The 237,136-nt window shown below is 48.5% G+C and overlaps 2 protein-coding genes, 2 long non-coding RNA genes, 2 other non-coding genes and 1 pseudogene across 7 annotated transcripts; 3 read left to right on the top strand and 4 right to left on the bottom strand.

Annotated features, from left to right (window-relative positions):
- Positions 1 to 3,870: 3,870 nt before the first annotated feature.
- Positions 3,871 to 140,282, top strand: RIN3 (Ras and Rab interactor 3). Its single transcript, XM_025271502.2, has 10 exons — positions 3,871 to 4,050; positions 45,133 to 45,340; positions 63,913 to 64,030; positions 97,104 to 97,176; positions 104,098 to 104,189; positions 111,607 to 113,181; positions 115,660 to 115,968; positions 129,158 to 129,289; positions 136,056 to 136,219; positions 139,117 to 140,282. Exons 1-10 carry the CDS (start codon positions 4,007 to 4,009, stop codon positions 139,435 to 139,437), a joined length of 3,036 nt encoding a protein of 1,011 aa, XP_025127287.1. The 5' UTR covers positions 3,871 to 4,006; the 3' UTR covers positions 139,438 to 140,282.
- On the bottom strand, positions 28,037 to 31,216 carry LOC123330829. The gene is made up of 3 exons (XR_006547021.1): positions 31,074 to 31,216; positions 30,639 to 30,764; positions 28,037 to 28,232 (listed from the first exon to the last, which is right to left on the bottom strand). It is a non-coding gene; the product is annotated as an uncharacterized LOC123330829 (long non-coding RNA).
- Positions 29,361 to 29,479, bottom strand: LOC112580949. The gene has a single exon (XR_003105408.1). It is a non-coding gene; the product is annotated as a 5S ribosomal RNA (ribosomal RNA).
- Positions 140,283 to 151,619: 11,337 nt separating the features above from the next.
- On the bottom strand, positions 151,620 to 187,527 carry LGMN (legumain). 2 transcript variants are annotated; one of them, XM_006075426.3, is made up of 14 exons: positions 187,372 to 187,527; positions 177,160 to 177,327; positions 166,271 to 166,368; positions 165,077 to 165,158; positions 163,625 to 163,710; positions 162,436 to 162,511; positions 161,771 to 161,833; positions 160,404 to 160,470; positions 159,111 to 159,229; positions 158,934 to 159,023; positions 156,656 to 156,856; positions 154,623 to 154,793; positions 152,485 to 152,552; positions 151,620 to 152,194 (listed from the first exon to the last, which is right to left on the bottom strand). In XM_006075426.3, exons 2-14 carry the CDS (start codon positions 177,295 to 177,297, stop codon positions 152,152 to 152,154), a joined length of 1,302 nt encoding a protein of 433 aa, XP_006075488.3. In that variant the 5' UTR covers positions 177,298 to 177,327; positions 187,372 to 187,527; the 3' UTR covers positions 151,620 to 152,151. The 2 variants fall into 2 exon arrangements, with proteins under 2 accessions (XP_006075488.3, XP_006075490.3); XM_006075428.3 differs by lacking the exon at positions 187,372 to 187,527 and adding an exon at positions 187,150 to 187,174.
- Positions 178,897 to 183,023, top strand: LOC112580935. Its single transcript, XR_003105291.2, has 3 exons — positions 178,897 to 179,016; positions 179,657 to 179,823; positions 182,889 to 183,023. It is a non-coding gene; the product is annotated as an uncharacterized LOC112580935 (long non-coding RNA).
- Positions 187,528 to 224,610: 37,083 nt separating the features above from the next.
- On the bottom strand, positions 224,611 to 224,682 carry TRNAS-GGA. Its single transcript has one exon. It is a non-coding gene; the product is annotated as a tRNA-Ser (tRNA).
- Positions 224,683 to 235,241: 10,559 nt separating this feature from the next.
- On the top strand, positions 235,242 to 236,622 carry LOC102415652 (annotated as a pseudogene).
- Positions 236,623 to 237,136: the final 514 nt, after the last annotated feature.

Below are 237,136 nucleotides of genomic sequence, written 5' to 3'. Positions count from 1 at the left end.
TGCCGGGAAAAAGATCAGTAACCTCAGATATGCAGATGACACAACCCTTATGTCAGAAAGTGAAGAAAACTAAAAAGCCTCTTGATGAAAGTGAAAGAGGAGAGTGAAAAAGTTGGCTTAAAGCTCAACATTCAGAAAATGAAGATCACGGCATCTGGTCCCATCACTTCATGGGAAATAGATGGGGAAACAGTGTCAGACTTTATTTTTTCTGGGCTCCAAAATCACTGCAGATGGTGACTGCAGCCATGAAATTAAAAGACGCTTACTCCTTGGAAGGAAAGGTATGACCAACCTAGATAGCATATTGAAAAGCAGAGACATTACTTTGCCAACAAAGGTCCGTCTAGTCAAGGCTATGGTTTTTCCAGTGGTCATGTATGGATGTGAGAATTGGACTGTGAAGAAAGCTGAGCGCCGAAGAATTGATGCTTTTGAACTGTGGTGTTGGAGAAGACTCTTGAGTCCCTTGGACTGCAAGGAGATCCAACCAGTCCATCCCAAAGGAGATCAGTCCTGGGTATTCATTGGAAGGACTGATGTTGAAGCTGAAGCTCCAATAGTTTGGCCACCTGATGCAAAGAGCTGACTCATTTGAAAAGACCCTGATGATGGGAAAGATTGAGGGCAGGAGGAGAAGGGGATGACAGAGGATGAGATGGTTGGATGGCATCATCGACTCGATGGACGTGAGTTTGGGTAAACTCCGGAAGTTGGTGATGGACAGGGAGGCCTGGCGTGCTGCGGTTCATGGTGTCGCAAAGAGTCAGACACGACTGAGGGACTGAACTGAACTGAACTCCTGACTCCAGCCCCTACTCTTGACTTAACTACTCCATATACTAGGAAAGAGTAGTTACTAACTTTTAACTACTCCATATACTAGGAAAATTTCTGTTGAACAAATATGCTCTGTTTCCTCAAAGTCTGTAATCCAACTCAGAGCAAGGTTTTGAAAAATAAGACTGTACTGTGAAATATTTTTCTTTGCTAATCGTCCCCAGAAATTCCTCCAAGGTTTGGAGTTAACCTCCTGAAGGTGACTTTCCCCTGCACATTCACACATTCCTCCTCTGGATCAAGCCTATTTGCCCTCATCTGAGTGGAGTGAGGGGAAAGTGGAGGAGCTTGTGCAGGTGAGAGCTACCCCAGGAGGACCCAGAGAGGCAAAGCAGCCTTTTCTCTTTCGGGGCAATAAGTTGAAGTGTTTACCTCTGCATTCCTACAGTCCTGCCACACCTGGACATCCTCCAGACCCAGCTGGGGTAGAAGGTGGAAGGAGGGGCTGCAGTCACGGACAGCTTGGAGTCTTTGTGTGATGGTTAACAGAAACCTGACGGAGATTTGGCTTGAGTTTTTAGAAATGGAAAGAAAATATAAAGGACTATATTGGTTCTTATACATGAGATGTCTAATGGTGCTTTACAAATCTCAGAATCAAGACCTCAAAAGATGTCATTAGGGCATAGTCTCTGCATTACTTTTCTCTCTTGACTGTCTTTTGAGCACAATTTTACCACATGGTGGCTCAAGTAACTACTGGGCTGCCCCAAGCTTATGTTCTCCCAGGATAAGGCCAGTTTGTGGTTGGGGGGGAAGACTGCTGGCATTTCCTGATAGTGCCAACATAAAGTCCCAGGGAGGGATCTTATTGGCCCAGTTTAGGTCATGTGCTCATCCATGAGCCAATCACTGGGCCTGGTAAGTATAGGGCTCTGATTGGTCAGATTAGATTGGTGTATGTCCTCTAAAGTGGGGGTAGAATCTGGTTGTCTTCGCATGAACTTAACTGAGGAGGGTTGACTCCTTAAACGGAAACTGTTAACCAAAAAAGGTGAGGGTAGAGGAAGGAGTTTGCAGGGCTAAACAGCTGGAGATTTTCACTTCCCACAGGAGTCCTCAGATTCACTCCAGGGAGAGAAGTGGGGAGTGTGAGGACTTGAGAGTGAAAAGGGGACCCAGGAAGGAATCTAAGGGCTAGCTTGGCAGAGGCCATGACTAAAGGGGTTGCTCAGATTCCAGTCTTGGCAACATCCTCCTCCATCAGTTAGCAGCAACAAGGTCAGGGTGGGGCCTCGTCTGGTGTCCACCGGAGGAGTTCTATCTTCACAGAGGAGGTGAGGAGCAGGCTTTGTGGAGGCCTCTGGTGGACATGGTTAGAGCCCTGGAGATGGTTTCATGGAACCCAGGCTTTGAAGAGCTTGTCCTGAGTTTCTCAGACGTGGTCCAGGGAGCAGAGTGAGTGCAAGTCGCTGTCATGTCCAACTTTTTGCGACCTCATGGACTGTAGCCCTCCAGGCTCCTCTGTCCATGGGATTTCCCAGACAAGAATACTGGAGTGCGCTGCCATTTCCTTCTCCTGGGGATCTTTCCAACCCAGGGATCGAACTCCGGTCTCCTGCCTTGGAGGGAGATTCTCTACCATCTGAGTCACCAGGGAAGCCCACCAGGGTGCTGAAGGAAACCTTTATTTGTGGAGGCCATGAAAGAGTGTGGTTATTCGCGATCCAGATCAGCTTAGAAGGACCTAGAAGACTATACTAGGTGTGAGAGTTGGATGGACCCTGGGGCCCAGGGAGCCCGGGCAGTGGCCTACAGGCTTGTTTTAGCAACAGCAGAGGACTAATAATAATGGCACCCTGGAGTGCCACCCTCACCCCCTCCCGTTTATACATATCACTTCTGCAGATGAGCAAGCAGGGGTAGGGAGGGCAAAGAGGCCTCGCCTCCAAATGCTTTCACCAGAGCCCTGGGCCTCAGTCCTATGGCACCTTACCTTGCCATGTGCCTCAGGCAAGTCACCTCCTTTGTCTCAGTTTCCTTATCTGTGAAATAAAGATGTTAGACCAGAGGGTCTCAACTGGGATGATTGTGGCCACCGGGGGGATATTTGACAATGTCTGGAGACATTTTGGGGTTATTACAAGGAGAGGGTGATGCTACAGGCAGAGTGGGCAGAGGCCGTCCTACAAGACACAAGACAGCTCCAACAACCAAGCATTATCTGGCCCCAAATATCACTTGTGCAGAGGCTGAGGAACCCTGCATTAGACTGAGGTCACTCTGTAGAGGTCAGTGCTGACCAGTCGCTGTGAGATATTCTGAGGGCAGCCCGGGCTCAGGAGGCATTTCTGAGTGCCCATGCCTTTAGAAGAGAGGCCTCCTGGTCCCACTAGAGTAGCTGTAGTTGTATTTGTGTAAACTGACTGGCTTTCTCCCTCTGCTCTGATCTAGGCGTGGTACCTAGAATAGGTGAATTAGATGCCTGGCTTGATGGAGGAACAGACTACCTTGTGAGGTAGTGAGTCCACCGTCAGTGGAGGTATTCAAGAGAAGGCAGCGTGGCCACCTGTCAGAGATGTGGAGGAGGCGCCCTGCCTCTGGTCTGGAGCTGTGCTACGGCATTTTGAGCCTCCTTCGGGCAGGAGGTAAAGCGCAAGAGTGCTCTGCGTAGAGCTCTCGGCTTCCCCACCTGCCGGTCCGGAGCGGAAGCGACTTGCGTCCCACGGGACTGTCCACCAAGCTGCAAACTTTTCTCCAAGTTTTTCTCCCCGGTCTCCGGGAGCCGCCGGAGCGACGCAGGCAGCACCCCGCGGCTGGGCGCTCCGACCCGACGCCGCCCGCCACCAGGCCCGGCCCAGCCCAGGGGGCGCGGCTGCGGGGTCTTCGGAGGGCCCCCGGGGGTGGGGGTGGGGGGCTCCGGGCTGCGAGCCGCTGCCGAAAGGCTTTTGACAAAAAAAAAAAAAAAAAACCCTTGACCACCAAGGCCAACCTCTTCCTGAAAGCCCCGCTCGCTCCGATACAGGAAGTGGAGGGAGCGAGGGCCCCAGAGCGCGGCGGCGGCTGCGGCGGTGGCTTCCCGACTCGGCGCGGGGCTGGCGGCGGTGCCCTCCCGGGCCCTTCCCCAGGGCAGCAGCGGCAGGGGCATGCGGGCGCCCGGGCCCCCGCGGCCCGCGCCGCCCGGGGCCTGAGCCCCTGCCTTCACGGTCCCGGAGCTGCCGGCGGCATGATCCGACGAGCCGGGGCGCCCGAGCGCGCGGACCCCGTGGGGTAAGTGCGGAGCCGCGGTGCCCCCTTCTCCCTCGGTGTCCCAGGGCCCCTCTCGTTCCGCGTCCCTCCCGCCCCCGAGCGCTCGGAGCTCCGGAGTAGCCCGGCCGCAGGACTTCGGGGTGTTGGACTGAGACCGAACCCCTGGCCACGGCTCGGGCCGGTCCCCCCGGTACTGCGCGGAAGGGGGCGGCCCTGGTGCCTCTTCAGGACTCAAGACTTGGCGAAACTTTTAAACCCAGATGTCGCTCGCCGGAAAACCGGCCGGCACGTCCAGGGCTAGGTTGGTGGGTATCTAAGGGTCGTCTCTATCTGTCAGAGCCGAAGCGGAGGGGCTGTGTGATCGCGGCCCCCTCCCCAGGTTCTGGTCTCGCCTGAACTTCAGATGCGATCACCGCGGGCCGGGCCCCTCCAGCCTCTCGCGCCCGCCGCTTCGCCTGTGTCCCGCGCGCGTCCTCGGGTGCTGGCGCTCGGCCGCTCATGGGGCCGAGGACCCGGGTCCCCGTGAGTTTGGACACGCCCGCGGCCTAATAGCCCACCCGCCCGCCAAGACCGAGGACCCACCGGGATCCCCTCCCCCACCTCTCTTTTGGATTCCCGGACAGTGACCTTCGGACCGGCCTTTGCGAAGCCTGGGGCTTGGGGAGGGTCCAGGGCGCACGAACTGCGCGTGGCCTTAGGAATCCTCTACGGAAGGGAGGAGGCGCTGCTTGGAATGCGTGGAGCCAAACCGGTTTGGGAACCGGCGGCTTTCGGGAGGGGTCTCCAGCGTCTGGTTTCATGTCCCCCACCCCCATCTCGCACCCTTGGACTTCTGGACATTGCTTAGGGCTGCCCTCTGAAGTAGATTCTTTCGATCAGCCCAACCCAGCAGGCGCCCAGGGAAAGCTTCAGTGGGGTGAAGAGGTTCCTGTTCAGAGGCAAATTACTGGGCAAACCTCTTAGAACCTTTCTGGGGATTAAGGATGGTGGGCGCCCTGGGGGAAGCCAGGCTCGAGCGACTTCTGTGATGGACACCCAATTGCTGCCTGGCTTAGCTCTGTGACCTCAGCTCCGCGGGCCTCAGTTTTCCCCAGTGGTAAAACAAAGCGACGGGCTGTTCTCGGGCAGCCCCGAATTGGGGAGCAGCTGGAGGTAACTGGCCCTAGGCTAGTGGGGAGGGGTGTCTCAGAGGGACCGGAGAGCACTAGATCCGAATGCCTCCGCCCTCCCCCTCCCCCATTTCCGTCCTAGCCTGGATCCTTTCCCTTGGAAGTGGAAAGACAAATGTCATCCGCTGGAGGAACTGGAAATTTTGTTGGGGAGGGCGCCCCCCCAGAACCAAATATCTACCACATCCAGTACTGATGGGTGGACCTAGGAGGAGATTCCCAGGGAGGAAGGCGAGGTGAGGGGCCAGGGTCCCGAACTCGATGACTTCCCATAATTGTCCCAGGTTGACCTCTCCTTACCCACTTCCTCTTGCCTTTCTCTGTTTATTACTGGGTCAGTTATTAATACTTAACCTCTCTGTGCCTCATTACTTACCTAGAAAATGAAGATAAGTAATAATAACTACCCTTCAGAGTTGTTTTGAGGATTAAATGAGATAATGCATAAGAAGTTTTGCACCTGGGGTGGAGGGCAAACTTTTAATAGTTATTATTATTACGGCTATTATCATTTGTTGATAACCTCTGTTTGCCGATTGCTTAACTAGGATGGGATGGCCTTGGCCTCATCCGTAAAATGGGGGTAATAATAACACCTGCTTCTTAAGATTGTTATGAGGATTGGATAAGTTACTATTTAAGTAGCTATCCACAGGCAACCAAGGATTAACATACCAGTGCAAGCTTACTTTAAACTGTGTGGGGCCCATCCATCATAAATAGTAATTGAATATTGGTTTGTTGCTAAAAAAAAAAAAAAAAAAAAAAAGGTTGCTTTATTTAAGAGGATCTTTGGAGTTGGAAGAGTTCTGAGATAGTATCTCCTTTAACCTTGCACCCAGTACAGGAATCCCATTGACAATATTCCTGAAAGGTGCTTGCATACCTCCAGTGATGGGGAACTTACCACCACTGTGGTAGTCTTTCCAATAGATATCAGAGAAAATCTGCCTTCTTCTAACTTGTACCATTAGAAACCCTGTTCAGAGGGGCCCAATCCTTCTTCACTCAAATACTAGAAGGCAGTTCTCAGTCTCACCCAGGCATCCTCTGTCAGCCCCTGAGCTGCACATCTACCCGTGTTACAGTACCCAAAGATGATGAGGGGCAATCATTTATGACCCCTCACCCCCAGGCCACCCCCAGAGCCTGCCGACCACTCAGGGCTGGCTTCCAAGTCTTTAGCTGAGCTCAGCTTTCCACCCGGCTCCCAAAGCCCCCTCCTCCTCGCTGGCAGGAGATGGATGTCCAGACAGCTAGGGGAATGCCTCCCAACCCACACCCAGGGGCTCGGAGCGGGTGGCTTGGATGTCAGCCCCCTGGAACAGGAGTATGAGGATTTTGGCAAGCAAGCTCCGTCTGCTTCTTATTGGAAACACCGGCTGGGGAGAAGGAAAATGCAGACAGGCTGCCCAGTACTCTGGATGCAGACACTTCTCTTCCTCTATTCATTCAGTGTTCATTCCACAAGTAGTATCTGCATTAGATGGAGGAGGGGCCCAGCCTTAAAACGAGCCACTGCCGGCTTGCAGCTGACCTTCCCAGCAGGAAAGACAGAAAGTTAGGGTTAGGGGTATGGGAGCCCAGGGGAGCTGTTCTGGAGCAGGTGGTTAGGGAAGGCCGCTCCAAGAAAACCGTGTTTAGCCGAGACCTGAAGGAAGTGGGGAGAGTGAGTCAAGCCCCTGAGGGGTGGGGGGCTGGGGGTGGTGGTTGGTGTGTCTGACAAGGGGAGGCAAGGGAGGCTGGAGTGGAGTTGGAAAGAGGACAGAAAAAGGCTAGCCGGTGGGGTACAGGCTTTGGAGGGTGCTCTAGGTGAGAGGGGCCATGGGTGGGGTTCGCAGAGGGGTGACCTGACTTGTATTTGGATTGTATTGAGGACAGATTGTGGGGGGAATAGGGGCAGAAGCAGGGGGGCCCCTGTGGTGGCTGGGAGAGAGGGCTGGAGCCGGGGCAGTGGGCAGTGGAGACATGAGAAGCTGGAGCCCCAGGCTTCACTGGTGGGTTGGAGGTGAGGTGAGGCTGCTGAAGCTGTGACTGTCAGGCGACCAGACGCCGGACAGTGGCGGGGTCACTGGGGATGTGTGTGCTCAGAGCCCATACGCTTTCTCGTGTTTGATAAATTAAGGAGCTGTTTAAGATTTTATTTGAAAAAAGAGCCCACTCTTGGAAAAAACATGGCCATCACAGACCTCATCCAGTCCCCTCGTATGACAAGGAAACGGAGACCCAGAAAGAGGAAGTGACTTAACCCAAGATCAGGGGAGCTGGGCCCAGAACGTGGGACTCCTGAGCCTTGGGCCTGCAAGGGGTTGCCAGGGCAAGGCCCCAGGCTTGAGAGAGCCCCTCAGGTAGGGGTCCTGCCAAACGCCTCAAGGAGCCCCTCAACCACTTCCAGCGCTAAGGTGGGGGCTTTTCCTGGGTGAGGCCCACCCAGAACAGGATCCAGTGATGAATTCAGGGTCCTAGCTACCGCTCAGCTCGCTGACCCCGGTTTCTTTGCTGTCAGGGGCTAATGCTCCCAGATGGTCCTGGCTGGCCCTCAGCTGGGATGCCCACCCCCTTCCAGACCCTAAAAAAGACTCTGACCCACGGGAAGCAAATGATACCTCACCAGCTTAAGCAAAAGGTACCTTCCTTCACTTCAGGCCCTGAGAAACCCCAGTGCACCCCTGGGAAGTGGAAAGATACCCCTGGGAAGCACATAGGAGGGCAGGGAGTAGGGGTGCAGGGGCCGCTCAGGATGGGAGAGTCTCAGCACGTTTACCCCTGGCCCCCTTCCCATTATCCCTCCCACTTGACGGGCCTTATCCTGGGCCCGGGTCCCTATTTTGTCATCTTTACTGAGGCAGCAAGTGTTAAAATACAACGAGATCACCTGCATTTTAATCCAAGAGATCAGGAAATCAAGTCAGAAACCAACCAGGAATGGGCTTGATATTTGAAGGGAGCACCCACCCCCGGGCCCCCTCAGGTCTCCCGGGAGCTCCCTTTTACAGACAGGCATCTGGGCTGGCCTGCGGCGAACTCGTTGGCCTCCCAGCCATGGGCCAGAGCAGAGGGAAGGGAAGAACAGGTCCCAGACAACCACAAACACCGTCCTTCAGACCCGCTCACAGATTCCATCTGTCACGGTGAGATTCTGTCCTGAGAGTCGTCCCTCGGTTGTGTCATCCAGGCAGTGACACATAAGCGGAAGTGGGTGGGCAGCCGGGGAGGGGGTGGGGGCAGGGGCAGGTTCAGGGGAGAGAAGTGCCCGAGCCAAGGCTTTGAGGTGGGAAGTGTAGAGTGGGCCCGGGAGGGAAGGAATCTGCCCCCCAAGTTATCAGGCAGTGGGGTCGAAGGGAGCAGGGAAGGCCAGCTTTGGCCAGGGAGAGGTTGGCAGGAGTATGAAGAGGACTGCTCACGGCCCCATTCTTTGCCCAGGTTACTCTAGGGGTTCGGGGCACCTGTGTGCCTAGAAAGAGCCCAGTTATAGGGGAGGTGACCCAGAAAAGACCCAGGCCACCTCTGGATCACAAATAGACGTACATCTTTGCCGAAAGAATGGGGTCAGCTGGGTGTACAGGATCTGGGGGGACCCTGGCTGGTCAGGAAGGTTTGTGGTCCACTGAGAAGCTGGGAAAATGATGTGTTGTGTGTGTGTGTGCACGTGTGTATGTCTATCAGTCAAGGTTGCCAAATTATCTTTTCCAGGGCAGCACTGTTCCTTATTCTGAGATTAGGTCTTCTTGCTGTATTAAGCCTCCTTTCTTTTATGAAATGATTGGGCACATTGATGGTAGTTGTTAGTTTTTAATGTCTTTTTGGCAAAAGAAGAAGTTGCTGGAGGAAAGTCTGAGAAACACTGCTTGAGCTGCTTCAGTGGAATTTATCCATTTTGTTCCCCCTTCACCCCCTCTCCAGAAGGTCGGCCGGGTGATATGGCTCTTTGCTGATTTTGAAGATGCTTCAGGACCTGCATGCTAAGAACATCAGTAGGGCTGGAGGATATCCTAGGGTCCCATGCTGTTCTGGGGTTTGGGGTTTTTTCTAGGGAGTAAGTCCCTTACTCTCCCTGGGCCTCAGTTTCTCTACCTGAAAAATGAACTCAGTAATCTCTAAGACCCTGCTCTATCTGACTCAGTGATTCCCTGAATTACTGGCCAACACGCAGCAGAAGCTGGTATCCTGGAGTGATATGGGAGTGCCAGTTGGAGATGAGACAGCTCTTTCTTCCTCTGATGTTTCTTCTAAAACATACTTTCATAAGAAACAAAGACCCAGAAAGGAGACTTCTGGGTCATCACCCTGATCGAGTGCCTGGAAGAAAGTGTCTTTTCACTGGTGTGGGGTGATTTTTGAAAAACTCATTTTGAAAAAAAAGAAGTGTACTGGTTTGGGGAGCCCGCTTTGGGGAGAGGCCCCTGGCTTCCTGGTAGCACTGGCCGCCTGGTCAGTGAGTTGGGAAGGCTCCTTGGAGGGGCTTCTCTGAGTGTGAGTGGATGTGCACGAGTGGGCCCTGCTCTGGCCCGCTGGTGTGGGAGCCGTGGGGGTGCGGACGAGGTGGCAGGCGGCCTGGTGTCACGGGGTTCCTGGCTGGGAAGGCTGCTCCTGACAGGGTTTGAGAGGGGCATGGTCTGAGGAAGGACTCAGGATGGGGGGCTGGACAGGCCCTTCAGCTGAGGGAAGGGGCTTCCTGATAGGCAGGCCCAACCTCCCCACAGCATCCCCACTGTTGCCCCGACAGAGCCAGGCCGTCCGTGTGCAGGAGGGAGGGGGGCCCGAGGACACACACACACACACACACACAAACACACGCACACACATACACACACAGTTATACAGTGAAACCAGGCCTTTGCCTCCTTCCAGGGCGGCCTTAGAAGAAAGGAGGTGGGTGGGTACAGAGGAGGCCTTCCCTTAGCTGGGGTGTGTGTCTACAGGGCAGTGGGAGGGCCTTACTGACCCCATACCTGTGTGGCCGTCCACCTCAGGCCTTGGATAGAAGGATCTGGAAGCCGCTGGCATGACTGCTGCCTCTGTCTCTCCCCACCTGCCAGTGAGGCCCCCCAAGCAGCCGCACGCTGGTCCCGAGACTGGAACAGCCCTGGTGGTCAGGAGCTCCAAGAGTGGCAGCTGGGCTCCTTGTCCCATCTTGCCAGAAGCTCCTGGGGGTGCCCCTAGCTCAGTCTGTAAGTGTTTGAAGACCCACCCAGCCTGCTGTGAAATGTCGGTTCCCTTTTAGAAGAAACGGCCTCTGGAGCGGTTGTGGTCAAGGTCTGTTGTTGCCGTCTGTGCACGGCACCAGCGCTCGCTCGGGCCACATCCTATGGGGAAATGGCGCCCGCCCGAGGTCAAGGCCCCCTGCCTCCCCTACCTGGAGCCAGGCAGCCTGCGATTCCTCTAGAACCTGGCTCCACCCGCCAGCCTGGAGCCCTGGGAGGCTCAGGATTCCAGGAGAGGGAGCCGGGAGCAGTGAGAGGCTGCCCTAGAGGGGCTCTCCTAGGGGACACTTACCTCCATGAACGTGACCCCCATTTCATCACTGACTCTGGGATCTTTATCAAAGCCAAGAAGTTTTTATTCCCTAGTTAAGACATGGGACTTCAAATGCCAGACACCATCCCAACTCCTTGACTAACAACATTCAATACGAGGTGTTAGGGCTGATGAAAGGGCCTGTTTCCTTAAGGCAGAAAGAGAAGTAAGGGATATGGAAAGGGACAGCCCAGAAGAAGAAAAGGAGACCCCAGGGGTAGCAGAGATACATTCCCCTCCTGCACGGATTTTCCCAGGGCTGGGTTGTCCCTGGGTTAATAAATGTGCATCTTCATCCACCTCCAGGGACCAAAGAAGTAAAGGACTTTGCATCTGAAATTCACAATCTGATGATCTCTGGCTAAAGGAGAAAGCTCTCAAGAAGGAATACACTGGGGATTTCTTTCCCCACCCACAGTAGCCCCAACCCCCTTAATCTCAATCAGTGACAGAGATGGATACTGTACATTTCCCTGGGGATGCTGCGGTTCAAGGGCTTCCTAGGTGGTGCTAGCGGTAAAGAACCCACCAATGCAGGAGACATAAGAGATGCCGGTTTGATCCCTGGGTCAGGAAGAGCCCCTGGAGGAGGGCCTGGCAACCCGCTCCAGTATCTTGCCTGGAGAATCCCCAGGGACAGAGGAGCCTGGCGTCCTGGTGGGCTACAGTGCATAGAATCACCAAGAGTGAGATGACTGATGCAGCTTAGAACGCACACGTTGCGGTTCAAAGCAAAGACTTACCTCTCTATCAGTGGCACCTGATGAGAGCATTTGTTATGCTTGCTTCTTGCTATTCATGTCATTTTGACAGAGCAACTGTCTAAAATATATTTAGGGTTTTTTTCCCCCAGTGAAACCATTGGGGAAACCAGTGAAATCTCAGCCATTCTCACCCATCCATCCATGCAGCCAGCTCTCCATCTCTCCATCCCTTTATCTCTCCATCTGTTCCCCCACTACACCCATCCATTCAGCAAATATTGGTTGGACATCTAGGAGTTTTCAGTTCATCTACTTGGGAAAGTAAGTGAAATATGCACCTAATTGTAGGGCACTGTGTACAAAGGTGCTGAGGCTCTGTTACACTTGGCTGTGGTGAGCAGGAAGGACTCCCTGGCAGAGGTGGCATCTGGATTAGGTCTTGAAGGATAAATAGGAATTTTAAAAAAATTATTTATTTGTCTATTTATTTTCAGCTGTGCTGGGTCTTGGTTGTTTTGTGCAGGCTTTCTTCCGCTGTGATGAGCTGGGGCTGCTCTTTGTTGCGGAGCATGGGCTCTAGGGCATGTGAACTCGGTGGCCGCAGCTCCCAGGCTCTAGAGCACAGGCTCGGTAATTGTGTGCACGGGCTTAGCTGCTCCACCACATGTAGGATCCTCCCGGACCAGGGATCGAACCCGTGTCTCCGGCACTGGCAGGCAGATTTCTTTACCACCAAGCCACCAGGGAAGCCCTGGATGAATGGGATTTTAACTGAAATCGGAAAGGGTATCTTAGGAGAAAAGCACCAAGAGAGAAAGTAGAAAGGACAGGCTGTGTGTGGGAGCTCTGAAGAGCCTGGTTTGGGGACAGGGAAGAAGGGTTCTTTGCGCGATGGGCCTGGAAAGGGAGTCAGGGCCATTTGGCTGCAGGTGGAGGAGCTGAATTTGACCACAGGTCTGCTCTGCCTCTTAGAGCTGGGCAACCCCGGGCAAGTCACTGACCTGTACCTGCCAGGACACCTTCCTCTTCCTCCTCTCCAAGCAGAGTGATGATCCCTGCCTCACAGGGTGGTTACATGAGAGGATGTTCTTAGTTATTTGGGCTGTGAGACCAGGTAAGGGCTGCTGCCTGTCTGTGTATGGTGTGTGTGTGTGTGAGTGAGCCCGTGTGCACATGCATGCTGTTGATTTTCAAAACAATATTTTATATCTGAAAAAGCTCACACATAGACATAAAAAATACTAAAATGTAAAGCATCAAGCATGTCATTTTTTGAGGCTACACCCAGTCCAGCTGCATGTTTCTTTCGTGTGCATCTCTGGTCCATGGTTTTGAGCAATATGTATTTGTTAGTTTGTGTTCCTCTTTGTTTACTGAGTGTTATTTCCTGTACGTATTTCTGCATGCCGTATGTGGAGGTATGTTGCCTACCTATCATCTTTGACGACCTCATCATATTATGATCATATTAATGGTTGGAGTAGGTATAGACATATGTCACCTTTTTTCGAAGTTCCCTCTGTTTTAAATGAAACTCCTGAGAACTTTTATGGGTCTAGGGTTTGGAGACCATTTCATTGTCATCTGTCATCATCTTGGAGTATTTGAGTTCAGGGGTGAAGCAGAGCCTGTTGATTGGCCCCCTGAATTTTAGTTGGGTGTAAATTTTTAGCTAAACACGTCCCAATTTCCTTTCAGCTAGATGTGGCTATGAGATTAGGTTTGGACAGAAAAATATATGGGGAATAAGGTTTGCTTGGTGATGTCCTTAAAGGGAAGGCTGATGCCTTTCTATTTCCCTCTTTCCTCTTGGCTGGAATATAGACATAATGGCTGGACTTGAAGCACCCATTTTGGACTCTGGGGTGAATTTGAGAACGGAAGTTATGCAGAGTAGAGCAACAATATAATATATAAATATAGTAAGGCTCTCAGACATGTTGGTGTATCATCCCAGCCCTGTACTCAGATTTGTGTATGAGAGAGGAATACATATCTACCTTACTTAAATCACTATTGTTTAAAATTTTCTATCACAGACAAACTTAATCCTGACACACACAAAAATTTATCCCTTGCCACATGGAACCAGAGTATATGCCAGAAACGCTAAAGCTGCTTTTCAGGGCTACATGCAAGCCTTTATTTCCTAGTGGAGGTGAGAAGGAGGAAAAGGGGGAGAGGGGAGAGACGTTTTGCATAGACTAAGACTCTTAATTCAAGGACTACATTGCAAACTTGTTTTTCCCATTGGGTGTTTGTGAGTTTTAGATTTCACCAGAAGCTTCAGACTAGTTATTTTGGTTTAAGTTCTGACTCTCAAAGTTCGCGCTTTGACAAGGCTAAATACTGCTGAGCAAGGCAGCCATGTCTCTTCCCTCAGCCTCAGTTTCCTCATCTGTACTTTACTTTTTCCCAAATATGTTGGCTTTTAAAAAATATGTATTTACTGGCTGTGTTGGGTCTTAGTTGCAGCTCACAGATCTTTGGTCTTTGTTGCGGCATGCAGGATCTCTAGTTGAGGCATGTGGGATCTAGTTCCCTGACCAGGGACCAACCTCTGGGGCCCCTGCATCATTGGGAGCCCAGAGTCTTAGCCACTGGACCACCAGGGAAGCCCCCTTCATCTGCGCTTTAGATGGAGAAACTTCCTGCCTGTGCCGATGTTCTGAGATTGGTTCTCCGACCAAACCAGCACAAGAAAGGCTGGGGGCCTGCTCCGAACAGTGCTTGCTTGTATCCTTGATGGCTGCCACCATTCATTCATTCTTTTATTGCTTCTTTATTGAGCACTTACAGGTGCCAGGCTGGGTTTGTGCTGACCGCTGGCCACTAGAGGTCTGGGGTGGTCACCTCACTTCTCTGCTCAGCCTTGGGAAAGGTTTGCCCTGAGATGGCCAGGGCTGGCCTTCCCTTTCTAGGGGTAGCAAAGACCCATTTGGATCCTGTAAGACCCTGCTCTGAGCTGCCCTCCCACAGCCCAGGATCATGCTGTCCGTCTATCCCCAGGTATGGGGAGGCCTCGAGGGCCTTGGTCTAAGAGGCCACAGGTATCCTGGGATTGAGCAGGGTGGGCCGTCTTGAAAGGCTAGGCAATTGCCTTCGAAGTAGTTTGAAAGGCAGGCAGGTGGCTTCTTTCCACGAGCCAAAGTGGCCCCCATCCTTGGCCCTCTCATTGTCAGGCATCAGAGCTCAGTGTGGGTCTGGTGACCCCATAATCCAGCCCCTGCTCACAGATAAGGCTCAGAGAGGGGATGTGGTTGCCCCAAATTCTCACAGCTGGACCCAGGCTGTTTCCACGGCTCTGTGCAGGCGCCTAGGCTGCTCCTTCACATGAGGCCCTAGAGGTGGGGGGACAGTCACATCGGCCGTCACTGGCTGCCTCTCCCTCCAGCCTCTGGGTAGTGCTGAGCTCTTTCCTGCCTCAGGGACTAAGCATACACACCCCACCTCCAGCCTCCTGCAGAAGCCTTCCAGGCTCTCTAGCCTCTGGGGCTGTTGCGTACAATTGTGCAGGTTGCTCACTGCACAAAGGCACCTGCTGAGAGAGGAGCAAGGGGCCCCTGAAGTTTCACTCTCTTGCCAAGCCCTTTGTGATGTCAGGTGTGTGTACGGGGTGGAGGAGGGGTTGTCTGCATCCATGGGAAGCAAGAAGCATCTTTTCCTAATTTACACAGAGGTACCAGGACGCCGGTCAGCGAAGACCCATCAGCCCTGTCCGAGCCTCGCTTCTCACGCTGTCACGGTGTATTCTGTCTGTGGCCCCGCTAGACTGTAAGCTCTCAGGGCAGAGAGAGTGACTCCTCCTGACAGGTGTGGTTGCCAGATCCACACTGTCCTGGGCATAGAGTGCTTGACTCAGAGAACGCTCAAGCTAAGCAAGAGTAAGGGCTGGAGAGGAGTGTCCCACACAAGGCTTTGTTGAATGAATATATGGCAGGTTAATGCCCAGGAGAGAGGTGGGGAGGGATTGACCAGGATAGAGGGCCTCTGGGAGATGGGAAGGGGCCTGCCAGGAGCTTGCAGAGGAGGCTGTGGGCTATGCAAGCCTGAGCAGCAGAGTGAGGTGTGTGGCTGGGCAGGCCTTTGAGCTCAGCTCTGGGTGGGAGGCTTGAAGGTAGAGGCTGTGGCAGGAGAAACCTGAGCCATGCCTGGCCTGGTCCTGGCTCCACTCTGCAGGGCCAGGGCTGAACGGGCACAGTGTAGGTATTTGCCAAAGCCCCAGCTCCTCCCCAGCCCTTAGACCCCCATCCAGCCAAGCCTTGGAGCCCCTGTCTAGCCCACACGGCATTGGTCCGGCAGTTACCTGACAACTCACCCTTGTCCCAGGATCCCCAGTCTTGTGGGGCTGCAGGAGCGGCAGGCAATGCAATGCCCGAACGATGCAGGATGGTCCCCTGGAGTGCTGGGGTCCTCGGCTGGCTCAGGGGTGTCCCACACAGACTAGAGCACATCTGGGGGAGCTTTACCGGGGAGGTGAGAGCCAAACCGAGCTGAGTGACATCTGAGAGTTTCCCAGGTAGCCACCGGGGATGGGGGAACCAGCATGGCCTGGTTGTGGGTACCATGGCCCAGTGTGCCTGGTGTTTGCGCTGTGCGTGGACCAGAGGTGACCTGTGCGGGAACAGGGGACAAGACACCTGAGGCTCTTAGGCTGGAACCTGTAGACCCTGGAGACTGAGACAGTCTCGTCCCCCCATTTTTAAAGTTGGGCTGTCTATTGGTTTCCTAGGGCAGCTGTGATAAAGCAGCGCAAACTGGGTGGCTTACAACAATCAGAGTTTGTTCTCGCCGTTCTGGAGGCTGGTGTTCTGATCAAGGTGACGGCAAGGCTGTGCTCCCTCTGAGACTCTGGGTGGAATCTTCCTGCCTCTTCTTAGCTTCTGGTGGCCCTGGCGGTCCTTGGGGTCACTTCGCTTGCAGCTGCATCACTCCAGTCTCTGCCTGGTCACTGGGCCATGTCCTCCCTGTGTGTCTTCTTGTCGATCCTCTTCTTATAAGGACACCAGTCATGTCAACTTAGGGTCCCTCCTGCCCCATTCTAAAATGACCTCATCTTAACTTACATTGGAGCTTCCCAGGTGGCACTAATGGTAAAGAACCCATCTGCCAGTGCAGGACACCATAAGAGACGCAGGTTTGATCCCTGGGTCAGGAAGACCCCTGGAGGAGGGCATGGCAACCCACTCCAGTATTCTTGCCTGGAGAACCCCATGGACAGAGGAGCTTGGCGGGACACAGTCCATGGGACACGACTGAAGTGACTTAGCACGCACATCTTAACTTACAACGTTGGCAATGACCTAGTTCCAAATAAGGTCACATTCTGAGGTCTAAGGTGCTGGGGGTTAGGACTTCAACATGTCTTTCTAGGGATACAGTTCGACCCATAACAAGGTAGCATTTATATGGAGTAAGCCTCTTCTGTGAACTTTCCAATACATTCTGGTAAACATCGACTGTCAGGTAACCACTACCGCAGTCAAGATATAGAGCAGTTCCATCACCTTCCGAAGTTCCCCTGTGCCCTTTGTAGCCAGCCCCTCCCCCGCCCAAACCCTGGCATCATCACTCGTCTCCATCCATGAGTTTTGATGTTTCGAGAACTTCACACACATGCTGCCTTTGAGTCTGGCTTCTTTCACCTGGCTGAAGGCATTGGAGACCCATCTGTGTTGTGTGTCTCAGTATTACTTTCTTTTTATTGCTGAGTGTATTTCATTGTCTGCATGTATCACAGTTTGTTTATCACCCGCTGTGCCACATTTGGGTTGTTTCCAGTCTGGGGCAACTGCGAATAAAGCTGCTGCAAACATTTGTGCATAAGGTACAGGTTTTGTGCAGGAATCACATGGATTGCTTGCACTGGGCTGCTGTGTGAAGAAGGGCATGGGGTTTGGGCGAGAAGCACGTGGGGCAGAAGCTACTGTAGGGGTTGCGGTGAGCAGAGATGGAGGCCTGGACCAGGGTCTCAGCAATGGGGATGGGGAGACAGGGCGCCCCCAGAGTGTATCTCGGATGGAACCTGGTGGTGGGTTGGGTATGCATCATGAGGCAAGGAGGCTACCTTTATTACCTCCTGCCAGCCCGCACTGCACCTGCCCAGGAGAAGATGCCTGTTGTGGCCCAGCGTGGCTATCTGGATATGAGAACTTTGAGAGGGGAAGAGTACAGCTTAGCGGTTAGGCCATGGAGCAAACCGTCAAGGTTCCCATTCTGTTCTCCGCCTCAGTTTCCTCATCTGTAAAGTGGGGTAATAGTTCCGTACTCTTAGAGCTGCTGTTGTATTACATGAGTTAATGCATGTAAGGAGCTTGGACCGAGTTTGACACGTAGTAGGTGTTCAAGAAATGTGAACCATGTCCCATGGTCTTTGGAAAGGCCTCAGTGCCTACCCTCTTGTGCACTCCACTTGTCCCCAGTCTGTCCTGTCTTTCTGTGAGACCTTGAGCTGGCTCCTTGCCCTCTTTGACCATTGCTTCCTGCATTCATGCAATGTGGAGGCACAGAGCCCCCACTGTGTGCCAGGCTCTGTGCGAAGCAGCATGTGGCCCAGCAGCCTCCCACATTAGGTACTTCATGAAGACTTGGCTGTGGGTCCTGCTCACGATACTGTCAGGGGAGGCTGGTGAGAGGCTCTCAGGACACAGGTTTGGGGACTGCCAGAGGCTCCCGTGCAGCTCCTACAAATACCGTCTTCCCCCTTTCCCCCCCAAATCTGTTCTCTGCTCCTGACAGGAACTGCCCATGGTGGCAGCTGGGGAAGCCTCAGCAGCTACGGCGGGGTGCCAGGTGGGGCCCTGGCCTGGGCTCCAGGGCAAGAGGTATGCTGGGTCCCAGTTCAGATGACGCAGCAGCTCGCTCCCAGGCTCTGACAGATTCTGGGTTGTGAGCAGGGTTCATGTCCAGGTGGGCCACAGTGGGGGCCAGCCTAACGAAGGGACGTTTGCACCCTATCCTCATTACTCACAGATTCTGCATTTGCAAATTGGCCTGCTTGCTGAGGCTTATTCATAACCCCCAAATCATAGTGCTTTGGAAGTTGTTTACCGCCCTGCGCAGAGCGATGAAAAATCTGAATATTCTGACATGCACGTTCTCATCTGAGAACAAGGTGCCTTCTTGATTCCGTCCTCGTCGTGGTCTGTTATGTTTTTCGAGTTCTCCTACTTTGGGTTGATGGTTTCGCTGTTTAAAATGTCCCCCAAGTACAGTGCTTCTCTGCTGTCTAGGGTTCCTGAGGGTGAGAAAGCTGAGACAGGCCCCGTAGAGAAAATAGGGGTGTTAGAAGAGCTTCGCTCAGGCATGAGTTAGGCTGTTGGCCGTGAGTTCAAGGTTAACAAATCAATGATACGAATTAAATAAGGTATCTTTAAATAGAAACACACATAAAACAAGATGTGTCCTGATCAGGGGATGGAAATGTTGTGACCAGCGGTTCATGGGAACCTACCCCTGTGTTTTCCCCAAAAGCAGTGGTTCTGTTTCCACTAACTCAGTGTCTGTGGAGAACTTTGTGGAATGTACTGACCACAGATGCTGAGAGTGGACTGTGTGTGCATCGGGTACATAAGTCAGTCCCAGTCTCTCCACTGCACTGTCTGAATGTCTCTATCAGCAGTTCATTCCTCCGGATTAAGAAGTGCCCGACTCGTGCATGGTCTGTCTTTAAAATGCATGAGTCCTGGAGGGTAGGCACCATCCCTCTGTTCCCGAGCCTTGGTCCTCTCTCCCTCCAGTGAAATTCAAGGCTTGGAAAGAACAGTTTTCAAAGAGGGGAGCAGTCAGTGCTAATATGTCACATTCTGTGATTCTCACAGAAGCATCCTTTTAAGGAGCAGAGTTTTGATCGAGGCATAAAAATCAGGGACCTGTGGTATTCATGCTGCTGCTGCTAAGTCGCTTCAGTTGTGTCCGACTCTGTGCGACCCCATAGACAGTAGCCCACCAGGCTCCCCCGTCCCTGGGATTCTCCAGGCAAGAACACTGGAGTGGGTTGCCATCTCCTTCTCCAATACATGAAAGCAAAAAGTGAAAGTGAAGTCTCTCAGTCGTGTCTGACTCTTAGCGACCCCATGGACTGCAGCCTAGCAGGCTCCTCCGTCCATGGGATTTTCCAGACAAGAGTACTGGAGTGGGGTGCCATTAATAGTTACAGCAGTTATGTGAAGCCCCTTTGTTTGTTTGTTTTTGTTTTTTTGGCTACACCGCACGGCATGTGGGATCTTAGTTCCCTAACCAGGGATCAAACCTGCACCTCCTGCAGTGGAAGCGTGGAGCCCTAACCATCGGACTTCCAGGAAATTCCCCAGGCCCCTTTGCTAAGTGCTGTTTCTCAGTTAATCGTCACAGCCCTGTGAGGCTGGGGTTGCAGTGCCCAATTTACAGGCAGGGAAACTGAGGCACAGCAAGTGACTCAGTGGAAGCCCTCAGCGCTCCGTGGCAGACTCGGAACCTGAATCCAGGTTTATCCGAATCCAGAGCCTCGGCCTTTGCCCCTGAATTACCTGTATCCCTGTGTTACATCCCAAGATTGCAGGACCTGCTGCCTGTCCTAGATCCAGGTGTGCCTGGTCCTGGAGGGAGGGATGCTGCTGGGCCCTCCCCAGGCCTGCTGAACCCCATGGAGTGGGTAACCTCCTAGCCCCCTCCCCAAGTTGGCCATATATGATGAACCAGGTGAAGAAACGCAGAGGTGCAGAGATGGGGGCCTGGCCCCGCCTTCCAGTCTCTCCCTTGTCATCCACTGACAGTCACATCCTGTAACCCCCGCCCTCAAAGTCGCTGTTATTGTTGTTCCGTTGCTCAGTCATGTCCAACTCTTTGCAACCCCATGAACTACAGCACGCCAGGCTTCCCTGTCCTTCACCATCTCCTGGAGTTTGCTCAGACTCACGTCCATTGAATCGGTGATGCCATCCAACCATCTCATCCTCTGCCACCCCTTCTCCCGGAGTCGCTGGGAGACACTTTAACCTGGGAGGGGTGGAGAGTGTTTCTTCTCTCCCCACTCCAGTGCCTCCCAAAGGCCCCCAAAGGTAATGAGCCAGAGGCCTCGGCCTCCTCCACTTTTGAAAAGTCACTGAGGCTAACTTCCCTTATGCTCAGGCATCAGGGACTGTGCGCCCTGTAAAGTTTGATGGGGGAGGGGACCCAAGCCCTAAAAAGGGCACGGCCCTGGAGGTGGGATTTTGGGGGTGGGGGTGGGATGTTCACCTTGTTTTGGGAGGTGGGCCTGGGCCCAGGAGGCATGCTGTCAGACAGTGTCAGGACTGCTGAGCTGGGACGTGCACAGGACCCCGCAGAGGAAATGCGGTCACAACAGCTGTGAGGTGGGTCGCAGGGTGACTCAGTGTCGCCAGGGGCTGGAGGAATGTGACGCCGCAGCAGCTTCCTGCAAGGTGCAGATGTCCAGAGCCTGCCTCCTGGGGGTGCAGGCAGTGCCCCAGCCCGGCAGCATCAGGGGTTGGGTCAGTGTTCACCCCTTGAACCCTGGACAGGCCCTGGGCGTGACCCCACTTCTGGTTTAGAAATGGGGGTTCATTTTGTCAAAGCACACCCCTCTGACTCTGCTCATGGTTCACCCTTCCTGCAAGCCTCTGAAAGAGGGAGGGTGAGTATCCTTTCCCTTATCTCATTAGTGAGAGAACTGAGGCCCAGAGAGGGAGGGAGGCTTGCCCGAGGACACACAGCCAGCCTGTGGCTGAGGCTGGAACACAGCCCGGCCGCCTTTCTGGGGCAGAGCATTTCCTGCGCCGCTCAGAGCTGTCCAGCATCAGTCATGTCCGCAGTGACCACAGACAGAGCTACTGTGATGCTCCAGATGCAGTCGGCATTTTGTCCTCACCGCGGCCTTTCGGGGTCTGTTCTCAGTCTCATTTTACAGACCTTGAAAGGCCGGTCTCAGAGGGAAATTCAGTCAGGCCCCAGACACGAACGGTGAGGGAAAGAGAAATTTAAGCGGAGGTCCAGCGGGAAGGCCTGGGTGAGGGTGTGGAGAGCCCGCGTCTCCCCTTCTGGGCTGAGACCTATTTACCACGGGACCCCTGCTCCCTCCTCCTGCCTCCCGCTCCTAAACCCTGGGTCAGGCCCGGGAGGGGAGGGTTGTGATCTCCTTTCCATTTCCCCCAGATGATGGGGGAACCGCTGAGTAAGCAGCAGCGGGGCCAGAGGCCAAGGTCACGGTGGGGCTTGTGGGCTGCCACGTGGGGCGGGCGATTCCGGAGGGAAGGAGGCCAGCAGGGGCCAAGGACAGGCCTCCCCAGAGCCGACGGGCCTCCTGTTTTCCAAACCTGGTCCACGTGGGGAGGAGAAGACAGCAGAAGGAAGGTGGGCGAGGACCCCGGGAGCTCTGTAGGGACAAGCCTGGGGAGGCCTGGGCTGGGATCCATGTGCAAAAGGGACCTTGACCTACAGCCAGCCATGGGGGCGTGGGCAACTCCTGAGAGAAGGGGACCTTAAACCCTGGAGCAGACGACCGAAGACATGGTCTTCCTGAAGAACTTTCCAAATTGGGCAATGGCTAATGGTCATGGCACTGACATGCGTTGAGTTGTCTTTTTTTTTTTTTTAATCTTTTTTCTTTCTGTCTAACTAAAAACAAATCCCCCATACAGTATATGAATTCACACACTGAAAAGATTTAAACAGTAGAAAAGTCTAGACCCGCATTGTCCAGTACGTTAGCCACTAGCCTCATGTATCTGTTTTACAAATTAAATTAATTAAAGTGAAGTAACAGTTGAACTGGCCGTAGTGCAAATGCTCCAAAACCACGGGCAACTGATGGCGACTGCACTGGACGGTGCAGACACGGGACGTTCCATCACTGCATTCAGTTCTTTCAGGCAGCACTGGCTGGACCATGAGCAGGGAAAACCCTGCCAGCTGAAAAGTAAATTCTGGAATCAGTTTGGTTCCTTTGGACCTGTTTTATGTATTTAACTATGTCTGGGTATTCACCTTTCCCAGACGCAATTCTTTCTGGTCTGCCTGGCTCCTTGGCCCTGTATGTATGACTGTAGCCTGCCAGGCTCCTGTATCCACAGAATTCTCCAGGCAAGAATAGTGGAGTGGGTTGCTGTTTCCTGCTCCAAGGGATCTTCCTCACCCAGAGATCAAACCCAGGTCTCCCGCATTGCAGGCAGATTCTTTACCATCTGTGCCACCTGTTAGGCCTCATGAGAATGATATTTTGCTTTTTTTCCAAAAGAGGAAACTGAGATTCAGAGAGCTAAGGGACAGGTTGGAACACATTTGTTTTCTAGGCACAGAGGCCCTTTTCTTCCCTCGGTGTGTCCGGGGTAGCTGAGGGGCAACCAGGCTGGGGCTCTGATGATCTTTTCAACTCCCTGCACTGTTTCACTCAGTTGTATGTGAAGGAGAGACCCTGATGGGCACATTGATCTTCTGGGAAGTCTTTCCCCTGGCCATCTTTTCTTCCATTTTAATTGTTTCCTCTGAAATGTTCGTCCATTATTTTCTGATTTTCATAGTAATACACACTCAGTGTAAAAATTTGGAATGTGGAAAAACAGTGTCGAGAAGGAGACAGAAATCCCTTAATCCCAGGATTAAGAACCGCTCATGGACCACTTTATACTCCCACAGGCAGAGCAGGAGCACTCCGGTTCCTCCATGGCCCCGGTCCTTGGTCATGTAGGTCTGCCTCATCACAACCGTTCTCACAGGCTCCTGAAGTTTTAATTCCAGATTTTCTGATTTCTCTGCTCTTGAGAAGCTTTTCAGATGCTCACTGGCCATTTGGATGGTCTCTGTGTTAAGTGCCAGCTCAAGCCTCTTGCCCATTTTTCTGTTTGTTCTTATTTGTCTTGTTTTTTCCTCATCAATGTGTAGAAGTTCTATGTCTAATCTAGTTCTGAGCACTTTATGTTACAAGTATCTTCTCCCCCACAGGGCATAAATTTCACTGTCTTGATGGTATCTTGATAAACAGAAAGTCTTCATTTTAATGCAGTCAAACTTAAAATTTTATTTAAGGTTGAGGTGTGAGTGTGTGTTTGTGTGTGCAGCATTTAAGAAGTCGCTCTTCCATCAGATTATGAAAGTATTTTTTATTTTCTTCTAGAAGCTTTTTTTGTTTGTTTTGCTTTGTACATTTTATCAGAACAGAGTCTTCCTGGAACTGATTTTTGTATAAGCTGTGAAGAATGGATCACGTTTATTTTTCTCCCATGCAAATAGCTAGTTGTCTCAGCACATTTTGTTGCGAAGTTTGTCCTTTCCTCAATGTTCTACTGTGACCATATGTACCTCAAATGACTGTGTTGGGGGATCTATTTCTGGACTTGTCTAGTCCACTGACCTATGTGCCTGTCCCTGCCACAATACCATACCTTCTTCATCACTGTAGCTCTATCATAAGTCTTGATTTCCAGCAGCCCAAATCCTACCCCCTTCTCAAGTGTGTCTTGGATGATCTTGGCACTTTTCACAGAACACTTTTGGGGTTCTAATTGGAATTGCACCGATTCGTTCAATCAGTTTGCATAGGATTCATACCTTGAGGGTGTTAAGTCTTCCGCTCTGTGGACGAGATCTGCCCTCCATCTCTTTCTTGTATTGTATGCTTATAATGTTTAATAATCATACATTGTGAATAAGAGTCTAGAGGGATTTCACAGGGTGATGAAGAACACAGACTCTGAGATGGCCAGGGTTCCAATCTCAGCGCTGCCACTTTCTATAGCTTCAGTGAGTTGCTTAATTTCTCTGTGTCTCAGTTTCCCCTCTGTAAAATGGGAGCAATAACCAGCGTTATCTTGTAGGGTTGTTTGAAAAAGTCAACTTAGTTAATGTATGTGAAGCAGTTAGAGCAATGCCTGGCACAGAAATCTCTGTAAACATTATTTATGTTTGAGTAGGTAAAACATTTGCAGGATTCAAAATAAAAATATATATTTTAAAAGTTGTGATTTTTTTTCAAATGGTTTAGGATTGAAAGGACATCTTTATAGAGGTTAATGCCGCAGACTGCATCAAGGCTTTTTCTGCACTATTTCAATATTTTCATGTTTCTTGAATGAAAAAAAAATGCAATGAAATAGTCTTCCTACCTTTGTCCCCCACATGCCTGTTCCCACCCCTGCCCCACGAGTTGTTAGTTTCTTGTGTGTTCCTTCAGAGTGACTTTTTGCAAATACAAATAAGGCTTTTTTTTTTTTTTTCCAACAAGAGAGCACAGTCTAGACACTCTTCTGTACTTTGCTTTTGTCACTTAACCACATATCCTGAAAACCTTTCCATGTCAGTATGCAGAGAGCTTCCTTATTCTTTTTCTTTTTTTAAGTTGCATAGTATTTACAGAGGCCTTATGTTTGTTGATTTGTTGCTGTTGTTCAGTCACTAGGTCGTCCATCTGACTCTTTTGCGGCCCCGTGGACTGTAGTCCACCGGCTCCTCTGTCCATCGGATTTTCCAGGCAAGAATACTGGAGTAGGTTGCCGTTTCCTTCTCCAGGGGATCTTCCTGACCCAGGGATTGAACCTGCATCTCCTGCATTGACAGGCAGATTCTTTACCACTGAGCCACCCCAAGAAGGCACAGTTCTCTAGATCTGCATGTACAGAACTCAGCTCAGTTTCACATCTGAAACCCCGTTAACGAGAATTTTTTTTTTCAAAGTTCCAAACTGCTTTGATCATTTTTCAGATGGGTGATATAGTCCCATGGTTGAAATTCAAAAGGTGCAAAAGTATGTACGGTATTTATTTTTGATCGTGCTGGGTCTTTGTTGATGCATGGCTTTTCTCTAGTTGTGGCAAGTGGGGGCTACTGTCTAGCTGCAGCGTGCAGGCTTCTCACTGCAAGGGCTTCTCTTGTTTCAGAGCACGGGTTCTAGGTATTCCATCTTCAATATTTGTGGCTCCCAGGCTCTAGAGCACAGGCTCAGTAGTTGTGGTGCACGGGCTTCGTTGCTCCGAGGCATGTGAGATCTTCCTGGACCAGGGATGGAACCCATCTCTTGCATTGGCAGGTGGACTCTTTACCACTGAGCCACAAGGAAAGTCTGGCATCAGAGCACCTTAACATGCACGTATCACAGAGATGCACGGGGCCTGTCCATCGCCCTTGGTGACTTGGGTTCTTGTCCCCACTGCTTTCAGCTTCAATCTCAGCCAGAAGCTGGTACCCCAAATTCTGTCTTTTCTAGTGACCACTTCCATGTTCAGTGAAATTTCCCAGGAGTTTTAAAGGGGGCGGGGGAAGGGAGGGAATGTCAGTGCTTTTTCACTGTGTGTGGCTATTATTGTAAGTATTATTGTGAAAAGTCTAGAATGGTGTTGGTCCATAGTAGATGCTCAATAAATTACTGGATGAATGAATGTATGATAATAACCTCAATGAATGTTTGCTGTATGCCAGGCACTATCCTCAACAATTCCATAAGGCAGTAATGCTTATGTTTCCCATTTTAAATGTGAGGAAATTGGGACAGAATTGTTTGGTCATGTGCCAAGGCCACCATGCTGGGATTCCAACCCAGACTGTCTGGTTCCCAAGCCCATGCTTAAACTGCTAGTCGACATACCCCTCAAGGCCTGATCGCACATAGCACTGGGGCCAGAATGGGTACCATCACCTATGAACCAGGTTCTGACGGCAGTGGACAGCCCTAGCCTAGGTTGGTATTCGGGGAGGGAGGTCAGCAGGATGAGCAGGCTGACCTGCCCATCAGGCTGGGTTCAAGGGACTGGCTGGGGTATGGAAAGAGACTGGGACCTGTGAGCCAAAGGTTACAGAGGGAGAGTGGAGGAACTGTCCCCCAGTTCTGGGAAGGCTGTGGGGATCAGGCAGGCAGCCCGGGAGGCAGGGCTGGGAGCCAGGTGTGCCTGACACACGCCGGGCAGCAGAGGCCTGCAGCACACAGGTGTGGAAAATTTGAAGGCCGTGGACCCGCTCGATCCCTTGATGTGGGCTGTGACGTGCGAGCTGAGACAGCCAGACCTGTTCTCAGCACTTCCGGGGCCCGGAAGACTTGCTTGAACTGACTTCCCCTCGGTGAGGCTGTGGGCAGGGGCCCTCCAAGTCCGGTCCCAGCTTCCCGGGGGGCGCCCACCAAGGGTCGGGGGCTTAAGCTGCACCCTATGCCCTACCTCATCTCAGAAGGCTTTTTGGTCTCCCAGTGAGGAGACACCTAGGGAACTCTCTCACAACAGATCCCAGGCACCGTTCTTGGAGCCCCAGTGACTGTGGGAACCCACCAGGGCCTCATGCAGTTATCTGGCCCATGGAACTGGAAGCATTGGTTGAGCCTTTGCAGATTATATACATGTGAGCGATGCTGATTCTGCGACTAGCTGTCTCTCTTCCGTCTCCACGTGATTCCAAAGGCTGGGCCAGAGGTGGAACCAGGCAGCAGCTGTGGCTCAGCTTTCACAGGTCCAGGAAAAAGCATTTGGTGGAGCGGAAGCCACAGAGAAGCTGGCCTGGCTGCCTACCTTCTCTCAGACTGTCTGCTGGGCCAGAGCCAGTCTGGCTTGGCAGAGAGACTTCAGATGGTATGAGCTAGGGGTCTGGTGAATCGCAGAATCACGGAATGCATAGTGCTGGAAGGAACCCCAGTCTCAGGTCTCATCCACGCTCAGACAATGCATAGCCCAGTACCCAGCCCATGGCTGGCAACAGTAGGCGATCCCAGCAGACTCTCTCTGCCGAGCCTTTAGAGTGACAGTCTGGGCAGCTGCTGCCCATCAACTGGAGTTCACAGGGAAATTCAACCTACCTGCCATTCCAAATCTACAGCAGTCTTCTCATTTTACTGAAGAGGCCGCTGAGCCTGGAGACGGGAAGTGAGTGAGTGGCCAAAGGTCTCAGCGTGAACAACACAACCAGACCATGGTCTCTTGAGTCTGAGCTGTGTCATTTCCTTTGTGTTGTCCCTGTTATCCTGATGAAAACAGTATCTGCATGTAATTACTCATTTCCTAAGCTCTTTTTGTCTCCTTTCATCTCCACATTGTGATCCCAACCTCAGAATTCAACAAAGTTGCCCATAGTTCCCCAAGAATGTTGTGTACCTAGCTGCAGAAAAGCTGAGCTGTCTTAGGTCATGTTAACAGGAGTAGACTATCTAGATTGAGAGAGGTGATGGTCATGCTCCTTTGTAAGCTGCTCAGGGCACACCTGGGAGACTATTTCCTAGCTTGAGACTCTACATTTCAGAGGTAGAAAGACAGAAGGATACTCAGCACACTCAGGAGGATAAAAACAGTACAATGAAGGGGTTCAAAACCACTCCATAATTTATGGTCAATTGATTTTCAACAAGGGTGCAAAGAAAATTCAATGGGGAAAAAAATAATCTATACAACAGACGCTGCTGGGACAATAGGATCAGTTCAGTTCAGTTCAGTTCAGTCGCTCAGTCGTGTCCGACTCTTTGTGACCCCATGAATCACAGCACGCCAGACCTCCCTGTCCATCACCAACTCCCGGAGTTCACTCAAACTCACATCCATCGAGTCGGTGATGCCATCCAGCCATCTCATCCTCTGTCGTTCCCTTCTCCTCCTGCCCCCAGTCCCTCCCAACTCCAGGGTCTTTTCCAATGAGTCAACTCTTCACATGAGGTAGCCAAAGTACTGGAGTTTCAGCTTTAGCATCATTCCTTCCAAAGAACACCCAGGGCTGATCTCCTTCAGAATGGACTGGTTGGATCTCCTTGTAGTCCATGGAACTCTCAAGAGTCTTCTCCAACACCACAGTTCAAAAGCATCTCCAAATGCAAAAGGAGGAGGTTGGACCCTATCTCACATCATATGCAAAAGTTAATTCAAAATGGAACAAAGACCTAAGTGTAAAAGAAGAAAACAGGGGTAAATTTTCATGATCTTGAATTAGATGTTGGTTTCTTAGCTATGAGACGGAAAGTACAAGCAACCAAAGAGAAAATAGGTAAATTGGATCTCACCAAAATTAAAAACTTTTGTGTTTCAAAGGACACCGTCATCTTTCCTCAGGAAAATTAAAAGACAACCCAAAGAATGGGAGAAAATATTTGCAAATCGCACACCTTATATAAGGCACTTAAACATAGGATATATAAAGAACTTACAACTCAATAATAAAAAGATAATCTAATTCTAAACCAGGCAAAGAATCTGAAAAAAACATTTTTAGAGAATATTTACAAATCGTCAATCATTAAGATTCTCAGTGTAGTTTTACATCAGAGAAATGTAAGTCAAAATCACGATGAGACATTCGCTAAACTTTTGTGATGATCGTCTCATGATGTGAGTTAGCCAGATCATTATTCTGTACATCTTACACTTATACAATGATGTATGTCAGTTATATTGCAGTAAAACTGGAAGAAAAAAACACAATGAAATATAACTTTATACCCACTAAGATGACTATAACAATAAAGATAGCTAATAACGGGACTTCCCTGGTGGTCCAGTGGCTAAGACTCTGCGCTCCCAATGCAGGGGCCCTGGGTTCAATCACTGGTCAGGAAACTAAATCCCATATGCCACAACTAAGAGTTCTCACACTGCCACTAAAGATCCTACATGCCTCAACGAAGAGCAAAGATCCCACATGCCACAACTAAGATCCAATGCAGCCAAACAAATAAAGAATAAATATTTCAAAATGATAATAACAGGTGTTGATAAGAATGTGGAGAAATTGGGACCCCCCCGCTGCCCCGCACTGTCAGTGGGGTGTAAATTCTTTAGCCATTTTGGAAAAACAGTCTGGCAGTTCTTCACATGCTAAATATAGAGTTACCATGAAAGTTGAGCGACTCTTTGCGGCCCCATGGGCTATACAGTCCTTGGAATTCTCCAGGCCAGAATACTGGAGTGGGTAGCCATTCCCTTCTTCAGGGATCTTCCCAACCCAGCGATTGAACCCAGGTCTCCCACCTTGCAGGCGGATTCTTTACCGACTGAGCCACCAGGGAAGACCAAGCCAACAGCACCTAGTATTCCCAGGAGTTCTCCCATCCAAGTACTAACCAGGCCCGACCCTGCTTAGCTTCCAAGATCAAATGAGATCGGGCGCATTCAGGGTGGTATGGCCGTAGACAGAGTTACTGTATGACCCAGCAATTCTAGTCTTAAGTATATACCCAAGAGAATTGAAAACAATGTCTATACAGAAACTCATACATGAATATCAGTGGCGTTATTCATAAAGGCCCAAAAGCGGATCAACCCAAATATCCATCAACTAATGGGACAAGTACAATGCGGTATGTCCATACAATGGAATACTATTTGGCACTAAAAAGAAATGAAGCACTGGAGCTTCCCTGGTGGTTCAGTCGTAAAGAATCCACTTGCCAATCCAAGAGACGTGGGTTTGATCCTTGGGCCGAGAAGATCCCATGTGCTGTGGAGCAGCGAAGCCTGTGTGCCACAATTACTGAGCCTGTGCTCTAGAGCCCAGAAGCTGCAACTCCTGACCCCACGTGCCCTGGAACCCGTGCTCCACAGAAAAGAAGCCCTCACCCCACAACTAGAGAGTAGCGCCCACTAGCTGCAACAGGAGAAAAGTCCGCACAGCAGCAAAGACCCAGCATAGCCAAAAATAAATAAAATTTTTAAAAAAGAAAGGAAGAAAGGACTGATGCATTACGTAAGTTGTGACAGCGTGAAAGTGAAAGGGTTAGTGGCTCAGTCGTGTCCGACTCTTTGCCACCCCATGGACTGTAGCCCACCAGGCTCTTCTCCCCATGGGCTTCTCCAGGCAAGATTACTGGAGTGAGTTGCCATGCCCTTCTCCAGGGGATCTTCCTGATCAGGGATCGAACCTGGGTTTCCTGGATTGCAGGCAGATTCTTTACTGTCTGAGCCACCAGGGAAGCCCAGGTGAACCTTAAAAACATGCCAAGTGAAAGAAACCAAACATAAAAGACCACATACTGTATGATTCCGTATGGGAAATATCAGAATGCAAACCTATAAAGACAGAAAATGGATTGGTGGTTGACACCGGCTGGGGCATTAGGAGGAAATGGGGAATGACAGTTAATGAGGACAGGATTCCTTGTTGGGATGATGAAGATATCCTAAAATGAATTGCAGTGATAGTTGCATGATTCTGTGATTGTACTGAAAACTATCTCAGTGTACACCTTAGAATATTACTAGAAAGCAAAGCACTCCGTATGCAAATTCATGGAGACTGTGCGTAAACCAATGTGTGGCTCAGTGTCAGACACAGGGGAAAAGTTAAATGTTACCTGTGGGTGCCATAAGGAGAGGGGGGCTGATCAACCTGGAGAAGAGCTGACCCTAGGGCATCAGCGGAGATGTGTTGGCCTTCTCTGCGTAGTTGAAGGGCTGCGTGGGGATGGGGTGTGTTGTCCCTGTGGCCTTATAAGGGGTAGAAAAAGAAACAAGAGGAAGGATTCAGAGGAACAGATTTCATCCCAATAGAAATCGAGGACTGGTTCTCAGAATGACTTGCCTAGTGAGGTAGTGAGCTCCCTGTCATTAGAGGTCTTCAAACAGATACAGCTACGTATTGGGATGGTATAGAGAGTTCCCAGTGTTAGGGGAACCTCTGAGGTAGAGGACAGCTGATAGGTTTACAAAGTCTTGTTCAATATTCAGAAATTTTAAGCTAGTTGTTAAATCATCGATAACTTCTTATTAGCAATGGTGGGAATACTTACAGCCATGGCAATCCTCATTCACTATACGTCAGGACTTTTTTTTTTTGTCGTGAACAGGTGCTTAATAGCACATCACTGATCCAAGCCAACTGCTCCAACAGGTCTTTTGGAGTGCTTGTTACTCAGCAGAACGTGGATCCACTCACCCACGTGCAGTGAAGTCAATCTACTGACACCAGGTTGTAGTGAAGGAAAGTACACCATTTACTGCAGGTGGCAAGCAAACAGCGTGAGCAGTTAGTGCTCAAAAGGAAAACCCGAAGTTCCCAGTGGCTTTCAGGGAGAGGTTTTTAAGGCAATATAAGGTGAGAACAGCAGCTCAGGGATGTTCTTCTGATTGGTTGGTGGTGAGGCAACAGGGTGATGTTTTGGGAATCTTCATCAACCTGGTTCCAGCTAGTCTGGAGTCTCTGTGCTTATGGTCAGCCATGTAGTGACCATCCTTTACCTGGGTGGCTGATCTTAGTTTCTGCAGAACAACTCAAAGATATGCATCAGATTGTTCTGCGGATCCCTTAAGGAGGGACTAGGACACTTTTTTTTTTTTCACTGAACTACTAAGTTGTCATTGCTTTTCTTGATGGACTGCTTTCCCTTTGTTTCTGCATTCCCTCGCTTCCCTAATTACTGACTGCTTCAGTCTGCTCTTTGGAACTCAGGTAAGGCCTAGGAGATCAAAACCTTTTTCTACAAACAAGAAACGGCACAGCAAGGGGCTTTTGTACCCAGGAAGGCCCCAAAGTGTCCTACTTCGTTTCGGTTCCCCCTTTTCTTCGATAAACCTCAATCCTGAGGGGAACAGGGGCAGGCCAAGAAAAGGAATCAAGTTTTGGATACAGAGGTTAATCATAAACCCAGTGGGGCAACTCAGTTCCCAGGGAGCTTGGTTTCATGCTCATCCACCCCCAAAATTCCCAGATTCTCCTCCTTCACCAGTGGGTTCACCTTCCCTGCCCTGTCCCAGGATCTGATGAGCCTTGACTTCTTCCATGAACGGTCGTGAGCTCTTCATCTCATCTAGGAGTTACCACTTAAGTGTCCACTGTGGCTGAGTTCTTCCTTACCCTGTCCCATGACCTCTGAGGCAAGTGGTGTAGATGAAAGAATTAATCAATAATTGATCTAGGGGCCTCCCTGGTGGCTCAGCAGTAAAGAATCCGCCTGCCAGTGCAGGGGACTCGGGTTCAATCCCTGGTCCACGTGCTGCAGGACAACTAAGCCCATGCACCACAGCTACTGAGCCCACGTGCCCAGAGCCCGTGCTCCGCAACGAGAGAAATCACTGCGGTGAGAAGCCTGAACGCTGCAACAAAGAGTAGACCCCGCTTGCTGCTGCCAGAGAAGGAGCTTGTGCAGCAACGAAGACCCAGTGCAGCCAGAAATAAATACGTCTTTTAAAAAAATAGTTGATCTAGAAAGAAATGAAATTTTTTATTTGCACCGACCTGAGCATTATAATCCAGGAGACTGTCTTTCAGAAAGCTCTGAGAATTGTTCCACCCTTTTAGAGGTCAGAGCCCAGGAATGAAGTTTTTGAGAAAAGGCCATACTCAAGTTATTGACAGGTTACACAGTTCAGATCTACACTACAAAGTGTGTAGTGGGTCATGGGTCCTCGTGGCCCCTTGCAAGATTAAAGAAGGAATGTTGTCACCGAGGGAGGTCTGCTTAATGGGGTTGCACAACACACACTAAAGGGGAGGGAGGAGGCTCAAACCAGCAAGGAAGACATTTATGTTTAAATTTTCTCATCTCGGGCTTCCCTGGTGGCTCACTGGTAAAGAATCTGCCTGCCAGTGCTGGGGACATGACTTTGATCCCTGGTCTGGGAAGATCCCACATGCCTCAGAGCAACTAAGCCCATTTGCCACAACTGCTGAGCCCACGTGCCACAGCTCCAGAGCCTGTGCCCTAGGGCCTGTGCTCCACGACAAGAGAAGCCACTGCAGTGAGAAACCCCTGCACCGCAACTATTAATAGAGAGTAGCCCCCATTCGCCGCAACTAGAGAAAACCCCGTGCAACAACGATGACCCAGCACAGCCAAAAATAAATAGATCGGGTTATTTTAAATTTTCTCATCTTGCCCTAAAATGTGAATTTTAATTTCATCAGTGGCCTAGGCTCCCTGTTTACAGTGGGGGACACTGAGCCCAGGGTGGGTGTTTGTTCATAGCACCGGGGCCTCGGAAGGAGTTCTCCCAGCTCCAGATACCTGCCGCCAGTCTTGCATGTTCCCGTTGGCATCTTCACCTGTAGTCAGAACTCCAAGCTGTCACTCACTCTGGCTTCAGCTGCTGCTCCTTGGCCCAAGTCTTGTGGCTGCCACAGTGTGGAGACACAGTCCCAGTGACCTTCTCTGGCTTCTGCTCTGCTGATGCAGTTGTCAGAAGATTTTCCTTAAAGTCCCCCAGGGCCTGATTCTTTGGACAGACTCATCTTGATTACCTTTCAACACAGGCCCTCAGGCTCCAGAACGGTCTTAAAAATGCCAAAGAAAACAAACAATGGGAGTCATTCCAGAGGAACTGGCCTGGCAGAAGGGACGGCTTAGGTGTTCTTGTTGCAGAGAAGAACCAGTTCTGACTCCACGTTGGAACCGTTTCTTTGACTTGCTTTTCGTTGCTGCTGTTACGTGCATGCTCAGTCACTTCAGTCATGTCCGACTCTTTACCACCCCATGGACTGTAGCCCGCCAGGCTCCTCTGTCCATGGGATTCTCCAGGCAGGATTACTGGAGTGGGTTGCCATGCCCTCCTCAAGGGTGTCTTTCCAACCCAAGGATCCAACCCGAGTCTCTTATGTTTCTGCATTGGCAGGCAGGGTCTTTACCCCTAGCGCCACCATGATAACAATATCTAATGGCCTGCCTCAGAGGACCCTGCCCCTCTGCCTGACTGTTGGACTGTATGTGTGTGTAAGTCACTCAGTTGTGTCTGACTCTGCGACTCCATGGACGGTGGCCTGCCAGGCTCCTCTGTCCATGGAATTTTCCAGGCAAGAATACTGGAATGGGCTGCCATTCCCTTCTCCAGGGGATCTTCCCGACCCAGGGATGGAATCCCAGTCTCCTGCATTGCAGGCGGATTCTTCTCACCATCTGAGTCACCAGGCAAACTCAATTGTTGGACTAATTGTTAGCCTTTGTTCAGCTTTTAGGAAGATAATCTGACCCTGCCCACCTGTGAACCGCTGCAGGAAAGAAGAGATTAACACACCCCTTCCACAGGCTGGCTGTTCCGGAGATGTTTTGTAAGACAGACGGCCCTTTCTTTGTGTTAATACTTCACTTCCTCATTGCTTCCCCCTCTCTATTCTGCCTTTTGACTTTAGTTCCTCACCGCTTCTCTCTGGTTCTATAAAAGAAGCTGGCATCCAGACCCCAGCAAATGGTCATTTTGAGACATTAGTCTGCCATCTTCTCTGTCAGCCGGCTTTCTGATTAAAGGCATATTCCTTGTCTCAACACCTCGATTCATTGGTCTGTCGTGTGGCAAGCAGAGCGAGTTTGGACTCAGTAACGTCCTAAGACCCCCACTCTACAATGCCTGGGCTTGTGGCAGGTTCTGGAGGACCTTGGGAGAAGATGCATGTTTCTGACATTTTAAAAATAAATAAGTCATTGCAGAACTGGCCAAAGCCTCCTTCACACAGTTCCCAGATCCCATTTTCTTCCAGCTCCTCAGAGGTCACCATTGTTCTGGATTTGGTGTGCCTGTGTTGTGTACACTTTTACACTTTATATAAGTGTTTTCATTCCTTCTGTAATTTGCTTATTTCATTCAACATTGGGATTTTGTTTTGTTTGATTTTAAAACTTCTTAACTTTTTCTTTTAAAATAACTTCAGACTCCCAGAAAAGTTACTGGAGTAGTACAGTGAATTTCTGTATTACAGTCTTCAGTCAGATTTACCAATTATGAACATTTTATCACATCTGTTGGTTTCCTTTTCTTCACTTTTTCTGAACTGTGTGAGAGTAAGTTGCAAGCATTGTGCTTCTTTACTTGCATATATGTCTTTGAATATTTCCCAAACAAGGACATTCTCTTACATAACCTCAGCACAAGGATCAATATCAGGAAATTAACATCAATGCAACTGACAGGATTTTGAGATTTCACTCAATAGCAATTGGTTCCTAACTTTTAGCAGCTGTGTGATAGTCCAGGGTGGAAGAATCACAACTTATTTATCATTTTCTCATGTCTGTTTTTCATGGATGGACATTGGTTGTTCCCATTTTCTCTCATTATTTTCAATTGTCTCCTTATGCCTGTGTGTGTCCTGGGAGTGGGGCTGCTGGGGCCTGGCTACAGCACCCCTCTTTTAGATTTTGACAGTCTTTCAGAGCAGGTGCAACTGTTTCTGTTCTCATGGGGGTGCTTTTCCTCCTTGGTGTGCCGGTGGCATTCAGGGGGCTGAGCAATGGGTTCTCACCTATCCCAGGCCATTTCTCATGTTGGCATTCGTAGGAGAAACAGGGCAGGACCACATGTGTGGTTAGGCCAGCTAGAGTAGTGACATATGTGAGGTGTTCTTGTGTGCCAGATGCTGCTTCATGCACATTACATGTGGCAGGGCTTACCAGCTCCATTGCACAGATGAGAAAACTGAGGACCACAGAGGTTAAACAACTCACCCTGGGTCACATGGCCAGATGTGGCAGGGCTGGGCCTGAGACTGCTTGAGTCCTAGTTTTCATCATGGGGCTATGTGGAATGTGAAATGACCACCACGTCTCTAATTGTAGTGAGAAAGTGGGTGGGGACAGCCATGAGTGACTGCCCTCTCCCCCCCACCCCCCCTCCCCCCACCGTGTGTCTCAAGGCTCAGCTGGTTCTCCAGGATCAGACACGAGGAAAACACCCCTGGGGCCTCTGGTTAGTTTTGCCCCAGCTCGAGAAATAGCTGTCACTTCAAAAGGAGGGAGGCTTTGGACTTCTGGAAGCTCAGCTTGGGCCTGGGAGCCCCACTGGGCAATTCAGTTATGGCTCTTAGAAGCTTGCTCTCAGTCACTCTCGGGATAATAGCTCGCAGTGTGCGCATCTCATCCTCTCCACTCCCGAGGGAAACCCCCTCGCCTGTTATACTTGCTCCCCATTTCACAGAAGAGGAGACTGGAGGTGAGTGTGGCTAGACAGGCAAATAGAGTCAGTGCGGAACTGGCTTGGCAGTGTGTGAAATGACCACCAAGCCAGCGCAGGAGATCCCAAAGCCACCAGCTCTCCACCCCGCATGCATTTATGTGACAAACCAGTGTAAATCAAACACATTGATTTAAGATGATTTTAATCATAGAAGTAATGCATAATTGGCATAAAAATTTGAAGCAGCCCCCCTGTGGGCACTTCTCAGAAATAACAGTTCTTAATCCAGTACTTTGGCCACCTCATGCGAAGAGTTGACTCATTGGAGAAGACTCTGATACTGGGAGGGACTGGGGGCAGGAGGAGAAGGGGACGACAGAGGATGAGTTGGCTGGATGGCATCACTGACTCGGTGGACGTGAGTCTGAGTGAACTCCGGGAGTTGGTGATGGACAGGCAGGCCTGGCGTGCTGTGATTCACGGGGTCGCAAAGAGTCGGACACGACTGGCGACTGAACTGAACTGAACTGAACTGAACTGAATGATGTCATACAGAGCCTTCAGGACATTATTTCTGTGTATGTTTATATTTCTCTGTTTCTGTGTTTATATAAATTCCAAATGGGTCCACAAACTTTGCTGCTGCTGCTGCTAAGTCACTTCAGTCGTGTCCAACTCTGTGCGACCCCAGAGACGGCAGCCCACCAGGCTCCCCCGTCCCTGGGATTCTCCAGGCAAGAACACTGGAGTGGGTTGCCATTTCCTTCTCCAGTGCATGAAAGTGAAAAGTGAAAGTGAAGCCGCTCAGTTGTGTCTGACTCCTAGCAACCCCATGGACTGCAGCCTCCCAGTCTCCTCCATCCATGGGATTTTCCAGGCAAGAGTACTGGAGTGGGGTGCCGTTGCCTTTTCTGCCACAAACTTTAATGAGCACTTTCTTTGCCAAGTACTATAAGGATACATATACATGGGAAATTTTTAAAATTTCTTCAAGAACTAGAGTAGTGTAGAGGTTATTATCCCAGACTCTGGGTTCAGATTGTCCAGATTTGAAGCACAGCTCTGCCACTTAGAGGCTGTGTGACCTTGGGCCTCCCTGATGGCTCAGCAAGCAAAGAATCCACCTGCAATGCAGGAGCCCCAGGAACCTTGGTTTTGATCCCTGGGTGGGGAAGATCTCCTGGAGAGGAAATGGCAACCCACTCCAATATTCTTGCTTGAAAAATCCCCATGGACAGAGGAGCCTGGCGGGCTACAGTCCAAAGTATTGCAAAGAGTCAGACATGACTGAACACACAACCTTGGATGAGTTGTTTAACCTTTCTGTGCTTCAGTGTCCTCATCTTTACATGAGACTACCAGGTAGATCGGAGAAGGCGATGGCACCCCACTCCAGTACTCTTGCCTGGAAAATCCCATGGATGGAGGAGCCTGGTAGGTTGCAGTCCATGGGGTCGCTAAGAGTTGGGCACGACTGAGCGACTTCACTTTCACTTTTCACTTTCATGCATTGGAGAAGGAAATGGCAACCCACTCCACTATTCTTGCCTGGAGAATCCCAGGGACAGAGGAGCCTGTGGGCTGCCGTCTATGGGGTCGTACAGAGTTGGACACAACTGAAGTGACTTAGCAGCAGGAGCATCAGGTAGATATGTTAGTTTCCAAGAGCTGCAGCAGCAAGTCATCACGAACCTCGCAGCTATTAAGAATAGAAATGTATTTTCTCATGGTTCTAGAGGCCAGAAGTTCAAGACCAAGGGGTCAGCAGGGTTGGTTCTGTCTGGAAGCTCTGAGAGAATAGGGTCATGCCTCTCTGCAGCCTGTGGTGGTAGCCGTCAATCCTTGGTGTTCAAAACTCCTAACTCTACTTTCTTCCCTGCCTTCTTGTAACTCTGTGTCTGTCTGGGGGCTGCTGCATGCAGGATCTTAGTTCCCTAAACTAAGAACCCCTGCCTCCTGCAGTGGAAGCTCAGAGCCCTAACCACTGAAGCCAGAGGATTCCTCTGTGTCTTTCTATGAGAACACCTCTCTTTGAATTTAGGGTCCACCCTAAATCCAGAGAGCTTCCCTGGTGGCTCAGACAGTAAAGAATCTGCCTGCAATGCAGGAAAGGTGGGTTTGATTCCTGGGTTGGGAAGATCCCCTGGAGAAGGGAATGAACCCACTCCGGTATTCTTACCTAGAGAATCCCATGGACAGAGGAGCCTGGCAGGGTACAGTCCATGAGGTCGCAAGGAGTCGGACACGACTGAGCAACTAACACTAAATCCAGAATGAGGTCATCCTTAATTACATCTACAAAGATCCTTTTTCCAAGTGAGGTCACATTTGCAGGGGCTGGGTGTTAGAATTTGGATCAGTCTCTCTGAGGGACACGGTACTAGCCACTCCAGTAGGCGTGAGGATGACTGTGTGCCACGGGCTATTGGGGATGAACAGGCACGTTGCTGCCCTGACTGGCATTTCCAGGGCCCACACCTCCCACCCTGGCCCCTCCATGTCATCTGTGTGCTCACCCCCTTGTACAGAATGATGGGGCCATCCCATGACACTGAATGCTGGGCCCAGGTCTCTTTCACTCAGTAGACTCACTTGGTCCTGGAGTGGGGGCCTGGTCAGGACTGCGGGTGGGATGGAGCTGGCCTTTTCCCAGTCCTCCCCTTCCATCCCACACTCCCCTGCCACCCCCCGAGTTCCGGCCAAGTCTGCACAAGGGGGCCTTAGTTCTCCTTCCAGTGATGCGTCATTGGAACTTTCTGAGCTGCTTCCCCAGGGCCCACGCAGGCAGCCCAAGGCCAGCACCCTTGTGAGCTGGGAACTAAGGGGCCTTCTCCCAGACAGGCAGCATCCAGCCAGGGCCCCGCACCCTTAGCTGACCCCACACCCAGGTGGGCCCCTCAGGTGGCCTCTCCACCCCAGAGCAGGGCTTTCCTTTCTCCTCACCAAGGTTTAATAGTCAATGACTCAATGCAGGCAGCATGCCAAGGTGGACACACCATGCCAAGTCCCTCCTTCCTCTAGGAGCTGGTGAGAAGGTCCCCAAATAAGCCAGGATGCTGAGCCCAGGCCTGGTCCCTTTGGCCCAGGGCAAGGGTTTTTCCTGGTGTCTGGCCATCCTGCGCCTGGGTAGGGCAGCCTGGGTGTCCTCGGACAGCCCACCCCTTGAATTGAAAGGCTGTTAGGACTGCTGATTAGAGCCGATCTCTGTTTCTCCTGTGCAAGCAGAAGGGAAACAAGTCATGGAATGATTTCTCTTTCTGGTGGAATTGCCCTGAAGTGTCTGGGCTCATTATTTTGTGCTAACAGTGCCATTCATTACTCGGGGTTCTTGTGGCTGCCTTCACAGGGCCCTCAGCTGGAGCTTGGCTGGTGAGCAGGAGGGTGTGGGTGCTGGGGTGGTTGACTGTGCCAGCATATGAAATATAGGCTGTCACGTGGACTCAGTGATGGTCCCTCAAAGTCAGAGCTGGTGTGGCCACGCTGTTTAATGACCGTGATCATGGCAGTGCAACAGCCTGCATGATGCTGGCTCAGGGTGTTCGCACCTCTGCCATCCTGCTCGAGCCCGACAGTCCAGCCTGGAGCTCCAGCATCAGCTCCAGCATTTAATAGTCACAAGTGGGCATCCAGAGAGCTCAAGTGACCTGAGGCTCAAGGTCATCAGGGACTCAGGGGGTAAGGGGCGTCTTCCTGGCCCCATTACCCTTCCTTACTTGGCCTGGTCAGAGCAGGTATCCCTGCCACTCTGTCCCTCCAGGGCTCTGCTGCTCCTGTGACCTGGTGCAAGGCCCAAACCTCCCCCAGACTCAGCTGCTCCTTCGCTAACTTATAGTCCTTGCTGTAGCCTTTGAAACTTAGAGTTTCCACTCCAAGCCTCTGATCCTGCCAAGCCACCACTTAGAGGGCCCTGAGCAAACCCTTGTTATTTCCACCCTCGACCACCCAGAGGGGAAGGAGAACATTGAACAACTTGGACAATTCCTGGAAAGCAGCATCTTAAGAGCCTTTGGCCTCTTGAGCGTTTAGTCTGAGTGGCCACGCGTAGCCCCTTCAGTGCTCATGTCTGGAAGCTTTCTGCAGTAACCCCAGGTCTTATTTGTCTTTCCACCGGCACTGGCTGAGCTCAAGTTATAAAAGGGATCCTCCAAGTTATTTGTTTCTGTGCCCCGAAATTGGCTTTTTTGTTCATGTCAAGCCATGGTTCCCTGGCACTTGAACGGGGCTCAGATGTTGACTTGGCTACAAGATGAGTGCAATACACAAAGGTGTACCCCACTCTAAATGTGCTGAGTCCTAAAATCAAGGCTGCAATGTGGGAGAACTATAGTGAGAAGAGGAAAACAAGAATTCCAATTAGCGAGTTGAAAAGAGAAACAGTAGCTAGCATTTCCTGAATTGTGTGCACTCTGCCAAGTTCTTGACAAATGTCCCATCAAATTTTCACAATTATCCTATGAAGTATTTTTATACACGTGAATAAATGGAAGCCCAGAGAAGTAAAGGATCTGGCCAGAGATCACACAAGCCTAGGGCTTGTAGTGCATCAGGCAGCCTTCTTCTGAATGGGCCCTGAAGGATGGGAAAACTTTATCCCCAGTGGTTTGTTATAAAAAATATACTAGACATACAGAAGAGTCAAAATAATTATGGAGTAAGCACTTACCCTTGATGTTTTTGTTTATTCCTCTGTCTCTCCACCTTATTTTTTCTTCTGCATTTTGAAGAAACTTCTGGACACCCCAGAATATTTAGCACATATATCACTAACTAGAGTTTAGTATTTCTTTATGGTTCTTTTTTATTGTTTTGGTATAAAATTTGCATATAATAAAATGCAAATATACTTAGCTAAGTGTACCAGCTGAACTTCATATAAATGGATACACATCATATGTATTTTTTGGCATCTGGCTCCTTTCCCTCAGCAGTGTTTTTGAGGTTTATACATGGGATGGTGTATATCAGTGGTTCCTGTTTGTTGTTGAATATTTTCCCACTGTGTGAGGTACCCCTGTCTGTTCATTCTCTGATCGATGGATGTCTGGACGAGGTTGGGACTATTATGAATAAAGCTGATATGAACACTCAAGGAGACGTCTTTTCATGGGCATACTTTTGCCTTTCTTTTGGGTACATATCTATGAGTGGAATGGCTCAGCCATGGGGCAGGTGTATATGAAAGTTGACTTGAAAAGCCTGCCTTTTTTCAAAGTGGTTGTACCAATTTGCATTCTCACCAATAAAGCATGAGCGTTCTGTTTACTTCCCGTCCTTGCCAACATGTGATGTTATCAGTCTTTTTAATTTTAGCCATCCTAGTGGTTGTGTCGTGGTATCTTATTGTGGTTTTAATTTGCATTTCCTTAATGACTAATGATGTCGAGCACTTTTTACCTGCTTCCTGGTCATGTCTTCTTCTTTGAAGCATCCTCAAAGCCCCTTTAAAAAATTAATTTGTGTGATCTCTATTAGATACATGCTTTGCAAATATTTGCTCCTAGCCTGTAGTTTGAGTCTTTAGGGGTTTTTTTTTTTTTTTTTTTTTTTGAGTCTTCATTTTCTTCATGAGGTGTTTTCATGGGCACAAGTTTCAATGTTGATATGACTAACTTATCCATCTTTTCCTTTATGGTTCTTGCTTTCTGTGTCTAGTCTAATAAATGTTTGCCTACCTGTTGAGAGGAAGTCACAGAGAATCTGGAGGTACTGCAGGTGGACAAAATAGCTGGAGCAAGAGTGTCAAGGGAGGATGTGCAGGTTTGCAGGGGTGGTGGACAGCGGCCTCCTTCTGTGGGCTGGGGGCTCCAAATGGGAATGCCTTCAGTATCAGGGACTGGATTGGACTCTTCCATCAGTGGGAGCCATTGAGAGTTTTAGAGCAGGGCAGGGACATGATCACAAAAGGAGAGATGACACAGTCCCTTTGGTGCTGGAGCCTGGGGCAGAGTTTCTACTTGGTCACCCTGAAAGCAGCAGCCTGTACCTCAAGATGTAGGTGGGACTGCTGGGGGCTGGGGATAGGGGATTGGGTTCATCTCTGTGGTCCCAGAGGCCAGCCAGGCCCCACCACATCTTAACCAGTCCATTTCTTCTTGCCAAGAAAGCCCAGGGGCTGGTGAGAGCAAGTTGCTAGCCAGAAGCCCAGGGAAGGTGCTTATATATGTGGATTTAGAGGCGACTCTCCCAGTAGATCCAGAATCCTTAGAGAGACACACCCCCGGCCTCCCCTGCCGGTCCCTGACCTCACCTTCTCCCACCCTCACCCTTCTACCTCCTGCCACCCCCAGGCTTCCTCGTGGTTCCTCCTGGACCAGGCAGCTCAAGCCTGCTGCTCAAGGCCTTTGGTGCCCCTGAGTCTGGAATCTTTTCCCCAGCTGTCTGCATCCAGATGTTACTCAGTCTTTTCAATGAGGGCTCCCCTGACCCAACCCTTTGCTTGCCTGGCCGGTGCTCAGCACCATCTAACACCGCAGGGCACCCCTTCACCTTGTCTGTGGCCTGACTCCTCTTCCAGAGATGAGGGGTTTTTCTCCTTTTTAAACTATTTTGTTCTCTGCTCTAACCCCATGCCTGAAACAACATCTGGTGTGTTCAGGCCCTCAGAAAATATTCATAGCATAAATGAATTCAAGGCAAACTTTCTCATTTTTTTCAAAGTTTGTTTGATCTTGGTTCCACAAGAGAAAATGGGGACCCTTGTCCTGAAAGTCCAGGTCCTACCTAGCTACCTGGCAGATAGAGGAGTCTTCCAGACCACTTCTCCCCATTGTACAGATGCAGAAACTGAGGCCCAAGAGGGAACAGTTGTGCTCACAGACTTCACTAAGCAACCTAAGCTTAGTTAGTGGCAGAGGAAATGGGAGCCAATTGCTCTCCCTCCAGTGGCTGTTAGAGTCCTAATTGGCCTCTGAGGGGAAGCCTGGGGCCAAGCAAGAAGATTTTAGGATGATTATAAAGCCTTTTGGTGCCAGAAGATATTTTTGTTCTTCCAAGGAAGGCTAGAAGAACCTAGAAGACCAAGAATGTGTATTTCTGGGTGATTCTGGCCTCCGCTGTCTTTACTGCTTTCCCAGAGGAGATGTGGACCATACTTCGGGGTCTGGGAAGAGGTCATGTCCGAATGAGCTGGACCGCCCTGCTCTCAAACTCTAAATGAGACCCAATTCCACAGCCTGTAGATGCCCCCCAGCTGCCCCTCCCAGCCCCATGACGCCTGCAGCTGCCTGGACACTCCTGTTGGCCTGGTGACCTGGCACACTCTTGTGTCGACCCAGAGGAGAAATTCATAAGAACCCCCGACACACGCAGCTTCCAAGGAGGGAGGGCGGGCTTCTAGAAGGATTAGGAGTGAGGAGCATCAGAAGAGGAAATTTTTTGTACACTGACTTTGCTGGATCTCTCACTATACATATCTTTCTAGTCTGGTCTCTGCAAAATCCAACACAACTGGATCCGTTTAATCGCACTTTCCCAGCCTCCCCACCACCCAGAGAACCGCCAGGACCCCCGCCCTCCCCTCTAGGGAATGCTGTTCCCTCATCAGGACTCCTGGGTCCCCATGTCCTCTGACCTCAGCAAATGGTTCCACTTTTCTGTGCCTCTAGCAGGACTCATCCTGGCCTCATCCTACCCCACCCCCAGGCAGCTCCTTAACAGCAAATGCCAACCTGATCTCTGGTGCCCTTCGGCAGCATCTCAGGGATACAGGACGAAGGAGAGGCACCAGCTGCATCTTCCTGGTTTTATAACTACCCCTTTTGGTCTGGTGGTTAGGACTCCATGCTTCTACTGAAGGGGGTATGGGTTTGATCCCTGGTCAGGGCGCAGCTAAAAAACAAACAAAAACAGCAACCACAGTGAAAAAGGTTTTCACCCCTGCAGATACCCTGAGAGATTTCGTTCCTCAGGTAGCAGGCAGACAGACCACACAGCCCCCACCCCACCCCCGACTCAGAATTTGAGGCACCAAGATACTGTTCCTCCTTTCCTGGAATCAAACTCACGTGCGTGTGTGTGTAGGGAGTCGGGTGGAGCAAGCGTGCTGTGGAGAGTCTGGAATCTCTTGGGCCGGTCCTCTACTTGTCCTGCCAATTCTCAGGCCTGTGATGTCCCTCCTTTCCCAAGGGCCCTGACCTGTTTCATCCTCATCCTGGGGATTGACTGGGAGAGAGACAGGGAAACCTGGAAATGTCTGAATCAGCACATCTAACCAAAATACAACGCAAGCCCCTTATGTAGTTTTACATTTTCTGGTAGTCACACTAAAAAAAGGAAAAAGAAAGAGGTGAAATTAATTTTAATGATGTTCTATCTCAGTATGTCCAAAAATGATCATTTCAATACACAATCAATGTAAAATATTATTAATGAACTATTTTGTGGTCTTTTTTTTTTTCATACCAAGTCTTTGAAGTCCTGTGTGTATTTTACACTTAGAGTGCGTCTTAGTTCAGACAGCTCACTCTTAAGAGTTGATATGACTAGTGGCTATCGTACTGGACAGCACAACTGTCTTGATCTGGGTGATGGTTACTTGGGTGCAGACATATGTCAAAGTTTGTCTAATTGTATATTAAAGACTAGTGCATTTTACTGTATGTAAGTTACACTTCAGTTAAGAAGTTGTTGTTGTTTTTTTTTTAATTCTCTTCAGGTCTGTGCTCAGATGCCATTGTTTTCATGAACCCACCCTGGGTTGGAATTGGCTCCTTCCATTGCACTGTCCTCCTGCTATATTAGTCTGATCTTGTGCTACAGCTGTTTATTTCTGTGTATGTCTTACTCATTTTAAGTGCCTTAAGGTGAAGATCATGGTTTGTCCATTTTTTAATTCCCCAAAAGGCCCTGGCTATGCAGATGCTGAATAAGCAGCATGATTTATTCAATCCAATAAGAATTGAATCCCCATTTGTTGTCAAGTCCTCTCTGGACCTGTGTCAGGATGCGCTGATCATTCTATTCTGTTCGCAGTCCTATTCCAGATGTTGGCAAAGGAGAAAGACAGGAAGAGGAGGAGGAAGATGGCGTGGGGCCCGGCCTGCCAGGCACTCCGAAGAACTGCCTTCCTCGCCGGGACATCAGCGTCCTGGAGAAACTCGTCAAGACGTGCCCGGTGTGGCTGCAGCTGGGTCTGGGCCGGGTGGAGGCGGCCAGGATCCTACACCGGGAGGCGGCTGGGGTGAGTGGGGTGGTCTGTCCACCTCGTGGCCGGTAGGCAGGTACAGCTGTAAGGAGCTGCTCCAGCTCCCACGGAAGTAGCTGCCCTCTGCCTGCACGTTTGCTCTCTTTTTAGGATTATCAGCGTTCCAACCAGAGCTCAGGATTGAGGGACTCTTGGGCCGTCTGGTTTCTGCCTCGGAGAGCAGGTGTCCCTCTGCGGAGCCTCGGGCAGCGTGGCTAGCGGGGTGTGTCTGGCCACTTGGGTGTCCCAAGCAGGACTGGCACTTTGAGAACTCAGCCAGGCATCCAGGGACTAGAGAATATCAGAGACCGAGGAACCTGAGAAATCATTTTACATCCGCCTTATTTTACATGTGAGGACGAGGGGCTGTGTGATAGAATCGAAAGGTTTCTCTTGTTTGAGTGGTTTTTTTTATTGGGGGGGTTTTGAGTCAGGCTCTGTGAGTTGGGAAATGGCTTAAATTTTCTGAACCTCACTTTTCTCTTTGAAATGGGGCCATTAATAGTATTTTCCTCCCCATGGTATAAACATCACAGAGGAAGATAGATAGGTACATGATAGAATATGAGTCAGAGCTCATCAAATCCCACCCACCCTCCACCACCCCCGTACATGCTACTTCCTTTAAATTTTTAAAATTTGTTTAATTTTAAAAGTGATACATATATATATATATTTATTTACTGTAAAAAAAAATCAAGCTGGACAGAAATGATAAAGAAGTAAAGTGTCTGATAAAGGTCTTTGCCACCTACTCTTTTTCCACCTACCTACTACACAGAAGTCTTTTTTTGTTTGGGGCTTTTTAAAATTGAGGTGAAATTCACATAACATAAAATTAGCTTTTTTCAAGTGAGCAATTTAGTATATGTTCACAAGGTTGTGCAAGCAGCACTTCTGTCTAGTTCCAAAAGATTTCATTGCCCCAAGATAAAGCCCCATATCCATTAAGCAGTTACTCCCTGTTCCTTCTTCCCCTGGCCCCTGACAGCCACTGGTCTGCTTCCAGAAGTCATTTTTGCTGAACGTGTGTGTCCAGTTCATCTTGCATTCAGACCCCCACATCTGTAATAGCTAGCATTTCCTAAAGGGTGAAAGGGTTAGTTGTTTAGTCATGTCCAACTCTTTGCGACCCCATGGACTGTAACCCACCAGGCTCCTCTGTCCATGGGAATATCCAGGCAAGAATACTGGAGTGGGTTACCATGCCCTTCTCCAGGGGATCTTCCTGACCCAGTGATTGAACTCAGGTCTCCTGCATCGCAGGCAGATTCTTTACCATCTGAGCCTTGAGGGAAGCCATTCACCAAGCGCTTACTGTATTCTGGGCACAGTTTAAGTTCTCCAGTGCAGGTTATCCTCACAGCAGCCCTCTGAGATAGATGTTACTATTATGCCCATTTTACAGATAAAGTAACTGAGATACCCTGCAGTTGAGTGTCCCCAGGTGGACACAGGGAGCCGGTGCCCGAGCTGGCATTTGAACCCAGGTGGCTGGGGAGCTCCCATGTACAGGGTTTATTTGACACGGATAGAATCACATCTTTCAGCCATTTGTGTTGTTCTCACCTTCAGTGTGGCGTGCATCACCACGCTCTGGGGAATAGTCGAAGCTCCTAAACACAGGAGACTCAGGTGGATAGTGGATTCATTTACCATGGGCTGGATAAAAATCCATCAACTTGGCAATTGTACCTGAACTTTGGAATTACTGGAACTTATGGAGAAGACAGTGGCAGAAGATAAGATGGTTAGATAGCGTCACTGACTCAATGGACATGAAATTGAGCAGAGTCCAGGAGATAGGGAAGGACAGGGGAGCCTGGCGTGCTGCAGTCCATGAGTCACAAAGAGTTGGACACGACTTAATGACTGAACAACAGCAGCGACAACAACATGAGGCCTCTAGTAAGCCCCACAGAGGCCCCTGCCATAGTGAGTGGGGCCCATAGCAGCCTGAAGACCAAGCAGAATCCCGAGGGAGCAAAGGGAGGCTGCCCCCAGGTATGAGGTAGGTGCCCTGTGCACCTTCCCAGCCCCACCACAGCACCAGATCAGCCTGGCAGGGTTAGAGGGGGCAGGCAGGGAGACTGTAGTCCTCAGGAAACTAGATCTGTTGTTTCATTCCTCCCCCACCTAAAGGCTTTCCGTTTTGAACTGACTGAAGGCTTCAGAGCAGATGATGAAACTGCATAGAAAATAAAATTGGAGACTCACACCAGCAGGTGTTCTGGTCAGCATTCCCAGGCTGCAGGCCTGGTTGGTTATCCACTCTCCTATTAGGATCTGAGGGGAGGATGTAGCTGAAAAACAGGCCCAAGTGCAAGGTTGCAATGCTGAGGTTGGCCATTTTCTGGACCTTTCTGGGTCATCAGGAGAGGTGTGTCCAGGCCTGTGTGTAGATGAAGGTGGACCAGAGAGTGAGGACCCATCCCAAGGCGAACTGCATTGGGTGTAAGTCATGCCCACTTCATCAGATGGTTCAATCCTCAAAAAGTTTGCGATAAACCCTACTCAAAACAATAGTAGTGGTCTGTGTGGAGCATGCTTATTAATGTCAGGCCCTGTACCAAATACAATGAGATTGTCATCTCATTGAATCATTGCAGCAATCCTGCGAGGTGGGCTCTGCCATGATCCTCATTTTACAGATAATGAAACTGAGGCTGGAGGGGGACTGCCCTTGTTTGTGCTTCCCAAAGGCAAAACCTCAAAGGCTTCCCAACCTGAGGGTTTGATTGCAAGTGGTTTATTTGGGAGGTGACCCTAGCGACCACAAGTGGGGGAAATAAGACAAGAAAGTGGAGACAGCTAATAAAATCAACCCTAATCCTAATAAAGGGCTTCCCTTGTGGCTCAGCTGGTAAAGAATCTGCCTGCAACGTGGGAAACCTAAGTTCAATCCCTGGGTTGGGAAGATCCCCTGGGGAGGGGAAAGGCTACCCACTTCAGTATTCTGGCCTGGAGAATTCCATGGACCATATAGTCCGTGCGGTCACAAAGAGTCGGACACGACTGAGTGACTTTCACTTTCACGTTCATGCAGGTTACCCCAGGGCACATGGAGCTGGCTTCTCCTGGGGCACTTTGGGAGCCAGGGCAGAACACATATCTCAAGGTCATTCCCCCCAGAGGGCTGAGGGAGCTGGTGTTATTGACCAACTCCTGAGAGCCGTTGGTTCCAGGCAGTGGGGGGTGATGTTTCATGTTCCAACACCTCCCTTCTGCTCTCAGTATGAGAAGCTCTGACTCTGGCCAGAAATAGCCAGTGGGCAAAGAGATGCCAATCTGGCTGTTGGAAGCAGGGCTGGGGTCCGCTAAAAAGAGTGGGTGGGACTCTGCCACTGGGAGTGAAGTCACCTGTCCAGGGTCACACGGGTAGTGAGTTACAGGGCTGAGATTTGACCCCAGTCCTAGCTAAGCCAGAGCACACCCCTCACAAGGGTGAAAGTTCGTAGCAGGAAAGAAAAAGAAGTGACTTTCTGAGCTCAACCAATACCAGATGGGTGTGGGTATGAGACATGTACAAAGATGGGTGAACTATGACCTTAAACACATATGAAGATGGGTGAACTTTGATCTTACCACTGTTTTCTCAGAGTGTCTGGGAGGGCGAGTTCTGTGCATGGATATGAATGAGATGGCACGGGGAGGAGATGTCTAAGTGCTATGTGAAAGGTAGGACAGCGAGGGACCTGGAAGAGGGAGGGAACATGTCCAGGTGGGCTGATCCAGGCAGACTTCCTGGAGGAGGCAGATGCTGAGCCCTGTGTCCAGAGCCTTGAATCTGATCCCAGGAGTGAGACCACAGGCTACTGTTAAGACCACAGGTTGGGAGCTGGAGGAGGTCAACTGGGCCCTTCCCACTGCTGCCCCCTTACTGCCCCCTCCGTGGCCACAGGGATTGGGGCAGCCCTGGGGACCATAGAACTGAAGGAGACACCTTCTGTTCCCTTCTCTGCCCTCACCCCTTCTTCTCCCCTTGAGCTTCTGTATTTTCAAGCAGAAAGCAAAGCCCTGAGGCCCATGCCCTGATACAAACTTGTCCCACTTTTACCCAAAGTTGTTCTTTGCATGATCTTATTAGATTCTCACAGTGACTTCTTTCTGGTCCGTGTTATTGGCATTTGCATTTCCAGATAAGAAAATGAAGGCACAGAGAAGTTAAGTCACTTGCCTGAGGTCACACAGCTAGAAAGTGCAGAGTCTGCACGGTGTGATCTGCAGGGATGCTGGGAAGGCCCTTTGCTGTATAGTATCACTCTCAGGGAACTGTCTGAATTTCCATCAGTGCAATGGCTTCATAGTTTTTAAAGATACAGACACTGAATAGCCCCCAGGCTGTGAGAGTTCAGAGGGTCCTCAGAGATCACACGGCCCCACGCCTTCATGACACTGGGGAGGGACAGTGCTTCATCAAGTCTGGGGCCAGTGGTCAGGAGACTGGAGATTCCGCCCCTTTGTCTCAGTTATCTGTATGACCTTGACCACATCCCCACCCACCTACCCCCACCCCCGTCCAATCCCTCCCCATCTCCTGCAGCCTGCTTCTCTGATAAGGTGCTGGGAACATATTGGCCCATTTTTGATTTGCATGGACTCAGAGCAAGGCAGTCAAAAGCCACCTTTATTCATTCTACACCCAAAGGGTGGGGTATTTTTTCTTTTAGTTTTATTTTAGAAGTCTTCCATTTACAAAGAAGTTGCCAAGATAGTACAGAGAGTTCCCTTGTGTACTTCTCACCCAGTTTCTCCCACTGTTAACATCTAACATTAGTCTGGTACATTTGTCACAGTTAATGAACCAATATTGCTGCGTTATTATTAACTAACACCCACAGTTGTATTTAGATTTCCTTAGTTTTTACCTAATATCATTTTGTGTTTCCAGGATCCCCTCCAGGGCACCACATCATATATACTCAGTCTTCTTAGGCTCCTCTTGGCTGTATGTTTCTCAGACTTTCTTTGTTTTTGACAATCTTGACAGCTTTGAGGAGCACTGGTCAGGCGTTTTGTAGATTGTCCCTTACCTGTGATTTGTCTGATGGTTAGATGGGGATTCCCTGCTGGCTTAGATGGTAAAGTGTCTGCCTGCAATGCAGGAGTCCTAGGTTCAATCCCTGGGTCGGGAAGATCCCCTGGAGAAGGGAATGGCAACCCACTCCAGTATTCTTGCCCGGAGAATCCCATGGACAGAGGAGCCTGGTGGGCTACAGTCCATGGAGTCACAGAGAGTCGGACACGACTTCCCTTTCACTTTCACTTAGACGGGGGTATGGGTTTGAGGGAGGAAGATCCCAGAGCCAAAGCGCCATTCTCATCCCGTTGTGACTAAGGCACGTATTATCAACATGACGTCACTGTGGATGTTGACCTTGATCACCTGTCAGGTTCCACTGTGAAGTTACCCCTTCCCCTCCCCCTTCCACACCATCCTCTTTGGAAGGAAGTCACTCTACACAGCCCACAATCAGGGAGTGGGGACATGTGCTCCCCCTCCCTGAGGGTAGAGCATCTATGTAAATTATTTGAAATTCTTCTGCACAAAGGATTTATCTCTTCTCCTCTATTTATTTATTCAATCAGCTACTTTATCAGTATGGACTCACAGATATTTATTTTATGCTTTGAGTTATAACTCAGTGTTGTTGTTGTTGTTTAGTTGTTAAGTCATGTCCATCTCTTTTGCAACCCTGTGGACTGTAGCCCACCAGGCTCCTCTGTCCATGGGATTTCCAAGCAAGAATACTGGAGGGGATTGCCATTTCCTTCTCCAGGGCTCCAGCGGATCTTCCCGACCCAGATCAAACCTGCATCTCCTGCACTGGATTCTTTACCACTGAGCCACCAGGGAGGCCCATTATAGCCTCATACTACTCTAATTATTTTGTTGCTCAAATTGTTTCAACCTTGGCCACTGGGAGCTCTTTCAGTTGGTTCCTGTGTCCCTTTTGACGAACCCCCATCTTTCTGTGTGTGTTTTACCTATTTGTTTGTTTGGAGCACTTCCTCACTTTCTTACACTACAAGATGCTCCAGACTATCTTATGTATTTCCTGCCCTAGTTCTAGGCTAAGCCATTTCTCATTGGAGAACAATGCTAGAAACTAAGATCTGGGCACTCAGTGTTGCTACTAGAGTGTCATTGCTTCTAGACCTCAAGGTGGCCTTTTAATGAATGAAACCTCTTGCAAGATTGCGTTATGTAGTGAGGGGTTAGCAAGAGTTGCAGTAACCTGAGTTGTGATATGGACCAGCCACATTCAGGGCATCTTCCTCTACTGTGAGCCAAGGATACCAATTCCATTCAGTATGAGTTTGGCAAAAGCATCAGCGAAGCCACTTTTCTCCCCTTCAGGGTGCTAGGACCAGGGAAGAAGACAGCCAGCAGGTCTGCTGTGTTGCCAAGTACTATCTCTCATCTTTCCAACAGCCCTGCAGAACAGGGAGCGGGCTCTCTATTTTATTTATTTATTTTTAATTTTTATGTTTTGGTCACACTGTGTGGCTTGCGAGATATTAGTTCCCCAACGAGGGATCAAACCCGGGCCCCTGCAGTGAAAGCACCAAGTCCTAACCACTGGACCACCAGGGAATTCCCGAGGGCTCTCTATTTTATCAGTGAGGAAACTCACTTCTGACGGTAAGGAACCTGCCCTGAGTAATATGGCTACTAAGTGATAGAGTGTGATTTGCACTAACTGCCTTCAAAGACTTAAAAAAAAAAACCACAGTGTCTCAGCCTCATCCCCAAAAATGCAGATTTCTTTGGTTTAGAGTGGGGCTCAGCCATCAGCATGGTTTCAAGTTCCCTCGATGATTCTGATGTGCAGCCAGGATTGAGAAACCCCGCTCCTTGCCAGTCTACAACCTCGTTGTATGTAACGAAGGTGGGCTGCATGTCCAGACTGGGCTTCGGCCGCCGGCCCCCCAACCTCCACGGGCACAAATGCCCCTGCACTTGTGGGCTCCACAAAGAACTAGCCACTTCTGTCCAGCCTTGAAGAGCGTGATTGGAAAATTTCCCCAAGCAACTGGAAAATAGTCCTAAAATAACAAAAGTGGAAAAGCAGACAGCTCTGGATTGACTGGGCCAAAAAGGGATAGTAAAAACAAAACCATTTATAGTGTATTTAGCTTTGGATTTTTATGTATTTATTTGGAGAGAAGGAAGGGCATACAGTAGCTGTGTTCTCTCCCTAAGCATATTCTGTCCCAGCTGTTACTGAAATCAGCTGGTCTTCCCAAAATTCATCATGCTGACTGAAGGTGGACAGGGAGGGGCTCACATGCCAGCTAGGGGCTCAGCCCTCCTGGATTGCAGTGATTTACCTATAAAACTAACCCTGAGTTTTGGAAAGATCCCAGGACACTGATGCTGGGAGAGAATCTTCTAGATGGAAGGAGTCCTGGACCCTTTTGTCCCTCTCCCAGACTAGATTGGAAAAGCCAGCTCAGAGAGGGGAAGTGACTTGCTGAAGGGCACAGCAAGCCAGGGTCAGCACTAGGAGGGACTCCGTGTCCTGCCTCACAGCCCAGGGCTCTGGCCACGACCCTGCTGTAGGCTTCAGAGGGTGGGGATGAGCGAATCCTAGCTCTTCAAAAGAAAACTGGGTCCTCAGAGCATGGGGTGGGCGTGTCACCCCTCAGTTTGTACAGTTGAGGGGAAAAGGATTCTTCTACTTTTTTGCAAGTTCCTAATTTAGTGTATTGGGGGAGCTGACAAAAGGGGAAAAAATAAAGAGGGAACAGAAGGAGTGGGCTGACTCAGATGTCGGCTCAACAAGGCACCAGATGACGCTTCTACCCGTAGAGGAGAGAGGTTAAGTGAGGACGCTAGGGCACAGCAAGCTTTGGCCCCACTTAATCAGGGGAGGCTTTTGGGAGGACTTGCTCAGGGAGGGTCCCAGTGTGGGCATGAGTGTGATCTGCTCCATCCTAATAACCCTGGGCAGCCCGCATTCAGGGATCCTGGAGGTAGACAGAGAAGGCCCCGGGGCCTGGACTTGTCACCTCGTGTTCCCTCTCTGCTCACCATGAGCTCATCCTTTCACTCGGGGCTGAGACATGAAGTCTGGAGCTGCTAGTGAGAATGTCTTTCCATTTCCAAGGTGCCTGGTGCTCAGCATGTTACCTTTCTGACTATAGAGCCATCCATGAACGAGAGGATGGGAATGCCACCTCCGCACTGCAGGGGACTCTGAGGCAGGTAGAGACACCATACATTGTGTGCATGCTAAGTCACTTCAGTTGTGTCCAACTCTTTGTGACCCTATGGATTGTAGCCCACCAGGCTCTTCTGTCTATGGGATTCTCCAGGCAAGATTACTGGAATGCATTGCCATGCCCTCCTCCAAGGGATCTTCCCAACCCAAGGATCAAACGCAAGTCTTATGTCTCCTGCATTGGCAGGCAGGGTCTTTACCACTAGTGCCATCTGGAAAGCCCCATACCATATATTGGGTGCTTATTATATAGCAGGCACTCTACTGAAGTCACCTGGGCACTTTCAATAATCCTTTGAGGCACTAGGTCAGCTGGGAATGCTTTCAGTTCAGGTAATACCTAGCCTATGGTAGCTTCAACCATAAGGCGACTATTGCTTACCTAATGAGAAATCTGGAGGCTTGGGGTCTAGGGCTAGTTTAGTAGTTAACAGATGACAGTGAGAGACTTTATTTTTTGGGCTCCAAAATCACTGAAGATGGTGACTGCAGCCATGAAATTAAAAGACACTTACTCCTTGGAAGAAAAGCTATGACCAACCTAGAGAGCATATTAAAAAGCAGAGACATTACTTTGCCAACAAAGGTCTGTCTAGTCAAAGCTATGGTTTTTCCAGTAGTCATTTATAGATGTGAGAGTTGGACTATAAAGAAAGCTGAGCACCAAAGAATTGATGCTTTTGAACTGTGGTGTTGGAGAAGACTCTTTAGAGTCCCTTGGACTGCAAGGAGATCCAACCAGTCCATCCTAAAGGAGATCAGTCCTGAATAGTCAATGGAAGGACTGATGCTAAAGCTGAAGCTCCAATATTTTGGCCGCCTGATGTGAAGAACTGACTCACTAGAAAAGACCCTGATGCTGGGAAAGATTGAAGGCCAGAGGAGAAAGGGATGACAGAGGATGAGATGGTTGGATGGCATCACCTATGTGATGGACATGAGTTTGAGCAAGCTCTGGGAGTTGGTGATAGACAGGGAGGCCTGGTGTGCTGCAGTTCATGGGGTCACAAAGAGTCAGACACGACTGAGTGACTGAACTGACTGATGTCTTCAAGACCCAAGTTCTTTCCACATTTCTGTTCCCTCATTTTCAAGGTTGGCTTTCAAGGGTCTTGGGTTTGTCACCTTATGGTTACAAATTAGTGGCTGCAGCTCCAGCCATCTCATCCATTCAAAAGCAGGAGGTCATGGGCAAAAGGCTTTCTTCTCTTAGGATCAGTCTTTTTGTCAGGGAACAGATGTTTTTGCAGATCCTTATTGGCCACTCCTGACTGTGAGGGTAGCTGGGGAAGGGAGTGAGTGGCAGAGGTCAGTTACCAAGGAGAGGGAGGGGACTGGTTCTCAGGGAACTAACTCACAGTGACCATCACAGACAGGAACTATCATATTCCCATTTTGCAGAGCAAGGAGCAGCCCTGGAGCAGTCACACAGCTCAGAGTGACCAACTAAGGACCGAACTCTATAGAGTCTGGCTCCAGAGCCCGTGGACTGAAGTCTTACACAGAAGGGCCCCAAGGCCCAACACTCTGGATCTTCCCCTTTCTCTCTCTCTTTGCCAGTCCTCTCCTGTGCTGTTTTCTCATCTGTACAAGGGGTAAAATATTCTAAACCCCAGGGAAGGAGTTGCTGTGAGGTATTTAAAACCTCCAGCCAGGTGTCTGGCATAGAAACATGATCAGTTGATACTTGGTGGGTTGGCTGGGTTGGAGGATACATAGGAGGTCACAATCGCAGCCTGCAGGTCACTGGCCTTGCATTCTTGTTCTGGCTCTGCCACCAACAAGGATGTCTTTTTGCATCTCTGGGTCTTGGTTTCTTTAGCTGTAGAGTGAGGAGCTGAATACATCTGCAGCTTTCAAATTTCCCCACTGAGCTCTGGGGGCCCCTCAGCAGCACCTAATAGAAGGAAAGTGGGAGGTACCCAAAGGATGAGGCCCCACGTCCTCATACCCCACAGCTATACCATTACCTACTGTGGCATATCAACCACTCCAAGGTCCAGTGGCTTGAAACAGTCGTCATTTGACTTTCTCAGGATTCTGTAGGTCAGCAGTTTGGGCTGGGTTCTGCTGAGTGGTTCTTCTGCTGGTCTCTCCTGGGATCAACCAAACGGCTCTAGTCATCTGGCAGTTTGACTAGGTCTGGATGGCCTGAGATGGCCTTGACCACCTGTCTGGCAGGTGGTGCCAGCTGTGGGCTGGGCCTCATGATTCCAGCAGACTCGCTCAGCCTTCTGCGTATGATAGTTACGGTTCAAAAGGGTGAGCATGGAAGCTGGCCTCTTAAGCCTAGGCTTAGAGCTCAAGACCACTACTGCTGCTGCATTCTGTTGGTCAAAAGCAAGTCCCAGGCCAGCCCACCAGGTGCAGGGAACTAGATTCTACCTCTTGATGGAAGGAGCTGCAAAGAATTCCTGCCCATTTTTAATCTGCCACATAGATGATCTTTCATTCTGTCTTCCTAGCTCTTTGTTTGGAAGAAAATATACATAGTAATAATCTTATTAATAAGTATCATTTATTTGTCAGATGAGATTGAAAGTGAAAGTGTTAGTCATCCAATGTGTCCAGCTCTTTGTGACCCTGTGGACTGTAGCCCGCCAGGCTCCTGTGTCCGTGGGATTCTCCAGGCAAGAATACTGGAGTGGGTTGCCATTTCCTTCTCTAGGGGATCTTCCCAATCCAGAGATCAAATTCAGGTCTCCTGCATTGCAGGCAGATTTCTTCACCATCTGAGCCATCAGGGAAGCCCCTATTTGCAAATAAAAATCTTAGCATCTGGTTTAGTGCTCAGTAAATGGTAGCAGTCTATAATAATAATAATAAATATCTTTAAGTGCATACTCTGTGCCAAGCATTCATATACATGGTCAACAATTCTCATGGAAACCCTGAGAGATGGATATTATTATACTCAGGCTCAGATGAGGAAATTGCGGCCAAAGAAGTAAAAGTAACTTGCCTACGGACACACAGCTGATCAGAGCTGGGATTCAAGTCCCCCTGGGGGTCTAAAAAGTGGGCTTCCAGGGGGTGGGAAGGTAGAAAGAGAAGTAAGATGGGCTTGGGAAATTTGCACATGGACCTCCCCAAGGGTGCTGGAGTGGAAGCTCTGGATGGCACACCCAGCCCATTAGCCTTCTGGGTACTCACCTGCAACGACCACTGTGGACAGCATCTATGTAGAGGATAGGCAGTGGACACCCAGAGAGGATGAGGGGCAAGGGGAACATGGGCAATTTACTCAGATGCTCTTCTCCTGATACCAGCTTTGGCTGAACTCTGCTGGGTTTAAGCACAGGAGTTACACCCTAATCTAGAACACTTTGCAGGAGTTACCACTCGGCATATGTTCTTACAGTGAGTCGTATAATGACACTGTTTTTGAGGTGCTATCTGTGAATACTTCCTGGAAGGGATCCTGTGACTAGCTGAGCAGCTAAACCTCCCCAAAGGGGAATGCAGAAGAGACCATCTTACTCCAATGGATAATGACCAATGCAGACCACTGACCGGGGTTCTGCCTATAGCAGGCCCCTGTCAGTGCCCTCTCCCTCACTGCCATCTGGGCAGGAAGGGTCAGAGGACTCCTTGAGCCTCCCTCACTTCTCCCCCATAACATTCATCTCCCCAAACCCCTGACCCAGTGCATTATCTTAGTTTTTCAGATAAGAGGACTTGGCCATGGCAGAAGGAAGTGTTACAGGAGGCTCTGTGGCCATGCCAGAGGGTGGGTGTTGGGCACTCAGAATTGGGAAGCTGAGCCCAGCCTGGGGTACTTTCCACCCAGTCTGCACCCCTGCCCTGCAATGACTAGTTAACACAGACTCGATGGCAAGAGATAAGTGAGATGTTCTCGGTGACACCCAGGTCTTGCTTCTGCATTTCCTGTTTGCATGGCCTTGGGTTTCTTTAACCCCTCTGTGCCCTGAGTCTTCACCCATCAGAAGGAATGATAATAGTGCCTACCTCACCCAGCCATGAAGGAAGTGGATGATGCAAGGTGTAAGGTACCTGGTCCAGAGCACAGACGTCAGCTGCTGTTTAAATTTCTGCTCCTTACTTGCAGCTGAACCCCTTCTCAAGGAAATCCGTTCTGAGTCTTTTTCACAAGAAACACATGTGGTAGACTGAGCCCTAGTTCTAGATGGAGCCTGAGACTGGGAGGTTGAGGAATGTAAACCAGCCATGGTCAAGGAAGGCAGAAGCAGATAGAAAATTAATTCTTAGCGAGCATTGGTAGAAACCCTTTTACCCCACTGGGTGCCTCCCTGTGTAACATCTCAGTTACTCCTTCCAACACAGAAGGGCAGGGCTTTGGTTTCATTTCTTGTCTCTGCTAGGTGGTCATGGGTGTTATCCCAATTTACAGATAGAAACACTGAGGCTTAGAGAAGCTACGGAATGACCCAGGGCCACAGAGCTCATAGCAGGCTGCACAGGGCCCTCTGGGAGCCCAGGAAGAAATGCAGATGGTGACAGATCTTGACTATCACATGCAGATTTGACTCTTCCTGCAGTTGGAGGAGTTCCTGTCGGAGGGCTCTTATCGTCTTTCTCTCTGTGGAACAGGAGGGTGGAGAACAGGGCCAATGTCTCAGCAGAGTAAGGAAATCTAGAAATAGTTACATGCTGGGTGTGAAAGAGCCAGTTAGGTCGCAGGGTGGCATTGCAGGAGGTCCCAGTTGAAGCTGCCAGCGGTGATTTGTCATTGCAGTCAGCCTAGGGTGGGATCGGCGGGGGTCAAATAGTCCAGGAAGAAGGAAACCATCAGTAGAATAAGATGTCTGCATTGGAGACTTCCCTGGCAGTCCAGTGGTTAAGATTGCGCCTTCCAATGCAGGGGGTTATGGACTTAATCCCTGGTTGGGGAGCTGAGATCCCACATGCCTCATAGCCAAAAAACTAATCATAAAACAAACAATATTGTAACAATTTCAATAAGAACTTTAAAAATGACCCACATCAAAAAAATAAAAATTAAAAGATATGTTGTACTGTGGCCCTGACCCTCCATAGATCTCTCTCTCTTGCTCTCTCTAATAAAAAATTGTCCATAAGACTGTTCTATACATCAGTGTCTCTTTTGCTGTCTCGTACACAGGGTTATTGTTACCAGTCTTATGGACTCTGTGGGAGAGGGAGAGGGTGGGAAGATTTGAGAGAATGGCATTGAAAAAAAAAAAATTGTCCATCCTTCTGATAGGAATCCTTATTATCTTGTTTCATTTTTGTTTGTTAAAAAAAAAAAAAAAAAAAGCTGGCTGGTGGCATTTTCCCCAGTGGGTCATGTTTGAAATCACTTCCTTGCCTCCTGTGCCATTCCTGGCACTCCAGGATGGCAAGGGGCAGCTCTGCTATGTGCACGTGCTTCTGAACAATGACCTGGGCTTGTGTCTCCTCCTACCCACACCCCCCAACACACATATGTACGCCACCCTTGTAAAGGGAGCTCTTGTCCTCCAACTAGAATTTATGCTAGTTTGGTTTCAGTTCAGGAGGGCGTCAGCCTCAGCTCCTGCCTGGGCTCAGGGTTGAGGATCCAGCTTTGCTGTCTGCCTTCCCAGGGGCACCCCTGGCTCCTGCTGGGCACCCTTCCCATGCCCTGCGCCTCAGAGCTCCAGGAGGGGAGCCCTGAGTCCAGTTCAGCCCAGAGTCCCTTCGTTCCTCACTTACCCCACCCCCCACACACACACATTCATTCACACATTGATGCACTTGTGCACACACTCACACACATTCACTCTACTCTTGAACAGTTCTCTGGTATCAACTGTCCTACAGTTGTAGGATGTCCTACAATTCAGTTCTGACACTACCCAAAGTGAACACAGACCCCATAAGTTAAAGGGACGGTTCCTCCAAAGACTACGCTTAACTGCAGATGCCAGACACAAATGGGGTCCCCAGGATCCTCACACTTCTGACTTGGCTACAAACATGGCCCCCTCTTTAGATTTGATAATTTGCTAGAAAGATCCAGAGGACTCACTGAAAGCACTATGCTTACGATGACAGTTTGATTATAAAACTCAAGAGCAGCTGAACGAGACACACAGGGATGAGGTCTGGGTGGGGAGGGCCACGCGGAGCTTCCATACCCTCTCCCCATGGAATCTGGGCACAGCACCCGCCCCACATATCAGTGTGTTCGCCAACCAGGAGATTAAATCATTGCCCCGGACTTGAACTCAGTCTGCAGTCCCTCTTCCCTCCCCAGAGGTAGAGGTGGGTCTGTGGGTTCCAATCCTCTAATTATGTGACTGTCTTTCTGGGGCAGCCCCTTCTTTAAGGTCCCACCTGAGCCACCTGTGAACATAAACTCAGATGTGGTCCAAAGGGGCTCTTTATGAACTGTGAAAGACCCCCATTGTTCAGGAAATTCCAAGGGTTTCTGAATCTCTGTGCCAGGAACTGGGGACAAAAACCAGATGTATTTTTTTATAGCACCCACAGGCTTATTCTCACACACACATACTCATTCTCTCTCTCTCTCTCACACACACACACACATACTCATTCTCTCTTTATCTCACACACATACACACACACATACTCATTCTCTCTTTCTCTCACACACACTCACTCACTCCCACATTCCCTCACACATGCTAGTTCCCATGGATTTGATAGGTATGAGGTACTTGGATCTTGATGAAAGTGAAAGAGGAGAGTGAAAAAGCTGGCTTAAAGCTCAACATTCCAAAAACGAAGATCTTGGCATCTGGTCCCATCACTTCATGGCAAATAGATGGGGAAACAGTGGAAACAGTGACAGACTTTATTTTCTTGGGCTCCAAAATCACTGCAGGTGGTGATTGCAGCCATGAAATTAAAAGATGCTTGTTCCTTGGAAGAAGAGCTATGACCGATCTAAACAGCATATTAAAAAGCAGAGACATTACCTTGCTGACAAAGATCCATCTAGTCAAAGCTACGGTTTTTCCAGTAGTCATGTATGGATGTGAGAGTTGGAACATAAAGAAGGCTGAGCTCCGAAGAATTGATGCTTTTGAACTGTGGTGTTGGAGAAGACTCTTGCGAGTCCCTTGGACTGCAAGGAGATCAAACCAGTCCATCCTAAAGGAAATCAGTCTTGAATATTCATTGGAAGGACTGATGCTGAAGCTGAAACTCCAATACTTTGGCCACCTGATGTGAAGAACTGACTCATTGGGAAAGACCCTGATGCTGGGAAAGATTGAAGGCAGGAGAAGGGGTTGACAGAGGATGAGATGGTTGGATGGCATCACCAACTTGATGGACATGAGTTTGAGCAAGGTCTGGGGGTTGGTGATAGACAGGGAAACCTGGCATGCTGCAGTCCATGGGGTCGCAAAGAGTCAGACACAACTGAGCAATTGAACTGAGCTAATGCTAACCTATATCTCTGAAGAGGAGCCAAAGTGACCTCTTTTCTTTGAAAGGTGCATTCATAAGGGCAGTTCAGGTCCAAGTGAACATATCAGTTCAGAGATGTTGCTGCTCACAGCAGGCGAGGCTGTGCCAGGAGTGCAGAGAGGCACCTAGAGGAGAGCCTACCTCCTGCTAGGTCCCCGAGGAGGTGCCTTCCAGGTGGGGTGCCGGCACCCCCACCCACCTCCCATTTCTGCCCCAGAAGCCTCTCTACAGCCTTCCTCCACTCACTGGGTTCTCAGATTCTCTCCAGCCTGCCCTGTGCGAGGAGAGGCTAGTAATCTCATTTCTGACCTCAGTTCAAGGACTAATGGGTGCCTTGTGTCCCTGCTCCCAGGAAGCACTCTCCCAGAGAGCAGACACTTAAACCAAGAGACCACCCTCTGTGGGCTGGGCACGGGGATCAGGATCTCGAGCTAAAGGGCCTGAGCTCAGATCCCAGTCCCATCCTAAAGAGCCTGGCGGGCTATGGTCCATTAGCAGAAAGTGTTAGTCGCTCAGTCATGTCTGACTCTTTGTGACCCCGTGGACTGTAGCCTACCAGGCTCCTCTGTCCATAGGATTTCCCAGGTAAGAATACTGGAGTGGGTTGCCATTTCCTCCTCCAGGGGATCTTCCCGTCACAGGGATTGAACCTGGATCTCCTAAATTGCAGATAGATTCTTTACCCACTGAGCCACTAGGGAAGCCCCAAGGGGTTACGGTCCACAGGGTCGCAAAAATTTGGACATGACTGAAGCAACTTAGCATGCATCAACAATTTAATGACATTGAATTAATGATTCTAATACTATAGCATTATCATCATAAATTTGTTGTTGTTCAGTCACTAAGTCTAGTCTGACTCTTTGCAACCCCATGGACTGCAGCTGTTCTTCACTATCTCCCGGAGTTTGGTCACTTTCATGTCCATTGAGTCAGTGATGCCATCTAACCATCTCTTCTGCCTCCCTCTTCTCCTTTTGCCTTCAGTCTTTCCCAGCATCAGGGTCTTTTCCAGTGAGTCAGCTCTTCGCATCAACTGGCCAAAGTATTGGAACTTCAGCTTCAACATCAATCCAGTAGTAATCAGTTGCAATGGCAGGGAATTTGGAGCATCTCCCAAGAGGTAGTAGGACAGTGCCTTGGAGGGAGAAGGAAAGAAGCGCCATCTTTCTGTTCCTCCAGAGCCTTTTATGCATGGGGCCATGTACTCTGGAGGTCCCAGGGGCCTGCTTCCCAAATTTTTCTCAGCATCTTTGACCAGGCTCCTGGTCTTCAAAACTCTAGCCTGGGCTCTTGGGAGGGGCTTAGACCCCTGGTTGAGGTTGGAGGAGAGGGGGGATACAGTGACCACGTCCTTTCTCAGGAAAGGAGGGACTGACCCTACCCTGGGGGGAGGACCATTCCTCTCCCTCTTCCCCAGGGGGACACCATGCCCTGGAGGCTGGGCAGATTCCAGAAGGCCTCTATTATCACCTGGAAGGAGGGATGAGCCTGAGTGGGGCCAATGGAGAGGAAAGAGAACATTTTTAAAACCACAGAGGCTGTGAAAGGAAGCAGGGGCTCCCTCCCCATGATGGCCTTCTGGGGTTGGGGGGCACAGCCCCAGGGTGGCTGTGGCTATGACAGGGGAAAACTTCAGAGTCACAGGCTCTTTAGCTGAGCAGAATGGTCGTCTGGAGAGGAGAAGTAAAAGTGCTGCTGCTAAGTCGCGTCAGTCGTGTCCAACTCTGTGTGACCCCATAGACGGCAGCCCACCAGGCTCCCCCATCCCTGGGATTCTCCAGGCAAGAACACTGGAGTGGGTTGCCATTTCCTTCTCCAATGCATGAAAGTGAAAAGTGAAAGTGAAGTCGCTCAGTCGTGTCCAACTCTTTGGGACCCCATGGACTGCAGCCCACCAGGCTCCTTCGTCCATGGGATTTTCCAGGCAAGAGTACTGGAGCGGGTTGCCATTGCCTTCTCCGAAGTAAAAGTGAGGCATCTGTAAACACACTGGCTCTGATTTAGACTTCAGGTAATGCTTGGTTACGACAGCACAAATAGGTCCTCGGGGCTCAGAAGCGTCATTTTCGACTAGAGTAAATCCACAGGAGAAGAAAGGACTAGTTCCCCCCATGCGGGATGTGGGGAACAGAGAAGGGCTGCATAGCATGGGGTCTAGAGCGTGGATACCAGTGACCTAGGCTGAATCCCAGCTCTACCCCATCAGCTGTGAAGCTTTGGCCAGGAACAGCCTTCAGGGTGTGTCCTGGGGCCCAAGCCCAAACGGGTATTCCCTCAGTCTGTCTTCACACCAGCCCGAAGAGCCAGGTCCTGTTAGGGTCAGGGAGCACCTTCCATCATCTGTGCAGCAGGGATAACAGCAACACTCACGTCACAGGGTTATCGGGAGGATCAAGCAAGTAAACATATGCAAAGCATTCCTAACAGTTGCTGTCACAGCACAAGCTGTATATTAGTTATTTGCTATTTTTGTTTCCATGGGAAAAAAATAGTGTGACTTGACTAATATCTATGATTGTTTCCAGCCTCCCCTAGAGCATGTGCGCTAGGGTGTGAGTTGAGATTCAGCCGTTATGTTTGTGCTTTTCTAAAAGTAGTCCCCAGACCTCTACCTGTACCAGATTCAGCTGATTCCAGACCCAGACCCACCCCCAACAAACCAGCATCTCAGACGGTGGGGACACAGGAATCTGCCTTGATTTAGTTGAACTCCACTTCCACACACAAATGAGAAACCGAGGTTCAAGGCTCCATGCCACATGTGCCAGGTGACACATGGCTCTTGGGACAGAACCCTTACTTGTCCTTGGGAATGCTAGACTCCACCACCCTGCCTCTTGGTTTCTGGATCCTTCCAGATGACTCCCATCTCACAGCTGTCCTTCCAACCTCCTGCCACATCTTTGACTCATGGAGTGCCCTCTTCCTCCATTGCAGACGTTCCTGGTCCGCCGGGACAGCAGCTTGAAGCACCTGGTGCTCTGTGTCCACTTCCCTTCCCTGAACGAGAGCTCATCCGAGGTGCTCGAATACACCATTAAAGAAGAAAAATCGAGTGAGTACCATCTTCCCATTCTGCCTCCAACCACACAGCAGCAGCAGATGCTACACCCTGTAACCACAGACACTCCTCTCAGGCCAGAAGGCTCTAAAGTTAGAAGAAGGGGGGAAGCTTTCATCTGCTGAAGTTGTTTGGCTCAGTTTGTTCTGAACTCGGGTTTATCACTCAAAGTCAACGTGTTTGCACTCACCCGTGTCACAGCTCGATGGCTTTGCTTCCTCAAGGCCCCTGTGAAGTTTCCTTTTGTTTAGGTCATGCTGAAGAAAGGGAAGGAAAAGAGGGGAAATGTCTGGGGCCCTGGATCCTAGTGCCAGCTCAGCACACAAACTGTGGTCTTGGACAAGTCACTGAACCTCTCTGAGACTCAATTTTCACATCTTTCTAATGGACAGAATAGTCTCTTCCTGTGTGTATCCCACTGCCTTTGTGAGGGTCAAATGGACAAGCACTTTGAAAAACAAAAATCCTGTGTGTGTGTCCAGGGGTGCCAGGAGGCAGGCTTAGGCCTCTGGAAAAATGTTTGGGGAGCGCAATCAAGGGTTGGTTTGTGTGAAACTGAAAGTGTTTGGGCTTCCCCCTCCTCTCATGCGCCATGCCAAGTATTAAGATCCAAAAAGCTTAATTGAAGAAATCTGTAGACTATTCTGAGCACGAGCTCAGGTCCCTTATAAATGGATCCAACAGTGTGGGAAGCTTTTTATTCTTGGTTAGCAGCAGAGTAACAACAGTTTAAAAAAGATAAAATATTTAAGTGTTTAGGATAGAAATACATAAGGTAATCAAATGTTTGCATAATTGAATGTTAAATGTTGTTGTTGTTTAGTCACCAAGTCGTGTCCAACTCTTTTGCAAGCCCATGGACTGTAGCCTGCCAGGCTCCCCTGTCCCTGGGATTTCCCAGGCAGGAATACTGGAGTGGGTGGCCATTTCCTTCTCCACGGGATCTTCTCAACCCATGTCTCTTATGTCTCTTTCATGGGCAGGCGAGTTCTTTAGCATTGAGCCACCTGGGAAGCCCAAATGTTATACACATACAGTAAATATTTTTACAAATATTTATTCAGTATTTTAGGGTGCTTGTTTCTTAAGAGACACTTGAGCCCAACAGTGGGAAGATGCAAAGATGAAAAAACAGAGTTCTGGCCTCAAGGCTCTCCCAGTCTAGTTGGAGGGTGGGGGACATGGTGGGTGGGAAAGACAGAGAGCCCTGCCCTTGCTGTGCAGTGTGACAGTTGTATCTGCACAGGGACCTCCAGCTCAGGGGCACCGAGGCTGCAGACCATGGTGGGAAGGATTCTGGGAGGATGTGAAAGAGAAGGGGATACAGGCTGGATCCAGAAGAGTGAGGATGTCAATTTAATTATATGCTAATTTTCTAGCTCAGAGGCAGAGGAGAAAGCAAAAGCAGGGGCAGATTTCTGTTCTTGCCAAACACTGAATGGGTGAAACATCATCTACTCATTTGTGTATTTAGCAATTGGTTATTAAGTGTCTCTGCATGGTGTGTGTAGCTGCGATAGCACTAGGGACACAGCTGGGAACAAAACACAGGCCTTGCTCTGAGAGAGGAGACAATAAATGAGTCAGTGATGTAAGGTGATCATCCCATGGAGAGTCATGCTATGGAGAACATGTAAGCGGGAAGATGAGCCAGCTGCTGCAATAACAACAAAAATTGGAATAGCTTGAGTTCGATCCCTGGGTCGGGGAGATCTCTTCAAGAAGGAAATGGCACCCCACTCCAGTATTCTTGCTTGGAAAATTCCATGGACAGGGGAGCTTGGTGGGCTACAGTCCACAGACTTGCAAAGAGTCAGACACCACTGGGCGACCAACACTTTCAAACTCAAAAGTAGCTAGTTCCTGATCATGTGCAAGATTCCTGGTCAGTGGGGAAGGCTCATTCAGGGACCCCACCTTGAGCATGCAGCTTCCAGTTTCCTGTGGTTGCATGTGCATGCATGCTAAGTCACTTCAGTCTTGTCCGACTCTTTGCAACCCCATGGACTGTAGCCTGCCAGGCTCCTCTGTCTATGGAATTCTCCAGGCAAGAGTCCTGGAGTGGGTTGCCATGCCCTTCTCCAGGGGATCTTCCCGACCCAGGGATCAAACCCTTGGCTCTTCTGTCTCCTGCATTGGCAGGCAGGTTCTTTTACCAGTAGTGCCACCTGAGAAGCCCTCCTGTGGTTGACTCCATGCCAACCACATGGCATGCCTTCCACATGGTAGGCTGGAAGGGAAAGGGGAGTTTTGTGGATAGGTCTTACCTCAATGCCTGTAAGTGGGTGTGACACTTGTGCTCACATTTCATTGGTTAGAACGTCCTCACGTGGCCACACCCAACTGCAAGGGGGACTGGGATATGTAGTCCAGACATCTGCTGCTGCTGCTTCAGTCGTGTCTGACTCTGTGCGACCCCATAGAGGGCAGCCCACCAGGCTCCTCTGTCCCTGGGATTCTCCAGGCAAGAATACTGGAGTGGGTTGCCATTTCCTTCTCCAATGCATGAAAGTGAAAGGGAAGGCACAAAAAGCCGGGATCTTGGTGAACTGCTTGGAGTCTGCTCTCAGGGTAAAGGGTAAGGAGTGTGTGGGGTTGTTAATTTATACAGCAACCCTTAATGACTCCTGTCCTACAGCATCCAGCAGGGAAGAAAACGTAGGGATCTCAGAGAAGAAGGAGAATGTTACAGTTTCCCCAGACCAAACGTGGTAACTACAGAAGGAGTGAGGTTGTTTGGGGCACCTAGTGGCTACACAGACCCTGGGTGCACTATTGATCTGGGAAAAAGACAGCCATCAGCCTTCCTGCTTATGGACTCATTAAGTGCTGCTTCTTATGGAGAGTAACCAGGCTTTTGGGGACTTGGCTGCCCAGAGTACCTACAGGAATCAAGTATCTACAATCCTTTAGAAACTCAGGAGCCAGTTGTGCTCTTGAATTTCAACACCAACTTTGGGAAAGTAGCTGAAAATGGGGGTGTTGTGGTTTGCCGGTTACACATCAGCACATGTGCAAGAAGTGGAAGGGGGGAGCACAGTTTCAAGTGCAGGCCGACCAGGGAGCCTTCGTGGAGGAAAAGGAGTTGGGCTGGATGGATGGAATGTCTAGAAGCTCTGCTTTCCGAAATCCTTGGCCCCCGAGCTTCTTTTCCCACCTCCCTGCCCCATCTCCAGGGTAATCACTTCTCGGTCTTCCCACCCCAGTGACAGTCTGGCTGCCCCAGGCTTTTGGAGCTTGGTTGGGAAGCACGCACAAGGTCTAATCCATGAAACCAGATGTCACATCTGGTCGTGTGTCTCATTCTTGAGTAGGAGCCCAAGGAATACGCCAAGGCATTCGGGATGAAGGAAGCTTCCTTCTCTGATTTCATGTCTTCCTCCCGGGGCCACGTGGTAGAATCCCATTTTCCATTTTTAAACCTTTAAAAATGTATGCTCAGCTTAGCTGAAAAGAGCATCAAAACCCAAACCAAACATCCTTCGTGAAACATAACTCTTCTAAATCACAATTCGTATCCATTCCCTGTGACTGCACAGATGTTGTCAATAGGTTTGTATGTGTTTCATTTTGCTCTTTTTTTTTTTTTTTTAAATTTTACTCCTCTGCTCCCCAAACCTCAATCCTGAGGTCTGCCTCGAGAGAAACCAGACAACAGCAAGAAAGCAGCAGGTGGCGTGTTTCTTTGCCACATCGCTTCGCCGCTTCCACCTTTGTGCTGTCTTCCTGTGTGGTTCCTGCTCCTTAACATGATGGTCAAGCACAGACCAGGGAAGCCACACTGCCTGTGTTGGAATCGGAGCTCTGCCTTTAACCACCTGTGTGACCTTGGGCCCCTTGCCTAACCTCTCCAGGCCTCTAAGACGGGGATGATAATGGTGCTGCTCCCATAGCGGGCTGGAAGGAGGAGTTAGTGTATCTGAAGTGCTTAGGGTAGTCCCCAGAGCACCCTAGAGGGTAATAACTGTGTTTGTTATTATCACTGTTGTTGTTATTGCTGTTATTATTAAGGCTCCTTCAGGATTAAGGCAAAAGGAGTAGAAGAATAAGCCTACACACTGTGCTCCAAGGCTCTGGGTATATCCCAGCCCAGCTTGTGGGGCCTCACTGTAGTCCTCCGTGGGGGGAAGGAGCCACCATCTTCTTGCATCCTCCCGTGGCCATGGTGGCTGCGGTGGGGGGTGGCCTGAGGAGGAAGTGGGCAAGGGAAAGGCCCAGAGCCTGGACCTGGGACCTTTTGTTGGGATTCCCCACACAGAGCTGAGGCGAAGGAAGGAGACAAGGGGATCCCCCAGGAAGTGGGCAGTCGGCCTCATCTGTGGCCGGCCTCTGTTGGCCTTGAATGAGAGAGACCTTTGCAGACCCCCTCTGTGCTTCTGTGTGCTCGGGTCATCCCCTAGTTCCTTGTTAAGAGTTTTTTGGCGAAATCCGGAACCAGTCCGCTCAGGCTAGCTATGCTGTGGTGGCGAACAGCTCTGCCCTGCAGAGGCTTCTATACCCACAGCACTGCACGCTCAGTAAGCGAGTGTTTCTCAGTCACATCACATGTCAGCTGAGACTCTTTACAAAAACATTTCACTCTGCAGTCTGGGCTGAAAAAGCAGCACCCAGAGAGGGGAGGGTGCAGAGGGGACGGAGAGAGATGGCAGATTTATTCAGAGGTGGCAGAAGTCACTTCCCACCACATCTCATTGGCCAAAACAGGTCGAATGGCCAGACCAGACACAGTGGGATGGAAAGCATGGTCCTCCCGCCAGTGTGTGACTGGCACGGAGGGGTGGGGCTGTTTTAAACAACTGTTGTCACCTATTGCATTCCCGATTCCCCTCTGTGCTGCTCCAGGGTGACACGTGCGTCACCACTTAGCTTCATCAGGGACACTCAGAGGCCAGACGTGTATGTGTGGCAGGTAGTGGCTGAGAACTGGCAGAAAAGACGTTGGCTCAGGGGATATAGGAGGCGAAGGGACAGGACCCAGGATGGATGGAGGTCTGACCAGTCTCCAGGTGCAGCCTTGCCCCTTTATGGCTGAAATTAACTAGCTGGCTGGGGGACACGAGCCATCTTTTTCATTAATCTGCACCCTTGAAGATGGCAGCAATGACACCTTCGTGTGCCGGCATTTTCCCCTGGCTGATACATAACAGAAAGTCGGTTGGCCCCATCTGCAGAAGCGGAATCATGAGACAGCAGCGGATGGTATGGTCTGGCTCCTACAGGAAGTGACTGCCCAGTACTCAGTCTGAGCCACTTGGCCTCGTTTCGGGACAGCCCCACTTCCCTTCTTGCCTAGCCCCTATTCCACACTGACCCCTGGCATTAGAAAGGCTGGCCTCTTGAACTCAGTTAAGATTTCTTCCTGTTTTTGAGCAGATCTCCCACCCTTGGGCCTGTGATTTGGGGCCAAGTAGTTGAACGAGATAAATACACTTGCCCTTGGGAACAGAGCCCACCTCAGCGGTGAATGTTGTGCTGATTGGTGCTGATGATTATCACCACTGGATTGGGGGACCTTTCAAACCAAGGAGGGGAGCAATTCTAGATGAGTCCTCCCAGGCAGTAGAGATCTGTATGTATGGGATGGCAGAGTGTCACACAAATTGCCTTTGAGGTCCACACTGAAGATTTGCTTTGGTGCTCTTGGGTTTGACCCTTTCACCAACTGACCCATTATCCTAGAATGAGATTTCACCTGTATTTGGGCCAAAACCTATTGAGTCCATAAAAAGGTAAGGAATGATTATGTTAAAGTCAGGGTTGGTATGAAGAAGGCAAGCTGTTGATATTTTATCAGGCAGGGGGCATTGTATCATGGTGAGTCTTGTGCTTTTGTCAAGGCAAACCTCTTTTGAGATCATGAGCTTTGGAAAGACTGACAGTTCTAGGTTTTTATTCTGTCCCTGGCATCTTCTGACAGTAGACAAGTATCTTAACATCTCTGTGCTTCAATTTTCTCGTCTGCAAAATGGGAATATCTGCAGCATGGCTGTTGGAGGATTGATGAGTGAACACAGTAGGGATGAGAGGCACTGCTGCCTGGCACATAGGAAGTATGTGCCTTGGACCTGTGATATTGTGACCTACAATTAGAAATACACACGGTTTTCATTCCCATTCCTGGCACAGAGCTCCCTCAGAATTTTCTAAGTAATAAGGGCCGTAACTGTAACTTGAGACACGTAACAAACCCTTTCAACCACACCTGAGTTTATGTCAATGTGGTGACTTTGGGAAAGTACCTAAGGATGGGGGTTGGTTGCCAGGAAACCAATCATTTGATTGGAATGTTGGAAATTTCAGTTCCACTCCCAACCTCTGGGAAAGGGAGAGGAGCTGGAGGTTGAGTATCTCTGATGGTCAATGATTTGATCAATCATGTCTGTGAAATGAAGCCTCCATAAAAATCCAAAGGGACCGGGTTCAGAGAGCTTCCTGGTTTGTGAACACAATGGGGATTGGGGAGAGTGGTGTGATCAGAGAGCAGAGAAGCTCTGGCCCCTTCCTGCATATGTTGTCCTGTGTGTCTCTTCCATTTGGCTGTTCCTGAGTTATATCTTTTAATACAAACCGGTGATCTTGTGAGTAAATGGGTTTCCTGAGTTCTGCAACCCACTCTAGCAGATTAATTGAACCCAAGTCATCAGAACCTCCGATCCCATAGGTGATTGGTCACAAGCACGGGTAACAACCTAGACTTGTGATTAGTGTCTGAAGTGGGGTGGGTGGGGGTGAGTCTTGTGGGATCTGACGCTGTCTCTGGGATCTGACACTGTGTCTAGGTACATAGTATCAGCATTGAGTTAGACTGGGAACTTCCCTAGAGGTCCATTGATTAAGACTCTGCACTTTCAATGCAGGGGGATGTGAGTTTGGTCAGGGAAACTAAGATTTCACATGCTGCATGGCTCAGCCAAAAAAAATATGTTTTTACATTTTTGAAAATAAAGAATTGAGTTAAATTGCAGGACACCCAGTGGGTGCTGGAGAGTAGCTTGGTGGTTTGGAAAGCACAGACTCTGGGATTGGTGTCAGAATAGAGGTAACTATAATATCCTAATGTTGTCTCCTGGACAAAATGAAGTCATGTATGGGGGAAAGCTGTCACAGTGTCTGAGTGTAGTAAGCACTCAATAAATTCTAGCAGTTATAATTAGCTGTGGGGTTGAGTAACATGCAGCTCAGACCTCAAAACCATCACTTCCTGCAGCGCCGTGCTCTTGTAGGACTCCTCTAAGAAGTTAATTCATTCTTCTTATCTCATATTGGTTATTACCCATGCAGGTTTTGGCAAAAAAAAAGTAACCGCAGTTTGTATCTTTCTATTTTCAGTAATTCCCCTTTCAGCTTCCAGAATTGAGGTTGGTCTAGGAAAAAATACATCATCAGATAATTGAACTCCAAGAACCTTACTGTAAATCTTTGACTTTGTTTCTTTCTTTTTTTTAATAGATTTTTGAATCATAGTGGTGCATATTTTTTAGCCTTCTTTTTTTCACTTAAACATTTTATTATGAGCTTTCTCTGTGTTATTAAACATTTCAAAGACTTTGCATCCAATGAACTGTGTGCTGAATGACACTTAGGAAGGCTCTGTAAGACACGGCGCCTGACATTGGCCAACGCTGAGCTGACCCATGTGCACTTAACCAGAAATGGAAGTCAGATGGTCATAAGAGCTAGAATGTTAGTGTGCACTTTGAGGGCACCAGGAGTGTGTCTGGCTCTGTGGAAATGGAGCACCAGGGGAGGTTTTGACAGAGAGAGGAGAAAGATCCAGGCCACGTGGCCTTGGAGGCAAGAGAAGAGGGAAGTGGGTTGTGGGGGGAGGGGAAGTGTCACACCGTCACCAGGCCCCAGCGAGTGGCCTCGGCCTGTGTATACAGTGACTGCCACCTGCAGGGGCTTTGCAGCTTCAGAAGATGTGTCTGAGAGAGAAGACAGTCCAACTCAGTGTCTTCAGAGAGCCAGGGGCCTCTGCATAGCTACAACCCCTCTTTTCGGGGTGACTCCAGAGGGATCGGGCCCCAGTGCCTCCTGGGTTTCCTGTCACAAGAAAACTATGGGTTTGGATTATCAACATTTGTGTCTGGGGCTCCCACCTTCCTTTCCAGCTGTTTCTGCCTCCCTCTGCCACTTTCCATGAAAAACTGCTCTCTGGAAATTCTCTAGCCAGTAAACAGATTCATACTAATGTGTGAAAGACTAACACCATCATAAAGTAGTGCTCCCAGCCACAAGGGCATACATCTCAGTGGGAATAGTTATTGTACTGATATTACAGGGGTGGAGCGCCAGGCATCGGCCAACAAAGAGTGGGAGTTAGTTTGTCCTGGCCATCCTAAAATAGCAGAGGAGGGGGCACCTGCTTTCATTGAGGCTCATCTGACCTCCAGCATCCTCCCCATGCCCACCACCCGCCCAGGCCGCAGACTTCCTGATGAGACTACTTAGGTGGACAGTGAAGTTCTTATGCGTCTGCTGCCTGATGGAGGCAGTTTCTCCCAGGTTACCTCCACAACGAGGCCCCTGGAAGACAATAAATGCTTGCATCCCCATCTGGTGCCACCCTCCTCTGCACTCAGCATGTCACCCTGCCTCTGTGCTGTGCTGGGGGGGGGATCAAAGCCCTCTCCTCTCAGCCAGTCAGCTGTACTCATCTACAGAAGGGTAGAGCTTCTGTCTGATACATCTGTGGTCCCCATCGCCTAGCAAAGAGTAGCACCACTGCTCAACTGGTTAGTCACACCTCATACTTGTTCAGAGAGTCTCTAGGACCCAGAGAGTGTGCTTTGGAACCCGATGGATCCAAACTCAAATGCCACCCCTTTGTGTTCATCAGCTGTGAGGTCTTGGCCATGCTACTCAATCATCTACCTCAATAAGCCTTGGTTTTCTCGACTGTGAAATGACCTAATAATCAGAGTGATGACTAAATGAAACTACACGGAGTCGGTACTCATGAAAAGTTAATTGCCTCTTCCCCTTCTCTGCTCACCTCCACCCTTGACCGAGAGGTCTTGGAGTCAGAAAACCTGGATTTGCATTCAGTTCTCCTGCTTAATTGGCTCTGGGAACTCAAGCAAGGTGTGACTCCTGGGCCTCACTTTCATCAACCATAAATAGGGTTAAAGATGTCCCCAAGGAAATTGCTGTGGGGAATAAACAAGAAAACATTTGAACATACCTAAAACCTGACAGAGATTCCAAAGCAAGCTGCATACTACTGCATCCGTCCATCCATTCGTTCCCGTGTATACATAACTAGCAGCTATTGAGCCCTGGGCTCAGAGGAGACCAAATTCTACTCTTAGAAAGATCACTTGGGTAGCTGAGTGGGTTGGAAGAAACAAGGCAAAGTGCTTTTTACAAGTGGCTTTGCAGTTCTCATGGTGTCCCTGTATGGAGCTTTGCTCTGGAAGGAGTGCCCCCAATATTCAGGACTTCTTTGGGGTTGTTCCAGGGGAACTCAGATTTGAGGGTTCTTTCCCAAAAGCGAAAGCTGATTGTTACCTCTGGACACTTTTTAAAAATTTTATTTGGCTGTGCCGGGCCTTAGCTGCAGTACGCGGGGTCTCAGCTGTGGCTTGTGGGCTCTAGATTCCTGACCAGGAATCGAACTCTGGCCTCCTGCACTGGGAGCACGGAGTCTTAGCTACTGGACCACCAGGGAAGTCCACCTCTGAGGACTTCTGAAGCGCCTCACAGATTTGCCTGGCTCTGGAAGCTTCCAGGCAGCTTTCCCAGCAGAAAGAGGAACAGCATCAGTGTGAGTTTATGCAAAACCATGTCGGGTGTCAATGAATGGGGTTCTAATCTGGCCCCACCAGTAACCTGCTGTGTTACCTTAAACATGTCACTCAATGTCTCTGGGCCACCTGACCTCACCAGGCAAGAAATGGACATAAAATGCCTTGGAAAGATGAAGCCCCATACAAAGAGAAGGTGCTAGTCTTGGTTTGCCTGGCCCCAGACATCCCAAGCACTAGGATAAAAAGCCTCACCACAGGTGAGGAAAATACATGTTCAGTGTCCCAGGCAACCCTGCTGGCCACTTGGGAAGCCACAGTATTATGCCTGTCCCATCAACTTCTCCTTTCTGCCCAAACTATTTAAGGAAGCAGTCAGAGGTGAAACCTTCTGGAAAGTTCTGTAGAAATGGACCGGTGACTTCCATGATTTTGTGTGTGCGTGTGTCCATCTCCCTGGATATCAGGTATCTGCCTGCGATGCAGGAGACACAGGATATGCGGGCTCAATCCCTGGGTTGGGAAGATGCCCTGGAGAAGGAAATGGCAACCCACTCCAGTATTCTTGCCTGGACAGAAGTCTGGGGGTCTACAGACCATGGGGCTGCAAAGAATCAGACACGACTGAGCAGTTAAACCACCACCAGTACCCTAGATCTGTTAGGAATCAGTGAATAGTTTGCATTGCTTTTATTGGCCGTCCCAAGTCTGTTACGTACATTCTGTTGTGCTTTTTGCTGTCTCGGCCTTGGTTTACACAGTGGAAACTTTCAGGGAACGCGCCGCAGTGGAACTTCCCCTCTTGAGATGTTTCTTTAATGTAGTCATTGTTTGCAGTTCAAGACTGCCCTGGGAAGCCCCCAGGTGAGACTCAGTTCCTCAATACTAGACCCTACCCTGAAATCTTATATAGCCTTTGGCCCCAGCTACTGGGGAAACTCCCCGTGTACCAGACTGTGTACCAGACCCTCTGTGTACCAGGCATGAGGTGGTCTTCATGGAAGCCATTCCTCGTGTCTTTACCACAGCCCTACGAAGCAGGTGCTAGACCCCCATTTTGCAGCGGAGGGAATTGTGCCCAAGGATGAAACTGGGACTGAAGCTGGGCTCTCAACTCCATGTTCAAAGCACCTTCATCTGAGCAGGTTGCTTCTTGTCTTGCCTCCGTGGTCCTCATGTGCATGGGGCTCCAAGTTAGGGGTGGTGGGGGGCACAGAGAGCGGGGCGTCAAGCAGACCATCATGGAGTATACATGAGAACTTTGAAACTACCCTCCGAGTATGTGAAAGTTGTTCAGTTGTGTCCAACTCTTTGCGACCCCATGGACAATACAGTCCTTGGAATTCTCCAAGCCAGAATACTGGAGTGGGTAGCCTTTCTCTTCTCCAGGGGATCTTTCCACCCCAGGGATCGAACCCAGGTCTCCTGCCTTGCAGGCAGATTCTTTACCAGCTGAGCCACAAGGGAAGCCCAAGAATACTGGAGTGGGTAGCCTATCCCTTCTCCAGGGGATCTTCCCGACCCAGGAATTGAACCAGGGTCTCCTACACTGCAGGCGGATTTTTTTACCAACTGAGACTGAGCTCTCAGGGAAGCCCACCCTCAGAGTATGAGGCCTGAGCTAAGAGTATACCCAGGTGCTAGTGCTTTATTTTCACTGCACAGAGCCAGAGCTGGAAAGAAAGCAGCAGACAGGGGTTGGGTGGCTTCAATAAGGACAGCTATGGAGAGGAGCTAGTGGGATCACCTGGGTTCATGGCCTCTTAATGGTTCTGCCTCTTGATGACTGTCTGCAAGTGGGCTTGTCTCTGAGCCTTGGTTTTGGTGGGGTGCTGGAGCCAGGTCATTCCAGCCCGCGAGAGTTCATACCACATCTCTTCCGAACTCGGTGCTTGAAATCAATGCAGTGGGAGCATTTACATCATGGAAATTGGAATATGTCATAAAACTGGGGCTTTCTTCCCCTGGAAAGCTGGTTGTTAAACATTACCAGCACACCACCGTTCAGTTTCCTTGTCTATAAAATGGGTACGGTGCTGCCAACCTCGTGGAACCATTGGGAGGGAATGCATGTGTGAGCATTTTGCAGACTAAAGCATGATGTGTTTTGTGTGTGTGTAGATATGCTGTGCATATTCATATGTAGTTTGTTATAATTCTCCAATAACCATCTGTATCTTTAAAAGTGGTTGGGGGCTGTTTCTTTGCTGAAACAGGAAATGGAATCAGGGAGTGGAACAGCAGGTGTGGCAGAAATTCCCAGAGAAATGGGGTGGATGATGTAAGACTGTAAGCCCATCCCGGGATAATGTTGGAGATTGTGAGGTCCTTTCTGGTGAAGCCTGAGGGGTGGGACCAAAGCCCTGTGAGTCATTGAGAAGACGGGATAGAGCATGTTCCATGGTTTTCTCTGTGGCAGTGGCTATAGTCGAAAAAACCAACACACAGGCAGACTCCGATGTGAAGTCTGCTTTGTCACTTACTAGCTGGTTGAACCTGGGCAAGCTCCAGAGCCCTTTCTGAGCTCAGTTTCCTGATCTGTGACATATATGTTTGGGGAAACCCATGGAGAGGAGGCCTGTGGGTTTTGGCATCTGTGGACTGTGTGCTGAATTTGCGTTGGTTCTGTTCTCTCCTGGGCTCCCTCAGAACTCTGTTTTCAGCATCTTGGGATTCCAGGCGAACCCCTGGTTTGCAGAGTATAGGTCAGGGGTTGGTCCCAGAAGCTCCCTCTATGCAGCCCAACCTAGAATGTTCTCTCTGTGACTCCTCCTCTACTGAGTTATGACACGAATTATTTCCTGAGAACTTGGCTAGAAACAGTGAGAGAATACTAAGGAAGTAGGACATTGAGAGCAATCATCATTCCCTAAGCACTTTATATGTTTTAATTCATTTAATCTGCACATCAGCTCTAGAATATAGACACAATTGCGTGGCAGGTTGAAGGTGGCAGTGCTTTTTTTGACACTCTTCCCATCAAGAAGTGGAAGCTGTGCCCTCTCCCCATAAATCTGAGTCAGCTCAGACTGGGCAACAGAATAAGGCCAAAGTGACACTATGCCAGCTTCATGTGTAGCACTTTCAAGAACTGGCAGCTTCTTCCTGGAGTCTGGGAGCCCTGAGTTGCCATGTAAGAAGCCTGATGACCCTGAGACCACCGTACTGGAGAAGCCTGGAGACCACATGGACATAGAGAGAGGCCCAAGGGGGCCTGGCTGAGTCTAGCCTTCCAGCTGTGCCTGCCAAGGCCCAGGCATGAGTAAAGGCTTCTCAGCCCCTCTGGACCAGACCGATCCCCAGCCAGTATCACCAAGTGACCTAGTCAGTGCTAGAAGGAGCAGAGGAATCTTCCAGCAGAGCCCTGCCCAAATTCCCAACCGACAAAATCATGAGCTTCAATAAGAAGGTGGTTGCTTTATGCCACTAAATTTTGTAAGTAGTTTTTTGCACAGCAATAGATACAGAACAAGTACAATCCCATTTCATAGCTGAGGATACTGAGGCATAAGGAGGCTAAGTATCTTGCTTAAGACACACACTAGTAAGTGGTGGGGTCAGGATTTAAACCCAGGCAGCCTGGCTCCCCAGCACAATGCTCCCTTGACACAATGCTGTACTGCTCTTGGATTGAAAATAGGGCTCTGCTCTCAGGGAAACTTCTATCTACTTTGGGGTGCAGGGATCACATGCACTATATAATTAAAGAATCACCTGAGACATTCAATTATTCATTTACTCAACTTAAGGCCATTAGGCCCTAGGGATACAGAGATGAAGATATTAAGAAAAGGTTAGGATTTTACTGTACTCAGAGGAAGGACCCCTGACACTGGAAGGTGAGTGAGACCCCACGGCTCACCTCTGGGGAGTGAGACATGTGAATTGTATCTTGAAGGATGACTAGAAGTGCCCTGTTTGAATGAGGGTGGAAGAACACGCGAGGTGGTAGGACAGGACATGCAAGGGCGTGGAGTTACAGGATATTGGGATGTGTCCAAGGGATGTGGTATCTGCTGGAACGTAGGGTGTGAGGAAGGGGGGACAGGCAGAGATGAGACCATTGGCCAGAGTGGATCACAGAGGGGCATGTATCCGTGTCCTGCAGCTCAACCTTTATCCTAAAGGCCACGGGGAACCCTGGCAGAAGGGCGTTAGGGGTGGGGGCTGGGTGGGGTGAGGCATGATCTGATGCACCTTTTAAACAGAAGTCCCTCACCACCGGGGGCAGTGTGGAGGCTGCAACACAGGGGATACCCCAGGGGATCGACACCAGAAGGAATTCAAGTAGGAGGCAGCATGTGTGGCCTGGACCTGACAGTGACGGTCAGTGTGGGGAGGAAGGGACATGGCCCAGAAGTATCCAGGAGGAAGACTGACTGCCAGTTGGCAGAACTGGCTGAGGAAGGAAGAGGATTCTGTGGTTCCCGGGGCCCCTGATGTTGGGAATCTGTGGCAGTGTTGCCCCAGGTCCAGGGGAAGACTGGTTGGACAAGCAGGGAACACAGGGAGCCACCGTGCCAGGGAGAAAGGAGCCCACCACCATCACCCCGGCGCCTGGAGCAGTGCCTGGCACATAGTAGCTGCTCAGAAAGTACTTGATGAATGAAAATGAATGAAGCCTTGGGTCCAGGCCTCTGGAGGGAGGGTGGAGCCTGAGGCAAAGCTCTGAGAGTCTCTGAGGGGTGAGATGCTAAGCCCACATCATCTCTCTGTAGTGGTCATCTCCTGTGGGGTCCAGAGGCCCGTTTCCACCTCTGGGCCTAGAGATCAATCCACTCTTCTTACTGGCCAGTAAAAATGCCACGTGGTAGCCAAAGGGGCCTTTCAACTAGATGACAGACCAGAGGAACCCAAGGCTCTGTGAATCTGCTTGCCCGAGGACACTGAACCCTGACCCTGACCCTGACCCCCAGCAGGTCACGGGAATGTCTCTGAGCCCACAGAGATGCTCCTCGGGCAGCAGCGCTGGTATCCCTTCCCTGTTCAGGGCAGCACTCAGCCCTAGGCCTGCAGAGGATTTGGGAAATGGGGGCGGTTCTATAAATACCATTCCCTTTCTTCCACTCCTGCCTTCAGAACCAGCGAGGGAATAAAGGATCATAACCTCAGCTTTCCTACCGATGGACTGATTGGAACGATGCAGTTTGACCTACAGCCAAAATCAAGTGCCCTAGCGTCACACCTCTCATTAAATTTGTTCCCTGGAACTGAGGGCCTCTCCTGGCAAGGGCCGAGCCTGCTCCGGGATACTCACACCAGGGCCGGCGAGAAGAAAGCTGTGTCCTGAGCCCAGATGGTTGAGTATCTACCAGCAGGTGTTTCAGTAGCATCTCCAAGCGAGAGAAATGTCAGTTGACTCGAGACTGGTCCCTTGTGTCTTTTTGTAATTTATTTTTGGTTGTGCTGGGTCTTCAGGGCTACATGGGCTTTTTCTCGAGTTGCAGTGAGCAGGGGCTGCCCTCTAGCTGTGGTGCAGAGGCTTCTCGTTGCAATGGCCTCTCTCGCTGCGTCTCCCAGGCTCTACAGCACAGACTCAATAGTTGTGGCGCCCAGGCTTAGCTGCTCCCCAGCATGTGGGATCGTCCCAGATCAGGGATTGAACCTGTGTTTCCTGCGTTGGCAGGCAGATTCTTTACCACTGAGCCACCAGGGAATCCCTGATCCCTTGTTCTTGATTCCATACCCTGTGACTCGGCTGGGACGGGATTATGACTCCTGTGAGGCTGAGGTCCTGGGTTCTGAGTCTTGGTGGACGCTCCAGTCTTGCATTCACTTTCGTCCCAGCACTGATGTCAGGCATCCGCTGCGTGCAGGCAGCTGTAGATGTGGCATCCACAGGGCTCCTGGCTCTTGCCGGTTGTCCTGGGAAGACAAGCCGGTTCACCCTCTGGTGCTGGGTTTCTGAAACTCAGCACTCTTGGTATTTGGAGCTGGATCATTCTTTGCTCGAGTGGTGGTGGGGCTGTCCTGTGCACTAAATTAGTAAGTTTAGCAACATCTTTGGAAAATCCCATGGACAGAGGAGCCTGGTGGGCTATAGTCCGTGGGGTCAGAGAGAGTCAGGCATGACTTGGCAACCAAGCAAGCACAGGCCTCTGCCCACTAGATGTCAGTGATACCCCTTGCCTCACCCTGCCTTGGATTCCCCCCAACAACCTGAGATGTGTCCACGCCCTGCCACACGTGTCCTGGGGGACAGATTTGCTCCTGGCCAAGCACACTGATTAAGGCTGTGCCATCTACTTAAGCAATCTCGCGCTGCATGAGGCTACTGAACACTACAGATGTGGAGTCTGAATAGAGATGCTGCTGCTGCTGCTAAGTCGCTTCAGTGGTGTCCGACTCTGTGCGACCCCATAGACGGCAGCCCACCAGGCTCCCCCGTCCCTGGGATTCTCCAAGCAAGAACACTGGAGTGGGTTGCCATTTCCTTCTCCAGTGCATGAAAGTGAAAAGTGAAAGTGAAATCGCTCAGTCACATCCAACTCTTAGTGACCCCATGGACTGCAGCCCACCAGGCTCCTCCGTCCATGGGATTTTCCAGGCAAGAGTACTGGAGTGGGGTGCCATTGCCTTCTCCAGAATAGAGATGAGCTGTAAGTATAAAATACACACCAGATTTTGAACACTACATATGAAAAAAAGGACTGTGATGTGTCTCAGTAATTTTTTTGTATTTGTAGTTTGTTGAAATGATGCTGTTTTGAAAATATTGGGTTAAATAGGCCATTACTGAGATTAATTTCGCTTGTTTCTGTTTACTATTACTAATATGAGTATGGGCAAAATTTAAATTGCACATGTGACTTGAATTATATTTCTATGGGATAGCAAGGTCTCAAGAGCCGGTGGCCCGGCACACAGGTTGGGAGCCTGGGCTGAGTCAGTCTCACTTCCGGTGATATCCTGGCACCACTTCCCAGCTCTGTGACCTTTGGTGAACCACTTAACCTCTCTGAGTGTCACAGTTCTCGTAAGTGGCAGCCACTTTCTCCTAGACCACAGATAAGAGTTCTGAAACTCTGAGGTGGGATGAACTTTATAAGCTTCTGAAGCTGAAGCTGGGTTGTTTTCTGGGGACAGTGGTTTCTTGCTGGGTCTTCCTGTGGCCCTTGGGGCTGTCCTGCTATCAGGGTGGTGCCCAGGGCATGTCCTTTCCCTCCTGTCTTTTCTGTTCCCAGAGACAGCAGCATCTTTTCATGATGGGTGCAAAGACGCCTCCCCGCCCCTACAGCCTGAGCAAAGGAGCAGGTGGATTGCTTTCCCAGCCTTGCAGCTCCTTCCCCATGGGTAACTCAAGCCCCAGGATGGTCAGCCTCTGCTCAGCGTCTCCGCCAACCCCTCCCTGTTTCTTTTCCCCCAACGCCTCCCTGTGGCTTTACTCTTTATTTAGTCTTCCTTTACACTTGACAGTTCGCACATCTGTCCACCATCTCCCCTTCTGTTTTGGCGTCTGAACCTATAAATAGTTCCCCGGCAAAGTCCCATCTGCAGTGTGACAGCTCGTTCTGCGTTCCTTTTCCCACACTTAAATCCTCATCGACGCGGTTGTTAAAAACGGAAGTGCACTGTCCAAGAAAAAAGCAGTTTTTATTACAGCTTGGACAGTGCGGTGGCAGAGGCTACAGAGATGGCTGCCAACACGGATTCAGAGGAAATGCTTTCAATAATGGCAGGACCCATCAAGCATATGGTGTGATCCAGGCAAAGCCCTGGATCTGGGAAAGAAGGAAGGCCCGTCCCCTGCTTTCCAGAAGCTTCGGGCCAGCGTCAGACCCGTGAACACACTGTGGTGTGGGGAAATGGCGCTCTCAAGTGGAGTGTGTGTCCAGTGCTGGGCCAGAGGGAGAGGAGCTCGTTCTGCCCAGGAAGCCGTCTCCGAGGGGAACCCGGGGCCTGCTGAGTGACAGAGGTGGGGCTTTGTGGTCCATGGGAAGGTGTCCCTGCTAGCTGGCGGGTGGAGCAGGCACACTGAGAGTAGGTATGAAGCCCTGGCATGCCCCTCTACCCCGCCCCATGTCACTGCTGCTGAGCAAAAGCTGTCTCATACGCCAGGCTCCTGGGGCTGGTGACACCTGGTCATGACTGGGGCTGTGCCCTCATCCAGTTACTTAAGCTCTCTGAGCCTCGGCTTAATTTGCTCATAATATGAAAATAATGGAGTTATGATAGTTAGAAATACAGAGGCTAGCACAGAATAGGTATGTGGTAAATGATAGATGATGTTATTGTTATTAAAACTTTGAAAATGATAACCCTCTATTACTAACCAGGAAGCTCAAATCTGGACAAAACCCACACTGTGAAGTTGGGAGAAGGAGGCAGAACAGCAGTAGTCCAGGCTTAGAATCTAGAGTCCAGAGAGTGCCTGAATCGAACTCCAGGAAACACCCAGGCTAACCCTCTTTCATCAGATGATAATGCGCCTTCTCTGGACTTCTGTTTCCCTGTCTGTGCGATGAGGGAGGTTGGACAAGAGCTGTCTCTAAGAGCCCTTCTGTTCTGGCCTTCAGTGGATCCCCATCCATTGAGAGGCAAACTTACAGGTACTTGGATCTAGTCTGAGCAAACTAGGGGTCTGGTAGAGAACTCAGTAAGAAGGCATTCCTGCCTTTTTCATCCTAAAATTCTTAAGATGAAATCAAGAGGAGATGGCTCCTTACGCCAAGAACAACCAGCAAAGATGGCTGTGACTCATGCCGAGGGCTGCAGCCCAGCTTGTGCCCTGCCCGGAAGTTCCTGGTAGGATTAAATCCAGCTGGTCTTCTGCTTGTCAGGTTGTGCGGTTTTCGCAGGGCTGCAGCCACCTGGAGGAAGAGGCCCTTTGCTCCCTAGCCAAACCCTGCAAGGGGGCACTGGGAGCATGTGGAAATGGCCCCTGCTTGGACCCCTGACCATGGCTGCCGGGTCCTCCCCTGTCCCTTTCCCATTGCCTCTAGTCAAAGGTGCGTTGGGCAACGGCTTGCTGTGCCCCGCATCTAGTCCTGCCCTGGGGTCCATATTTGATGGGGGAGACTGGGGCCTCAGGAACGATGATCTTACACTGAGGCTTCAGGGTTGCTTGGGACTTTACGGAGGGCAGGCCAGTGAATAGACGAGTGAAAAGACCCCAGAGCCAGCTAGTGAACCAGGGGCCAAGATGCCCACCCTGGACCATCAGTAACAGCCAGGGAGACAGAAAGGGAACGATTTTGGGCACGTTTGCTGATCAGCGTCCTCTCCCAGGTCCCTGATACCCTCCACCTACTCCCCCCTAGACCTTCCAGACCTCTGTGTCACCTTTGGGGGAGAGGCTGCTAGTCTTCACTCAAGACCTGTCTGCAGGGTACCGCCACTCAGTCTCTGCACAGCAGGTGCAGGGCCCGAGAGGGCCTTGGTTACTCAAATCCTCCCTTGGCTGTTAGAGAAAGCAAGTTTCAGAGACTTGAAGGCTTTGGTCTCTGGGCGCATTGGGGGTGGAACCAAGAGCTCAGGCCTGGTCAGTACCGTAGGGGTTTGGGCTTTGCCTGGAGTGGGAACAGACATTTGCCCCGCTCTGTGCTCTCGTCCTTGTATGGTCAGGCATCGAATCTGCTCTGAGACCACAGGAGATTGGCTGCCCGGCACGGGACTGTCTGTTCTCGCTTCTCCAGACAGCTCTGCCCTCTGCTGGAGGCAGAGCTGTTCTCTCGCTTCATGGGTGACCCAGATGCACTGCGGCAGCATCTGGAAGCAAGTGGTGCTGAAGCTGGGCCTGGAACCACAAGGTCCTCTGGACGCCAGAGAAATTGCCACTCTCTTCAGTTCTACCCCTGGGAACAGGGCAAGGAATTCTCAGCTAACAAAGAAGATTGGGCCTGATGATAGTATGAAATAGTCTTTTTCCTTCTCTGTCACGTACTGTCTAGGTCATGGTTCCCATGGCAACTGTGGTCTTGCTGGGCAGCAGAGGTCCCTCCAACTGTGTGAACTTCCAGCTGAGGAAGGAGCTGACAGGGTTGGGAGGGACATGAAAGAATGGGCATGGTCACTGCAGGTGACCCCCCTTCCTGTTCCAGTTGGAGCCACTCCCTGGCCTCTGGTCATGCTGGCTTTTCATTCTCAGGCTCTGCACTCCTGACCTTTGCTATCAGAGACCCAGCTTGGCGATCTAGGATCCCTTTCAGGAAGCAGGATCAGAATCTATTAGAATCTGTCTGGCAACCCATTCAGGGTGTTACATTTCAGGGAAGGTGGGCTCTGCAGTGTCACAGAAGTCTTTGAGGCGGGGGCCACTTCCCGGGCCCACCCAGACTCCCTCAGCCACGTGTGAGGCCGTTTTCTGAGAGGTCCGAGACCCCACCCCTCCTGCAAGTAGCGATCCTTCCTTCATCCCTCTGGGGACACTCTTTTTTTTTTTTAATGTAAATTTACTTATTTTAATTGGAGGTTAATTACTTTACATGGGGACACTCTTATGAGGCAGTTCTCATCCATCTGGGGCCACATTCCGTAAACGTACACACTGAGGCCTTGATACCTGCAGGGTTTTTTCTTAGGTAAAAACCAATGAACATCCCTCCACCCTTACCCAACCACATTTTCAATCCTCAAAAAAGAATGAGCTGGTTGTATTGAACCTCTCCCCCTCAGGAGGGAGTTTCAGATAAGTCCTGTGGCCTAAACTGTTGGCAAATTCCCCGTCATCCTGCTCACTTCCAGGCTTCCTCTCAATTTCTAAATCTATTTCCCCTGATTTCTACAGAGCGCGAGCATGATAAATATTTGTCAATGGTTGAATATATAATGTCCTAGCTGAAGAGTAACTCGGACCCAGCCCTTCCAATGAGGGTCATGCCTGGAAATTTATTAACGACTCCTGTTGTCAAAAGGAATGTGTTTGAACGGAGATCGCTTAGGTTGACAAGGCCGTCGGCCAACAGGGAAGACAGTTTACATTTCCTGAGTAATCTGTACATTTCACAATGTTAATAGCCTTGGCAAGGTGTATATTCATTCTTTTCGTGATGATGATCTTTTCCTCATCAGAGCCCAGGGTCAAGCTTAAGTGAACAGATGCTCACCTTCACTTACCAGTAAAGACGAATCAGACCCTAAAGAAGGCACCTGCCAACAGCCATCTCTGCTTAAAAAGAACATGCTGGAGAAGGGGTTCTCACTTGTCAGTTTCATTCACTGCAGTCACTGGGAGTGTGTGGTAAAATTAAGCCAGGTGTGGCTGACGTTTACCTTTGGACCAACTATGAAGTAAATGCCTGCACAGGAACTGAAGAGTAAGAGGGCACAGGGGACTTTGGTCTAGAGAAGAATAATAGCTGGTTACAGACCCCCTCATACCTTAATTATAACAGTTTGTTGTGGTAGTGGTTAAATTGCTAACTTGTATCTGACTCTTTGTGACCCTCTGGACTATAGCCTGTCAGGCTCCTCTGTCCGTGGGATTTCCCGGGCAAGAATACTGAAGCGAGTTGCCGCTTCCTTCTCCAGGGAATCTTCCTAACCCAGGGATTGAACCCGCATCTCCTGCATTGGCAGGTGGATTCTTTACCACCGAGCCACCAGGGAAGCCTCTAATTATAACAGTAGATACTACCAAATGCAAAGACGAGTTCAGAGTTCATTAAAGCAGCTTGGACATATAACTATTGAATTATTTATGTGACACCATATGAATGCTTACTATTTCACAAATTTGGACAGTATTCTTTTTTTTTTTTTCACTCAGATAAATATTTGAAAGACCCTGTTCAAGGATGAAAAGACAAGTTACAACTGGGAGAAAATATTTGCAAATCACACATCTGATAAAGGCTTTGTATCTAGATCAAAAAAAGAACTCTCAAAACTCAACAATAAAAAACAAGTAACCCAAATAAAAATGAGCAAAGGATCTGAATAGACATTTTTCCAAATTATATATGCAAATAGCCAATAAATCCATGAAAATATGCTTGACATCATTAATCCTTGCGGAAATGCAAATCAAAACCACAGTGAGGGATACATGTATATGTATGGCTGGGTCCCCTTCTCTGTCACCTGAAACTATCATATTGTTAATCAGCTATACCCCGATACAAAATAAAAACAAAAACAGTGAGATACCATTTCACACCTGCTAAGATGATTCCAATCAGTAACAAAGTACTAGCAAAGGTGTGGAGAAACTTATTTTTTAAATTTTATTTGTGTGTTTATTTTTGTCTGCACGGGGTCTTCATTGCTGCTCACGGGTCTTCTATGGTTGCAACAAGTGGGGGCTACTCTCTAGTTGAGGTGCGTGGGCTTCTCATTGCCATGCCTTCTTTTGTTGCGGAGCACAGACTCTAGGGCGCATGGGCTTCAGTAGTTGCGGCTCGGGGGCTCCATAGCTGTGGCATACAGGCTTAGTTGCCCTGAGGCAGGTAGAATCTTTCTGGACCAGGGATAGAATCTGTGTCCCCTGCATTGGCAGGTGGATTCTTAACCACTGGACCACCAGGCAATGAACGCCTGTGGAGAAACTTAAACACTGTGAGTGGAAATGTTAAATGGTGCAGAAGCTTTGAAAACCACTCCACCAGTTTCTTAAATATGTAGTTACTGTGCACGCTGTGTGTGTGCTCAGTCAGTCAGTTGTGTCTGGCTCTTTACAAACACGTGGACTGTAGCCTGCCAGGCTTCTCTGTCCATGGACTTTTCTAGGCAAGAATACTGGAGTGGGTTGCCATTTCCTCCTCCAGGGGATCTTCCTGACCCAGGGATAGAACCCACGTCTCCTGCGGCTCCTGCATTGCAGGCAGATTCTTTACTGCTGAGCCACTGGGGAAGCCCGTAGAGTTACTGTTGCTGCTAAGTCACTTCAGTTGTGTCTGACCCTGTGCGACCCCATAGACGGCAGCCCATCAGGCTCCCCCATCCCTGGGATTCTCCAGGCAAGAACACTGGAGTGGGTTGCCATTTCCTTCTCCAGTGCATGAAAGTGAAAAGTGAAAGTGACGTTGCTCAGTCGTGTCCGACTCTTAGCGACCCCATGGACTGCAGCCTACCAGGCTCCTCCGTCCGTGGGATTTTCCAGGCAAGAGTACTGGAGTGGGGTGCCATCACCTTCTCCGTAGAGTTACTGTCAGTTAGTTCAGTCGCTCAGTCGTGTCCAACTCTTTGCGACCCCATGAATCGCAGCACACCAGGCCTCCCTGTCCATCACCATCTCCCGGAGTTCACTCAAACTCATGTCCATCGATTCAGTGATGCCATCCAGCCATCTCATCCTCTGTCGTCCCCTTCTCCTCCTGCCCCCAATCCCTCCCAGCATCAGAGTCTTTTCCAATGAGTCAACTCTTCGCATGAGGTGGCCAAAGTACTGGAGTTTCAGCTTTAGCATCATTCCTTCCAAAGAATACCCAGGGCTGATCTCCTTCAGAATGGACTGGTTGGATCTTGCAGTCCAAGGGACTCTCAAGAGTCTTCTCCAACACCACAGTTCAAAAGCATCAATTCTTTGGCGCTCAGCTTTCTTCACAGTCCAATTCTCACATCCATACATGACCATTGGAAAAACCATAGCCTTGACTAGACAGACCTTTGTTGGCAAAGTAATGTCTCTGCTTTTGAATATGCTATCTAGGTTAGTCATAACTTTTCTTCCAAGGAGTAAGCGTCTTTTAATTTAATGGCTGCAATCACCATCTGCAGTGATTTTGGATCACTTTATTTTGGATTTATTTATTTCCAAAAAAAATAAAGTCTGACACTGTTTCCACTGTTTCCCCATCTATTTCCCATGAAGTAATGGGACCAGATGCCATGATCTTCGTTTTCTGAATGTTGAGTTTTAAGCCAACTTTTTCACTCTCCTCTTTCACTTTCATCAAGAGGCTCTTTAGTTCTTCTTCACTTTGTAGCATAACAGTGGTGTCATCTGCATATCTGAGGTTATTGATATTTCTCCCGGCAATCTTGATTCCAGCTTGTGCTTCCTCCAGCCCAGCGTTTCTCATGATGTACTCTGCATAGAAGTTAAATAAGCAAGGTGACGATATACAGCCTTGACGTACTCCTTTTCCTATCTGGAATCAGTCTGTTGTTCCATGTCCAGTTCTGACTGGTGCTTCCTGACCTGCGTATAGGTTTCTCAAGAGGCAGGTCAGGTGGTCTAGTATTCCCATGTCTTTCAGAATTTTCCACAGTTTATTGTGATCCACACAGTCAAAGGCTTTGGCATAGTCAATAAAGCAGAAATAGATGTTTTTTTGGAACTCTCTTGCTTTTTTGATGATCCAGTGAATGTTGGCAATTGGATCTCTGGTTCCTCTGCCTTTTCTAAAACCATCTTGAACATCTGGAAGTTCACGGTTCACGTATTGCTGAAGCCTGGCTTGGAGAATTTTGAACTAACACCCAAAAAAGATGTCCTTTTCATTATAGGGGACTGGAATGCAAAAGTAGGAAGTCAAGAAACACCTGTAGTAACAGGCAAATTTGGCCTTGGAATACGGAATGAAGCTGGGCAAAGGCTAATAGAATTTTGCCAAGAGAACGCACTGGTCATAGCAAACACCCTCTTCCAACAACACAAGAGAAGACTCTACACGTGAACATCACCAGATGGTCAACACCAAAATCAGATTGATTATATTCTTTGCAGCCAAAGATGGAGAAGCTCTATACAGTCAGCAAAAACAAGACCGGGAGCTGACTGTGGCTCAGATCATGAACTCCTTATTGCCAAATTGAGACTTAAATTGAAGAAAGTAGGGAAAACCACTAGACCATTCAGGTATGACCTAAATCAAACCCCTTATGATTATACAGTGGAAGGGAGAAATAGATTTAAGGGACTTGATCTGATAGAGTGCCCAATGAACTATGGACTGAGGTTCGTGACTTTGTACAGGAGACAGGGATCAAGACCATCCTCATGGAAAAGAAATGCAAAAAAGCAAAATGGCTGTCTGGGGAGGCCTTACGGATAGCTGTGAAAAGAAGAGTTACTGTAGGATCTAGCAATTCCACTTCTAGGCATACACTCAAGATACGCAAATATATGTCCACGTAAAAATTTGTACACAAATGCCAAGAGCAGTGTTATTTGTAGTAACGAAGGAGTGGAAGCAACCCAAATACCTATCAGTGATGAATGGATAAACAGAATGCGGTATATCCATCTAACAGAATGCTATTCAGACATAAAGAGGAGTGAAGTGCACTGATAGCATAGGGAGAGCTACTCAGTGCTCTGTGATGACCTATATGGGAAAGTATCCAGAAGAGAGTGGATTTGTGTATTTATGTACGGCAGAAACTAACACAACATTGTAATCGACGGTCGGTGCCCAGTCGCTCAGTCGTGTCCCAGCTCTGTGGCCCCATGAACTGTAGCCTGCCACGTTTTTCTGCCCATGGCATTTTCCAGGCAAGAATACTGGAGTGGGTTGCCATTTCCTACTCCAGGGGATCTTCCCCAACCAGGGATTGAACCCCAGTCTCTTGCATCTCCTGCATTGGCAGGTGGATTCTTTACCACTAGCGCCACCTGGGAACCAACTATACTCCAGTAAAAGTTAACTTAAAAAAAAAAAGAGTAGTGAAGTGCTGAGGCTGACTCCTGCTGCAACATGGACATGGACAAACACTGAAATCATGATCCTAAATGATAGAAGCCAGACCCACAGGACCACATATTGTATGATTCCATTTATACAAAAAGTCCAAAATAGGCAAATCCATAGGGACAGGAAGTAGATTCGTGGTTTCCAGAAGCTAGGAGGAGGGAGGATTGGAAAGTGACTGCTGATGGGTATTGCATTTCTTTGCGGGGGATAATGAAAATGTTCTAAAATTGATTGTGGTGATGTTTATACAAATCGGTGAATATACTAAGACTATCGTGCACTTTAAATTGGTGAGTTGGGTGGTGTGTGAACGAGGTGAGTTGTATGGTGTGTGAATGATATCTTAATAAAATGGCTTTTTAAAAAATCCAACATTTGAAAAACTGTCCAATTAGAAAACAGGAAAAGACGTGAATAGACACTTGAGCAGAGCGGATGTGCACATGAAAGGGCATTCAGCCTCTTTTTGAAATGCAAATTAAAGCTACAATGAACTAACACTCTATACCTAGTGGAATGGCCAAAATAAAAACTAGTGACCACACCCAGCTGGCAAGGATCGGGGAAGAAGCTGCATCGCTGCTGCGTAGCTGGTAGGAATGTAAAATGGTACAGCCACTCTGGAGAGCAGCTCGGCCCTTCCTTTGAAAAACAAAGGATGGACTCACCATGTGACCCAGCAAATGCACTTGGGGGCATATATCCCAGAGGAAGCAAAGCATATTTTCATGCAGAAACATGGACCTAAAAGTTCTACAGCAGCTTTGTGCATAATCACTAAAAACCAGAAATTCCCAGATGTCCTTCAGTGGGTGAATGACCAAGGTACACCCAGACCATAGGTTACTACTCAGCACTAAAAAGAAACAGGGTATTGATTCACTCAATAACCTGGATGACCCTTGAGGAAATGAAGCAGAATGGGAAAAGCCAGTCCCAAAGAATATGTCCTGTATGACTCCATTTATATGACATTCAATCATGTAATCACAGAGATAGAAAACAGATTGTGGTTGCCAAGGGTTGGGGTGGATGTGATATGAAATACCTTGATAGAGGTAGTGATTACAGGCAGCTGGGATTTACACATGGGATAAAATTGCATAGTTCTCTACAAATGCACATTCATATGCACGAGAGCTAGTATAAACCTGGTAAGATCTGAATGAGCTCTGTGGATCACACAAAGGTTGGTTTCCTGGTTCAGATCTTGTCCTCTAATTAAGCACCCTGATATTGCCATTGAGGGAAACTGGATGAAAAGTGAAGAGGGCCTCTCTGTTTATCTCTGCAACTTCCTGTGGACCTGTATTTCCAAAGAAAACATTTGCTAAAGAAATAGTTACATAAATATTGGAGAGCCAGCAATGTGCTAAGCACCATGCCTGGTGCTGAGGGTACCGTGGAGAACAGAAGATGCGTACACCATTCCTGCCTTGGCAGTTCATTTGTATTCCTGAGTGATAAAATGGAATTTCCTAAAAACTGAATCTTCCAACAGCTTTTGGTTCTTTGTGGATTACTTGTTTTGATGTTGAGATTGTAAAGGCCAGAAGCCAGGCTGGTGTGCGTGGAGCCGGACTCTCCACCTTGTCTTGACTCAGGCTTGATGGTGAGTCAGGAGGTGAAAGGTTTCTTTTTCTCTAGGCAGGGGCAAGTCCCATTGTTGGCACCTGTTGTCAGCTGGGGACATAGCAGATGGGACTAGCTGGTACTGCTTTTTCTCCTCACTCTTTGAAAGAGAGATGGTTTAGACGGGGGCTGGTCTTTCCCTCTTTCCACTGAGGAGGCTGGAGACTGTACACAGTGGAGGAGTCACTGCTGCTCAAGTTTTCAGAGGGGAGCAGAGGGAGCCGGCGTCCTTGTTGGGAACACCCAGTGGGTGACCCGGGGAGCTTGTCAGCCCTCGCGGGGCTCGGAGGGGAACCAAAGTAGCATGAGCCAAGAGGACTCTGGAGACCAGTCAGCTCCTGAGAAAAATATACAGAGAAATTTAGAACATTTGAGAAAAATTTAGAAAATCTTCATAGTTTCTCTGCTTACAGAAATTATATAGGCTCGTCATAAAAGTGCCAGAAAAACGTAATACAGGAAATTAAATTCAGTCTACTGTGTGTATGCATTTTCTTTTTTTTCCTTAATCATGACTTTATTGAGATGTATTTACTTCATGTAGTCAGCATCATACAATTCACCCATTTAAAGTGTACGATTCAGTGGCTTTAGGTATATTCAGTTGTCCAGCCTACCAGGGTCAATCTGAGAACATTTTCAACACATCAAAAAAGAAGCCTTGTGTTGTAAAATGTGAATGTACTTAAGCCACTGAGTATTCTTAAAAATTACTAAAATGCTAAGTGGTATGTTTTTATAGTTCCTGTGTGCTCAGTCACTCAGTCGTGTCCGACTCTGTGATCCTGTGGACTGCAGCCTGCCAGGCCCCTCTGTCCTTGGAATTTTCCATGCAGGAATACTGGAGCGGGTTGCCATTTCTTTCTCCAGGGGATCTTCCCGACCCGGGGATCAAATCTGCATCTCTTATGTCTCCTGTGTTGGCAGGCGGATTCTGTGCCTCTGCACCATCTGGGAAGCCGTATCATGATAGAATACCCTTTTTGCCAGGCATGCTATACAGAGAAGTTTACAGTCCTTGCCTTCAAGGCAAAAGACAAATGAGGAGGATTAGCAAGAAAGGGTGAAGCTGGGTCCTCCTTGCCTGGGGAGAGAGCAGGAGCAAAGGCCTGGAGGCCAGCAATCCCAAGTCGAGGTGTGGCAGGGTTGGCTCCTCCTGGAGACCAGGGAGAATCTGTTCAGGCCTCTCCTGGCTTCTGGTGACAGCTGGCACCCTTGGCTTTGGCTGCATCTGCCTCCATTGCACATGGCTTCTCTCTGTGTCTGTGTCCCAGGTCTTCACAGGTTTTCTTACAAGAACACCCATCACTGGGTTTAGGGCCCACCCCAATCTGGTCAGACCTCATGTGAACTTGATTCCATCCGCCAAGACCCTGTTTCCAAATAAAGTCACACTCGCAGGTACCAGGGGTTAGGATCACAGTCTGTCTTTCTGGGAGACACAGTTCAGCCCACAACAGACAGGTACTTTATGAACTCTGTTATACAGCTGAAGGGGCTTCCCAGGTGGTGCTGGTGGTAAAGAACATGCCTGTCCATGAAGGAGACATAAGAGGCGCAGGTTTGATCCCTGGGTTCAAATGACGCCTTGGAGAAGGAACTGGCAACCCACTCCAGGATTTTTGCCTGGGAAATCCCATGGACAGAAGAGCCTGTTGGGCTACACAGTCCATGGAGTCACAAAGAGTCAGACACGAATGAAGCGACTGAGCATTCAGGCACGCATACAGCTGAAGAAACTGAGGCTCAGGGAGGCTAAGCAATCGTGATGGAGACATGTTCACACTCAGGCCATTTGGTCGGGGCGCTGCACACAGCCACCGGCCAGTGCAGGACACAGGGCTGTCCTGGAAGCTGAGCGCCAACCCACCCTCTGGAACAAAGGCTTGTCTAGCTCTTACTGATTTGCGTTCACCTCTGCTCCAGAACAGTGTGAAGCTGCCTGTCGGGGCTCCCTCATGTCCCAGGTGTCCCTTTGGGCCCCTGGAGGGAGGGCATGAGCCACGTGGTGGGAGGCCTGAGACCCCGGCCAAGGCACCACGTCCCCCCCTCACCCCGCCGAGGCCTCTGCTCCTCTGGGGTCCCTCTGCCAGACAGACTTTTATGTTTTGAACTGTTTATTTATTTCTGTACTTTTATTCGTTTTTGGCTGCGATGAGTCTTTGTTGCTGCACATGGGCTTTCTATAGTTGCGGCGAGTTGGGGCTACTCTCTAGTTGGGGGGCACAGGCTTCTTGTTGCATAGCTTCTCTTGTTGCAGAGCTCTGGCTCTAGAGCACGTGGGCTTCAGTAGCTGTGGTACATGGGCTTAGCTGCTCCATGGGATGTTCCTGGACCAGAGATCAAACCCATGTCCCCTGCATTGGCAGGCGGATTCTTAACTAGAATTCTCAACTAGACGAGCAGGGAATCCCCAGTCAGACTTTTAGCAGACATTTATTATCTCCCAAACTGCATACTACATCATGAGAAACGCTGGACTGGAAGAAGCACAATCTGGAATCAAGATTGCCAGGAGAAATGTCAATAACCTCAGATATGCAGATGACACGACCCTTATGGCAGAAAGTGAAGAGGAACTAAAAAGCCTCTTGGTGAAAGTGAAAGAGGAGAGTGAAAAGGTTGGCTTAAAGCTCAACATTCAGAAAACTAAAATCATGGCATCTTGTCCCATCACTTCATGGGAAATAGATGGGGAAACAGTGGAAACAGTGTCAGACTTTATATTTTTGGGCTCCAAATCACTGCAGATGGTGATTGCAGCCGTGAAATTAAAAGACGCTTACTCCTTGGGAGGAAAGTTATGACCAACCTAGATAGCATATTGAAAAGCAGAGACATTACTTTGCCAACAAAGGTCCATCTAGTCAAGGCTATGGTTTTTCCAATGGTCATGTATGGATGTGAGAGTTGGACTGTGAAGAAAGCTGAGCGCCGAAGAATTGATGCTTTTGAAGTGTGGTGTTGGAGAAGACTCTTGAGAGTCCCTTGGACTGCAAGGAGATTCAACCAGTCCATCCTAAAGGAGATCAGTCCTGGGTGTTCATTGGAAGGACTGATGCTGAAGCTGAAACTCCAGTACTTTGGCCACTTCTTGCAAAGAGGTGACTCATTGGAAAAGACCCTGATGCTAGGAGGGATGGGGGGCAGGAGGAGAAGGGGACGACAGAGGATGAGATGGCTGGATGGCATCACCGATTAGATGGACATGAGTTTGGATAAACTCTGGGAGTTGGTAATGGACAGGGAGGCCTGGCATGCTGCGATTCATGGGGTCGAAAAGAGTCGGACATGACAGAGCGACTGAACTGAACTGAACTGAAACTGCATGCCACACATAGGCCCTGAGGAAGGCTCAAGTGTGGGCAAAGCCCTGGCCCTGGCAGGCAGGAGCTCCCCTGGGTTTGGCCTTGCTGTGCTATTCCCACGAGCAGGACGGGGAAGTATGAACTGGGGGCTGGGGGTGGGGCAGAAGAGACCTGGTTACAAAGAAACAAACATGACCTTGATCCTCCCTTGTGCTTTGACAGATCTACTGTTTTCACAGTAAAAAGGGGACTGCTGCTGCTGCTAAGTCACTTCAGTCGTGTCCGACTCTGTGCGACCCCATAGACGGCAGCCCACCGGGTTCCCCTGTCCCTGGGATTCTCCAGGCAAGAGTACTGGAGTGGGGTGCCATGTCCTTCTCCAAAAAGGGGACTGGGCCACTATATCTAGAACTGTGCATGGCCCCAGCCACAAAATGGATGAGCCCTGGTCCTTGCTCCTGAGGAAGGGACCAGAGTGGGGGTAAACTAAGTCTAAAGGAACTGTGGGCTTTATAGAAAGTCGCAGGGGCACGGGAGAGGAAGGGACTGCTTATCTTAAAGGTTTCATCTGTGTCTGCAAAGGTCAGACCATGTCTCAGTGGTGAGGGAAAACTGCTCATTGTTGAGCAGGCCTGGTATAAAGAGGCTAGGCTTTTTGCATGCATCACCACTAATTCCTCTTGAAGGATTCATGAGAAAGGTCTTAACTCCAGTTTACAGATGGAGCATCCACTCTACCTCTCCCAGCTACCAGAGGTCTTTTGACCCCAGCCTATAAATGGCAAACCACTCCAGTACTCTTGCCTGGAAAGTAACATGGACAGAGGAGCCTGGTGGGCTACAGTCCACGGGGTCGCAAAGAGTCAGACACAACCGAGCAACTTCACTTTCACTTTCCCTTGGTCAGTTGATGCTGCCAAGGTCCGTGATGCACTGATGTGCCACTAGGTGGCGCTGTGGACCACCTCATGTCCATTAACTTACAGAGAGTGGTAATTCCATGCCCTGATGTTTCTCTGACTTGTTATTTATGGGCATCTTGCCAGTACCTCCAAGAACTGTAACCTACTTAATGTTTTTCTTTAAACCCTCTTGTAAAATTTTTATATCTATCCTAATGAGAAACCATGATCTCTTTGCTATAAATAAATGATGAATGTAATTCTCTGGTGGCTCAGGCAGTAAAGAACCCGCCTGCAATGCAAACCCAGGGAGATCTGGGTTGGATCCCTGAGTCTCGAAGATCCTCTGGAGGAGGGCATGGCAACCCAGTCCAGTATTCTTGCCTGGAGAATCCCCATGGTCAGAGGAGCTTGGCGGGCTACAGTCCATGGGGTCACAAAGAGTCACACAGGACTGAGTGACTAAGCACAATCTTTTTTTAAAAAATCATGTTAACTGTTTAGAATGGTGCAGTAGCATATAGAAAGAAGGAAAGTATTAAAATAAAGTTATTAGAACAAAATATGTTGGTTTGCATATCGTAGATCACCAATGCAGCAGAATGCTGTCCTAGGCTTTGGAAGCAGGCTGCAGTCAGCTAGATACAAGAGTGCTTAGGGTTGGAAGGGCTCTTCCCTTTGCACGTAGAGGAACTGGGGTACTGAGAGGGGAAGGGGCAAATCCATAGTCATACTGTCCACCTCAAGGTTGGAGCCAGACCTGGGACCCAGCTCCAGCCTTATACCTACCTCCACCCCATGGATGCTCAGAAGAACCTGAGGAAGTTGGAAATGAAGTGTGAGGCACACATGTTTCTTGGCCCTCTGATGCCCAAGAAAGTTCACTGTGGGTCCCAGGTGCAGAGAGCATCACTTGTCGGGTGCATGGAGCCCTGGGATGAGAGTCAGGTGGCATGGGGGCGGGTGGCTGCCAAGACCCCTGGTGAGCAGCTCAGCATCTCTGGGCCCCTAGCCCTGGTGCTCTGCTGCAGGGCATGATGTGGTACCATGCTCTCCTCTGGGCAGTCCACCCCGGCTTCGGGCCCTGACTGCCACATCCTGGCACCCTGCCACTCCATGGAGCCACATCCACCCAGGATGGGCTCTCTCTCCCTTAATCCCTCTTCCTTGTCAGAGCTGGAAAATATGGGTGTCACCCTCCCTCTTGGGTTACTCGTGCAGCCAAATCAAGTGAGGTTCTGACAAGCCCAGGGATTCTTGGGCGAAAGGCCAGTGGCCGCACTGGACCAAGGAATCTCCTGGAAGCTAAAGCAGAACAGGGACAAACCATCCTCTGCTGGCCCCCACAGTCCTCAGAATTGTCAAGTGGAGATGACCCTGAATGTTTAATTCGGGACGTTTTCAAGTTCTGCTTTTACAATCTAGAATCTTCAGTGTTATTTCACTCAAAATGGTGCATGTGTTACTAGTTAACACCAGTTGCTGTAATAAAGAGGCCCCTGAAATCTTGGGCTTCCCTGGTGGCTCAGGTGGTAAGGAATCCGCCTGCAATGTGGGAGACCTGGGTCTGATCCCTGGGTTGGGAAGATCCCCTGGAGAAGGGAAAGGCTACCCATTCTAGTATTCTGGCCTGGAGAACTCCATGGACTACAGTCCATGGGGTCGCAAAAAGTCGGACACAACTGAGCGACTTTCACTAAAATCTCAGGATTAGCACCACAGAAGTTCATGTCTCTCCTCCCTATGGCCCAATGGGCTGCTGATGTGTTCGTGACTGCAGCAGGCTGGGCCCTGCAGCAGGTGCCGTGACCCACAAGTGAGCACCGGGCAGGCCCGCCCTCCCTAGGGACACCCCCTCTCCTCTGACAGGGACACTCATCCAAGCCTCTGTCCTCTCTCCTCAGTACTGTACCTGGAAGGCTCGGTTCTTGTGTTTGAGGACATCTTCAGACTGATCGCATTCTACTGTGTCAGTAGGTGAGTATTCCTGGCCCCACAGGAGGGCATCTCATGGCAACAGATGTTCATGCATCTTGGGTGGGGGCGGGGGTGTCACAGGGGAGCCCCCGAGGGAAGGGTGCAGCCCACAGGATGCAGAGAGGGGGCAGTCCCCTGGCTTCGCCCTGGTACCCATGAAAGGTGGGGGGTGCCGGCTCTCCTGCTTTCTTTCTTTAAAGGTCCCCCCTCACCTTCACCTGCCCCCTTGGCTCACTGCCCATCACCATCTTGTCTTCCAGCTTTCAGGACAGCTTGGGGTGGGTCCTGTGCTGACCTGACCCGCCCTGTTGGAGGAGTTCTAGAAGGAACTTCCTGTAGGGGCAACAGGAAGGGCTGATACTCTTCATGGGAGAAAGCGTGTGATTTTGAAGCAGCTGCTGGGTGGAGTGTGTGTCTGTAACCACCCTCAGAACTGCTCTGTTCATTCAGAACTGGTTGCAGGTCAACAGGAATTTAAAAATACATTTTGGTGCCAAGAAGCCAATGGCTTACGCTACAGGGATTTGATCAGGGCTGGGCAGGATGTCTTGGGGCCCAGGGCCCCCAGGCTCACCTCTCCCTGCTTCAAAGAGACCATTCATGCTGCCTTCACTCAACCCAGGACAGCCCTCCCACCTACCAGGACCCTCCTGGGCCCGGTGGGCAGAATCGAGATGCTGATAATAAGGTGCTAACCGCTCCTGCCTGTAGGGGGCTCTCCAGGTATTCAGTGAGGTGCTAGGGTTTTATATCCATTATTTTCTTAAATCTTGCCAACAGTTCCACCCCGTTAAGGGCTCTTGTTAGTCCACCACCTCCCCGGGTTTTTTTGACTGCTCTATGCAGGACATGGGATCTTAGATCCCCAACCAGGGATCTAACCTGTGCCCCCTGCCACGGAAGTGTGGAGTCTTAACCACTGGGGTGCTCTTGTTAGTTCCATTTTACAGATGAGGAAGCTGAGACTAGAGAAGTAAGTTGCTCTGGGTCATGAACCTGGTGAAATAGCAGGGTAGAGATTCAAAGCAGAGCACCAAGGCCCATGGTCTTTGCTACAGCCGTCCCCCTGTGTACATTCTCCAGTGATTCTGATAATCTAGCGTGTCCTTCTAGGCCCACAAAGCCGAGCATCAGGGCTCCCTGGCCCTTTGTACATTATGACAGGTCAGGTTCTCAGAGTCAGGCCCTTTCCTGTTCTGAGAAGTTCTACCTTAGTGGAGATGACAGCCTAGAGTTTGGCCCAAGATAGATGCTTCCAGTGAGTGAATAAATGAATGAATGGTGACGTAATTGCAGAGCTCAGAACTTGAGCTGATCTTTCTCAACTTTCTCTCCTGTAAAATGAGAACACCACCCATGCTGTAGATGCTGGAGAAAGAAATGAGATAAAGGGACAGCATACTACTGACACCCAGGAGGTGCTCTGGTTCTGATTCCGTGGGTTGGGCCACAGGAAGGTGTGCTCAGGTGGTGACGTCATCTGAATGAAGTGAGACCCGGAGCCGTGGTCCCCAGACACCACTGTTGCCTCCCACCCGCTCCTCCTCTGGCTGCTGTTTCTCCACGTTCCAGAAAAGCAGATGCTTTTTACCTGCCCTCAGACACTCAGGGAACCCACTGGGAGGTCACAAGGCTCAGAGGCTGGAACTCCTGTGTTTGAGGGGAGGGGGCATCAGCTCCAAGGCCACCTCTCGGGAGTGAAAGTTGCCAAGGAAGGGCCGTCGACTAGGAGTGGAGAGCCCGTTCCTGGCTGTGTGACCTTGGGCAAGTCCCCCGACTTTTCCCGGCCCCAGTCACCTCACGTGTCAAGGGGAGCCAAGACAGAACCCCAGAGTGCTAGAGCTGTGTTCCTCTGTGAGGTCTGAACGAGCAGCCATCTTCAGAACCAAGTGCCCGGAGGCCACGGAGGCGAGCCAGAGACGCATGTTTTAGGTGCCTTTGTGTCCCCAGCAGGGCCTTGCAGAGGGGCGTTCTGAGATCTGCTAAAGCACAAGCTGGAATCAAAGTGCAGGGAGAAATATCAGTAACCTCAGATATGCAGATGACACCACCCTTATGGAGAATGTGAAGAGGAACTAAAAAGCCTCTTGATGAAAGTGAAAGAGGAGAGTGAAAAAGTTGGCTTAAAGCTCAACATTCAGAAAACTAAAATCATGGCATCTGGTCCCATTACTTCATGGGAAATAGATGGGGAAACAGTGGAAACAGTGTCAGACTTTATATTTTTGGGCTCTAAAATTACTGCAGATGGTGATTGCAGCCATGAAATTAAAAGACGCTTACTCCTTGGGAGGAAAGTTATGACCAACCTAGATAGCATATTGAAAAGCAGAGACATTACTTTGCCAACAAACGTCCATCTAGTCAAGGCTATGGTTTTTCCAGTAGTCATGTATGGATGTGAGAGTTGGACTGTGAAGAAAGCTGAGCGCCAAAGAATTGATGCTTTTGAAGTGTGGTGTTGGAGAAGACTCTTGAGAGTCCCTTGGACTACAAGGAGATCCAACCAGTCCATTCTAAAGGAGATCAGTCCTGGGTGTTCTTTGGAAGGAATGATGCTAAAGCTGAAACTCCAGTACTTTGGCCACCTCATGCGAAGAGTTGACTCACTGGAAAAGACTCTGATGCTGGGAGGAATTGGGGTCAAGAGGAGAAGGGGACGACAGAGGATGAGATGGCTGGATGACATCACCGACTCGATGGATATGAGTTTGGGTGAACTCCGGGAGCTGGTGATGGACAGGGAAGCCTGGCGTGCTGCGATTCATGGGGTTGCAGAGTCAGACACGACTGAGCGACTGAACTGAACTGAAACACCCAGGTGATACAGGCCAGTCCTGGCTTGAGACAGAGCCTGCTCCCTGATGGGCCCTCAGTGCCCCTGTGGCCTCGGCGCCTGTCCACTGAGCACAGTCCCTGCAAGAGCGTGGACCAGCCCTGGTTCGGTCACATGGGCTCATGAAGGCCGGTTCTTCTCCAGTGCTCACTCAGGAACACGTGCTGTGGTCCACCACAGCCTGTCCTTGGGGTGGGAGGGCGTAGATTCGGCTTCACGGTGTTCGCCCCAACCTCGCTGGAACTCTGATGCTCCTGGCTGGATGGTAGATGGTGTGAGAGTTCTAGAGAATCTGAGTCCCATAGTCACCCAGGGAGCTGGTTAACACTTCCAGGGCCCACCCTGGGGATTCTGACTAGCAGGCTGGGAGTGGGGCATAGGAATCTGCATTTATAACACACACACACAATCTGCATTTATAACACACACACACAATCTGTATTTATAACACACACACAATCCACATTTATAACACACACACACACAATCTGCATTTATAATAAGCCTGTCTGCAAACCAAGGTTTGGGAACTGCTCCTAAGAAAAGGATACTAACAGTTAGCCGAGGGCCTCCTGGGGGCATACTTGGAGAGGAGAATCCATGTGCAGGGGGCACTCAAGGGCCTCCCCTGAAGGAGGAAGCAGCAGGGCAGTGGGGTGCAGGACGGGGACAGGATAGAAGTCCTGTCAGGGTCCAGTGCCAGGGTGCCTGGCCTCAGTGGATCCCTCTCGCCAGCAGCTCCGGAGCACAAAGCAGACCTTGGGGTCCACCATAAGCCATGGGACTGGACCTCTGTGCCCCCAGGCCAGCATACCCAGGCACGTGTGGCTCTCTGTAGGGCCACTGGAGCAGGCGCTGAGGCTCCAGTATGCCAGGACAAGCCTCTGGGGGTCATGGGTGCCGGCCCTCAGGAGCAAACTCCGCAGAGGCTGGACGATGGGTGCGGAGCTGGTAAAAAAACACTGAAGTGTCTGGAGGGGGCGGCAGCAGCGACTGCTCCAGTCAGCTCCGTGGACCAGGCGTCTGTTGAGTCGGGCTTACACTGGGTGCTGCCCACAGAGCTCTCTCTAACCTGAACGGTGCTGCAGGGTGGGGCAGGGGATGTTATCACTACAGACCCACTTCATGAGGCTTGTGACCCCTGTCCCATGCTGTGCCGAGGATCAGACCTTTGCAAGGAGCTTAGCAGAGCCCCTGGTCTGGAATGAATCCTCCAGGAGGCATCAAGCATGTTCTTCTTGCTCTTATAAATGAAGACGCTGCAGCTGGAGTTGGCCAGCCTCGGGTCACCCAGCTCAGTTCTGAGCCAGGTCTGAACCCCAGGTTGTCTGACTGCCGAGCCCAGCTGCCTCTGCCCGGCATACAGGGCCAGGCCCGTGGTCCAGAGGACACGGGTCTGCTTTCCCTCCAGCAGCAGCTTCTCCCCTTCCATGTGCGGGGAGTCTAGGCCCTCTTGGTGAGAGGGTGACACAGGTGGCCAGGCAAAGAAGGGCAGAAAGAGAGTTCAGGTAGAGGACACAGCGTGGGCAGAGGCCTGGCAGCGGGCCGGCTGCAGGTTGCTTGGCAATGGCTTCCTGGGAAGAGCTGGACATGTGGGTGGGGGATAAGGTGCCTGGAAGGCCTGGAACGCCGAGCCCAGGAGCTGCATGCAGGGCTTCCTTCCCTGGTGCTGGGAGTTGCTGTAGCTCACAGATGGATTGCATTTGAGCAGAACCACGTGGCTGCAGAGGCTGTGGGGTTGAAGCAAGAGGAGTGTGGGCACCAGCTGGGCTCTGCAGCCACCCAGGCCCCAGGCAGGGGATGGGGAATCAGGCGGGGTAGGGGCGGTCACTGCAGGGAGGAGTGGGGAGGTAGGGGGAGCCTGGGGAACCGTCGGGGCTCTTATCATGGGCACAGGCGCATGAGCAGGCGTGATAGTTCCTGGAGCACATTCTACACACCAGATGCTCTGCCAAGCCCCTTTTCAAGGATGGCAAGCTCTGATCCTCAGTACAGCCTGGGGTCAGGAGTCAGTAGCCTTGTGAAATGGGTGCCATTAACCGAAATGAAGAAGTGGGGAGCCCCTTGGCCCTCCCAGCCTCTCTAGGAGGTGGCCAGGCATCCAGTGTTGTGACGAGGCTGTCATCCTCCACTGGGCAGCTGGGGGAGGTGGGCTGGGCCTCTTCTCTGAAGGAAGCTGTTATCACCGTGTCTGGAGCTGCCTTCATAGCCGCCTGGACCAGGAGCCACGGTCTTGCCTTCCAAGTCCTGGTTAGGGGGACGGGGACAGAGGAAAGGAGCCTGACCACACAGCTCAGAGGCCCCGAAGCACCCTTGACTGGAGCTCCCAGCAGTAGGGGAAGAAACAAGTTCCCACTAGGTGCTCCCCTGCTGTGCTGCATGGTTTCTGTAGTAACCCCATAAGCGAGCATCATGTCCCCTGTCCGACCAGGAGATGGAATGACACCCCCCAGGAATGGCAGAGCTGGGGTTTACCAGCGTCCTCGGTTCCAGAATTCATGCTGGTTTTTTCTTTCTCCCTCTCACTTAAAGAAATTCTTTTAATGGAAAGGAATTCATGCTTTCCCCTCTACTTTCCTTTTGAAAGTGGTTGACTTTCAAAACCACAGAAGTCACCCGGGACGTGTGAGGAGATGGAGCCACGAGGCATGGAGGGGGTGCAGACATGGTTTCATAGGCTTCCATTCTGGAAGCGCTCCCCAAGTTGCCCCAAAATTTATAGGACCTGGACAGGGTGGGGGTGAGTGCCAAACCCTATGGGAAAGAGAAAGCTAGCCTGTGTGAGCTAATAAGGTATTAATAATATACATGGTGCCTGGTACTTTTAGTCCATGGCCCACAACCCACTAGGAGGTAATAGTAGAAGAAGAAAATATGTTTGGCCTTAGTCTAGGTTCTGAACACAGAATTCTTAAATTCTTGGAATTTCCTGAGTTGACAGGGGTGTCTCTTGTTATTCATAAGGAGCCCCTTTCTGTCACACCTGCATTTATGCAAACCCATAAACAGGAGAGGCCCCTAGACAGCCTCAGGATGGGGCTGGTCACCAGAAGACCAGTGATCAAGGCGGGGAACTTCCAGCCCCCCCCCGCCCACCTCCCAGCTGATGGACACTTTGAGGCATGGAGGGGAGCCCCTTGCCCTGATCTTGCCTGTGTGCTTCTTCCATCCGGCTATTCCTGGGCTGCATCCTTACAATGAGCCAGGAAATGTAAGTGTTGCCCTGAGTCCTGTGAGCTGTTCCCTGCAAACTGTCAAGCCTGAGGAAGGGGTCATGAGAACCCCTGACTTACAGCCTGTCGCTCAGAAGTACAGGTGACCTGGGACTGGTATCCGAAATGGTGGGACTGAGTCCTTAGCCTATATTAAGGGCCAGTAGTTAGTGCTAATTCCAGGCAGTTAGTGTCAGAATTAACTTGTAGGACATCCCTTTGTTGTCCAGAGAATTGGAGGATTGTTTTAGATAACATCCCAGGGGGGATCATAAAGGCCCTCTCTGACGCGTTTCCCCATCTGTACAATAAAGGGGGGCAGGGTGTATAGGCCTCTTCTGGGGGATCTCTGAAGCGATCCTGGGATGAACTGCCATTCAGACCAAAGGCAGCAGATAGAGCTGGCGGACTGTGTTGTTGGGGGCGCCTGTGTGCTCGCCAGAGGCTGTGCGCTCACGGTTTTGGGGGGAAGCAGGAGGCAGGGTCTGGCTGTGCACCTGCTGCACACCTTAGTGTGGAATGGCAAGGCTCGGAGGGCCGGAGGGGGTGGGTCCCTTACCTTCCCCAGAATAGCTCCTTTAGAGGAAGCTGCATGGGCTTCCCTTCCACGCACCACCCCTCACCATGCCCAAGGAGGGCCTCAGCATCTCTGGGTCCAGTGGAGACACAGGACTGGGATCCGACCCGTTGCTCCCTCACCCTTAGGACTCCATCCTTTGGCTCCAGGGAAGTTTCCAGTCTGTGGCGATTGCAGCAGCCAGCGGGGTTGCCGGGTTCTTCCTCCACGGGCTGTGGATTGGGAGGTGGTGGGGCTGAGACTGGACACACAGAGCCCGCCCTAGACTTAACCTCCGACCCCTCGTGTTTCCGCAGAGATTTATTGCCCTTCACGCTGAGGCTGCCCCGGGCCATCCTCGAAGCCCGCAGCTCCACAGACCTCGAGATCATCTCCAACCTGGGCCTGGGTAAGTCCCCTCCGGGGTCAGAGCAGGAGACCGGGCTGTAGTAGAACCAGGGGTCCCGGGGGGCCTCTCAGGCTGAGCCCAAGCTGGATCCTGAGGCCCAGCTCCCACGGGACCACCCGCTCCCCTGCCCCAGGTGCCGAGCCCCCCAGCAGGGAGACACTCCCACTTTTCAGAGTGGCTGCTTTAACAGCTGTCAGGGGGTCTCACACACAGCCTTGCTGGGTCTGAGGGAGCGGGGGCCAGTCAGGGCCCACACAGGCTGACCTGGCGTCAGAGTGTGACCTGCAAGAAGCCAAACCAAACACCAGGGTCCGTCTCAGCATGACCGTGATCATTAACTGAAGGTGCCCCCCACCCCCTTGGCCTGCTCCCTACCCAACCACGTGACTTAGCACACCCACCCTGCCCCTTACCCTTCTGACCTTTTGAGGGATTTGGGGTGGGGGGGAGTAAAAGACAAGAGTGTTTCTGATCCCAGCCCTTCTATGTAATAGTAAGAAGAACTCACACTTCCTGGGCCCTTTCCATACCATGGGCTTCACTGAGCCAGCACCAACCTCTGACATGGCCTCACCATGCTGGCCCTTCTCTGGAAGCCCATGCTTCCCAAAGCTGGAGCCGCCAGGAGGCCAGGCCGGCCACCCCTGCAGGCCCCCATCCTAGGCAGAGGCCAGGTCACATTATGAACAAAGCAGTTCATGAGCCCTTATCAAGACTAAGCCACTCAGGGAATATAGTCAATATTTTATAATAATTTTAATGGAGTATTATTGTCTATAAAAATTTTGAATCGTGATATTGTGCACCTAAAACTAATATATTGTAAATCAACTATATGTCAACTTTTAAAAAAAGAAAACCCAGACTTCCCCGCTGTTCCAGTGGTTGGGAAGCCACCTGCCAATGCAGGAGGTGCAGGTTCAATCCCTGGTCCAGGAAGATTCCACGTGGTGGGAGGCAACTAAGCCCATGAAACCACAGCTACTGAGCCCATGCTCCACAAGACAAGCCACGGCAATGAGAAGCCCGCACACCGAAACTAGAGAAAACCCACACATAGCAACAAAGACCCAGCACAGCCCAAAATAAATTAAAAATTTTTTAAAAGGCCAAACCATACCCAGGAACCTGCACTACACATGGCTGAGCCCACTGGTACATTTTCAGCAGTGCTGGTCAAATGGAAGAAAGGTTGGTGGAGCGGGCAGGACCAAGGCATAGATGAAACTAAAGGCAGACCTGGGATCCGAGGAGATGCCCCTTGGTTCTCAGGTCCATCACTGTCCACCCCCCAGGGGACCGCTGGACAACAGAGAAAGCTGCCGCAAGGCGGCTCATGGTCAAAGGCCAGGAAGTAGGAGGAGTGCAGGCCCTCGGGTTTAATGAGCGATAACCATGCTCTGACCTCTTCACCTGCGTTGACTCATCAGATCTCCAGACAGCCCAGTACAGCAGGTTGTAATATCATGATGCCCACTTTATGGCAGAGAAAACAGACACAAGGAGTTGAGTGACGTGTCTAGAGTCACGGGATCCACACAGAGCAGGGCGGTTAGGCTCCAGCCTCCACCCGCCAGCTCGTGGTGCCCCGTCACTGTATCTGGGTTCTCCTAGGTCTGGTTGACCCAGTTCATAAACTTTGGGGCCAGTTTGCAGTTGATGTTGGGAATAAACACTAAGCTTGGGCCCCAGACGTTATACTTGCTGGGCTCTTACTCTTCCAGAAGCTTGGGTGTGGGACAGGTGTGTGTGTGTGTGTGTATGCTCAGGCATGTCTATTTGCAACTCCATGGCCTGTAGCCCTCCAGGCGCCTCTGTCCATGGGATTTCCCAGGCAAGAATACTGGAGTGGGTTGCTGTTTTCTTCTCCAGGGGATCTTCCCAGCCCAGGGCTCGAACCCACATCTCCTGCGTTGGCAGGTGGATGCTTTACTGCTGAGCCACCTGGGAAGTCCATGGGATGGTTGAGCATCTGGTAACTCATACAGTCCAACGACACCCCTCCCGAGGGCTAACACGGCAGAGGTGACACTCTCTAGGCGCTGTCTTGTGTGATCCTTGCAGTCCCATTTTAAAGATAGAAAATCAAGTCTTAGCACGGCCAGGAAACTTGTCCAAGATGCTCCAGGCAGCGAGGAGCACAGCTGGGAAGCACACCGAGAGCTTTCTGACTCCCAGCATAGCTCTCCGCCGCCCCTTGGCTGTACCTCATGAGCGTCTCAGTTGTTTGTGCAACGAACAGTTGCTGGCTGACTTTGAGGTCAAGTTCAAGGGCAAGTGAGATGCATGCACTCCATCTGGGAGGCTTACCACCAAAAGGAGGGTTGGTTTGCAGCCTCACTGCAGGTGGGTTGAGGCAGGTGCCCCTGGGATCCACTGCCCCAGGGACCCCCAGGTTTCTCTCACCTGGGGATGGGGTGTCCCTGAACCCTAGGAACGACTATGTGGAAGACAAGCTGCTCCTGTAGGGAGAACCATATTCCTTTCTGGAATCGACAAGCCCTTCTATCTGGGCAAGCTTGACCTCTTGGGCAGGTTGAGGACGTGAGCGGGGAGGGGCCTCTGAGAAGCAGCTGGCAGTTCAGGTTGTGTGTCAGCGTCCGCTTCCTTGAGAAGTGGATTTAAATGAAACCCAAGGACACTGCAGCTTAGGAACCAGAGGGTTTTGATCAGGCCCGGTGTCCCCAAGGGCTGAAGCACGGAAGTGAGGCTCACCAGGATAAGTTTTTCCTGGAGCCGAGGAAGGGCTAATTTTTCTGTTCATCCCCAGAAAGGATAGAGACCCAGAGCTGAAAGGGCACGTCCCATCAGAGACCAGAAGCCTTGGCTCTGAGATGTGCAGACCGCCCCGGCCTTCACCTGCAGCATCGGTGACAAATACGCAAAGATAAGGGCCGGACACCCCAGGCACGGTGCCCAGCGCATCACACGTTCTAAGCAAGGCACTCTGTGGCAAAGGAGTGAAACCAACTCAAAATAGCTTAAGATAAAGGGGGATTTAGTAAAAGGAGGCCAGGGAATCTCCGTGATAGGAGCAGAGAGTCTGCTCAGCTTTGCAGGCAGCGGATGCTCTTCTCTGCACACAGCTCAGCCTCCTTAACCCCTGGTTCCCACTCCCAACTCCTCCATCCGTGGGGCTCTGACATCTGCCCCCGCATACTGATCTGATGACCTTGTTGCTGGAATACGTTTATGAGGCATTTGTGCTTTCTGTCACTAGTATCAGTAATGTTTCTTTTTCTGGCATTCTACTCACTTTTTACAAAATGAATAGAGTGTCATAAATCCAGATCATTGCACAAGCCTGCTGTTCAGACAGAGATGATGCTGCTGAAATAGGGTTATTGACTCACAAGCTCAGCACCATGTGATTGCCCAGAATGTTTGCTCCTGAGCTGATGTAGGAAAGTCTGAGCTTGGCCTTGGAAAAGCCAGCATTCAAAAGGGTTCTGTAGGTAGAAGCTTGGGACCACAGAATTAACACAGGGAGCAGTTCACTAAACTGCATGCAGTTAAATCTTCTCAGTACAAAAGGAATCTAGAGAAAGCAAGTTAGACTTGCAGAGGTTCTCAGACATGTTTGCAGTGAGTATATGTTTTATATTTCTAAAATATGTTTAAAAAGAGAATATGTGCTATAACTCTTCCAAGGTGGCCTGTAACTTGCTTTTGCCTTTATGTTATACAATAAGAACTTTCCTACTTGTCAAAAATTCATTGGAAAGTCCAGTTTAAATGACTGTCTTTTTTTTTTTTTGAATGACTGTCTTAACAGCCCACCTTTGGGATGTCACAGAAACATTCACCCACTGATCTCAGACTTTCTAGCAGTTTCCACGGCATCTGGAACACTTGGCTGCCTTTATTCATGCCCTCTTCGTTCCGCCAGTAGCCTGGGGTTTCTCAAGTGTGAAACCTTTGTCACACTTGTCCTCAGGGTCTAGAGCCTAGCACCTGGTCTGGCCAAGGCCCTCTGAGGACTATAGGCATGGACGCCTGGCAGGAGGCATCTCCAGCTGAGACACAGGAGGCCACAGGGCCGGGGCAGAACGTCGGCCACAGTCTGAGGGCGGCACACAGGAGGAGAGGGCTCAGGCCCTTAGGGGAACTGCAGCCGCTGAGCCGAGGTTGGCCCGGTGCCACTAGGCGCAGACGCCCACGGCCGCACCAACCACTATGATTGCACGACAGCCTTCCGCTTCTCCCCTGGCCTTGGCATTCTGCAGAGAAAGTTACCTACTTCCTTTTTTCAAAAAAAAAAGGCATGAAGACCTGAGTTCCCTAATAGGCCCCCAGACCCCAGGGTGTAGCTCCTTGGGTCCCAGCTCTCCCACCTCTCAGAGCGGCCTTGGCTTTGAGGCCTCTGCCCTGCGGGGTGTAACCACCAGGCCTATCTTAGGGGCAGGGGAGCAGTTCCTAGTCACCCAGCCCCTGGACATATTTCCCTGAACCCCACTGTCTCTTCCACTCGTGTAGAAATGCAGATCTGAGTGGTGGAAAGTGTGTTCTTTTTTCCTTTGTGATGCCCGCCCCGCCACCCACCTGCCGCCCAGCCCCACCCCACCCCCAGCCCCCCGCCACCGCTGTCCCCAGGTGGGTGGTCTGGCTGGTGGTCCAGCACTTACAGAGCTCTTTGCTCTCCGTTTTGCCTTTCACCTCTCATTTTCTCACTTCTTTACTTCTTGTCTTTAGACACCCTCCCAGGCCCAGGATGAAACCAGAGGACAGTCCTAGGGTTGGTCTGTCTCATCAGTGTGCACCAGGGCGGGGGAGCCAGGGGAGTGTAGGTGTGGCCTGAAAGTGTCAGGAAAGCTCCACCAAACTGGTGACATTTGACTTGGGTCTTGAAGGTTGGGTAGGAAGGAGTTTGCCAGGTGGAGAGGGTAGGAAAAACATTCGAAGCAGAGGGAACATTAGCCAAGACCCAAAGGTGGAGCTGCCCATGGCGTGTTCAAGAAGGAGTGAGCAGCAGAGAGACTGGGGTGGAGATTCAGTAGGTGAAGGTGTAGAGGGTCAGATCCCACAGGGGATGAATGCCAGGCTAAAGGCTCAAAAGTGATTCTGAACAAATAGCAATCAAGGGTCTACGATATGCCCAGCATAGAGCCACGAGGAGTAGAATGGATTGGACGCAGAGTGGGGACACGGAGGCAGGCTATGGCCATGATCTGGGTGAGCAGTAATAGGCATGTCCAGGCACAGGTGGGCAGTTCTGTTGATTGCCTGCCCTGTGACTTGTACCTTCTCCCGAAGGGTCTTTCAGGAACTTGGAGATGAGCCTTGGGAGCCTCAGCTCACCTATGGGGCTGCTGCCCAGTCCCTTCATCAGACTGGCTGCCTGCTTGCTCCTTGCTAGGAAGCCTACCAAGAAGACTGTGCAAAGTACCCAGGAGAATGGACAGGTCACGGAGGGGTCAGTAGCTGCCCAAGAAAGCAAAGCACAAGGCACAGGCGGCCATGAGAAACAGCCCTCCCCCCCCTCCACCCCTGTAGATGGTGGGAGAGCTTGAAGACACACCCTCTCATGCCGGGCCCCCTATGTCCTCAGGGAGTGACTGGCCAGGGCGCACATTGGAAAGTCACATGAAAGTTTGTCATCTTTGATACAGTGGAGACAGCTGGCTGAAGCACTTCTAAACATGGAGTCTCTGCCCACGAAGGGGCTGCACCATGAGCCCTGCTCTGCTCCTCTGCGATGGCCCCACCCCAGAGGGATGCACATGGTGCTCTCATCTTCTCAGCAGCCCTGTTGTCCTTGAATTACACATCGCTCACCTTGATCGGGTTTCTGACCTCCTTGGCCAGCAAGCTGGTGAACACCCACACCCCTGAGAGTGCCCATCCCTTGGGATGAACACACACACACACACAGCTGCCCTCAGTTCCCTGGGTTCCCTACTCCTCGGCCATCTCGCAATGTCTCCTTTCTTCCAGTGTTGAGAACCTGTTGAGTTCTTACCCCGACCCTGGCTCTGGGGTATACGCCACCCAGCCCCTCACTCAGGCCAGGAGAGCAATAGGGATGGGAAGTGTCGCAAGTTCCTATGAAGGGCGGCCACGCATGTAACACATCAGCCCAGCACCCGGCCTTCAGAACTAGTGCGACCTAGTTCAAACCCCAGCTCCTTCATTCCCCGACCTGGTGACCTTTCGTCTCTCTGGGTCTCTTGTCTTCATTTGTCACATGGGGACAACCTGAGGACTTACACCCGAGGCCTGTGGTCAGAGACCCTGAGACAGTAGAGCAAGCAGCCCACACACCCAGGATCCAGCACATGTTTGTTCCTGGTATTGTCTTTGATGCTATTTTTGGTAATTTTCTTACTGATGACTCCTTCCCGGAGGTAAAGAGCTTTGGGTGAGAGACTGGAGGCCTGGCCTCATTAACAAGGAATTGGCACTATCGATCTCTAAAATTAATAGCTTGGACAAGACCTGGGTTCCCTACTCCTCTTCAGCAGAAGGGACTGCTTGAATGAGTTCGCAGTGACCTGCCAGCCCTCTGACCTTGTTCTCAAAACGTGCCCATGGGGCCCTTCTTGGAGCATCCCGGGCTTTCATCAGGTTCTCCAGAGGGCTTGGTACCGAAAGGTCGGGACCTCCTGTGATCTCGTCAACCCCCGACTTGAACATCCCATGCCCCTTACCCAGAACAAGCCTGGCTCTGACCATCAGTACCTGGAGAGGGAAAGGCCTGCTCCGGCGGCCTCAGCCATGGGCTGAGTCAAGAGAAAGGCGTGTGCTGGGGGCTCAGCAGTGCAGGAGCTCAAGCTCTCCAAGCTGAGGGCAAGAGGGCATTTTCCTGCTTTAGCAGCGAGATCGACCAGAGGTGGAATCATTTTGCAGTGGGCAGGCGTTCCCCTCCTTGGATGGTCAGGTCTGAGCTCACTGGCCACCGTCCATAATTCTTTATTCCTGCTGTGACAACCGCAGTGGCCAAAAACAGGCCCAAAGTCCCTTATCTGTCGGGACCCCATTCTAGATCGAGGCCTAGGAAGGTCTGGAGACTTGCCTCAGAGCCCCCGACTGGTCAGCAACGGGAGCTCTGGGCTTCGTCCACTCCATGTCCACACGTCCCTGCACCCCAGGTCATGGGTGCCCCTCTGGCGGCTGTCACGCGCCAGGGGACAGGACCGAGGCGCTGAGCCTGTCGCCAGCACCGTCCTGGCCCCACCCCGGCACTGGCACCGCAGGGGAGGACGGCGTGGGGCTTCCCCCTCCCGAGGCAGGAAGTGGTGGGAGAGGTTTAAAACAGTCCAGGAGGGGAAAACAACCTTCAAGCGGGTGAAGCAAACACCTCGCCGCCGGGCCCTTCCTCGGCCCTGCCCCAACGCAGCCCGCAAGCACCACCGGGTCCGCTCCACGCAGGGGCCCGGCTTCGGGGACTGACCGCCTCTCCCTCTTTCTTCTCGGACAGGCTTCTGGGACTCCTCGCTGAACCCCCGGCGAGGAGGTGGGAGTCCAGCGGAAGCCCCAAGAGACCCAGCCCCTGGAGCGCCCCCCGCCTCCAGCCTCAAGTCCACCGCCCATCCCGAAAACTGCTCGTGTGAAATCGAGCTGTCCATAGGAAACGGCCGCCTGTGGTTTGTGAATCCGATCTTCATCGAGGACTGTGACCGTGCCCCGCCGGCCGACCAGCCCCCCGCTGGAAGCTGCCCCTCGCGCCCGGCGCCCCCCACCTCTGACGCTACCTCACCCACCTCCCGGTGGGCCCCCCGCCGCCCTGCTCCCCCTCCCCCGCCACTCCCCCTGCACCCCCCGGGCTTCAGCCGGCCTCCTCCTGCTGCTCCTCCCTCTCCGGCCAGTCCATCGCCCAGATCTCCCCCGGCGGCGGCTCCCCCGCCTCCAGAGGCTCTTCCGCCCTCACCCCCAGCATCTGCCCCCCACTTGGCACCCCATGCCCCAGGCCCTCCGGAGCTTCCAAGCCAGCCACCCATGACAGCCTGTGAGAGGCTCCCACGCCCCCTCGCAGGCCTGGACCCCCTCAGGGAGGAAGAGATGAAGCCGGGGGCAGCCGCCAGCCCCTTGAAAGCCCCTGCCCCGCCAGTGCCCACGAAGAAGAACCTCCCCACGGTTCCCCCCAGACGCCGCATCTCGGAGAAGGTCTCCCTGGAGGACCAGAGCGCAGGGAAGCCGGACAGGGGGGCGGCCGCAGAGGGGGACCCGGGGGGTCCTTCCAGGGCATCCCCGCTCCGCCTGCCTCCCCTGCGGACCTCAGACACCCCCCGGGACAGGCCTCAGAGAACCACAGAGCCAGGCCAGGAAGCATCAGCCCAAGCCAGCAACCCCGGCAGCGCGCCAGAGCCTCTGAGGAAGATCCGACAAGCCCCAGTCCCGCCTCCCAGGAAGAAACGGGTCTCCCGGCAGCTGGCCTCTGTCCTCCCAACTCCCCAGGAGACTGCCGAGCTCTCCACAGCAGGGGAGGCCCCCGAGAAACCCACGCCTGGTCCCCCACCGGGAGAGATCCAAGGTCCTTCCTACCCCGCTGGGGATAATCAGAGCCCGCATGCCCCGGCAGGGGCCCGACCCCAGAGCGCTCCAGAGTTCAAGGGCTCCCTGGCCTCCCTCTCGGACAGCTTGGGCGTGCCCGCCTCGGCCGCTGACCAGGACTCGTACTCGACCAGCAGCACGGAGGAGGAGCTGGAGCAGTTCAGCAGCCCCGGCATGAAGAAGAAGCCGTCCATGATCCTGGGCAAGGCGCGCCACCGGCTGAGCTTCGTGAGCTTCAGCAATGTCTTCAACGCCTTCCTGTCCAACAACCGCAAGCTGTACAAGAAGGTGGTGGAGCTGGCCCAGGACAAGGGCTCGTACTTCGGCAACCTGGTGCAGGACTACAAAGTGTACAGCCTGGAGATGATGTCCCAGCAGACCTCCAGCACCGAAATGCTGCAGGAAATCCGCACCATGATGACCCAGCTCAAGAGCTACCTGCTGCAGAGTACCGAGCTCAAAGCGCTAGTGGACCCTGCCCTGCACACCGAGGAGGAGCTAGGTCGGTCCTGGGCAGGGGTTGGGAGCGGGCAGGGGCCAAAGACGATCCCAGACAGTTCGCCCTTTCCGTGAATAACCCCTCTACTGTTCTGCCTCTTCCTTCGGAATTCGGCCCAGGGACCCAGATAGATTGGCCCGGCCCCCACCTTCAGGATGCTCCTGGTTTCATTAGGGAGACCAGTCGCTAGAAGCGATTAGCAGCATAAGAAGCAGTAACATGTGTGGCTATTGAGGGCCAGAGGCCGTCTCCGCAGGAGACCTGGTGGCTTCAGAGATAAGGGACCTGATAGGGCACCTCTTGTTTTGCAGATGAGGGGAAAAGCCCTGGAAGGGGAAAGCACTTGCCCGAGGTCACACAGGAGCCAGGAGCAGTAGGGAAGCTGACCGCAGGTCCCTGCCTCTGATTCACCACACCTCCAGCTGCAGAGTCTCTGAGGACTTGGAGGGACAGACAGCAGTGGGGTGAGAGAGGCAAGGGCAGCTATGCGTTCTCCTGTTGGCGAGGCTGGAGAAGCAAAGGAGAAGAGGGAGGCTGTAGGATGAGGACCGAGACAGCCAGAACCCGCCCCAAGCCCAGACATGGGCCAACTCTAAGCATGCATAGCAGGGACTGGCCTCTGCTGGGACTCAGTCATGGGAACAGAGGCTTCTCCCTCACTCCCAGAGATAAGGCAGCTCAGGTGTCTCTCTAGAGGGACAGGACTTGGGACCTCTGCTACCAGGGCCAATAGCCGAGACCACCCCCACCACCCCACCCCAGGAATTGAGTAGAGCCAAAAAGACTTCCCAAGAATATTTCACTACTGTCAATCAAAGCTGAGCATTGCCTTGGTATCAAGTTGACCTGGGTTCAAATCCTTGCTCAGCCCCCAACTGACTGTGACCTGCACCAGCAGAGCCTAAGTTGATCCATCTGTTGAGTGAGAATTATGACATGTATGTTGCAGAGTGCTGTGAGATCAGAGATGACTAGTTCTCACTCTACTAGCTGATCGGGATGCCTCTTGGATAAGATAGCGTTTGAACAGAGGAGGAATAAGCTGTGCAAATAGCCATGTGCATTCCTCCAGGCAAAGGGAATAGCAGGTGCAAAAGCCCTGAGGTAGGCACAAACCTGGCAGGTTGGCAGAATAGCAGGAGGGCCGGGGTGGCTGGAGCAGCCTGAACACAGGGAGCAGGCAAGGTAATGAGTGAGAGGGTCACAGGGTTAGAGCACAGAGGGGCTTGTGGGCCATGGAAAGACTTTGGCCTCTTTTGTGCATGAAAGAAAGAAAGAAAGAAAGTGAAGTCGTGTCAGACTCTTTGCAACTCCGTAGACTGTAGCCCGCCAGGCTCCTCCGTCCATGGGATTCTCTAGGCAAGAATACTGGAGTGGGCTGCCATTTGCTTCTCCAGGGGATCTTCCTGACCCAGGGATCGAACCTGGGTCTCCCGCATTGCAGGCAGATGCTTTAACCTCTGAGCCACCAGAGATTGGGGCAATTACAGGGTTCTGAGCCCTGGAATATCATGATCAAACATAGCATAGCACGATTATGCTGGTTGCTCTGTTGCTGTTGCTGCTGTTGTCGTGTCAGTCGTGTCCGACTCTGTGCGACCCCATAGACGGCAGCCTACCAGGCTGTGCCATCCCTGGTATTCTCCAGGCAAGAACACTGGAGTGGGTTGCCATTGCCTTCTCTGTTGCAATGTTGAGTAAAGGACTAAAGGAAGCCAGGGCAAGAGGCTATTAACATAAGTCAGGTAAGAGATAATGACGGCTCAGGTCCAGGTGGTAGCCATGCAAATGATGAGAAATCAGGTTTTGGCTATACTGTATTTTTGAGACTAGAGGCAAATGGATCTGGTAATTGAAAAATACATATTAAGAATAACTCTACTGGGACTTCTTTGGCAGTCCAGGGGTTAAGACTCCATGCTTCCACTGCAGGGGGCACAGGTTTGATTTGTGGTTGGAAAATAAAGATCCCAACCTTGTAGTACAGCCAAATAATAATAATAATTATATATACATATATATAATTTTTAAAAAAGAATAACTCGTTTTTTAAATGTCAAATATTTACTTCATTTGACATTTGACACTTTTTAAATGTCAAACATTTACTGGGCCCTCAGGCCCTCCAGGTACAGTTGCACAGGTTGTAGACTGCACAACTCCCATGTGAATAGGACCGTCTCAGATTGTATATGAATAGGCAGCCCTATGAGAGTTAAATCTGTGCCAAGCCCTGTGAAAAGCATTAGGATACCACGTATGGGTCCCGGAGGGCTCCTGTGCCCTTAGCATTGTGCCTTTCTGTTGAATGTACTACACAGTCTCACCTGGCAGAACTGTGGGCCGAACCTGCCAGGGCTGTGAGTATGTCCTTCCAGGGACCAGGGATGGGGAAGCCACACTGTTGGGCAACAAGACCTGGGGGCGGGATCCCTGCTGCTGGTTTCCTCACCCCACCCTCTGGCTCTCACTCACCTATAGAAGCCATTGTGGAGTCTGCCTTGTACAAGTGTGTCCTGAAGCCCCTGAAGGAAGCCATCTACTCATGCCTGCATGAGATCCACAGCAAGGACAGCTCACTGCAGCAGCTCAAGGATAACCAGCTGGTTATCCTGGCCACCACTACCACCGACCTGGGCGTGACCACCAGCGTGCCAGAGGTGCCCGTCATGGAGAAGATCCTGCAGAAGTTCGCCAGCATGCACAAGGCCTACTCACCCGAGAAGAAGATCTCCATCCTGCTCAAGACCTGTAAGCTCATCTACGACTCCATGGCCCTCGGCAACCCAGGTAGGTGGGCAGCCGGGAGGGGCCCTGGGCTGCGGGTACTCTCTGGGTCCCTCGACGAGTGATGCTATGTGTGGCTGTGACCCCTTCCCCTCAAGAACTCTAGAGCCATTGAGAGGCACGGGAGAAGCTGTCCCAGATTCAGAGATCTGTTAGGGTGGGAGTAGTGGAACTCCTGGGCACGTCCTGTGCTCCCTGGGGGCTGGGAGGAGAGCCGTGATTGGCAGCCACACTGGAAGCAGGCAAGGAATCCAGCCCACACTGTGCCTCTGTATGAATTAGGAAAAGGGACTATCTTTGTTTCCTAGGGCTGCCGTGACAGAGTTCCACAGACTAGTGTCTTAACAGAAATGTGTTGGCCCACAGTTCTGGCGACGGGCATTTTTGATATCAAGGTATCAGCAGGGCCCTACTCCCTCTAAAGGCTGTAGGGAAGGATGTGTTCCAAGCCTCTCCTCTAGCTTCTGGGAGTTCTTGGCTTGTGGCAGTATCACTCCAGCCTTTGCGTGGTGTGCTATCTGTGCATGTGTCTGTGTCCAAATTTCCCCTTTTTATAAAGATGTCAGTCATACTGGATTAGGGGCCCACCCTCCTCCACGATGACCTCCTCTTAACTAATTATATCTGCAAAGACCTAATGTCCAAATAAGGTCCCCTGCGCTGAGGCCTAGGTCTGCAACATACGGATTTGAAAGTACACAATTCAGCCCTTAATGGCCACAGAAATCAGTTACAGAAGTCAGTTGGGCATTTACCCTGATCTGGTCAGGTGCATCTGAGCTTGGTTGGGCTGGCTTGAGGGTCTGTGTGAGGGGTCACTTGGAGGCTGGCTGGGCTAAGATGGTCCTCCTTATAGGTTGGGTGGTTGATTGGTTGTTGACTGGTCTGGAAAGGGGGTGACTGGGCCACATGTTTCTAATTCTGCAGCAGATTAGCCCAAACATGTGCCCACGGTGGTAGTTGGGATCCAAGTGGGCAAGTGCAAAGTCTCTCCATCTGGACTTGAACTAGCACAGTGCCACACTGAACCATTTCACTGACTCACTGAGTCACAAGACTAGCCCAGATTTAAAGGGTGAGGAATTAGACTTCCCTTCATGCTGAGAAGAGCTGCAAAGGAACAAAGCAAGGAGTCCAGATGTAGAGAAGGGAATCACTGGGATCACTTTTAATCAGTTTACCGCAGCGCTGCTCCTGGCAGACAAGGACAGGCATCACTGCGCTGTGGGGCACACCTTAGTGAACAGAATTGTGGCTGCATTTCATCCCCTGATTACCCCTTCAGCTGGATGTCCTTGTACAGTAAGCAACCTGTGTAACTGTGCATGACAGCCATGGAAAGGGAGAATGGAAGGACTGTTACCTCTGTAGCCATACAGATGGGTTCAAATTCCTGATCTGTCACTTACTACCCGTGTGACCTTGAATGATTTACTTAACTCCTTTATAGGACCCAGTTCCCTCATCTCTGGAAGCTGTTTTACAAAGAAACTCAGACCCCTAACATTTCAGAAGCCACACTTGGTCACTTGTAAATATTAGAAATAGCATGTGTAAAATGTCAGCCTGCCACACATGGTGCCTAGTGGGCTTGCCCAGTGATGGCTGTTTGAAGGGAGGGGTTATCCATCTGTCTTGGAGAAGGGCAAGCCAGTATGGCCACAGACCAACAGAAAGCGTGTGTGTGAGACTGGGGTATGGTGCAAGGTTATGTCAGAGCTCTGAGCCTCAGTTTCCCCCGTGTTAAATGGGCCCAACTACAATCACTTTATGGGGCTGTTGTGGGAGTTAGATTAGCCTGCAGTTTGCACGCAGACCAGTGGCCGGCACTTGACAAGGACAATTACCCCCCCCCCTCCCCCCGCCTGAACTCATTTGGGCAGTCATTCTCCCTGCCATCCGGGGGCTTGGGGCAAAGTCAGGGCCAAGGGCTCTACAGACCCTGAGATGTTATCAAGGAGGCAGCTTTGGGCCTGAAAAGGGCAGCTGCATCCTCAGCGAGTCCCCTGTTGACTCAGAAACCTTTAGCTTAAACACCCAGTGTCTTGGCAGTGACTTCAAACACCATGAGTTTTGCTGACAGTGAATTTACTTACTGAAAACTTAGCAGCGAGCAGGGAATGGGGGAGGGAAAAGCTAAATGTGAAGGAGAAGGACAGTTGCTAGAGAGACGCCGTCAGAGTTCAGCCTGAGAAAGACCGAGCAGATCAAGGATGCAGATCCTTGTCCTCAGCCTTTGCTGGCGGGGGTGGGGCTGGGGGTGCAGGGAGACGGGAATATCCCTGCTGATTGAGAAGCCAGCTCCAGGCAGAAATTCAGGGCGGGGTCGTGGCTCCGTGTGAAGATTCCCCAGCGGAAACAGCTCCACTGGGAGCAGATGGCTTTCTGTTCAGGTAGCCATTGCTGCCTGAGCACTGGCCACTGAACCAGTGGACTTTCCGTCTCCCCTGTGCCCTGAGCAGGCCTGGGCTGCCCCACTCGGGGCCTCAGCTTGCTGGGAGGATGCAGGTGAAGAGAAGAGCTGCCCCACTCGGGGCCTCAGCTTCTTCACCTGGGAGGATGCAGGTGAAGAGAAGAGCAGGGATATGGGGGGGTTCATTCAAGGATACGCGTTTGAACCCAGCTTCGGTGCTGTAGCCTTGGACTTGAATCTCATGGGGCCTCTGCTTGTGTATAAAATGTAGATGATACGACCTGCCTCTCAGGTTGCCATGCAGGGCATTGGGAGAGGACCTGGAAATCACCCGATTGGCTCAGGCTCCAGGGAGGTACTAATTTCAGAGCCTCCATTTTTTCACTTACAAAGGGGCTGGGAACATCTCTCTCGGGACTGTGGTGAGGCTCAGATGCGACCAGATATGTACGTGAGCGTCCAGTGGATGAGAGGTTGCAGGAATGGCTGCCTTGTCACCAGGTTCCCCCAAAACGTGGAGGCTGAACCCACTCAGTGGTTTCCAAGCTGGGTTCCAGGAGGCATCCCAGGGGCCACCAAAGGGACAAGAGGCTGGGCTTGACCCCTGGCAGCCCTGCTTGTCCCTGTTTTACACACAGGGTTCCATCTGGGATTCTGTTTGAAATAACCCGTTCTGCTGCTAAACTTTTTAGTTTTTTTAAAAAAATCTTTCATTTGGAAATAATTCCAGACTTCAAGAGCAGGAATAGTTCATTAAAAGAGAAATATCCGCATACCCTTTGTGGACTGCTAATATCTTAAACATCATTTGCTTTATCATTTTTACTCTCTGTGCATATGTAATTTTTTCCTGAATCATATGAGGGCAGGTTTACATACAGCTTGGCCCTTTACCCCAAATACTTCTAAAAATAGGGGTATTCCCTCACACAACCACATTAAACTCGTCTGCTTCATAATTTTACATCAATACAGTGCTTTTCTCCACGGCACCTTCTGTACTGCTGGCAGTCAGTGATCTGACGGGGCTTTCTTTACCACTTCCTCCCCCAGCTCAGGATCCAGGGGGAGGGCAGGGATCGCATTTTGCTGTCTCCTTTAATCTGGAACTTCACAGCCTTTCTTTGTCTTCTATGACATTGACATTTTTAAGGAATACAGATTTCCCTCCCCACCCCCCACCTCACTGTTTCTTTGTCATGAAAGTTCCTCATTTTGTGTTTGTCAGATGTTTCCTCATGATTAGACATTTTTAGCCAGATCTCTTAAATTCTCTTCTGACTTGGACCTGCCATGATCTTAGGACCAGGCCCTCTACCTCGGGCCTTCTGCTCACATCCACCCCAGCTCCCCACCTCCTACCCCACCCTGACTCCCCTCATCCCCATCCCCATTCAACCCAGAGGCTTCCAGCACCTTGCTACCCAGAGTGTTGTCCACAGACCCACAGCGCCCCATGGAAGCCCTGGGAGCATCAACGACCCCATGGAAGGCACACATCCAGCTTGGGTGCTGCTGGCCTTCACCACTGACCTGCTCTTAGCAGAAAAAAGCCCTTCTCCCCATCACTCCACATCCCCTACACCACACCCTGCCCCAGCCCCTCGAGTCCAGGGAGGAAGCTCCACCCACCTGTCTTTCCCATTACACAATGCTGGCAATAGTAACTGGTACCTGCAAGGCATGGCTGCTGGCAAGGCGCTGGGATGGGGGGGTGGGGGGGGGTTGGGCATGGAACTTGGAGACATGAGGCCTGGGATCATGGACCAGGCTTTCTTTTCCAGAAGGCAGTTGCTTTTAATGCCCGTGATATGGGCCTGGATTCAAGGCTGGGCTTTCCTCACTCCAGAGCCTATGCCTCCAGCACTGTACCTGGCAGATCCTGGGAACGGATCCCAGAATCCATAAATCCCGATCAAGTACTTCTTCCAATGAAGCTGGTTTAGGGTCCGTGTCAGGCAGAGAGTGGCAATGGCACCCCACTCCAGTACTCTTGCCTGGAAAATCCCACGGACGGAGGAGCCTGGTGGGCTGCAGTCCATGGGTCACGAAGAGTCGGACGCGACTGAGCGACTTCACTTTCACTTTTCACTTTCACGCATTGGAGCAGGAAATGGCAACCCACTCCAGTGTTCTTGCCTGGAGAATCCCAGAGACGGGGGAGCCTGGTGGGCTGCCGCCTATGGGGTCGCATAGAGTCAGACACGACTGAAGCAGCTTAGCAGCAGCAGCAGGCAGAGTGGAGAGTTCACGGAGACAGATGGCTTTGGACCGACCTGGCCCTCCTTTCTGCAGCCAGGAGCAGACTGCATGAGGCCTGGTGAGAGCAGTTAAAACTTCTAGAATCATCCCTTCTATTACTTTGATAAACAAGCGGTCGCCACCTCTTCAGTATCTAAGACCAGACATTCAGGGCTGACCTTGCTGTTCGGAAGAAATAGTTTCAAGTCCGAGAACTCCTCCACAAGAGGAGGGGGAAGGAAAGAGGAACACAGTGTATGCAAATATGGGGACTCCTTCTAAAAGAAAACAAAGAGCCTTCTTCTAATATAGATAAAAAGCAGGCAGCATCCCAGAGGGCAGTGAAGGCCAGCCCGCTGCTTTTTCCTCTTCCTTCAGTAGTCTGTGTAGCTTGTTCAGGGAGACCCCAGGTGTGTGGGACCAAAGGCCCGTGACATCTACCAAGGGTAGAGAGGACAGAGAAGGAGGGCAGGCTGTGGGTTTTTAAAAATCTATGTTTAAAAAGCCTAAACTGATTTCTAATGACAAATGTCACTAATCGTTTATTATAGAAAAAGATGATTAGTATTGTGATAGGTTTTTATCTGGTCTCTTTGAAATAGATATAGACAGGTAAATAGATAATTAATTAAGGAAATACTTTCTGCTGTAACAAATAAACCCTGCAATCTCTAACTCAATACAAATTTATTTCTCACACATGTAGGTCCAATTGGATAGAGGAGAGGGGAGTGGGCTCCATGCCATATAGTCATCCAGGGATCCAGGCTAGGGGAGGCTTTCTAAGTCCCCTAGGCATTGACATGCAGGTAACAGAAGGGAGACACGTGGACAGACAGAGAAGCTATGTGTCTGGCCTGGAAGCACAGAACAACCTTGTTTTTATGCCCCACAACAGAAATGGGGTTCAGGACCTCTAAGATGTCATGTTCTGAGGATTGCGTGCTAAGTCACTTCAGTCGTGTCTGACTCTTTGTGACCCTATGGACCATAGCCAGTCAGACTCCACTGGCCATGGGATTCTCCATGCAAGAATACTGGAGTGGGTTGCCATGCCCTCCTCCAGGGGATCTTCCCCACGCAGGGATTGAACTCGTGTCTCTTATGGTCTCCTGCATTGGCAGGCAGGTTCTTTACCATTAGTGCCACTGAGAATTAGAAGCCACATTACCCTCCTGTCTTGTATAATAACCATGTCTAACATTTCTCACAGTCCAGTAACCCAGCAGGTACCATGTTCATCACTTTCTGTCTTATTTGGGCTTCCCAGGTGGCTCAGTGGTAAAGAATCCACCTCCCAATGCAGGAGATGCGGGTCAATCCTTGGGTAGGGAAGATCCCCTGGAGAAGGAAATGGCAACCCACTCCAGTATTTTTGGCTGGGAAATCCCATGGACAGAGGAGCCCGGAGGGCTACAGTCCATGGGGTTGCAAAGAGTCGGACAGGACCGAGTGAGTAAACGACAACAATAACATTCTGTCTTATTACTGAAACATCACAACCACCCACATGAGGCACGGATGCTGTTGTTATCCCCATTTTATAGTCAAGGAAATTGAGGCACAGCGAGGTTGAGCTTGAGCTCACTTGAGAGTCACAAGTGAGCGAGCGGGTGAGCACTGACCCTGGGACTTGGATCCAGGTCCTGTGCTAACCTGCTGTGTTCCCCTGCCTCTCCAGGGCACCCTCAGGCCAGAGATGACCTCAGAGAGGCCACACCTAATTACAGTAGCCTCATAAGCTTTCCAGCCAGGCTGGGACTTTCGGCTTCGGGTCTCTGCACCCACACCCTGCGTGGTCGACTGCCTTGTGGGCTGAGCTCCCTAAAGAGGAACTCAGGAGGCCAGAGCGATTTCCTCAAGGATGTGGTGTTGCTCAAAGCAGAACTGAGACGTAAGCAGCGCCTGCAGAAAGCGCAAACAGCCTAACAGGGTCGCTCTGGGAAGCTCAGTGTGGGAGAGGCTGGCTTCTCGTCTCACGTCAGCCACAGGCTATGGGGAACCTCCCTGCCTGGGGCTCCAGCTCTGTCGTCTGTGCAGCTGGGAGTTCAGACTGGACTGGTGGTTTTCAAACTGGTCCCGGAGAACTCTCGAAGTGCTGGGGACATCTTGCAGAGGAGAGGAAATAGGAGGCCAGCCCTGCTGTCCGACTCTGATCAACCAGAGAAGCCAAGTCCTGTATAAAATGCCCCTTAACCAAAGGCTTCCACAGCAAAAGTTTAAAACCTCCTTTCTAGACGCTCTCTACTTCCTGCCATCCTGTGTTTTTATCAGATAAATTCATTCATTCAACAGTTCAACAAACACTTTCTGACAATATGAATGTTAACAGGAAAACCCAGCGCCTGTTTTTAGGATGATCACAATTCAAATGGAAGACACGGAGCATTCAACAGGTGAAAACTGTTGATGAATGATGTTCATTCATTCATTTAGCAAATGTTATTTATTCGTAGAAGGCAATGGCGCCCCACTCCAGTGCTCTTGCCTGGAAAATCCCATGGATGGAGGAGCCTGGTGGGCTGCAGTCCATGGAGTTGCGAAGAGTCCGACACGACTGAGCAACTTCACTTTCGCTTTTGACTTTCATGCATTAGAGAAGGAAATGGCAACCCACTCCAGTGTTCTTGCCTGGAGAATCTCAGGGACAGGGGTCGCACAGAGTCGGACATGACTGAAGCGACTTAGCAGCAGCAGCAGCTGTTCAGGGGGCCTCCCAGATGGTGCAGTGGTAAAGAATCCACCTACTAATGCAGGAGACACAAGAGACCCAGGTCCCATTTCTGGGTCGGGAAGATCCTCTGGAGTAGGAAGTGGCAACCCACTCCAGGATTATTGCCTGGGAAATTACCATGGACAGAGGAGCCTGGCAGGCTACAGTCCATGGGGTCGCAGAGAGTCGGACACAGCTGAGCGCTCACACACTGTTGAGGCATTGGATATACATAGTGAGCACAATATGTCCCTTCCCTCATAAAGTTTTCATTCTAGTGGGAAGAAACAGATAATAAAGAACCAGTGCTTCCTGTTTCCTTGGAAATATGCCGTCAGTGCTGAAACAGGCTATCTGAATGAATAAAATAGGCTCTGGGGTCTGGGGAGTGTGAAGGAGTTTGCTGTTCTGGGTTGGGTCATCAGGGGAGGCCTCTCTGAGTTAGTGTGTATTTGTTTTTCCATTTTCTGCAATGACAGGGCCAGCAAACCCGTTATAAGGGCACTGAACCTAATTGGTGGGGAGTGAGGGTCTTGGGTTAAAACCTCCTGGAGGAACGAAGTGGCTTCAAGTGGGAGTGGTGCTGGAGGTTAGGGCCAAAGCAGGTCACAGTCCTGAGCTGCCCCAGGATTGTTGCACAGCCACTCACCTTCCATAAGAGCCCAGTCAACACATTTCGAGGGGCAGTTATGATAAGGTGATGTATTCTTTCCTCTTGATCGGGGTCTGCAGGCCAACTCTGGCCCACCACCTGGCTTTATAGATAAATTGGTATTGAAGCAGCCACGCCCATTCATTCACGTAGCATCTCTGGCTGCTTTTTATACAATGGCTGAGTCGAATAGTTGGGACAGAGGCCACGTGCTTGTTGTTGTTCAGTTCAGTTGCTCAGTTGCGTCCAACTCTTTGCAACCCTGTGGACTGCAGCACACCAGGCTTCCTTGTCCTTCACTATCTCCTGGTGAAGAATATCTCCTTTGCTCAAATTCATGCCCATTGTGTCGGTGTTGCTATCTAACCATCTCACTCTCTGCCGCCATGCGGCCCACTAAAATAGTAGAACTAAAATATCTACTATCCAGCCCTGTACAGGGCTTCGCAGGTGGTACTGGTGGTAAAGAACCCGCCCACCAGTGCAGGAGATGTAAGAGACAGGTTTAATCCCTGGGCGGGGAACATCCCCTGGAGAAGGAAAGGGCAACCCGCTCCAGTATTCTTGCCTGGAGAATCCCATGGGCAGAGGAGCCTGGCGGGCTACAGTCCAGAGGGTCACAAAGAGTTGGACACGACTGAAGCAACTTAGCATGCACAGCCCTTTACAGAAAAAAATTTGCCAACTCCTCTTTTAGAAAATGCTTCCTAGAAGACAAAACTTTGTCTTTAATCCAGCCACTCATTCGATGTCATCAGGGCTCTGAGTCACAGACTAAGTTTTGTTATTATTAATATCTCTGGTTTGCAGATAAGAAAAGTGAGGCTCAGAGGGCATGATCCCAGAAAGCACAGCTGGTTAAGTGGCTGAGAAGGGGCCTTCTAGTCCTCATGGCTTGTGTGACCCAGGTGTGCAACTTCAACATGTTTTTATCAGAGCTCTTCTACAAAGTCTCCCGGCTGATGAAAACATGCGTAAGACCCCCAGCCAGCTCTTCAAAATGTAATTGGTGCCCCGCAACATCTACAGATGGAAAACAGATGTGTCTTTGGCAAAAAAGAAAGCCAGAATCAGCAGGAGATGCAGGCTGCAGCCCAGCGGCCCTTTCAGAGGCACAGCTTGATGGACTGATCTGTGATCCACGCGAGACAGATGTTCTCATCACAGGCCAGTTGTTTTACAACCGTGCCCCCGGGATCTCAGTCCTGCCGCTTGAGGGCCCGCTGTGTACGGGGCTGAGCCCTGAGCCCGAAGCCTTGGGCTCCAGGCTTTTAGGAAGGAGAATGCAGCACTAACTATCTCCAGGATATTGGCTGGGAGCCAGTGCCTTTAAATGATGCTTAAAAGTTGTGTTTGTCCACAAGGAGCTCTCAGGTCAGGGAGCCTGTGTGGTTATTTCTTACCACATCAGAGAAGAGAGACCCAGATTCTACTGACCAACCGTGGGACTTGGAGCAAATTTCTGTATCCCTGAGCCTCAGTTTCCTAATAATGAGGTTGGACTTGATGAATCCAAAGCTATTGGTGTGCTAAGTCGGTGATGGTATGAACCATCTCACGGAAGCTAGTCATCTGCGTCTCTTCCCTGCTCCATGTTCATGTTGGTAGCTTGAAGTTGGCCACTGGGGAAATCTTTATGCCATGAAAATTGGCAAATCCTGCAAAGCAGAGCTTTTTTCTTTGGAGAACCCCTTGTTAAGCATTCCCAGCACACCACTGTCTAAGGCCATAATAATGGATCCTAGTAACCTCAACCATGACCCCAGCTGTGGGAGAACAGAGTGGGGCCTGGTGGGAGGACACGTGGGGCCAGCACACTGTCGGTGTCCTAGATTCCAGGCCCCGTGCTAGAGACTGGAAGGGCTGTAATGGGGCAGAGGCTCAGAGAGGTTAAGTGATCTGCCTAAGCTCACACAGCCTCCATCCCTGCCTTCAGGGAGCTCACCGCTCACGAGAAGGGCAGGCTCTGAAACAGTCAAGGGTCTGGGCACTAGAGCAGGGACCATCTATTGAGGATGTGGGAGGACAAGAAGTTAGTAAGGGAAAGGTAGGGAGGGCAGCCCAGGCAGAGGGAACCGTGTGTGAAGGCGCAGATCACCCATAGCGTTCAGCTGCAATTCAGCACAGTGGGGTGTTCTTCAGAGTGTGGCAGTGGGTGGCGGAATGTCATCCTGAGTTCCCCCTGGTGCAGGAAGGACTCCTGGAGTCTGTGCAGAGGCCCATCTGAGTCGGCACCAGGCTCAGGCTCTGAAGTCTGGCTGGGAGCTCAGCATTCATTCATTCACACTTACCCAGCACCATCTCCTGCACACACCCTGCCTTGTTGCTCTGTGCACTGGGGAGACAGAGAGGAAGTTGCTCATGGATAGTTGGAGGGACAGACAGATATGAGGTCTAAGGAGTCCCGTGCAGTGGAGTGGCTGAACACAAAATCATGGGAACCAAGGAGATGGGCCCCAGAGCTCTTCCTGAGGGTCAGCCGAGATTCTCAAGAAGAGCGTGGGGACAAGGAGAAAAGGGCAAAGCCCGGGGCCGCAGTCTGGAGGGTTCCTTCCCCTTCTCTCTTAAGTCCTCAGACCTCGGGCCGGAGCTGGACAGTCCTGGCTGAATGTAGCTGTCCTCTCAAGCAGGTTTTCTCACCTTGGCGCTGCCGACCTTTGGAGACTGAGTAATTCCTTTCAATGGAGGGCTGTTCTGTGCCCTGTAGGGTTTTTAGCAGCATCCCTGGCCTGTATGCCAGTAGCAAAAACAATGCCAGACATTGCCAAGTGGCCCCAAAGGGCAGAATCTCCCTGATTGAGAACCACTGCTCAAAAGCAAATAAGCTTTCCTGATTATTGTGTTTGGCGAGTTATCATTGGGTTGGCCAATAAGTTCGTTCAGGTGTTTCCCTACCATCTTGTGGCCAACCCAGTAATACAATACCAAGAAAAAAAAAAATTATATTCTTGGAGGCAGAGTAAAATTTCAGTCAGCATGAGTTATAGGTGAATTCCAAAGGGCACAGGACTGTTTCACATCCATGTTGCCAGACCCACCTTGTTCCCTAATTCATAAATCAAACAAGAAAAGAATCTCCCGTGTTCCGAGCATTCTAATAATTAAATTATCAACATGAAAACCAACTCCTGGCACAAAGTACTATGTCCCCTGGAATTCTAAAGTTGTGTCTCAGGCTCAGAAAGGTTATGAAAGAAAGACTTTCTCCAAAACTGACTGATCCTGTGTGCAGAGACACGGGAAACTTGAAAGACGTGATCAGAGAGCCTCCGAACACAGAGCTGGAAAAAGAGGAACAGTGTTCTTCCTTAGTGGGCATTTCCATGGAGGTGGTGTCGGGGCACTCTGCTGTAATTCATTTCATAGAATTCTCACCGAAACCTCATAGGATGTCATGCTGTGTGAGTTCACATTGGGCCAGAAATGCAGGCTCAGAGGGGTAGGGCAGTTAGCTCAAGGTCACACAGCTGGTAAGGAGTGAGATTCCTGCCCCGAGTCTGACTCTGCTTTTCAGTGCTGGGTGTTACCAACTCCACCAACCAGTTCATTTTACGGGTAGAAAAACTGAGGCCACCTCAGAAAGCAGAACAGAGGTGCCAAGAATAGCTCACTTTTCCACTGCACCCTGTGGGTACTGAAGTACTCTTGTATTCTCTTTCTCATTTCAGTCTCTCAAAAACCATGACAGGCCCTCAGGGCATCTGTTAGGCCCACCTCCACCTCGCTCCTTCCCCAAGGCATGTCAGGAGCTCTGAGCCCAGGAACACTTTCCACAAAGTGTGTGTGTGTGTGTGTGTGTGTGTGAGTCGCTCCGAGAAGGCATCTTTCAAGGCCACCACACCCTGACCATTCAGTTGTGTCCGACTCTGCGACCCCATGGACGATAGCCCTCCAGACTCTTCTGTCCATGGGATTTCCCAGGCAATAATACTGGAGTGGGTAGCCATTCCCTTCTTCAGGGGATCAAACCTGGGTCTTCCGCATTGCAGGCAGATTCTTTACCACCTGAGCCACCAGGGAAGCGCCGCCCTCCCCGGCCCTGCCTACACAAAGCAGGAGTGATGGATTATTCCTTTCAGAGATATTTATGTTTTAGAAGAAACCCTCAGGAAAGGGTACTGCTTAACCCAAAAGAGGGGCTTCCCACTGAGGTGGCTAAGCAGTAAAAGGATCCACCTGCCAATGCAGGAACTGCGAGAGAGGCTCAGGTTCGATTCCTGAGTCAGGATGATTCCTTGGAGAAGGAAATGGCAACCCATTCCAGTATTCTTGCCTGGAAAATCCCTTGGACAGAGGAGCCTGGAGGGCTACAGTCCATGGGGTTGCAAAGAGTCGGACAGGACTGAGTGACTAAACGACAGCAATAACATTCTGTCTTATTACTGAAACATCACAACCACCCACATGAGGCACGGATGCTGTTGTTATCCCCATTTTATAGTCAAGGAAATTGAGGCGCAGCAAGGTTGAGCTTGGGCTCACTTGAGGGTCACAAGTGAGCGAGCGGGTGAGTGCTGACCCTGGGACTTGGATCCAGGTCCGGTGCTAAACTGCCATAGAGGCTCAGGTTCGATCCCTGCATCAGGATGATTGCTTGGAGGAGGAAATGGAAACCCATTCCAGTATTCTTGCCTGGAAAATCCCTTGGACAGAAGAGCCTGGCAGGCTACTGTCCATGAAAGAGTCAGACATGACTGACCCACATAGCCCCAAAGAATGCAGATTGGAGGGGGAGCTTCAGGCCTCGTGGCATCTGGTGGAGGGAGGGCTTCGCTTTTGCAGGGGAGACGTGTGGTCACAGAGACAGGGAGCCTTCCCAGAAGACCTGAGACAGACAGCTGCTCCTGGGTGGGTCCATGAAGTGTGACGTGAACTTGAATGAGGATGGCAGAGGGGAAGAGCTGGCAGAGGGGAAGGGGCTGGTCTTGCCCACCCGGCGGAGGGCACCTTTCTCGGTTCCTTCTTCCGAAACCCAGACTGTGTCTCAGGCCTTCTGACTAGGCTGATCCTAGGCTTGCCCCGTGTCCTGAGAGTCAGGAGAAAACACGAAGGTTCCTCTTCTGGGATGACCATCACCCACCCACCCAGCAAACCACTGATCCTTGCCCTGGGCAGGGAGCAGCTCCCAAAGAGAGCCTCGCACTCACCACCTTCCGCCTCCTTCCTCTCCCAGGGAAGCCCTACGGGGCAGACGACTTCCTGCCGGTGCTCATGTACGTCCTGGCCCGCAGCAACCTCACAGAGATGCTTCTCAACGTGGAATACATGATGGAGCTCATGGATCCCGCCCTGCAGCTGGGGGAGGGTGAGTCACTGTGCCAGACCCATCTCTGGACTCCCGGAGCCTCTCGCCCACCCCTGACCCAGCCACACCAGGGGCTCGCTGGGCAGCTCAACCCAAACCTCCTGGATACCAGATTCCTGGGGCATGACACGATACCTAACACATTCCCAGTCCCGGGGGAGCTCACAGACTAGCAGGGGAGCTGTGTCAGTAAAGAGACCTCATCATCGAGGCTTATCAGGGGAGGCCCTGAGGGTACCAGAGCACGGTCCGTAGTCTGTGCAATCAGAGAAGGCTTCCTGGAGGAGGTGATGTCTGAGCTGAGCACTGAAGGATAAACAGGGACCAGTCAGATAAAGAAGGACAAAAAGCCATCTTCGCACAGGGAACAGCCATTGCTGGCAGTATAAACAATAAGGGAATGATGGTCAAGTTCTTAGGGCTGGCCCTGGGAACTCACAGGCTTCCACTCATCCAGTTCTGGCAGGAAGAAAGTGATGCTGTGACAAGAGGCCATGAACTCTCCTGGAGGACGAGGGTGGGAGCGTAATTCTTCCCACCCTCACTTTTCCTTCCCTTTCCTCCTTCCCACCACTTCCTTCCACCCACTTAGCCTCAGCCACCCCTCCACCAAGAATCCCTGAGGGGCAGCCAGCCCAGATAGCAGCTCCGAGGGAGCCCCAAGCCGCCCTCTGAGACATCACCCCCAAAGGGTGGAGAGACTCTCAGGCCCCCAGTGGCCCCTTTGGGCTTTGTGGTTCTTGAGATAAGCTGGCCCTCTTTGCATCTGTTTGCCTTTTTAGCCCGTGTTGGTCTCTGGGGTGACAGTATGACGTATCTAGTCCTGTGAGTTCTTGGCAGCTCAGGGGAGCGTGTAAAGCCACCGAGGATTGGCCCAGCCCCGTGGACTGTTGTGGGGGTCTTAAAGACAGTGTCAGGGAAAGCCCTTTGCAGAGTGGAAGGATGGGGCAGGGCTGTGGCGCTCTGCACTGGGTCTGAGCCCCAGCCGGCCAGTTTCCCGGCAGTGGTCAGCCATGCCCTGGCCACAGTGACCTCTGCTCCATCCAGAGCCTCAATCTTCGCTGCCAAGCAGGGCTCCACGCCAGGCATGGTGGCACACAGTAGGGCCAGGCCAGAGACATCCTTGATCCAACTACCCTCTACTTATGGACATGAACCCTCCCACGTCAATTGTGCCATAACCTCCTAGGATACCTTCTTCCTCTTCCTGAAACCCACAAGGGGTTCGGGTGGGAAAGCTGAAATCCTGTGGTCAGGAGAGCTAGTCTGTTTGGGGGCTTCATTAAGTTTGTTTTTTTTTTAAACTGCAGTATAGTTGATCTGATCTGATCTGATAGTTGATTTACAATGTCATGTTAGTTTCAGGTGTACAGCAAAGTCGTTCAGTTTTATGTATTATTTTTTCAGATTATTTTCCATTATAGGCTATTACAGGATATTGACTAAAGTTCCCTGTGATATACAGTAAATCCTTGTTGCCTACCTATTTTATATATTCAGCGACATGAAGTATTTTTGAGACAAGCCAAATACAAATAAATACACAAAGATCTTAAACGTTTCACAGTTTCTGACCCAAAACACTGCCTGGATACCCTGCACACTACTCCTTTACAGACTTAAGAGTCAGGGCCCCCCTGCCCCACCTCTGGCACCATGGGGAAATTTCTAAGGAATTCTATGGGGTGTTTGCTGGAAGGAGAAATGGCAGGAAGTAGACTGGGGTGCGTGTGTGCCCCCTTGCCCCTCTCTCTGTTCCTACTCCCAAAGCCAGAGTGGGAGGCTCTGCATCTAGGACAGCCCAGCCTTACAGGCATTGGACTCTGGCAGAAGGACAATTTGGGGGCCTCCAGAATGGGTAACCCAAGTCTGCCAGTCGAGTGACTTCCATCTAGATGTATCTGGGCCCCAGAGCAGGCGACAGAGCACCAGGGGGCGTGGGGGGAGGTTCCTGAGTTTCCCCAGCTTTACTCTCCTGTCTTCACCGGGTGGTGGCCCAAAGGGTGCTGCACATCACCGAAGCCTCTGAAGTACAGTAAAAAGAGGGACTTGCCTGGGAATTCCCTGGTGGTCCAGTGGTTAGGACACCACGCTCACTGCCAAAGGCCCGGGTTCAATCCCTGATGGCATATCCCCACCCCTGGTGCTCTGCAAAGTCAGACATGCCCGAACTAGGGGCAGGCTCCAAGAAGTCCCTACTCTTGAGAACTTCAATTACTCCATATGGCTCAGGGGTAAAGAATCTGCCTATAATGCAGGAGACATAGGAGACCTGGGTTGGGAAGATCCCTTGGAGGAGGGCATGGCAACCCACTCTAGTATTCTTGGAAAATTCCTGGAAAATCAAATGGACAGAGGAGCCTGGCAGGCTACAATCCAAAGGGTTGCAAAGAGTTGGACACGACTGAGCAACTAAGCTCACACACACACACAAACACACACACACGCATACACACACACACACACACACACACACACACGGAGAACTAACACAGAGTATAGAAAAGAGCAGTTTGGAGGCTGGATTTTGGTCCCAGTTCTGCCTCTGATTGGCTGAAGATCTCAGGCAAGCTACTTCTGTGGCTTGGGAAAGAGATGGCATGGGACTAGATTTGGGGTTTTCAGACCATCTGGGCACTCCACCCTTCTGCAGAAGCAGGTGGGGGCAGGAGGAGAGGTGGAACGGGCTTCCGCCTTCCTGTGTTTCACAGGCTGAACAGACAGATCTGAACTCACCAGAAACCTGTAAAACCTTCATGTTTTTCCAACTGGTTTCACATGCTGTAATTTGGCAAAAACCAGAAACAGAGTCCCACTTTGTTGTAGCACGCTTTTAGAGAGTGAGAGATCAGGGACTTCCTGTACGAAGTAGAGAGTACTTGGACACTGGGCCGATGGAACCCTGGCCCCTTTCTCCCCTCCCACCCTCTCTGCAGCGTCCATCACTCTGGGCAATTACAGGACTGATGGGAGACCCATGCAGCTGCTGGGCACCTGGCTGGAGCCAGCTCAAAATACAAACTCTCCCAGAAGCACCCTCATAGATTCCTTTACCCACATCCCCTCTGCACATTGGCTGACAGCTGGCCGTGCTGAGCTAATAATATCTTAAGAGAGGCAATGAGCTTTTTCCATCAGTAGCACACTCTCCCTAAAGAGAACTGCCCAGCTCCAAAACTCACGTGCAGAGTCACCTGCCACCTAGTGGTCATGGTGGGAACTGCAGAGGACCCCAAGTCCAAGATTAGTGGTCTAGGAGAGCCAGGAGGCTGTGGAAAAGCAGGTGGTGAGCAAGCAGGAGTGTGCTGGCAGGGCTAGAGTTCGTCCCTTTGCCCAAGAAGGTGGGGAACCTCCAGAGCACCTCCCTTAGGTCACCTAACCACCATGTGTTACTGAGCACTGCACTTTACGTGTGTTCCTCTCTTTTCACTACATTTGATGGGATTTGTGGATGAGGAAATGGGAGCACAGAGGACACTAATTCACCTGAAACACAGGGCTGGCTGCTGAAGGCTGAGACCCGGACCCTGCTCTGTGGCCCCAAATCTGAACATTTGCAGTCAGTGCTCTGCAGCCAGTCGCCCCCTTCCCGGCCAGGGGGACGTGATCACCACGGGAAACACGCCCATGGGGAATGCCAGCTGGAGGACTGGGACTCTCGGCCAGCAAGGGCTGGAGGCCGCAGGCAAGTCTTCCTGGAACACACAGGCTTTGAGCTGGGCTGGAATAGGAGGCCCATGGGAGGTCTACTGGCCCTTCTCTGATAAGGGACGCTAAGCCAAGTTCCGTGTTGGCCTTGATATTGTTTTTGTTGTTGTTGAGTTGCTAAGTTGTGTCCGACTCTTTGTGACCCCATGGACTGTAGCCCTCCAGGCTCCTCTGCCCATGGGATTTCCCAGGCAGGAATACTAGAGTGGGTTGCCATTTCTTTCTCCAGAGACTCTTCCCCACCCAGGGATCGAACCCACATCTCCTGCATTGGCAGGCGGATGCTTTACTGCTGAGCCACCATGGAAGCCCTGGCCTTGGCATACCTATTTCAAAAACTGTCTCCTTCCTGCACTGCCATGAAAGGGCGAGTGATCCTCTGGCCACAAACCCCTTTATCTCACCCCCTACTCACCCCAGGCAGGCTATGAACTTTTCACATATTGGCTGTGGAATTTGTAGCAATATGTAGGCAGCTTCATCCAGTGTAGCAGTTAGGAATGCTTTGGGCTACAAATAACTCACTAGGTACCTAAAAATGGTTTAAATCAGAGTAAGGGACTGGTTTGTCTCTTGCATCAAGAAGTCCTGGAGTTGGTTTTGTTTGGTTTTGTTTCCATTTTGTAACTGCCTTATTGAAAAGCAAGACCCCTTTCATTCTGGGTCTCCTCATATTGTAGGTGTTTCCTGCCAAATTGGGGGGATTATTTGTATTTTAATTTTGTAATCTGTGACTGTACTGTTGAAGGTTTCTCAATTCTGTGGGGTCTCCTTAGAATGTATGTGACTTTTCATGTTGCAATATCACACAGATGAGACAGCCCAAATTTCACTAACACCGCTCTTAATAAATGATCTGAATGAGAAAAAGAAGTCCTGGGGTAAGCAACTGATAATGATGGCAGTTTTTATCCCTGCCATCAAGAAATTGTAGACCCAGCTCTTTCCATTGTTCTTTAGGATGTGAACCTTTGTCTTTGTGACTATCACCTCTGATCACAAAACAGCTCCTGTGCCTCCGGGCTCACCTCTGTGTTCCAGACAGGAGGAAGGGAGGAGACAAACCAAAACCTGACAAGATGTATCAACTAAGTCTGTCCCTTACTAAAGGCTTTCCTGGAAGCCCCACCCAGGAACTTCCACTTATATCTGTGTAGCAGCCAGAATGGGGTCTCCTGTCCTGTACCTCAAACTGAAAGAGATTCTGGGAAGTGAGCATTTTAATTGTGTTACTTACTCCAAACAAGTAGAAAGAAAGTGAAAGTGATGTCGCTCAGTCATGTCCGACTCTTTGTGACCCCGTGGACTGTAGCCCACTAGGCTCCTCTGTCCATGGGATTTTCCAGGCAAGAGTATTGGAATGGGTTGCCATTTCTTTCTCCAAGGGATCTTCCCAACCCAGGGACCGAACCTGGGTCTCCTGCATTGCAGGTAGACGATTTACCCTCTGAGCCAGCAATTAATTAGGAAGAAAAAGAAGATGAGATTTGGGTGGCTCACTGGCAGATGACCCTCATGTCAAAAATCGCTGCTTTGCTCTGTGATGACCTAGAGGGGTAGGATTAGGTAGGGGTGGAAGAGAGGCTCAAGAGGGAGGGGATATATGTATACATATAGTTGAAACACTTTGTTGTATAGCAGAAATTTAACATAACATTGTAAAGCAATCATACTCCAATTGAAAAATTAATGAAAAAAAATTTTAACTAAAAATAAATAAATCATCGCCCTGGTACCCAGAGCACTAAGGACAGACCTGATGAGTGAGAGGGAAGCCAGGAAGCTCAGCAAGACCTTGGCCAAGTCACCCCACCCCCTCTAGAGTGAGGGGCGCTACAAGGCCAGTGCTCCTCACGCATTTTAACCAAAGCCTCCAACAAGCCACAGAAAGTAAATTTATAAGTATATGTGCAAATGATTATCTTTAATCATAAAACTTCATGTAAATTTTTCAGTCTGAAGGTGGCACTACTGGTAAAGAAACTGCCTGCCAATATGCAGGAGACATGAGAGACGCAGGTTCAGTCCTTGGGTCTGGCGGATTCCCTGGACGAGGGAATAGCCACCTACTCCATTATTCTTGCCTGGAGAATTCTACGGACAGAGGAACCTGGCAGCCTACAGTCCCTATAAGGTTACAGAGTCGGACACGACTGAAGCAGCTTAGCACACATGCACGACATATTTCAAAAATTAAATTACCTTAGGAAACATTAGATATTAGGAATATGTATGAATTAAGATAAAAAGAAACGGAGAAATGAAGGATGCAAATTTTTAACTTTCTTTAAATTATTAAAAATTGTGTGTCATCATATAAACATAATTAACATTTTCTCCACATATATTTTAAGTTTTTTTTTTAAATAAAATGTATATGACACCTACAGAGAGAGGTCTCCTGCCCACCCATGTCTCCAAGGCACTGCTTTCCCCACCCTAAAGACATCCATGGCTGTTAGTTTCTTGAGTATCTTTACATTTTAAAACTAAAAACTCACTTTAAAGCATCAGTTTAAAAATAAGCAAGGACTGCTGCTAAGTCACTTCAGTCGTGTCCGACTCTGTGTGACCCCATAGACGGCAGCCCACCAGGCTCCTCCGTCCATTGGATTCTCCAGGCAAGAACACTGGAGTGGGTTGCCATTTCCTCTCCAATGCATGAAAGTGAAAAGTGAAAGTGAAGTCGCTCAGTTGTGTCCGACTCTTAGCGACCCCATGGATTGCAGCCCACCAGGCTTCTCCGTCCACGGGATTTTCCAGGCAAGAGTAAAATAAGCAAGAGTTGCGTCCTAAAGGGGAGCCAATGACAAGCTTTGAGCAGAGCCGTACAGCTCAGGGCTGGACTCGAGGAATCTTGATTCTGCGGTGGGCGCGGGTCTGAATCTCAGCAAGTGACCAAACCACCTGGCCGCACGCGCCTCGGGCCGGCGGCGGTGGGTGGGGCTTACAGAGGTGGGCGGGGCGGACCAAGCCGGGACCAGCTCCCTCCGGTTGCGGTTGCGAGTGGGTGGAGGCGGTGGTTCAGGCTCCGCCTCCACACCCGTGCCTCCTGCAGGTTCCTACTATCTGACCACCACCTACGGGGCCCTGGAGCACATCAAGAACTACGACAAGATCACAGTGACCCGGCAGCTGAGCGTGGAAGTGCAGGACTCGATCCACCGCTGGGAGCGCCGGCGCACGCTCAACAAGGCTCGGGCCTCCCGCTCCTCCGTGCAGGTGCGGCCTGGGACCGAGAGGGTGGGAGGGGACCATGGAACCTTGCTCCCAGACCATCCCTACTGCCTGCCAGTTCAGGAGCAATGGCACTGAGCCCCCCAGCCTGCCATTGTATGCTGGGTTAGGGGCTGGGGATGAGAAGTTGAGGGCTGCAGAAGAGAAAGGTACCAGCGAGCATCAGCGTTTCAGTTGGGCACACAAGATAGAGCTAGGAAGGAGACCTTCACCCAGCATTCCTCAGCATCTGTGATGTCCGAGCAGGCTATTAGGGCTGGAGAAGGGACCAGTGGTTTGTCCCAGTTAAAAAGCCCAGGAGCTGATCTGCAGCCTTGCCACTTGGTGCCCGGACAAATGCAGCAGCTGCCAAGGGTCCCCCTGCCCACAGCCTGCCCACCTCCAACCCACCCACCCATCCTTCCTCACTTCTGTCTGTACAGACTCAGTGTTCAAAAGTCACTGGTGAACAGATTCCTGCCCCACCCATCCCGTTATCCCACACCTCCGAGGCTGCATCAGATCAGTTCATTTCAGTTCAGTCGATCCGTCGTGCCTGACTCTTTGTGACCCCATGGACTGCAGCACGTCAGGCTTCCCTGTCCATCACCAACTCCTGGAGCCTACTCAAACTCATGCATCAGAACAGCTATGAACACGCTGAGCTCGACTCCCTAGGGCTTAGCCTCTCAGCCCATGCTCGTCCATCTCCCCTTCCTCACCAGCAGCCGCTGCCCAGCCTCAGTTTCTCCAACAGCCCCTCCTCTGAAAAGCCTTCCCTGACACCCCCCGCCTGTCCCCACCCCCCCATTCCCTATGGCATAGGTTAGAAGTGCTTCCTGCTGCTGCTGCTTCTATTGCAGCACATATACCCTGTACTGTAACCATCTGTGTATAAAGCTGTAACCCTGAGAGAACAGGCCCTATTGCTCACATGTCTCAGGGCCTGGGACAGAGTGGGACTGGGGAGTATGCACAATGGCAGGAGTTGGGACAGTGAATCAAGCTGCAGTCCAGAGCTGTGAATAGGTCTCCAGACTCACTTCCCTGGCATCCAGGGCACACTGGACCTGAATCCCATGCGTGGCTGCTTTCCACATGCCCTTTCTATAACTGGGAGAGCCCAGGCCTGGGAGGCAAGAGGCTCACAGTATGGATCCAGCTCTGTACTAGCTTGCTGTGTGACCCCAAGCCGTGTCTAACTCTCTCTGGGACGCAGTTTTCCTGTCAGCCCAGGGAGGTTCTGGCCCATTTGAGCTCTGCCTCCCCAGTACATGTTCTAACATCAGCCAAGCTGATGTCCCTCCTCCTCTAATCAATGGTGTCTTGATAATGTTTAGTAACTGGTTCTCTGGGGAGAAAGAAAAAAAAAAGGCTCTGATCTTTGCTTCTGCCAATTTCCATGGTATTACTATAAATACGGCCACTGTGGCTGATTCCAAGCTACTGACTTGGCAGCGTGGAACTTGGAGTTGGGAAGAGATGTACACAGCTGGCTTTCTCGAGCTGGTATGAGCCAGCATAGATTGGCGAGTGCGGCTGCAGCACACCAGCATTCCCTCCTGCCCCTCTACCAACTCCTGGAATGTGAGCGCTCTTGGTCCAAGGGTGACCCTCGCACTCCTTCCTTCTTGCTTCTACCTCGTGGATTCCCAATGCTGAGCATCAGTGCGTCCCACTAAGGAGGCAAAGCTCAGGAAGAGGCTTGGGATGAGACTTATCAGCACTGTTTCTGGGGTCTGAGGAGGGCACCGCTGTCCGCCCTCTTCCCAGTGTCTCCTCTGCACCGCACACGGTAAATCCCTACCCTCAGGAGAGAAAGCCCAAAGCCTGAGAGTCATCGGATGTCAAGGACTCTGGGGGAGGCCTGATGGTGGCTGAGGAGAGCACAGGCAGCCACTGAGACCCAGGGAAGCGGGCTGGGCTTTCCCCTCCCAGGAAGAAAAAAAAGAAGTGATCCCAGGGACTATTGACACAGAGCCTGGCACTACTCTAGTCATTATCTCCATTCTGAACTAGGCGGCATCCGGAGACCGCTGTGCTGTCACCGTCCTTCCACAAGGGGGCAGCCCCGCACACACACTTCCTGCCCGCCCTCCGGGCCCTTGGGAGAAAGGGGAATCTTCTAGGCTCTGAGCTAGTTTTCTGTGCTCCACCCCCAGGCACAGAGAAAGGACTGCTTTTATCCCCAGTTAACAGTAGTGGAAATGGAGACTGTCACACAGTGAGTGGGAGCAGATTCAAAGCCAGGCAGGGACTCCTTCCACGGTCTCTGGTGGACTCAGGTGTGAGTGTGCTGTTTTCTGCAAACACTCCCCATCTCTTTCCCCCAAGTCTTCTCCCCCGCCCTTCCTTGCCAGCCTGCTCCTCCTGGGAACACCACCCTCCCATCCCCAGGCCCCTCCAGCCCTAGGGCCTGAACTGTTCAGCCTGCCTTAGCTGCTCCAGCTGAGCCATGGAATGCTGGGGTGGGTCTGAATCTTTGATTTTATTTATGCTGCCCCGTGTGCCCAGCAGAGTGCCTGGAATGCAGGGGGACTCCTGGAAGAAGAGAAAGTGAAAAATAGATTTTTTCAATGACAGCAAGCCTGTGGGCTGGCCACCAGGGGGCGCGCCCACTCCTTGTGTCCAGACCAAGCGACTGACCTAGTGAGAGCTGAGGCTCAGAGAGGGAGGGTCTTTGCCTGAGGTCACGCAGCAGGGTCAGCCGCAGGTGCCCCGACGGCCAGCCTCACGACCCCTCCTGCCATCCATCCGCTGTCTATGGAGAGGAATCGGGGGGCCCAAAGAGGACAAGGCCACGCAGCTTCTCCTGTCCAGGCTCCCAGCATCGGGGCAGGGGTGAGACAGGACGTGGGCTTGGCCCCGCCGGTAACCATGACCCCCTCTGTCTCGCCTTGCAGGACTTCATCTGCGTGTCGTATCTGGAGCCGGAGCAGCAGTCGCGGACGCTGGCGTCGCGGGCGGACACGCTGGCCGAGGCGCTGTGTGCCCAATGCGCGGAGAAGTTCGAGGTGGTGCAGCCCCAGGACTACCGGCTCTTCGTGCTGGTGGACGGCCGCACCTTCCAGCTGGCCGACGAGGCGCTGCCACACCGCATCAAGGGCTACCTGCTGCGGAGCGAGCCCAAGCGCGACTTCCACTTCGTGTACCGGCCCCTGGACGGCGGCGGGGGCAGCGGAGGCCCGCCCTGCCTCGTGGTGCGGGAGCCCAACTTCCTGTGAGCCTGGAGCCACGGCCCCTCCGACGGCAGTGTCCACCCAGGCGGGGACGCTGGCAGACCGGCCCGCACCCTCGACCCCCACACTCACACTCAGACGCACCCACTCACACATGCACACGCACAGACACATGCGCGTGCGCACTCAAACACACACTCCCAATAGGGATGCCCACACGTTGCCCCGTGCTTGCAGCCTACTGAGCACGCCTCGGCCACCGTGGCATGGCCCCGGCGTGCTCCCAGTAGAAGGGCGGGAGCCAGGAGAGGCCACGTCCTTCATTAGGCAGAAAGGGAAATGGAAACTCAGAGAGAGAAAGGACCCTCCAGCCCCCTGCAGCACACAGAGCCCAAGCTCGGCCCCTGTTCACACACAGCCCCTCAGGCCAGTCCGTCTGCCCCGCCCCCCACCCCCATGCCCACCCGGATCCCCAGCCTGATCCCCAGCCTTTCCCCGGGAGGGCTCAGGTTTCCCCAGGACCGTCCTCAGGAGGAGTGGCCTGGCCACAGCTGCCCCGCCCCCATGGAGCTGAAATGTTTTGGACCCGCCCAGCATCTCAGGAGCATCTCAGGGTGCGTGAGGAGACAGGCCCTTCACCCCTGCCTCAGAGCCAGCCTTCAGCCATCAGCACTCTCCCTGCTGCCGGTAGCTCCCCAGCCCCTCTGGAAGCAGCCGGGTGTACACTGGGACCTCCGAGCGAGGCCAGCTTCACAGCTACGTGAACGAGCCCAGCCTTGGCCACAGGGGACATTGTTCAGGGCCCTCTCCTTTGTGGGCACCCCAGGACTGTGGCATTCATGGCAAGAGACACTGTGTGGGGAGTGTTTTAATAAAAGCCCTTTTGAAAATGGCATCTTCTTTTCTCAAAGGGCTAGAGCTCTGCTCAGGCAGCCAGGGCACCCCCCCCAACAGCCTAATCCCCCTCCAAGGTGGGGTTCAGAAAAGCACCTCCTTTCCACTGAGCACCCTATTTTTTTTGACAGAATCTATAGGTTTCTCAGGTGGCACCAGTGGCAAAAAACCTGCCGGCCAGTGCAGGAGACAAACACGAGTTCAATCCGTGGGTTGGGAAGATGCCCTGGAGGAGGGCATGGCAACCCACTCCAGTGTTCTTGCCTGGAGAATCCCCATGGACAGAGGAGCCTGGTGGGCTACAGTCCATAGGGTCACAAAGCGTCGGACACGACTGAAGCGACTTGGCACACACGCATAGCATACTCTCAGGGCCCTGGGCCCTGTCTGCCCCTCAGCCTGGTCATTTCCTCTCTTCCTAGCACCCACACGTCCCATCATTCCTGCCTCTGCTGCCTATCGCAGCAATACCATTCTGTACAATCTTTGCCTGGTCAAACTCCTATTTATCTCTCAAAGCCCATCTCCAGAAAGCCTTCTCTAATTTCCTAGGCTGCTGGCCAGATAGTCCTTGTCCATGTCCTCCAGCCCTGTGGGCTCATCTCTGTCACAAGAGGGAGCTCATCCAATTGTATCTGTCTGTTGATACTTCTGCTTTCTCCACCAGATTTGGACCCTTCCAGTCTGTGTCCTCAGCATTGAGTAAAAAGATGTGTTTGCTGAGTGCCTGTTCGATGTCAGCACTCTTCTAGGCCCTGGGAGACAGTAGAGAACAAATCAAAGTGCACATGCAGCCCCAGCATTCATGGCAGTGAGCTGTGCCCACAGGCAGGGCATCTGGACTTCCCTGAATTATATTGCTGGGAAGCAGTCAGCTCATTCAGCTGATCAACAAACATCTGTCTGACTGTGGCTCCAGGCCAGCCCTGTGGCAGATGCAGGGATGGCTCCAGGATGCAGCCAGCCAGCCCTGGACTTTCCAGGCCGGGGATCTTTATAACAGACATGAGGAAACAGGCAAATACCCAGAAGCTGAGGTTAGCCAGCCATGATCCCAGGTTGCCCTTTTCTCTGCCACACCCCTGCCCACCCCCAGGCGCAGACATTGTCCCCTTCCTGATCTTCCGATGCTCCCTACAGCCCGAAGCTGAGCTGGCTGTGCTGCCTCGATCCCCAGCTGTAAGGCAGGGTGCCCACTGCCTCTCACTAGGCCTGAGACTGGTGGGGATGGGTCAGACGGAGGTCCATTTACCCAAGCACCCTCCTGCCAGTGGGGCCCAAACTTGGGGTGGGGTTGGAATACAGAGGGTGGATTGGGCATCAGTCCAGCCCTGGCAGGGGGCAGGGGGGTCTTCTGTCCAGCTCCCAGGGAGCGGGCAGAGCCAGTCAGTGACCTGGACCAGGGGCACCGCTGTAAGAACCCCACGTGTGTGTGTGCGCGTGTGTGCTCGAGCGTGGGGCCCCTCCCGTCAGGGCAGGCCAGAGAGCAGGACGGGTGGGGCTACCTGGATCCTGTGGTCTGGAGGCCTCTGTCCGCAGTGGGGTGTGTGGGCCTGATCCAGGATCAAGAAACAGGGCCGTGCAAGTGCTGAGCCCTCATGAGTGCCTGGAACTGGTCAGTGACTCCTCTTGTGGGAGGTATTTATGGATAAGGAGGTGAAGGCTCAAAGAAACGGGGAGAATTAGTCTGCTCCGGTGACCTTAACAAAAATACCACTGATGGGTCAGCTTAAACAGCAGACATTTATTTTCTCACCGTTCTGGAGCCTGAAGTCCCGAATCAGGGCTGGTTTCTCCTTGGCTTGCAGACAGCTGCCTGCCCACACAGCCTTCTTTCTGGGCCTGAGCACCCCTAATCTCTTCTTAAAAGAACACAGGTCCTATTGGAGCAGGGTGCAGCTGTGTGACCTCACATTACCTTTAGTAACCCTTTAAGGCCCTGTCTCCCAAATGCGGGCACATTCTGAGATGTGGCTTAGGGCTTCAACACGAGAACTTGGAGGGGACACAGTTTAGCCCATAACAACAGGGTGACTTGCCCAAGGTCACTCAGCTGGTTAGAGGCCAGAGTGAGGTTTGAACTCAAACTCAGGTTTGAACCTATCCTCAAATTCAGGGCTCTCTTTACCCCACACAGCACCCCAAGTGACCTGTTTGTAGAAAACCAAAGTCAGATGAGCCTCACCTGCCAGATCCACTCCTGAGCTTGCCTGAGGCCATGGTGAGCATCACAGGGCTGACTTGACCCGGAGGTCCAATATGCAAGTGAAGTGACCTGGCTCCTCCATGGGCCCCGAGCAAGGAATCAGTGTGTCCGAGGGTGTTGGGTCACAGGCTGTGGCGTAGAGCAGGGGCTGGGCGTTGTCTCATCCCTGGCGTTCGTGCCCTGCACTCTTGGCCGGCTGGCTCCCTCCCTCTGCTTTTACTGACCTCTCCTCTGGGCCAGTGGTGCTGAGATAAGCTATGAGAACATCTGCGGAGACCAGGACATGGCCAGGCCCTACAGCTCCTCCGTCCCCAGGTCCTAGCAGTGACAGCTGGGTGCAAAGCCCTGCCCATCATGAGCAGTCCCAAACCCGCCCTGCAGACACCTGGCCCATCATGGCCTCAAAAGACCTTAACGTGTTGTACTGTGTTCTCCCTAGTTAGGAGCAGGTTTCTGCTGGGGAACAAGGGACCAGCCTGCAGAGGAAGTGGGCAGAGAGAAGCGGGGGCCCTGAGTGGGGGAAGGACAGAGAGAGGCGGGGAGGGTCTTGTGGGTGCAGAGGAGATGTGCCCCCCTCCCCTCCCCCCACAGACCATTTCGCCAGTTTGCAGATGTGGGCATTCTGTGAGCACTCTGCGAGCACTCAGCTGGCCTGAATCCAAGAACTGGCCACCTCCTGCTCTGCAGAGTCATCTGGCCTGGAAAGCGGGGAGCAGCTGGGCAGGAACCAGGCCCTCCCTTCACAGGAAGGTCATATGGAGCCTGGCTTTGGGTAGGAAAGCTCTGACTCACAGTGGCCATGGGTTGCCTCATCCCCAGTTGTCACGCTATTTGCTGGAAGACAGAGGTTTCCTAGGAATGCCCTTCCAGGAAACATCTCTTTGCAGCTGACACAACCCTAGGCCAAAAGGGAACTCAAATCTGGCTTCGAAGTCAAAGTTCAGCTGGAAGGCGGGAGGAACCTCAATTGGTTGTCAGGAGACCTGGGTCCCAGGCCAGCTCTGAGCCCTCAACGAGATGCTTCACATCTTTGGGCCTCAGTATCCCTATTCTTAAAATAAGAATGATTCTTCCCCCATCTCCCAGGCTTGTCTCAGGGATCACACCAGCTCTCGGGTGGGAGCAGGCAGGCAAAGCCTCAGATCTTTTGGTAGAGGGAAATAAATTCAGAGTTAGACATAAAGGCAGGGAAGTTGTTCATAGCCAAGGTTCCATGGCTGAGGGGACTGGGGAGCTGAAACCCAGGCTGGGCTCCACTTGTCACCTGGCACAGGACCGTGTCCACCTGGAGAAAGGGACACCTTTTCCACATCGTCATATGGTCTATAGCAGGGGTCCTCAACCTCCAGGCCGTGGACCAGTACCTGCTGTCAGATCAGTGGTGGCGTTAGATTAGAAACAAAGCATGCAATAAATGTAGTGCCCTTGAGTCATCCCCAAACCATCCCAACCATCCTCCCTATCCCCGCTCCATGGAAAAACTGTCTCCCATTAAACTGGTTCCTGCTGCCAAAAAGGTTGGGGACCGCTGGTCTACAGGGAGTCCAGGTGAATGCACTCCTGGGGGCAGCTCTGCGTAATTTTGATTTAATGAGAGCAGGCAGCACGGGATGTGCCTGAGGGAATAGAGGGCATGTCACCCACCTGGAGGAAGCAGATGGCTTCCTGCCAATGAGCATGCCTGAGGTGGGTCTTGAAGAATGCAGAGTTGGCCTAGAGCAGAAGGGAATCGAAGAACCCCTGAAGATTGCTGGAACTCTCCACGGTGCCCTTGCATGTCTGGTGAAGACTCATTGACAGCTTCTATTCCAGACTATCTTCTTAGGAATGTTTGACTAGGGACTTCCCTGGTGGTCCAGTGGCTAAGCCTCTGAGCTCCCAATGCAGGGGGCCTGGGTTTGAGCCCTGGTCAGGGGACTAGATCGCACATGCTGCAAGTAAGGATCTCACGTGGCACAGGAAATATCAACGATGCGGCTGGAACTGAACACAGTGCAACAACAACAACAAAATAATATTTTTTAAAAAAGAGTATTTGACTAGCCTTGGAGGATACCATTGCTTAATATTTTTTTTCCTGATCAATATCATAAACTAGCGTCTCTCACTTTGAAAGAACGTGTCTCCTCTGACAGGGCCAAAGCGGGACAGGTCTGCTCACAGCCTTATTCCTAAGCCGTACGTTTCTCAGCCTGAACCAGACGCACTGTGTGCAGAGCATCTACCAGGGCCCACCTCCGCATGCCCCTCAGGGCACTCGGCAGGCCAGGGGAGCCGCAAATGTGAAGCACGCGTACCTGGGTGCTGAGGTTATGAAGTCCCTGGTGGTGGTCCCAGGAGTTTCATACCTTCTGCCAGCACGTATGACAGTGTGGCAGGTGACCTTGTTAACGTGCACGTGGGGTAAAATCTCTGACTCTTGACAGTTTTTGACAAGGAAGATGGAAGAAAGTGAAAAATCACAGAAAATGAAATAGGAGCGTGCTGTATGCAGAGTCACCGGTCATTAAAAGATCGGGTGTACATAAAGCCTGAAGCAAAGAGTAGTGGGAGGTGAGGCCAAAGGGGTGGCCGGTCAGGTCTTTGAATGGCCCCAGTTGGCAGCACAGCGAGTCTGGAAATTCTGCACCCACATAGAACAGAACTGGAGGGGCTGGGCTGGAGGCAGTAACAGTGAGCACTCCTAGCATTTAGACTGTTGTCTTGAAAGACAATGTCTCATGAAAAGACGCCAGAGTTTCCTGGAGAAATAGCTGATCCCACCTTTGGGACAGGAAATGTAGAATGAAACATTCTGATACACTAGATAGGAAGGAAGCCGTGGGAGTTTCTTAGCGTCATGTCAAAAGGGCTTGGGTTGTTCAGTCCCTACATCATGACTGCATCCTCCTCTGCCTACCTCCCTGCAACCACTAATCTACTTTCATGTTGTTCAGTTGCTCAGTTGTGTCCAACTCTTTGTGACCCCATGAACTGCAGCACGCCAGGCTCCTCTGTCCTTCATTATCTCCTGCAGTTGCTCAAAGTCACATCCATTGAGTTGACGATGCTATCCAACAATCTCATCCTCTGCTGCCTGCTTCTCCTTCTGCCTTCGATCTTTCCCAGCATCATTTTCTTTTCCAATAAGTCGGCTCTTCACATCAGGTGAAGATGAGATAAGAAGATGAAGATGAATATAAGATAAGATGAAGATAAGAAGATAAGATGAGATAAGAAGATAAGAAGAGGTGGCAAGAATACACAGAAGAACTGTACAAAAAAGATATTCACAACCCAGATAATCACGATGGTGTGATCACTCATCAAGAGCCAGACATCCTGGAATGTGAGGTCAAGTGGGCCTTAGAAAGAAGCACTACGAACAAAGCTAGTGGAGGTGATGGAATTCCAGTTGAGCTATTTCAAATCCTGAAAGATGATGCTGTGAAAGTGCTGCACTCAATATGCCAGCAAATTTGGAAAACTCAGCAGTGGCCACAGGACTGGAAAAGGTCAGTTTTCATTCCAATCCCAAAGAAAGGCAATGCCAAAGAATGCTCAAACTACCGCACAATTGCACTCATCTCATATGCTAGTAAAGTAATACTCAAAATTCTCCAAGCCAGACTTCAGCAATACGTGAACCGTGAACTTCCTGATGTTCAAGCTGGTTTTAGAAAAGGCAGAGGAACCAGAGATCAAATTGCCTACATCCGCTGGATCATGGAAAAAGCAAAAGAGTTCCAGAAAAGCATCTATTTCTGCTTTATTGACTATGCCAAAGCCTTTGACTGTGTGGATCACAATAAACCGTAGAAAATTCTGAAAGAGATGGGAATACCAGACCACCTGACCTGCCTCTTGAGAAATCTGTATGCAGGTCAGGAAGCAACAGTTAGAACTGGACGTAGAATAACAGACTGATTCCAAATAGGAAAAGGAGTACGTCAAGGCTGTATATCGTCACCCTGCTTATTTAACTTCTATGCAGAGTACATCATGAGAAACGCTGGACTGGAAGAAACACAAGATGGAATCAAGATTGCCGGGAGAAATATCAATAACCTCAGATATGCAGATGACACCACCCTTATGGCAGAAAGTGAAGAGGAACTCAAAAGCCTCTTGATGAAAGTGAAAGTGGGGAGTGAAAAAGTTGGCTTAAAGCTCAACATTCAGAAAATGAAGATCATGGCATCCGGTCCCATCACTTCATGGGAAATAGATGGGGAAACAATGGAAACAGTGTCAGACTTTATTTTTGGGGGCTCCAAAATCACTGCAGATGGTGACCGCAGCCATGAAATTAAAAGACGCTTACTCCTTGGAAGGAAAGTTATGACCAGCCTAGACAGCATATTGAAAAGCAGAGACATTACTTTGCCAACAAAGGTCCGTCTAGTCAAGGCTATGGTTTTTCCTGTGGTCATGTATGGATGTGAGAGTTGGACTGTGAAGAAGGCTGAGCGCCGAAGAATTGATGCTTTTGAACTGTGGTGTTGGAGAAGACTCTTGAGAGTCCCTTGGACTGCAAGGAGATCCAACCAGTCCATTCTGAAGGAGATCAGCCCTGGGATTTCTTTGGAAGGAATGATGCTAAAGCTGAAACTCCAGTACTTTGGCCACTTCATGAGAAGAGTTGACTCATTGGAAAAGACTCTGATGCTGGGAGGGATTGGGGGCCAGAGGAGAAGGGGATGACAGAGGATGAGATGGCTGGATGGCATCACTCACTCGATGGACGTGAGTCTCAGTGAACTCTGGGAGTTGGTGATGGACAGGGAGGCTTGGCGTGCTGCGATTCATGGGGTCGCAAAGAGTCGGACACGACTGAGCGACTGAACTGAACTGAACTCACATCAGGTGGCCAAGGTATTGGAGCTTCAACTTCAGCATCAGTTCTTCCAATGAATATTCAGGGTTGATTGGAAAGTTATGACCAACCTAGATAGCATATTCAAAAGCAGAGACATTACTTTGCCAACAAAGGTTCGTCTAGTCAAGGCTATGGTTTTTCCTGTGGTCATGTATGGATGTGAGAGTTGGACTGTGAAGAAGGCTGAGTACCGAAGAATTGATGCTTTTGAACTGTGGTGTTGGGGAAGACTCTTGAGAGTCCCTTGGACTGCAAGGAGATCCAACCAGTCCATTCTGAAGGAGATCAGCCCTGGGATTTCTTTGGAAGGAATGATGCTAAAGCTGAAACTCCAGTACTTTGGCCACCTCATGCAAAGAGTTGACTCATTGGAAAAGACTCTGATGCTGGGAGGGATTGGGGACAGGAGGATAAGGGGACGACAGAGGATGAGATGGCTGGATGGCATCACTGACTCGATGGATGTGAGTCTCAGTGAACTCCGGGAGTTGGTGATGGACAGGGAGGCCTGGCGTGCTGCGATTCATGGGGTCGCAAAGAGTCGGACACGACTGAGCGACTGATCTGATTTGATCCTTTAGGATGGACTGGTTTGACCTCTGAAAGGGCTTGGGAGTCCACCTTGGGAGTTCACCAGGACTTCCCTGGTGGCTCAGCTGGTGAAGAGTCTGCCTGTAATGTGGGAGACCTGGGTTCGATCCCTGGGTTGGGAAGATCCCCTGGAGAAGGGAAAGGCTACCCACTCCAGTATTCTGGCCTGGAGAAGTCCATGGACCGTATAGTCCATGGGGTTACAAAGAGTTGGACCCAAATGAGCAACTTTCATTCATTCAGCCAAAAATGGACAACTTGAGCTTCAGTAAAGAAGTGCAATGGATCAAAACCCAATAGAAATATGTAAATCCTCTGGATCCAGCTGCTGATTTGTAAGAGACTTGGGCATCAGAAGGACATGCTGAGCAGCAGCTTATGTATGCAATCAGTGAAGTCCAGACTGAGAAACTCCACTGATCTCCAGCCTGGACTTTTTAATGGAAATTGGAAGGGGAAAAAAAAAAAAAAAAAGATGAGAGAATCTGTAGAATAAAAACTGTAAAAGTGTCTAGGGATGCCCACTTGTCCTAAAACCACAAAGAACACAAGGAGGGTGGTTACTTTGGGAGGGAGGAGCTATGACTGGGAGGGAGTACAAGCAGGGGCTTCCAGGATGGCCAGTGTGATGGTTAATTTCGTGTGTCAGTTTGACTGGGCCACGGTGCCCACATATTTAGGCAAACATTATTCTGGATGCTGTAGTGAACGATTTTTTTGGATGATGTCAACATTTACATGAGTAGACTTAGAGCAAAGCAGATGACCCTCTAAAACATGGGTGGTGGTGATTTAGTCACTAAGTCGTGTCCTACTCTTGTGACCCCATGGACTATAGCCTGCCAGGCTCCTCTGTCCATGGGATTCTCCAGGCAAGAACACTGGAGTGGGTTGCCGTGCCCTTCTCCAGGGAATCGAACGTGGGTCTCCTGCATTGCAGGCATATTCTTTACCAACTAAGCTATGAGGGAAGTCCGTAGTAATGTGGGTGGGTCCCGTCCAAACAGGTGCCTCCTAGTGCAAAGACCTTCCCTGAGCAAGAAGGGATCCTGCCAGGGGGCCTTTGGCCTGGACTGCAGTTCCTCCTCTGGGTCTCCAGCATGCAATTTTCTGTTTACCAAGCCTCCACAGCCACTGATTCCTTCAGGTAAATGTCTCTATATGTGTACACATCCATTGCTTCTATTTCTCAGGAGAATCTTGACTCATGCATCTGGTATAGTTCTATTTCTTGACTTGGATTGTAATTACAAGGGTATTTCATCTTATCATTCATTAAGCATTGTACTTGTTTTCTGGATCTGCTTTTATTTTATAGTGAAAAAGTAAAGTATCCTTTGTATGAAAGTGAAAGCAAAGTTGCTCAGTCGTGTCCGACTCTTTGCGACCGTGGACTATAGCCTACCACGCTCCTCTGTCCATGGGACTTTCCTTTGTATATAGGTATGTAAATATGTAGAAAGGGGATTCTAATGATGAATACAAACTGTTATTTGGGATTTGGGGGGGTGGGGGAAGGGGAGTGGCCATGTTTTGCTTTGAAAGTTTCTGTACCTCTTACGATAGAACATGTTTTAGATGTAACTAGGGAACAAAATGCTGGTCCTGGTTGTGACACACGAGGAAAGGACACCTTTCTCAGAAATCTAATAGAAAATGGCTTAACCTGAGGGATGGAGAGTTGCTTCTGCTGGGGACCTAAGAACCACAGGAGGAGGAAAAAAAGTCAAGGCAGTGTGACTTAGGAAAATGCCATTTATTTGAGAAAATGAACAAGCCTCTTTTAACCTCTAGAGCCGTGAACATTCAAGTTTCTGCACTTGTTAAATAGTTAAATATATTTTTGTTCTACAGGGAGGACAAAGAAAGAGAGGGAAGCAGGGTTACAAGCATAGGTAACGGTTCTAGAAAAGAGAAGAACAGAGTTTTTCCTACCTGAATCTTGAGGTCTTTTAAGAGACTCCTTTTAAAAATTCTACTTTTTGAACATCAGTCAGCCCTCAGCATTGCCCATTCTTGAGCTTTAGTAATAAACATTTAAACACCATATTCTTCTTGTACTTGTTAAAACCCTCAAGCTCCCCTAGATTCGTAGGACAGTAAAAGTTCTTTATCCTGGTCACGCGATTAACTGTATTAAGACAGCCTCTCAGAGAAAGGATAACCTGATTAAAAACAGGCCCATTAGAAACAGAAGCATAACCCTGGAATTAACCCTGTTTAACAATATCTCTACTTTCAGTCTCTACCTCCAAACTTTAAAGGCATCTATCACTGCTAAAGAAGACACAACATAAGTACAGGTGGTCACAAGTGTCCTGGTTTAGTGTTCCTTTTTTCTTTGTTTTCTATTTAAAACAGCCATCTAGCTATATGGCTTAGTTTTAAAAATGTTACTGAAACATAATTAGCAAACCATATCATTCCATTTGTTGTGTACAAGTCACTGGATTTTAGTACATTCAGTGTTGCATAACCAACTACTATCAGCTTCCAAACATTTTTCATCACCCCCAAAATAATCCACATCCCCATTGCTGCTGCTGCTGCTGCTAAGTCGCTTCAGTCGTGTCCGACTCTGTGTGACCCCATAGACGGCAGCCCACCAGACTCCCCCGTCCCTGGGATTCTCCAGGAAAGAACACTGGAGTGGGTTGCCATTTCCTTCCCAATGCATGAAAGTGAAAAGTCAAAGTGAAGTCACTCAGTCATGTCCAACTCTTCGCGACCCCATGGACTGCAGCCCACCAGGCTCCTCCGTCCATGGGATTTTCCAGGCAAGAGTACTGGAGTGGGGTGCCATTGCCTTCTCCGACATCCCCATTAGCATTGACTATTTCCACATTTCCTCTCCCCAGTTCCCAGCATCATGCATCTACTTTCTGTTTCAATAGACTTGTTTATTTTGGACCTTAAATACCTGGCGGCTCAGATGGTAAAGCATCTGCCTACTGTATGGGAGACCCAGGTTCAATCCCTGGGTCGGGAAGATCCTCTGGAGAAGGAAATGGCAACCCACTCCAGTACTCTTGCCTGGAGAAACCCATGGACGGAGGAGCCTGGTAGGCTTTCTGTTTCAATAGACTTGTTTATTTTGGACCTTAAATACAAATGGAATCATGTAATACAGGGGTCTTAGGTAACCGGCTGCTTTCCCTGGGCTAAATGCTGGAGCTGTATCACAGCTTCATTCTTTTTTGTTGCCGCATAATATTCTACTGCCTGGGGAGAGTTAGTGCTCCTTTTAAATGTCTTTCACAAAGCTAGGGTGGGTATCATCCCTTGTGGGACACCAGGCCAAGAGAAACAAGGGTAACACAGGCACCCTCTGCCCTCAAAGATAACCTCCCAGACCCCAACACGTGCTGGAAAAGATCCAAGGGAAATGCAAATACCAACAGACAGAGAGCAGGAAGCTGAGGAAGACAGGGCACTTTCAGATACACCTTGAGGATGGGCCAGACGGAGGGGCAGGCACTCCAGGGCACAAGGCACAGCAAGGAACACGGGCACAGGAGGCCGAAAAGTACAGGAAGCTGGGGGAGAGGGGAGCTGGCAGGAAGAGCCAACCAGTGGGACGGGGAAGGGGATCGGAGACAGACAGACAGGGGGAGGGCTCCACCAGGAGGGGCCAGGAACATAAACTAAAACGCCGGGAACCTGAAATTAATACTCAGGTTCAGTGATAAATCTTTATTTTTTTAGACTTGTCCATTACTGCCAAATAAAATATAAAAGCAATCCAAAATTATGGTATTTTCTAAAAATAGTTTTCCATTTGGGGTTTATGTCCCTCTTCCAGAAAATCATGTGAAGACTTAAGAGGTTCTGATGTCAGATTCCACAGAACAAAGACTCTTTCACTGGCTACAGAAGTCCCAGTGAAATTCTCACTCCTTAAACGTCATGGGCAAAACACCCTCTTAAAAAGCAAATACACCCTTCTCAACACAGAGCTTCCCAAATCTCTGGGCTTTTCAGAGGATCACACAGGACCTGTAGGTGCTGGGGGAAGTAGGTAAAGGTGAGCAAGCCATCCTGGGAGAGGCCTGGAGCGTGGCTCCGGTGGCCTGACGGCATCCCTGGGAGGACGCAGCCGCTGGGGCTCGGGGAGCGGAGCCTCCCTCAGGCTCCAGCTCTCCAGTCTCCGATTAGCACACATTCTAAGGGACGGTGATCATATTCGGTAAAGCTTCAAGGAGGTAGTATTTCAGTAGTAGCCATGGCACACCTTGTTCATGGACAATTTTATTCTGTAAGAAACCGGAAGAAGGAGGTGGTGAGCCGGAAGTCGTTCAACTCGGAAAAAATGAAGACAGAGAGAACCCACCAGGGAACAGGGAGTCTTGTATGACAGACCCACCCAATCCAGCACCCCTGGGGATACATCTGTCTTGAATTCGTCCACAGTGAGAGGCAGAAGGAAACTACCCACGTGGAGAAGGGGATAGCAGAGCTGCATACACCGTTCTACTTTCAGAAGGACCCCACCTTCTCACCTTCCCACCCCCACTGACCCTTTAAATGCCAGGTGCTGGCTTACCTGTCAATCGGATAAGGGTGTTCACAAAGGTTGACCAGCACGTACAAATGTCTCAAAGCATACTCGTACTAGAGGAAAACAAACCAAAAAGACACGATCAGACATCATCCCTTTATAACAGGATCAACTCCTAACTTGGGAATATGTACAGCATCTAGACCAGTGGTTCTTGGGACTTCCCTAGATGTCCAGGGGTTAGGATTCTGTGCTTAAACTGATGAGGGCCCAGGATTTGATCCCTGGTGGGGGAGCTAAAGATTCCATGAGCCATCTGGTGCAAAGCCAAAAAAAAAAAAAAAAAAAATTAGGCCAGTGGTTCTTGACCTTTACTGAGTCAGGGATGCCCCCTCCCCAACTTTGGATGATCTGGTATGATTTATAGACCATTTCCCAGGAAAAATGAACATGCGCAGGAGATTTGCAGCACTCTGCAGCAATCCTATAGCTCCTTCAAGTCCAGGTAAGGACTCCTGGATGAGAAACCCCTGGCCCTGCTCCCCTCTGTCAGCTCAAACCTCCTCTGGCGGCCTGGCTTTTGGTCTAGAACAACTGACGAGGGAGACGTATGGTAAGTGAATGCCAAACCAGATGGCAGCCAAGACCGAAATAACTTGAAAAGCACTTCAAGGGAATCTGTGACCTCACAAGAGGAAGAAAGAAGAGATTTGTTTTCTGTGATTCCCAAGGGTAAAAAAGTAACATCTGATGATAAAGCATTTTTAAAAAATTGAAAATTTAAAGTTATTAAATAAAGAGACTGCTTTGTTAAATAAATGAAAAATAAAACTGAGATTCTCTTAATAATGGAGAACCATCTTCTGAGTATAATTTTTCCAGGTGGCTCAATCTGGAAAAAAAATCTGCCTGCCAATGCAGGTAACTCGGGAGATGCCGGTTCGATCCCTGGGTGGGGAAGATCCCCTGGAGAAGGGAATGGCAACCCACTGCAGTATTCTTGCCTGGAGAATCCCAAGAACAGAGGAGCCTGGCGGACCACAGTCCATGGGGTCACAAAGAGATCAGAAGATCATGGTCTGCATATCACAGCCCAGACAGAACTTTCTGCAACGATGAAAATATTCTATAACATTCTCAATTCAGTAGCCGCTAACCACGTGCGGCTCCTGAACACTTGGAATGTGGGTACTGTGGCTGAGGCACCGAGTTTTACATTTTGTTTCATTTTACTGAATGTACATTCATGTTTAAATAGCCACCCACAGTGAGGCTAGAGACTACTGTATCAAAGAGCACAAGTCTAAAGTAGGATTTGGCAAACTTTTCTGCACGGGCTGGATAGTAAATATTTGAGGCTTTGTGGGCTGTCTGAACTACTCAACTCGGCCTCGCCATGAAAGCAGTCAGAGATTCTGTGTGACTGAGTACAGCTGTGGCTGTGCTTCAGTTTAAAACTTTATTTATAAAACACACAGCTATGGCTGCATTTCAATAAAACTTTATTTATAAAAACAGTCTGTGGAGGAAAAAAACTCAACAGTCTGTGGGCAGGAATGGGCCTGTGGGTCACAATTTGCGAATAACCCCTTCCTTGAAGGATCCAAGCATCACCTAAGCACTGACCAAAGTGGAGGGGTTTTTAGGTCCCTTCCAACCCTGACATTCTACAATCCACAGAAACCAGGTACTTTCTTCTCCAAGCACTAAGGCCTGACTTCAGCAACAAATTTTGGGAAGAGGTCAGAACACACCCAAAAGGGAGAAAATCTGTGTGGCTGGTGTGAGGGGCAGGGGTAAGGGTGGAGTTTGGCAAGGAAAGCACAGCATGAAGACAAGGAAGTCCCCTTCGAAGGCCAACAGAAACGGGAGATGAATCGTCTATAACTGGTAAACTCTCCCAGCCACTGGGACAGTTAAGAGTGTCTGGGACTAAGACTGGGACCAAGACTGGTTAGTGAATTTGGATGACCTTGCCCCTCTCACATCCCACCAAAGGCCACAGAATGAGTCTGCTGCTGTTTCTTTCTACAAAACGGAACCTTCTACAAGGCAATGCACCTGGTGTGATACCCGTGGACCATACTAACTTGGGTTTGGAGTTGAAGGTGCAGAGGAAGGCCAAGTTAGTTGGCCACGGAAACCGGGGAGCAGAGGCCGGCGGCCCCAGGGTCTGGGCTTACCGTGGGGTTGTGCCAGTTGAAGCAGTGTGAGCGGAAGTGTGACACGGCCGTCTGGTAGCATGTGTGCTCTGTGAGAGGGGCTCTCTGGGACAGGAGCCTGTCCACCTCGGCAGTGGAGCCTGAGACCAAGGTGACGATCTTCCGCACTGACTTCTCAATGATGTTCCTGGCCTGTGAAGTGACGTTTTTGTTTTTTTACTTAACACAGTCTCTCTTAGAACCCTGGACTGGTTAGATGCTTCTTTCACACTGCCCCCACTCCACTATGTTCAGAGATGCCAACTGATGCTTTCTGCAGCAAAAGTTGTGCACGCAAGGCTTTTTACAGCTAGAAACCTCCAGAAATACCTTGCCTCTTAGAGATCTTCTGGCATGGAGGCAGCATTTAAATCTAAATACCTGAAGGGCAGGTATGGCCCAGACTGAGGTGGCAGGGGTGGTGGTGGGGGGCTGCATAGAAATTGTGTCCCAAAGTAGACTGTGGTCCCATAAATGGTGCTGTGTGTTCACAGGTACCTCTGTCTGTTCTAGAAATCAGCAGATGCTTAGACAGAATGACACAAAGGGGGAGGGCATCATTTTATTCCCGGATCATGAAAACCAGCATCACAAAGGGGCGGCTGCTTCCACATCAACCAAAACATACGATCGAGTCCCCTGGCCCCCCCACTCCCCAGCCGGGTTTGTTCCATTTGTGCCCGAACATTCCCTGCCGTCTGTGTTTTAGACCAGCAGTTTTCAACTTGTCGTCTAGGACCACAGGGGTCCCCCAGATTTCTTGGGGGCTCCATATGTCCTTCCTTTCTCAGCTATGTATCTGTGTGAGGCTACACTTTCTTTGTATATTTCAACCAGAACTACAGAGCCCGACAGAGTGAATGCAGACGTAGGAACAGGGACCAAGCTATCTTCTATTATGCTGGGCACAAAACAGATTTGCAAAAACATGTTGTGATGCCACTCTTCTCACTCATATTCTTTTGATCTTGGAAAATAATTCTTTCTTATAAAAAGTATATTAACACAAAATGGGTTTATTATTATTTCTAAATGAGTTAATATTTTACAAATCTCAATATTCATTTCTAAAGCAGTAAATACTGATATAACCCACATAAATAAAAGCTCTTTGGGATCAATACCTTTAAGAGTGTAAAGAGGTCTAAGAGGAAAAAATAGGAGATCTGTTGTATTCCACTGTGATAACAACAACAAAAGAAACCATCCTGGGGTAGCTAACTCAGAATCATGAGATATACACATTTAAGACAGTTTACATAGGCTTTTTTTTTTTTTTTCTTTCTTAGAAAATTCAGGCCGTGTCCCAGCACATCAGTCTCTGGGCTGTGCTGATTGTAGGGTGGGGTGGTGGGGAGGGGAAAGTGGGGTAATGGGCGAGGTGGGCAGAGTCAGCACGGCTGGCTTTGTTGGAAGGACAGTCAGTCTCTGCCAGGCATCTCGAGAGTATACGCCTAGTGGTTCTACTCACACAGCTCGAATTTCAAAAGAAATTCAACCAGTTCCAGACAAACTGACGAGCTACTGAAAACAAACCCAGTTATCGTAAAAGATTGCTCAAGCATTTTAGGAAGAATTTGGGGCAGTGACTATGATTTCCTAAGCCAGCAGAAATTTTTTGTGGACTGGACTTTTTTTTTTTAATATGATTAGCTACTAACTCACCAAACAGCAAAGTAAAAATGTCTCCTAAGCAACCAGGGGTAAATAAAGAAACATCCATGTGCTTTGGCTTCTTGGCAGGAGACAGGTCCCCTCCTTTTGCTTCCTGCTTCAAAGCGGTCAAGGCCAGTTTATCAAGGAAGAATAAAGCTGGCCACTGTCCTGCTCATTTGTGTCCATGTCACACGAGTAAAGGAAGGTTTTGTTTCCCATATATTCCCGTGGTAGGAGGAGGGTAACCCCAGAGCTCCGTCACCTGATTCCCACCAACATGGAACTACAGTCAGGAGGCAGAGATGGGGCTCACGCACGCTCCACGGCGAGGCTGGGGCTGCAGCTTCACCGCCACTCACCTCCAGATGCCTGTCAATCTTCTGGACAAGACGCCTGGACTCCTGCAGATCGTTGGTGCTCATCAGCTTCCTTTTCATGATGCTGAGCGGCACCTCGGGGCTTGGAGTGAGGTCAAGGCGACTGACGGGGGGCAGCGAGATGGGAGAGCTAGCCTGGTGTTTCAGACCCTGAAACTGCATCAGCTTCATGGCAGAGATGGACTGGAGAGGGAGAGAGAGTGGGTTTGAGTGGGCAGAGCAGAGGTGCCAAACGTACCCCAGGTCCTGGAGTCCACCGTTCGCCCCACGTGGTTTCTGGACCACGGGAGGGTCAGAGTCACAGCCTCAAAGCTCGAGTTCAGTCCTCAGCAGTGGGTGAGGTGATGCATTTGAGCACCTGAAATCCACCGATGATGAACTTTGAAGATGCCTGGTACCCTTTGCAGCAGAACTGCCCCAGTTCTGCCGAGCTTGGACCAGTCATGTCAGCCACAGGTGACGCTGGGTTGTCACCACCACCCCCACGCTCACCTGCCTGCCCCTGGTGACAGAAGGAAGGAAGGACGATGCAGAGCATCTGGAGGGTTAGAGCTGAGGTCTGAGTCCACTGAGATGGGAGAACTAAAGCCACAGAGTAGGGGGCATACTTGGCATCAGGGTCTAACAAGTGGGCCCGAATGCCTGGCTCTGTCTGCCCACAGAAGTCACTACAGACTGGATCCCAATTAAGAGGAAAAGAAATGCTGCAAGCAATCATGTTCCTAAACCAAGCAACACTAATCACTAATTACCAAAACACTAATTTAGAAACAGTTCTAAAACAAAAAATAAAACACATGTGTGCATGCTAAGATGCTTCAGTTGTATCTGACTCCTTGCAAGCCCCTGGACTATATATATCCTGCCAGGCTCCTCTGTCAGTGGGATTCTCCAGGCAAGGATACTGGAGTGGGTTGCCATGCCCTCCTCCAGGGGATCTTCCCAACTCAGGGATCGAACCTATGTCTCTTTTGTCTGCTGCAATGGCAGGCGGGTTCTTTACCACTAGCGCCACCCAAGAAACACAGGCATACATATATAGAAATATAATGCTTAGAAAAGATCCTTCAGGGGACCTCCATGGTGGTCTAATGGTTAAGACTTCGCACTCCCAATGCAGGGGGCATGGGTTCAATCTCTGGTCAGGGAACCAAGATCCTGCATGCCAAGTGGCACAGTCAAAAAATCAAAATCTTTCATACCTCCTCAACCAAGAGCAGACATGGCCAATGCTGAGGAAACTCCAGAGAGCAGAAAGCCCAGGGCAGAAGAGCTGCTGCTGGTACCTTCCCCTCCCTCCAATCCCTCAACGAAGCCAGGGTGGTGCCATGTTTGACCCTGCCTCCCCCGAGTCACCCTTCCCTGGCTTCTCTCCACTCCTCCCCTCCACTATCCACCTCTCAAAAGCCTGACCAGGCCCACAGCCTCCTGAGTGCATGTCTCACGGCCTGTGACTGGCTCCAGGGCCCTCCCATCCACACGCTGCCCAAGAAGTGCTAAAGGTAATAGCTGGACTGACTGGCTCACCAGTTCTTCTAGAAGGCCGATGCTTATATGGAAGGAATTCCGCTGGTGAGCTCTCAGATGGTGGCAGGCCACTGGAGGGGATCTGGTCATACAGACTACTGGGAGCACCCCCCACCCCCTCTTCACATCCCAAGGGCTGGCCCCACAAGCTGTACTTAAGGCGCAAGCCTTCAGCAGCCACCTAATGTGACCTCCGTCAGGACAGCCCTGATGGACTTACCTATTTGACCACCTAGGTCCTTTCACACCTGGAGGGGATAAACATCTCTAATTTAGAGCCTACGGGTCAAGATAACATCCTGCAAGTGCAGGAAGGCTGGACACATCCAGGGTGTGGGGTTCCAGGGGGCAAAGCCACAACACTCGCAGGACGAGCTTATTGGCTAACCTCCCACCAGGCGCTAGGTCTGTCTTTAGTGTTGGGGATGTGCCGCCAACTTTGGGCTCCCAATCACCTTGCTTGCACGCTAGGGCTCTGACCAAGGAGGTAACAGAGACCCGGAGAGAACAGGTAGGTGGCCCAAAGCCTCAGAACTTTGTGAGTTTGAACCTGAGTCTGATTCCAAAGCCTGGGCAGACTCTCCAGGACAGAGTGGCCGTGAGAGGCAGAGCCAGCCCTGCCTCAGTCATTCCTCACCTGCCTGGATCCCGGTTCTCTTCACCGAGGGATGAACATTCCCAGCGAGGCAGCCTAAGGCTTGGGTGTTGTCAGGCCTGCGAGGCCCCAACTCACCTTGTTCCCATACTGCATGACGTGGCTGGTGTTGGTGTGGGATTTCACCAGCTGGTACTGCTTGTGGAGGGTCTCTTTGGTCAAATCCTCCTGCAAAAATGCAAACGTTTCAAGCCCTCTGACCATCGCAGCTGACAGCTAAGCCTCCACTGAGCCGCTGGCCCCCCGACGGCTCACCACATCTGAATCTTCCATCCAGTTGACGCTGTACCAGTCTCCCAGGAACGTGGACCGCTGCTCATCGTAGTAACAGGCGTAGGACGACTCCCTGGGGTTGGCAGCCGTAGTTGCATAAACTACAAGGAATTAAAGGCACCTTTCAGGTGTGTTTTATCCTCGGCTGTCTGAGGATTCCCCTAGAAGCTTGAGTTCCCCCCTTTTCCTGGTGCAATCAAAGCACGTCCCCTGTGATCAACTCAGGGAGGACAGGGGGACCTCCCTACATCCAGCCCTGTTCACTCAGTTACAGTAACTCGTCTAAAATTAAAGGTGGAAGAAAGAGAAGCCAACTGATAGACACTTGCTACAATGAGCAACCAGGCATGCTTAATGGGACATCAAGCTGTTTTGGAAAAGTGCTAAAAGATCAGAATAGCTGAATCTTGAAGGATATGGACTTCATTTCATTTCCAGAGAAAAAGAACGTTTACTAATATTAGAGAAACATTTAGGTTGACTGAATCTATGAGCTACCACTTACTATCTAGCTACCATGGACTCAGAGCTATGCTGGATAAATGTCATCACTTAAAATGTAACTCTCCAAAAAAAAAAAGTATAACTCTCCCAACAGACACTATTTTTATTCCCATTTTACAGATGGGGATAACTGAGAGTAAAAGAGGATAAGTCATCTTTCCAAGACTAGATAGCCAGCAAACAACACATTGCAAAGGACAGAGGCCAGTCCAGAGACTTTAATTTTGGACTTAGGTAGCCCTACTAGATGGAGAAGGCAATGGCACCCCACTCCAGTCCTCTTGCCTGGAAAATCCCATGGATGGAGGAGGCTGGTAAGCTGCAGTCCATGGTGTTGCAAAGAGTCAGACACGACTAAGCGACGTCACTTTCACGTTTCACTTTCATACATTGGAGAAGGAAATGAAAACCCACTCCAGTGTTCTTGCCTGGGGAATCCCAAGGACAGGGGAGCCTGGTGGGCTGCCATCTATGGGGTCACACAGAGTCAGACACAACTGAAGTGACTTAGCAGCAGCAGCAGCAGCCCTACTAGAACCCAGCAGAGCACCACAGAGCAATATCACGTCACCCCCTGACCATTAATCCTCCAGGAATAGAAGCCCAGAGCTGCCCACAAGTATCCCCCTACTTCTGGGCACCAGGCTACCCTAGGCCCCTGCTTCTGTAAGACACTTGGTTCTTCCCATAGGCAGAATCAGCAAATGCCCATTTTTACTACAGAACACAGTGCTCACCCAGCCCAGCTCAGAGGTCAGTGTGCCCACCTACCATTGATGTCGGGTGGCAGGTGGTTCATCATGGACCCAGACTCGCAGGCCTCAATGTAGAACACCATCTAGGAGGCAAATGAGACAAGTGAACTCCCCCTGACCAGGCACAGATCTCTCTCACCAAGGCCACTTTGGCTCTGCCACTCTCTTGACCCATTTCTCAAGAGACTTTCACTTTTGGGAGACACCTGTGCTGGAAGAAGCTGCTGCCAGAGGCTATGGATGCTGTTGTCATACAAACCAGAAGGACTTAAATTTGTGTATGGCTAGTAGCAGAAGTAGTAGTCGCACAGTCTTGTCTGCCTCTCTGCAACCCCACAGACTGTAGCCCGCCAGGCTCCTCTGTCCATGGAATTCTCCAAGCAAGGACACTGGAGTGGATTGCCATTCCCTTCTCCAGAGGATCTTCCCGACCCAGGGATCGAACCCAGGTCTCCTGCATTGCAGGCAGATTCTTTATCATCTGAGCTACAGGGAAGATCCTTGTGTGTGGCTATAAAATAAGACGACCTATTAGTTGAAATAATGCAGGGAAAATGGAACCATACATGATGCTAAGGAAAACTGATTTTCCATCCAATGCAGGGTACAATTTTCAGGAGAAAAACACGTTACTTACACAAACCTGCCAGAGCTATGGAGATTCCACACAGGGTGCAAAAGGGGGCTAGAGAGGGCTGAAGGCAGAATAAGGTGGTATTTTCCTCCCCAACTGCCCCAGACTGGTGACAATCCTAGAAAGAACAATCTCCAAACTGTGGTCCCTGGACTAGGAGCATTGTTGGAAAAGCAGACCCTCAGGCTTCCCCCCAGAAACACTGAGCCAAATGCTGGCGGTGGGGTCCATACTGTGTGTTTGTTTTTTTTTTTAATTTATTTATATTTTTGACTGCCCTGGGTCTTTGTTGCTGTGTGCGGGCTTTCTCTAGTTAAGGCGGGAGGGCGTCTCACCGCAGTGGCTTCTCTGGTTGTAAAGCCTGGGCTCCTAGAGCGCAGGGCGGCCGTTGTGGCACACACACTTAGTTGCTCCCAGGCACGTGGGATTGTCCTGCACCAGGGATCAAACCCATGTCCCGGCAGCGGCAGGCAGATTCTCAACCACTGGACCACTAGCAAAGTCCCCACGCTGTGTTTTAACAAGATTGCCAGTGATTCTGACCTAACAGCTGAAGCTTTAGAATCACAAAAAAGTTATTCCTGGGAGACCAGAAGTCAAGACTGACACAAAGGACACCTTTTCAAAAAAAAAAAAAAAAAAAAACACAGCCAATCCAGAGTTAGAAAGCCCATCACAGCACCGTGGGCTCTGCTTCTACTGCCTCCCTCACATCCCTTCCCCAAGGCCGCCCCAAGCACTGACATTACCTTTTGGTACATCTTGTGTTCGTACATGTAACGGATGGTCTCATTCAGGTCCTTTACATGAAGCTGAAAGGTAAGAATATGGACACTCAGACCAAACACATCAAGAGAAACCATGTGCTGGATAACCCACTAATCAAGCCCTAGTGATGCCTTATAAATTCTTATTTAGAAATCCTTAGAGGTAATCATGCTGCACAGCATCATCCCAGAATGTCATCAAGGGCTTTGTTTACATGCAGAGGTACTTCCTCATCACTTTGTCCGGAGCACTCAGGGGCTGTGTTCTATGACTGCATCTCGTGCAGGCACCCAAGTTCAGGGACAGAGACTGATGCTGTGATGTCAGCAGACACGCAGGGAAAACTTGCCAGAAGAGACGCCTCTGGAGAGATCTCAAGCTGCTAAATGCAGCCCCACACTCACCAGCCGCACACAAACCACCCCGTAGGACATTAGAGACACACATCACAGGTGTACTGCCAACTCCGAGGTTTTGTTTTTCATTCTCCCTGCCTGCCTTTTTTTTTTTTTTGGCTACCCTTCTCAGCTTGTAGGATCTTATTTCCCTGACCATGGATTGAATCCGGGCCCTTGGCAGTGAGAGTGCAGAGGTGGAACCTCTGGGAGTTCCCCACAGCTTATTTCTAAAACATTAAGAAACTCACATCTTCGTTAGGAAACACCAGTATTCCAGTGGCTCCGTGATCCGTGAAGTAAACGAACACATGGTCCCTGGGGCCACTGCCAAGAGATACACAGACAAGCGTGAGAGTCGAAGTAGGCCGTTTCCTATTTCTGCCTCCGTGACTCTGAAAAGTCACTCCAATCAAAAAACTTAAGGAGAAGCCTGAGGATTACAGTCTCCCAACCAGGTGGGAGGAGGAGCACAAGACACTGCTGTCTGGCTTGCTCCCTTTGATCCCACTGAGTGCTACTCTGAACCAAGAGGCATATCCCAGAGTCTGGAAGGCCAGGACTCAGCAGACAGCCCAGGGTGATCGGGAGAGTGGGGGCCTGTAGCCATTAGGCCTCATCCCAGGCGGCCACACTCTCCTACTAGATATCCCCCAAACAAGTAAGGGAGCCAGGACATGCCACCAAACGTGGTCCTGCAGTTCCAACTGCCCTCCAGGGCCCTTGGCCTGCACACAGCCTGGGACGCCCACTGGTGTTCCCTCACTTGAGGACCCTGTTTCAAGATGGCAGAGATGTAACAACTCACTCGGAAGCAACCTGGTTCATCCGGCTCAGACATCCCTCTCTGCTCTAACTCACAGGAGCTAGCCGTGTCCAGGTCTCCCCTCAGATATGAGGGGAGCAGCACCAGCTGCCTAGTATCTGAGACTCTGAGGCCATGCTCCTGAGCTCCCTGACATCACGTCAAAATGCTTCATAAAGAGATGCTACATGAGACATCCCTCACCCACAGAGAGCAGGGCAAGCACCGGGGTGAGTTTTCCCCAACACAGAGGTTTATCAATGTCCTCCTCCCGCTGGGCTGACCTGCCATCAGAGCACAAGGTCGGTGGGAGGCTGGGTGGGGGTCCTTCAACCTGACTGGCCACAGAGCTTCACGCTGGTCTCAGGGTGTTCCAATAGACTGGCAGCAGGTTTAAGCGATGGGGAACATTTCATTAAGAGTAACGAGGGACCCTGGATCATAGGGTTAATTTGTTACAGAAATGGCTGCCGAAAGAAGCCACAGGTTCTGTGCAGGCTGTCGGGACAAAGGTCCCCACATTGCAATCTCTCACCAGTAAACAGGCCAGAAGCAAGAACAAGGCCTGTATGAATTCTCGATTCTGGAGTACCAAGTCATTCAGAAAAAAGGGACAGCCATAAAACAGACTTTACCTCTTTAAGACCTTTCCAGATCCTACGCCCTTCACTGCTTCTGCATCACCTCTCAACACAGCAAGGAAATTCTTCGGGGTGACATCCTACGAAAAATTGGGAGTTGAAATCAGATGCAGCAGTCACTTCAAATCAGTGAGAGTGCTGAGTCTGTAGCAGAGGGCCCAGGCCATGACTACACACCTCCAAGGCTTAAGGATGAAGGGCGAATACATCCTTCAAAAAAATCTGCCACCAAGAAAGACCCAGAGCAAGGTCAGTGTTCCCGGCGCGTGTGCATGACCTTGTCTCAGGCATCGTCTTGTCTTTGGCTGATGCCGTTCAGCAAGCCTGCCATTTCTTCTTGACCATTATAAAGTCCAGGTGGAAAAACCCAAAGATGTTGGTAGGGAGGGACAAAGAGCAGAGGAAGAGCAAGTGGCCTCAGAGAGACAACAAAGATGGAGGCAGAGACTTCAGTGCCGACCTTTGCAAATGGCCTGCCTCCTCAAAGGCTCCCAAAAACACACCTTAAAAAAGCAACTTTGTAAAATGATATCTGATTATTTAAAAAAAAAAAATTATAGAAAACCTCAGAGGAAAGAATATAAATCACGAGAAATTCCACCACCTACATTTTGGACATTTCCTTAAATAAATCTATGGAAACAATTTCATAAAAATGGGATCATCTATGTTAGATGAATGATGTATCTGATTTAATTGTTCTTGAGTTTAAAAGAGAAAAATAAAACTGGAAGAACTGCTAAACTTCATAGAAATGTTTCTCTCTCACAAGGAACATTAGTTCCTAAAAGATTCCACTGAAATTAAGAAAAAGAGGGTATGAAATCCAGGAGGCTAATGAAATTATGGTGTTTTAAAAAATGTGTCAATGTACTGGGTTGGCCAAAAAGTTTGTTTGGTTAATGACTATGTTGTTCAATAAAGTTCATTGTGAAAATGGAAAATGTCTTTTATTTGTACTTAAAACTGAACAAACTTTTTTGCCAATCAGTTGGGATGGCTACAATACTTTGGAAGTGATATACTATTATAAAAATGGTGGGAAACTATCTCAGCAAAATCCAGAGACATTACTTTACACCAGGGCTGGCATTTGAGAAAGCTGATTTTCAGAAAAGGACACAAATAGTTTATAATCAGATTAGTGGCAGTATCTTAAGAAAATCAGGTATTACAGAAAGAAAACTACTGAGATTTAAAGTATAATAAAACTAGAAATAAAAGATTGGCAGACTACCACTAACACTTTTTTCTTTTTTTTTTCCTCTCTGTTTTCTTTCAAAATTCACAGAAATTATGCCTCAGGCACAAATCTCAATATAAACATGAAACGTTGGCCAGAAATCTGTCTAATGAGGTCCTGATTCCAGAAGTTCAAGAAAGAGGGGAAAACCATCATTGAAACGAAGCAGACCCCGCCGGCTCCGACCCCGCGCTCCGCCTCACCTCGCCCGTGTAGTCCTTCAGCACGCCCTGGTACACGTCTGAGCCATTGGGCCTGTTGATCACAATTCCCGGGGTGGGATTGCTGAAAATCAAAGGATGCAATGAAGCACACAATTTGATGTATCTCTGAAATCTGTATCTTCATAAATATGTTCCGGTTAAGCATAAAAAAACTAAACAGCCATGATTGTCAGACACTTCTCATCACCCACCCAGGTCTCCAACATGTGGTTTTAGTAGCCCAAGGGTCTTGGGGTCCCACAAGTCTTGAGCTCCTGGCCAGAGCAGTGAAGGGCTGAGCTCTGCAAACTGAGGACAGGAACCCAGGCCCCTGTGTGCCTGGCCTCCTTACTAGACACCAGCTTGCATCTTGGAGGGGAGATCTCATCAAGAGATCTTTCAGAGAAAAACTACTTTCAGAGAGAGAACAGAAAACAAGGCTTTGATGCAAGAGCTTAGGCATTAAAGCTCAGAATGGGTTAGGAACCATCATGTGATCATCGGAAAAGCCACAGTTGGAAACTGAGGAGCTGGGAGACTAGAACAGGTTAGAGTCATACCCGAACCTGCTGCTGCCCTTTTTTTTTTTTTTGGCAGGGGGAAGAAAGGGTGAGCCACTTGGCTTATGGGATCTAGTTCCCTGACCAGGGATTGAGCCCCCTGCACAGAAGCTCAGAGTGTTAACCAGTACACCACCAAGGAAGTCCCCCACACCTGCTGTTTCTGATCTCAAGAAATCAGATAAGCAGGCATAAGAGAACGGTTTATAAAATTAAATTCAGCAATTTTTTTTTAAAAAGGAAATAGGTATAGAAAGAAGGGTGGGAGGATCTAAGCTACAAAGGAGCCTCCTGTGTACAGGCCTCCAAAGCGCCCTGGCACAGAGCTCAGGAACAAGCACTGCAGAACCTAGTAATGAATTAGTTCTCCAAGCCGAGAGGGAACTCATGCTTTAAAGCCTTGCAAAGCCCGAGCCTCAGCACCTTCACCACCATTTGCTATGTCCCTGTCATTGCTGGGTTCTTCCAAGTTATGGTCAAAGCTCTACATGAAGTAGGTGGGTGGAATTTCAGCTGGGAGTCAGCTTACATTCTAATGTTAGGCTGCCCAACCAAGAATTCCTGAGAATCCACATGCATTTTTTAAAACGCTCTAAAGGTCCTCACCATCAAGTTCAAAGCCCTCCATACTCACTCTTCAGAGTTGGCGATGTCATCATACATCATCACGATGATCTGCTCATCAGGGATCCCGTTTCGGTGAACGATCTGGTAGGCGTGGCACGCATCTGCCTGGGAGAAGGGGTTTTGTCAAGTGTTAGATTTTGCCCAGAAGAAACCAATTTGAGCGTTTTCATGAGCAGCGTGTTCTTTCTCATGGAAGACGTGCTATGTCCCACTCCCTATTGGTCAGGTATTTAAATCAGTTTAAAACACATTCATTTATCTTTTTCAGTTCAATTTTTAAAAAACCACCCTTCACCATGAAACTCTCATCAGGCAGTTAGTGTAACATGTGGACTACTCTCACACACACACACACAACTACCACCACCACCCACCACCACCACATCTGCAGGAAGCAAGGGCTTTTGAAAGCCCTGAATAAGTTATTTTCATTTTCCACACCATAGAAAAGTCTCCTGAAAGCACTGATTTAGGGCTGAAGAACAGAATGACAGAATGATGAACCAACAGATTAAAAGCTTAGTGGTTAGTTCTGCATCACACAGGACTCTTCTGGTTCCAGTAACTTTAACCGCCACACTCGCTGTTCAGAGAACTGAGTGAAAAACTCAAAAATTCCACTCAGGAACTAAAATGAGGAATGTGCTCTTTAGTTTAAAAAAAAATTACAAGGGTGACCATAGTAAAGGGAAAAGAAAAACTTTGCTAATGAGATTCCTTGTCCATAAAAAGGCCAAGACAATTTTTGCTTCCTTTTTCAAATGATACAGACTACACTCCATGACATGGAAATCATTTGAGGACAAAAGGGGAAAATGTTACCTAACTTTCTGCTTTTGTTTAATTATGTCTTTCCTAGGGCAGAGTATCAAAGAAATGCCATGCCCAGTTATTTGCTTCTGTAAAGAAGAGGGCTTCAGAAACTGGATGTCCACAGATCATGTTCTAAACAGCTCTTAGCAGAGCAATTGAAATAAAGCTCACACACCACCAAACCCAGCATTCTGCCTGTACATGTCCCAAACAAATGGACTTTATAGCAAAAATGGGTGCTCAAAATACAGTTGCTAAATGTTGTGTGGGTGAGTCCAAGACCTGGCATTCAAGAGCTATTAGATGAATAGATAACTGAATATGAAAACTCATACATTTATGGACTTTGTTCTACTTGCCAGGCACTATGCTCAGACTTTCTAGGTACCATCTCATTTAATTCTCATCACAACCCTCTGTGATAGTGATTCCCATTTCACAGTGAGGTCCTAAAAGCTGAGGGAGGGGAGGTGACCTGTGCAAGTCACACAGCTCAAAGTGAAAGATCCCAGGCATTCTGACTCCAGAACCTGATCTTGCTTTCAGAAAATATAGAAAAATAAACTGTCTGATGTTCATATAACGGGAGTACCATGAAGATCACACAAATGGAATACCTAAAAATGAATGAAATACAACCCATGCTTCAGATACATGAATCTCAGGAACATAATGAGAAAAAGAACAAATGATAGAAAACAAATATTCACTATGATTCAGTTCAATTCAGTCGCTCAGTCGTGTCCGACTCTTTGCGACCCCATGAATCGCAGCACGCCAGGCCTGCCTGTCCATCACCAACTCCCGGAGTTCACTCAAACTCATGTCCATCGAGTCGGTGATGCCATCCAGCCATCTCATCCTCTGTCGTCCCCTTCTCCTCCTGCCCCCAATCCCTCCCAGCATCAGGGTCTTTTCCAATGAGTCAATTCTTCGCATGAGGTGGCCAAATACTGGAGTTTCAGCTTCAACATCAGTCCTTCCAATGAACACCTAGGACTGATCTCCTTATGATTACATTCATATAAAGGTCAAAACAGGCTAAAGTAAACATTATGTTGCTTAGTTAAATACACAGATGGTAAACTCTAAAACAAATCTAAGGAACTTGCCCTCTGGCAGGGTGAAGACTGGACCAGACAGGGGACAATGTACTAATAATTTTCTTTTTCTTCAGTCGGGTACTGAGAGAGTCAATTCCTAGGCAGGTTGATAAGAAGTCCGGGGGTCCCCAAGGAGAGAGGGGTCTGGAATTCTCAAGGAGGAGAAAAGGACAAAGGTTTTTTCCTCTAAATTCCTCAGTCTTAGTCACATAAAATGGATTTTATCTTTCAGCCTGGAACTGATGATTATATAACAAACAACTCAGTTTAAACTCTGTGCTAGGGTTTATGTAACAACAATGCATCCTGCTTGAGGACAGTTTCTCCTTCCTGAAAACCTTCTGGCTAATCCTGTTATCTTAAAATGTAAATTATGGGAGTGGGTTTAGTAAGATCTTCACTCTCAAGACTCTTGAGAGTTCCTTGGACTGCAAGGAGATCCAACCAGTCCATTCTGAAGGAGATCAGTCCTGGGATTTCTTTGGAAGGAATGATGCTAAAGCTGAAACTCCAGTACTTTGGCCACCTCATGCGAAGAGTTGACTCATTGGAAAAGACTCTGATGCTGAGAGGTATTGGGGGCAAGAGGAGAAGGGGATGACAGAGGATGAGATGGCTGGATGGCATCACTGACTTGATGGACGTGAGTCTCAGTGAACTCCAGGAGTTGGTGATGGACAGGGAGGCCTGGTGTGCTGCGATTCATGGGGTCACAAAGAGTTGGACACGACTGAGTGACTGATCTGATCTGATCTTACAACCTCTAGACATTCTTTTGATTCATTGTAATAACTTAATTAAAAGGTATTTAACTCCATTGCTAACACTAGCTAGGGGGCACTCTTTCTGCCCCCTTCTGATGTTTCTGTCAGAAGCTTTCTCTATCTCTTTTATACTTTACTAAAAATTACACAAAAGCTCTGAGTGATCGAGCCTCATCTCTGGCCCCAGACTGAATTCTTCTCCTCCGGAGCCCAAGAATCCCAGCGTCTTTTGTGGTTCAGCAACAACATTTCAGTACAAAGTACATAGGTATTCATTTTATTATTATTCTTTACATTGCAGGCACATTCTATAGATATTTGTTTTCTATTTCATAAGAAAAAAAATCAAACCAATATTATGTCAGATTTAACCTTCTCAGTGAAACTGGAGTAAGCAGGCACACCTACCCACTCATCTCAGTGCAAACCAGCCTATTATTTATCTCTCCTGTTAGACACCAAAAAGCAGGTTCACCAAAAAAACAAAAACAACTTAGGAATAAACTTAACAAAAGAAGTGCAAGACTTGTAAACTGAAAATTATAAAACTGCTGAGGAAAATTAAAGATCTAAATACACAGAGAGATATCTCATGCTCATGGATCAAAAGACATACCACCCTTAAACTTTTTAAAACACTAGCTCAGTCCGTAAAGAGTCTGCCTGCAGTGAAGGAGACCTGGGTTCAATCCCTGGCTCAGGAAGATCCCCTGAAGAAGGAAATGGCAACCCACTCCAGTATCCTTGCCTGGAAAATCCCATGGACAGAAGAGCCTGGTGGGCTGCAGTTCATGGGGTCGCAGAGTCGGGCACGACTGAGCAACTAACAACACCAGTGGATAAGACTCCACACTTCCAGTGTCTCCACTGCAGGGGGCATGGGTTCAATCCCTGGTTGGGGAACTAAGATCCCGCATGCCGTGCGGTACAGACAAAAGATAAAAAAATAAAATTAAAATACCTCTCCTCTCCCCCTCAAAAATTTTTTTAAAAAACTGATCAGCAGGGATTTCCTCAGAAATTGACAAGATAATGCTAAAATTTGTACGTAACTGCAATAGTAAAAAAAAATATATATATATATACTGAAAAAGAAGAAGAAAGCTGGAGAACTTTCACTTCCTGTTTTCAGAACTACCCTAGGAAAGGAGAATCTTATCAACAAATGGTGCTGGGAAATTTTGGATATTTACATGCAAAAAGATGATCTTAGACTCTCACCTCACACCATATATGAAAATTAACTCAAAATGAATCATACTTAAATTTAAGTGCTAAAACAAAATTTTATACGATAACACAGGAGAAAATTTTTGACATCTTGAATTGTAATTGCACAGATGTCATAGATATGACCCCAAAAGCATGGTCTATAAAAGAAAAAAAAAAAAAAAAAAAAGATAAACTGGACATCAACAAAATTCAAAATTTTTGTGCTTCAAAAGACACCAGTAAGAAAGTGAAAAGATAAGCAACAGAGTGAGAGCAAAGTGTTTGCAAAACACATATCTGAGAGAGGACTTGTATGTAGAATGTGCAGAGAACTCTTGTACTCAGTAAAACAACTGGTTCAATCAAAAACAGATAAAAGATTTATATAAACATGTCACCTAACTAGATATACTGATAAGCACATAAGAAGGTGTTCACGATCATTACTCATTAGGGAAATGCAAACTCAAACCACAGTGAGTTACCACGTCACAACAGACAGACAATAACAAGCGTTGCTGAGGATAAGCCAGGAAGCTTCATCCCTGCTGCATGAATGTAAAATGATGCAGCCATTTTGGAAAGTAGTTTAAGTTTCTTTAAAAGTTAAGTATAAATTTACCCCATGACCTGGGAATTCTACTCTTAGGTATCTGCCAGGAGAAATAAAAACATTTATCCACACCAAGATCTGTACTCAAATGTTCTTAGCAGAATGCTTCAAATGGGCAAAAGAAAAAAAAGGAAACAACCCAAATATCCACTGAGTGGTAAACAGACAAAATGTGATGTGACCACACAATGGAATGCTACTCGGCAATAAAAGGAATGAAGCACTGACACGCGCTATACAGATGAAGTTTAAAAACATGGCCTTAAGAGAAGCCAGGCACAAAAGATCGCGTTGCACAGCCCCATTTATATGATACGTTCAGAAAAGGCGAACTTACAGAATGACAAAGTAGACTTGTACACTAGCAGCTGCCTCCAGCTGGGCACTGGAAATTGGCTCAAGGGATCTTACTGGGGAGACGGAAAGGTTCTAAAACTGATTTATGATGATGTGTGCACAACTTGCTAAATGTACTAAAACATCACTGAACACTGAAAATGGGTGAATTATATACAATCTGTAAAATATGCTTCAGTAAGACCATATATTTTAGAAAATACATTCAGCCTATCCTGTTAGTGCTCCCCATATTCCTGGGCTCCTCACCACCGTCCTGACAAGCAGACTCTTTTATGTCCATTTCACAGATGGGGACAGGCTCAGGAAGGGCTCAGGGCTTCCCCAACCATGCCTCGTGCTCTGCCTCCCACACAGAGGTCTCAAAGCCAAGCAGTGATCCTCTCTTGGGTCCTTGGAATTACGTGGTTTCCTCCCAATCTTCTCAATTCAAAAGGGCTTTCAGTCGGAGTCAAGCACTCACTAACACCCAAAAGAAATAAATGTAAGGTTAAGCCAAGTCAGGTGACTTGGAGACAGTGCTAAAGGTTAGTTAAATGACTTTCCTGGAGCATGTCTTATCTCTGCATTTTTTCCCTTAAAAACAGAAATGCCATGTGAGAGGAAGGTGTTGAGCAAGACTTGACATCAAGGGCAGAGCCCTCTGGGCCACTGAACAGAGACTGCTGACTCAACTCTCAGCATAAAGAGATGGGATTACTGACACATCCCGTGATTTCCTGGTGGAGGTTACTGTCCAGTCACTGATCATGCTGCCCCACCTCAGGCCAACTGTAAGCTAACTAAGGGCAACCTGGGGCAACCCAGGTTAACTAAGCTAACCTGGGGCAAAGGCAAAGTACATGTTCTTGAAATACTTGGCGTCACTGCCAAGGGGTCCACCTTCAAGCCAGGTAGGGGCTGGGAAGAGTTCTCATGGGCTGCTCATTGAGAGGAATATGTATAGTACCCCTTCCTGGCACATGCTCTGAGCACTGCTGAGGCTAAGCCCTGAGTCTGGGCATTGGGCGAGGGTGAGGGGGCTGCTAGCTCAGCTGGTAAAGAATCTGCCTGCAATGCAGAAGACCCCGGTTCGATTCCTGGGTCAGGAAGATCCACTGGAAAAGGGACAGGCTACCCATTCCAGTGTTCTTGGGTTTCCCAGCTGGCTCAGCTGGTAAAGAATCTGCCTGCAATGTGGGAAACCTGAGTTCGACCCCTGGGTTGGGAAGATGCCCTGGAGAAGGGAACCACTACTCACTTCAGTACTCTGGCCTGGAGAATTCCATGGACTGAGCAATTTTCACTCCTTAAGCCCACCACCACCTCAGATTTTCCAGAGGAGAATCAAGAGGTTTGGAGTGAGATTACATCATTTGTTCAAACTAACACACCAGATTCGGGAAGAACAGGAATTACACCTGGGGGTCTATGCAAGTCCACAGCCAACAGTCCCGACCGCCCGGCCCAGCATCTAGCTTGTACAAAGACAGCCCTCCTGGGCTAACTGCATTCTCCTAATTCAGTCCTGCTCAGCTCTGCTCTCCATCTGTTTCTTTTCTTAAAATATAAAAGTGATACTTTGTAACAAGATGGATTAACTATAAAAACATTATGCCAAGTGAAAGAAGCCAGACACCAAAGCCTCCACGTTGTATGATTCCATTTATGAAGTTTCTGGAGAGGGCAAGACAATAAAGACAAATGGCAAATCCTTGGGCGCAGGAGGCTGGGACGAGTACAGGCACAGGGGAACTTTCTAGAATGATGGGTGTGTCCTAAAACTAAACTGTGGTAACACTTGCACAACTATCTGAATTTACTAAAAATCACTGTACTATGAGATAGGTGAGTTGTATGGCATGGAAACATACCTCTTCAATAAAGCTGTTTCTAAAAAGTGGTAATTACACACACCCTTAAATATATAAAGTGAAAGGTGGTCATTCACAAGTATAATGACTGCCACTAGACCCTCCATCATCCTATTCTTTCCTCCCAACTTCAACATGTACAAGTTCTGGACTTTTCCCTCTCCCTCTCTGCCTCCTCTTGGCCCCGTGGATGCTCTTAAGGAGGCTCCTGAAGCCTTCCCAGGAAAAAGTGGCACTCCCTTCCTCTCCACCACAGCCCCCAGCTCGAGACCAGCAGAGGGGAGGGGACGTCAGCATTCTCCCAGCTCCTCACCTCTTCTGTTGCCAACACGCCAGACCTTCTCCTTCAGAGCCCCACTGCCCAGCAGTGACCTCAAAGCTCCCCTCAAGCCCCTTTCTCCTAGTGACTCCTGGCTCACATCTCCTCTCCTCCCAACACCCCCACCCCCCATATCCCAACGTCCTCCTAATGCCTTGTACAATGGTGAACTTCACCTTCAATCCACTTAATTTTCCTTCTCGATGCACTCAGATCTCTATAGTGAAAGAAACCTTCCTCTAGTCCCATTCCTCCCCTGGTGACCTATGTTCTTCTTTCTCCCCGTCACAAGCCTGTCGGAAGATTAGCCAGTACAACATCCCTTGTGTGGTTTGCACCAAGGGACCTCTTCCTCTGTCATCCATGCATTGGAGTCTGGCTCCTGCCTCCACCACTGCAGGAATTTGTCCTCCAAGACCTTCCAAGCCCATACTCAAGATGTAACATATCCCACTAACATCCGCCCAGACCCACCAATTCCCTCGCTGTCATCCATTCATCCCAGCCCCAAATGGAAAACAGAGAAATCCAATTCAATGTAACCAACACGGGTTAAATAACCATCATAAAGCATACAAGAGCGCTCTGCAGCAATCTAATTGTGCCCAGTATACTAATCTTCCCTAAACAAATTTGTGATAACGAGTGCTATGTTCACTCAAGGAAAACGTAAACCGCATAATATCATACATGAAACGAGTCGCCAGTCCAGGTTTGATGCACGATACTGGATGCTTGGGGCTGGTACACTGGGACGACCCAGAGGGATGGTAAGGCGAGGGAGGTGGGAGGAGGGTTCAGGATGGGGAACACGTGTATACCCGTGGCAGATTCATGTTGATATATGGCAAAACCAATACAATATTGTAAAGTTAAAAAATAAAATAAATTTTAAAAAAAAGTCTCTGCAGAAAAGAAAAAGTCTGTGTAGGTTCTATGGGAAAAGTTCTTTCAAATGCTCTTTTTGTTTCCCCTCACACTTTGAATTTTTTATTTTGTATAGGGGTGTTAACTGGCTATACCTCAAACGCTCTTTTAATGCTCAGTCTCCAAAGTCAAGACGGCAAGTGTCAGCAGTTGGCCAAGGAGAGAACTTGGCCGGCAGGGATACGAACCGAGGCCAACCATGATTCAGCAGCCATGCTTCCTCTGCCCAGCTTTAGCACCAGCATCCGCCCTTCTTTAGGGACAGAAATTTCAGTCTGTGCCCACTTCTTTTTGCTTTACTTGCTTCATTCCATTTTGATATGAAGTAGTTTACCCAGGGAAACTAGCAACACTTTAAAAAAATTTCCTGGGAGCAAAGGGTAATCAGATACCTATACTGAATAATGTTTAACCAATACATGGTTTTTAAAGTTAGTTGTATAAAAACCAGGGTGTCTGATGAAGCAGCCAGTCTGCTATCAGTGACCCGTATTTAATACCCCATCTTTCTGACCTGTGGTGAGAGGCAGAGGAGAAAACTGAGCTGGGTAGTTAATACTCGGATTCTTCCTCTTTAACTGGGTCAGGCCTGTGTGTGTGCTGTGCTTAGTTACTCAGTCGTGTCCGACTCTTTGTGACCCCATGGACTGTAGCCCGCCAGGCTCGTCTGCCCATGGGATTCGCTAGGCAAGAATACTGGAGTGGGTTGCCATGGCCTCCTCCAGGGGATCTTCCCAATCCAGAGATCGAACCTGGGTCTCCCGCATTACAGGCGGATTCTTTACCATCTGAGCCACCAGGGAAGCCGGGGTCGGGTTTGGGTGAAGAATTAAAAAGGTATATTGCCAATGAAAATAACTTTTTAATCAAGCCAAATTTCCTATTCAGCTAGCATATAAAAAGCATTCAAGAACTAAGTCATTCAATAATCATCAAATTATAGAGCTGGTAGGGAGTTCACCTAAACCAACCCCTGTTTAACTGTTAAGTGGCTATACCTCAGTTATATATCCCTCAGGAGGGAAACACTCACGAGGCAGCCCTCTTAAGCCATCACAAGCACAGATGCCAGGTCTAATCTGGCAGCCACTGGCCACACTTGGTGACTGAGCACTTCAAAGGTGACCAGCTGAAACAGAAAGTAAACATAAATCGGGAAAAAGAACTGGACTGACGGCACATAAACCCACAATGCGGGTCAGATGCATTCAATTGTGATTGCCTGTGCATCTCGTCTCTGAGAACTGAAAGATTCAATGACTTTTTTAATAACAACATTATGAAGGTATATAATTCACATATCACACAAGTCAACCTTTTAAATACACAAGTCAGTGGTTTCTAGTATGTTCACCAAGTCATGCAACCACCACCATTCTCTAATTCCAGAACCTTTTCACCATCCCTAAAAGAGACTCCATACCCAGTAATAGTCATTCTCTGTCCACTCCTCTGCCTAGACCTTGTCAACTAACTAATCTACATTCTGTTTTCAGAGCTTCCTGTGCTAGACTTCCATCTATAAATGGAATCCTGTGGTCCTTTGTGATTGGCTCCTCTCACTTAGGATAATGTTTTTAAGGTTCAGCCCTGTTGAAGCCATGTATCCGTCCCTTGTTCTCTTTTATGGCCAAATATTAACACCTTGTGCAGACAGACTATACTTTTTGTTTATCCATTTACTGGACACTTGGATTGTTCCCATTTTTAGGCTAACATGAATAAAACTGCTATAATCATTTGAGTACAAGTTTTTTTGGGGGGACGTACATATTCTTTTTTTTCCTGAATATATAACTAAGAGTGGAATTGCTGGGTCACACGGTAACTCCAAGTTTAACCTTTTGAGGAACTGCCAGACTGTTTTCCAAAGCAGCTACACCATTTTACATTCGCACCTGGAGGCTGCACTTTTAACGTATTTATGAATGTAGATTCTTTCCTCTCTAATTTCTGCCAGGCTGGTTTGCTGAGAGTGCCAGGAAAGAAGAGGAGGAAAGGGTGAAGGCAGAGCAGCAGGGCAGGGGTGTGGAAGGCAAGCAGACTCGTGACGCTGCTTCCAGAGTCCTGTCTGCACCTATGTGGCCTCACGCGAGTCACCTCCGGTCTTCAAGTCTCAGTTTCTTTATTTACTAAAATGAAGGCCCTAGACCAGTAGGTCTCAACTAAGGACATGTGGCAAAGTCTGGAGACAATTTTGGTTGTTACAGTGGCTGGGTGATGCTCCTGGTACCTAGAGGGTAGAGGTAGGGATGCTGCTAAACATCTTACATGCGTAGGGCAGCCCCCAACAGTTAAGAATTACCTGGATGGACCCAAGCGTCAACAGTGCCAAGGTTGAGAATCCCTGCATTAGACTGAGGTGACGACATACGGGCCATTCTGAAGAACAGCCAAAATGGTTTCCAAAATGACTGTACCACTTTATAATCCACTCAGCAATGGGGGCGGGGGATGGGGGGGGTGGGGGTGTTCCGCTCTCCACATCCTCATCAACACACTAATTTTTGCCAACCTAAGAGGAACATCCGTTCTACTTACAGTTGCTGGGGGGAAGGGATAGTTAGAAAGTTTGGGATGGACATGTACACATGGCCACATTTACAATGGATACCCAACAAGGACCTACTGTATAGCACAGGGATCTCTGCTCAATGTCACGTGGCAGCCTGGATGGGAGGGGGTTTAGGGGACAATGGATACATGTGCATGTATGGCTGAGTCCCTTTGTTGACCTGAAGTTATCACAATACTGTTAATCAGCTGTACCCCAATACAAAATTAAAAGTTTAAAATAAATAAAATCTTGATAGCTTCAACTCCATCCCAAAGCAAAACCAAACCAAAAAACAATAAATAAAAAGTCTCTTCTAATAACAATGTCCAGTTAACAGACTGCGAGTGTCACACGGGAAGAGGCGAGTCACTTTCTTACCTGGTGCCTGTAATTATACCATCCATTTGATCCTGCGACAATCACCACCCAGTGCTTGCCTCCATCCTCAGGGTCCTCCAGGGGAACAGCGCCAATTCCCAGGACCAAGCTGAGCAACACGGTGACTTCCCAAATCATCCTGCCCCCTTGGGGTTCCACTGCAGAAATCTAGGAAGAAAAAGTCAGAGTCAAGCGAAAAAGGACTGACAAAAACAGGAGAACACTACTGGCCCCTAAGACAAGACCACAGAAAATGGCTCAAAAAGATAAGACTATTTAGTCACCAGACAGAACACACCGAGGATAAAACTGATGTCAGAGCAGAATTTCATTCTCCGCGCTGCTGCCGTTTCCCTGGAGTGGAGCAGAGGGCTGCCCACAGCGCCCCCCCTTCACTACGGGCTGAACTTAGGAGAATAAACCGAAGAATATCGAGGAACCTCTAGGGGCAACTTTTTAAAGTTTTTGTCACAACTTAGAATACGGAAAACAAAATTCACTGACAAACTTCACTGTGTCGGAAAAATATCTACCACATACTATGAACTGTTTTAAGAAAAGAACAGACATAGAATGTGTGCATAGCAAAATGTGGAAGGCAGACAAAACCTAACAGTAGTTATTCTTGGGTGGTAGATAGGTAGAATTAAGAATGATCTTTCTTTTTGTCTCTCTTTACTACAAATAATATATATTACTTATACAACAAAGCTTGTAAAAATTCAACATACGCTTGATGTAAATGCTGAGGGGCAATTTATGTGTGTGAGCTATCTGGGTAAGCTATAGTCTAACACTGGCAGCCCAAATGAATGTCTTTGTATACTGCTTACAACCCATTTACATTATTCTGTACAAGAGGCTGGGCAAACATTTTAATCCTTGTTTTACTGGATGGGGAGGTTGAAACAAGAGAGAAGTGACTTACCCAATATTCACGGACAGTCAGCACTGGCCACAGACCAGAACCCACGCCTTCTGAATTCCTGGTCCACCCTTTCTGCTACATGGTCCTGCATCTCAAGCCTTTATTCTTAATGAACTACATGCCCAATTTTACACTTCACGGCCAAAACTTTAAAGACAGTTTTAAAGCACAAAAGGCAGAACTAAGGCCGAGTCCTGGCCACCCTGAAATTACTCAGACAAGTATGCTATTTTAATGCCCTGTGTCCTGACTATGTTATTTTTAAAAAAGCCTTCCTATGGCAGAAGCCAGGCCTGCCATTCTGAGATAAGAGGAAAAACAGTCATTGAGACGTAGGAACTCGGAACAGAACAGTTCCAAGGCTAACCTCTGCCTCTGATGCTTTTTGACAAAACAGTGCTCATTTACTCACTCATTAATGTATTCACTCATTCATTCACCTACTCAGTCAGAGTCTCCTGAGCTCTGACCCTGCCAGAAAAAGTGCTGGGGGATGGGAATGCAGTAGGGACAGGATGAAGCCTCTGTCCTCAAGGACTGCAGAGCCAGTTAAGGCACGAAACACCTCAAAGTCTAGGAAACCATCCTCAGCATCTGTGCCTAAGACTGTGCTAAACCTCAGAATGATGGGATTTCCTCTCAAGTGAAAAAACAGGAAGCCCTGAGTCTGGTACAAGTTTTAAAAAGTAAAGGCACTTTGGGCCAGCACTTCTCCAACTATACGCCCAGATTGCCTGGGGGGCTTGTTAGAAGGCAGAGTCTGACTTAGTAGGCATGGGCAGGGCCTGAGACTCTGCATTTCTGACAAGCTCTGGGTGATGCCCAGGACTACACTCTAGTCAGCTCTGCCCAGAAGCCCAGCTTCCTAGTCAAGAAACCGTACTACTCTATCTCCGCAAGACTTCTCCCAGGAACTCAATTTTTCACAGGTAAGAATTAAGAATCTGAGGTGGGAGGACTTCCCCGGCAGTCCAGTGGTTGAGATTCTGAGCTTCCAATGCAGGCAGCAAGGGTTCAGTCTCTGTCAGGGAACTAGGATCCTGCATGCTACACAGCATGGCCAAATAACAACAAAAAAGAATCTGAGTTGGTGCTAGATCCAGGTTTCTTTAGCTCCACTACAAAGTCATGGATGCACGGGTAACTACAACAACGTGCCCCAGATTTGATTCAAGATTGTCTTGAAATGGTCAAGATGAGTCACAGATGAGGGCAGTGGACTTCCCAGGCCACCCAGCCCCGGAACCCACTGGTCTATTAATATGTCAGTGTGTATGAGAGGATGTTTGCTCATGTCCACTTGACCTGCCCAGGGCTCACCGAGGGATAATAAAAGGGGAAGTGATACAAAGGTATGAATCAGCAGCAGTGAGGTCAGGCAAGAGACTGTCAAGCTCCCACCCCCAGAGTTCTGCAGTGGCCCCCACACTGGAGGGGAAGGTGAGCCAATGATACTGGAGGTCATGCAACCAGCAGCCTCCTGGCCGCAGGCAAGCCTCCCAGGAAGCCTTCTCTTGGGGCAGGTGTCAGCAAAGTCTCTGTAAAGGGCTGGAAAGTAGGTATTTTCAGCTCTGCAGGTCAAGTCATCCCCATCACAACTCTTCAGCTCTCCCACTGCATCACAAAGCAGCCAAAGATGATACAGAAACCAGTGAACACGGCTACATTCCAATGAAACTGAAACAGGCGGTCTCTGTGGCCCGCCCTCAGGAGCCAGAACTGAGAACACAGGACAGGTACAGTCTGGGGTTTTTATTATCTTTCATCAACAATCATAAAATAGGCTCCCTGGTTTGCATACCACGCTTTCTGAGTGTCTATCATGTGACTCAATCCTGAAGAGGCTGATCTGTCCCGAGGCACTAGTGCCTGACTTCTTCTTTTCTGTCTTTCTCTTTTCTTTTCTTTTTTCTGTTGTGCCTCATGGCATGTGGGATCTTAGTTCCCCTGACCAGGGGTCAAACCTGTGCCCCCCAGAAGTGGAGGCTCAGAGTTTGTCATTGGACTGCCAGGGAATTCCCCCTTTCATATTTAAATAAAATATACTAGAGTCGAATGGTTGGGCTGCCTGAGCAACAGAATAGACGCCACCAGCTCAACTGCCTAAATCCGCAAGCAAAAAACACCACCAGGGTATTTTTACAAATTCCAGTTTACTTTTCATTCTTCTACTAAAACACTAGCAAGTTACTCTTATTCATACACAGGGGACATTTTCAGAGTTCACATTTGGCGATGTTCTTGTCTTTTTTTAAATTATTAACACAGAGTTGTGGTTCCTTGAATACAATGCCAAGTTACAAGCCTCACCATGTGACACCGACTGGGAAATGCCACTTAAAAAACACATACACCAATACGGTGGGAGCGGTATGGGGCCAGGGGCGAAGGAAAGATGTGAAATAATACAATCCTTCCATCACCCTTAGCAATGAACACGTCTCAAAACAGCAGGTTTCAGATAGCAGTTTCCTGGTCAGCACTATTCTTGACAAAGTCGAGAGCAGGAAAACAAAGTCACAAATCATCTTGCGGCATATCTATGATTCTTGTTTCAGCAGAGTGAAAAGTTCATGAATAAAAAGTAAACAAGGATCCTTGGGACTTCCCTGATGGCTCAGTGGTTAAGAAGCTGCCTTCCAATGCAAGGGACGCAGATGTGATCCCCAGTTGGGGAACGAGGATCCCATACGCTGCAGGGTAACTTAGTCCACAGGCTGCAACTAGACAAGCACCGCAGTGAAGACCCAGCACAGCCAGAAAAAAAAAAGTAAATGATCCCTGCCAAATTGGCCCAGGGCACTATTTCTTGCCCGTGGCACTCCACGGCCCCAGTCACACAGGCGCAGTCTTCTACTTCTTCCTGTCTACTCGTCCGTCCAACACACAGGGCCTGAACACCCACCAGGTGCTCACAGGGACTGAATAGGGAGCCAAACTGGCGAAATCCTTCGCAGAGCTGACATTCTAGCAGAAGAGACAGGTTGTGTGGTGGTCATGAGAGCTGGGGAAGAAATAAAGGCAGAAGAGGAAGTCCCGGTGGGAGTGTCAGGTATCGTTTTTTCAAAAAGGGAAGATTTTAAGAAGGTGAAGGAGCTCACCCATTTGTAGCAGGAAAACCCCAGAGGCAACATATATGGTCATTTACTGGGGTTGTCTGTTGTTGTCCAGTTGCTAAGTCGTGTCCATCTCTTTGCAACCCCATGGACTGTAGCATACCAGGCTCCTCTGTCCTCCACTATCTCCCAGAGTTTGCGCAAATTCATGTCTACTGAGTTGATAATCCTATCTAACCATCTCATCCTCTGCCACCCCCTTCTCCTTTTACCTTCAGTCTTTTCCAACATCAGGGGCTTTTATCAAATAGGGTACTATTTAGCAAATCAATTATGTGTGTGTGTGTGTTAGCAGCTCAGTCATGTCCAACCCTTTGCGACCCCATGGACTGTAGCCCACCAGGCTCCTCCATCCATGGGATTTTTTAGGCAAGAATACTGGAGTGGGTTGCCGTTCCCTTCTCCAGGGGATCGTCCCAATCTAGGAGTCGAACCTGGGTCTCCTGCATTGCAGGCAGACTCTTTACCGTCTGAGCCACCAGGCCCTAAATCAAATATAATACATCCTTATAATGGGATACAGTGACAACTTTAAAAGAAAAAGGTAGTTCTTAAAAGTGGGAAGTTCTTAAGAGTGGGAAGGCCTCTGAGAGGATGCTCAGGGGTATGTGTTTAGTCTGCTAACCATTTGCAGGGAGAAAATGACCCAGGGAGCTGTTGCTCTAACCAGGGGAGAGAGGAAAGTCCCCAGGAGTGTTCTGCTGTTGCTATGCCGCACAGGGAGGGAAGGAGGGACATGCGTCGGTATCTATGAACCATGGAGTGTGCAAGACACTTTCCCATCCTCACAACAGCCTGTGAGCAGGCTCATTACCCGCTTCAGCTGAGACAGACTAGCAGAGGTAGAGAAACTTGGTGGAAAGTGGTACTGCCGGGTGACACACAGATCCGCTTCCAAAGATTGCTTCTTCTGCTACACCACCTCGCTTGTCACACCAAAAAAGCATTGTTTTTGTGAGTATCTCAGAGGCCCTGTAACCACAGGTGGGAGGGCTACACCCCACACTCCGGGGCCTCCAAGTTTCCTCCAGCAGCAGGATACCCAACATGCCTGCTCTTCATCACCCCACTATTTTAAGACACTTGTGGGTAATCGGTTATAAAAAGGTCTTAGAAGAAGAGCCCATCAAAGGAGAATTTGAACCACACAAAGTGGTTGGACAAGAGCCCATCAAAAGAGAACTTGAACCACACAAAGTGGTTGTCCATTGACAAAGTCAATGGACAAGCCTTTACAAATGAATGTCACCAGCCTCCAATGCCAAGTCCTCACTGCTCCCACTGGTCCAGCGACCCTCTCATGTTACAGGGCTACATGAAATCACTGATTCAACTGAAGGATTCCACTTCAGGCAGTGCCATCAGGTGGGGTCAGATCCAATAGGGGAGGTTTGGGACAGACCTGAGTGCACATACTAGATCAACTGTCAGCAGCAATAGAAGTAACAAGGCTACAGTTAGAGGACCATCTAAATAGCAGGATCAAATTCAAATCCACATCTGACACCAAAGCCCAGACCTTAACCACCCCCGTGACCTCCCACATCAGCCCTGTACTTGCTACTTGCTCTGGGTTAGAGACAGCGAACCATTAAAGCCAAGCAAAGCAGCTGGGCAGTGAATGACATCTGTAAAGAGACTTCCAAACCTACAGGTTTTAAGATCTTGCCCTCTGTTCTTTGCAGGCTTACAACAAAATCATCATGCAAGTGGTCCCTGGCTGATAACATGCAAAAGAGACCAGGACAGGAGACAAGGAGCCCTCTTTCACCGAACTGAAGTCAAGTTCCTCTGAGCCCTCCTCCTGACAAGACTTTGGCCCACTGAGCCCAGGTTTAGCAAGAATCCTGCAAGGATCTCCCATCTTTGGCATCTGATCAAGCTCCTCTTAGCAATTTTTCAGCCATTGCCCCTCCCACTCTGCCTACTGGCAATAAATCTCAGTTGTCCTTGATGTATTTGGAGTTGAGCTCAGTTCTATATGGAAGTCTTTCTCCTCTAATACAACAGCTAGAAAAAAATCCATCTTGTCATTAAAAAAAAAAAAAAATGGTTACATTACATGGCACATAGTTCTCCAACCAGGGACCAAACCTGCACCCCATGCACTGGAAGGAAAAAGTCCTAACTACTAGACCACCAAGGAAGTCCCCACCTTATCATTTTTAACAAATGCCAGGTGAAATTTCTCTTTAATACAGGACAGTTACTAAGTTACTAGTTCCTAAGTCCAGGGAGACCCTGCCTCACCTTAATTGTTCATCTGTCAAATGGGATGGTAGAACTAAATTATTAAGGGCCCATTCAGTTCCCATATCCTTTGATTTTCTGTTTCAAGAGTAAAATGGAAAAAAAAAGAGAGAGAGAGAGAAAGAAAAGAAAATCCAAGTAGTCTTATCTCAAATCTCAAAAAAAAAAAAAAAAAATGGATTTTGTTCAAGTGAGAGAATCAATGTTTTTTCATAGGGAACATTTATGATTCAGTAGCAAAGCACATTCTAGATTAGAGCATGTCCTTCAAAGTTACCTAATTCTGATGCTATGGAGGACTTCCCTGGTGGCTCAGTTGGTAAAGAATCTACCTGCAATGATTCTATGGAACTTTTTTCCCCCACAACTCTGTAAACTGTAGATACTAGAAATGAAAATAATTATTGTCTAAAAACATGCAAATGCATTCTATTAAGTGGAGGTGCAAGTGACTCCCCCTTTGAAAGAAAGAAGCCAGGTTGCCCATTGCACGTTTCAGTATTTCTAATCTACAAATGTACTTTGTACTTGGAATCTCCTTTCAACTGACAGTAATATATATAGAGTGATGTTGTTGTTCAGTCACTAAGTCACGTCCGACTCTGCAACCCCATGGACTGCAGCTTGCCAGGCTTCCCTGTCCTTCACTATCTCCCAGAGTTTGCTCAAACTCTTGTCCACTGAGTCAGGGAAGCCATCCAACCAGCTCATCCTCTGTCGCCCCCTTCACTTTTAAAAAATTATCTTTTAACATTTCAAAATGTACAAGCAGCTATAACATATTTCAAAATACACATAGTCAAGAAAGATTTTTTTAATTTACTAATGTCTAGAAGAATTTGATTTTTGGTTAATGGTTTTTCTACATTTTTATTTTCACTGCTTATTTGGCATTTGAATTTCTTTAAGTTTCTCCCAAATTACTATTTTTTTAAAATCTAGGATTAATAATAGTTTGTAGTCTTTCCCCAAATGAATGAGCATGACTTTTATAACTAGATGTAAATTCTTAAGTTTAATTTTGCTACAACTTATATTTTAAGAAATTGAAGGATACACGTTAAACTATAGAAATGTACAAATATAATATAAAATACCTGTTACCGTCATACAGATCAACTGTTAATATTTTGTAAATCTGTTAACCCTCTTTCCCCATAAACAAATAAAACATTACAGATAAAACAGTCCCCCATTGTCCTGTCCCATTCTCCGCATACCACAAGGTAACCACTACTGTAAATTATTTCATTCCAATCAATGTATTATACTTTAAAATACATATATCCACTTTATAAAAATTCTCCTACTAACAAACATGTAGGTTGTTACCTTTTTTTTTTTTAACTATTAAAATGTTGCAAAAGCATTCTTATACTCATTGCCTTGTAAGCAAATGTCTCTCTGGTACTTTAGGAGTAGAACCACTGAGTCTTAAGATATACCTATTTTGCTAGCAGCTGTACTGTCCTATGGAGAAGGCAATGGCACCCCACTCCAGTACTCTTGCCTGGAAAATCCCATGGACGGAGGAGCCTGGAAGGCTGCAGTCCATGGGGTCGCTAAGAGCTGGACACAACTGAACGACTTCACTTTCACTTTTCACTTTCATGCATTGGAGAAGGAAATGGCAACCCACTCCAGTATTCTTGCCTGGAGAATCCCAGGGACGGGGCAGCCTGGTGGGCTGCCGTCTCTGGGGTCGCACAGAGTCGGACACGACTGAAGTGACTTAGCAGCAGCAGCAGCAGTACTATCTTAAGATATACTTCCAAATATCTGATATCTTTCAAACGATTGATACTCTTGAGAGTAACAAAGTTCATAATTTCTACTCTGATAGATATAAAGTGATCTAATTATGAGTTGACTCATTGGAAAAGACTCTGATGCTGGGAGGAATTGGGGGCAGGAGGAGAAGGGGACGACAGAGGATGAGATGGCTGGATGGCATCACTGACTCGATGGACGTGAGTCTGAGTGAACTCCGGGAGTTGGTGAGGGACAGGGAGGCCTGGCGTGCTGCGATTCATGGGGTCGAAAAGAGTCAGACACGACTGAGCGACTGAACTGAACTGAACTTAATGATGGGTTTATCTGTATCTCCTGGATTACAAGATAATTTGAGTCATATGTCTAATCATCCAGATTTCAACATCCTTAACATTTGTGATGATTTCTTCTTCATAAAATGGGACTCAAATTTTGGCCTAAAGCAATGTCTGTGGTTTAAGGAAAGAAAAAAAAAGCTGGTCATTTCCTTAAAAAAGATAGTCATAGGTGGAAAACTCAAGAGACAGCATTCACCTCAATATATTTTTAATGAACAATACTAGGTATGGTGTTCACTTACTTAAGAGTTCACAACCTTTTACTCATCTCTCCTCTCATTCAACTGCAATTGTCTTTAAACTAACCCTAATCCTCAGCAATTCCCCTGGGAATTACTGCAATGAGCTCCCTGGTGTGGCCTCTTTCCAACATTTTTCCACATTAGAGAGTATCTAAGATACACACTGGGCTTCCCTCGAGGCTGACTGGTAATGAACCTGCCCGCCAATGCAGGAGACTCGGGTTCTATCCCTGGGTTGGAAAAATCCCCTGGAGAAGAAAATGGCAGCCCACTCCAGTATTCTCCCTTGGGAAATCCCATGGACAGAGGAGCCTGGCTACAGGCCATGGGGTCACAAAAGAGTCCAATACAACTTAGCGACTAAACAATAGCAACAACAAAGATACACATCTACTAAATCCAGTTTCTAGGGCTTTCAGGGCAAAATCCAAGTCTCTTACAAGCTTGCAAGATGTGCCTCTGTTTTCCACTATCCACATGAAATCCCTTGCTCCAACCAGGCTCAGGACTCCGGGTCCAAAATCAGTGCTCTTTTCCTGCCTTCATCATGCTATTTTCCAGGCGAAAGGCTCTTCTCTTTCATCTCACTAGCTCCTGCCCATCCCTCAAACTCCATTCAATTATTCCCTTCTCTGCAAAGTCTTACGTCTTCCCACAAGTAGGGTTAGATGCTGCCCCTGGAACACTGGAATGGTTCACGATAAACTGCCTCTCCCCTTTATGAAATAATCCCTGCTTAAAAAACTTAGTAAGGCTCAACCAATGTTTGCGAACTAATGCAGTAAAGACATTACTGTCTGGAGCAAAGACAGCTGGGCCATGCCACTCACTACATACCACAGGGCAAGTCTCAAACCATGGACATTTATTTTCACAAAATTTTTCTCCCAGCCCCTAGATTCTTGGCACTGAATACCACGTGGGTAAAACCTCAACTCTAATAGAAGTAGGGGATCAAATCCTGCTAACTTTCACTTCCATGGTTCATGTGAATCATCCTGTTAACTCCCACCAGCTCAAACCTGTGAGAAGTGGAGCTTTTATGATTTCTCAGAAGGGATGTTTTTATACCTTTGGGTATATTTGCTGTTGTGGTTAACATAACCCCTTCCCCCTTAGGCTACCAAGAACTAACTGGAAACAGATGAAACCTCAGCATTACAAACCTCAACAACCTGAATTGTTTCTAGATTGTTAAGACAGGACACAAGAGACCCCTCCTGGCATTCCCTGGCTATAGGACCTTAGCAAATGTGCTCTCAGCTCGCGCCTGTTTCTCTCTGCTCTTGGAGGAGCCTGGGCTTCCAGCCAGGGCTCGCGCAACAAAAGGAGCCCCAACTCACCAACTCCACGGGATGCAAGGCTGAGAGAGGTCATCGGAAGTCATCGTTTGCCGAAAACTCCCTTTCTCCCGATGAGAAATGGATTTACTCAAAAAAAAAAAAAAAAAAAAAGGCCGGGGAAACTGAAAATCCCAGACATGAAACCAAGATCTGCGGCCAATGGGCGACCCTGGTCTGGGGCGTTGGGCCGGGCCCCAGTCCCCTGCCAGGGATATTGATTACCTGCTGCGAGACCGTGGGAACTCTTCGCGGTGCGCAGCCTCAGAGCAGTCAGCTGCCGGCGTCCTCTCTGCAGAGATTGCTGAGCGGGGTCCTAGCTCCTTGCTTTGAGGGTTGGCTGTGCCGCGGCGATTGGCCGAGCTTCGGGGAGGAGCGTCTTCGAAAGCCAATGGGAGGCGAGAACGAGACCGGAGAGTCGCAGGAACTACAAGTCCCAGCGAGTCCTCGCGGGGCCTTCTGATCCCAGAAGGCAAAGGAACGCAGGGAGGACGGTATCCAGTGAATTAGGGCGGGATGGGGTGAGGGTGGGAGGGTGGTTCTGACGTGTGTGGAACCAGGGGCGCAGTGATTCCCCGGAAGGATCGATCCCAGCGCCCTAAGCCGTTTAACACTCTGCTTCTAAACTTGTACACAAATTAGAACCACATAGGGTAGTAGCTTCGTAGGAACTGATGCCTCCGCCTCTCCCTAAAGATTTTGAGTTCTTTGGTTGGTCTGCCTGTGGCCTGGGTTTTGGAGTCTTTAAAGAGCCCCAGGTGATGGGATGTGCAGATCCGTTTCATCCTGGTAACAACCCTAGGAGAGGGAGGCACTGTTAATCTCATCCCAGCTTTACACACGGGGCAACTAAGGAAAGTTATGTCAGGGAGGTTAATTTTCGGAAGATCACATACCTCTGAAGTGGCAGAGCCAGAATTCGGAGCCAGGCAGTCTACTTCCAGAATCCGGTGCTTTTTATCCGTATGCTACTTCTCAAACGTTTGGTATTATCTCACAGGGAGAGAAAAGTAAAATACTATACATACAAGTACCATGGTGTGGAGCTCAAAAAGTTGAGTTGAATGGAGCTATTATAAGTCCAGTCCTGCCCAAGGACATCAAGCACAAGATATTGAGACTTACATTCATGGGTTGTCTTGTTTCATCTTTTTTTGTTTTGGCTGTGTTCAGTTCAGTTCAGGTCAGTCGCTCAGTCCTGTCTGACTCTTTGAGACACCATGAATTGCAGCATGCCAGGCCTCCCTGTCCATCACTAACTCCCTGGGTTCACTCAAACTCATGTCCATCGAGTCGGTGATGCCATCCAGCCATCTCATCCTCTGTCGTCCCCTTCTCCTCCTGCCCCCCATCCCTCCTAGCATCTGAGTCTTTTCCAATGAGTCAACTCTTCACATGAAGTGGCCAAAGTATTGGAATTTCAGGTTTAGCATCAGTCCTTCCAAATAACACCCAGGACTCATCTCCTTTAGAATGGACTGGTTGGATCTCCTTGCAGTCCAAGGGACTCTCAAGAGTCTTCTCCAACACCACAGTTCAAAAGCATCAATTCTTTGGCGCTCAGCTTTCTTCACAGTCCAACTCTCACATCCATACATGACCACAGGAAAAACCATAGCCTTGACTAGACGGACCTTTGTTGGCAAAGTAATGTCTCTGCTTTTGAATATGCTATCTAGGTTGGTCATAACTTTCCTTCCAAGGAGTAAGTGTCTTTTAATTTCATGGCTGCAGTCACCATCTGCAGTGATTTTGGAGCCCCCCCAAATAAAGTCTGACACTGTTTCCATTGTTTCCCCATCTATTTCCCATGAAGTGATGGGACCGGATGCCATGATCTTTGTTTCCTGAATGTTGAGCTTTAAGCCAACTTTTTCACTCTCCATTTTCACTTTCATCAAGAGGCTTTTCAGTTCCTCTTCACTTTCTGCCATAAGGGTGGTGTCATCGTCATATCTGAGGTTATTGATATTTCTCCCGGCAATCTTGATTCCAGCTTGTGTTTCTTCCAGCCCAGTGTTTCTCATGATGTACTCTGCATATAAGTTAAATAAGCAGGGTGACAATATACAGCCTTGATGTACTCCTTTTCCTATTTGGAACCAGTCTGTTGTTCCATGTCCAGTTCTAACTGTTGCTTCCTGACCTGCATATAGGTTCCTCAAGAGGCAGGTCTGGTGGTCTGGTATTCCCATCTCTTTCAGAATTTCCCACAGTTTATTGTGATCCACACAGTCAAAGACTTTGGCATAGTCGATAAAGCAGAAATAAATGTTTTTCTGGAACTCTCTTGGCTGTGTTGGCTTGTGTCAAATTAGTTCCACCACTCTTGCAGGAAAGGGGACCCATTCCAGGACCTGAAACCGGGCTCTTGTCTAACACTCGGAAATGAATTGTCTGAGGAAACACATCTGCTGACAAAGCAAGAGATTTTATCAGGAAAGGACGCCCAGGTGGAGAGCAGTAGGGTAAGGGAACCCAGGAGAACAGCTCTGTCACATGGCTTGCAGTCTTGGGTTTTATGGTGATGGGATTAGTTTCCAGGTCGTCTTTAGCCAATCATTCTGACTCAGTCCTTCCTGGTGGTGCATGCCTTGTTTAGCCAAGATGGATGCCAGAGAGAAGGATTTTGGGAGGTGGACATGTGGCGTCTCCTTTTGACCTTTCCCGAACTCTTCCGGTTCAGTTCAGTTCAGTTCAGTCGCTCAGTCGTGTCTGACTCTTTTCAACCCAATGAATCACAGCACGCCAGGCCTCCCTGTCCATCACCAACTCCGGGAGTTCACTCAGACTCACGGCCATTGAGTCAGTGATGCCATCCAGCCAGCTCATCCTCTGTCGTCCCCTTCTCCTCCTGCTCCCCATCCCTCCCAGCATCAGAGTCTTTTCCAATGAGTCAACTCTTCGTATGAGGTGGCCAAAGTACTAGAGTTTCAGCTTTAGCATCATTCCTTCCAAAGAAATCCCAGGGCTGATCTCCTTCAGAATGGACTGGTTGGATCTCCTTGCAGTCCAAGGGACTCTCAAGAGTCTTCCCCAACACCACAGTTCAAAAGCATCAATTCTTCGGCACTCAGCCTTCTTCACAGTCCAACTCTCACATCCATACATGACCACAGGAAAAACCATAGCCTTGACTAGATGAACCTTTGTTGGCAAAGTAATGTCTCTGCTTTTGAATATGCTATCTAGGTTGGACATTACTTTCCTCCCAAGGAGTAAGCGTCTTTTAATTTCATGGCTGCAGTCACCATCTGCAGTGATTTGGGAGCCCCCCAAAATAGTCTGATGCTGTTTCCACTGTTTCCCCATCTATTTCCCATGAAGTGATGGGACCGGATGCCATGATCTTTGTTTTCTGAATGTTGAGCTTTAAGCCAACTTTTTCACTCTCCACTTTCACTTTCATCAAGAGGCTTTTTATTTTTTTATTTTATTTTATTTTTAAACTTTATACTATTGTATTGGTTTTGCCAAATATTGAAATGACTCCGCCACATAAGGGTGGTGTTATCTGCATATCTGAGGTTATTGATATTTCTCCCGGCAATCTTGATTCCAGCTTGTGTTTCTTCCAGTCCAGCGTTTCTCATGAAGTACTCTGCATATAAGTTAAATAAGCAGGGTGACAATATACAGCCTTGATGTGCTCCTTTTCCTATTTGGAACCAGTCTGTTGTTCCATGTCCAGTTCTAACTGTTGCTTCTTGACCTGCATACAGATTTCTCAAGAGGCAGGTCAGGTGGTCTGGTATTCCCATCTCTTTCAGAATTTCCCACAGTTTATTGTGATCCACACAGCCAAAGGCTTTGGCATAGTCAATATAGCAGAAATAGATGTTTTTCTGGAACTTGGTGTGATCACTGACCTAGAGTCAGACATCCTGGAATGTGAAGTCAAATGAGCCTTAGAAAGCATGACTATGAACAGAGCTAGTGGAGGTGATGGAATTCCAGTTGAGCTATTTCAAATCCTGAAAGATGATGCTGTGAAAGTGCTGCACTCAATATGCCAGCAAATTTGGAAAACTCAGCAGTGGCCACAGGACTGGAAAAGGGCAGTTTTCATTCTGATCCCAAAGAAAGGCAATGCCAAAGAATGCTCAAACTACCGCACAATTGCACTCATCTCACATGCTAGTAGAGTAATGCTCAAAAGTCTCCAAGCCAGGCTTCAGCAATAGGTGAACCGTGAACTTCCTAATGTTCAAGCTGGTTTAAGAAAAGGCAGAGGAATCAGAGATAAAATTGCCAACATCCGCTGGATCATGGAAAAAGCAAGAGAGTTCCAGAAAAACTCTTCTGGTTGCTGGAGGCTTATTAGTTCCATGTTCCTTACCAGGACCTCCTGTCGTAAAACAACTTATGCAAATAGTCACTATGGTGCCTGGCCAGGGTGGGCAGTTTCAATCAGTGTGATTCCCCTGACACCACCACAATTTAACTCAGGCCCTCAGCAGTGAAAGCAGAGTCCTAACCACCGGACCACCAAGGAACTCCCTGATATCCTTTTATAATTTTTTTTTTTAAACTGCAAATCTTGGGTCTGTGTACTACCCTGGGCCTACTGCCTATTTTGTGGATAAAAGTCTAGAGGAACACAGCCACACATTGGTTTAGGTATGACTCTTTGGGAGAACAAGGCAGAGATGAGCTATTGTAGGAGAGACCATGTGGCCCACCAAAGAATGTGTATACTGTGTGACCATTTACAGAAAAAGCTTACCCACCCTGAGTTAAGTACTTGGCCCAAGATCACAGCTTGGAAGTGACCAGGGCTTCAAGTTCAGGTCTGTCCAAGCCCAAAGTCAGTTCTCATGACCACTGTGCTTTCACAGTCTTCCTCAATGGGGAGCATAAATGTTATGTGCCAGGTGTGTGGGCTTTAGAAACATTCACAACCTAAAAGTTGAGGATTATGCTTTATTCAGTGGGAATTTTTAAGACTTCGAGTCCGGGGGATAGCATCTCAAGTAACCCTGAGAGAACTGCTCCAAGGAGGAGCCAGGCTATATAGAAGTTTTGCAATAAAGGACAAGTAGTCTGAACATAAAAAGGTTATTGTTAAAGAAAACCAGATAACCCAAGTTAAGGAATTTAGCACTTTACTAGGTATGGGAAGGTGCAAGCATCTGGACTCACTGAAATCAGTCCTTTGATGTTGCACCTCACTCAGCGCAGTATACTGTTTTCACATCCTGAGCTTCCTCGGGGCTCACCATAGGGAGTGGCTGCTGTCTGATGTCTGCTAGATGGCAGGTATTTTTTCCTTCCTGGGTTCCCTCAGGGCTCACCAGCTCACCATATGTAGTGGCTGCAATTGCTGGTGACGTGACATCCATATTTACCGATGTGTTGTGTCAGGAAATATTCCATTTCTCAGATGTAACTGAGCATGGAGAGAAATAGGAATCTGTTCCTTACACTTGAGAACTTACTGTCTAGTAAGAGAGGCAGAGCATCCTTAACCACTCCCTCTGTTCACCCAGAATAAATGGCGACCTCCAGCTGGTTAGGCTTTCACACTTGAAATGGAATGAATGTGGTGGCTTGGTGCCAGGCATGTTTAGGCAAACAAATGGCCCAGGGTAGTCCCCCCAGTCTTCCTCAGCAGCAGTGTGGGCTCAGAGCTCAGAGTTGAAACAAGAGAAGGTGACTGAAAATTGAGGAGTCCCTGGTGTTGGTCAGATGAGCCTCAGAAGATGCGTAAGGTGGCTAACCTAGGCCAGCTATGGGGAGGAGGCTGAGATACAAGAGGCTTGGCATGGGAACTTATACATGGTGTGCTCTCTCATCAAGTTATCTGGATCCACATTCCAATGTTACCACTTATAAGCTGTGTGACCTATGCAAGTCACTTAGCTTCTCAGTGCCTGGGTTTCTTCAACTGACAAACGGCGGGGCGGGGGGCGGGGGGAGGTGGGGAAGAAAGCACCCAGACTTCCCTGGTGGTCCAGGAGCTAAGATTTCACACTCCCAGTCTCCCAATGCAGGGGTCCTAGGTTCCATCCTTGGTCAGGAAACTGAATCCCACGTGATGCAACTAAGACCTGGTACAGCCAAATAAATAAATAAAAGAATTTTAAAAGAAAGAATAAACAGTACCTACTTCATAAGGTCTCTCTGAGAATTAAATTTATTAATCCAGTACTTAGCACCAAGTAAATGCCCTATTAATATTAGCTACTCACTGTGTTAATAAGATGCCTGTGGCTGCTGAGCTATGAATTAAGACTCCCAATGAGGGAAAGAAGATGGAGATCTGAATTTCAGCACTGCCTGGGCACCTGTACCCCCTCAGAGAATGTCACCCAGGTAGGGGGTGTGCTCTGCCGATGGGAAGCACCAGGAGCAGAGGTCAGCGCCGAAACAGTACACAGGAGGCAGGAAGATGGCAGGCCCCCTGTGGACACACGGGCATGGGGATCTCCCCATCAAATGCCCCTGGCCAAATTATCATGGGAAAAGTCACCATCTGGTGACTCTTGCCACCATTCCACATAAGCAGAGGTTAATGAGGCTCAGCCAGATATGGATGTGGTGGATAACTGTCACCACAGATAAGAACCATGAGGAACCATGGCAGGTTCAAAGTCTTTTCTTATCTAATGGTGGGAGATTAAGTAAGAGATTACGATTATAAAACAACCAGAGCTGGGGAGAGTGTGAAAGTAATCGGTTAGGTCTAGAGCAAGTTTCGTCAAGGCTGTATATTGACACCCTGCTTATTTAACTTATATGCAGAGTACTTCATGAGAAATGCTGGACTGGAAGAAACACAAGCTGGAATCAAGATTGCCTGGAGAAATATCAATAACCTCAGATATGCAGATGACACCACCCTTATGGTAGAAAGTGAAGAGGAACTCAAAAGCCTCTTGATGAAAGTGAAAGTGGAGAGTGAAAAAGTTGGCTTAAAGCTCAACATTTAGAAAGCAAAGATCATGGCATCCGGTCCCATCACTTCATGGGAAATCGATGGGGAAAGAGTGGAAACAGCATCAGACTTTATTTTCTTGGGCTCCAAAATCAATGCAGATGGTGATTGCAGCCATGAAATTAAAAGACGCTTACTCCTTGGAAGGAAAGTTATGACCAACCTAGATAGCATATTGAAAAGCAGAGACATTACTTTGCCAACAAAGGTCCGTCTAGTCAAGGCTATGGTTTTTCCAGTGGTCATGTATGGATGTGAGAGTTGGACTGTGAAGAAGGCTGATTGCCAAAGAATTGATGCTTTTGAACTGTGGTGTTGGCGAAGACTCTTGAGAGTCCCTTGGACTGCAAGGAGATCCAACCAGTCCATTCTGAAGGAGATCAGCCCTGGGATCTCCTTCAGAATGGACTGGTTGGAAGGAATGATGCTAAAGCTGAAACTCCAGTACTTTGGCCACCTCATGTGAAGAGTTGACTCATTGGAAAAGACTCTGATGCTGGGAGGGATGGGGGCAGGAGGAGAAGGGGACAACAGAGGATAAGATGGCTGGATGGCATCACCGACTCGATGGACATTAGTTTGAGTGAACTCCCGGAGTTGGTGATGGACAGGGGGGAGGCCTGGCCTGCTCTAATTCATGGGGTCACAAAGAGTCGGACACGACTGAGTGACTAAACTGAACTGAACTGAGAGCAAGTTTGTCAATGCTTCTCAGCATTAACATATTTGAGGCCCAGTTATTTTTTGTTGGTGGGAAAGTGGGGTTGTCCTGCACATTTTAAGATGTTTAGCAGCATCGCTGGCCACTACCTACCCAATGCTAGCAGCACCCCTCTCTCAAGTTGTGGCAGCCAAAGATGTCTCCAGACTTTGCCCAACGTTTCCCCCATGTTGAGGACCTCTAGTTTAGAGAGAGAGCGAGCTGCATATATCATTCATTCATTCCATTTGATGTGATGGCTAAAGGCCTAGATGGTGAATCCAGACCACCTGGGTTTCAATTCCCTCTCCACCACTTCCTGACTATGTGATCCTGGACAAGTGCTTCACTTCTTTGTGCTTCGTAGAGCTGTGGTAAAGATCGAATGAAGTAACATTTGCTGTGTGCTCAGTCTCTTCCATCGTGTCTGACTCTTTGCGACCCTATGGACTGTAGCCCGCCAGGCTCCTCTGTCCATGGGATTCTCCAAGCAGGAATACTGGAATGCGTTGCCATGCCCTCCTCCAGGGGATCTTCCTGACCCAGGGATTCAACCTTCATCTCTTACGTCTCCTGCATTGTCAGACGGGTTCTTTATCACTAGTGCCACCTAATGAAAAAACTTAGTTCAGATTCCAGCCAAGTGTCAGCTATTCACTGAGTGCATGGTAAGTGCTGGGCCCTAGCCTGAGCCCCAAGGGTCCGTACATTCAATTCCTCCCACCACAAACAAACTGGACTTGTTTTAAGCTTAAATATTTCAGTGAAAGTATAACATGCATAGAGGAAAATGCACAAATTATAAATGTACAGCTCCGTATATTTTCACAGAGCAAATACATCCAGGTAACCAGCCCCTGGATGAAAACCTGAGCTTGGCCAACACCCTAGAAATACACTTAGGCCTTCTTCAGATCGTCTTTTTTTTTTTTTTTTTTTTTTAATGGTCCATACCCTCCCTTCCCCTAAGCATTTTTTTCTGTAACAACCTAATTTTATTTGTTTGTTTGTTTTTATTTTTTGACTGTGCTGCATAGCATGTAGAGGTCTAGTTCCCTGACAAGGGATCAAATCTGTGCCCCCTGCATTGGAAGCTCTGAGTCTTAACCACTGGACCGTCAGGGAAGTGCCTCCCCTAAGCAGTTAATTATGCTGTTTGCTCTGGCTCCTGACTCTCTTGTTTTTACTCTGACCAAGTACTGCTTATTCTTTTTTTTTTTTTTTCCATTTTTTTTATTGTAGTAAAACATATATAACATAAAATGTGCTTATTTTAACCGTTTTCATATGTGCAGTTCAGTGGCATTAATTATCTTCACATTGCATGCAACCCTCACTACTCTCTACTTGCAAAACTTTTCATCTTGATTTTCAGCTTAAAAACTATTCCATCCTTCCAGAACAAAATTCCACTGGCTCGCATGGCCTTACTCCTACCTGTCCCCATGACCTCATTTCCTGCCACATGAGTTACTCCTCTCCAGCCTAATGACTTTCTTGCCTTTGTGTATGCAGCTCCCTCTTCCTGGAATGCCCTTCCCCTTCCAGACACATAGCTAGCTTCTGCTCAAATAGCACCACCTCCTCAGAGATGCCATCCTGGGCCCGCAGACCTATAATAGTCACACAAACCTCCACCATCCCCTAGCCTTTTACTTTGCTTTACAATCTCACTTTATACATTTGTTAGTTAATTTCCTGTGACTCCAGTAAAATTTGAACTGCTTGAGGGACTTCCCTAGTGGTCCAATGGCTAGGCTTCCATGCTCCCAATTCAGGGGGCCCAGGTTCAATCCCTGATCAGGAAACTAGACTCCAAGTGCCACAGCTAAGACCTGGTACAACGAAATAAATAAATATTTTAAAACAAATACACAAGCTGCTTGAAAGCAAGACCCAGTCTATCTTATTTATTTCTGTAGTCACAGGGTCTAAAAGCATAAGCTGTCATGTAATAGATACTCATTAAATAAATTTATCAATTGAATTAAATGACAATTTAATCAATTGAATTAAATGATAAATTAATTTAATTTATCAATTAAATTAAATGATACAGATAAGTGCTGTTTGCTGTGCTTCTTTAGTCAGGGGAGGCCCTGTCTCTTCTTGGTTGTTCTTTTTTAAGGATTTCCACTCAAACAATAAGCATTTATTTACCTGTATGGTAGGCAGTAGTCTAAGAATGACCCTCATTTAAGTCTAATCTGCTCCTCCTTAAGTATGTGTGAAACCTCTGAATATGATGAGATATTATTCCTGTGATTATGTTATATGGCAAAAAGGAGATTATCTGGGCAGGTGAGCATACCCTAATTGTTCAGTTCAGTTCAGTTCAGTCGCTCAGTTGTGTCCGACTCTTTGAGAGCCCATGAATCACAGCACGCCAGGCCTCCCTGTCCATCACCAACTCCCGGAGTTCACTCAGACTCAAGTCCATTGAGTCAGTGATGCCATCCAGCCATCTCATCATCTGTCATCCCCTTCTCCTGCCCCCAAACCCTCCCAGCATTAGAGTCTTTTCCAATGAGTCAACTCTTCACATGAGGTGGCCAAAGTATTGGAGTTTCAGCTTTAGCATCATTCCTTCCAAAGAAATCCCAGGGCTGATCTCCTTCAGAATGGACTGGTTGGATCTCCTTGCAGTCCAAGGGACTCTCAAGGGTCTTCTCCAACACCACAGTTCAAAAGCATCAATTCTTCGGTGCTCAGCCTTCTTCACAGTCCAACTCTCACATCCATACATGACCACTGGAAAAACCATAGCCTTGACTAGACGGACCTTTGTTGGCAAAGTAATGTCTCTGCTTTTGAATATGCTATCTAGGTTGGTTATAACTTTCCTTCCAAGGAGTAAGAGTCTTTTAATTTCATGGCTGCAGTCACCATCTGCAGTGATTTTAAAGCCCCCCAAAATAGTCTGACGCTGTTTCCACTGTTTCCCCATCTATTTCCCATGAAGTGATGGGACCGGATGCCATGATCTTCATTTTCTGAATGTTGAGCTTTAAGCCAACTTTTTCACTCTCCTCTTTAACTTTCATCAAGAGGCTTTTTAGTTCCTCTTCACTTTCTGCCATAAGGGTGGTGTCATCTGCATATCTGAGGTTATTGATATTTCTCCCAGCAATCTTGATTCCAGCTTGTGTTTCTTCCAGTCCAGCGTTTCTCATGATGTACTCTGCATATAAGTTAAATAAACAGGGTGACAATATACAGCCTTGACGTACTCCTTTTCCTATTTGGAACCAGTCTGTTGTTCCATGTCCAGTTCTAACTGTTGCTTCCTGACCTGCATATAGGTTTCTCAAGAGGCAGGTCAGGTGGTCTGGTATGCCCATCTCTTTCAGAATTTTCCACAGTTTATTGTGATCCACACAGTCAAAGGCTTTGGCATAGTCAATAAAGCAGAAATAGATGTTTTTCTGGAACTCTCTTGCTTTTTTCATGATCCAGCGGATGTTGGCAATTTGATCTCTGGTTCCTCTGCCTTTTCTAAAACATCAGGAAGTTCACGGTTCATGTATTGCTGAAGCCTGGCTTGGAGAATTTTGAGCATTACTTTACTAGTGTGTGAGATGAATGCAATCGTGTGGCAGTTTGAGCATTCTTTGGCATTGCCTTTCTTTGGGATTGGAATGAAAACTGACCTTTTCCAGTCCTGTGGCCACTGATGAGTTTTCAAAATTTGCTGGAAAATTGAGTGCAGCACTTTCACAGCATCATCCTTCAGGATTTGAAATAGCTCAACTGGAATTCCATCACCTCCACTAGCTTTGTTCGTAGTGATGCTTTCTAAGGCCCACTTGACTTCACATTCCAGGATGTCTGGCTCTAGATGAGTGATCACACCATTGTGATTATCTGAATCATGAAGATCTTTTTTGTACAGTTCTTCTGTGTATTCTTGCCACCTCTTCTTAATATCTTCTGCTTCTGTTAGGTCCATACCATTTCTGTCCTTTATCGAGCCCATCTTTGCATGAAATGTTCCCTTGGTATCTCTAATTTTCTTGTAGGAGCCCTTTAAAAGCAGAATTTGGTCTGGCTAGTGCCTGGAAAATCCCATGGACAGAGGAGTCTGGGAGGCTGCAGTCCATGGGGTCGCTAAGAGTCGGACACAACTGAGCGACTTCACTTTCCCTTTTCATTTTCATGCATTGGAGAAGGAAATGGCAACCTACTCCAGTGTTGTTGCCTGGAGAATCCCAGGGACAGAGGAGCCTGGTGGGCTGCCGTCTATGGGGTAGCACAGAGTCGGACACGACTGAAGCAACTTAGCAGCAGCAGCAGCAGCAGTGCTAGAGAAAGTTGTTGGCTTGAAGGTGGAAGGGCTACCAACATTCAGGCAGGTTGAGGAGCTGAGAGTGGTCTCCAGCTGAAAGCCAGCAAAGGAATGAAGACAGCATTCCTACAACCACAAAGAATGTAATTCCGTCAACCAACTGAATAAGCTCGGAAGTGGATTCTTCCCCAGAGCCTCCAGGTAGGCATTCACACCGACCAACATCTTGATTTCAGCCTGTGAGACTCCAAGTGGAGAACCAAATGGAGCTCACTGCTGATGGCCACGAGGCTACATAAGTCTGCCCTTTCTCCAGACACTCTCCAGAAAGAGAGGAGGGAATAAAAAGTTTGTTAATGAAAATGCAGAGTCAGGTCCTATGACAAAGACCAAAGTGACAGTGACATTAACAAGAGAGGTTTGTCTTGTGAAACACAGGTGTTGGGAGTCCAGGGCTGATGATTGCCTGGTGTTAGGGACCCAATTTCCTTCTGTCTTGAGCATTTCCATTCCTAGGTTGTTGACTGTATCTGGTCCAAAGTGGCTCCACACCATGTCACATTCCAGGCACCTGGCTGGAAAATGTACATGTACATTAGCCAGAGCTGAGGCACATGGTCATACCTGGCTTCAAGGGAGGCTTGGAAATGCAGTCTTTAGTTGGGTAGCCATGAACCTGGCTAAAATTCAAGAGTTCTATTGCAGGAAGTAAGAGAAAATGGGTATTTGGGGATATCCAGCCATTTCTGCCAAGAAGACAGCCTGAGAAACTAATCAGTCCCCCCCCCCCCCAAATCTGAAGGAAAGTGACTTAAACCAGAGAAGACCAAATCTGAGAAGCCTCTAACTGGCAACTTTAAGCCATCCCTTGTCCTTTCTCCTGACAAAGATCCAGTTGGAGGAAGTAGAGATGTGGGTTCGATCCCTGGGTGGGGAAGATACCCTGGAGAAGGAAATGCAACCGACTCCAGTATTCTTGCCTGAGAAATCCCATGGACAGAGGAGCCTGGCGGGCTATGTCCATGGGGTTGCAAAAGGGTCAGACATGATTTAGCAACTAACAGCAACAACAGGACCTGTTAACAGAGTTTATCATTTAGTGCCCTTTAAAGGATTAATTAACTAATAAAATCTATGGAGTAGAGGCTGTAACTATTTCCATTTTACAAATGAAAAAGTGAAGCCTCAGAAAAATCAAATAAATGGCCCAAAGTCTATAAGGGAGTTTAACCTGGAGAGCAGGGGTTAGGAATCAAGCTGATCTGGGGCTTTTCTCCTCCAAGGATGTATCAAGGTTATCTTCATTACCTGGTGGGGTATGCTTTTCAGAAGGACCAAGGTAGGAATGCCTCTTGATGAAGGTGAAAGAGGAGAGTGAAAAAGCTGGCTTAAAACTCAACATTCAGAAAACTAAGATCATGGCATCCAGTCCCATCACTTCATGACAAATAGACGGGGGAGAAATGGAAATGATGACAGACTTTATTTTCTTGGGTTCCAAAATCTCTGTGGACAGTGACTGCAGCCATGAAATTAAAAGACGTTTGCTTCTTGGAAGAAGAGCTATGACAAACCTAGACAGCATATTAAAAAGTAGAGACGTCACTTTGCCAACAGAGGTTTGTATAGTCAAAGCTATGGTTTTTCCAGTCGTAATGTAGGGACGTGAGAGTTGTACCACAAAGAAGGCTAACCTCTGAAGAATTGATGCTTTTGAACCGTGGTGTTGGAGAAGACTCTTGAGAGTCCCCTGGGCTGCAAGGAGATCAAGCCAGTCAACCTAAAGGAAGTCAACCCTGAATATTTATCGGAAGGACTGATGCTGAAGCTGAAACTCCAATACTTTGGCCACCTGATGGGAAGAGCCAACTCATTGGAAAAGACCCTGATGCTGGGAAACATTGAAGGCAGGAGGAGAAGGGGGCAACAGAGGATGAGATGATTAGATGGCATCACCAACTTGATGGACATGAGTTTGAGCAAACTCTGGGAGATAGTGAAGGACAGGGAAACCTGGCATGCTGTAGTCCATGGGGTTGCAGAGAGTCAGACATGACTGAGCGACTGAACCACAGCAACAAGGCAGGAATTCTGACTGTTCTTTTTTTTTTTTTTTTTTTTTTTTTTGGCTGCCTTAGGTCTTAGTTGTGTCCATGGGCTCAGTAGTTGTGGTGTGCAGGTTTAAATGCTGACAAGTGGGATCTTAGTTCACCCAGCAGGGATTGAACTCTCATTTCATGCATTGGCAGGGGGATTCTTAGCCACTGGACCACCAGGGAAGTCCCCTGACTGATTTTAATAGAGTGGGTTCTTTAAGGAGAAATACTGAATTATATAAATGAACATGTGCGTGTATGTGTGCTAGTAAACACAAGGCTTATTGTGAAATCTGTGACCCACCCAAGGGAAACCCACAGTTTTTCAGACTCATTTCATGTCACCACCATATCACCACCATAGTCCTTTTTTTTTTCACTTCCACTTTTTTTTTTGTTCTCTAAAATCACTCTTTTAATGTAAAAACATGTGCATGGGAGGGAAAGTCTTGGTTTTGTGGAGTCAGATTCAAGAGCAATGTGATGTGTCCCAGACCACCAATGCAGAAAAAAATATGTAAAGGTCCTTTGTATCAAAGGAATGCTGTGGACAGTGAATCACCTGACCCTTTGAAAATGACTTTCCATATAATATTTTGCAAAACAAATCAGGATATACTTCGAAGACAGGGACAGTCCGTAGGAACTGTCATAGATCGGTTCCCCAGAGCAAAGCCTGAGAGGCGATCCTTGGGCAAGTGCGTTGTTGAAGACATGTTCTCAGGAGGAACCTGGGGGGAGTGGGGGAAAGGGACAGGGCAGAGGAAGGAACTCCGCAGAGATGTGGGTTCACGAAGAGGTGATCCTCAGCCTGATCCCATGGGGATTTCTGAAGTACACCTGGTACCAGAAAGGTTGTCCCACCCGGAGGCAAGAGGGCTGAGCTGTTATGTGCCCACATTGGCCAGTTGTCGGTCATGAAGAGGAGTATAAACTCCTGGGCATCTCCTGATGGGGGACAGCTTCCCTTCACCAAAGGCAGAGTGGGAACCAACCTAAGAAAGATGCAGAGTGAGTTCTTAGCAGCCAACACCTGGGAGCTCATTGGCTGAGTGAGGGGATCCTAGGCAGGGCAACAGGAGCCCTACCCTTGGAACCGGCACAGCTTATGCATAATACTTTAGTCAGGTATATATGATAGTCTCTCGGTGCGCTATTCTATTTACTTATTTATTTAGGTTATTTTTAAAAATGTGTTGTATCTTTTTAAAATAATATTAATTAATCTACTTACTTGTATTAGGCTGTGCTGGGCCTTCCTTGCTGCGCGGGATTTTTCTCTACTTGTAGCAAGTGAGGTTACTCTCCAGTTGCGTTACACGACCTTCTCATCGCTGTGGCTTCCGTTTTTGTGGAGCACAGGCTCCAGGTACACAGGCTCAGTAGCTGTGGGGCACCAGCCCTAGAGCACAGCTCAGTAGTTGTGGTGCATGGGCTTAGTTGCTCCATGGCATGTGGGATCTTCCCTGATTAGGGAATGAACCCATGTCTCCTGCATTGGCAGGTGGATTCATTGCCACTGAACCACCAGGGAAGCCCCTATTTTGGTTATTTTTGGTAAACTTTACTTTTTAGAGTAGTTTTAGGTTCACAGCAAAATTGAGAAAAAAGTACAGAAAATTCCGTATACCCCAACAATCAACATCTTGCACCAGAGTAGTGCTTTATGACAACCAATGAAACTACATTGACACATCATTATCACCCAAAGTGCATAATTTACATTAGGGTTTACTCTTGGTGTTGTGCGGTCTATGGATTTTGACATATGTGTGGTGATATCAATCTACCATTACAGTATCATACTGAAACCATACACAATGGTTTCACTGCCCTAAAAATTCTCTGTGCCCTGCCTGTTCATCTCTCCCTCCCCTCAACCCTTGGCGACCACTGATCTTTTTTTATAGTCTCCATGGTTTTGACTTTTCTAGAATGTCATTTAGTTGGATTCCTATACTATGTAGCCTTCTTTCACTATGTAGTGAAAGAAATATTGGTTTCTTTCACTTAGTAATACGCTTTTTTTCCCATATCTTTTCATGGCTTTAGAGTTCATTTCATTTTAGCACTGGATAATATTCCATTGTCTGAATGTACCACAGTTTATTTATCTGTTCATCTACTGGAGGACAGTAAGTAAAACTACTGCAGACATCCGTGTGCAGGCTTTGTGTGGACGTAAGTTTTCACTCACTTGGATAAATATGAAGGAATGCAGTTGCAGCCGCACACGGAACAAGTATGTTTATTTCTGTGAAAAAACTGCCAAATTGTCTTGCAAAGTAGCTATGCCTGTACCATTTTGCATTCTCCCCAGTGATGAACAAGAGTCCTTATTCTACATTCTCACCAACTTTTGGTATCTTCAGTGTTTGGGATGTTGGCATCCCAATAGGTGAGTAGTGATATCTCATTGTTGTTTTAATCTGAAATTCCTTAGTGATACATGACGTTGAGCATCTATTCACATATTTACATGTCATCTTCATATCCTCTTCGGTGAGATGTCTGTTCAGGTCTTTTGCCCATTTTAAAACTGGGTTGTTAATTTTCTGGTTGTTAATTGACGTTTTATCCACTGTACCACCTGGGACGTCCCTCTTTTTTTTTTTTTGGCCATGCCTGGTGGCTCAGAGGGTAAAAGCATCTGTATGCAATGCAGGAGACCTGGGTTCAATCCCTGGGTTAGGAAGATCCCCTGGAGAAGGAAATGGCAACCCACTCCAGTACTCCTATCTGGAAAATCCCATGGACGGAAAAGCCTGATAGGCTACAGTCCAAGGGGTTGCAAAGAGTCAGACATGACTGATTGCTAAGCTTTAAGAGTTATATCTATATCTATATACTAATAAAGAGTTATATAGATATCTGATAAAGACTATTATACTCTTTCTCAGATATGTCTTTTGCAAATATTTTCTCCCAGCCAGGGATTGGAATAGAATGGGGAGCGACTGCTAACAGGTACAGAGTTTTCTCTTTGGCGTGACAAAAGTGTTCTTAAATTAGATATTGGTGATAGGTACACAACTGTGAATATATTAAAAACCACCGAGGGAATTCCCTAGTGGTCCAGTGGTTAGGATTCCACCCTTCCATTGCAGGGGTCATGGAGTCAATCCCTGGTTGAGTAATAAGACCCACAAGCCATGAAAGTAAAAGTGAAGTCACTCAGTCATGTCTGACTCTTTGCGATCCCTTGGACTGTAGCCTATCAGGCTTTTCCGTCCATGGGATTTTCCAGATAGGAGTACTGGAGTGGGTTGCCATTTCCTTCTCCAGGGGATCTTCCTGACCCAGAGATTGAACCCAGGTCTCCTGCATTGCATACAGATGCTTTTACCCTCTGAGCCACCAGGCATGGCCAAAAAAAAAGAGGGACTTCCCAGGTGGTACAGTGGATAAAACGTCAAGCTCCCAGTGCAAGGGGCCAGGGTTCAATCCCTGGTCAGGGAACTAGATCCCACATGCAGCAACTAAGAGTTTGAATGACAAACGACCCTGCATGGCACAACTAAGACCCTGTGCGGTCAAATAAACAAATCTTAAAAAACCAGATATCTAATTTTGGGAATTCTCTGGCAGTACAGTGGTTAGGATTCTTCCGCTTCATTGCTGAGGGCAAGGATTCGATCCCTGGTTGGGGAGCTAGGATCCTCCTACCCATACTGTACAACCAAAACCAAAACCAAACCAAAAACCCTGAATTGTACAGTTTAAAAGAGTAAATTTTATAATATGTGATATATATCACAATAAGGTTTTTAAGAATTTGTGTTCTAGGCCTAAGAGGTATAAAAATTTTAATCGAATATTTTTATAGTCATTTGTAATAAAATGTTGGGTTTCAGGTCAGAACATGACTTCCATATTTACATAACTTCAGTGTCCCTCTCCCTCTGTTTAAACTTTTTTAAATTTGAAGTATAGCTGCTGGATAATATTATATAAGTTATAGGTGTACAGTATAGTGAGTCACAATTTTTGAAGGTTATACTCCATTTATAGTTATTATAAAACATTGGGTCGATTCCCTATGCTGTACAGTAGATCCTTATAGCGTATTTTATGCAAAATGGTTTGTACCTTTTAATCCTCTTTCCTTTTACTGCCCCTCTCACTTTCCTTCTTTCCACGGGCAACCACTAGTTTGTTCTCTGTATCTGTGGGTCTCATTCTTTTTTGTTATATTCACTAGTTTGTTGTATTTCTTAGATTCCACATGTAAGTGATATCATACAGAATTTGTCTTTCTCTGACTTATTTCACTTAGCATAATATCTTCTGAGTCCATCTATGTTATTGCAAATGACAAAATTTCATTTTTTAAGGTTGAGTAGTATTCCATAGATATATATTTTTTTGTTATTTATTATATATGTTATATATATGTGTGTGTGTGTATGTTGTTGTTTGGTTGCTTAGTCGTGTCCAACTCTTTGTGACCCCAGGGACTGCAGCACACCAGGCTTCCTGTCACTCACCATCTCCCGGAGGTTGCTCAAACTCATGTCCATCGAGTTGGTGATGCCATCTAACCATCTCATCCTCTGTTGCCCCCTTATCCTCCTGCCTTCAATCTTTCCCAGTGTCAGGGTCTTTTCCAATGAGTCAGCTTTTTGCATCAGGTAGCCAGAGTATTGGAGCTTCAGCTTCAACATCAGTCCTTCCAATGAATATTCAGGATTGATTTCCTTTAGGAATGACTGGCTGGATCTCCTTGCAGTCCAAGGGACTCTCAAGAGTCTCCTCCAACACCACAGTTCAAAAGCATCAAATCTTTGGTTCTCAGCTTTCTTTATAGTCCAACTCTCACATCCATACCTGACTACTGGAAAAACCATAGCTTTGACTAGACAGAACTTGTCGACAAAGTAATGTCTCTGCTTTTTAGTATGTTGTCTAGGTTGGTCATAGCTTTCTTCCAAGAAGCAAGCATCTTTTAATTTCATGGCTGCAGTCACCAGCTGCAGTGATTTTGGACCCCAAGAAAATAAAGTCTGTTTTCACTGTTTTCATTGTTTCCCCATCTATTTGCCATGAAGTGATGGAACCGATGCCTTGATTTTAGTTTTTTCAATGTTGAGTATTAAGCCAGCTTTTTCATTCTCCTCTTTCACCTTCATCAAGAGGCTCTTTAATTCCTCTTCGCTTTCTGCCATATGGGTGGTGTCATTTGCATATCTGAGGTTATTGATATTTCTCCCAGCAATCTTGATTCCCAGCCCAGCATTTTGCATGATGTACTCTGCATGTAAGTTAAATAAGCAGAGTGACAATATACAGCCTTGACGTACTGCTTTCCCAATTTTGAACCAGTCCATTGTTTTATGTCTGGTTCTAACTATTGCTTCTTGACCTGCATACAGGTTTCTCAGGAGGGAGGTAAGGTGGTCTAGTATTTCTATCTCTTTAAGAATTCTCCACAGTTTGTAGTGATCCACACAGTCAAAGGCTTTAGCGTAGTCAATGAAGCAGAAGTAGATGCTTTTTCTGGAATTCTCTTGCTTTTTCTATGATTCAGCAGATGTTGGCAATTTTATCTCTGGGTCCTCTGCCTTTTCTAAATCCAGATCGAACATCTGAAAGTTCCCAGTTCACGTACTGTTAAAGCCTCACTCAGAGAATTTTGAGCATTGATTTGCTAGCATGTGAAACAAGTGCAATTGTGTGGTAATTTGAACATTCTTTGGCAATGCCCTTCTTTGGGACTGGAATGAAAACTGACCTTTTCCAGTCCTGTGGCCACTGCTGAGTTTTCCAAATTTGCTGGCATATTGAGTGCAGCATTTTCACAGCATCGTCTTTTAGGATTTGAAAGTAGCTCAGCTGGAATTCCATCATCTCTACTAGCTTTGTTTGTAGTGATGCTTCCTAAGGCCCACTTGACTTCATATTCCAAGATGTCTGGCTCGAGGTGAGTGATCACACCATTGTGGTTATCTGGGTCATTAAGATCTTTTTGTATAGTTCTTCTGTGTATTCTTGCCACCTCTTCTTAATATTTTCTGCTTCTGTTAGGTCCATACAGTTTCTGTCCTTTATTGTGCCCACCTTTGCATAAAATGTTCCCTTGGTATCTCTAATTTTCTTGAAGAGATCTCTAGTCTTTTGCATTCTATTGTTTTCCACTATTTCTTTGCATTGTTCACTTAAGACTTTCTTATCTCTCCTTGCTATTCTTTGAAACTCTGCATTCAGATGAGTATATCTTTCCTTTTCTCCTTTGCCTTTTACTTCTCGTCTTTCCTCAGCTATTTGTAAGGCCTCCTCAGACAACCATTTTGCCTTTTTGTGTTTCTTTTTCTTGGAGATGATTTTGATCACTGCCTCCTATAAAATGTTATGAATGTACATCCATAGTTCTTCAGGCACTCTGTCTGTCAGATCAAATCCGTTGAATCCATTTGCTCACTTCCACTGTATGATTCTAGGGGATTTGATTTTGGTCATACCTGGGCTTCCCTGGTGGCTCAGATGGTAAAGAATCCACGTGCAATGCCGGAGACCTGGGTTTGATCCCTGGGTTGGGAAGATCCCCTGGAGGAGGGCATGGCAACCCACTCCAGTGTTCTTACCTGGAGAATCCCCGTGGACAGAGGAGCCTGGTGGACTACGCTCCATGCAGTCGCAGAGAGTCGGACACAAGTGAGTGACTACGCACACCATATAGCATACCTGAATGGCCTATTAAGTCTGAATTTTGTAATAAGTAGTTCATGATCTGAGCCAGTCAGCTCCTGGTCCTGTTTTTGCCAACTGTATAGAGCTTCTCCACCTTCAGCTGCAAAGGTGTGTGCATACACACACACACACACACACACACACACAACCCACATCTTTCTTCATTCATCTGTTGATAGACACTTCAGTTTCTTCTGTATCACTTTCTCTTTTAATTTACATTCTCTGATTTTATGCATCCTTAAAAGCTACCTTCAATCCTTTCTGGAATTAAGACTAGACGTAAATAAAGAAAGACAATGCCTGATTCATCTTTGCATTCCTTGAGTGCTTGATCTTTGAGGGTCTGGACATTTTCACAAGTGCCTTTGCAGTATATTTTCAGCAGCAAGAGTAGAACTGAGACTGCGGGGCTGAGGTCCAGCCCTAGGGGTTGCAAGTCACAGGTTCATTCAGCTGAGTCTTGGGGAAGTACCCTTCTTTACCAGCACAAATGGTCAACATCTCCTTTGGCCAATAAGCCCTTCTTAGTCATTTGGCAGATGCACTTCACTGACTTTGACTGTCACGTGACAGTGTGGGCTGATCTGGGTCACGTCACTGATCCAGACTAACTGAGCTCAGTGGAGCCAGGCATTTCGCCTAGAACTACGTCCTGGTTGAAACCTCTTAATGTTTTGACCTGCCAAGAACATCATACCTTGGTTTGCACTGATGGGAAGATAGATAAATTCTTCACTTCCTAGAATCAGAAGGGGCCTTGGAGGAGATAGTGAGAGTAGAAACAAAATGAACTACCCAGAGACTGGCTCCATTCAGTTCAGTTCAGTTCAGTCCCTCAGTCATGTCTGACTCTGCAACTCCATGAACCACAGCACGCCAGGCCTCCCTGTCCATCACCAACTCCTGGAGTTTACCCAAACTCATGTCCATTGAGTCGGTGATGCCATCCAACCATCTCATCCTCTGTCGTCCCCTTCTCCTCCTGCCCTCAATCTTTCCCAGCATCAGGGTCTTTTCAAATGAGTCAGCTCTTCGCATCAGGTGGCCAAAGTATTGGAGTTTCAGCTTCAACATCAGTCCCTTCAATGAACTCCCAGGACTGATCTCCTTCAGGATGGACTGGTTGGATCTCCTTGCAGTCCAAGGGACTCCAGCTAGGCAATCTTAAATGATAGTCCCAGTGCCATAGGCCTCTAGCCCTTTTTCATCATGAAAATGAGAGGGCTGAACTCAGGGATCCCTAAGACCTCTCGCAGCTATACTGATTAGCTGGTATACTGTTTCCAAACTCTTGGATTTCACAGATCATTACATTTCCCACAGACTTTCCAGAAATGACACAGGATGTTTACTTACTGCTTACCAAGGAAGGACAATAAAAAACCAACTACAATTACTGCCATTTTCTATCACATCACTTTCAGAAAGAAAGGATATATAAAATTTTAAAAAATAGTGAGAAGTAAATAATCTCAGAATAAAAGAGTCTTTGTTAAGGAAGGGGACTGACAGCTTTACCTCAACATGTGCACTGTGTACTCTTTATGTCTCTCTTGTTCTAAAAAACAGCTTTATTGAGATATCTACATGTCATACAATTCATCCATTCTAAATGGACAACTCAGTAACTTACAGTAAATGTAGAGAGCTGTGCAACCATGCCCACAATCTAGTTTTAGAACATTTCCATCATCCTTATGCCTATTTGCAGTCATTCTCTGTTCACAGGACCAGGGCCTAGCAACCACAAATATACTTTCTGTCTCTATAGATTTGCCCTTTGTGGATATTTCTGGCTTCTTTCATTCAACATAATATTTTAACAGTCCATCATGTTGTAGTATATCCCAGTACTCCATTGTTTTTTGTGGCTCAATAATATAATATTCCTTTATAATATAATACAATATGTGTTATGAGGATATATACACATTTTGTTTGTCCATTTATCAGTTTTGGACATTGGGTTGTTTCCACTTGCTGGTTATTATAAATAATTCTGCTATCACCAGTCGTATATGAGTTTTTGTTTGAACATATGTTTGCAGTTCTCTTGGGTATAAACAAACCTACAAGTGGAACTACTAGATGTCATAAGCAGAGTGCATGCGTGTGTGCTAAGTCGCTCAGTCGTGTCCAATTCTTTACGACCCCATGGACTGTAGCCTGCCAGGCTTCTCTGTCCATGGTATTCTCCAGACAAGAATACTGGAGTAGGTTTCCATGCCCTCCTGCAGAGGATTTTCCCAACCCAGGGACTGAACCTGCGTCTCTTACATCTCCTGCATTGGCAGGTGGGTTCTTTACTGCTAGCACCACCTGGGAAGCTTCAATAGGCAGAATCAGTCAGTTCAGTCGCTCAGGCGTATCCGACTCTTTGTGACCCCATGGACTGCAGCTCACCAGGCCCCCCTGTCCATCACCAACTCCCAGAGTTTACTCAAACTGATGTCCATTGAGTTGGTGATGCCATCCAACCATCTCATCCTCTGTCGTCCCCTTCTCCTCCCGCCTTCAATCTTTACCAGCATCAGGGTCTTTTCAAATGAGTCAGTTCTTCATGTCAGGTGGCCAAAGTATTGGAGTTTCAGCTTTAATAGACAGAATAGTTGTCCTGCAAAGATGCCTATGTCCTGATCCCTGGAATAGGTGAACATGTTTCCTTACGTGGCAGAATAGATTTTACAGAGGTGATGAAAGATCTTGAGATGGGGAAATTGGATTATCAAAGTGGCCCCAATATAATCACAAGGGTCATATAAAGGAAAGAGGGAGGTAAAAGAGACAGTGTCAGAGTGATGTAGCATACGAAAGACTCATCTGGCCATTGCTAACTTTGAAGATGGAAGAGTCCACAACCCAAGAAAGCCAGGCAGCCTCTGAAAAATCAAGGAAACAGATCACCCCTAGAGCGTCCAGAAGGAATGTAGCCCTGGCAACACCTTGATTTTAGATAAGTGAGACCTGTTTTGGACTTCTGACCACCAGGACTATAAAAGAATACATTTGTGTTGTTTTAAGCTACAAAGTTAGTGGTAATTTGTTACAGCAGCCACAGGAAGGCAATGGCACCCCACTCCAGTACTCTTGCCTGGAAAATCCCGTGGATGGAGGAGCCTGGTAGGCTGCAGTCCATGGGGTCGCTGGGAGTCGGACGCGACTGCGTGACTTCACTTTCATGCATTGGAGAAGGAAATGGCAACCCACTCCAGTGTTCTTGCCTGGAGAATCCCAGGGACGGGGGAGCCTGGTGGGCTGTCGTCTCTGGGGTCGCACAGAGTTGGACATGACTGAAGCGACTTAGCAGCAGCAGCAGCCACAGGAAACTAATACAGTAGGTCATAAGCTAATCCTAGCTCTAGTTTTGGGCTTTCCTGATGGCTCAGACAGTAAAGAATCTGCCTGCAATGCGGGAGATCTGGGTTCGATCTCTGGGTTGGGAAGCTGCCCTGGAGGAGGGCATGGCTACCCAGTGTTCTTGCCTGGAGAATCCCCATGGGCAGATGAGCCTGTGGGGCTACAGTCCATGGGGTCGCAAAGAGTCGGACACAATTGAATGACTAAGCATGCTGCTGCTGCTGCTGCTAAGTCGCTTCAGTCGTATCCGACTCTGTGCGACCCCATAGATGGCAGCCCACCAGGCTTCCCAGTCCATGGGATTTTCTAGGCAAAAGTACTGGAGTGGGGTGCCATTGCCTTCTCTGATGACTAAGCATAGCACAGCTCTAGTTTTACATCACTAACAGACCAATTTAGGGAGATATTCGGGGAAGGCAATGGCACCCCACTCCAGTACTCTTGCCTGAAAAATCCCATGGACGGAGGAGCCTGGTGGGCTGCAGTCCATAGGGTCGCGAAGAGTTGGGCACGACTGAGCAACTTCCCTTTCACTTTTCACTTTCATGCATTGGAGAAGGAAATGGCAACCCACTCTAGTGATCTTGCCTGGAGAATCCCAGGGACGAGGGAGCCTGGTGGGCTGCCGTCTATGGGGTCACACAGAGTCGGACACGACAGAAGTGTCTTGGCAGCAGCAACAGGGAGATATTGGTGGTTGGAATTAAGAGCACGATTTGCCAGATGTATGGGTTCAGATTCCAACTTGACTACTTACTTGATGTGATCGTTTTAAAACATAATAAAATTTAATTAATTTATTTTTGGCTGTGTGGAGTCTTGTTGCTTCACAGGCTTTTTCTCTAGTTGCGGAGAGCAGGGGCTCTCTAGTTGTATGCGGGTTTCTCATTGTGGTGGCTTCTCTTGTTGTGGAGCACAGGCTCTAGGGTGAGCGGGCTTCAGTAGTCACCGCACGTGGGCTCAGGAGCTGTGGTTCCTGGGCTCTAGAGCACCGGCTCAGTAGTTGTGGAGCACAGGCTTAGCTCCTCTGGAGCATGTGGGATCTTCCTAGATCAGGGATCAAACCTGTGCCTCCTATATTGGCAGGTGGATTCTTTACCACTGAGCCATCAGGGAATCACCACTGTATGTGATCTTGAGTGAGTTTTCTTAACTTTCCTGTTCCTCAGTTTCCCCATCTATAAAGTGAGGTTAATAATAGCACCTTTCTTACAGTCTGTTATGAGGATTCAATGACTGGGACTTAGTACAGTACCTGGTATATGGTATATACAGAATTATTTCCTATTATCATTATTTACATTGTCTTTCCAGAACAAAGGACCGGCTATAGCCTGTCCCAGAAATGAAACCAAAAATTTGCATAAACCTTTCAAAAAACTGTCTCCCCCGCACCAGAACCTCAAAGTTCTTAAGATCAGTTTTCCCCTAGAGTGAAGATAATAGTTTAAAAAAGTCCCCTCCCTGGAAAATTATTTTTGAGACAGCTTTGTCCGGCCTCCTGACTGAAGAAGACAATGACGTTCTACCAAGATGTTCTTGGCAGAGCTGGTTCCCTCCACCACATCTTGCTCAGAAATCCCTGCTTGGTCCACGGACAACTAGCTGTTATGTGTTTTTATCCAGTCCCTCAAAACATTGTGAACAGTTTGCAAATGTTGGCTGAATACCAAATGAATGCATGAGAGTTGACCAGAAGAAATCTATGATTTCTACTTCTGGTGAAATTCTTTCTAGAATAAGTGAAATCCCTTTCTGACTTTTGGATGTAGAATAACTTTGGAGGTGATAAAGCCCAGGGCCCTGATTTTGCCAATGAAGAGACTGAGATACTGAAGGAAACATGGCAGCTAAGATCGTACAGCAGGTTAGCTGCGAAGCAATCTTGAACATAGCTCTTCTGGTTTCTAGTCCAGATGCCTCTCCAGGTTACACATCAGAGTATAAGATTTGGGTCTGAATCTGGGCTGATCTCCAGCCAGCCCTGAAAACCACTTGTTAAATCAATTTCCTGGTATCATAGTGTCTCATTTTCTTATACTTTCTTTCCCAAATAAAAATTCTTCTCCAATTTTGGTGTTCAGTAAATAAAAGAAATGCTATCAATATTTTCTCTCCTTACATCTTTATACAGTCCCAATGAGCATGAAAAGACATTGGCAAAAGTCAGTGTTATCTTTGGCCTGTATCCCAGAACTCGTGATTTCCCCAAACTAAGGATGAATTGCATAAATAGTGAGACCTGCTTGTGATGTTCAGCAAAGCACACAGATAGTAATTAACATGGTTTCAAAAGTAAAAATAGTTAACCAGAGTTCCTCTTTTTCTTCTTTCTCTATAACAAAGCACTTGGTTAAAAGTGAGATAGCTGAGTGAGGAAATTAAAAAAAGAAGCAGTAAATGGCTAATAAAGCTTTGAACTCAACAAAAGACTGCCAAAGAGGTTCATGCTTTCATAAATGAGTGAACATACCCTGAATCGATGCAAAGTATTGCAGAGTTGTGAATAGATTCAACACTCATCTGCTTAGGGATGCTTTATGTTCATAAACTCCCAGGACTTCTTGTTTAGTTGCTAAGTCGTGTCTAATTCTTTGAGACCCCATGGATTATAGCCTGTCTGTCTATGGGATTTCCCAGGCAAGAATACTGGAGTGAATTGCTGTTTCCTTCCTCAGAGGATCTTCCTGACCCAGGGATCGAACCCACATAACCTGCTTGGCAGGCGGATTCTTTACCACTGAACTACCAGGGAAGCCCTTCCTTTATCCATTCAGAGAAAGACCTCTGGTATCTTCATACTAGTTCTGCTCCTGAACAAATGCTCTTTTGTTACAAAAAAAAAAAAAAAAATTCTTTACCAAAGTCCACTCAAAGATCTCCCTATTTCAAGCACTCTGGCATATATTTGGATCTTATTTAGTTCCACTGACTAGGAATTTTAGTACAATATTAAATAGCAGTGAGTATCCTGGCTTTTTGAAAACATAATTCACTTTGTTATTTTGAAATATTTCAAATGTAAGACTGTACAATAACAAATGCCCATATATCCACATTCCAGCCTGAACACATGATAACATCATGTCATATTTGTTCTGACTCTTAAAAAAACTTGTATCTGAAGGCCCTTCTGTCCTTGCTTCCTCAGCCCAGAAGTAACTATTGTTATAATTTAATGTTTATTATTCCTGTAAACTTTTGTACTCTTGATAGGCATGTATACATCCATAAAAAGTACAATTAAAAGAATGGAGAAAACAAATGCATATTATGTGAAAGCAGCCAAACTGAAATGTCTACATACTGTATGATTTTAACTATAAGACATTCTGTGGTTTAGTCGCTAAGTCGTGTCCAACTCTTGGAATCCCATGGACTGCAGCCTGTTAGGCTCCTCTGTCCATGGGATTTTCCAGGCGACAATGCTGGAGTAGTTTGCGTTTCCTTCTCCAGGGGATCTTCCCAACCCAGGGATCGAACCTGGGTCTCCTGCACTGCAGGCAAGTTCTTTACCGACTGAGCTATCAGAAGTCATTCTGGAAAAAAACAAAGATATGGAGACAATCAAAAGATTAATGGTTGCCAGGGTGGGGTTGAGGGAGGTGAAAATGCAGAGCATAGAGGATTTTCTAAGGCAGAAAAATACTCTGGATGATACTGTATGATAGTTTTATGTCATCATACTTTTGTTCAAATCCATAGAATATAGAACAACAAAAGTGAATCCTATGGTGAACTCTAGATTTTCAGTGATTATGATGTGTCGGTGTAGGTTCATCCTTGATAAAAATGTACTCTTCTGGTGACTGATAACGGGGGAAGTTATGCATGTGTGGGGACAGGGGGTATATGGGAAATCTGCCTTCCTCTCAATGTTGTTATAACCCTAACACTGCTCTAAAAAGATAAAAGTCTTTTTACAAATGACTCAAATTCATTCCTTTTGATGGCTGAGTAATATTCCATTGTATATATGTATCATATTGCAGGAACTAAGCTCAGTGCTCTGTGGTAACCTTGATGGATGCAGTGGGGGTGGGGTGGAAGGGAGGCTCAGGAGGGAGGGGATTGTTGTTGTCCAGTTGCTCAGTCATGTCCAACTCTTTGCAACCCTATAGACTGTAGCACGCCAGGCTTCCAAGGCGTTTACCATCTCCTGGAGCTTGCTCAAACTCATGTCCATTGAGTCGGTGATGCCATCCAACCATCTCTTCCTCTGTGGTCCCCTTCTCTTCCTGCAATCATTCCCAGCATCAGGGACTTTTCTAATGAGTCAGTGCTTCGCATCAGGTGGCCAAAGTATTGCAGTTTCAGCTTTAGCATCTTCCTTTCCAATGAACATTCAGGGTTGATTTCCTTTAGGATTGACTGGTTTGATCTCCTGCAGTCCAAGGGACTCTCAAGAGTCTTCTCCAATACCACAGTTCAAAAGCATCAATTCTTCAGAGCTAAACCTTCTTTATGGTCCAACTCTTACATCCATACACAACTACTGGAAAAAACCATAGCTTTGACCTTCGTTGGCAGAATAATGTCTCTGCTTTTTAATACACTGTCCAGATTTGTCATAGCTTCACTTCCAAAGAGCAAGTGTCTTTTAATTTCATGGCTGCAGTCACCATCTGCAGTGATTTTGGAGCCCAAGAAAATAAAGTGTCTCACTGTTTCCATTTTTCCCCCAACTATTTGTCATGAAATAATGGGACCTGATGCCATGATCTTTGTTTTTTGAATGTTGAGTTTTAAGCCAGCTTTTCCATTCTCCTCTTTCACCTTCATCAAGAGGCGCTTTAGTTTCTCGTTGCTTTCTGCCATAAGAGTGGTGTCATCTGCATATCTGAGGTTATTGATATTTCTCTCGATAATCTTGATTCCAGCTTGTGCTTCATCCAGCCTAGCATTTTGCATGATGTACTCTGCATATACTTTAAATAAGCAGGGTGACAATATTCAACCTTGATGCACTCCTTTTGCAACTTTGAACTAGTCTGTTGTTTGGTTCTAACTGTTACTTCTTGACCCGCACACAGGTTTCTCAGGAGGCAGGTAAGGTAAGGAGAGAAGGGATATATGTATGTATATAACTGATTCACTTTGTTGTACAGCACAAACTTAACACATTGCATAGCAGTGATACACCAATCTGGAACCTAACAGAAGCAGAAGATATTAAGAAGAGGTGACAAGAATACACAGAAGAACTATACAAAAAATATCTTCACAACCCAGATAATCATGATGGTGTGATCACTCACCTAGAGCCAGACATACTCGAATGTGAAGTAAAGTGGGCTTTAAGAAGCATCACTATGAACAAACCTAGTGGAGGTGATGGAATTCCAGTTAAGTTATTTCAAATCATAAAAGATGATGCTGTGAAAGTGCTGCACTCAATATGCCAGCAAATTTGGAAAACTCAACTGTGGCCACAGGACTGGAAAAGGTCAGTTTTCACTCCAATCCCAAAGAAAGGCAATGCCAAAGAATGCTCAAACTACTGCACAATGCACTCATCTCAAATCCTAGCAAAGTAATGCTCAAAATTCTCCAAGCCAGGCTTCAGCAATACGTGAACCGTGAACTTCCTGATGTTCAAGCTGGTTTTAGAAAAGGCAGAGGAACCAGAGATCAAATGGCCAACATCTGCTGGATCATGGAAAAAGCAAGAGAGTTCCAGAAAAACATCTATTTCTGCTTTATTGACTATGCCAAAGCCTTTGACTGTGTGGATCACAATAAACTGTGGAAAATTCTGAAAGAGATGGGAATACCAGAACACCTGAGCTGCCTCTTGAGAAATCTGTATGCAAGTCAGGAAGCAACAGTTAGAACTGGACATGGAACAACAGACTGGTTCCAAATAGGAAAAGGAGTACGTCAAGGCTGTATATTGTCACCCTGCTTATTTAACTTCTATGTAGAGTACATCATGAGAAATGTTGGGCTGGAAGAAGCACAAGCTGGAATCAAGATTGCCGGGAGAAATATCAATAACCTCAAATATGCAGATGATACCACCCTTATGGCAGAAAGTGAAGAAGAACTAAAGAGCCTCTTGATGCAAGTGAAAGAGGAGAGTGAAAAAGTTGGCTTAAAGCTCAACATTCAGAAAATGAAGATCATGGCATCTGGTCCCACCACTTCATGGGAAATAGGTGGGAAAACAGTGAAAACAGTGTCAGACTTTATTTGGGGGGGCTCCAAAATCACTGCAGATGGTGACTGCGGCCATGAAATTAAAAGACACTTGCTCCTTGGAAGGAAGGTTATGACCAACCTAGAGAGCGTATTAAAAAGCAGAGACATTACTTTGCCAACAAAGGTCCGTCTAGTCAAGGCTATGGTTTTTCCAGTAGTCATGTATGGATGTGAGAGTTGGACTATGAAGAAAGCTGAGCACCGAAGAATTGATGCTTTTGAACTGTGGTGTTGGGAAAGACTCTTGAGAGTCCCTTGGACTGCAAAGAGATCCAACCAATCTATCCTAAAGGAAATCAGTCCTGAATATTCATTTTAAGGACTGAAGGATCGAAGCTGAAACTCCAATATTTTAGCTACCTGATGCAAAGAGTTGACTTATTTGAAAAGACCCTGATACTGGTAAAGATTGAAGGCAGGAGGAGAAGGGGATGACAGAGGATGAGATGGTTGGATGCCATCACCGACTCAATGGACATGAGTTTGAGTAAACTCCAGGAGTTGGTGATGGACAGGGAGGCCTGGTGTGCTGCAGTCTATGGGGTCACAAAGAGTCTGACATGACTGAGTGACTGAACTGAATTGAACTGAACTGAATCTGCTTACTGTCTCTGTAAAATTGCCTATATACATCATATAATGGAATCATGCAATATGTGTTCTTTTTGACTGGATTCTTTAAGCACTTAGCATATTTTCAAGGTTCCTTCCCATGTAGCATGTATTTGTACTGTGTTCATTATTATGGCTGAATAATATTCAATTGCATGGATATGCCACATTTTAAAATCCCTTCAATGGTTGGTGGACATTTTGGTAGTTTCCACTTGTCTCTTATAGGTAGTGCTGTGATGAACAGTCATGTACAAGTTTGTTTGTGGAAACACATTTTCATTACTCTTATTTATACACTGAGGAGTGGAATTTCTGGGTTATTATTGAAACCCGTTTAGTTTTCTTATAGCTCTTTTTCTTTTTTTCTGACTGCTCCATATGGCTTGTGTAATCTTAGTTCCCCAACCAGGGAATGAACTTGGGCTATGGGTAATGAGAATGTGGAATTCTAACCAGTGGACCTCCAAGGAATTCCCTCTTGTAGCTCTTTTTGTTCTTAGTGTATATGTCTGTGGGAATGTGCTGTCAAATTACTTTGCATTAAAGTGACTTGATATAGTTTCTGTTTGAGTGTTTATGCCACAACTCAATGTATAGATGTATTTTTTTTTCCTTTGGTATGGGGGATTTATTTTTAAACAATTTTGTTTTATATTTATGTGAAATATTCATATGGACTTCCTGCCTACCTTCTTTGCTTCCTTACTTAATAACCCAGCTGAGAAGTGACTGAACACATCCAAGTGAGGAAGGGAGCCAAGTCTGGAGGTGCCTTAACAGTGATCAGGGTTCATACAAGACTATAGGCCCAGGACTTCCCTGGTGGTCCAGTGGTTAAAAATCTGTCTTGCAATGCAGGGGATGTAGGTTGGATCCATGGTTGGATAACTGAGATCCCACATGCCTCAGGGCACCTAAGCCCACACACCACAACTACTGAGCCTGCGTGCTCCAGAGCCCACGCAGCACAAGTAGAGACACCACGCATTGTAACGAAAGATCACATGATGCAACAAAGATCCCTCGTGCTGCGACCAAGACTTCATGCAGCCAAATGAATGAATAAATATATTCTAAAAGATTATGGGCCCAGCAGGTCAGTGCCCTGGCAGTGGAGTCTTTGGCAAAGAAAGTGGCCAAACTGGGCAGTGACAAAGCAGGGTTGGGAGATTACTTATGTAAAGTGGGATTGAGCAAATACATAAGTATATTGAGGATAATACATAAGGGAAGGCAGGTTTCTCATTGTCAGAGGGGAGACTTAGAAATATGAAAATAGGAAGTTTAGAATGAACCTTATGCTGATGGATTGGAATTGGAAGTATTGGTGTCAACTGATGGTTTTCAAAATGCAAAGATGTAGAAGTAAATAGCAAGTAACAATGAACACACCTAATCCCCAGATCTTGGTTTCTAAATCCTATTTTTTTCTAGAAAAATGAAAAATTACTGATTTTAGAAGGGCACAGAGAGTATAAGATGAGCCTGAAACATTTTGTGGCTCCAGAAAGAAAAGAGATGCTCTAAAACTTGTAGAGACATTGCAAAGGACAAAAAAGTCAGATTCTTGGCCAATTTGAACATCAATACAGTTAATAAGAGTGGCAGATTATATTACATTGAATAAAACAGGAATCTATGCCTCTACATTGATATCAATAAAAGAATGAAGTGAAAAGAAAGCACTTACTTGCAGTAGAATGCTAACTAATAAATGTAGAACGAATAATGGAATAATCAGAAAATTATTTGGCAATCATCATAGCAATAATTGGGGCTTCCCAGGTGGTTCAGTGGTAAATAATCTGCCTGCCAAGCAGGAGACACAGTTGGGAAGATCCTCTGGAGAAGGAAATTGCTACTCACTCCATTATTCTTGGAGAAGGCAATGGCACCCCACTCCAGTACTCTTGCCTGGAAAATCCCATGGACAGAGGAGCCTGGTGGGCTGCAGTCCATGGGGTTGCTACGAGTCGGAAACGACTGAGTGACTTCACTTTCACTTTCCACTTTCATGCATTGGAGAAGGAAATGGCAACCCACTCCAGTGTTCTTGCCTGGAGAATCCCAGGGACGGAGGAGCCTGGTGGGCTGCCGTCTATGGGGTTGCACAGAGTCGGACACGACTGAAGTGACTTAGCAGCAGCAGCAGCCCGTATTCTTGCCTGGGAGATCCCATGGACAGAGGAGCCTGGCAGACTATGGTCCATGGGGTTGCAAAATAGTTGGACACAGCATAGTGACTAAACAGCAGCAATAACAATAATCAATTTAGGTAAGACACATCAGTTCAGTTCAGTTCAGTTCAGTCGCTCAGTCGTGTCCGACTCTTTGGGACCCCATGAATCGCAGCACACCAGGCTTCCCTGTCCATCACTAACTCCCGGAATTCAATGAATGTTAAATCTAGCAGATGAACATAGGTTGAGAAATTTACATAGGATATTTACATAGTCTTGAAGTACCTCCTCACAAAATAATTATTTTTTCTAAAGGAAAAACAAGTAACTTCAGGATGGAGGATCTTAGCAGAGAACATTGTCTTTCACTATGAGAATGGAGCTCAACTTTCTCAGCTACCCAGCTGATGGCCTTTTGGGTGGTTTACAGTCTTTTCCTACCATAAATAAATTTGCAATGAATATTCTTGTATATGTCTCCTTTTGTATTTTTCTCTGGGCATTGTTTTTGCGAGGTAATTTGACTTCAGGACCCCACCCAGATAACTTTGCTTAGGATTAAGATGATTCATTCCTTTTTTTTTTTTTTTTAATTTACTGAGCATTGCTCTAGGTGCTTTTGAGTTTGGAAATGAATAAGAAAGCAAATTTCTTGCTGCCAGGGGCTTGCCTTCTAGTGTTAACACGGAAATAGCAGAATAAGGGAATCGTGAGTGATTGGTGATTGGACTGTCAGGATAGGGAGGCTGAGTGAATTCAGCAGATTCTGTGAACATCTCCAGGCAGAGGGAACAAGTGCAAAGGCCCTGAGGTGGGAGTGAACTTTGTACTTTACTCTCCTCTATGGAAGAGGCGATGAAATCAGCTGAGGCTCTGCTATTGGTGGAGGTTGCTTGCAGCCTGTGGATCTAGTACATTTTTCCCTGAAGAGCTCCCTTCACCAAGTGCATTTTCAAGGGATTTCAAAAACCATCCAGGGATGAAACTGGATCCATCATAAGGTGAACAAGATGCTTCTTGTCTGCTCAATGCCTGTTCCGTGGCTCCTCAGCCAAAATTTTGATTCCTCCAGCATGCTCAGAATTCTTTCCCAACACTGACTCGCTCACCCCTTCAACAAGCCTGGGAAGGCAGGGGACCCAGGGAATAAGAGACAGAGCTGGGTCTGCACCGTGATTTCAACCAGGGTTTGGATGAGATTTCTACTCTACAACTTGGCTTTAGAGCCTTCTTGTTCTGCCTTATGTCCCCTAACAACATCCATCACTGAGTCAACAACCACCATCTCTCCCCATTACGGTCTTTACTGACATCAGAACCAAACTCCTTGCTCCTGACTCATTGTCAGTTTCTCCGGCACAAATGCCTGTCATGAGTCTCAATAATTCCAGTATACCCATTGCTAGTCCTTCCAACATCCTGAACCCATATGTCTATGTCATATCCTAAAGAAGATCGTGTCATTACCAGCGTATCAGTCTGCTCAAGCTGCTATAACAAAATACCATACACAGAGTAGTTTAAGCAATAAAAGTTTATTTTCTCATAGTTCTGAAGGCTAGAAGTTCGAGATCAAGGTACCAGCTGATTTGTTTTCTGGTGAAAGCGCTCCTTCTGGCTTGCAACCATCTCACCCTATCCTCACAGGGTGGTGACGTAGGGTGGGGAGGAAGAAAGAGCGCTCTCTAGTTTCTTTTCTTATAAGGATACTAATCCTTTATCATCAGGGCCCACCTGTATGACCTCATTTAACCCAAATTAACTTCTTACAGGCCCTATCTCCAAATATAATCACATTGTGGATAAGGGCTTCAATACATGAGTTGGGGTGGAGGGGACACAATTCATAGCAACCAGGAACTCCCAATCCTCCACAACCTCAATGTCAAGCATCCCTTTCTCCACCACTTCTTCCTACCTTCCACTTCATTCTCTCCAGGACCTCAGCCCTCACCGTCCTTGTAACCCTCCAGACTCTACAATCCATTTCACTCACCATGTTTCCCTGTCTGCTACTTACCTCGTGCCCTCACACCCATTAAGCCCCTTTGAATTCCATGACCACTTTCATAGGCTCTTTCACTTCCTCACGTTTGCTTAGCTGAACATGGCTAATCCATTGTTTCCCCTGCTTGGCCCAGGGCTTATGAGGCAGAAGGTCACTGCAGGGCATTCTGTAACCAGGCTGCTATAAATTCACGACTTCCAACTGTAAGTGGGCCCTGGAGATTGTCCAGAAATCACCCAAATTCTGCTATTTAAGTTTCCGGCCTGCCAAGTGGTGCTTTCACATTCTCTCACTCCTAAAACCCCATGACCTCCTCCGCAATCATCTTCAGTTGGAAATCTCATTTCCTATTTTTCTGAGAAAAGTGAATCCATGTGAAAAGCACTTCTGCAAGCATCCCTAGCACATCCACCCTGCTACCTACATCTATGATTACACAGTCAGCTTTGCTTCCTGTTAGGACATGCAAACAAAGCAAGAGCAAACAGCATCTCACCCTCCATTTAAATTTACAGCAAATCCCGCAGCAGCTGCTAGCTGACAGGGCACTTGTACTTCAGACAAAGAGATGATGGCAATAACGGGATGAAGCACTCTGTGCTGCAGACAGAGGAAACTAAAGATGACAACAGGCTGCTCTGTGCTTTGGACAAACAGGTCCTTAGATAGTCTGATGCATTTCAGGGAGAATTCTTATGAACCCCGCCTCTTACACCTTTTGTACATAGAAAGGCTCAAACCATTAACTTGAGATACCTGTTCTTTTGGACAAGCAGTAGCATTTTGCCAAGATGTATGCTGACTGAGTGTATTCCCTCCCAGCAAAAATCACATAAAAACTAGCTCTGCCTTGCTTCTGTTAAAAATTACGTATTTATTTGGCTGTACTGGGTCTTAGTTGTGGCTCCTGGGATCTTTGATCTTTGTTGCAGCATGTGGGATCTAGTTTCCTGACCAGGGATCAAACCTGAGCCTCTTGCATTGAGATGGAAGAGTCCTGGCCACCAAACCACCAGGGAAGTCCCCTCCCTGCCTCTTTGGAGCAGTTGCTCAGAGCTATCCGAGAGGCTGTCTCCCAGGCTACAGTCCTTAGTAAAACCTGAATAAAACTTGACTCACAGCCCTCACACTGCATTTTTCTTTCAGTTGACAGGTGGACAGATTGTTCATGTTCCTACCTAAGGCATCCATTCCACCCCCCGATCCTCCCCATGCCTTATGTGTACCATCCCCTCTCAGCAAATCAAGGGCATGGCTTCAACTTCCCTCTCTCTTTTGGATTATCATTTTTTCTTCCTCCTTCGGAGTTTCCTTGGAAAAGAGAAAGATCTGTTTTTTCTCCAATCTAAAAAAAGAAAAGCAGGGAAAGAAAAAAAATCATCTCTTGACCCCACTATCCCCTCTAGAAGCTGCCCATTTTTCTTTTCCTTGACAACAAAATTCCTTAGAAGAATGATCAGACTCACTCCTTCCAATTTCCCATGACTCCCCAATTTCTCTCTAGATAGATAGATAATAGATAGGTACAATGGAATACCATAAAATAATGAAATTTCCTCATACAACAATGTGGCTAAATATTACACCTTATGTTGACAAAATGAGCCAGATACAGGAGAAAACATACACAAAGACTCCGTGGATGTAAAGTTCATAAAAAAACAAAATTAAACTAGATGGTTCAATTCAGTTCAGTCGCTCAGTCGTGTCTGACTCCTTGCGACCCTATGAATCGCAGCACGCCAGACCTCCCTGTCCATCACCAACTCCCAGAGTTCACTCAAATTCATGTCCATCCAGTCGGTGATGCCATTCAGCCATCTCGTCCTCTGTCATCCCCTTCTCCTCCCGCCCCCAATCCCTCCCAGCATCAGGGTCTTTTCCAATGAGTCAACTCTTCGCATGAGGTGGCCAAAGTACTGGAGTTTCAGCCTCAACATCAGTCCTTCCAAAGAACACCCAGGACTGATCTCCTTTAGGATGGACTGGTTGGATCTCCTTGCAGTCCAAGGGACTCTCAAGAGTCTTCTCCAGCACCACAGTTCAAAAGCATCAATTCTTCTGCGCTCAGCTTTCTTCACAGTCCAACTCTCACATCCATACATGACCACTGGAAAAACCATAGCCTTGACTAGACGGACCTTTGTTGGCAAAGTAATGTCTCTGCTTTTGAATATGCTATCTAGGTTGGTCATAACTTTCCTTCCAAGGAGTAAGCATCTTTTAATTTATTGGCTGCAAACACCATCTGCAGTGATTTTAAGTGAAGTGAAGTCTCTCAGTCATGTCCAACTCTTTGTGACCCCATGGACTGTAGCCTACCAGACTCCTCCCTCCATGGGATTCTCCAGGCAAGAGTACTGGAGTGGGGTGCCATTGCCTTCTCCAGGGGATCTTCCCAACCCAGGGATCGAACCTGGGTCTCCTGCATTCCAGGCAGATGCTTTAACCTCTGAGCCACCAGGGAAGCCTTTTGGAGCCCCCCCAAATAAAATCTGACACTGTTTCCACTGTTTCCCCATCTATTTCCCATGAAGTGATGGGACCAGATGCCATGATCTTCGTTTTCTGAATGTTGAGCTTTAAGCCAACTTTTTCACTCTCCTCTTTCAATTTCATCAAGAGGCTTTTTAGTTCCTCTTCACTTTCTGACATTAAGGTGGTGTCATCTGCATATCTGAGGTTATTGATATTTCTCCCGGCAATCTTGATTCCAGCTTCTTCCAGCCCAGCATTTCTCATGATGTACTCTGCATATAAGTTAAATAAGCAGGGTGACAATATACAGCCTTGACGTATTCCTTTTCCTATTTGGAACTAGTCTGTTGTTCCATGTTCAGTTCTGAGTGTTGCTTCCTGACCTGCATACAAATTTCTCAAGAGGCAGATCAGGTGGTCTGGTATTCCCATCTCTTTCAGAATTTTCCACAGTTTATTGTGATCCACACAGTCAAAGGCTTTGGCATAGTCAATAAAGCAGAAATAGATGTTTTTCTGGAACTCTCTTGCTTTTTCCATGATCCAGCAGATGTTGGCCATTTGATCTCTGGTTCCTCTGCCTTTTCTAAAACCAGCTTGAACATCAGGAAGTTCACGGTTCACCTATTGCTGAAGCCTGGCTTGGAGAATTTTGAGTGGTCTAGCAATGCAAAATTAAGGGTGCCAACTAAAAAAAAAAAAGCACAGTGTGCAAGTTATGAATTAAGTTTTATTTGGGGCAAAATGATGACTATAGCCTGTGAGACAGCATTTCAGATAGCTCTGAGAAACTTCTCCAAAGAGAAACAGGGGAAGGTCAGTATGCATGTGATTTGGGTGAAGGGGAAGTATATGCAATCAAGCACATATTTTTTGCAGAAGGTTACTGCTAGTCACAAGGAGCAGACATCACCATGAAGGATTTCAGTGCTTTTCTAGATATGAGGAGGTACAAGAATCAGGCTCATATTAATAAAATTGCCCCATATTTGAGACAATTTTGAGAAAACTTGGCTCATATTAATTAATAAAATTGAAATATCTGAAAATATCTATCTGAAGACCTGTTCTGCTAGTTTTTTCTATAAGACAGAGTACCTCATTTTTGCTCTCTAACCTGAACTCATTTCGCGAGGTCCTGAAAGTCAGCAGGTGCAGAGGCTCATAATTTTAATCCTTGTAAGGGTAGATGGCCAGTGCCAATTTGTAGGTAACAGGGGATAGACCTTTCTTTGGTGTTCTGAGACCCAATTTCCAGTGCCTATGGAAAACACGTGCGCACACACACACACACAACCTAAGAGTTGTGAGCTGGGTTTTATTCAGGGTTTCACTGAGGATGGTAGCCTGAGAAACACCCTCTTGATATCTCTGAGGATTTGCTCTGCAAAGGTAGGGGCCAGTATATATATGAATTGTTTTTGTCTAGGAAAAACATGAAGTCAAGCAAACATCTTGGTGAAGGATTACTGCTCATCACAAAAGAACAGGAATCTCAAGTTAATGATTTTAGTGCTTTTCTATGTATGAGAAGATGCAAGAATCTGTGGTCACTGAAGTTTTTCCTGAGCTATGTGTCTTGACTACACAGGGGCCTGTTCTTAACTATCTGGAACCTCATCCTGTTTATCCAAAGCCTTGGATGCCTCACCTGCTTTTCCATTCTGATTCCCCTCAGGGTGCACAGTCAGTGAGCGCATGCAGTGGGCTGTGAATTAACTCTTTGTATAACTGGAGGATGGGTGACAGTCTGTTCCTTTTTCTACACCAACATGGGAGCGGGTGTTCCTCGTGTAACAGACAGTTCTCAGACACTCACTGGGTGTCCTGGAATTCAACTCAATTCTGGCACTGTCTACCTGAAGACAGCATTAGACTCCACAGGTCAAGACTTTAGTCCTACAAGACTGCCCTTCACCCACCTCAGCCCCCAACTTCAGAGACCAGTCACAAGTCCAAGTTCTTATCTGTCTTAGCTTCTTCTGACCAACCAGCTAAAGACTGGAGCTTCCAACACCCTTTCGTGGATTTCAGATGCTAGTTGCAAGTCCAGGTTGTTAAGTGGACTTCTTAGGAAACTGACAACAAATCAGAGGTTTTCAAAATGCACTCCTTGATAAATTTGCTAGAATTGTAGCAGAAAGGGGAACCCCTTCCAGGGGTTCTTGTCTAACACTGAGAAATGAATTGTTCGAGGAGACACACATGCTGACGAAGAGACTTTATTGGGAAGGGGTGCCTGGGCGGAGAGCAGCAGGGTAAGGGAACCCAGGAGAACTGCTCTGCCATATGGCTCACAGTCTGGGGTTTTATGGTGATGGGATTATTTTCTGTGTTGTCTCTGGCCAATCACTCTGACTCAGGGTCCTTCCTGGTTGAGTACGCATTGCTCAGCCAAGATGGATTCTAGCAAGAAGAATTCTGGGATGTTGGTAGGACATATGGACTGGTGTCTTATTTTGAAAGAAAGAAAGTGAAAGTAAATTCGCTCAGTCCTGTCTGACTCTTTGAGACCCCATGGACTGTAGCCTGCCAGGCTCCTCCATCCATGGGATTTTCCAGGCAAGAGTACTAGAGTGGGTTGCTCTTTCCTTCTCCAGGTGATCTTCCAGACCCAGAGATGAAACCTGGGTCGGGTCTCCCGCACTGTGGGCAGACTCTACCACCTGAGCCACCAGGGAAGCCTTGTGTCTTCTTTTGACCTTTCCCAAGTTCTGGTTGGTGGTGGCTTGTTGATTCTGTGTTCCTTCCCAGGACATCCTGTCGCAAAATAATTCATGCAGACGGTTACTATGGTGCCTGGCCAGGGTGGGCAACTTCAGTCAGTGTTTCCCCTTACAGAATGGCCCACAGAGAGACATGTTACTTATTAGATCACTAGTTTATTGTGAAAGGGTGCAACTCGGGAAAAGCCAGATGGAGAACTGCGTACGGTATTACCAAACCTAACTTGCATCTGCTCGCCCACTATGCAGCATGGCCGATGTACTGACTGACACCAGGTTATGGTGAAGCAAAGTCAGCATTTATTGCAGGGCCCAGGGCCACGGTCATGCTCGAAAGACTCAAACTCCTCCGTGGCTTCCAGGGAAGGGGTTTTAAAGGCAACTTTTGGCATGAGGGCTGCAGGGTGTATGATGTTTTTCTGATTGGTGGTGGTGAGGGTGGTGTTGCAAGAATCCTAATCATCCACCTCCTGGTTCAAACCAGTCTGGGGTCAACATGCTATGGTCAGCATGTGGTAACCATCAGTATGTTGAACAGGGGAAGAGGGGGTGTGGGTGTGGTGGGGTGGGCTCTTCATTTCTGCAGAACAGCTCAAAGATATGTGTCAGATTGCTTTATATATGTATCCCTTGAGGAGGAACTAACACTGTCTCATTGTTATTGCTGAACTATTGTTTCTTGATTGTTTTCCCTTTGTTTCTGCATCCCTTCACTTCCCTAATTAGTAACTGCTTAAGTCTGCTCTTTGGAACACAAGAAAGGCCTAGAAGACCACACCCTTTTTATACAAAAAAGAAAGAGGGGATACAGAAGGGCTTTTATATCTAGGAAGTTCCCACAGGGCCTTCTTGTGCAAGTTCCTGCTAGTCACAAGGAGTGGACATCAACATGAAGGATTTCAGCGTTTTTCTAGATATGAGGAGATACAAGAATTGGACTCATAAAATCATCCTCTGAAAATATCTATCTGAAGATCTGTCTTCAGTTTTTCTCCCTGAGCGCAGAGTGCCTCATTTCTGGCCTGAACTCCTTTCAGGGGGTGTTAAAAGTCAGCAGCTGCAGCAGCACATGATTTAATCCTTACAAGTAGGCAGCGAGTGTCCACGGCAAGTGCCAACTTGTAATTGACAATATCAAGATGTATGCACACAATACATGTTCACATAATAAAAACCACAGGGAGGCACCATTAGACACCCGCCAAATTGACAAAATTTGTGAGGTTGGACAAAATCATCATTTTAAATACAAAAAGGAGTTTTAAAACATTTTAAAAAGTGTAAGAAATCTGCTGATGGCAAGGTCAAAACCAGATTCCAGAGGCGAATGAGCCTTGAGGTTAATGACTAAAACTGACAGAAAGAAAACATGCTCTGGGCAGAGAGGTAAAAAGATCCTGGGAGAACTGCAGCCCGTGGCAGCCCTCATGGGGCTTCCTTAAAATTTTTGCTCTATGCCACCCCCCTGCCTAAAACAACTTCTGTCCAGCTCACCAGAGACCTCCAGACTTCTAAATCTATTAGTCATTTTCAAGATCTATGATGCTTGATTGCTTATCTTATCATGCTTATCATGCTTGATTGCTCACAGAAATTTTTTTGATGTGAAATTCATGTAACATAAAACTAATAATTTTAAAGTAAAATTCATGGCATTTAATACACACAATGTTGTGCAAGCACATCTCTGTGGAGTTTCAAGACATTTTCACCACCCCAAAAGAAAACCCTCTTCCCAAATCAATGCTCACTCCCCACTCCCCACCCATCTGCTCTTTGTCTTTATTTACTTGCTCTGTGTATTTTGTATATATGCCATCATGCCCTTTCCCCACAATTTGATGCAGCCGATCACTTCCTCTTCCTTTAAACATTTTCTTCATGAGGCTTCTAGGATCCCCATGCTTCCTGGTTTTCCTTACCCTGATCTCTGAACATTGGAGGTCCAGGGCCCGGTCCTATACCTCTCCTTGTCTCTGTCCCTACTTAGTCCCTGACTGACTCATCATGGTTTTAAGTTCCATCCATGTCTCCCCAGCCAGGACTCTCCGCAGAACTCCAGACTCACACATCCTATTGTCTGCTTGACACCTCTCCACTTGGCCTGTCACACTTGTCCGGATCAAGACTGAGCCCCTGACCTTCCCCACCAAGCCTGCTCTTCCTGATTCATGTCAAGTCCTCCTTCGAAGTCCTCCAGCAGAAAACCTTACAGCCTTCATCCTTGACACTTCTCTTTCTTTCCTTAAAAAATGTATATTATTTATTTATTTAGGCTGTGCTGGGTCTTTGATGCTGGGCATGGGCTTTCTCTAGTTGCAGCGAGCAGGGGCTACTCTTCGTTTGGTGCATGGCTTCTCACTGCAGTGGCTTCTCTTGTTGCTGACCACTGGCTCTAGGCACATGGGCTTAGTTGCTCTGTGGCATGTGGGATCTTCCCAGACCAGGGATCGAACCTGTGTCCCCTGCATTAGCATGTGGATTGTTAACCACTGGACCCCCAGAAAGAGAAGTCCCTTCTCTTTTATTCCCTACTGATTCTCTTCAGAACAGCTCTAGAATCTGACCACTTCTTGTCACCCCCACAGCTATCATTCTGGGGTGGGCGCTCTCCTTTCTCACCAGGGTTGTTACGGTTACCCAGAAACTGTTGTTCTGCTCCTGTCCTTGGTCCATGTCAATCCATTCTCAACACATCATCCAGAGGGATCCTGGTTGTATTGGTCAGGGTTCTCCAGAGAAACAGTATGTATGTATGTATGATAAAGATATGGAATTAATTCATGCAGTTATGAAGGCTTGAAGTGCCGTGATCGGTTGTCTTCAAGTTGAGACCCAGGAAAGTTAGTTAGCTTTGCAAATGCTAATTGCATCTGGAAACACCCTCCCAGACACACTCAGACGTAATGTTGAGCCAGGTATCTGGGCATGCCCTGACCCAGTCATGTGAACACATAAAATGCACACTGAATTGCTAAACAAGTTAAACCATTTCTCTGCTCAAGATTCTCTAAGGGCTTCCTAATGCTTTTAAGATAAAATGCAGAATTCTCACATGGTCTAGAAGGACCTGTATTATCTGAGCCCTGCCTGCCTCTCCACCCTCACCTCCAGCATCTCTGCCCCTTATGCCCCTGCAGTCCTGGCTCCCTTTGCCCCTGACCTATGTCTCGACACTCACTCTCCCTTCTGGCTGCAACACTCTTCTTTTTCCCACTCTAAGTCCTCTGGGCTCACTTCTTTATCTCCTTCAGGTCTTTACAGAGCCGTCACCTCATTCAGCCTTCCCTGACCATCCTATTCAAAATTGCAACTTCTGTTCCAAACACCACCCCCTCCTTCCATGCTCTGTATTCCTCCATAGAACTTACCACTGTCTCAGATGCCAGAATTTGACTTTTCTGTCTTCTCTCATTAGAATATAACCTTGGTCTCTTTGGTTCCTATCCCCAGCAACTAGATTTGTACTAAGCGCATGTGAGAATGTTAGTCGCTTCAGTCGTGTCTGACTCTTTGCGACCCTATGGACTGCAGCATGCTAGGCCTCCCTGTCCCTCACCATCTCCCGGAGTTTGCCCAAGTTCATGTTCGTTGCATCGGTGATGCCATCCAGCCATCTCATCCTCTGATGCCCTCTTCTCCTTCTGCCCTCGATCTTTCCCAGCATCAGAGACTTTTCCAATGAGTCATCTGTGTGTATCAGATGACCAAAATACTGGAGCTTCAGCTTTAGCATCAGACCTTCCAGTGAAATTCAGGATTGGTCTCCCTTAATGCTCAATAAATATTTGTTGAATCAGTCAGTGAATGAATTTTCCAAAAGCTAGTTTCAAGAAAGAAAAGGAGTTTGTACTGACCAAGAGAAAAATTTCTTATTGTTCATAGAAAGGAGAAATTTTCAAGAATTCCACTTCTAAGTCTCTGCCTTAGAAATCCCACATGTATTCTTGTAAGAGAGTGGCACAATCTTGTGAATTCAGTCCCAGACCTGTGTGTGTTCCTACCCACTGATAAGATGGACATAAGACTGGTCACACTGTTGCAGGAAGGGAGACCTTTCCTAGGGCCCAAGAGTGGACTCTTGTCTAACACTCAGGAATGAATTGTCCATGGATGGTCACACTGTTGCAGGAAGGGAGACCTTTCCTAGGGCCCAAGAGTGGACTCTTGTCTAACACTCAGGAATGAATTGTCCATGGATGGTCACACTGTTGCAGGAAGGGAGACCTTTCCTAGGGCCCAAGAGTGGACTCTTGTCTAACACTCAGGAATGAATTGTCCATGGATGGTCACACTGTTGCAGGAAGGGAGACCTTTCCTAGGGCCCAAGAGTGGACTCTTGTCTAACACTCAGGAATGAATTGTCCATGGATGGTCACACTGTTGCAGGAAGGGAGACCTTTCCTAGGGCCCAAGAGTGGACTCTAGTCTAACACTCAGGAATGAATTGTCCATGGAGACACATGTGCTGATGAGAGACTTTACAGGGAAGCGGTGCCTGGGGTGGAAAACAGCAGGGTAAGGGAAGCCAGGAGAACTGCTCTGCCATGTGGCTTGCAGTCTTGGGTTTCATGGTGATGGGATTCATTTCTGGGTTGTCTCTGGCCAATCATTCTGACTCAGGGTCCTTCCTGGTGGTGCGAGCATCTCTCAGCCAAGATGGATTCCAGCAAGGAGGATTCTGGGAGGTTGGTAGGACATATCAATTGGTGTCTGTGTCTCTTTTCTCCTTAGGACACTTCCCAAATTCTTCTGGTTGTTAGATCCGCATTCCTTACCCAGGACCTCCTGTTGTAAGATAAGTCATGCCAGTGGTTACTATCATGCCTGGCCAGGGCGGGTGGTTTGAGGCAGTGGGGGCCATAGGACTGAGTAGATTGAGGTGTGTTCACACACCCAGACTTACTCATTAACTCGCCAATTTAGTCATTCCTCAGGTCTCCCTGTTTATAACTGTCAGTTACCTTATCTATCCACACAGACTTTGAGCTCCTTGAGAGCAGATGTCATGTCTCCTTAATGCCTCGCTGTGCCTGGCGTAGACTAGACAACTCAACAAAGATGGAATGGGTGGGTGAATGAAAGACAGTGGGCAGAGTGAAAGAAGGCCAGAAGCTGGGGTGTTCACAAGGCTTGTCTTCAGAATGGTGGGGACACCTGTCTGGATAGAGCAGAGGGTATCTACTGGGGAAATAACATTGGGTGAGTGAAGCTGGGCACTGAGTCCCTGCTAGGCTGCTGCGTTCCCTAATTATGGGAGAATAAGCCAGTTGAGAGGGACATGAGTTGAAACAAGCACACATTTATTTGGCTACCCCACTTGTGTTCAGATGGCAAATCCCCAAATCGTGATTAACAGTCAGTTTACAAGGAAATGATATCAAGGACCAGCCGTGCCCCCTTCCTGGGCACCGTCACAAGGCTCGGGCATCCTTCTCTCTTCCTCTGCCCTCTGTCACCAGGGACCCCCACTCACTATCCCTCCATCCTGAGACCGTCACCTCCGTCTCAGCCTCCTGGCTCCTGAAGCAAGGGGGCTGCACTGGTCCTGCCCCTTGGTCACTCCACCAAGTTCACACTCAATTGCAAAGGTGATGTCTCCCCCCCGGAGTGGTGAAGACCCCTCCTCTCAGACCTGGGGAACTCCACCAGCCTTTTCTATGCTTGCATGTCAGGAATGCCTCCAGCATTGCAGCAGAAGCTACCACCTCCGTGTCCCTGGGGTCCTGGAAAACCAAGTAGGGCAGCTACTTGAGATGAGTGTGGGGAGGAAGGAGGTAGATAGGCCTTGTGGTTTAGGCAGGCTGGCATGGAGGGGTACAGGGAGACCATGGCAAGGCCCACATCTTAATTCTGGATGGAACTAGGACTTTAGATGTGGACTGTGGATGGAGAAGATTAAGTAGAAGGTCATGCAGGGGAAAACTCAGAAGGACATAAAAATCATGCTTACCATTTATTAAGTCCTTGTTGTGTGCCAGGCATTATACTGGATGCTTACATATGCAATAGATTCTGTCTGAGATACCTGCCTATCTCATGGAACCAGCTCCTCTAATCCACAGGGTGGGACCACTGCATTCATTCATTTAACAAGTATGTAAGCACCTACCAAGGACTTCCTGGGTGGCACAGTGGTAGAGAATCCACCTGCCAATGCTCTTCCTGCTTGAGACGCAAGAGACACAGGTTCGATCCATGGGTCAGGGGGATTCCCTGGAGAAGGAAATGGCAGCCCACTCCGGTATTCTTGCCTAGGAAATCCCATGGACAGAGGAGCCTGGTGGGCTACAGTCCATGGGGTCGCAAAGAGTCAGCCACAACTGAGCATGCACACGCAGAGCAGAGAGAGAAGCGTCTACCAAGTAGAAAGCCCTGTCCCAGATATTAGGTACACAGAGAAAGACAGATGTGGTCTATGCCTTCATGGAGGGGAGATGAACACTAAGTAAATAAACAACTGGACATATATACACACTATACAAATTATTATAAATTTGCATAATTATAATTGTACAAATTATACACAATGAAATTAGCATAAATATTATAAAGGGAAAGAATGAGGTACCATGTGGAGAACAGCAGCTAGCTGACCCCGAGTGGCCAGGGAAGCCTCCAGAAGGGGAGAATTTTATACCAAGACCTGAAGGATGGGAGGGAACCGGCAATATGAAGTGGTAACTGTGGGTAGTGGGAGAACAGGGGACATGTGGAGAGGAAATTTCCAGGCAGTGGGAACATCAAGGCCAGTGTTCTTGAGGGTAGGATGGCCGGACGCTGTGAGTCTAAGGAAGAGCATTTCCAGATGGAGCTGGCGAGGGCAGCTTGGGCCAGATCCTGAAAGGCCTTTGCTGCAGCAGAAATAGAAATGAGACTTTTCTCATAAATAAGGGAAATAAGAGAACAATGAACAGGCTGGAGAAACAGCTTAAACTGGACCGAAAGAGTTAAGCAACCTTGGTTAGTCTTTAGCTGTTACTACTAACAAACGCACGTAGCTTTCTGGTCCTTCACCAAGCTAATCACTCTCTGAGTCTATGTGAATTCTACCCTGCACTTGGCATTCTTTTCCCCCACACTCTCCTTTGTAACACTACCTTGAAACATTCATTTCAGAAGGAACGTCACGAACAGATCACTGCAGAGAGGACCAACCCCAGTTATGCCTGATGCCAGCTGTGGCTGTTTTGAAATTTTGCAAAAGAAAGAAGAATGCAAGCCTGTCACTGCTTTGAGCCTTATTTCCTTCTTCAGACTGCCAGCCCTGACTATAAAATTTCTCGCTAACTCTTCCAGGGCAGGCACAGTTCTGGAGCCACTAGCCTACTATATCGCCTCTTTGCCTGGCAAAGAAATAAAGCTACGCCTTCTCTTTCCTCCAGACCTCTGTCTCCATATTTCTATTTGGCATGGGTGCATAGAGAGCCGAGATTTTCAGCGACACGTTGTGGGCCAGAGTAGGGAGGCTGGGTTTCATTTTACACACTGTTATTTGATGTGTTTATTTTAAAAGTACATAGATTATTGAATCACATAATCTAAAAATATTTTGATAACTGTATTTCAATTATTTCCAATCTAGTTTCTTTTATCATTCTGTGCATATTATTTTATGCATCAAAAAACACAATTCTGCCTCAGGATTCCAATGGGGAGAAAGAGGATGCAGGGAATGAGGCCACAGGAGGGGACCCACTGTGGCTTCTGTCATCGCCTCCACCACCACCACGGCCACCTCTGTGCTCCTGTTCTTGGGAAAGGAGATATAAATCCCCAGGTGTGAGCCCACGCATGCAGGAGGCTCAACTGTGAGTAGGTGATGGCAGATACAGATAAACTCCACATCAACAGCCTCAACCAATGACTGCTGCAAATGAGAGGGTCTAAGCCACACAAGGATGTCTGGCTACAAGGAGAACGAAAAAAGAGAACTATGCTTAAAGTTCTGCCAAATCTTTCTCAGTCAGCCCATCCTACTAGAACTTGAAGCGTTGCTCAAAATAGTGATGATACCCACAGGCAATATTGGATTTGTCTCAACTTTTGGAGTATGGTGGTTTCCCATTAGAAAGCAGACTATAGTGGCGGACACAGACTTTGGAGACTATCTGCCTTTTATTGGCTAAAGAAAAAAATTGATTATCCAGAGACTTTTTTTCTTCTCAGAAGAAACCACAAATGTGCCAGTATCAATAGAATGTATGGATTTGGGGATGAATGTAAAAGATATAAAGTTACACCATGGAAAACATGGTTCACAGACTGCTTTATCTGTTTACCAGTTGCAGCCTTCCTGGTCAAGAAAATACTCTGCTGTCCTGGAGGTGTGTCACCAGATCCTCAATCTATGGAGCAGATTTGGAAAACGATGTGACCCTCTGATGTACTGGATCAAGGTCTTCTTTGTGACCTTTTGCGGTGTGACCTGGGTAAAGTTGTCTTAGGATAAAAATAACAGAGGAGTGTCCTTCACACTTGGTGCAGAAGTGGTTGGCAAATTTCTCCATAAGTATGATTTGGGTCTTATATGTAAAGCCTATAAAGTGGTAGAAGATGGGTATGAATTTTTTGCCAAGAAGCATTTGATCACTCTGTTGTCTGCACCCAGTTATTGTGGAGAGTTTGACAATGGAGATACCACGCTAAGTGTGGACAAAGTCTTTTTCAGATTTCAAAACTTGCAGAGAAAAAGAAGCCGAATGCCAGGAGATCCATTAACATCTCCAAGGGGTGTGACCACAAAGCAAGCAAAGAAATGGGTGTCATTTTGACACTGCTTAACTGGGACTTGTGATACAGAGTGTACGACCTTCATTTTTTAAATTATGTGGATTGTTCAGCTTGCTCAAATAGTGTTGGTGAGCCTGCTCCTTCCATTTTTGACTTAATGAATGATATTTGCTTGTTATAACAGCAAATAGGAAACTCTCCACACCCAGGAAAAAAATGTGTTCTTTTTTTACAGTTTTGTTTTGTTTTTTAATTCTCTGTTCCTTTTGCAAACAACTTTAATGATGGTATTAAAGCTGAAAGTCTCAGGACAGTTTATCCTGTCTAGGAGCTAAGTGTACAACTGATCTGTTTTAAATTCACTACAACCCATGAATAATGTGAATGTTCATTTTCTTTAGGATATAAAGAGAGCCCTAGGGTGCTCAATCTGTACAAGTTATCATCATCAAATGCATACTGTTGATACAAACCGCTGTGAACAAAATATTTTTAAACCTTTGTTTCAAAAGGATTGCTTTTTATCTTACTGTCTTATCATGTACACACATTTTTATAGCTGTCCAAGTTGGGAGTAACTTTCAACCTTGCCAGCATCACTGGTATGATATGTATTTAATTAAAGCACACTTTCCCTTGTTGTTGTTGATTAGTTGCTAAGTCATGTCCAGCTCTTTTGCGACCCCATGAACTGTAGCCCACCAGGTTCCTCTGTCCATGGGATTTTCCAGGCAAGAATACTAAAGTGGGTTGCCATTTCCTTCTCCAGGGAATCTTCCCAGCCCAGGAATCAACCCCCCCGCGTGTCCTGCATGCAAATCCTGCAGGCGGATTCTTTACCACTGAGCTACCAGGGAAGCCCTATCATATACTTAAAATGATGATTAAAGTCATTATTTTAAATGTTTCTGTCTTCCCTAAAGCCAAAGCTTTTGTTGAACATTGAGTGTCTACATATTGACACTCCTCTGAGTATAAGGTGGC

The sequence above is a fragment of the Bubalus bubalis genome, chromosome 20 (assembly GCF_019923935.1).
Source record: "Bubalus bubalis isolate 160015118507 breed Murrah chromosome 20, NDDB_SH_1, whole genome shotgun sequence".
NCBI lineage: Eukaryota > Metazoa > Chordata > Mammalia > Artiodactyla > Bovidae > Bubalus > Bubalus bubalis.
Note: the sequence above shows the minus strand (reverse complement) of the source record. Positions and strands in the feature narration are given on the sequence as shown.

Excerpts from the sequence above, each read along its gene's own strand:
- RIN3 (XM_025271502.2), top strand. The coding sequence starts at position 4,007 with ATGATCCGACGAGCCGGGGCGCCCGAGCGCGCGGACCCCGTGGG. Across the intron at positions 115,969-129,157 it reads CATGGCCCTCGGCAACCCAG|GGAAGCCCTACGGGGCAGAC; the intron begins GTAGGTGGGCAG and ends TTCCTCTCCCAG. Across the intron at positions 129,290-136,055 it reads CGCCCTGCAGCTGGGGGAGG|GTTCCTACTATCTGACCACC; the intron begins GTGAGTCACTGT and ends TGCCTCCTGCAG.
- LGMN (XM_006075426.3), bottom strand. The coding sequence starts at position 177,297 with ATGATTTGGGAAGTCACCGTGTTGCTCAGCTTGGTCCTGGGAATTGGC. Across the intron at positions 160,471-161,770 it reads AACACAAGATGTACCAAAAG|ATGGTGTTCTACATTGAGGC; the intron begins GTAATGTCAGTG and ends TTTGCCTCCTAG. Across the intron at positions 159,230-160,403 it reads CCTGCCACCCGACATCAATG|TTTATGCAACTACGGCTGCC; the intron begins GTAGGTGGGCAC and ends AATTCCTTGTAG.